The following is a 206,771-nucleotide window of genomic DNA, read 5'->3' as shown; positions in this document are numbered from 1 at the left end:
AACCCACACAGACCAGAACGCAGTAGTCATGTTTACAACAGCATGCGCCTGGAAAAGGGTATTTATGTTGCATATACATTCAGAGAAAGCATTTCCTTCATATGCTACACAAAAGAAGTTATGGACCACCAATTCTTTCTTGGAACTATATTTAATCTTAAATGACAGGGGCGGTGGGTTAATGGTTAAAGCGTCCGCTCATCACGTTCAAAACCCGGGTGGGATTCCCACATGGGCACAATGTGTGAAGCCCATTTCTGATGTTCCCCGCCATGATGTTACTGGAATATTGATAAAAGCGGCGTAAAACCATACTCACTCACTTAAAGGACAGATTAACTAAGTGATCCTTTACTTCTTTTGAGTAATATATATATATGTGTGTGTGCGTGTGTATACAAGGTCCCGATCCACTAAACGTTTGTAGGGCTACGGCATTCATAAGACCATGCTACACTGTAGAGATACGACAGGTCGTAATCTTATGAATGCTTTGTGGATCGGGGCCCAATTATTTGTCTTGTACATGTATTATATCATCTTAATGTAAGGTGAGCATGATAGTAGAGAGTGGCTTGCTGAATTGTGATTCAGTGATTCACGAAAGCCATATTTGTTAGTATTAATTGCATTCCATTGTTAAAGTTAATGCTTCTGAAGTAGATATATGCTGACATAGATGTGTGCTCAGTAGATCTGCAGAACAATATTCTCTTTTGAGATCTCATTCTCGATTATCAGGTGCATTAAATCTCCACTGTGTTTTGATATATGTGCAACCATGGCATCATTTGAACTGGTTTGAATGACAACGCTAAAATGAGCCGTCCAATCATGTCACTCAAAATGAGAGGTGATGTCATCAGTACTCAACTCACTTTGTTGTGGCTGTCTTGAATAGGAATGTCTTGTATCTTAGAGATATCTTACTGTAGCAGGGCGTGGAGTCATCCCACAGATGACATCCTTACCTTGTCAGCTTGCTGATGGGGTTAACCTCTTTGGTCATGTGGACAAGGCGTCCAGCTTCGGATCAGAAGGTCTGTGGTTCATAACCCAACACGGGGCTCGGAAATTTGATGGATGCTACATTATACTTCTGAAAACATTCTCCAGCAAACAAGTTCATTTATAATAATCTTCTTATTTGATTAAATGTATTGAGATCATGTTTTACGCAACTTCCCAAGCCATGGTCTCCTGTGATATAGGTTAGTGGACACACATGCCTCGGACACTGTTGTTATCAGACATACATGCCTCGGACACTGTTGTTATCAGACATACATGCCTCGGACACTGTTGTTATCAGACATACATGCCTCGGACACTTGTTATCAGACATACATGCCTCGGACACTTGTTATCAGACATACATGCCTCGGACACTGTTGTTATCAGACATACATGCCTCGGACACTGTTGTTATCAGACATACATGCCTCGGACACTGTTATCAGACATACATGCCTCGGACACTGTTGTTATCAGACATACATGCCTCGGAGACTGTTGCTAGTGGACTCTGTTGCCCTTTTCCTGAGGCAGGAGTGTCCACTGGTCAAACACAAGTTTAAACTTGTGGACGCTCTTGCCTCGGGAAGATGGCAGTAGTGTCAGTAAACACGAGCGTCTGAGGCAAGGGCAATCTCAAGCTGTATCTGAGTAGTTCAACCGTTGGTATTGACTAGTGGACATTGTTGCTTCAGGAAGATGGCAGTAGTGTCCACTTGTCAATACCAAAGGTTACAGAAATCTGAAACTGGCTTCTGGACACTGTTGGTAGTGGGCACTACTGAAATCTTCCGGAAGATGGCCTGGATGAGGCTATGATTTGAATGATGATCTATGCCAAACAAGCAGTCAGAAGTTCATGAGTGAGAGAATTTCTGTATGAGTTGGTCATAAGAATGGATGAACTGGTGATATCACCTCTGAAGTGAAGCTAAGGCTGCAGATGGTCCCACGAGTTCTTCACGACATGACAGAGATTTAAGATGGTGACAGGAGTAATCGAGAAAGAGGTTTTCACTGCCGCTAACGCTAACACACATGAATTTTCCATATTGTCCATTCAGTTGATGCCCATTTGTCTGTTTGGAAGTGTTGAAGACATTTATTCATGGTTTTGCTGCAGATCCATGTTAAATGTTTATAATGAAAGCAAAATATATTTATTCAGAAATAGTGGTTCTTTATACCCATTCATAAAAATTAGTTCAGAAATGTAACCTTTATTTTTGCAGCATTATCTATACCCTTAGAGAGTTACACTCTACAAATCTTTGTGAGTTTTTCCACCAATGTTCCAATTCGATGCTGGGTGCCCAACATTGTTACACCCGTGTATATCTGCTGTGAAAATCTGTAGTAAGCTTTGTATATAGATTAATATGACACGATTACATTTTGTAGATTCATTTATGTTTGGTAACCAAAGATGTCATTGTCATCCCTTGATCCCATCTGTACATGTCATTCATGGGCTAAATACTCAGAATCATAACATGAGTCTCATAGAACAGAATATACGAACAATTTGTGGCCATGGTAAACATACTTGATAGGTGAAAGCAGCATTGTGTTTGTATTTTGTCTGAGGATATTGTGGATGACACATGTTTGCCTTGTTTGTCAAAAGTTGCAATATGTTAAATACAGTGCAACTTCAGTTCTTGTACATTGAAACCTTGTTAATCCAAAAAGCTCATAATACTGGACAGTTACTGTTGGAAAGGTCTGCATTATACAGTAAATAGTCTGTCTCATAGTTCCTGAACCGTATTATTTCCCCAAACTCTAAAATGAAGCAAGTCCAGATTTCCTCGGAATCTCACTGGGGCTCCTTTTTGATGGGTCGGTGGGGTAGCCTAGTGGTTAAAGCGTTCGCTCGTCACGCCGAAGGCCCGGGTTCGATTCCCTACATGGGTACAATGTGTGAAGCCCATTTCTGGTGTCCCCTGCCGTGATATTGCTGGAATTTTGCTAAAAGCGGCGTAAAACTAAACTCACTCACTCACCCCTTTCTGATTTAAAAGGGGTTGTTTGTTTCAATCAAAGTTACATATATTCCGAGACTAAGCATTAGACTATACAGTGAACTGTGTTTGTAACGAATACACTTATTACAAACTGACCGGTATAATGACCTGATCATCCCTTCTCTTGCTGTATATTTAAATTGAAATTGGTATAACGAATTACGGTTATAATGAACTAAAATTAGTGGTCTGAATGAGTTCATAACGACTATAGTTTACTGTATACAATTTTACCAAAGGTGTTATGTTTTGGCGGCTGTTATTCTTATTAAAGACTGCATGTTGCAGCATGCCAAACTTGATTTGATCCAGATTAAGAGTACTTGGAATTGGTTAATTTAGTATCCAGATTAACAGGGTTTTATTGTATGTGACTATTCCATGTAAATCTGTTTAAGTACTACAACTTCAGCTGACCTGTGTATAAATGTATTGACAAGGAGCAAGGATTTTGACTTCATGCTTGATGGTATTAGGCCTATGTGGTTCACAAATGTGGGTACATATCTCCACACAATGATGATGTATTTACTGAAATAAGTGCAGTCTTATCTTACACCTAGTCTGATTTGATGAGCATATATGAACAAATGCAGAAAGTAAATACCAATCATTGATGAAGGTGCCAACCCACTTTTTGGCTTCTGGATGCCGATGCCAATATTTCAATGTTTAAATATAATTTCTGTTTCTTTGTCTTTGAGGTTAGGTAAGATGGTAAGTGTAAAATCTGAGCAATTTGCAAATGTAGGGTATTAGGATATGCATTACATACTTCTGTTTCTCTTTGAAAGCTTTTTAATATTTGATTCACTGGTTATGGTCTTAAATTTGTTCCTAGGCCATGTTTTTCCATTGCTTTATGGCTCTGTGAAATAAACTTTTTAAAATATTAGAATCGAAATTGCCCTTTTTCACCCCCAATTTCCCAATCCCCAAAAAGATTTTCTAAGCAATGTTTAATTAACAATAACATTTATGGCAAAACTTGAAAAACACTCAATCTTGACTTATATTGTCAGTGACCCATCACAAATGTCCTGTCAGATCATGTTATCTTTCCACACCACATATTGGCATTATATTCAAGATAGTCTGTTTCAGTGCTACTATATTACAGAGTGTTTGTTTAGCTATTATATCTAATAAGTACAGTATTTTATTCACATTTGATAGTTCCTTTAATAAAGCACACTGTATGTAGTGTTCCAAATAGTACCTATAGTTTTCTTTGCCGTATCGTGATGGTGCCCTAAATTTCTTGACCCCCACTTTCATGTGAGGGCTGCGTTACCTTCATATTTAAGCTGTCACAAAGTGTGATGAGCATTTATTTTCTGACAAATTTGCCAATTAGGTTTTGTAGATTGTGTTTTATACATGCATATGTTGCTATCATTGTTCAAATATGTTATCATTTCATCTTCTCAGAATAAATCTTCTGATAATTTTCTGCTGTTGTGTCATACCTGGTTATCATGTCTTTTGTGGTGAGTGAGTGAGTTTAGTTTTACGCCGCTTTTAGCAATATTCCAGCTATATGACGGCGGGGGACACCAGAAATGGGCTTCACTCATTGTACCCATGCGGGGAACGAACCCGGGTCTTCCATCCCGTATACTCATATGGGTCAGATGTCTGATTCCGTTTTGTTTGTAGTTTGATGCCTCTATATGGCGGCGATCTGTAAATTATCAAGACTGGACCAGACAATCCAGTGATCCACGATCAACAGCATCGGGATACGATGACATGTGCCAACCGAGTCAGCAACCTAACCACCCGATCCCGTTAGTTGCCTCTTATGACAACAAGCATGGGTTGCTGAAGACCAATTTTGACCTGGACATGGATGATTATCTCACCTCCTTCTGATGATCCTTGGAGAATGATGAAGATCTCCCTACATGAACACAAAACAACGTTCCAACAAGACATAGTAAGATTGAGTTGTATTATTCACCGTGTGAGTTCACAAGGTTAAATGCTTCAACAGGAAAGTATAACAAAAGTCAAGGTTGACAAAAAAAGTGCAGATTAATAATCATTATATATACTGAGGTCATATTTGATAGGCATGTAAGGATGGACAATAATCAATAAAAGTTTCATATTGGTCTAGTGCCTCAAAATGTACCTCTGGCTTTCGAGTCATTATTTATGTGATGAATACTCATGAGATCTAAAATATGAATATTCATCAGGTGTCAAAACAACCTCATGTATCACACATAAAATATACATATTCATCATATGCAAATTTCTCAATTGATGATGATATTTTTACCCAGATTTGAATATTCACAGGATGAAACTTCAGAGGTAAAATAATTAAACCTCTGTATTGTTATGAAAATTTATCCGATATGCATCAAGATTATTTTAGTTTTCATGAAATAAATAATGGAATGCAATGTGTAGAAACTACATCAACAAACTTTAGTAGCTGAAATTCAGTGATACATACCATATCTATGCTTGTACCCTTAAGCATGGCGTCAAATTGTCCCTGATTGTGCAAGTTACCAATCATATATTATCTAATGAAGGGCTGTTCAGTAACTATGGCAACACAGTTACCACACTCCCATTATAAATACCAAACACTGGGGAGGGTGCCAACCCCTTTTTGTATGCCGAGCCCTGTTAAGTGGTATTTTGGATGCCGCAGTGCAGTACGCTAGATGCCATAAAATGTTTGGTGTGCCAATATTTAAATAATGAAATATATTTTTCACTTTTTTCTTCCAATAGTGACAAATTAATATAGTATTTAGCCCTCCGGTTAAGAACACACTTGGTCAGGAATTCAGAGTGAAAATTCCAGTCGAATTTTAAATGAAATTTAAGTTAGAATTAATTTTTAATTAACGGCTGGATACCCTGGTATGACCCAAGACTTTGATACCAAATCAAATTAAGTGGTAGGCCAGATGCCTAGAGAGTAAGGGTTGGCACCCAAACTGAGATCAAAACACTGGTGTGTCAAAGATAGTATGTCAAAGATATGTAATATATATTTCTCGAAAAATAACATGCATAATGAAAGCACAACAGGGCTTCAGTTTCAAGCAAACATTTATACAGAAATGAACATTCCCTTATCTCAATAAACAATGGAGAGTGTGTACACTATTACTACCCTTTAGATAAATTAGAAGACTTTTGATTGGTTAACAGCCAAAACATGAAACTAAACGTTTTTGTCTTGTCCAGTGTGGTACAGACGACCTTGACAGTTTGCGACCTTTGACATTGAAATCCAGACATTTCCTAAACAGTGGTATTGTTTGAAATAACAAGTCCCTTAAAATATTGTTTTTAAGCCTCCAAGAGTTACTTCCCTTTAAATATTAATCGATAATGTTTGTCTGCGACAACAATCAAAACGATCGCAAATATTAATAATAATAATGAGTCCATTTATATGGCGCCAACTCAATACACTATGTGTATGCCCGTGCGCTACAAAAATATCATAATATGAATTTAATCTCTGTCAATGGGACACAAACACAAGGCAGTAGATTTTTGTCCAGGTATGACTGTCGGAGGAGATATGTTTTAGCTGGGATTTGAAAAGCTTTAAGTGTCATGACATCTACTTGAACTTGCCGCCTAAAAAATCTGAAGGGTAATAAAGTTGTTACTAGGGCTGGGACGGGTAGGAAAAAATGGAATCGAGTACCCGCATGTACTTACCTGAATCAGAATCGAGTACCCGGAAATGTAAGGAATACAGTACTTCTGTCAACTTTCTGAATATCCAATCACGAGTTGACAGAGATTTTTATAGAAAAACTAGAAATGATGTCAATAAACGCTGAAAGTGAACATAGGCTATTTATTTTACGTCTGTTTAACAAATATAGAGAGTAACACCATTGCCGCTGTTACTGTAACTTGACTCCTCACTGCCCATGCTCAGATATATTACAGTCGTTAATATAACCTCCATTAATCGGACAATGCCAATGATGCAAATGTGTGTTACGTCAATAATGAAAAAGACAAGTTATTGTCTGCCCTTGCCATTACAGAGTTCTCTCCTTTTCCGGGTACTCGATTACTAGAAATAGGACTCGATTCCAGCTGTACCCGACCCGGATTCGATTACCCGAGTATCCGTCCCAGCCCTAGTTGTTACACGGCCATTGGCCTATAACATGGGATGGTATTGCCCCTTTAAATCTGTACTTCCCACGAATACGTGGAATACGTGGATTCAAATGGGCAGTACCATCCCATACAAATAATCATGTAACTAATAGACTTCTAACATGTAAATTAGGAACAACCGACTCACTTGTAAATAGTTTTTGCTTTGCAAAGAAATGAAAAACATACATCTCACTGAAAGAGAACAAAACATGTTTAGTGTCTGTTATGTGCTTAACTCACAATGAATACTTGGTTTGAAACTATAAATCACAACAAACACCATGAAACCAAGAACTGTTCTTTGCTTCCAAAATATCTAATGAACACTTTGAGTACCACACAAAATATCAAGCCCTTCATAGATTGTATCAGCAAACAGAGAACCTAACTACAACAGAATAACAGAAATTGTTTTAAAAAAATGGAAACTTCATGGCAAGCAGGTCGACTTCTAAAATTGTAATGCTAACTTTGAAATAGGATTTATCAACTGATGACATTTTAGTATTTCAATAGATGTTTGGGTTTTCACAGAATGCCAACAGTGAATGATGAACATGTTAAAAGAATTTTGATTGATGGTATAATATTACGAACGATATGATCCAGTTTCCAGAAGTGTCCATAGTTTTGAGCAGTTGAGAAGTCCTTGGTTTCAAGGCCAAATAAACCACATGTAGGACTCAGATCTCTGGTAAGCTCTAATCAGGTCATTTTTTGACTGACCAAACTCATTAGTATTCCGGTTGTATGAAAGCGTTCGCTCATCACGCCGAAGACCCGGATTCGAATCCCCACATGGGTACAATGTGTGAAGCCCATTTCTGGTGTCCCCCACCGTAATATTGCTGGAATATTGCTAAAAGCGGCGTAAAACTATACTCGCTCATTCCAGCTGTATGACTATGGTCTTGAGATAATCAAGTCTGGACGTGACAATCCAGTGATTGACAGAAGATTTACCGTAGACAGGCAATAATCCAAAGTGTTGAGAATTCACCAGTGAACTGAGACCTACAGTGAGTCTATGCCTACCACATACACAGAGCTTAATGACGAGATACAGAATGTCCACACCAAGATGGTCGTTGATGCCACAGAGATTTGTGTCAAATCAGCTGCACATTAGAACTGAGTACAAATGACCTCTCACGTCACTGCAGTCACGTGATGCTGCGACACAGACAAAAACAGGTCCAGAACCACCTTACGACTTCAGTTTGTTGGAAATTAGACTGACTTCTACTCAAAAGAAATATATAAGTAATCAATCAAAATTAATTCAATTTTTGATAATGGAAGAAATGACTTTGTTAATTGAAAAATAATAACCTTTAACACTTAAATCATTTGGCCTACTAAATCATATTCCTCCACAGTTACAATCAACATACACGGACAGATCAATTTTGATGGTAGGGAATGAACGATGTTTTATGCCTCAATCAGCAATATTGCAGTTTCCTGGTGTCAGCATGCAAATCATCAATATTGTCTTGGCGGTCAAACAGAATGAGCAGCGATACCACACACTCTACCAGGTCATATATTCCTGCCATTAGAGGTCTTCGATGCCTGATTATTTCTAATAGAAAGAAACGTTCAAAATCTGATTTATATGAATATCTTCCTGTTTAATAGAAAAAAAAAAATCCATTCAATGGTACAATGATGTACAATGCAAAGAAACATCTTCTTGTGAAATTAATTAAAAAAATGGTTCCAGTTCAATGGTACAATGATGAAGATAATGGACAATTTGGTTTCAAATCAATGTTTGGTCAAAAAATTTTTTTAAAAGAAATCAAGACTTTTGCAATCATGTAATGTTTTTATATGTTATGATTAACATATATTTCAAATTTGAACGAAATCGGGGAAGAAATAAAGATTGTAGAAAATTCTATTGCTGCACTCATCGCATACAATACATCATAGTGTAGCGGAAAGTTTTCTTATTTTTGAAAAATATTGTCCAAACAGTGATTTGAACCTCACCAGACAGCTGTGTAGATGTGAAATCTTTGGGTATGGTTAAAACGCAACCATAAAAAATCATCTGATTTTGGTATACAAACGTAAACATAAATATTACGAAACAAAGAGTAGCTTCAACCAACAGCTAAAACGTCAACAAAGTCTAACAAAAATAAAACACCAGAGTCAACAAGAATTACATTAAAAATATGAGAATATATGAGACAGGCCTCACATCTGATAAGACATGGTAAATACTCACAAACACAATAAAATTATGAAATATCTCCCATGAATGATGGCGATATTAGTTTAAGCAATATACAGCTATATTATGATGAAAAAATTAGACCTGGACTAGTGGTAGATAGTGTGAGCATCAATCTAAGCCGGGTGACAACTACGAGTAAACTCTGCAGTCACTGTAGACAAGTGACACATGGTTTGGTTGTCTCACAATAAAAATTCATAATTTTTTTTCAGTGAATGTTCATTTTTTTTAGATTCACTAGATGCAAACTGATACGTTCACTATTGCTAATTTTGAAAGATACTAGTGATGTTGACATGAAAGTCATATCAACAAAATCACTATGTGCATACTCCTATAGAGAAAACGAAGTACAAAAAGGTTTGAGAGAGCATTAATAATGCCCATGTGTTTCTCTATAGTCTGTTTGCAGTGAAAACGTACCGATGAATTTCACTTTAAACAAGAAAGTAAATCAAATAAAGTGAAATTAAGATTGCAAATCCTCATACTTTTACCCTGCCAATTGAACATTTGAATCTCAGAACTTTATTCAACTTAGGATAAAAGTTGTTTAACAAACGATCATAGTTTCAAATCGTTATTATTGGTTTGTATTACAAGGGGGTATGCACATTAGATGAAACATCGAGAACAAGTAGGGCTGGTCTAAGTTAACGCTCATCACATACCGCACGTGCATTTGTTTCACTGTTCCAACTACTACACTTACCCCCTTGTAATACAAACCAATAATAGCGATTTGAATATATGATCGTTTGTTAAACAACTTTTATCCCAAGATGAATAAAATTCTGAGATTCAAATGTTCAATTGGCAAGGTAAAATTATGAGGATTCGCAATCTTAATTTCACTTTATTTGATTTACTTCCTTGTTTAAAGATAAATTCATCTGTACGTTTTCACTGCAAACAGACTATATCTCCATTCTCTCCTGTCCTCTAATGGAAAAATCCATATAAGTAAATCTATGAGAGAGGCATTTCAAGCTGGGATAACTACCGCGGAATCCTTTACATGGGAACAACACATGTCTGAATTAAACTAACAAGCATTTTATTTACAGTTTCATTATTTCCACAACTGGATGTGCCAGTTGATATGGTCACTCTACTCTGTCTTGCAGTATTTCAAACTTTTACTAATTTGTTAATCTTCCAATCTGACTTGATACCTCTCCCCCCAAAAATCTGATACACTGAACAGAGATCATCACAAGTGAACTATCTACTAAGCTAATGTGAAGTTTTTACTTCTCAGTATGCTGAAGAGGAGTATTTACAACATATTTGAGTTCTGTATCCAGAAAACAAATGTAAACAGGCAGTTCTGAATGGAGAATGAAAAAAAGTCATGCACTGCAGTGGATACTTTACATACTGTCTTTTCAGAAAATGAATCTAAACAGGCAGTTCCGAATGAAAATTAATAAAATTTATAAACAAACAACTGTGACATCACAATAAGTGGCGCGCAGCAATTTAAGTGGGTGGGTGAAATCAGTGTGGTACTAAACACTGTGAAGTTTTAAAAAAACATGTGAAATATTTTAGCAGGAAATGCCAAAAAAGACAGAAACTGCAGAAAAAAATATTCCAAGTGAAAATATCTTGCACTGTGATGTTTCAAACACTAAGCATTCCCGATTTTACCCTTTTGCTCAGGTGAGCTAATACATTTATACAGGTGAGCTACAGTGGTTTTACAACAAGACTCAGGCAAAGTGATTGCTAGGAGACAGTTGAGGACACTTTGGGTAGATTGGAATGGCAAGCAATGATGTTCAGACAGATGACAAACAGTAGATAACATGTATGGAACTGAAATACAATGTGGATGAAAAAAAGATAAAAGGGATGGACAGGATAGGACACCGGATAAGGAGGATGGCCTTGCATCACAATCACACTGGAATCCATCTAAACGGGACTGACTAAACTGGACCCTGTCTTAACTGAACTCTGACTAAACTGGACTTTGTCTTAACTGGACTGACTAAGCCAGACTGTCTTAACTGGACCCTGACCTAACTGGACTCTGACTAATCTGAATCTCTGTCCACATAGAACCATCTTATGTTCTTGACGTTACAAATGTGTCACTGCTTATATAGACAGTTATTGCAACACTGGCAACTTGGGCCAGGGTTTGCATGAGCGAGTGAGTGAGTGAGTGAGTGAGGTGAGTTCAGCACTACTTTCAACAGTATTCCAGTCGTGTCATGTCATGTCACTGAAATGTAACAAGAAACCTGTAATGATGCAGACATTTGTAACTTAGGTGAATCCAAAGAGCATGGCTATGGTGCAGACAAACCCAGAATCAGGGTGAACCAGGATTCGAACCCACAATAAATCATTACTGGCATCTCGAGGATGTAACACTGCATATTGAACTGCAGCATCCTTGATGTCAAAGCCACCTTCATCAGGGTCTGGTATCCAATATTTTAGCAAAATATTTACATTTGTTTAACAGTCCATATCAATGTCCGAATTAAACCTTTTTTACACAAACAATCAAAACATAATACAAGGGTCGCCCATTAATGCAATTTGAGATGAAATTTTGAAAAGGAAGGAATGAAAGAAGAAGTAAGGAAGAATCAAAGATATTAGTGAGTGAGTTTAGTTTTATGCCACTTTTAGCAATATTCCACCAAATCACACCAGAATGGGCTTGGAGTCAAAATTATGTTCTTGCTGTGTGGAAATAATTTGTATAGGCATTTAAATATCGATACGAAGTAGTAATAACGCTTATCGAAAATCTAAACTAAGGTATCAGATTCGATTTTCAGCAGACTTCAGCAGAGACACTTTAGGCCCATAATTGACGTAAGTTTTGGTTTTACAAGCACATGTGGGAATGAAAGTATTTCAGTTAGGAGATCATTTGGGTCTTGCATGAATATAAGACTCCATCATTGACAATGTCGGCTTGTTATTGATGCATTTTTAAACAAGCCCATGTGGGTATATATAGGTATTTGATAAAGAAGGTGGTCATATGGGTGTTGCATGAATACATCAACAGGCAAACAAGGATAAGTTGAGCACTGACCTGACAACTGACCCGTATTAGCATGTATGAGTGCCGCCCACTGGCGATTGCTATTGTTAGCGAAGGGGCCCCAGGTTGCCGCGATCAAGTGTAGTGCGACTTGCTACACCAACGTGAGAGTCTTATGAGCAAGGCGGGTGCAGCTACACACAGAATCAATTTCATCGTCATGCAATGCACGTGCACTAGCCTACATTTGCTGTACCTTTCACAAACCAAATGGGTTTGCTCATTGCCGCGCACCGCCTACTTCTCGTAAACGTGTTCTCTGCGCCGGTCCAACTTATCCTTGTTTGCCAGTACAGAGTCTATATTTACAAGCTCCTATGAGTATATATAGGTATTTCAATAAGAAACGGTCATCTGGGTCTTGCATCCTTCCACTCCTTCGTCCCCTGAAGTCTGGTACTGTACAAAATGACATGAGAGAGTGGCGTGAAAATGAAATGTATGGATGACAGGAAGTGCGACTGACAGAAGGACCAACGCCTTCTCAACACATATGGTTGTAATTATGCTGGGGGAATAAACGAACGATGCCAGGGCATTCCCAGAGAATCCTCTGTCATCTGAGACATAAAGCTGATGAGACCTGTGTATATCATATGTAACATTAAGTATTCGTCATGCTCAAACCGCTCAACAATATCTTGACAGATCGTTGTTCCGAAACAAATGACTTCACCAAATAATTAACAAATTTGCCTTTGCCCAAGGACCAAGTTGCATGACTTCATACAGGTATTTCTGTAATTACTTTAACAAATTCCGTCACACGGAAACAAGAAAAAATGACTTCACCAAATATTTTTTAAAAATGCCTTCACCAAAGGACAGGTTTGATTTCAAAGTCATGATTCTCATTGCCACATATTTGGTTAGATGGAAGCCAGAAACAAACAATTTCACAAATAATTTGCCATTTTAACTGAACTTCATCATCAGAGTTGGGATTTCTTTAATTCAATTTTAATCATGTTCTGTTTTCTGAAGTTTGGTTGATTTGGGTTTTATTCAGAGGGAATCATTGTCTTCAGTTAAATTTGATCTTGAATCCAGCGAAATGACTGAAGACGGTAAGGACCACACATATTATTTTGTTAACTTCAGAAATTGTGTATCTCCCATGAAAACAGAAGGTATTAACATTGAAAGAGTGTAACAAAACAGTTCAACAAAAAAACAGCAAAAGTCATACAAATGTGAGAAAACGATGATGTGTATAAATACATGAAACAGCAACATGTGAGTGAGATTAAGAATGTTTACAAGTTTGAAGCAATAACACTCATATCACAGCTGGGTCACAAAGCATGACCTTGGTATATTTTACCAATGTTAGGAATAGAACCCAGGACTATGTGTGGCAAACGAACACTCTCACCAGAAGCCTATCATGTCCTGTCACTTGTGAGGTGATGATGTTAGGAATTAGGATTACTGAACTAATCTAGTTCTGACAGCCCAAATCTTCAAACCCTAGACACATTCCACCACCAAAACAGACACATATATACAGTTCTCGTTTATGCTTGTGAGCAGCCATTATCCTGGGCCCACATTGAAAAATGGATTCCAACTCATTCATACATTCAAAGGGTAATTCTTGACTGAATTCAACACCTCTATAAACAGCATTTAGAATTATTCCAGGAAAGACAAACTCTCTACCACAGTGGAGTATTCAGTACATTTAACATGTCTACCACTGTAGTGAAACCAGCTAGTGGATCTGGCAGGCAAGGGTAGACAACTCTGCGAAGTCTAACAGCTATGCTCTGCATGCTATATATATGTAATAGCAAGTCTTTCTTAGAGAAAGAGGGGGGGGTGCCAAAATATGCTGTATATGGTTATTGACTTTTCGTCTGGAGACTCAGTATGTTTTCTTTCCATTTATCTGGCTACATTCATTGAATATGAGCAGTGGGATGAGAAAACCAAGATAATAAGGCCTTGTCAAATACATGCTACAAATGATGGCTTCTGCAGAATCTGTAGAAACTGATGCTGGAATGAGATGGCGCCTGAACAGTGCTATCTATGAACTTACAGCTTGTATAACAGATGGAAAATTCTCCACTATTTCATAAAGAAAATGTTCTTCTCAATACTGTCTACATTAACACAACAACAAACAGCTGAGTTGAGTTGGGCTTTACGTCACATCGGCATTATTCCAGCTATATAGTGACGAGATCAAGTTTCCCAAACAGCTGATATTTCAGTTGTGAATACTGACAATAAGGGCGACTATCAAGTTTTACCCTACATTATCACTGCACTAGATTCACAAACTGCTACCATCCTTTAAGGCAGATTTCCTGTCGTCAGTCAACTTAACAAATCCTATAGAATCAGCATTAAAAGTTGTTAGGGAGTTAAGGGAGATAACTCTCCTTAATGTCTGACATAGATTCATAAACAAATTGTGAAACGAACATCTGTGTTGCTTCCAGAGAGGAGTATTTTGGATAAAACACTGGAAGAGAAAAATATGAATAATATTTTTCATTTCTGTCTACAGATACTGTGACAGATGTAGTATGGCAAAGTCAGTGATGAGTGTTTTACATGCCGCTGATGTATTGCAATCTGGTCATAGATAATTGTCATGCTGGAAATATTAACAGCCAGAAATATACATATTACTAACAAAAGGAAAACACTTTTGCTTCTGTTTTCTGTAACTGCCATGAGATTCTCTGATATCGATGTCTAAAAGGATAACAATATTTACCTTGTGCACAGAGCAATAACCAGGTTGTGCCTCAAGGTGTACAACATTACTGGGCCTTGTGTCACAGAAACAAATAATACTGGTGCTGACACAACTCAAACAGGAGACAACAACTGAAACAATTCATTACTAAATAATGAGGCACACATGTAGGACTGACACATATAACCTCTACTGGGCCACATGATGTTTAAAAAAAATCACAAAGGCCTGTATGTATGATGGTAAACAAATAACCTCTAAACATTCACGAAATTCACAAAGGTCTCTATAATATTTAAACAATTAACCTCTAAATGATGTTCAAGAAATTCACAAAGGTCTCCATGATATTTTAAACAATTAACCTCTAAATGATGTTCAAGAAATTCACAAATAATTAACTTCTAAATGATGTCCATGAAACTCACAGTGGCCTGTTCAACACTGAAACAATTAACCTCCACATGATGTCCACAAATTCATGCAGGTCACTTCTATACTGAAACAATTAACCTCTAAATGTTCATGAAATTCACAATCTCCAGTTCAACACTGAAATAATAAACCTCTAGATGCTTATGAAATTCACAATATTGCCCGTCTAATACTGAAACATCTAACCTCTAAGTGACATTCAAGAAATTCACAAAGGCCTATATAATATTGAAACAATAAACCTCTAAATAATGTTCACAATTTCACAAATGCAGCTATTATATTGAACAAAATAACTGTTACACGATGTTCAAGGTGTCCACTATATGCAATATTGAACATTTATCTTCTAAACAATGTATGCAAATCGACAAAGGCCATAATTACATTGAAACAATTAACCTCTAAATTATGTTCACAGTTGTTTGTATAATTGAATACGTGTCATGTCATGAGTATTTTAAGGTATAGGGCATTTGACTTTTTGACAACAAACAATATGATAAATATTTCCAAGTAAGTAGCTGTTTCTCGGAACTCTGTAAAATATAACAACATATGTATTTATTCTCTACTAACCAAGGCTCAGGACAATGCAATTTAAGCCACACTGAGACAATTCATATTCTGTAATATTGCAATATAAAAGACAAAACATTTTGACATGGAAAAAAACACAGATTATAAAATCTCAAAATGTCTGAAATAAAGAAATATAAGAAACTGACAAAGTTCGCTGAAGAAAATTCTTGCTGAGTGGGCGACATGATCGATGTGAGTACCCCCTATCAACAAGACAGGAACGGCATCTGGAATGTGCTGAAAGAACACTGAATCTTAGCTGCACCTATAAGATCGAAAGGTCAAGTAGGAGAAAATAGATTGTCTATGAGGCAGATTCATCACAGTTACATGGAAAAAGTGTTCTCAAAAAGTTATACTTCAAGTCCGAATGTTGACGGAGTGGACATTCTGTGTGGTTTTGACTTCTTGGATGGCTTGCAGTCGATGCTTGTTGATGATGTAGCTCAGATTGTCCTGCGAACCAGCCCTGGCACTGTTCTACAAATAGATCTTAGTGTCCAGGTGATTGTAGCTCCTATCCTTTAACACTGGTTACAATAGGCATAGCGCTATGATGGCATTGTGGAACTGAGCCAAGTCCATCTGAGTTTGTCCTAGTAATGAAGATGTGGTCCATCTGAGCATGTGTTGGTCATGAAGCTGTGGTCCATTAGAAATTGCCCTGTCGATCAAGTTATGGGCAATCAGAGCATGTCTTAGTGATGAAGCTGTGGTCCATTAGAACTTGCCCTGTCGATCAAGTTATGGTCCATCAGAGCATGTCTTAGTGATGAAGCTGTGGTCCATTAGTGCTTGTCCTGTTGATCAAGTTATGGGCCATCAGAGCTTTTTCTAGTGATGAAGCTGTAGTGATGAAGCTCAGAACTTGTTATGAAATACACAATGCCATTTTAGAAAGTGGTCAAATGTAACTTGTTATATTTGGGATTACACTTTGTGTAATCCCAAATATAACATATGTTACGTTCAGAACTTGTTCTATTCATCAAGCACTGGTACATCTGAGCTTGTCCTAGTAATGGAGCTGTTTTCCTTCTGAGCTTGACCATGGGGAGGAAGCTGTGGTCCACTTGAACATGTTCTATTAATGAAGCTGTGGTCCATCAGAACTTGTTCTGTTGAACACGCTGTAGTTCACCAGAGCTTGTCCTTGTGAAGAAACTCTTGTCAATTACAGATTTCCTGGTGATGAAGCTTTGGTAAATTGCTATTGCCCTAGTGACATTGGCATTTATGTGTAATATTGAGGAGTAACATCGCTTTGACAATTTCATTCTCAATTTGTTTTTATGATATCTTTTTTAACTAGAGCCATTGTGTCAGTGATGTTTTGACATTAAAGGAATACAACTATTGTTTTGATAGATATTAGAAATACAATTGTTGCTGGGAGGTGAATCAGGAATACAACTGTTAGAGGGACATGTGCCATGGATACAATTATCATCAGATCATGTTTCACAGTAGTATTATTGACATGTTCATACATACAATTGTATTCTTGGCATTGAAAACCTGTTTTGATATGTCTGATGTATGTCACAGTTGTGCAGGAATGCTGCTGTTATATTGACATGTTTCAGGGGCGAGACTCATCTGGACGTGTCTCCACACTCCTAGTGATGGAGCTCAGGCATTTCACGGAATGTCTCATGAGACATTGTCAGCTGTTCAATGACGTCCAGGATTTGACCAATAGTTTTCAGCTTCTTGTCTATGGGTTGACCTTGGCTGGTAACACAACCCACAGAGCCCTCTGCTCCCCGTCTGGTCAATTCCAGCTGAAGCTCGATCTGCTCCTTCCTGTGAGAGAAACAAAGATGCAATGTGAACAAATGACATGTTCATAAATATCCCCCGCCACACGGTTCCTGTTTTTTAACTCCACCATGACATTCATGTACTGAAAACACATACCAAATATGGTTTCCCTATCTATAATGGTTATTGAGAAAACCTGTCCCCATTGGGGATAACGTGCACCAAGTCAAGAAACTCATGACAAGGGACGTAACTGTGTAACAAATTGTAACACGGTTTCCGTTTTCAAACTCCACCAAGGCATTTATGTCCTAAAAGCACATATCAAATTTGGTTATATCTATAACGGTTTCTGAGAAAATCTGTCTCCATCATCTCGAACGGACGGATGGAGCTCAAACCTACATCCCCCTCACTCCATATCTTCCATATGTTGTTTGCCATCCCTGTATACTGGTGTTGGGAATTGGTTAAAATCTCATAATTGATGATTGGTTCATTACAACTGATCAATCATCGAAAATAATTGGTTAGCGTCATTTATGAAATTTGTTAATGCACATAAAAATAAGGAAAAGAACATGTAGTTCTTTTGGGGCTTTTTGGTAAAATTTCACATCTTTAAAGGATGACTAGCATGTTAGGAACATAAATTTCTTGGAGCCTTTAAGATAAATTCAATCATGACTTGAAACGAGCTTGTAGTGCTTACAACATGTAACAGACAATATTGTTAATGAAAACAAGTGTTCCAAAATTGGTTGTGTTCGATTATGAGAAATTATGATCGATTGCTTGGTCGTTTAGTCACTACGACCAATCTTCGATTATTTCAATTAATCGGACCACCACTACTGTATACCAGGCTCAAGTTTCACTAAGACAAGGTTAGATATGGTCTTCAGCAACCCATGCATTTCGTAAGAGGAGACTAATGTTTTGGTTTTTTTGTTCTTTAAAGCTGTACTCTGCAATATTCCAGCTATATGGCGACAGTCTGTATATATTTGAGTCCGGACCAGACAATCCAGTCATCAACACCATGAGCTACGCAATTGGGATACGATGACTTGCATGAACCAAGGCAGTGAACCTGACCACCCGATCCCGTTAATCGCCTCTTACGACAAACAGGGGTTACTGAAAACATGTAGTGCTAACACGGACCTTATTAGGCATGCTTTAATATGAAGAATATATTCTACTATAATGTATGTTACTGCAGCTTTAACTCTCTCTGTATATATAAAATAATAACACCATAAGAGTAGCATGATGATCAGTATAACTAGTACAGTGGAAGCCCTCTAAACCGGCAGCCCTTCAATCCGGCAGGCTCTCAATATCGGCACTAGAATTTCGTCCTGACAGAACCTAGTTAATTTATGATCATTTACAATCCCTCTAATCCGGCGTCAGTCTATTCTGTATTTCGGCACAACAAAGACCGCCTAATTGACTGTTTGTACAGTAACTAACGCTATTTAAACCGGCATGATTGTTTTTCGACTGCCTGCTGTTAAAACATGCCCATTTCTGGTCCTATTTTGAAAGAGAAAGCTATTCAGTTTGCTTCAGAATTAAATGTCAACGAGTTTAATGCATCAGATGGTTGGCTGGCATGTTGGAAGACACGATACGACATCAAACAGTTTAAAGTGAGCGTCGAATATGATGACTATCAACACGTTGTTCAGTCGTATTTTACGGCATACGGAAGATCATTCTCAGGTTGAAAGGGAAAAGTTGTTTAAACCGGCACGCCATCTATACCGGCATTTTTTGTCGGTCCCAACGACTGCCGGTTTAGAGGGCTTCCACTGTAAATGTAAACCAAAAGTCACCATGTTCTTTAATTTGATTGGTTGAAAAACATGATCGAACGGTATTCAATTCCCGGAAATTGCAAGACTATTCACTGCGTATTGACACTAAAAAATATTGCACACAATTGTATTGTTGCGCCGTCAGCAGTGGTGACGTCATTCAAATCATATTGTGACGTAAAGTCGGAATGACGTCACAAATGAGCAGTTCCAGACGCTACCATGGAAACCAGCTGAAATGTCTTATGACACTTCACTGCTGTACCCGTACTCAATGTCAATGACAAACAATTCCTGTGTTTCAAATACTCAATAACACCCGGAAATTGGCCAACACATGATGTTTTGATGTTTATCTCCTACTTGAGTGATGTCTGACAGATGGATACATGATGTGATGACTGTGTTAGCACCAACAGATTATTAATACAGAATCTGGCATTGTACATCTATTTTGCTTTGAGTTTTAGAAAATATACTCCTGCCAGTAATGGTTGTCACCCCCCAGCCTATTAATAAAATTGAAGGGGGTGACAACCATTATTGGCAGGAGTATATATTGTTATAGAAAAGAGTTTGTAAATGACTTTGTAAACTACTATGTAAACTTTAAATGTACAACAGACCTGTGGCCTTTTTAAGTACTGAATAGTGAGTGAGTGAGTGAGTGAGTGAGTGAGTGAGTGAGTGAGTGAGTGAGTGAGTGAGTGAGTGAGTGAGTGAGTGAGTGAGTGAGTGAGTGAGCGACCATCAGCAATATTCCAGGTACAGTATATGGCGGTGGTCTGTAAATAAGAGACTGGACCAGACAATCCAGTGCTCAACAGCATGAGCATCGATCTACGGGATGGGATACGATGACCACCCGATCCTGTTAGTCACGACAAGAAGATCAATTCTAGTCCGGATCTTCACGTGCTAAAGATTGATTGATTGAGTGTGGGGTAATGAGGGTCTGACCTGAGGTTGTCCCTGCTGTTGAGGAGTTGTGAGAAGATGATCTGCGTCTCCAGCCTTGGGTCCAGAGGGTCCTGCCAGTCTCCCAGCATCACGCCATGATACGTCTGACTGCACCCAGTGGCTACAGCAACAACAAATTACACTTACTTGTGAACCATAATGATTCAGTTCTATTCAAATCATGTTTTACAATTATCAAGAGGGAAAAAGACCTGCTGTCAATAACAAAATGAAAAGCAGGTATTTCTTGCAAAATTATGTGACGCTACCTGTAGGTAGTGGCACAAGTGATTGGTGGCCTGTAGATGGTGTCTCATCTGTTGGTAGTGGCACCTATGGGTTGCCAGGTGCAGGTAGTTGGCCAGTAGCTCCCCTGTGGGTAGTGAGTCACTTGAGGGTAGTGGCACATGTGCGTAGCAAGATATAGGTATCTATGGGTAGTGTGTCACCTGTAGGTCGTGACTCACCTGACGGTAGTGACACATGTGGGTAGCAAGCTGTAGGTGTCTATGGGTAGTGTGTCACCTGTTGGTAGTGACTCACCTGTAGGTAATAGCCTGTGACAGCAGCTCCACTTGTCCCCCTTATACACCCCGGGATGGTAGGCTTCAACACGGCACTGGTTAAACTGGCATGTCTTCCTGATGGCCGACATCCAGGAGGTAAGCTCATTCACATCCTGGGAGGGTAGAAATGAAAAAACTCACAAATTCACATCATATTGAGGGTACAAGGAGAAAAGAAAACTCACAAACAGAACCCCATTCACATCCCGGGTATATACATGAATGTTTGGGCATGTTATTCAGTTTTTGACCCAAGGAAATCCATGTATTACCAGGCACAGTTTGATGACCTTGAGGATCAATATCCAAACAAACATTGACAAACCTGATGAGCAATAACATTTACATAATGGTACTTGGTAATGGTGAAACCTAGGAACTCTGCCTGTTGATCAAATTGGGGGGAATCCCAATATGTTTGTTGGACTTCATCGTAAACATGGCACATGCTAATTATACAAACCTGGCTGTCACAATCACTAACTGGCAAAATCTCCCAAACTCCCTTGTTTAGTCACAAATCAAACAAAAATGTCAGTTAAGAAAAATAAGAATGGTTTTCTTGCACAAAAGTGTGTATGGCAATCAGCCTGCATCCTAGAATGGAAGGAATAAGTAATGATGCCAGCGCCCACCTTGGCCTGAAAGTAGAGGATGCCGTAGTCCACGTTGTTGGTGTCCTCGGGGTCGCGGATGAGGATCTGACCCATGTTGGACTTGCTTAGGGCTCCATAGTCCAGCTTCTCTACCGCACACACCTGGGACACGGGGATCACCTTCCTTGCCTGGAGACATGCTAGACATTAGCATCACACAACATGGCAAGCATGGGTATGACAAATGCAGACTTACTGTGAAGATCTGGGTTAGAATTAGACCCCCAAACCTAGGGTTGTTGTAAGAAGTAACTAACAAGATCGGGTGGTCAGGCTCGCTGACTTGGTTGACATCATCGTATCCTAATTGCATAGATCGATGCACATAATGTTGATCACTGGATGGTCTGGTACAGACTGGATTATTTACAGTTCAGCGTTAAACAACAAACAAACAGAATCTGGAAGTCAGGCTTTCTAACTTTCTTGACTGCTGTCATCCTATCCCAATTGCTCATGTCAATCACTGGATGGTCTGGTCCAGACTGGATTGTTTACAGTTCAGCGTTAAACACCAAACAAACAGAATCTGGAAGTCAGGCTTGCTAACTTTCTTGACTTTTGTCAACCTATCCCAATTGCTCATGTCAATCACTGGATTGGCTGGTACAATATCATAATATTGCTGAAATACCAGAGAACAAAGAAAAAAAGGACAAAAGTTGTGGTTGATGCATTATTCAAAATGTGTGCCAAAACAAAGCATATTTCTCTTCCGATCACACAAACTTTTATGACATTCAGAAAATATCACAAAAGATTCCTTCCCATTCCATGTTTCAAAAACTGAATAAGTTTATTAGAATCTTTCATGCAAACACTGTCCTCCACATTCAATAATTCCATATTTCTAGTATTCCATCCGGGAAAGTCATTTACCAAAACACACAATATTATAAGTACATTTTATAATGAGTCCTCCTGCATGTCCCTTAGAGAAGATCGATCTGAAAAACAAATAATGTCCTTGACCTCTCACCTCTTCTGACTGTGACTTTGTGTAAGATAAGGTGGATCGAGTGAGCCAGAAATTGCACTTCTTGAAGACAAGGGGTCGCAGCCAGGACTTGGTCTTGTAGCGGCACTTCAGTAGCACCCCGTGCCTCAGTATCACTTCATCCTTCTGGTGGGTTGGGGACAGACCTGAACATCGGTGGTTCTCTGTACAAAACACATTCATACTGTACATTCTTTGTTAGCAGAACCAGAATCATCATTGGGGACAGACCTGAACATCGGTGGTTCTCTGTACAAAACACATTCATACTGTACATTCTTTGTTAGCAGAACCAGAATCATCATTGGGGACAGACCTGAACATCGGTGGTTCTCTGTACAAAACACATTCATACTGTACTTTCTTTGTTAGCAGAACCAGAATCATCATTGGGTTGGGGATAGACCTGAACATCGGTGGTTCTCTGTACAAAACACATTCATACTGTACTTTCTTTGTTAGCAGAACCAGAATCATCATTGGGTTGGGGATAGACCTGAACATCGGTGGTTCTCTGTACAAAACACATTCATACTGTACTTTCTTTGTTAGCAGAACCAGAATCATCATTGGGTTGGGGATAGACCTGAACATCGGTGGTTCTCTGTACAAAACACATTCATACTGTACTTTCTTTGTTCACTACCACTTGCCAAGAGTACACAAGCATCATGGCAGAATTTAACTGCATAACCAAAATTACACTTGGAAGACAAGAATTATGGTCGTCAGGCCAGAAATATCCTTCTGGCTGACAAACAGAGTACCAAATATTTGGAATATTGCTGAGTGCAGTGTTAAACACCAAACCAACAAACAGAAGGAGGTATATAAACTGCAATAGTTTGTGTTTTTCAACATTAGTCTTAACAGCGTTTGTGTTTCAACATTAGTCTTAACAGCAGACCCGTGAAGATCCGGGTTAGAATTCATCTATTTGAGTTATTCCGGGACAAGCTGAATAACGATGGAGGTTACAGAATGGGACGGATGGTGACGAATGATATTTTTTAACCATATATTTCTCAAGTGATATCTCAGGTGTGCCAAGCCAGGGAATCTAAATAAGACTTATTTAAAGGTGATTGGAACGCTGTGAGAAAAATCATTGCATTAATATAATGACTTGGATACTAGTGTGCATCATAGGGCTCCCAAATATCTTCTTCGTATTCAGAAACTGTTCCTGATATCAATACTTTCTGTTGATGAGTTCCCACAGACATTTCACACATGGGATATGTAAAACATCCCAGATATTCCGGTTACAGCAAGACCTTGCTTATTTTTCATCTAAGACAAAGTCTTTCTTTTCTGCAAACACCTGGTGTCATCACTGATTTTTAGTAATCCATTCACCGCTGTTTTTCTTTTCACGTACCCGTGAAGGTCCAGGTTAGAACTAACCTTCAGTAACCCATGCTTGTTGTATGAGGCAACTAACAGGATCGGGTGGTCAGCTCACTGACATGGTCGACACATGTCATGGTATTCCAACTGCATAGATCAATGCTCATGCTGTTGATCAATGGATTGTCTAGTCAAGACTCGATTATTTACCGACCGCCGCCATTTGCTAGAATATTGCTGAGTGCGGCGTAAACTAAACTCACTCACTCACTTAATAATACACCTGTACTATCAGTAGCCATGTTCCAGTATATTTCCTATGATACATTTTGAGTTGTTACTACACAACTCATGTTAATATTCATGTAGATGGATGTTTGACAGAGAAAAGCACTTTCAGCTTCGAAATATTTACAGTGTTGATTATAGGCTGAGCCCTTGTGTCATTGTCGCACTGAAAGTTTATACGGCACACTTTAAAAGTACTGGCGGGCTCTGTTGGTTTGATCAAGAAATTACACATAAATCTGAATGCATTATGAGTTTGCTTTCACATGTCGACTCAAGCAAAACTGCAAACTATGCAGGCTCTAATTGTAAAAAATGTGCTACCCTCCCTAAATGAAGCAAACAGTTATCGTTTTGAGTACCTAGAACTTAGCACATCATTTTCAAGCTGTTTCAAACGGCAGTGTGAAACCTTAAATCGATACTATGAGAAAATCGGATACGCTTTGTAAAACTGATTCCAATTCTGATGTATGGCTAACAAGTCACAGCAATTTGACAAGAAGGGTACCCACACTAATTTATCAATGGCCCACATAACTGAAGACAGGCAGGCCATGGGCCCACTTTTTATTAGGGCCAGACTGAACATTGTATTTACTACTGATTAAACAAAGTTCACTTACTGTCAGAATCAAATACTGTGACCAGGTCGTCAATGAACTCTCTGACACAGCCAACATAGTTATGTATAAGTGGTGCTAGGGGCTCCAGCCATGCCTCCTTGCCCTGAACGTTCAGGTTCCCCATGCTCTGGGTCAGCTGCAACAAGGAGAGGGTTCAACATGTTTAGTTGCATTGCTTCAGCCATGTAGCCATTAGAACTAATGGTAGCTTCAGAAACAAGTCATAATACATCGACATTAGGATTTTTGAAACATATTTTAGCATGGCAATAATGTCTATTGCTGTGAGTAACTAGCATGTATGTCACTAAGAGTGAATACATTGAAATGAGTTGAGTATATTAGGGTTCGACTGATCTTCCTGATGACCTACCTTTGCCAGCAGGGTGAGGGTTCGACTGATCTTCCTGATGACCTACCTTGGCCAGCAGGGTGAGGGTTCGACTGATCTACTGATCTTGCTGTTGACCTACCTTTGCCAGCAGGGTGAGGGTTCGACTGAACTACTGATCTTCCTGTTGACCTACCTTTGCCAGCAGGGTGAGGGTTCGACTGATCTTCCTGTTGACCTACCTTTGCCAGCAGGGTGAGGGTTCGACTGATCTTCCTGATGACCTACCTTTGCCAGCAGGGTGAGGGTTCGACTGATCTTCCTGTTGGCGTGTACAGGGTGGAGGGAAAACAACTTTGGGGACAAGATGGCCGGAGCAAAGAACCGGAGGAAAAGGAAGCCGCTCACAGCCAGGTACGGAATGTCCTATAAAACAGGGGAGATAACTCAGTCTGTACTATTTGATGTCTAAGAGGTCATTCAGCTGAATCACAACCTTCACTTTACAAAGTGGACCTATGTGCCACAAGAAAGCATGCTCATGCTGAGATCTTATCAACTCAAATCTGAGATACAATGCTGAGCTCTGGTATACCAAATAAATCACCATTAGGGACCGTTCACAATATTGATGATTTTAAGAGGGGGTCACCCATTTTGTTCTGGGAGGTAGGGGAGGTCATCAATTTTGTACACATGTACTAGGGGGGTCATCAATTTTGTACATTTTAATATTTGAAAATTAGGCGCGAAAAATATCTGCAGGGGGAGGGGGGTCATTGATTTTGTATATGACATGCAGGGGGGTGGGGTCACTTACTTTGTACATAAACTTTAGAGGGGGTGTCATTCACATTGTACATGCTTTTCCATAAAAATCATCATCACTCCCCCTAGCCATAAATTATGAACGGTCCCTTACCTGAAGAGTTGGTTACACATGAAATATGTCATGTACATAAAGTAGCCAGTTCCCATATTTCTTAACAGATCTCATTTGCTGACTGAATGCAGGCATCACAATTACATGAATTCCCAAATTATTCACATTTACCGAAGCAATAGTTTATGCACAAAATTAGATTAACAATTTATTGGTTATTATTGCCTTATAAATACCAACAGATTTAATCCAAGGGAGTAAAACAGAAACGAATAAATACCCAATGATAAAACATGAGTAAACAGTCAATGTCTAAGAACTATAGAACCACTGTTTAAAGACTGCATGGACTCCCTACCTCGTATTCCGTCTCCGGCCACTTCTTCCTGACGGTCATCTGAAGGTTGCGGAACACCACCCTCATGATGTGGGGGCAGTCACGGGCGGAGTGGATGATGCGCTCCATGATGTCCCCCATGTAGCCCTCCAGCACCTCCTGACTAGACTGGAGGATGTTCTCCTCCGACTCGCGGTGAATACTATGTCGTCTGCAATATAATACTGGGAATGAGACACTGATGGGGTACTGATGACCTTCTCATGTTAATCTCTTAGGATTCCAATGGGAATATAAGTATTTTCTTCTGGGAATTGCTTCTGTCTTGGACCTCCCATTGGGATGAAAAGTGTTATATTCTAAAAAATTCTTTTATTTAAAATTACAGTGTACTACAGCAAGACAAGTATATTCTTCTGGGAATCACTTCTGTTTTGATGTCTCAAGCTGACAAGTAGTACATTCTGGGAATCACTTCTGTTTTGATGTCTCAGGCAGACAAGTAGTACATTCTGGGAATCACTTCTGTTTTGATGTCTCAGGCAGACAAGTAGTACATTCTGGGAATCACTTCTGTTTTGATGTCTCAGGCAGACAAGTAGTACATTCTGGGAATCACTGCTGTTTTGATGTCTCAGGCAGACAAGTAGTACATTCTGGGAATCACTGCTGTTTTGATGTCTCAGGCAGACAAGTAGTACATTCTGGGAATCACTGCTGTTTTGATGTCTCAGGCAGACAAGTAGTACATTCTGGGAATCACTGCTGTTTAGATGTCTCAGGCAGACAAGTAGTACATTCTGGGAATCACTGCTGTTTTGATGTCTCAGGCAGACAAGTAGTACATTCTGGGAATCACTTCTGTTTTGATGTCTCAGGCAGACAAGTAGTACATTCTGGGAATCACTGCTGTTTTGATGTCTCAGGCAGACAAGTAGTACATTCTGGGAATCACTGCTGTTTTGATGTCTCAGGCAGACAAGTAGTACATTCTGGGAATCACTGCTGTTTTGATGTCTCAGGCAGACAAGTAGTACATTCTGGGAATCACTTCTGTTTTGATATCTCAGACAGACAAGTAGCACATTCTGGGAATCACTTCTGTTTTGATGTCTCAGACAGACAAGTAGTACATTCTGGGAATCACTTCTGTTTTGATGTCTCAGGCAGACAAGTAGTACATTCTGGGAATCACTTCTGTTTTGATGTCTCAGGCAGACAAGTAGTACATTCTGGGAATCACTTCTGTTTTGATGTCTCAGGCAGACAAGTAGTACATTCTGGGAATCACTTCTGTTTTGATGTCTCAGGCAGACAAGTAGTACATTCTGGGAATCACTTCTGTTTTGATGTCTCAGGCAGACAAGTAGTACATTCTGGGAATCACTTCTGTTTTGATGTCTCAGGCAGACAAGTAGTACATTCTGGGAATCACTGCTGTTTAGATGTCTCAGGCAGACAAGTAGTACATTCTGGGAATCACTTCTGTTTTGATGTCTCAGGCAGACAAGTAGTACATTCTGGGAATCACTGCTGTTTTGATGTCTCAGGCAGACAAGTAGTACATTCTGGGAATCACTGCTGTTTTGATGTCTCAGGCAGACAAGTAGTACATTCTGGGAATCACTGCTGTTTTGATGTCTCAGGCAGACAAGTAGTACATTCTAATCACTGCTGGAATCACTTACTGTTTTTGATGTCTCAGGCAGACAAGTAGTACATTCTGGGAATCACTTCTGTTTAAATGTCTCAGGCTGTTTTGACAAGTAGTGCATTCTGGGAATCACTTCTGTTTTGATGTCTCAGGCAGACAAGTAGTACATTCTGGGAATCACTTCTGTTTAAATGTCTCAGGCGGACAAGTAGTGCATTCTGGGAATCACTGCTGTTTTGATGTCTCAGGCAGACAAGTAGTACATTCTGGGAATCACTTCTGTTTTGATGTCTCAGGCAGACAAGTAGTACATTCTGGGAATCACTTCTGTTTTGATGTCTCAGGCAGACAAGTAGTACATTCTGGGAATCACTGCTGTTTTGATGTCTCAGGCAGACAAGTAGTACATTCTGGGAATCACTTCTGTTTTGATGTCTCAGGCAGACAAGTAGTACATTCTGGGAATCACTTCTGTTTTGATGTCTCAGGCAGACAAGTAGTACATTCTGGGAATCACTTCTGTTTTGATGTCTCAGGCAGACAAGTAGTACATTCTGGGAATCACTGCTGTTTTGATGTCTCAGGCAGACAAGTAGTACATTCTGGGAATCACTGCTGTTTTGATGTCTCAGGCAGACAAGTAGTACATTCTGGGAATCACTGCTGTTTTGATGTCTCAGGCAGACAAGTAGTACATTCTGGGAATCACTTCTGTTTTGATATCTCAGACAGACAAGTAGCACATTCTGGGAATCACTTCTGTTTTGATGTCTCAGACAGACAAGTAGTACATTCTGGGAATCACTTCTGTTTTGATGTCTCAGGCAGACAAGTAGTACATTCTGGGAATCACTGCTGTTTTGATGTCTCAGGCAGACAAGTAGTACATTCTGGGAATCACTTCTGTTTTGATGTCTCAGGCAGACAAGTAGTACATTCTGGGAATCACTTCTGTTTTGATGTCTCAGGCAGACAAGTAGTACATTCTGGGAATCACTTCTGTTTTGATGTCTCAGGCAGACAAGTAGTACATTCTGGGAATCACTTCTGTTTTGATGTCTCAGGCAGACAAGTAGTACATTCTGGGAATCACTGCTGTTTTGATGTCTCAGGCAGACAAGTAGTACATTCTGGGAATCACTTCTGTTTTGATGTCTCAGGCAGACAAGTAGTACATTCTGGGAATCACTGCTGTTTTGATGTCTCAGGCAGACAAGTAGTACATTCTGGGAATCACTGCTGTTTTGATGTCTCAGGCAGACAAGTAGTACATTCTGGGAATCACTTCTGTTTTGATGTCTCAGGCAGACAAGTAGTACATTCTGGGAATCACTTCTGTTTTGATGTCTCAGGCAGACAAGTAGTACATTCTGGGAATCACTTCTGTTTTGATGTCTCAGGCAGACAAGTAGTACATTCTGGGAATCACTTCTGTTTTGATGTCTCAGGCAGACAAGTAGTACATTCTGGGAATCACTTCTGTTTTGATGTCTCAGATGTCTCAGGCAGACAAGTAGTACATTCTGGGAATCACTTCTGTTTTGATGTCTCAGGCAGACAAGTAGTACATTCTGGGAATCACTAGTACATTCTGGGAATCTGTTTTTGATGTCTCAGGCAGACAAGTAGTACATTCTGGGAATCACTGCTGTTTTGATGTCTCAGACAGACAAGTAGTACATTCTGGGAATCACTGTGTTTTGATGTCTCAGGCAGACAAGTAGTACATTCTGGGAATCACTTCTGTTTTGATGTCTCAGGCAGACAAGTAGTACATTCTGGGAATCACTTCTGTTTAGATGTCTCAGGCGGACAAGTAGTGCATTCTGGGAATCACTTCTGTTTTGATGTCTCAGGCAGACAAGTAGTACATTCTGGGAATCACTGCTGTTTAGATGTCTCAGGCAGACAAGTAGTACATTCTGGGAATCACTTCTGTTTTGATGTCTCAGGCAGACAAGTAGTACATTCTGGGAATCACTTCTGTTTTGATGTCTCAGGCAGACAAGTAGTACATTCTGGGAATCACTTCTGTTTTGATGTCTCAGGCAGACAAGTAGTACATTCTGGGAATCACTTCTGTTTTGATGTCTCAGGCAGACAAGTAGTACATTCTGGGAATCACTTCTGTTTTGATGTCTCAGGCAGACAAGTAGTACATTCTGGGAATCACTTCTGTTTTGATGTCTCAGGCAGACAAGTAGTACATTCTGGGAATCACTTCTGTTTTGATGTCTCAGGCAGACAAGTAGTACATTCTGGGAATCACTGCTGTTTTGATGTCTCAGGCAGACAAGTAGTACATTCTGGGAATCACTTCTGTTTTGATGTCTCAGACAGACAAGTAGTACATTCTGGGAATCACTTCTGTTTTGATGTCTCAGGCAGACAAGTAGTACATTCTGGGAATCACTTCTGTTTTGATGTCTCAGGCAGACAAGTAGTACATTCTGGGAATCACTGCTGTTTTGATGTCTCAGGCAGACAAGTAGTACATTCTGGGAATCACTGCTGTTTTGATGTCTCAGGCAGACAAGTAGTACATTCTGGGAATCACTGCTGTTTTGATGTCTCAGGCAGACAAGTAGTACATTCTGGGAATCACTTCTGTTTTGATGTCTCAGGCAGACAAGTAGTACATTCTGGGAATCACTTCTGTTTTGATGTCTCAGGCAGACAAGTAGTACATTCTGGGAATCACTTCTGTTTTGATGTCTCAGGCAGACAAGTAGTACATTCTGGGAATCACTGCTGTTTTGATGTCTCAGGCAGACAAGTAGTACATTCTGGGAATCACTTCTGTTTTGATGTCTCAGGCAGACAAGTAGTACATTCTGGGAATCACTTCTGTTTTGATGTCTCAGGCAGACAAGTAGTACATTCTGGGAATCACTTCTGTTTTGATGTCTCAGGCAGACAAGTAGTACATTCTGGGAATCACTTCTGTTTTGATGTCTCAGGCAGACAAGTAGTACATTCTGGGAATCACTGCTGTTTTGATGTCTCAGGCAGACAAGTAGTACATTCTGGGAATCACTTCTGTTTTGATGTCTCAGGCAGACAAGTAGTACATTCTGGGAATCACTGCTGTTTTGATGTCTCAGGCAGACAAGTAGTACATTCTGGGAATCACTGCTGTTTTGATGTCTCAGGCAGACAAGTAGTACATTCTGGGAATCACTGCTGTTTTGATGTCTCAGGCAGACAAGTAGTACATTCTGGGAATCACTTCTGTTTTGATGTCTCAGGCAGACAAGTAGTACATTCTGGGAATCACTTCTGTTTAAATGTCTCAGGCGGACAAGTAGTGCATTCTGGGAATCACTTCTGTTTTGATGTCTCAGGCAGACAAGTAGTACATTCTGGGAATCACTTCTGTTTAAATGTCTCAGGCGGACAAGTAGTGCATTCTGGGAATCACTGCTGTTTTGATGTCTCAGGCAGACAAGTAGTACATTCTGGGAATCACTTCTGTTTTGATGTCTCAGGCAGACAAGTAGTACATTCTGGGAATCACTTCTGTTTAAATGTCTCAGGCAGACAAGTAGTACATTCTGGGAATCACTTCTGTTTTGATGTCTCAGGCAGACAAGTAGTACATTCTGGGAATCACTTCTGTTTTGATGTCTCAGGCAGACAAGTAGTACCTTCTGGGAATCACTGCTGTTTTGATGTCTCAGGCAGACAAGTAGTACCTTCTGGGAATCACTTCTGTTTTGATGTCTCAGGCAGACAAGTAGTACATTCTGGGAATCACTTCTGTTTTGATGTCTCAGGCAGACAAGTAGTACATTCTGGGAATCACTGCTGTTTTGATGTCTCAGGCAGACAAGTAGTACATTCTGGGAATCACTTCTGTTTTGATGTCTCAGGCAGACAAGGAGTACATTCTGGGAATCACTTCTGTTTAGATGTCTCAGGCAGACAAGTAGTACATTCTGGGAATCACTTCTGTTTAGATGTCTCAGGCGGACAAGTAGTGCATTCTGGGAATCACTTCTGTTTTGATGTCTCAGGCAGACAAGTAGTACATTCTGGGAATCACTTCTGTTTTGATGTCTCAGGCAGACAAGTAGTACATTCTGGGAATCACTTCTGTTTTGATGTCTCAGGCAGACAAGTAGTGCATTCTAGGAATCACTTCTGTTTTGATGTCTCAGGCAGACAAGTAATACATTCTGGGAATCACTTCTGTTTTGATGTCTCAGGCAGACAAGTAGTACATTCTGGGAATCACTTCTGTTTAGATGTCTCAGGCAGACAAGTAGATGTCTCATGTCTCAGCAGACAAGTAGTACATTCTGGGAATCACTTCTGTTTTGATGTCTCAGGCAGACAAGTAGTACATTCTGGGAATCACTGCTGTTTTGATGTCTCAGGCAGACAAGTAGTACATTCTGGGAATCACTTCTGTTTTGATGTCTCAGGCAGACAAGTAGTACATTCTGGGAATCACTTCTGTTTTGATGTCTCAGGCAGACAAGTAGTGCATTCTGGGAATCACTCACTCAGGCAGACAAGTAGTATGTTTTCTGTTTTGATGTCTCAGGCAGACAAGTAGTACATTCTGGGAATCACTTCTGTTTTGATGTCTCAGGCAGACAAGTAGTACATTCTGGGAATCACTGCTGTTTTGATGTCTCAGGCAGACAAGTAGTACATTCTGGGAATCACTTCTGTTTTGATGTCTCAGGCAGACAAGTAGTACATTCTGGGAATCACTGCTGTTTTGATGTCTCAGGCAGACAAGTAGTACATTCTGGGAATCACTTCTGTTTTGATGTCTCAGGCAGACAAGTAGTACATTCTGGGAATCACTTCTGTTTTGATGTCTCAGGCAGACAAGTAGTACATTCTGGGAATCACTGCTGTTTTGATGTCTCAGGCAGACAAGTAGTACATTCTGGGAATCACTGCTGTTTTGATGTCTCAGGCAGACAAGTAGTACATTCTGGGAATCGATTCTGTTTTGATGTCTCAGGCGGACAAGTAGTGCATTCTGGGAATCACTGCTGTTTTGATGTCTCAGGCAGACAAGTAGTACATTCTGGGAATCACTTCTGTTTTGATGTCTCAGGCAGACAAGTAGTACATTCTGGGAATCACTTCTGTTTTGATGTCTCAGGCGGACAAGTAGTGCATTCTGGGAATCACTTCTGTTTTGATGTCTCAGGCGGACAAGTAGTGCATTCTGGGAATCCTTTTTGTTTCTTGTTTGTTGTTTAACACAACATTCCAGTTACATGACGTTGGCTATAAGTGATTGAATCTGACCAGACAATCCAGGTACAGATACAGTAAACTATAATTATAACGAACTGAAAGGGACCAGTAATTTTAGTTTATTATAAACATAACTCACTACACACATTTCAGCTAAAATATACTGCAAGAGGCAAGAACTGCACTACACTAATTCATGACTTTACAAGACCCCCAAATCTCCTATCACGACCTTTGATATTAGTCTTTATGGGTCTTCTGAACCCTTATTTTTGTAGGTCAAGGTGGCATGTGGTCATGTGAATAGTGCTCAGGTCACAAATCAGTTGAAGTTATGCAACGTTGGGCTCGGATAGCCCTTGGATGGGTGACCGAGTTTGGCAGCTAGATTCCTGAGTGTTTCTAGGACTTCAGTCCTGCCCCACAACGAAACACATGTGAAACATGTGGTCTCACCTTAGCCAAGTGAGTTTGTTCAAACATGTCTCTGTTCACCTGGTGGGATAAGTCATGTGACTATAACTTCTAGCGCCTCACAGGCAGCTTGGGTTATCCGAGGTAATACTGTGCCGTGATAGCGCTTGGAGCAGACACTTAGTGCCTGGAGTATTTAGCACTATAAAAATACACTCATTATTATTATTATTATTAAACTCTGCTGCTGACCTTCTGACACTGTTGACCCGATGAGGGTCCAGTTCCACAGCCTTCTTCTCACTGAAGATCCGGTCAATCTCATTGGACAGAGTGTGATGGAGGTATGGCATTCCTACAATCTGCAATGACCAATCACCATCAAGCAATGAGGTTACAGAAGATTGAAAACTCAATTCAATACAATGGATACCATATTACCGGAGTATTAATACAACTTTCTTAGAACCTATAAAATATCCAAAGTAAAACTGCAGAGCTTACCTTCATAAACTGGTCCATGGACTTGGTAGCTAGAGTGTTCCCTCTGAACAGGGTGTTTGGATTGGCTGAAGACGAAGATGGCACAGGATATCATGAAAAATGTGATTTTCTGACTAAAATTGATATTTATGCTAATTATGCTTGTCTCCTTCCTCTTGCGATTGATAGTGGAACACTTGAAATCCCTTGAAGTTCCCTTCTAAAAAAGCAGACATAAAATCACTCACCCACGAGTAGCGTCCCTTTCCTCCATTTTGGCGCCCAAATGGCCACATGGTCGGCCATATTTGTCACTCTCTCCGTATGTAAGCCCGACACCTGGATTTACAGGGAAATCCAGAGTGCCATAAGAGGGGAGGTTGGGAGGGTTAACCTCATGAGTCAGGATAAGTATAAAATATCAATTTTAGTCAGAAAATTACATATTTTTCCTTATCCTGACTCATGCTTATTTGCTTGTAGAATCCGACGGCTATGGAGGTGGGAATATATAATACTTTGGATTTGGATAATTAGTGATTTGAATTGTAATGACTGTAAGAATCCGTCAGAAACAGTGGTGGGTCAGGCCACGTTCTGGATTCACTGGTTGTAGATTTACGTCCTGTATTACCACCCTTGGGAACTTATTATGGCACTGTTGAAGATTCTTTCAACTTCTCTTCCGATGAGTCTGGGGGGACCACAACTTGTCAGATTTCTTCCGAAACTTCTCCTGACAGTTTCGTGTGGATTTTAGATATACTAACATTCCACTAGTTATCTATTGCAACTCCATCTCTTGATGCGTGCATCAAGTGGAGATGCGACCCTTCTTCATGTACAAGTATGTCCTATACAAGTACAGGGTCTATCACTCATGCTAGTCTGTCCTAGACGTGTGCATGGACTTATAGCCATTGCTCTCCAGAGCATTGTTTTTCACGTCACGTGATAAAAGGGGTGAGATTTACTCAGCGCCTTTGTGGAACCGTTAGTTGTTGTGCTAAAACAAGTGGCCCAAACTGGTGAATGCCTGAGACGTGTTCGGTCGCAATGTCTCTGAGGTAGTGGTTGGCAAACACCGTGTTCGATCTCAAAAGCCGCCCTCCATTATAGTTGTAATCAAGCAGTTTCCATGCAGAGCAAGTGTTGATGCCAGGGCTCTGACATCATGTGGATTGGAGGCTGGGGGAGGCTCAAGAGCCTTGCGTTCCTTAGTACGCTGGAACAGTGTTGTAAAGCATTGATCACTGCTTTCATCTCCAACAGGTTGATTTGATCCTGACTCGACCACTTTCCTGCTGCCACTTCATTGTCGAGGTGAGCACCCCATCCTTTTAGTGATGTATCCATGAAGAGATGAGTGTTGCAAGCCGGCTCTGACAAAAAGGTTCCTCCGCAAACATTCGACTTCAGAGTCCACCATAAAGGTATGGTTTCAGACTGTCCAGTAGTATCAGTGGATCCAAACTGTCGAGATGGGCGTTCACAAATATTGTAGTGGGCGCAGCTGTAAACTCCCTCTGCAAGTCATGTCTTGAGCTGAGGTGAGTAGACCAAGCATGCTTTGCCAAGCACGTAGTGTCAAAGGAGAGAGCACTGCTTGAGATATCATATCTTGTATCTTGACCCAACGATCCTCTGGGACGACCGTGTGATTCTGTGGTGTGATGAGCCATATTCCCAGCAATTGAAGATCCTGTTTTGGTTCCAACTCCGATTAGGAGATTACTAGCCATCTACTGCAATCATGTCCTACGTTGAAGGTACTTGGATATAGGAGCCCTTGCCATTTTCGACATGGAAGCGAAGAGATGAGCGATTCTGGAATTATGGTCTCATCAATCTTCCGGTAATATGTAATGAAGATGTCACCAGAATCCGAACATTGTGCAGCGATGATGCATAATACGTCGTCTCTAGGTCAGCAAAAATCTATGATGTACTGGGACTGCCATCGATGTGAAGTCTATTTATAGTCGACCGGCTGCCGTGAGCAGAAACCGTCTCAGGCTTGTCGCTGCAAGTCCTCTTCTTATCTTCCATCTTGAAGATCTATTACGGGATTCACTGATGATCTTGTAATCTCAAACCCTGATGTATCATGAAGGGCTCCATATGATGAAGGGGAAATCTGCTATCGTTGAATGGCGGGACATGCTGACTCTGATTATAATCCTCCCCGTGAGTGCCTGCGCGCAGGTTGATGAAGGTCCAAGTTGGATGATCCGTATCTGCGCAGTCTGTAGAATCCTGGAGAACGACTGGATCTACTTCTGTGTTAGAACCCTTCCTGCTCAGACGCTGAAACTGCGTGGAGGCTCCATCGTGGACTGCTAACGCTAAGCTGGCGTTCGTTGAATCCTTCAGGCTTTTAACTGCTGATACTTCTGACGGTATTAAAGATCTTCGCAAACGTAACCGTTCGTGCAGGTCTTCATCTGAGAGCTTATATAGCTAACATTCCTTCGCGCAGGTCGACTGCCATTGGAGGGGTCTGCTATTTCGAGCTGACGTTAGTAGAGTTCTCCAGACTTCTAACTTCAGACAGTGAAGTTAGACATTTCCCTATCTAAAGATCCATAATGACGTGAGTCTCTGTATGTAGAGCTGCGTGCAGGTGAACGGTCCCGGGTGTGACCGTATATTCCTCCTGGAGTCTTGAGATATCTCTCTAAGCCTTCACGAATTGACGTAATCTCCCCTTTCTCTATGGGATGGTCTGTATGAAGAGATTCGCGCAGGCGTGCGATCCCGATGCGATCGTGTATCCTTCCTGGAGTCTAGAGATGATTCTCTAGGTCTTCGTGAAGGTGGATTCCTGGACGTAGCTTCCCCTCTGTAGGAGTGCCTTCGCGCAGGCTCTCGATGGGCATCAGAGTCCGATGGAGATGAAGACTCATATCTGCGACGTCTGTAGGGTTCGGGAGAACACCTCGATTCCTTCCTGCATGGAGACTTTTTAGCAGCAATCTCTGGAGCGTCTACGTCAGATGGGGAAGATCGTCGTGTCCATGAGCCTTCGCGCAGGCTTCCCTCTTCATCCGGATGTGGTGGGGAAACTGTAGAGCCTTCACGCAGGCTAGTAGTCGTTGTAGAGATCTTCATAACAGCCTTCTCCTGAACGAAGCGACGTTCCATCATCCACATCATCTGGTCTGTAAACTGTTGCATGAACAGTCCCGGGTTGAAGTTCTGCATTGTCTGAAGAGACTGCTGCAGGGATGATGCATCTGATACTGAAGAGACGTCATCTAAGGCTCACTGCACTTGTGAAGAGTTGACGCTGCTGCTATCTCTGGAACGCGATGTATGCATTGATAGAAGGTCTTCTGTCAATGTCTGCGCTGATAACAATGCCGATGTAGCCGTAGAAGCAGGCCTCGTCTTCTTACTGACGATGGTGACTTCAGGTATGAGGATGGGTGGATCATCATAAACATCTGCTTCTTCCGGAGGAACAATCTCGGCTGAGAAAGACCTTGTCTTCTGTGTAGAGCTGATCTTAGACTTTGCTGAAGTCTTCATGGTAGTAGCGGAAAATTTAGATTAAATTTCAAACCGTAATGTAGAATATAATCCTAAAAACCGTATACAGCAATAATTTTAGGTCCAAAAATATAAAAGGATATGTGCCGTATAGGGACCCAGGTGCTCTCACAACCGTCCTCAAGGGCGAAGAAGGAGAGAGTGACAAATATGTCCGATCATGTGGCCATTTGGGCGCCAAAAGGGAGGAAAGGGACGCTACTTGAGGGAGAGTGATTTTACGTCCGCTTTTTTAGAAGGGAACTTCAAGGGATTTCAAGTGTTCCACTATCATTCGCAAGAGAAAGGAGACAAGCATAATTAGCATGAGTCAGAATAAGGAAAAATTATAGATATACATAAAAATATCATTCTTGAGAGTAAAACTGATTTTCTGGATAAGTCCAATTCTGTTTCATCTATTAAATCACATCAAGCACATCAGCACTATATCTCTTCATCTTGCCAACTCACTGAATCGCTTGCGTCAGTCACAGAGAACACAGGCATGGAGATCTGGGTCAGTTGCTTATCTGTGTTCCCATGTCTTGCACTGATGTTTGTTGGCCTACCTGTGTCCTTTGCCTCACACTGACAGTTGTGAGTGATTGAGTATGGTTTTACGTTGCTTCTAGTAATATTCCAGCAATATCACGGTGGGGGACACCAGGCATGGGCTTCACACATTGTACCCAAATGGGGAATCGAACCCGGGTATTCGGTGTGACGAGCGGACACTTTAACCATTAGGCTACCCCACAGCCCCTGACAGTTGTGACAGTTCCCTACCTGTGCCCTCCACATCCATGCGCGTCACTCGGTCGAGGAAGTCGACCACTACATCATGGCTCAGTGAGAACCGAATGAGTGATCCCGCGACCTCGCTGAGTTCTAGAGTCCTGTTCTTGGCCAGAGTGCGGCCATATGTACATGCCTAGGTCGTAGTTCTGAAATGAGACAGCTTGTGACCTTGATTGATATTTTGCAATTCTGGTTGTCTATATCAATATTGTCTGTTGAGAGGTTGTAAACATTGAAGATGAACGATAAAACTAAGCATTACACTTACACATGAGATCAAATTATGAAATCAAAGCTAACATGATCAGTGTTTGCCCTTAACCCTGAAAAGCTGCAGGCCCTAAGGTGAGTGAGTGAGTTTGGTTTTACGCCGCTTTAAGCAATATTCCAGCAATATCACGGCGGGGAACACCAGAAATGGGCTTAACACATTGTACCCATTTGGGGAATCGAACCCGGGTCTTCGGCATGACGAGCGAACGCCTTAACCACTAGGCTACCCCACCACCCCTAGGCCTTAAGGACCCAGAACCATAAATTGTTGTGGGTCCTGGTCAGAATGTGTCAGCCCTATATTTTAATATGGAAATAACACTCTTAAAGTACTGTCAGAAATAGAAAAAAAACTGTATTTTCTCATTTATCTCTACAATAATACAGAGTTAATATGTGCAAGTGTGAAATATCTGTTAAACTAAGTTCGACCTAACTACAGTCTCAGTGGTAGGGACATAGGAAACATAGAAAAAGGACTTTACTGAGGAGAGATTAGTGCAGAAATGAGCAATGCGGTTTTTTTCTTAGTCCAAAACGATTTATTTGGAACAGACCATGGCTTTATGCAAATTAGTGTGCGACGATATTGTATTACAAAGGACACTTTTTAAATGCCGAATTTGAAATTAGACGTAGCTTCATTATAAACGATAGCTGGCGTAAAAAATAATAACTTTCATGCTGAAACTATTAAGGATGTAGCTACCATGAAGTCTCACTGTCACTATAAAAAGAAACAGATTGGAGGGTTCGTCTCAAAAGCAAAACCTGGACGGGTGTCGCAGATGATTGTTGGGGTCGGGCTGGGGGATAGAGATATCAGCTAAGATAAGATAATCCTTTAGGGCAATTATACTGGGGAAGTACATGGTATGTCACAACAATTTTCAAATTATATCCAGTCCTGTCGATCTTCGCGATCGGGTGGTCATGCCACCTAGATATTTTGAGACATTTAATACGATGCGTTTCTATGGTTATCAGGTATCATACTCTTTTACATATCTCAACATAAACTCTCAATCAACAGATGAGGCATAGTCAACACACATGAAAAAGCACAAAATATCTTTGAGATGACCCCTTGTGCCTGTAGGCAGCACGTGCATTTCATGCCAGGTGAGTCGACGGTCCTTCGTCATACCTGGCTGAGCGACCTAATTGCCATCTTTAGTCTGATCTATTGTTTTCAGCAGCTATTCGTATTTTTCTAAGTTTTGCCCGATTTTACGAGTAAACATGCTTTTCTGGATATGCTTTTCTGGATATCCTATTACGCATCCCACTGAATGCCCAGTTAGGCTGAAGTGGGTTATTTCGACATCTGCTATTTGCAGTTGTGTAAAATTTAGGGATACAGAGTAACAGCCTAAAAAACAGTTTTTTTCTATTTCCGACAGTACTTTAGTTATTCGGGATGAAAAAGCTGTCGACCACAAGGAGAGTGAGTGAGTGAGTTTAGTTTTACACCGCACTCAGCAATATTCCAGCTATATGGCGGCGGTCTGTAAATAATCGAGTCTGGACCAGACAATCCAGTGATCAACAGCATGAGCATCGATCTGCGCAATTGGGAACCGATGACATGTGTCAACCAAGTCAGCGAGCCTGACCACCCGATCCCGTTAGTCGCCTCTTACGACAAGCATGGGTTACTGAAGGTTCATTCTAACCCGGACCTTCACGGGTATCGACCATAAGGACCTGCAGAAAAGCAAAGCTTGGTTCCGAGTGGTTTTCAGTCAGCTTCGGGACTAAGGACCGACGTTAAATTCGAACGCTGAACATGATACATACCTGCTACATAGTAGTTAACCATATTACAACCCAGAAAACCTGGCAATAGGACGGAAGCGATTGTAGGTCCATCATTAAGACTTCACTAGTCGGTTAAAATTATGTTCCTCCAACACATGTGATTACAATGTGTTTTGTTACAGTGAGGAGTGTCTAAATTTTGTTTCAGAAAGACATTCAGCTGAATCTGATGTTGCCAGATATTGATTGACTGACTGAGTTTGGTTTTACGCCGCTTTTAGCAATATTCCAGCAACATCACGGCGGGGGACACCAGAAATAGGCTTCACACATTGTACCCATGTGGGGATTCGAACCCGGGTCTTCGGCGTGACGAGCCAACGCTTTAACCACTAGGCTACCCCACCGCCCAGATATTGAAGAAATGCATACAGTAGGTGACAACAAGGCTGTGACACATGTTATGTGTGACACAGGGGCTTGTATGTGCTTGGTCCAACAGCTCACCTCTAGTTTAATGGCCTGGAACAGTAGATCTGTGATGGGGTTGTAGCAGGACGAGGGCAGCACCAGCTCCTCCAACAGCTGCAGCTTCAGACGCAACTTCCCACGATCGATTTTACTGTTGAAATAATTCACAAATCAATTATCTTCTTACAACTTGACCTTCTGTTACTCCTGCCTACATAATCTGGCCCCGATTTCTTGAAACAAACTTAAGTCTGAGTTTTGACTTAAGTCAGAGTTTTTACTCAAATTTGAGAAAACACAGGAAAATGCATTTCCCAGAATAAACTGAAATCAATATTCAACTCAAACTTAGTAGACAATTTGAGTTTGGTGGATAGATTACTTGTTTGGGATTTTTTAATTTAAAAAATCCAGTTTTGTTAAAAATTCAGCTGTTTCAAATTGTCAAACTCCGTTTGAAATTTGAGTAAAGACTTAAGTTTGTTTCGAAAAATCGGGGCCAGAACTGTCCATGTCTGAGTCATCACACTGAAACAAAGAGCTTGAGGAGTAGACACTTCTGTATATCAAGTCATCAACATCAGCACAAACAATTAATGCTAAGCAATATTCCATTTAAGTCATGGCAACCTGTACAAAACTGTTTGCCATGCCATTAGGGTGTAATGACATTTAACCAGGTCATGCACTGTACAATACTTGTTGTTACTTGTTGGTTCTTACATCACTGGGGACCTAATCTTCCTGGGAATCCTGACAGGAGCTGCACATGAGATAACGGGAACTGTCAGTTCCAGCATTTGTGGATAAAGATACTAACAGACATTTGTGTTTACTTCAAGACAATCAGAGTGATCTGTACCTGCATCTGCGTATCTCGGTTGCTGTGAGGGTTTTGTGAGCTACTGAGTGCCACTTCCTGGTGGTACTGCCCTCGGGAATGTCATCCGCTCGGAGATGGATCTACAATGCATATCAGCCATTTAAAGTGATGGATGTGACATGAAGTCATCACTGCCTACAACAAGCATCACCTACCCTTCGGCTGAAGTCATCACTGCCTATAACTGGCATCATCTACCCTTCCCTTGAAGTCATCACTGACTACCACTAGTATCACCTACCGTTCCCCTGAAGTCATCACTGCCTATAACTGGCATCATCTACCCTTCCCCTGAAGTCATCACTGCCTACCACTAGCATCACCTACCGTTGCCCTGGAGTCATCACTGACTACCACTAGTATCACCTACCGTTCCCCTGAAGTCATCACTGCCTATAACTGGCATCATCTACCCTTCCCCTGAAGTCATCACTGCCTACCACTAGCATCACCTACCCTTCCCTTGAAGTCATCACTGACTACCACTAGTATCACCTACCGTTCCCCTGAAGTCATCACTGCCTATAACTGGCATCATCTACCCTTCCCCTGAAGTCATCACTGACTACCACTAGCATCACCTACCATTCCCCTGAAGTCATCACTGACTACCACTAGCTTCACCTACCGTTCCCCTGAAGTCATCACTGCCTATAACTGGCATCATCTACCCTTCTCCTGAAGTCATCACTGACTACCACTAGCATCACCTACTGTTCCCCTGAAGTCATCACTGATACCACTAGTATCACCTACCCTTTCCCCTGAAGTCATCACTGACTACCACTAGCATCACCTACGACTACCACTAATTATCACTCACCGTTCTTCCCTGAAGTCATCACTGACTACCACTAGTATCACTCACCATTCCCCTGAAGTCATCACTGACTACCACTAGTATCACCTACACCGAAGTCATCACTGCCTATAACTGGCATCATCTACCCTTCCTGAAGTCATCACTGCTCATAACTGGCCTACATCACTAGCACTCACCTACCGTTTAGTAGTCATCATGGCATCTACATCACTGACTACCACTAGCATCACCTACCGTTCCCTTGAAGTCATCACTGACTACCACTAGCATCATCTACCGTCATTGGCTCCACTAGAGTTGCCTGAAGTCACTGACTACCACTAGTATCACCTACCATTCCCCTTGAAGTCATCACTGACTACCACTGGTATCACCTACCATTTCCCTGAAGTCATCATGCCTATAACTGGCATCATCTACCCTTCCTGAAGTCATCACTGACTACCACTAGCATCACCTACCGTTCCCTGGGGAGTCATCACTGACTACCACTAGTATCACCTACCATTCCCTGAAGTCATCACTGACTACCACTAGCATCACCTACCCTTCCCCTGAAGTCATCACTGCCTACCACTAGTTTCACCCCTACCTCTTTCTAGAAGTCATCACTGACTACCACTAGTATCACTCTACCGTTCCCCGAGGTCATCACTGACTACCACTAGCATCACCTACCCTTCCCCTGAGTCATCACTGACTACCACTAAATTATCACCTACCGTTCCCTGAAGTCATCACTGCCTGTAACTCATCATCTACCCCTTCCTAGGTCATCACTGCACTCAGCATCACCTACCGTTTGCCTGGGTCATCACTGACTACCACTGGTATTGTCGCCTACTGGTTCTAAGTCATCTGCCTAAAGGCATCAACTACACTTCCTAAGTCATGCTGCCTGGAAGTCATCACCGCCTGCATAACCGGCATCATCTACCCTTTCTCCTGAAGTCATCACTGACTACCACTAGCATCACCTACTGTTCCTATGAAGTCATCACTGACTACCACTTCAGTATCACCCACCGCTCCCTGAAGTCATCACTGCCTATAACTGGCATCATCTACCCTTCCCCTGAAGTCATCACTGACTACCACTAGCATCACCTACCCTTCTCCTGAAGTCATCACTGACTACCACTAGTATCACCTACCATTCCCCTGAAGTCATCACTGACTACCACTAGCATCACCTACCCTTCCCCTGAAGTCATCACTGCCTACCACTAGCTTCACCTACCCTTCCCCTGAAGTCATCACTGACTACCACTAGCATCACCTTCCGTTCCCCTGAAGTCATCACTGACTACCACTAGCATCACCTACCCTTCCCCTGAAGTCATCACTGACTACCACTATTATCACCTACCGTTACCCTGAAGTCATCACTGACTACCACTAGTATCACCTACCATTCCCCTGAAGTCATCACTGACTACCACTAGTATCACCTACCGTTCCCCTGAAGTCATCACTGCCTATAACTGGTATCATCTACCCTTCCCCTGAAGTCATCACTGCCAACCACTAGCATCACCTACCGTTCCCTTGAAGTCATCACTGACTACCACTAGTATCACCTACCGTTCCCTTGAAGTCATCACTGACTATAACTGGCATCATCTACCCTTCTCCTGAAGTCATCACTGCCAACCACTAGCATCACCTACCGTTCCCTTGAAGTCATCACTGACTACCACTAGTATCACCTACCGTTCCCTTGAAGTCATCACTGACTATAACTGGCATCATCTACCCTTCTCCTGAAGTCATCACTGACTACCACTAGTATCACCTACCGTTCCCCTGAAGTCATCACTGACTACCACTAGTATCACCTACTGTTCCCCTGAAGTCATCACTGACTACCACTAGCTTCACCTACCCTTCCCCTGAAGTCATCACTGACTACCACTAGTATCACCTACCCTTCCCCTGAAGTCATCACTGACTACCACTAGTATCACCTACTGTTCCCCTGAAGTCATCACTGACTACCACTAGCATCACCTACCTTTCCCTTGAAGTCATCACTGACTATAACTGGCATCATCTACCCTTCTCCTGAAGTCATCACTGCCTACCACTAGCATCACCTACCGTTCCCCTGAAGTCATCACTGACTACTACTAGCTTCACCTACCCTTCCCCTGAAGTCATCACTGACTACCACTAGCATCACCTACCGTTCCCCTGAAGTCATCACTGACTACCACTAGTATCACCTACCGTTCCCCTGAAGTCATCACTGACTACCACTAGTATCACCTACTGTTCCCCTGAAGTCATCACTGACTACCACTAGCTTCACCTACCCTTCCCCTGAAGTCATCACTGACTACGACTAGCATCACCTACCATTCCCCTGAAGTCATCACTGACTACCACTAGCATCACCTACCCTTCCCCTGAAGTCATCACTGACTACCACTAGCTTCACCTACCCTTCCCCTGAAGTCATCACTGACTACCACTAGCATCACCTACCATTCCCCTGAAGTCATCACTGACTACCACTAGCATCACCTACCGTTCCCCTGAAGTCATCACTGACTACCACTAGTATCACCTACCGTTACCCTGAAGTCATCACTGCCTACCACTAGTATCACCTACCATTCCCCTGAAGTCATCACTGACTACCACTAGTATCACCTACCGTTCCCCTGAAGTCATCACTGCCTATAACTGGCATCATCTACCCTTCCCCTGAAGTCATCACTGCCTACCACTAGCATCACCTACCGTTCCCTTGAAGTCATCACTGACTACCACTAGTATCACCTACCGTTCCCCTGAAGTCATCACTGCCTATAACTGGCATCATCTACCCTTCTCCTGAAGTCATCACTGCCTACCACTAGTATCACCTACCGTTCCCCTGAAGTCATCACTGACTACCACTAGCTTCACCTACCCTTCCCCTGAAGTTATCACTGACTACCACTAGCATCACCTACCATTCCCCTGAAGTCATCACTGACTACCACTAGTATCACCTACCGTTCCCCTGAAGTCATCACTGACTACCACTAGTATCACCTACTGTTCCCCTGAAGTCATCACTGCCTACCACTAGCATCACCTGCCCTTCCCCTGAAGTCATCACTGCCAACAACTAGCATCACCTACCCTTCTCTTGAAGTCTTCACTGTCCACCACTAGCATCACCTACTCTTTCCCTGAAGTCATCACTGCCTACCACTAGCATCACCTACCCTTCCCATGAAGTCATCACTGCGAATACGATCTTTGTCCATGACGGTGATCGTAACTGTGAAGTCAACATCTGCTGACGGAAGCAGGAAGGTGAAAGTCTCATGCCATTCAGGGAATCTAGTCTTCTTCTGACTCTGTTCATAAATTAAAAAAAAAAAAAAAATCTGAAACTGTACTTTTATATCTTTTTCACCGAGGCCACATGCCAGGCTTATTAGCACACAAATATGTTCCTGAAATGTGAGTTTACGGAGGTTAATCCTTTCCAGTTTATTGTGAGAGTGACTTTAATTTGTGTAGAGTGAAATCCTGTCCATAACAAATCACATGATTCAAAGAGTAACATTTAAAATTCAAAGGAACATAAACTGATAAATATCACAATCTGTAACCAAACCCGAAACCAGCGGATCCTGGTTCCCGGAAAGGAGGCAATACCATTAGCGAATTTCAGTGATGAAATGTGCCACCTTGATGCAATATGACAGTTAGCATGTCTGTCCACTGTTTTACACACATAAATGAAGTGAAACTTGGTAGGACACTATTGATCCCATCAAACATCCCTTCAAATACTTTGTTTTTTGGTTAATAACACTTGGCAATATTCAAGCTAAATGGCAACAGCCTATAAATACTGTAAATCATGAAATTAATGCGAATAATGCGTCTGTACTCTTCTCGCATTATTATAATAACGCATTTCAGTTTGACCATATCTACTTAATAAAAGACAGAAAACGTAAATCTGTTGACACTACACATTTCACCAATACAGGTCACTTCCTCATTACAGGTATCTCAAACCACATGTAATTATCACTGGTTACAATCACTGGTCATTGTTTAAAGTCACTCAAGCACATTAGCCAGGCCGGACATTCTCCAGCCACTTGTTAGTTGTACCTTGGTAGATGAGTGTGTGTTTCAAGTCGGATTACGTTTATACATGTTGTCATAAGACCCTATTTGATCAAGTGAATACTAATGCATTGCTTGGCCGTGTCACAACTGGTTGGGTCTATTACTGTGAACGGGTGCACCTTTGTTAGTTGATTGTCAACCTGTCCGAACAGCCGAGACAAGGTCGCCGTTTGACATTCTCTGCTCCCCTATTTGATGGGGTTAATTCGACTTGCCGTTTGTGCAAAATTGACCTCCCAGGTTATGCATATGTAGAGTAGCTCACGTCAAGCTGAACAAGCTGTAGTAGCAAGCAATCACGTGATCAAACATGGCAGCGTAATCAAAACATCGTCAGCTCATTTCCATTCATTGCTTAACAAGCTCAATTCAGGTAATTTGGTAAATAACAAGTGTGAAAAGAACAGGAACACCACCAAAGATTCAGGGTGTCACATTTTATCATCAACACAGATCCCTGAGCTCGCATTAATTTCGTGACGCAATTATTTCATGGTTTATAGTAATACAGTCTTGACCAGACAATTTAGTGATTATGAGCAATGTCATTGGGGCATGTCAACGTGATCATCCTGTCCAGCCAGCCTGCTGGGGACCAGTCCTAAGCCTGAATCACCACAAGTATCCAGTTTTGTTGCCTATTCAAACTAACAGAGGGATCCTGGGGACACAGCCAATCCCTTCCAGTCTGGGTCGTATGATCAGAGTGAGTGAGTGAATGAGTTTAGTTTTACGCCACTTTTTGCAATATTCCAGCAATATCATGGCGGGGGCTTCACACATTGTACCCATGAGGGGAATCGAACCCAGGTCTTCCGCGTGAAGAACGGACGCTTTAGCCACTAGGCTACCCCAATGCCTCTGTATGATCAGAACTTACTGAGGTAGTTTTACTTTGGTCAAGGCATTCAATGGTGATGTATGGATCGGAGTAACCAGTCTTGTCTTTTGGAGCTAAGTCTCTGCAAAATACAATGAACAATGTTAAAGTTCTATGTAAACAATACTTTGATACCTTGTCCATATAAGTGAGTGAGTGAGTTTGGTTTTATGCCGCTTTTAGCAATACTCCAGCAATATCATGGGGGGAAGACCAGAAATGGGCTTCACATATTGTACCCATGTTGGGAATCGAATCCAGGTCTTCGGCGTGACAAGCCAACGCTTTAACCACTAGGCTACCCCACTGCCCCTTGTCCATATAAAGCTCCACAGCAGGAGTAAGTCTTTGCTAAGTGAGAGACTGAGATTAAGTTTTGTCTTAGATCATAAGAGATACATAGAAGTAACCAGTTGCTGGTAGAACAGCCAGGTGTGCTAGTTGCAAATTGAAATTTCACTACACATGCTTGTTGATTACCTGGCTGTTCTACCAGCAAATGGATATGACACATAGGATATAGGAGGTCAGTAATGAGTGAGTGAGTTTAGCTTTATGCCACTTTTAGCAATATTCCAGCAATATGGCGGGGGACACCAGAAATGGGCTTCACACATTGGATCCAGGTGGGGAATCGAACCCGGGTCTTCGGCGTGTTGAGCGAACGCTTTAACCACTAGACTACCCCACTGCCCCAGGAGGACAGTAAAATAGACACAGCAGCACCTACCTGCCCTCCACCACAGTGAGAACCAGATGACTGCTGGACATGTTCTCGGAGGATCGTATTCCGTATTCTAGGAGTATTTCCCCTTGAATTTCCAGGTCCTTGTTCGCCTTCAGAAGGGGGAACCATCTTTCTAGTCCTGTGGAAGCAAAAACAATCCAGCGATAACTTCTTTGTGAAGTCAGAAGTTAATCGAGATAAAACCCTGAGGTATGCACAAAATTTTGATGCCATTGAGTGAGTGAGTTTGGTTTTACGCCGCTTTTAGCAACATTCCAGCAACATCACGGTGGGGGACACCAGAAATGGGCTTCACACATTGTACCTATGTGGGAAATCGAACCCGAGTCTTTGGCGCGACGAGCGAACGCTTTAACCAGAGCCCCTTTAATGCCATGCTTGACGAGGTACTAACATAGAACAGAGATGCAGTGAGATTGTGGGGTTGAGATCAGACATGTATTCCGATACTATGGTAGCAATACAATACAAGAAATAATTTACTGACATCTCATAGTAATGATATTTGATGCTTATCCTCCTACTAAACATCATAAGGCCCCACCCAGCCTTTCCTGTTTCTCATGACCAGCTCTTAACAATGCTGAAATAGGAAAAGGAAGTTACATAGGGACAATGGAACAATGGGGTGTTGTTTTTGCTATTCAATAGTAAGTGCAACAAGCAGGAAATCGTAACCAAGGTAACAATCTTAGAAACAACATGGTCTGGTTGGCTTGTTGTTCAACGCCACACTCAGCAATATTCCAGCTATTTGATGGCGGCCTGTAAATAATCGAGTCTGGACCAGATAATACAGTGATAAACAACTTGCGCATGGATCTATGCAATTGGGATACGATGTCATGTATCAACCAAGTCAACAAGTCTCACCACCTGATCCCGTTAGTCGCCTCTTACGACAAGCATGGGTAACTGAAGATCAATTCTACCAACATGGAGGAGCATCAGTTACCGTTAGACGTCTTCTGCTCGTGGATCATCTGCTTCGTGATGGAGATTGTGCCGATGATGTCATCGCCACTGCAAGAGTAATTGTGTCATATTTCATGACATAATTCCATAAAACTATTTTTTACCGTGTTTGTTGTTTGTTTGTTAATGCCACACTTAAAACATTCCAGATTTATGACGAAGGAAGGTAACTAACAGATCAGGATCATACAATCTTGTGATTGATATCATGAACAACATTAATGCGATCAGCATAAAATAACATGTGGTCATACAAGTCACAGTGAGTGAGTGAGTCTAGTTTTACGATGCTTTTAGCAATATTCCAGCAAGATCATGGTGGGGGACACCAGAAATGTGCTTCACACATTGTACCCATGTGGGGAATTGAACACGGGTCTTCGTCGTGACGAGCGAACGCTTTAACCACTGGGCTACATCCCCTCCCCTTACAAGTCACAGAGTCTGATTATCAGATTTATTTGCTTTCCTACGAACAACATAGTTCCCTGGGGATCTATTCTAACCTAGAGTTCCTGATGTTATGATTCACTTACATATTCGGTGAATAAAATCGTATCCCTTCATAAATTCAATTCGTTATTCACAATCATTTGAAAAGATTATAGTATTTATGATTTTTTTTAAAAGGAGTGTTTATACTTGAACTTGAGTGTTATTTAACAAAATAGATATGCTAACTGGAAAATATCCACATCAGTCCAAATAATAGTCAACAAGCTTTCATATTTAAATCGACAGCAATGTGGTGACTGGTCATTATCATGACAAATTAACATGGTAAAATCATATTCACTGATAATACTGACTAATACAACTGCAAACTTGTAATTGTATTCGTTACCCAGTATTCGTGATATGTATTGTATTCGCCTCGTAGTGGATAAGTTGTAGTCCTGGACTAAATGTTAGGTTTTACACCCAAATATTATTAACAGTCTGCCAGTTGCTACCTGTTTATTCGTTAAAGAAGGACACTCATTCCAGCTTCAAGCCATATATGTCTGCTTGTTGTTTAACACCGCACTCAGCAATTTTCAAGCTGTGTGACGGCAGTCTGTAAATAATTGAGTCTGGACCAGACAATCCAGTGATCAACAGTATAAGCATCGATCAACACAACAGGGATACAATGACATGTGTCAACCAAGTCAGCGAGCCTGACCACCCAACCCCTTAGTCACCTCTTAGCATGGGTTGCTGAAGACCAATTCTAACCTGGATCTTGAAGGCACTAGGAAAATCTAAAAGGGGACAAAAATTGCAGAATTCAGTGACCGACCTGACTCTGTCCTCATCGTAGACGTAGATTGCAAGGTCACGGAAGCCACAGGGCATGTGAAGGGTGAATTCCTCCCCCCACAGAGGCTCCAAGCTCTTGTATACCGTCACTGTCCTGAAAACATTAATACATAGATTTACAAACTACATATAACAGAATCTTCCCATTGTACTTATGAGCAATTGGGCCAACCCATGATTTAAACATGAAAACATTCAAGCTTCTAAACATAGAAACACCCTCAAATATATTCAACAATAATATTATTTGGGTCTGTGATGCAGTTTATATCACATTATGCATTTAAGCATGTTTAGTTTATTTAGATTTGTATCGGATCAAATAAATGCACATGCCTTAATCAGTAATCATGATGATATTCACCAATGTATTTCTGTATAATGACAGCAAAATTTATCTTTCCAAAATATTCATCATGTTATCATATTTACCATGTTTATCATATTTATCATGGCATATTTACCTGGCTATGACTTCATTATCAACTTTTAACACACAATAAGGATCACTTTTGCCATTTCTGAAAATGAAACCAAAATAATATTATTTACAATGCGAAAAAAGCAATAGATCGCCATATATTGGAATCTGTCAAAACTGGAATCTCACTAATTCAAACCTTTTTCAATACTGGACTTAATGTAAGGTCGGAATTTCCTATGTTGAGTTATTAAATAATCTAATCCATTGAAATGTCTAAACTGGACTAAACTAAACTCAATTCAACCAGGGCTCAATTTAAGGAAGTAAAACCTACTTGCACTCAGTGCTACCTGACCGATATTTTGGTCAGGTAGCAACTGTGTACAGGGGTGGAAATAACCCATTGCCCGACGTCCGAGTCCAGTGTTTTTCTCTTTCGGGCAAGCAAATTTGTATATCACACTGTACCGGTGTCCAGTTGACTTTCCAATGTTAATTATGTTGTTTATTTAAAAAATGAACAAGAAAATGGCCGGTATAGTGGAAACATTATCAGGGCAAGTGATTTTACATGTGCCACTGTACCAGAGTACACTAGCAATTTTAAAGTTATTTCCACCCCTGAGTGTATGAAATAAGGCCCGTCTGACTGCCTGAGATGGGCTAGATTTTTACAGCTAGCCAGCTTGATGGTCTGGCCAAAACTTTAGATAAAATGCTCCATCCATCTGAGTAAATTCACCACATCTAAACGTCTCATTATTCAATGGAACTAAAAGTTGAGTTATTTTCTTTGGATTGTCTGGTCTGGTTAAATCCATTTGGGGATGGTAACATTTGAAGTTACCAGCCCTGATGTCTGGCTGGGTTTGGGGCTTATTTCATATGGTGATAGCAGCCTTGTTGCAGATATACAGCATGTTTGTGGCGCCACATCTCTAGTTAGAACACTTGTAATGGCTGTAAATACAGCAGTTAGAAAAAGTGTCATGTCTGAAAACATATAATCCAATGATAGAGCACACACAAATGAGAAATATAATATTCATTTCCTAATAAGATAAATTTGATTGCAGTTTTCAGCTACATCCTGTTCTTGTAGTTTTTTTCAAACAACATAGACCTATTGAATCTACATTATAAACCTTTGTATCCCCATAAGATTTACCAAATACAATAAAAGTGAAAATAACAACAGATGAATATTATGTGTTTGTTAGAATCTACAGAAGGGATAGTGATCATAATTCATTAACTGGCTGTTGTAACATGCAACTGAGGTAACATTTATAACAAATGTTGACCAAATTGACACAAAAATGGTGAATGCTTTCGATGTTCCACCCCAAATACTAATTGAAATGACATCACTTAGGGTGATGACGTCATCTGGATTAATGACGTAACGTCGCGTCTCATCACGCGATCCCCTCTGTATTACACTAGATCACGGTGGCCAAATGACACCGTATAGAAAGACAGTAGACACATGCACTAGTAAGGTATCTGAAGACCAACACCTATCTATGTGACCACTGCTGTCACAAGATGAGTCAGAATACAGTGTGCACCAGACCACAGCGTCCCCAAACAAACACCCACTGACGATCTGACAGGGCTGCTGCAAAGACAAAACACACTTACAGGTCTTTCGACAGCAAGTTCTTTGCTTCTGAGATTCGTAAGTAAAGGGTTGTGTGCTTTGAAAACATGTTTAGTCGTTCAATAATTCGGTATCGAGCGAGTTCCTCATTATTGTTGTTTTCGTTTGCGGAAGTTGGTAGAGTTGTGTCCCTTGAAATGATTGCAAAATCACACGTACCTGAAACGAACAAGGAAATGTTTGAATCACGGAAAAGCTGATACATGCTCAGCGAAAGAGTGAAAACGTAGGCATAGGAACGGCCCAGAGTGGGTGGGATTCTGAACTTGCGGATAGATAACAATATTACAAAAGTATGCTTATAAACATTATGAGGGGTATGAGGGGGGACGAGGCGGGCGGGATTGTCGCACTCTTTCTACATAAATTTTAGTGCTGTGTGTGTGATTCACAAAGTACTTGCCCACACACACCAGCCATAAATTAAGAACGGTCCCCAACTCTCCATTTTCAGTAGCTTTCAAGACGATATATATCTCCCTGTACCGCATCCCTTCATCTTTTGAGTCAACGGAGGACGTAGTTAGGATGTATTCCATGATGGTAACAGCGCCACTCTTACATGCCCCAGTACCGCCCTCAACGCCATCATTTAGAAGCTTCTGTTAATGAAAACAAGGACCACAACAGCTCGGTGGCACTGGGTCACACATAATTTGTGACGCAGCACGCCAAAAACAGCTAGCTCGCCTCCATAAAACCTTACTGGGATCAGTTGAAGTGTGGCATCGCGGTCTTAAAACAGCGTCTGCAGTATATTTATCTGGTAAATATATGGTGAATAGATATTTGCCCAAATCTGAAAAAGTAACTTCAGTCAAAAGTCAACCCCAACCACTTTCTTTTAGCTTTATGAGCCTACGAAATGTGTATAAATAATACATACAATTGTTAATACAGGTGATATGTTATGTCAGACATCTGATGAATAATTTATAAGTTTGATTACAATATAATAGGACAGAGATTAAAGTGAGTAGATAACAAAAACAAAGTCTCACGTCCGACATATGCAAACATACGCTATTAAACGGAAATGAAATTCTTTTCAAGCGTTATCAAAGCGATGACAAGTATAACGTAATCACGTCTTCATCAAGGTAAACAAAAGAAATAATGAGGAAATAACCGCTTTAATGTCCATATCAAACAAAACCGAGTCTGGTCGTGAAAATGTACTTTGTCGAGTAATGGTTTATTCAGGTGTAAATAAGGTCACCTGCCCATATTACAAGTCATACAACACAATTATAAAATGTATATGGAGCACCGGTAGTAGTGATATACAAAGGTTTGACAATAGTCACTTCATGTTATATCAAGCAGCTTTAAAGGTTTTTAAGTCCAGAGAAGACATACTTTGCAAGGCAGTTTACAATATAACAAATATCACTTTTACAGAGCATAATCGATTTCTGCGAAGGTGGAGATGTACAACTGTAGTAAGGCAAAATACTGTTCCTTAGATCTGAGTAAAATGGACACTGTAATAAAACATGAAACTCATATTATTGCACAGGTACTATACAAAAAGGACAAAATTTATCTTCTGGTGTAATATTATATTTTCTACCAACTTCAATCATTAGATTTTTACTTTGTAAAAAGCCATATTAATGGTAATAATAACAAGAACAATATATATGGTGCACAGTTCACATCTATATAATACACTACAAGATGAAAGGCTGATTATAAAGATATGTTGTGTTTTGAAAGCAGAATGGGTTGACACTGTCATAAGACTATCTGTAAAAAAATTAAACTTCATTTCACTTCTGCTGAATGAGTGGAGGCTTTATATGATTTGAGTTTGTGTCTGGGGAACCAAAAACTCTCGACAGTTCACTTCCTCTCTGACTGGTAAGACCGCCTCCGCGGTGTAGTCGTTAGAGCGTCCGCCCGGAGAGCGGAAGGTCGCGGGTTCGATCACCGACCGCGTCATACCAAAAGACGGTAAATATGGTACTTGTTGGTCCCTGCCTTGCGCTCGGCATTAATGGGTACAATAAGGACTGGTCGGCTCGGAGTCAGTATAATGTATCTGAGTGGGGTATTCATGCTTCACTGCGGCATGGTATCTCAGTGGGCTAGCACTATAAAACCAGCTTCAGTCTGGGCTAGTACAAGCAGCCGCACATACACATACACACGCATGCACGTCGTCATATGAGCGAAATATTCTCAAGCACGACATTAAACCCAATTTCACCTCACCTCATCACTGAGAGTGTAGGTTCGAATCTCGGTTGGGACTCAACCAAACAAAAGTACTAGAATCTGTACTTCACTGAGAAAGCGTGATCCCAGACATAACGAAAATACATTCGACCACTTTCTAAATGACATTGTGTATTCATATCAAACGAAAATGTCTTACCGAAAAAACTGTTCCTAAATTCTGTTAAAAATATAGTTACCCCTGCGCCGTATACCAGTGTTAGTTTATGTGAGGATTAACTGTGTGAATGTCTGTCAAGCTATACTGTGTACGGCTGTATTTTGTTCAAATAGTTATTGACACGTGTCATCGGTTCCCAATTGCGCAGATCGATGCTCATGTTCTTGATCACTGGATTGTCTGGTGCAGACCGCCGCCATATAGCGGAATATTGCTAAGTGCGGCGTAAAACTAAACTCACTTACTCACTCAAATATTTATTTGAGACATAACCAATCAGGTCAGTTTGATATTGGATGTTTCAAGGAAACTATGAAACCAGCTGAACAAAAGCACCCGCCATCACAGCCTGCCATGGAGACACGCACGACGTTAAACCCAATATCACCTCACCTCACCTCTGACTGGTAAAATGTATATTTTTAAACGTAACTAAACTAACTACACTCAGTGATTAACCGTATATCATAAAAATTAATGCACTGACGATTTTTAAATTTAATTTCAATTTGTTACCATCTATTTGTTACCATCGGTGTGACGAGCGAACGATGCATAGTGTGGAAAATATTTGATTTTAGATAAATGACAGGTGATTTCCTGGCACTTGATTACCTAACAAAACAGACTTGGCCACGTCCACCAACATACTACCGTTTCCTGACGGACACAATAGAATGCGTTGTACTTGTCTAACAATATTCCGCTGACTGGTATGGCTGATTTCTTTTTTTTCTTCTGTAGTTTTTGTGTAAGTAAGTAATTAAATACAATTCCCGTTATTTATTATTGTTGACGTGAGTATTGACTTCAATGTTATGTTCTCGTTTTTGGAGTTACATTATTTTTGTACTCTCCAGTTACCTCCCCTTACAACACCACGCCAAGCCACACCTCCATCCCTGTACTCGCTGAAATTATAAGAGGACAATGCAACTTTGACAGGTGTTTGTTTTTAAACTTTAACCACGTCGCTTAAGTCGACAACAAAACAGTCACTGCTGCAAGAAGGGAAGAGTGACCTACACACTGCACGCGGTGACCTTTGAGTGTTACTGGCCGACAATTAAAAGTGATGCATATTTTTAGAGAGTGTTTAAGTGTTTGAAAAATGTAACAGAAGCAGAATAATTTATCCTTTGTTAGACTGGTAATTTCGTTTGATATTAAATTGCTTTTACACACCTAACTACTTGTAATGTAAGCATAAGATTTTATATTTGATGTTTATTGCACCTTTCGACTTTAGATTTGATACACAGAATGCGAGTCATTACATAGTGTTAAAAACAAAGCGTACATCCTTTCAGGTTTTCATGTTGGTTAGAGTGAGTGAGTATGACATAGACGGATCCAGAAATTTTCAAGGGGTGGGGTTGGGGTTGGGGGTGGGGTTTCGAACCCCCTGAGCCCCACCTCTTGATCCGCCGCTGTACGACTTTACGCCGTTTTAACAATGTCCCAGCAATATCAAATTTACTTGAAATGTTGACAGCAGGTGATGAAGATACATATCTCTTGGGATTATTTTCCGTTGATAATCCTCCTAGTGGCAAATAAAACACAAAATCATAGAAAATTCTGAATTTGATTGAGATTAAGTGACTAAGCAAGAAAACAGACGATGTGATTTAGGAATGATTTGTTATCGCTAGTGTCAAATATCAGTTACAACCAGGCAGCTTGAGTTCTGCGTGTGTCTTTTACAAATCTTCATTGAACATCGCAGTTGTACATCCAATTATTCATCTGTAGGTTACTTTTTATAAAGCATTGCATGAATGAATGTTGTGTAAACCAAACTCTTCCAAAAATGAAACGCACTGGTAAAAAATGAGAAAATGTATTTAAGTGTGCACAAGTCGATTAAGCTTGAACATTGACGAAGGAAATTCGACACACAGATGAACATATATATTGTTGTCATTGTCAGCAGTAATTCAGTTCACTCACTGCGCATGCGTAGACACCTGGTGACACCACCCCTTGCAGAAGTCACTGCTCGACACCGCCTTGAAAGGGATTGCACAAGTTGTCGGATTTTTGCCTGGGGAATTCTTCGCCATTCCTCCTGCAACGCGTTTGCTTGTTCAGCAAGTGTCTGAGGACGATGCTGACGTTTACGGACGCGTCGATCAAGTTCGTCCCATATAATTATGCTCGATCGGGTTAAGATCAGTCGATTTGGAAGGCCAGGGAAGTCCATTGACGTTTGCAGTGGCGAGATAGGCACCTGTTACGCGAGCTGTGTGGGGTCTAGCGTTGTCGTGTTGAAACTGCTCCCTCTGGTCAGCCTGGTGGTTTAAAAGTGGGAGGAGGTGAGGTCGCAGGATTTGGTGGAGGTAGCGATTTGCTGTAAGATTGCATTAAACCACCACTAGTTCTAATCTACCTGTGTAGGACATTTCCCCTCACACCATGACGCTCTCACCACCAAATCCGCCCACCTGCCGTTCGTGTCGACGTCGATAGACACTAGTTCTGATCTACCTGTGTAGGACATTTCCCCTCACACCATGACGCTCTCACCACCAAATACGCCCACCTGCCGTTCGTGTCGACGTCGATAGACACTAGTTCTGATCTACCTGTGTAGGACGTTTCTCCTCACACCATGACGCTCTCACCACCAAATCCGCCCACCTGCCGTTCGTGTCGACGTCGATAGACACGTTGTCTCCCATCCCTTCGTTACAGGAAGAAACGCGATTCATCGCTTAACCAAACGCGTCGCCAGTTCCCCAGGTTCCATGCCTGTACCCTGTTGCACCATTGGACACGTCGCGTCACGTATTGGTGTCAGGACAAGTCCAACGTTTGATCGATGTGCTCGAAGTCCCACTTCTTACAGCCGATTTCTGATGGTTTGGTGGAAATACTTCGAAGATCAGGCACCTGTCCTGCCGTGTCCGTTGCTGTAGCAAATCGGTGACGTAAGTGAAACACCCGGATGAATAGGTCCTGAGCAGGAGTGGTCACTCTGGGACGATCTTGGGTGGAATTGAAGCGGGAATATCGATGCCATAATTGAGATATGGTGCTGTGTTGGACGTTGAAGTGTCTTGCTGCGGCAGACTGGTACTCCCCTGCTACCAAACATCCAATGGGGATATTTCGGTCAGTAGCATTCAATCGTCACATTTTTTTAGCTTCGTTTACGTCGTACATTTCGTAATGACTTGATAAGTTGGTTTGACCTTTTATAGTGGATGTCTCTATTCATGTTTCCGACACATTGCACGTGCATAACGTGGAAAACCTTTACTGCATGCACTGTTCATGTGTCGTTTTCATTTTTCATGGCAAACGTTTACAAACACATTTTGGGATGCGTTTGAGCGTAATACACAGCAACGATATGATTAACGGGATTCAGATATAGGAATTGTCTTAATGACGATTGCTGTCAAAATATCGAAATGGACTGCTGAAAACGCTTTGGGTTTCTTTTTTGGAAGAAAGTGTATTAGTATACATAATCAAATTAAAGGAACCAACAAACAACAACCCATATTTTGACAGAAACAAATAATTCCTTTTAAACTGAAAAGGAGCCCCAGTGAGATGGGAGATTCAAAACCTGAACCTGAGGAAATCTAGACTTGCTTCATTTAGAACTTTAGCATTGCAGAAAGGGCTGGGCTGTAGGGGCGTTAATGCGGTTCAGGGGCTGTGAGACAGACTACCGGAGATAAAGGAGGACGTATATGGTATCATAGGAAAGGTTGGAATCTCTAGTTTTCCAAAATTCATTCACTGTGTAGATGTATCCCTTTATATGTAACTGTAGTGTTCTTTCCAAAATACAACTGTAACCATGGCCACGCCTGCCAAACACGTGTTGCTTAACAGTTTCAAGTCTTTAGTTTTTGTAAACTAGAGGCTCCAAGCTTTCCAACAATATCAAACGCGTCTTAGACCCATCTCCTCTATCTTGATAGCTAGCTGGAGACTGCCACTCGTCTCTGACATAGGGCTGTGTAGTAGTAAATATACTGAGTCAAAAAAGAAACTTCACATTCTTTCTTCAGGGCACTATAAAAAAACAAGAGATGGTAAGATGGTTAAATTGTTATTATTTCATTGCTGAGATCTGTGTGATGTACTCGATACACTGACAGTGCCATAATCAGTTCCATTAGGCTACACCGCCGTTCCAAAACATGGGTATACAGAATGTCAAGTCACAAGAATAAAAATGCGAAATTTCGCAGTTCAGTATCGTGTATGGCCGCCCCGCGCATTCACCACTGCCAAACACCGTCTCCTCATCGACTGCCTGATGCTTGTGAACACGTGGTTGGGGATTCTGCGCCATTGCTCTTGCAAGGCAGCGCCAAGTTCCTGCAAATTCTGAGGTTGGTTCCTAAGACCACGAAGCCTTCTCCCAAGTGCATCCCAAACGTGCTCTATTGGATTAAAGTCAGGGGACCTCGATGGCCAGTTCATGACGTTGATTCCAGCGTTTTGAAGGGAATTTCGTGCCAACATCGCGGTATGCGGCCGAGCATTATCATGCTGGAACTGTAGACCTGGGCCATGAGCCGCCATGAAAGGAACGAGTTCAGGGGGTGAGCACCTGGTCGCGGTAAGCAGCAGCTGTGAGGTTTCCACGGATGACCAGAAGTCGGGAACGGTTGTTCCCACAGAAAACACCCCACACCATGCAACTTCCGCCCCCCGAATCTGTCGACTTCCTGTACACAACATTGGGCATACCGTTCACGACGTCGTCTCCAGACTCTATGCCTGCCGTCCGCGAATCTGAGGGTAAACCTGGATTCATCGCTAAAGACGACTCGATTCCAGTCTCTCTGGGTCCATCGGAGGTGACGTTGGGCCCACAGCAGACGTTGACGTTGATGAAACGGCGTCAATATTGGCCCACGATATGGACGTCGAGAATGGAGATTGGCAGCCCGCAACCGATTTCGAATGGTCTGTGAGGACAGTCGACCTCTAAACATCTCACCCCTGGTTCGTGTAGCCGGCAGAAATCTGTCACGTAGGTGACGTAGGACGATTTGACGGTCTTCTGCTCGTGACGTCACACGTGGACGACCCGACCATGGGCGATCAGAAGTGGTGCCAGTTTGTTGTAGACGACCTCGCAAGTCATACACAGTACGACGGCTGCATCCCATTGCTCTTGCGACGTCAGTAACTGATCTTCCCGCTTGCAACATGCCAACGGCACGTTCACGTTGCACATTTAACAATCGTGGCATTTCAAGTACCGTTAGAACTGTGGTTTAAACGTGTTTTTTCAATTCTTGAGGCCAATGCAAACACGTGCATATGAAGAAAACTTCGATGCGAAGATCACATGATCGACTGCACGTGCAAAACCTGATTTGGCACTCACGTCATTTGCACGACGAATGGATGGGTTTGAGTGGGTTTTGCTAACGTTTTTCTAGAGTCGAAAGATAGGGATCCCATTTCGGATACATAGATGTATTATCATTATTTTTCAAATTACATTTTGTGAAGTTTCTTTTTTGACTCAATAATACCCGTGTTGTGATATATTGGGAGCTAATGTGTCTGACACTGAGTGATACTAATTGTACATGCAGATAGTATTTTCTACGAACTGAGGCCCTGAATTAATATGTTATGGCTCTGATGAAAGAAATCTCAAAATAAAATCTAGATTCTGTTTTCCTTTTTATACTGTTTATGGTACAGTACAACCAGAAATTATTGAGAATTTAAAGATTGTAATTTTTTTCACTCATTACTGACGTATTAAATGTGAATATAAGCAGAACATAACTCCAGATTCAAAGACAGGTGAACAGTTAGTATTTTGTCAAGTCACCATGGGCAGCAATGCAGGCTTCAATGCGGCGGGGCATACTACTGATCAAAGAAGTTAGAAAGTCGTGGTCCATGCTGTCCCAATATTGGACAACCTCTTCTTTCATTTCAGCAATATTTGTCAGATTTTTCTTATTGACGCTTCCCTTCATAAGTCCCAAAACATTTTCTATTGGATTTAGGTCAGGGCTATAGCTTGGCCAATCTAATAATGTCATATTTTGGGTCCGAAACCAGGCCTGTGAATGCTTTGAACGATGTTTTGGGTCGTTGTCCTGCTGGAAAATCAAAACATTTCCATAGAACATGTGAGCAGTTGGAAGTAAATGTCCCTCGAGAATATCTATGTACCGCTCACTGTTCATATTCCCTTCAAATACACAGAGGGGCGTTGCCCCTAAAACAGATATGCCACCCCACACGTTAAATTTCGGACTGAACTTTGGGCGCTGATACAAAGGTTTTTCAGTTTGTTTGGTCCAGAATTTCAGTGTATTATGAAACTGCCACACAGAACTTTCATCTGAGAAAATCACATTGTCCCAGTTAAAATTTCTATGCTGTAAGCATCAGTTCAACCTTCGCTCCTTTTGTTCAGGTTTCATGATCGGTGATGGAATTCCTCGACTTTCTGCCAACCCATTGCATGCAGCTCAGTTCTAATTGTCTCCTTACAGACAACCACAGCTCCTCTATCAATCATATCCAGCCTTAAGTTTTCTAAACTCCTTCGTTTGTTTTTAGAAACAAGAATATTAAGCCGCCTCCTGTCACCGACAATCAATTTTCTGGGTCTACCTGCGCCTCCCTGGTGCTCAATGCCATATCCATTTGCAATATTTTTCAAAACACGATAAACAGTGGACAAAGGGATGCCTGTTCTACTTGAAATCACTTTAGCTGATCTGATGTCCTTGTTGTAATACTCTAAAATCATCTTCCTCTTCTCCAAATCATCCATACTGAGGATCACTGAAAATGTCGCCTGCTAGCAAATAAACAAAAGGGGGATTACTCTGCACAAACCTATGAAAAAGGATTAACGGAGTTGTCTCTCTTGAATGAAACCAAGCACTTGATAGCTGGTCAAGGTTGTTTATACTAGAAATCCAATTAAACATATTCCTAAAATTCTCAATAATTTTTGGTCGTACTATATGTATGCCGTTTTATCAACTAGTTGGAAAGTGAAACAACCACTGTGAATGGACGTCTGTATTGTTTTGAACTTAAACACTGGAGATAATCACAAAACTTCAAACCCTTACGAATTATACTGGTTCTCAAAAAGAGTGTGAGTGAGTTTGGTTTTACGCCGCTTTTAGCAATATTCCAGCAATACCATGGTGTGGGACACGAGTAATGGGCTGTACACATTGTACCCATCTGGTGAATCGAACCCAGGTCTTCGGCGTGACGAGCAAACTCTTTAACCACTAGGCTACCCCACGCCCTTCTCAAAAGGAATATTGCAACAGGTATCCTTTGAGCAGCATGTTGCTGCATGTATACCGGTAATACCGCGCAGTCCAACTGTGTGGTCGCCTTATAACGGGGTCTGATCTATGTACACATACATCTGCTCGTCTGGCAATCATAACACATGATTGTAGGAACATTTATCAGTAATTTCCTCTTCAGGGTCACTCGGAGTCTTTGATGTTTTGTACTGTTATCAAGTATTGGCATATGGCATTATGTAATAATATGTATTTTGAACTTTGGATGAATGTAGGCTACACACTTGTTGGAGTGAGTGAGTGAGTTCGGTTTTACGCCGCTTTTAGCAATGTTCCAGCAATATCACGGCGGGGGACACCAGAAATGGGCTTCACACATTGTACGTGGGGAATCGAACCCGGGCCTTCGGCGTGACGAGCGAACGCTTTAACCACTAGGCTACCCCACCGCCCCACACACTTGTTGGAGATATTTTAGGCATCAGTCACTGATCCATATTGACATGTATAAAATATCGGCTTGAATCTCCTTCCCGGTTTTATGCAATAAAGGCGTGCATGTGCTAACTTTGCGAGCTCTAATTCATTAGACCCGTGAAGATCCGGGTTAGAATTGATCTTGTAGTGGTTAAAGCGTTCGCTCGTCACGCCGAAGACCCGGGTTCGATTCCCCACGTACAATGTGTGAAGCCCATTTCTGGTGTCCCCCGCCGTGATATTGCTGGAATATTGCTAAAAGCTGCGTAAAACCAAACTCACTCACTCACTTATATATGCAGCAATTACTGCAAATATAGCCACATTGGTTGAATTGAAATGTAAGATGTATATTCATGGGGGGTACAGTGTTGGAATTCGTTTGGCAGAGTTCCGTCCCTCAGGCGTACCAGGATACGCTAGTCATAGACTCGAATCTTAGATTCGCCTTCTCCATGACATTGTCCATCACCCCAGAGCTGTTGGTTTCAACAAATTGATAAATCCCACAGTTTCAGTGGGATTTTGGATTTCTTATACAGTGAAGTAACTGCTAAATAGGGCGCTTAACCAAAACATTCACTATAAAATGGTTGACAAATTAAACATACAATCACACATTGGAAAAAATACTGCATTTTCCGACACAATAGCGGACCAAAAAATCTTTGTCCCATTTTTCAGACAATTAAACAAAGTCTGTTACATAACAGTACATGGCCAATAGAATAGATCGGCAGTAATAATGACACACGTGTTTGGTTATCAAGCTGTAATTGTGAATATAAAGGCATCATTGACTGACACGTGTTTAATTTCGTCCATTGTGGCAATTTCCCAGTTGGATATTTCCGGTAGACTAACAACCAGGATGTCGCTAATGAACATGTAACACATGTTATGTTTCGATTTACACTTGCTCAGTAAAGTACAGATTCTAGTACTAACCCACTGAGAGTGTAGACCGCCTCCGTGGTGTAGTCGTTAGAGCGTCCGCCCGGAGAGCGGAAGGTCGCGGAACACTCAGGGGCAAAAGAAACGATACCAAACTTTTAAAATGATAATTTGTGTTTGGACTTTGATGTTTTGAGTATCTATGGCTAGAAACATTCAACCGAACACAGCAAAGCTGACTCAATGAAACAGCGATGCACGTGCAAAGTAAGAACCCAGAAAAATGAACTTATTCACGATAGTTTCGTGCACGTGCACACATGACACACGTGACAAATATTCGGTATAAAAGCACGTGAAAATGTTTATGGACATCCACATTTTACGATTACATTTGCGACCATGCCGAGATTATCGCAAGAAGAGAGAGAAAGGGCAATTGGCATGATCCAGCTTGGCGCTACCCACAATCACGTCGCCAGGATCTTCGGTTGTAGCCGACTTACAATAACCAGGCTGATGGCCCGTTACAGACAGACAAGCAGGACACAGGACAGGCCGAGGAGTGGCAGACCTCGGGTCACGACCCCAGCTGAAGACCGGTACTTGCGTACCCTGCATTTGCGCAACCGATTCTTCACAGTGACATCATCAGCATCGACTGCGCTGGGTCATCGTATCAGCCGAAGGACGGTGTCCAGGAGACTTCGTCAGCATGGTATCCGAGCCTACAGACCCTACCGTGGTGTAGCACTGAGGCGCCTCCATCGACGTCGACGTGTGAGATGGGCACGTATCGTTCAAGGTTGGCAGCGCAGACAATGGGACAGAGTCTTGTTTACTGATGAGAGCAGATACCTCCTGAACAGACCTGACGGCAGGACACGAGTGCATCGACGCAGAGGAGAGCGGACGGCACGTTGCTGCGTGCAGGAGGTTGAGCCGTTTGGCGGTGGTGGCGTTATGGTGTGGGGGGATATGTGGTGACAGAAAGACAGATCTGGTTGTTGTCGATGGGAATTTGAATGGGCAGCGTTATATCGACCAAGTCCTTCGGCCAGTTGTTCTACCCTTCCTACAACAGAATCCAAGAACCGTATTTCAACAGGACAACGCCCCATGTCACACAGCTCAACGTGTTCAAGGCTTTCTCAACGCCAACAACGTTGTTGTCCTGCCATGGCCATCACGCTCTCCGGATCTTTCACCCATTGAGCATTTGTGGGACCATCTTGGGAGACAGATTCGTGCCAGACAGGTCGCCCCAGTGAACAGACAAACCCTTATCCAAGCTTTGAGGGAGGAGTGGAACAGGATACCTCCTCACGTGATCAGACGTCTGACCTCATCTGTTCGACGTCGTGTTAGAGCCTGCATCGATGCCGGTGGTGACCACACTCGATATTGACTCGCAGGAGTGTCTCTGTGTCACAGACATTGACGTATCTCATCTTACTGGAGTGATCGAATACAGGACATATGAATATTATGTGTTTTTTTGCAACTATCTCAAACAATTATTGGCCTCGATTAATGAATTTGATTTTCCATGCTCCTCACCTATTTGTCTTCTAATTACAACATTGATTTTCTGTTTATCTTTTGTCATCTTTTATTAATTAGCCTCAATAATATGGTATCGTTTCTTTTGCCCCTGAGTGTATAAAAGCACCCCCATCACAGCCTGCCATGGAGACACTGGACCAAACATACGCAATACAGCCCATGCAAGTCTAGAATACGTGACTAGATTACTAGTTTCAATGACAATTAAGAAAATCTGTGGGTTCCCTTTATTATATGTTTTAAATATGACTTAGGAATGATTTTTCTTTTGTAAAAACTGTTCAGTTCAGAGTCTAGTATTGATGTTAGTCTACGTTCAACACAACCATCAGGACTATCAAGACTATTCCCTCCCGCCCCCCGATGATGATGATTTAAGGGGGGTCACCCATTTTGTTCTGGGGAGGCAGGGGGGGTCATCAATTCTGTACATAGAAATTTTGAAAACATAAGGCTAAATATTATGGGGGTGGGGGTCATTGATTTTGTACATGATATGAATGGCGGGGTAACTTACTTTGCACATATAATTTAGTGTGCGTGTGTGTGTGTGTGTGTGTGTGGTGGGGGGTCATTCACCTCCCCACTAGCCATAAATTATGAACTGTCCCTTATGTGTCAGTGAAGATGACCGATAGTGTCACATGTAGTCGGACGTCGGTCAGCCACCTCCCTGCGCTGGACAGCGTCCACTACATCTTCAGATGTGGCATCTTCGGCGCTACTTCAACCTAGTGGTCGAAGCGTTAATTATTAAGAATTCGCTGTTTACGTATATAGAAAAATCAGTTGCTATCAGGTTATCTAGGGTTCGCCGTTTTCATATATTGGAAAATTGAAACTGAAAAAAATCGGATTATATAAGTTTCGCTGTTTTCATATATTGAAAAGTTGAAATTGAAAAATTCGGATTATCTAGGTTCCCTCTTTTCTGGAAAATTGAAATTGAAATTTTCTGATTATTTAAGTTTCGTTGTTTACATATATTGAAACAGACCATAACGCTTTAATGACCGTAATGATGTGGCTGGTATAAACACAGCATTAAGTAGCTGCTCGCACACACGCTGAACTCAGCGACCTGATGATGCTTGTAGTTGTAGGGCTCCTGGTGCTGGTGGGCGTTACCCCGGGGATCAGCGGGTTCTGTGTGGTGGACGGGGTGGTCCGTGACGACTTCGAAGAGTGGGAGTCAGGATGTGATGCCTGCTTTTGTCAGGAAGGGGAGATAATCTGTGACAACATCTGCTACGACGTCGAACACATGGACAACCCCTGTTATAATGTAAGTGAGTTTTGTTTTACGCCGCTTTTAGCAGCATTCCAGCAATATCACGGCGGGGGACACCAGAAATGGGCTTCAGACATTGAACCCATGTGGGGAATTCGGCGTGACAAGCGAACGCTTTATACAAAGCAACTGTACTCCGTAATTTTAGAGTGGAGACGTCATTTCTGCTATATCGACGTCATGCACGTGTGGGCGTGCGCGTGTTTGCGCGTACTAGTCCGAACTAATGCCGGATTGATATTACTAGCCCACCATAAAACATACCGCAGCTTTTAATATGCACTCCTCACTTGAAACACTATTCCGATCTGACCAGTGCTTGTTGAGTGAGTGAGTCTAGTTTTACGCCGCACCTAGCAATATTCCAGCTATATATGGCGGCGGTCTGTAAATAATCGAGTCTTGACCAGACAATCCAGTGATCAACAGCATGAACATCGATCTACGCAATTGGGAACCGATGAACCAGCGAGCCTGACCACCCGAACCTGTTAGTCGCCTCTTACGACAAGTATGAGTTACTGAAGGTTCATTCTAACCCGGACCTTCACGGGTTCCAGTGCTTATTAAACGTAAGAGTAACAAAAAGTACCATTTTTAAACCGTTTTGGGATATGAAGCGGCGTTAGACGATTCTTATTATATCCATCACTAGATTGTTTGGTCATACGAACGTATTAATATATATGTGTAATGAATTCGCCACGCCCTTTATTGCTGTACCAGAATGTTCATTAATGTTTTATTTGTTTTGGTTTGCGCATTCATCAATATTCCAGCTATATGACGGCGTTCTGTATATAATCATCTCGGGGCCAGACAATCAAGTGTCCATCGAGCTAAGCAGTAACATGCATCAATCAAGTAAGCGAACGGCGAAGATCGTTAGAATTGGTCTTCAGTAACCCTTACTTGTCATAAGAGGCAATTAACGGGATCGGATGGTGAGACTTGTTGGGTTAGTTGACACATGTCCTCGTATCTCAATTGCGTTGATTGATGCTCATGCTGCTGATCACTGGATAGTCTGGTCCTGGGCCTAGATTTTCGAAGTTCTCTTAGAGCTAAGATAGTCGTAAGTTAATGTTAATGCATGGCACTTACGACTAACTTAGCGCTAAGAGAGCTTCGAAAATCCAAGCCCTGGATATTTACAGACCTACGTCATATAGCTGCAATATTGCTGAGTGCGGCGTTTAACAACAAACAGCAAACAAACAAACAAACAAAGAAACAAAACCAAGTGAGCGAACCTGATCAGCCATCCCGTAAGTCGACACGACAAGTATGGGTTGCTGAAGATTGATTCCAACCGGAATATTTGTGACATTACATTAATGTCAGCAAGGAATAATTGTTTTATTCTCATTAATGTAATAATTTACAGTATCTCCCGTGGAGTCAAATAATACAATAGATAATAAATTGAAACAATAGAACAACAGATAGCCCAGGGGAAGTCTGGAACAGACAGTATCACGATTAGTTGTCTTTACAAGTGACCTTTCTGAAAGGCCAGTGTCAATATTGTGACGACTAAAGGTCGGATGTAATTAAAAAACCCACTTTGTCTGTCTCCGGGTGTAATTATGTGAAACAGACAGAATTTGTGTGCTTGGTAATTTCGTAATTATCTTTTGTCGCAAACGCCTTTGTGTTGTGGATAACGTTGAGGCCTTGCTTGACGCCAACTGCTTAAATGCGAAACTGGTAACAGCATACAATGATATAAGCGGCCGGGCAAAAAGTACTTTACCATTCTCCGTATACTCTTCCATACGTGATGTCCCATGTGGTGATATAGCAGGAGTATTTCTAAACTCACTCACTCACATATCCACACATTCCCTTTGGACCTGTGAAGATCCGGGTTAGAATTGGTCTTCAGCAACGCATGCGTGTCATAAGCCCATTGTCTTATGGCTGAAATATTGTTGAGGGGCTTTCTATACAAATCAATCCAAATATATGTTAATTAGAGACTGGACCCAATGTTAAAGACCCAAGTAATCAGTGAGTGAGTATGGTTCTAGGCCGCATTTACTAATATTCCAGAAATTACACGGAGGAGGGCACCAGATATGGACTTCATGCGGGGATTCGAACCCAATTGAACTAGGCTACCCAACGGTCCCACCTAATAAATCATAGGCGGATCCAGAAATTTTCAAGTGGGGTGTGTGTGTCAGGGGGTACCTGAACCCCACCTTGGCTCTGCCATTGCAAAACATTAACTTTAATGTGGTCTTTAGTCATTTTCAAAAGGGGGGTTCGAACCCCCTGAAACACCCTCCTCTCCTCTCTCTCTCTCTCTCTCTCTCTCTCTGGATCCGCAACTGTAAATACATTACGTACAACAGAGATGTATGTTTCACTCTATGACAATGTTTTTGACATAAGACATACTCGAATATGAAATTAACTTTGCTACAATTTCAGAAAACCTGGGACCTCTGCGAGGAGTATGGCTGCTACAACATATGGGACGAACCTTATCCATTCGCGCTGGTCCATGATCTTCCTATTGTGCCGCTAGGGGACATCACAGTCCAAGCCCCGGGTCATCAGTCCTGCACCTGTGAGATGGGGTATCCCTACGTTTGGTGTCTGGCGAGTCGACTGTGAATTCAATAAAGTTAAACAATATATGACACTCCATACTCGATTGGTTATTTCGGTCTGTTGGGCGGTGGGGGGAGCCAAGTGGTTAAAGTGTTCGTTCGTCATACCAAAGACCCGTTTTCGATTCCCCACATGGATACAATGTGTGAAGCCCATTTCTGGTGTCCACCGTGATATTGCTGGAATACTGATAGCGGCGTAACATCAAACTCACTCACTGACTATTTCGGTCTGTTGAACGTGCTCAGACACGTGACTATCACGTGACAAACCCCAACTAACTCGTGACACAACCGGGTTATACCGGGACAAGCCGAATAACGAGATGACAAAAACGAGATTCTTATACCGTTTTCAAGCATATATACTGAGAGAAACAAATAAAGGATCACAGGAACATTCAAGCGTTCTTTTAATATTTTCCAGTTTTCATCATCAGCTTTGAATAGCGCTGTGGTGATGAAAACTGGACAGTAATAAAGGAACGCTGGAATTTTCCTGTGATCCTTTATTTGTTTTCTCTTAGTATATCAAGCCGAATAACGACGGAGGCTACGGAAAGGGGCGGATGGTGACGAATGACCCCAACTCTATTCTCGAAGTTGTCGTGATCCATTTTTAAACCATAACTGTCTTTCTACAAATCAAAGTCACGTGATATCTCAAGTGTGCCAAGCCGGGGAATCTAAATGCGACTTATTTACAGGTGACTTGAGTAAGTGAGTGAGTTTAATTTTACGCCGCACCCAGCATTGTACCAGCTATATATGGCAGCAGTCTGTAAATAATCGAGTCTGGACCAGACAATCCATCGATCTACAGCACGAGCATCGATCTGCGTAATTGGGAACCGATGACATGTGTCAACCAAGTCAGCGAGCCTGACCACCCGATCCCGTTAGTCGCCTCGTACGACAAGCATAGTCGCCTTTTGTGGCAAGCATGGGTTGCTGAAGACCTATTCTACCCCGGATCTTCAAGGGTCAAAGGTGACGTGAACGCTGCGAGAAAAATCATTGCACTTATATAATGACGTGCATTCTCGTGTGGATATAATCAATTGGACTCCCAAACATCTTCGTGTTCAGAAACCGTTCCTGATATCAACACTCCCTGTTGGTGCGTTCCCACATACATTTTACATATGGGATCTTGATGGTGGTGGTGTTGGTGGAATTGGGTTTAACGTCGTTCTTGAGAATATTTCGTACATATGACGACGTTATGGGATCTTGAAAAGATCCCATATCACGGAGGTTATGGTTACTGCAAGAACATGCTTATTATTCATCTGAGACAAAGTCTTTCCTGACGAACACCTGGTGTCACCGCTGTTTTCCATTTCACGCCCAATATAATTTGTTTCTCTGTAAAATTGAGACTGGTTATATTCCAGCATTGACATATGTATATCTACAACAATGTTTGTACGACCAGATTATTGGTTGATAGGAACATATGGTGTTAAATAAAGACTTGTGTTCTTGTAGCATCCGGTGTCTACTTGGCTTGGCTATTTTGTTTTCAGGAAATAATCACCACAAAATCTGCTGTACATGGTGTGGAACACGTCACGTGGTTGCTGACAGGTAGATGGTGTACCGTGGTCGGGGACAGAGAGATGGTGTACCGTGGTCGGGGACAGGGAGATGATGTACCGTGGTAGGGGACAGGGAGATGATGTACCATGGTAGGGGACAGGGAGATGGTGTACCGTGGTCGGGGACAGGGAGATGGTGTACCGTGGTAGGGGACAGGGAGATGGTGTACCGTGGTCGGGGACAGGGAGATGGTGTACCGTGGTCGGGGACAGGGAGATGGTGTACCGTGGTCGGGGACAGGGAGATGATGTACCGTGGTCGGGGACAGGGAGATGGTGTACCGTGGTCGGGGACAGGGAGATGGTGTACCGTGGTCGGGGACAGGGAGATGGTGTACCGTGGTCGGGGACAGGGAGATGGTGTACCGTGGTCGGGGACAGGGAGATGGTGTACCGTGGTCGGGGACAGGAGATGGTGTACCGTGGTCGGGGACAGGGGAGATGATGTACCGTGGTCGGGGACAGGGAGATGGTGGTACCAGGAGATGGTGTGTACCGTGGTCGGGGACAGGGAGATGGTGTACCGTGGTCGGGGACAGGGGAGATGTACCGTGGTCGGGGACAGGGAGATGGTGTACCGTGGTCGGGGACAGGGAGATGATGTACCATGGTAGGGGACAGGGAGATGGTGTACCGTGGTCGGGGACAGGGAGATGATGTACCGTGGTAGGGACAGGGAGATGGTGTACCGTGGTCGGGGACAGGGAGATGGTGTACCGTGGTCGGGGACAGGGAGATGGTGTACCGTGGTCGGGGACAGGGAGATGGTGTACCGTGGTCGGGGACAGGGAGATGGTGTACCGTGGTCGGGGACAGGGAGATGGTGTACCGTGGTCGGGGACAGGGAGATGGTGTACCGTGGTCGGGGACAGGGAGATGGTGTACCGTGGTCGGGGACAGGGAGATGGTGTACCGTGGTCGGGGACAGGGAGATGGTGTACCGTGGTCGGGGACAGGGAGATGGTGTACCGTGGTAGGGGACAGGGAGATGGTGTACCGTGGTCGGGGACAGGGAGATGGTGTACCGTGGTCGGGGACAGGGAGATGGTGTACCGTGGTCGGGGACAGGGAGATGGTGTACCATGGTCGGGGACAGGGAGATGGTGTACCGTGGTCGGGGACAGGGAGATGATGTACCGTGGTCGGGGACAGGGAGATGGTGTACCGTGGTCGGGGACAGGGAGATGGTGTACCATGGTCGGGGACAGGGGAGATGGTGTACCGTGGTCGGGGACAGGGAGATGGTGTACCGTGGTCGGGGACAGGGAGATGGTGTACCGTGGTCGGGGACAGGGAGATGGTGTACCGTGGTCGGGGACAGGGAGATGATGTACCGTGGTCGGGGACAGGGAGATGGTGTACCGTGGTCGGGGACAGGGAGATGGTGTACCGTGGTCAGGGGACAGGGAGATGGTGTACCGTGGTCGGGGACAGGGAGATGGTGTACCGTGGTCGGGGACAGGGAGATGGTGTACCGTGGTCGGGGACAGGGAGATGGTGTACCGTGGTCGGGGACAGGGAGATGGTGTACCGTGGTCGGGGACAGGAGAGATGGTGTACCGTGGTAGGGGACAGGGAGATGGTGTACCGTGGTCGGGGACAGGGAGATGGTGTACCGTGGTCGGGGACAGGGAGATGGTGTACCGTGGTCGGGGACAGGGAGATGATGTACCGTGGTCGGGGACAGGGAGATGGTGTACCGTGGTCGGGGACAGGGAGATGGTGTACCGTGGTCGGGGACAGGGAGATGATGTACCGTGGTCGGGGACAGGGAGATGGTGTACCGTGGTCGGGGACAGGGAGATGGTGTACCGTGGTCGGGGACAGGAGATGGTGTACCGTGGTCGGGGACAGGGAGATGGTGTACCGTGGTCGGGGACAGGGAGATGGTGTACCGTGGTCGGGGACAGGGAGATGGTGTACCGTGGTCGGGGACAGGGAGATGATGTACCGTGGTAGGGGACAGGGAGATGGTGTACCGTGGTCGGGGACAGGGAGATGGTGTACCGTGGTCGGGGACAGGGAGATGGTGTACCGTGGTCGGGGACAGGGAGATGGTGTACCGTGGTCGGGGACAGGGAGATGATGTACCGTGGTCGGGACAGGAGATGATGTACCGTGGTGGTGGGACAGGGAGATGGTGTACCGTGGTCGACAGGGAGATGATGTACCGTGGTCGGGGACAGGGGAGATGGTGTACCGTGGTCGGGGACAGGGGAGATGATGTACCGTGGTCGGGGACAGGGGGTGTACCGTGGTCGGGGACAGGGAGATGGTGTACCGTGGTGTGGTAGGGGACAGGGGAGATGGTGTACCGTGGTCGGGGACAGGGAGATGATGTACCGTGGTCGGGGACAGGGAGATGATGTACCGTGTTGGGGACAGGGAGATGATGTACCGTGGTAGGGGACAGGGAGATGATGTACCGTGGTCAGGGACAGGGAGATGATGTACCATGGTAGGGGACAAGGAGATGATGTACCGTGGTAGGGGACAGGGAGATGGTGTAGCGTGGTCGGGGACAGGGAGATGGTGTAGCGTGGTAGGGGACAAGGAGATGATGTAGCGTGGTAGGGGACAAGGAGATGATGTACCGTGGTAGGGGACAGGGAGATGGTGTAGCGTGGTAGGGGACAGGGAGATGGTGTACCGTGGTAGGGGACAGGGAGATGATGTAGCGTGGTAGGGGACAGGGAGATGATGTACCGTGGTAGGGGACAGGGAGATGGTGTACCGTTTTTCGGAATCGGTTCACAAAGCGACCTTTGTCCAAACAAACAAACTTCTGTTTGAAGTACATTCCAGACTTCCAGGAACGAACACCATAACGAGCATTCACGCGATAGATGGCGAGAACCCACGAGAAAACAACGCCATCTTGTTTCTTTGCCTCCTTAACAGTCACTGCATATATAAAAAATTAGGCTGGGAACTAATTTCTCTAACAACCATCCAGTGTGTACTCAATCGATTGGTAATGGGTGATGTAAGTGCAGCAGTAATTATTGTCATGTCCCGGTTCTCACGACGGGATCACGTATCTACAGTTAACCCAGATATCAAGAGGCTGGCTGTCATATGGGAATAAGGACACATCTCATCCTTCTCGGCATTGCAATCATTCCCAGTATAGCTCGCTCCTCTGGATACGAGTTTGTCCTCAAAATGTGTTTGCTGTCGTATATCGTGCTCAGTAATATTCCACCTTTATGACGTTTGCTTATCAACATTCAGTTTAAGATCAAGAAAACCAGTGACTGATATTATGAGCATTAGCCTAACCCGGTCACGAAGCCACGTAATGTCGCAAGGACGCTGCTAAACCTAACCGCCACATCCTCTTGTCAGGTGTGGTGAGATGAAAGATGAAATAACGCTTATACAACTACACAATGTGTGTGTATGTGTGTGTGTGTGTGCGTGCGTGCGTGGAAAAATGCCGGTTTGTATAGTGTTACCTACGCCACTAGGATATAGTCCACCCATAGCCACTAAGCCATATTGTTTTCTTTTCAAGCCAGTACTGCCTGTAATGCAAACGCCCGAGTGAGTGAGTGAGTATAGTTTTTACGCCACTTTCAGTAATATTCCAGAAATATCACGGCGGGCTTCACACATTGTACCCATGTGGGGAATCGAACCCGGATCTTCCGCGTGACAAGCCAACGCTTTAGCCACTAGGCTATCCCACTGCCCCTCAAACGCTCGAAATGAAGCAAGTCTTGATTTTCTCAGGTTCATATCCCTTCTCAATGGGGCTCTTTTTTTTATTTGAATGGAGCTCTTTGTTTCTCCCAGATGGTTCTTAGAAATCTTTTGAAGCTACAGTTGACACTTTGAACTTTTTTGCTGATATCTCAGGTCTTAAGATTAACTATGATAATATGGATAGGGGCAAGAAAGAACAGTTCAATCAGATACTTACCTTGTTTAAACGTGCAATGGAATCCAGACTATTTCAAGCTCCTAGGTGTAACAGTTTCAACAGATTTAAATGTTATGGCTAGAAAGAATTTTGCAAATAAATTATTTAAGATTCAGTTAATTATCAACAGGTGAAAAGAAAAGAATAATCACACCACTTGGTAGAATTGCTATTATAAAATCATTACTAATTTCAAAATTGAATTATCTCTTTCTTACTCTCCCAAGCAGTTAGATAATAATACAGTTAATCGAAAACTGATGTCTGTTGAGAGGGGAGCCAAGTGTTATTACTATGTTTTGACTGCATCTGATGTTAACTTAAAATTCAAGAATGAGTGGGAGGATTGTATGCTTGCTGAACTTGAATGGGAAAAATATTTTAAAAACCTTTAAAGACTTCAAGGGATACTAAACTTCGATGGTTTCAGTTCAGGATTATACATTCTATTCTATCAACTAATTCATTTTAAGTACAATGTGTGAAGCCCATTGCTGGAACATTGCTAAAAGCGGCGTTAAACCCAACTCACTCACTCATTTTTATTTAAGATCAAATTAGCTGAAAGCAACTTACGTACCTTTTGCCAATGTGAGGTTGAAACACTCTCCCACTTGTTTTGGTATTGTGAACATGTGCAAACTTTTTGGAGATGTTTTCTAGAATTATTGAATGATAAATGTCAACATGTTCACAACATGAAATTGGACCTGCAACTTACTGTGTTTGGAATGAGAACAAATGTATATACTGATGATGTATTTCATTTAATATTGTTGTTAGCTAAATTCTTCATATATAATTGTATGGTATTTAAAACTACTCTTAGTTTTTAAACATTTTATACATTATTTAAAACATAGGTGCTTTATTGAAAAGAATATATCCTTCAGTAAAAGTGAACAAGATAAGTTTTATAAAAAATGGATGTTATATCATGATTTTGCAAATTTTCTGAAATCTTTCTTCTTCTTCCCTAATGAAGAAAAGCTAAAGGGTGATTGAACATGAACTTAAACAAACTTACTGTAATTATTTGAAACTTGCAAGTGTGATTGGTGAGTGAATGTGTTGTGGTGAATTAATGAAAAATCTCATTTCCGGCGTCCCCCGCCGTGATATTGCTGGAATATTGCTAAAGGCGGCGCAAAATCATGCACACTCACTCACTCTGGTTAGGGGGCGGTGGGGTAGCCTAGTGGTTAAAGCCATCGCTCCCCACGCCGAAGACCCAGGTTCGATTCCCCACGTGGATAAAATGTATGACGTCCCCCTCCGTGATTTTGCTTCAATATTGATAAAAGCGGCTTAAAACCATATTCACTCACTAACTCTGGATAGGCACTCTATCCACTTGACCACACAGTACGTTTTTGCACATATTGCGACTGCAAATAACAACTGTTGTATAGATTTGAGACTGTTGTATAGATTTGATAGAACATGAGACTGCTTTTAAATACTTTGTAAATAAGACATTATGATGCAGATTTCCTTAGTGGATGGTAGCGGTATCAGGCATTTACATTCGTAATATCTTTGCTTTTTACAGTACAATTGTGGGCGTAGCTTAATAGTCACGAACACATGATTATTAATGAGATTTACCAGTTAATATCGATGAAACAATTTGATTCCTGGGAAGTCTGTACCCGCGAAGATCCTGGATAGAATTGGTCTTCAGCAACCCATGCTTGTCGTAAGAGGCGACTGACGGGATCGGGTGGTCAGACTCGCTGACTTGGTCGACACATGTCATCGTATCCCATTTGCGTAGATCAATGCTCATGCTGTTGATCACTGGATTGTCTGGTCCAGACTCGATTATTTAAAGACCACCGCCATACAGCTGAGTGCGTCGTAAACTAAACCCACTCATTCACTCATCGCAGATTGCACGTTGTTTTTGTGGAAAAAACAGTGTGTTTTGATCAGGCGCTTTGAATAGTATTTCCGTTAAATCTGCGTATTTCCGTTATATCTCAGGTATGGCCGAACGCCGAAGTTACGGCGAGACCCTCCGACACGGGTATGTCAATTTCAAAGCTGTCACTCTCTGGCTAGAACAGGTGGGTGATTGTGGATTATTGTCATTCTATTGCAATATTTCAAACCATATCACGTCATGGACATCGACTCTGGGATTAATATAATATACGATTAAATTGTTGGGATCGAATCCAGTCTCGGAAGAAGAGCGAACGCTTTACCCGGGGGGGCTAAACCTCTTTTCCAAGTCTAAACCAAGGTCTTCGATCGAGATGATGATGATGATGATGATGATGATGATGATGATGATGATGATGTGGCGTCATAAGAATCACAGTTTAAAAACTGATTCGTCAGTCACTCCAGAATATTATATTGCAGTCTTTTATGTAGTAGTTTTCATTTACACAATTCTGAAACCGGATGTACGCCATCCATCAGTTACCATACAAGGATGTAAACACGCAAGAACAAGCGCAGTCCATGCATTCCAAACCTCCGGCTGCTTCCGGTGGAATCGTGGGAAAAAAAAATCAGTGACGAAATTTACCGAGTTACTCCGAGTGACACAATGGCCGTTCCCACGTGTGAACTATCACTGTGTGGCCGGATATAGGCATCATGGCACGCCTCCAGCCGTCAGACGGTTATTAAATTGAAATAACATTGGGATGGAGAGTAACGCAATACGTTAAGTATCTAACTCGTAGCCTAACACTTAGAAATTGCTTGGAATTTGTTTACAGGAGGGGAAATGTCACCATTGTGGAGACGATTTCTCCTTGTTGTCACGTTTCCTTCATGAGCCCCAATTTAATTTCCAATGCATTTACTTAAATGCACTCTAATATTCGAAATTAAGTTTGAAAAATTTAATGATTATTCGGTAAAATTGTGAATGTGCGTGTGTATGGATTTACTCTGTATTTAGCAATATTCTAACAGTGTCTTCGCACAACGTTGTTTTTGTTGCTTAAAGGCACACTCAGCAATAGATGATCGAGCCTTGAATTTATAGTCCACTGATTGAAATCATGAGCATTGATCTACGCAATTGGGATACGATGGCATGTGTAAAGCAAGTCAGCGAGTCTGACCACACGGTCCCGTAAGTCGCCTCTTACGACAAGCAATGGTTACTGAAGACGAAGTCGAACATGGATCTTCACGGGTCCATAGGTCATGCTTCAACAACGTCAGCAAGTCTGACCATCTGTTTCATTTTATCGACTCACACGAAAAATATGGCTTGATGAAGACTGACTGACTGACTGAGTTTGGTTTTACGCCCCTTTTAGCAATATTCCAGCAACATCACGGCGGGGGACACCAGAAATGGGCTTCACACATTGTGCCCATGCTTGAAGAAGATCAATTCTAAGCTTGAACTCCGATACAACGTACGTGACAACGTACTCATATCTGGAAACAAACCTAGCTGTTTAGAGAGACTAACGAACACGTTAACCCTCAGCCTCACTGTCTGGGGCGATGGGGAAGCCGAGTCGTTAAAGCGTTGGCTCGTCACACCGGGTTCGATTCCTCACATGGGTACACTCTGTGATGCCCATTTCTGGTGTCCCCTGACATGATATTTCTGGAATATTGCTAAAAGCAGTCTAAAACTAAACTCACTCATCTTATTATTACTAAACGTTTTCAACATTCAAAACGGATTATTGGTCATATTTCTAATTTGCGATGTTATATAAGTTAAACTTGTTTAAGACAATGAAATGTTTTCACTTCCTAAAGTGATTTACAAGTCCTTTCCGGTTGTTTACACTGCCTTGCGTGATATATGGTTCTACCAACGTAACAACCCAATGGAATCCTGTTTCTATTTTCCTGCAAATTCACATCCGCTTAAAATGACGTTTTATCAGAGATAAAAAATGATGCAATACCAATAAACAATTTTCGAGGTGGGTACGTGTGTGCTCCTTATCATGTCTAGAGACGTCAGTGGGAGGTAATACTCCTCCACTGTCTTTGACATGCCCCCGTGCTCCAGCATCGCTATATAAACCAACACAATACCCCCCGTTTCCTTATAGCGACAACAGCGAGAGAGCAAACAGAGCACCTTGTCGTATCAACATGCTTACGTTAATCGTCGTTGCTGTGGTCTTCGTTGGAGGCGTGGTAGGAGGCTGTCCCTCTAGGGACGGCATGGTGGAGGAAGGACACACCACAACGTTCGGGTGTCTCACCTGCACGTGCGGTGATGATGACATGTACACCTGCCGGTACCCGGAATGTAATCATACAGAAACCGTCAATCCGTGTCTTCGGGTGAGTCCTACTTTTTCATATTCGAATGGCGTTTGTTTGAACTTGTAACAGTGTTGTAAATATTATTTTCAATGTTTTCGTAGTCAACCTATTAATACAGACAAACTTTTCTAGGCGTTATGAACGAAAAACATGCCATTAGACCTCGTGGATTTAAAACAATTTCGTCTCATAAAATGTTACGTTTTTTTTACCTAGGTGTAAATAGGTCCTTGAAAATCTGTGCGCTGTTTAGCTCAAATAATTTATTTACAGAAAATACTGCAATAACCTTACAAATCAAAGTGATATAAATTAGCACTAGGCCTTTCGTCCTTGCCAAACGTTCCAGTAGTGATGGTATCATGAGGACAAGCAGGCATTTGCCATATTTCTGTGTTTTATCATTATAGAGAGTAGTTGACTAAAACTTCAGTTGCTATCGTAACATTCTTAAGTGATAAATCCTTATTGGAGGATGGGTATCCTGTAACTGGTGTTGAAAGCGTTCGCTCGCCAGGCCGAGAGCCCGAGTTCGAATCCTAAGATGGGCACAATGTGTGAAGCCCATTTTGTGTGTCTCCCGCCGTGATATTGCTTGTAGTTTGAAAAAAGGGTGTAAAATTATAGGCGCTCAAACTTGATGGAGGAATTTCTATTTTGTATTGCGCAGGAACACTAAGTTAGGGATTTGGGTGTGATACGAGGAGGATCCCTCCTTCATGCCATGTTGTGTATGTGCTAAAACGCCCTATGAGCTAGTTGTAAGTGAGTGAGTAAAACGTCACATCGGTATTATTTCAGGCGTATAGGGACGAGTGAACCACCAACCCCTCTTATGAAAGGTGCACACCCTGGTTTATTAGCTGTTTTTGTATTTGTTTTTAATCTGAAAACTAGCAGGAAAGTATAACATTTATTGCATTGGCCGATCAGCAGATTGGCAATTTGCCCAAGTACAGTCTCAACAGGTTATCGGTTAAAATAGTTTCATTTGAGTAATACTATATCGTCTTACTGTTATCGGTGAATCGATTCCAAAATCATATATAACCTGGATGAAACTGTGCTTTTAAGCGTTCACGTGGAATACTATTACAAAAAACAAAACAACGACAACAACAACATAGATCAGCCGCACCAAATAGTATCCTAACATTTCTTCATTGTTATTTCAGTATTCAAGCGGATGTTGCGCAGAGTGTCTGGAATATGGCTGCTACAATCAGTACTTCCGGGGACACACGTCTTTGGTTCCACTCGGCCGAGTGCCACACCCAACTGACCCCTGCGTCACCTGCTCGTGCCACCTTGGACACGGAGAGGTCATCTGCCGCTCCGTCATGTGCGAGAGGCCAAAGTGTGCCAATTTCAGGCAACGGCCGGGTTCATGCTGCGAGTATGACTGCCCCGAAGAAGTCAACTCTGGTGAGTGAAGGATGTCGTCTTGCCTCCCCTACCCCCGAACAGTAACACAAATGATGCCCCCAGGTATCACAAATGGATGTCTCATTGGCCCCCTGAGGTATCACTCAAGCATGTGCTCTGACCATATCAGGTACCCCAGAAGGATGTTCTCTGAACCTCCACAGGTACTACATGGGAATGTCCTCAAAACCTTATTGGGTATAACCCCCAACCACATGCTATTCCTACAGAATGTTCCCTGACATTCCCCCGTTATTCTTACAGAATGTTAACTTCTTTGAGTGCCATTTTAGAAGTTGGGAAGTACAATATAGAACACACTTTATGGATAACAACTCTCCCGTTACTCCTACATAATGTTCTTTGACACTCCCCGTTATTCCTCCATAATGTTCTCTGACACTCCCCGTTAATCCTACAGAATGTTCCCTGACACTTCTCCGTAATTCCTATAGAATGTTCTCAGACACTTCCCTGTTATTTGTACAGAATGTTCTCCGACACTTCCCTGTTATTCCTACATAATGTTCTCCAATTCTTACCTGGTATTACTACAGGATGTTCTCCGACACTTCCCTGTTATTCCTACAGAATGTTCTCCGACACTTCCCTGTTCTCTGACACTTCCCCGTTATTCCTACAGAAAGCTCTCTGACACTTACCTGTTATTCCTACAGAATGTTCTCCGACACTTCCCTGTTCTCTGACACTTCCCCGTTATTCCTACAGAAAGCTCTCTGACACTTACCTTTTATTCCTACAGAATGTTCTCCGACACTTCCCTGTTCTCTGACACTTCCCCGTTATTCCTACAGAAAGCTCTCTGACACTTACCTGTTATTCCTACAGAATGTTCTCCGACACTTCCCTGATCTCCGACACTTCCCCGTTATTCCTACAGAAAGCTCTCTGACACTTACCTGTTATTCCTACAGAATGTTCTCAGACACTTCCCTGTTATTCGCACAAAATGTTCTCCGACCCTCAATTGTTGTTCCTACAGAATGTTCTCTGACACCTCCCTGTTATTCGTACAGATTGTTCTCTGACACCTCCCTGTTATTCGTACAGATTGTTCTCCGACACTTCCCTGTTATTCGTACAAAATGTTCTCTGACCCTCAATTGTTGTTCCTACAGATTGTTCTCTGACACCTCCCTGTTATTCGTACAGATTGTTCTCCGAAACTTCCCTGTTATTCGTACAAAATGTTCTCTGACCCTCAATTGTTGTTCCTACAGAATGTTCTCTGACACCTCCCTGTTATTCGTACAGATTGTTCTCCGACACTTCCCTGTTATTCGTACAGAATGTTCTCTGACCCTCAAATGTTATTCCTACAGAATGTTCTCTGGCACCTCCCTGTTATTCGTACAGATTGTTCCCTGACACTTCCCCGTTATTCGTACAGAATGTGCTCAGACACTTCTCCATTATTCCTACAGAATGTTCTCCGACACTTCCCCGTTATTCCTACAGAATGCTCCCTGACCCTTCCCTCTTATTCGTACAGAATGTTCTCTGACCCTCAACTGTTATTCCTACAGAATGTTCTCCGACACTTTTCCGAACGTATTCCCATAGAATGTTCTTTGACTGCCCCCAACCCCACCCCACTCCTATTACTACGACGATTCAGAGCCATTGCTACAGAATGTTCTTCGGCATTTCCCATTGTATTTACAGAAATCTTTCTTACACTTCCATTATAATAACAGGATGTTCTCAGATACTTTCCTGTTATTACATGCCCTTCTCTGACACTTGCTCGTTATTACACTGAGTGACTGACCCCCTACCCCACACAATGGTCGACATAGACATAATACTCTATTGTAAAACCTACCATCGAATTTCCGCGCTGAGTTTGTCTCAAATGTCAGGTGTAGAGTTATCATATACAATCATTCCCTCTCTTCTTCAGATAACACGGCTCCCTGAAGTTCAAGGGCTACAACACCCAAGGTGCATGTGCTCGTGTCTCTTCATGACAGTATTATAGACTTTCTGCTGACGTCCGTTTTCGGTGGTTCTTTGGGTTTTGTCGGATGAAAAAAGCTGCATTATATTTTTGTTAACTCTTGATATCATTTTCTAATTTATAATAAAGTTTTTGTCTCAAAATTTCACTTGAAGTTGTTGCTAGCTCATACCGTAATTGCTTAACGTTGTCAATCCAGTTAAGTAGAACCCTTCCCTTAGCACCATCATGAAAGTCTTTGACCGACTGGCCTTGTGGGTGAGGCGTAACGGCTTTGATGAGTGAGTGAGTGAGTTTAGTTTTACGCCGCACTCAGCAATATCTCAGCTATATGGCGGCGGTCTGTAAATAATCGAGTCTGGACCAGACAATCCAGTGAGCAACAGCATGATCATCGATCTGCGCAATGGGGAACCGATGACATGTGTCAGCGAAACTGACCACCCGATCCCGTTAGTCGCCTCTTACGACAAGCATAGTCGCCTTTTATGGCAAGCACATGGGCTGCTGAAGACCTATTCTACCCCGGATCTTCACGGGTCGGCTTTGATGACGTAACGGCTTTGATGACGTGTTTGAAACTTCTTTTGAAAGTAAACTCAGTGTTTGGAATATAACAACTCCAAAAAGATTAGATGATAATACATTTAGTCTGACTGTGTGCTGGCGATTAGGTGCCTGACTCTGAGGGTGTGGGTTCGAATCCCGGATGGGACTCAACCCAACAAAAGTACTAGAATCTGTACTTTGCTGGAAAGTGTAAGCCCAAATATGACATATGATACAATATAGCCAATAGTATATTCAAAATTAATGCAAGGGCTATTGCTATTTCACACTTAACTTCATTGAGGGTCGGTGGGGTAGCCTAATGGTTAAAGCGTTCGCTCGTCACGCTAAAGACACGGGTTCGATTCTCCACATGGGTACAATGTGTGAAGCCCATTTCTGGTGTCCCCCGCCGTGATATTGCTGGAATATTTCTAAAAGCAGCGTAAAACCAAACTCACTCACTCACTCTACTTCCTTGTAGCCAGAGTAGTACTGAGGTGAAACTTAGGCCATCTGACAAACGACGACCGGAACACATCTACCAAGGACAAGGTTTTCGGCAAACCCTACTCAACTAGTCTATGTTATGAAAAGACTCTGTCGCATTTTAACTACCACTGTTGCATGTTCTGGGGCTGAATAATATTTTATTTTAACCAGAACAACATTCATCAGGATCGGCTAGCGATTTCTGGACTTTCCTTTTAACAACGTTTAAACACTCCCTTGTTTGTTAAGTAATTTGCAACAACACAGACTCGGTTAGACAGTTTACTTTAGTACGGCTGAAGGAGTCCAAGTGATGTGGGATGTCTGCAACTTCAAGGGCAGTTCGTGTAAATCTGAAAATTGATTTGGAGTAATAGATGGTGGGATTTATTTTTCAAGGTTTCATCGAAGATGTTTGTGTGTTGTTTAACGCCGCACTCGGCAATATTTCAGCTACATGACGGTGGTCTGCAAATCCTTGACCCCGGACCAGACAATCCAGTGATCAACAGCATGAGCATCGTTCTACGCAATTGGGATACGATGATATGTATCAATGAAGTCAGCGAGCCTGACCACCCGATCCCGTTAGTCGCCTCTTACGACAAGCATGAGTTGCTGAAAAACAATTCTAACCGGTATGCGTCACGGGTTTTCATAGAAGAACACAAATTTTTATAAGTTACATCTCTCTATCTTTTCAATTGCATTTAATTTTTTAAAAAGGAAAGGAAGGAAAGAATGAGTATATGGGTGAGTGAGTGAGCAGGGGCGTAGCTACTTTATAAACAAAGCCCGGGCTTACACATGACTTTTGCTGTGAAAGTTGGGCAAAAAGCTTTGCAACCTATCGGGCTTACACGAAAAAATGGCTTGCTACGCCCCTGAGTGAGTGAGTATGTGTGTGAGTGGGTGGTTGGGTCAATGAGTGAGTGAGTGACGTTTACCATTTAGACAAAAGCCACAGCACCCACTTGGGTGTGGTGCAAAGAAACGTACAGCTTATTCAGCTTTATCTGAGCTACTCTACATATGCATGACCCGGGGGATCAAATGGCACAAACGGCAGATCGGGTTATCTTCATTAAATAGGGGTGCAGAGAATGTTATCAATGTTGCGTTCGTGCGATGCATGCATACATAGATTCGTTACAGAACTTGTCCCGCAAAACAACACTTCTGAAAAAAACCCACAATCATGTAATGTTTTAATTAAATTGTTTATACAGTCATATGCTATCTAGTTTGGTTTGCTAACTTTACAACTTACAGACCTCAGTCACTTTCACAATCCGATTCACTCTCGCTATCATTCTCTACACCCAGTTCAATTATCACTTTGTCTATTTCATGTTCAACTGCAATATTTCTGTCCCAGTAGTTGCTTTCCAAATTTTCAACATGGGCACAACAAGAAGTCCACTCGTTTACACCAATCGGGGCGGTGGGGTAGCCTAATGGTTAAAGCGATGGCTCGTCACGCCGAAGACCCGGGTTCGAATCCCCACATGGGCACAATGTGTGAAGCCCATTTCTGGTGTCCCCCGCTGTGATGTTGCTGGAATATTGCTAAAAGCGGCGTAAAACCAAACTCAGTCAGTCAGTCAGTTTACACCAATCATCTGACACAGGTGCACCCCTTCACAATAATAGACCCAACCAGTTGTGACACGGTCACGCAATTCATTAGTATTCACTTGATCAGGTCAAGCTGAACAAGCTGTAGAAACACAATCTGCGGGAACCATGTTTCAGAGGCTTCTGAATCCAAGGGACACAACTCATCATAGCACATTGCATCGCCTCAGACGACAGGGCTCCCCTGTCCCCACAGTAATATCACACCACCCAACAGAGGCAGATTGAGATTACTCACCGTCAGAAGAGCGGCCTTGAACTCTCCGTACGATAAGCGACTATCACCTGCGTAATTAATAACATACGGGTCACTGTAGGCATTTGGTACATGTGTTTGTTCTTCGGGTCAAGGTGACCTGTAACGTAAATGCTGTTTCTATTTCACATATTTCAACTTTGACCTCGCCACGTTGAGGTATTTACACTGATGCTTTTTGAGAGTTAAGTCAAGATTGAAGTACCTAACACGTGTAAAGGTGTATTCTCCCTTTTCGATAGTTGGGAGGTGGGGTAGCCATGTTTTAAAAGTGTTTGCGCGTCACGCCGAAGGTATGGGTTCGATTCTCCACATGGGTACAATATGTAATGCCCATCCCTGTGTACCTCATCGTGGTATTGATGGAATATTGCAAAAAGCGGCACACTCGTCGATAATACAATAGGAGAAATATGGCTAGGAAGTTGTTGACAAGGAAGGGAATTAATGTCGCCTTAATGATTATTGCGGTGTGTGCGTGCGTTCGCGCATCCGTCCGTCAGTCTATCAGCTTCAGGGATGTTGAATAGACGGAAGCAGTGATGTATTGTTCTAACACACAAATTGTATGTTCCAGATATATAATTTGATTTTAACGTACGTTCTATTTTTTATTGCAAAACCCCTCAAATTTGTGATATCCGGGCCCAGCCTATAAATTAAATTTAAAAATAGGTTCACATGATACACAACTGCTGAAATCAATAATTTTGAGTTATGCGCTCAAATGTACATTTTAATCATGATAGAGGTAATGTGGTTGCTAATTCATATCTTAACCTAGTCTTTATTGAACCAGTTTATTTTAAACAAAATTACTCAGCCTTAGATTACTTTCTAAACTTTTTTGCTGGAATGAGTGATGGTACAGTTAACATAATAAAATATGTCAATAGTTCTTTCAACTTTCAAAATGATGTCAATTGAAATTCACTATTTTGGCTGTTACCAGATGTGCCCGTGTCTTTTTTTTCGGGTGAATAATTGACTAGCACATGTGTTTATGAAGGGCGCCACCATTTGGTCAACCTCTCGTATCATCACTGTTTGATGGTGGTTCATAGACAAATGCTCAAGATAATGTCTGAATTGTGCAATGGATTGGAGAGATTCCTTGTGAATGTGGTAAGTTTTGAACGCTTTTATTTATTCAAATATCATCAGACATGTTTAATATTTCACAAGTAGGACGTGTGCAAAATGCTATAAAACTCCATTCAAGGATGCGTGTCACGGAAAGCTGTGGATGGAGAAGGATCTTACCGTTTAAATCGAAGGCGGCCATGGCGCTCCTTATTCCGGAAGTGACGAGTAGACCGTCTTTGTCTGCGTCGAGAAACTCAAACACCCGTTTTGAGAACTCCTTAGAGTCGTGGTATGTGTGATGCCATTGCTTGACAAACTCAGCCTCGGACACTTGACCATTGCCTGAAATACAAGAGGCAAGTGTTACCCGCAGTTTGTCCTCCTCCCTTCAGTGAGTAAGTGAGTGAATTTAGTTTTACGCCGCTTTTCGCAATATTCCAGCAATATCACGACGGGGGACACCAGAAGTGGGCTTCACACATTGTACCCATGTAGAGAATCGAACCCGGGTCTTCGGTGTGACGAGCGAACGCTTTAACCACTAGGTTACCCCACTGCAACCTTCCCTTCAGTGTGAAATATCTGCTTTTTATCAGAAATCAGGGTAATTAGTATCCATTTTTTTACACAAGCCGTGGGTCTGTTTGGAATTCGTATCAAGAAATTGTGTAATTTAGCATGTACATGTGCCACCAAATATATGAATAAAAAATATATTTTTAAGCTTGTAGTAAGTATTCTGAATACATATAAAAACCTCAAAGATAAACAAGATACAAAACAAAACAAAACAACACAACCTATCGAAAAGCACAATCACGATACCAATGAAGGTGATGACGGGGCAGAGACAGACGTTAGCACTGTACCATCTGTTTCCGTACTCTTATGGAGGCGGTGGGGTAGCCTAGTGGTTAAAGCGTTGGCTCGTCACGCCGAAGACCCGGGTTCGAATCCCCACATGAGTACAATGTGTGAAGCCCATTTCTGGTGTCCCCCGCCGTGATGTTGCTGGAATATTGCTAAAAGCGGCGTAAAACCAAACTCAGTCAGTCAGTCGGCCTTACTCTTATGTTTCTTTCACGTTATCAATGTCTTTGAGGAAAGTCATAAACACTTTTGTGGTCGAAACACCTTTTTGTCCCAACATCGAATTGTCATAGCTTATTTCTGATCGAGTGCTAACTCGCGTCCTACAGAATCTTTCCTTGAGTGAGTAAGTGACACTTTACTTCTTTTCGGAATATTCCAGCAGATCCAACGGGGCACCATAAAGAGGTTTCCCACATTATATCTATGTGTGGAATCGAAACATGCTTGTTCGAGTAAGTTGGTAAGCTTATACGCATGCTTTAGCAACAATCCAGAAACATCATACCCGTGAAGATCATACCCGTTAGAATTGGTCTTCAGTAACTCATGCTTGTCGTAAGAGGCGACTAACGGATCGGGTGGTCAGGCTCGCTGACTTGGTTGACACATGTCATCGTATCCCAGCAGGGCTGGGACGATTCACCGATACATCGATACATCACGATACATTAAGTTATCGTATCGTCGACTGGTGTACCGATACAAAACAATACACAACGTATTTAGAGAAAATATGCAAGTATGATGGAGTTACTTGTTTGTTTATTACAATAGTGTTATTGTTATACACAAATACCTTGAAATAAATCATTTTAAATCTTGATATCGTGTCATTCTTTCAAGGTGTATGTATTGTATCGTGACATAGTGTATCGTTCCAGCCCAGCTTCAATACCACCTTGTTAGACAAACATACCGGTTTGTGTAGCTTAGTTTTCAATGTTCACATCTTCATGCACATATTGGTCAGGCTCGCTCACTTGGTTGAAATATGTCATCAGTTCTCAATTGCGTCGATCGATGCTCATGCTGTCGATCACTGTATTGTCTGGTCCAGACTCGATTATTTACAGACCGTCGCCATATATTTGGAATATTGCCGAGTGCAGCGTAAAACTAAACCTTTCTCGCTCACTCACCCCAGAAATATCACGGCAGAGGATACCAGAAATGGGTTTCACACATTGTGAGGGAAATCGAACCTTTCTGTAGCGCTTTAAGTACTAAACGAACCCACTGCCCCGGTCAGTCGAAGCTTCAGCTATTAGACCCCTTACAGTCTCCTGATACAGAACAACGATGGAGTGGCTGTATGAAACGACAACCTACCGTCGTGGTCAAACTTGGTGAGAAACTCTTTAGTGAACTCGTCCATGGTAACGTGGCCGTCCCTGTTGTGGTCGAGGTCGTTGGTGACGAGGTTGATGACATCTTGTTCACTCAAGCCATGGTGGTTGTTGTGGCAGCTTTGGGCGCTGATTGCACAACAAAGTTGTGGTTCAATATTGTTAGTGAGTGAGTGAGTGAGTGAGTGAGTGAGTTGGGTTTTACGCCGCTTTTAGCATTATTCCAGCAATATCACGGCGGGTCAATATTGTTGAATAATAAAGGCACAATAAAGGCAAGATACTCTAAACTCTTGTTTGACACCGGAATGGGAATCTATACCGAAATGTCACATCGCAATGTAACAGAGAAGTTGTCATCTATTAAGTATCCTGACGTAAAGGCACACTATCACCTCACACTTCTCTAAAAATCAATATTGTATTTCTCTCATTAATACTAACTATCAGCCCCCAGCGAAGCTACCTTATAATTTATTCCGAAAAAATTACGTATTAAGATTACAATATGACATTAGAAAGTTCGAATAAATCAATGCAACGTTGCATTAAATCTACTCTTGCGCCCTCTACCGACCAAACCTTTTTTTCAAGCGAGCCCACCCGTGAAGGTCCGGGTTAGAATTGGTCTTCAGTAACCATTCTTGTCGTAAGAGGCGACTAACGGGATCGGGTGGTCAGGCTCGCTGACTTGGTTGACATATGTCATCGGTTCCCAATTGCGCAGATCGGTGCTCATGCTGTTGATCACTGGGTTGTCTAGTCCAGAATCGATTATTTACAGACCCCCGCCATATAGCTGGAATATTGCTGAGTGCGGCGTAAAACTAGACTCACTCCACTCAAGGGAGCCCCATAGAGTTATGTCCCTTGGAACGCTCTTTACGAATATCCTTTAACGCAACTTGTGATTGAGGTCAGTTCGACAAACACCGACATCACCGCGTGCGACAGTTTTCGATGTACGGGGCAATCGTTTACATGCCATATATAGCAAGTATTTGGAAGCTGTTCGCCTCGAAGTTTCAATTATCGATTCCAGGCAAGTCGTAAGGGGTAATAAGTCTTTTATTGGATCAGTAGGAAGCTAAAGTGAGTACATATGCATTTATATAATAGACCAAAATATTGTCGAAAAAGCGTGACATTATGCCTTTAAATGCAACTCACCAAAACTGCCAGCCAGATTTCTCATCGTCACCTTCAACTTGATGCGAAAGTGAGAGTTTAGTTTGTTACAGCGATGGACATTATTTCAGTTATAAAGTGGAGACCATTAAATAGTCGAGGGGTCTCAGATTTTACCTGTGTGGTGGTGATGGTGTGTGGTGTGTGTTCCAAACAAATGTGTGTCTTTCCTTTAAATGAAAAAAACCCATATTGCCCTTCGTATATAGACTCGGGTTAGACCATGACGTCCTTTTCCGGAGTCCCTCATTCTCTTCCCACAGAGGTTACTTGTCATATCTTCCTACGAACCTCTGTTCTAATACGGCCATATTTCCGGGTTCTCGTAAAATCCCGGCAAAAGATCGCAACACGAATTATCTCCCTTCTTTCTATCCAATCAGAACACGTGTTACATCGACTTAGATTCAGCTTGACTAACACAAGCAAATGTGGGGCCACAAATATCCCCCATCTGCTGGGGACTTGTGTTGATGTTACACACAAGACGTTTAATGGCTAGCTTGTCCGTTGTCAACGAGGGCGATGGAGACGCCACTGATCCGCCATAACATGACGCAGGGGATGAAGTTTAGTTTTCTCGAAGCATACGGAAATTACCGAGGCCTTGCGAATGATCACTTTTGAAACAACTTCGCTGATTGCACAACTAAATCTGATTGCCTCCAATCACGAGTCTTGAACGCTCACACCATGAAAGGGCCGTATTAGAACAGAGGTTACGTAGGAAGATATGACAGGAGTAACCTCTGTGGGAAGAGAAAGGGTGTCCCGATATACGACCGTGGTATAGCTGAAATATTGCACATAACGGCGTACAACAGAACTCACTCAAACACGTTGATGAAACCAAATAGCATGGGTGAACCCAGAAGCAGCTGCTTTTTGCTGAATTTAAAGACGCACCATACCACACCACACACTTATTTAATTCCAAAATGGTACAAAAGATACAGTTTATTGCAAAACTTTCTAATTGGTAAAAATAAGTAAACTCACTGGGGGTGACAACCATTATTGGCATGAGTATATATGAAGTAGTTATGCAGTTAGATTTTCACTCTCTGGATATTGTTCTAATTATTGAATAGTTTCCCATGTGTCTCGTATTCACAAAACTGGTGTAAGTGAAACACGTACCCAAACGCCAGACTGCAGGTATGCAGGAGCAGCAACGATACAACGACGATCTTCATATTCCTGGAATAATCATAAAAGTGGGTGAGTGAGTGAGTTGGGTTATACGCCGTTTGGAACAGTATTCATGACCCGCTAGCTTAATGTCGGAGGAAAGCCACTTTGAAACCTATATGGGGAGTTCTGGTGCTGGCAAGATTGAAATATAATCAGAGATAATCTGGATTCGAACCCTAGTTCATGGGATTCTGATGTGTCAAAGGGACGTAAATCTGCAAGTTGCAGTGCCTTTGACAACAGGTTACATAAGATGATGACACACAATCCGAAACTCGTTTTAGTGACCGAAACATATTTTTGTAAATTAGACATATTTGATAAAATTAGAAACAGTTGTCTCAGATGTTTCACAAGACCAGCTACAGTGTGTTATCTTTCTAAGCCTTGTACACACACGAACTTGTTCCTCTTACGTACAGCCTTATTCTACACAATGTGATCACCAAAAACAGATTTTACTGAAGACAATCGTAATTGAGGATATTTAAGGACAACATCAGTGGTTTGGGTGACCCATGAATCGTGATCTGTCGTCATCAACGCAAAACTCGGACTAAACTGCTGTTTAAATGACCAATTACGAATTGATATTCAGTCAATTATTTAAGACTCCGCTATCCCGATCCCTAGGTTTAATGACAATTCAATAAGCGTATATCTATGGATCGGTAGTTCAAGAAAAAATGCCATGTGTGTGACCATGGTGCAAGAGTAAAAGACTCCCTTACCTTATTCAGACTATCGGAATCAAGACACCAAGTTGTAGGTCGTCACTTATCTGGCTCACGATCACCATGAGGCCGTAGTTCGTGGACCATATGTCAATATTCTTCTTATGGCGTGTTAGATAGAACACATATGCCAGTCATTAGAAAAACACTTGTTTGTTGAAATGTTAACAATGTGACGCATTATGATGAAAAAATAAAATTTAAACCCGAAAAATCCCGAATTGTTTACGTCAAATGATTGCTCAAATGATTCTAGTCCTATTTTCCTAAATCTAAAACGGTGAATTTACGGTTGCTATATTCAAATCGTGTTGTCTATATCCATTTAAGAAAAGCAGGATTTATGGATGTCAACTTCTTTATTGTGAATACCTACCCGTGAAGGTCCTGGTTAGAATTGGTCTTCAGTATCTCAGAGGCGACTAACGGGATCGGGTGGTCAGGCTCGCTGGCTTGGTTGACACATGTCACTGTATCCCGATTGCGTAGATCGGTGTTCATACTGTTGATCCCCGGATTGTCTAGTCGAGACTTGATTATTCACAGACCGCAGCCATATAGTTGGAATATTGCTGAGTGCGGCGTAAAACTAAACTCACTCACATTGAAATGAGACATAAAAGAACATTGGTCATTTCGCTGTTTCCCTTTGGCAATCTCTTGGCTGGGTAGATCTACTGGGGTTTTGTTGACACGGGAATGTATTTCCCAGTGAGTATCTACCGGGGTAGAACTGATCTCCAGTACCCATTTCCCACTGGGTATCTATCGGGGTAGAACTGATTCCCAGTACCCGCTCCCACTGGGTATCTATCGGGGTAGAACTGATTCCCAGTACCCGTTTCCCACTGGGTATCTACCGGGTAGAACTGATCCCCAGTACCCTTATCCCACTGGGTATCTATCGGGGTAGAACTGATCCCAAGTACCCATTTCCGAACTGAGTACCTATCGGGGTAGAACTGATCCCCAGTACCCGTTTCCCATTGGGTATCTACAGGGTAGAACTGATCCCCAGTACCCATTTCCCACTGGCTATCTATCTGGGTAGAACTGATCCCCAGTACCCATTTCCCACTGGGTATCTATCGGGGTAGAACTGATCCCCAGTACCCATTTCCCACTGGGTATCTATCGGGGTAGAACTGATCCCCAGTACCCACTTCCGACCGGATATATACCGGGGTAGAACTGATCCCCAGTACCCATTTCCCACTGGGTATCTATCGGGGTAGAATTGATCCCCAGTACCCATTTCCCACTGGGTATCTACCGGGTAGTACTGATACCCAGTACCCAATGCTTGCAATAGTCAACTATTATGCATGACACCAAAATGGGCTTCACACAATGTACCAGAGTGGATAATGGAACCCGGGTCTTCAGCGTGATAAGCGAAAGCTTTAACAATAGTAAGGTGTACATACAACGTGTGTTCCCTAGAGTTTAAATCTTTATACAATACACTTATTAATCATTGTTAGTTTTATTCATTCCTGGTATATTACCTGTGACGGGGATCACAGTTGAGATGCAGGTTTTCATGTTCGAAGTATTTTGGTAATTTTGAGGGAACCTTAACTCATGTAATGATGTTACATGGATTTTTAACATCCAGTCATGGATCTGTCATCATAGCTAAGTCACAGGTTTTTGGTAACGGGCCCTGGGTCCAATAGACAACCTATTGGGTAGTGTATCATGCAACAGCGTTGAAGGTTCTTCCTCGGAGGTGGATAGGGTGGGGCTGGAGGATGGACACGGGCTGTTCACATAGCCAAATGTGCCGCAATTTTCTAGTCGAATCCTTACGTGTGCCCGAAACTATGACCTTGAATTATATTCCAGCTATATGGCGGCGGTCTGTAAATAATCGAGTCTGGACGAGAGAATCCAGTGATCAACAGCATGAGCATCAATCTACGCAATTAGGATACGATGACATGTCAACCAAGTCAGTGAGTCTGACCACCCGATCCCGTTAGTCGCCTCGTACGACAAGCATGAGATACTGAAGATCAATTCTAACCAGGATCTTCACGGTCCTGAAGGGCTTCCTAATCTCGGATTCTCTCCGAGACTCTCGTCCCCTCTTGAACTCCACTGCCAATATCTTAACCCTCGTTGAGGAAGGAGCACCATCTTCGTGCTTGGTGGACATACTTGATGACAGCGCGGTAACCAATTTTGTCCATTTGCCTGAACAGAGAATACAGAGTCACTTTCATGCTGCCAGGATTTTATTCAAACACAGCCAATAACCATCGAAATTATTGCACTTAGATACATGCCAGCTGTTACGGGTGCAATATACATCACTCGATGTTCTGCCACAATATAAAAGTTATGTAAGTTATGCGCGAAGTGTGTTATGTTTGATTTCACCCAATAATTATGTTTGATTCTGTTTGTGCCAATATTTGAGAGGTTTCAACAGCATAAAATATGACATTTCAAGTGTGGAAAAATGTCGATTTGTACCTTACTACATATTGATGTAGCGCCAATGCCGCTTTTAATAGTAGATTAAAAGTAATACATCCATCTTATCATACGTGCAACAAAGTAATAGGTAATACGGTATCATTTCTGAAAGCAAATCAATAAAGGTCTGTACATTTCTTAACACACCTCAGACAGTAGCACCGTTAAAATGGTACAGTTGTGTAAGTGAAATCTTGCCGTACGCGCGTTGTAAACTCAAAGAATATTTCTCTCTTATATGTGAAAAAATAAGATATTTCTAACGCATAAACCATACCCAAGTCTAGTGTCATGGGTTCAGCTTTGGGCCTTTCGGTTTTCGGGAGGTACGTGTTTACACGTTTAGTTTAAATATTTCAAACTTGGAACTCTTCATGCGAAAACCAGTTTTCATCAAGTCATTGTCGCAAAATAACAAAAACACACATCACAGAAGATTATCTTTGATTACCGGATCCTGTCATTGCTATTTCCAGCAACTCGGAGGCTTAATAAATCTTATACTGATCACTGGATTGTCTGGTGTAGACTGTGGAAGGAATATTACCGGACGAGGGCTAAACGTATTATTTTTCTAAGAGAAAGCGTGACAGGATCTGCCGGTAGAATTGAACACGTTTACCATTACCGATTTCACTAACCATACTTGTATATACTTCTATATTTGATATCACTATTTTGTCTTGTACCCCCATTGCAATCTGTGTCTGCAAGGAATTTGGAGACTAGTCTTATCGTTTTGAATTCAACAATAATTATCGGTGAATACTGGGTAAGGAAGCCACACCTTTGATCGTTTCTAGAATGCCAGTTATAAACATGTCATGCAATGTTCAAAACACCAGTATGACATTATCTAAGTGGCATTCATGCTTTGCATTGGATATTGAATGGTAATAGCGGTCCTGTGTCGCTGGATGGATTATCGAGGTAAATATCAAATCGTTTGTTCAGCAAATCAAACATTCCGGTGCAATCTGTGGCATATTCATCTGATGGGCGAACACTTCGATAGATCGGAAATGTCTTATTATCAGTATCACCTAGTATATTCCTAGCGTCCTTTGCGCAAGTCGGAACCGGAAGTGACAATGCCCTTTCAAACCTCGCTCTTGATCTTGCAGCTGTTTCAACCTCGATGTCCAAGTGACGATACTCATTCATGTGATAATACGTAGACTTCTCGGGGTCGTCAGATTCGTGGATTTCTTTAATGGACACTTTGGATTCGGATACATCCGGCGCTACTTCAACTGACCACTGAGTCGACGTGTCCACTATGGAGCCGACATTGATGTTAAATCCTACCGATACGCCAAAACCTGCATTTGACACAATGTTCTTCACTTCGTCAATGTTAGAAGCTCCCAACACTGCTCTAAGCACAAATTCTGCTGGCGCTGCCTTGTCAATCGTGGGACCTGCCAGGCCATTGACCGAGAATATCATTCCGTGGTAGTTATAACCCATCGATATACCCGGAAGTCCCCCGGGGTAGCAAAGGCTCGTGAACTTCTCTTCAACGCCGTCGTCTCCGGTTATGGTGGCATCGATGACGTAGCCAAGCATCCTTGCAAGATCTTCACCGTCTTCGTTATGACCTATGACCTTAACATCCGGGCGGTTGATGTAAACGGTGCTGCATCCGAGATCCTCTTTTGTGGCTTGTGGTGGTTTCTGACTGAAACCAAAGTAGATCTCCGTAAGTAAATCATTAACGAACAGCGTCTCAAACGGCAACCCGGCGCCTTGAGCATTTCCACGGACTTCGTCGAGGTACTTTGGAAAGTTCTTCTCTGTCCTGCTTAACATGGCCTCCACGAAATCTCGTCCTTCGCGAGAGTCGTAAAAGGGTAGCAGCGTGTCCTGAAGTAGAAATGACTTCTGAATGTATGTTTGTATGCGGGACTGGAATGTGCTGCCGATGCTGTAGCCTACGTCGAAGTGGCTCCCCCTGGTGTACAACACGGGGAAAGAGGTAGCCATGTTGAATATCTGGAAAACACACAATTCTGTCAATGAACAAAATACATGTATTGTTAATGTTGTTTAACAATTCTACCGTGACTGACATATCCTATCGCTTGCACCTACAGTTAATTGCAACGGAAATATAACGTTTTACCTTTTGCCGTATCAATGATTTGTTGAATATGAAACATGCGCGACAAGAAACGTTAGCTCTTGGTAGGATTAATAACACAATTTAATACACTTTGAAACATACACAAACGACTTAATGAGTGAGTGAGTGGCATTTACAGAATCCAGGTAATATCACGGCACGTCAGCTTATGAATGAGTGATTGAGTTTAGTTTTACGCCGTTTTTAGCGATATTCCAGTAATATCACGGCGAGGACACCAGAAATCGGCTTCACACATTGTACCCATGTGGGAAGTCGAACCATGGATAATCGGCATGACGAGCGGACGCTTTAACCAATAGACAACCCAACCGCCCCCAAACGTTAGATCACACTAGCGAAAGGGTGTGCCTGTTTCATTTTGTGTTTGTTTGCGTGTCTGTGTGCGATTCTTTTTGACAACATGTGTATGCATTCATGCGTTTTCAATATGGATTTTGGGATTTCTTAAAGCAGGTTGAATATCGGAAAAATCATTCAAAACATTGTGATTAGCACATTCTACCACTGGCTTCTGAAGAAAGAATATTATAACTGCTGTGACCTAGCGTACAACATTCCAACATGCCTGTGTTACTGATTAGTAGACGGATGTAACTGGCTGCTCTAGTGTCTAGCCACTGTGGTGTATTTAAGTTATCAGGCAATACTCTGTCGTACGAGTAGTACTGTAACATTAACACCATAGGTCAAGCAGCAGCCTGCTGAAGGTAAAGTTGGCTAAGTGAGCAATGCAAAATAACTCTCACCAGTATTTCAAATGTACCACGAAGTTTATTTGGTTGAAGCGTATCGCGATACTGAGATCACGATGCGGTGCCCATCGCGATACTGGGGTGACGATACGAGGAGTATCTCGTTCCTGAGGTGACGATACTGAGCGTATCTCTATACTTAGGTTTACGATACGATACGTATCTCGATACTGAGGTCATGGTACGATACGTATCTCGATACATAGGTGACGATACGATACGTATCGCAAAGCGTATCGCGATACTGAGATCACGATACGCTGCCCATCGCGATACTGGGGTGACGATACGAGGCGTATCTCGTTCCTGAGGTGACGATACTGAGCGTATCTCTATACTTAGGTTTACGATACGATACGTATCTCGATACTGAGGTCATGGTACGATACGTATCTCGATACATAGGTGACGATGCGATACGTATCGCGATACTACATTTCCGATATTTGGCGCGTAATAAACAGCCACTAATTGGATTGCAAGTTCATACCACAGCTCACAGTCACCAAACCTTTTTTTACGATATATCACAAGAGATGGGAACACTTATCAGCCAAGCATCCATCAATCACACTCACGATGTCTAGTCATATCTGCAGTTGTTTTATATAACAAAATTACATGACAAAAATGTGTTCAGTTCACATTTGATAATGTCCTGTTTGTATTTATCCAAAAAATGTTTTATATGAGCTATCGGTGCACCATCAACATAATTATCGATATCTGTCAAAATGTGAATCCTGAGGATAACCTGGATGTTCACTGGTAGACATAGATATAAGTAGTGTATGCTCGCTATTCCGTGTCGGAGTGGCCTGTATGAAGTATTTGTGTTGGTTTCCCCTTGACATCATGTCAACAACAGTTTTCGTGATCTCTTGCCTAAGACTGACTGACTGAGTTTGGTTTTACGCCGCTTTTAGCAATATTCCAGCAATATCACAGCGGGGGACACCAGAAATGGGCTTCACACATTGTACCCATGTGGGGATTCGAACCCGGGTCTTCGGTGTGACGAGCCAACGCTTTAACCACTAGGATACCCCACCGCCCTCTTGTCTAAGTGTAGATCGCATGAGCTTTTGGTCTCATGACGTCTTATCTAAACGTAGGTCTCCATAATCTTTTTTTCTAAAATGGGGTCCAACGTGATGACCTCTCTTGACGTCCCGTCTAAACATTTGTCTCATATCTTTCCTGTCTCTGTACTGGTCCTTTACATTCATGTCTAAAATAAACACAGGTTCCATGTACTCTTGCCGAAGAAGAGGTCTCACGAGGTCTTGTTTATCCCAGGGTCTAGAGCTCCCTTAAGTTCTTATCTAAAATGGGTCTGATGAGTTCATGTTTAAACGCGGATCTAATGGCCTCCAGACAGAAATGGGAGTTCATGTTTAAACGCGTGGCCGCAAGACAAAACAGAAATATTGTAGTGAATCAGTGAGTTGTTTTTACGCCGCTTTTAGGAATATTCCATCAATGTCACGGTGGGGGACACCAGAAATGGGCTTCACACAATGTACCCATGTGGGGAATCGAACCTGGGTGTTCGGCGTAACGAGCGAACGCTTTAAATAACCATTGGGCTACTCCAATGCTCCCAGATATATGGTAATCTACATGGGTCTCACGAGCAGACGTCTAAACACTGTACTCCCAAACGTTTGTCTAAAACCTGGCCTCATTCGTTATCTCTGCTTTTGTCGGCCTACATGTACAACTAGACAGCATAATCTGCTGCACTGCTCACACAATCTGATCATGAAAATGTTGCTTTATAGATTATCTGTACAAGCAGTTGATATATGTGCATGAACTCTCTGTAAGTTGTGAACATCGAAAACTAAGCGACACCTACCGGTATGCGTGTACTAGCTACAAGGTGGTATTGAAGCGGGCCTGTTACAGTGTAATATAGTCGCTGACCTATGGGTAGCTAAGATACATTGGGTTCACTGACATGTCAGTGAACGCTATTTGTCTTAGCTAAACTATGGCCGACTATGAATGCACGTCCACTGGGGATTGCATAAGGGAGGTAACTCTGAAAGGATTGGGTGGCAGGCGTAAAGTAAGGAAACTGCGGGTTGGAATCCACCAACTTGTGACACATTCAATAGGCAAATTCCAATGAATGCATTTTTCATTGTACTGTAGCCTACGTTTGAAGTTGGTTATGTTTTTCTTCAACATATTTTTAACGAAGATTAAAGCTCACATCTGTCTGCCTACTAGTTTGGGCTGACAAAGAACTCACAAAGCCAAAGATCTTACTGTAACAGCAGTATGCGAAATAGCCACTAGTAAACTTCTAGTCGGGCCAGTAAATCTCCACAGTCACTGGCCCGACTGGCTAGCGAATTTTAATGGGATTATTTTGTGAATATATCACTCTCTCCGACTTGTTAAGTTATAACACACTTTTAAATCATGAAAGATTATTGCCTGATAAAAATGTTCATCATATCAGCAGCTTAATGATGAAACCTGTGTCATGCCGACAACATCTTATTCTCATCTACTTTTGTAATCTTTTGCTTAGTTTCTACATTCAGATTTCGGACCAGTGACTTATTTCGTGGGCTAGTAACGTTTAGGCATAGCTAGCCCGACTTGCTACTAGTAGAAAAAATTGGAAACTATTTCGCACACTGTGGTATGGCATTTAATTGCAAACAAATAAGAAATGAAGCAATTATGTGTTTGTGCGTAGGTCAATACGATATTCTTTATCAATATAAATTATTAACTGTGTGATACTAAACGTTCAAAGCATTCTGGAATTTAATCCGAGCGGGCAAACACGAGCAGGATTTGCCGCTCATTGGAAATAGCCCAGTGAGTGCAAAAGCCGAAACCTCCGCTAACCGACACAATGCGACAACCCTACATTTTCGTATTTAACTGAAACTTCACATTGCTAATGTGGCAGGCGCAGTGTGAACAGCAGGGTAAAGATCATCTACCTAGCAACAAGCCAGTGGTCGACAGCGTTCCGCCACACAGCGGAAAGACGGGTTTCTACCGATTGCAGTAAATCATTTCCATTTTGTTATGAAATTCAGAAATGACCTAAGGAAGGTTACTGGTGTAAATGTTTCTACTCAAACACTGCGTAATCGTCTTCTTAAAGCTGGACATCAGCCATTGTGGGGATATAATCGGAACCCATTGATCCAATGTCACAGGCAGAATTTGCATAAGGTGGAGGACTCGCCGGAGCCATTCACACCAAACGCCAGAAGCCCACCTCAACCGGGATCAAGGATATTTCATTCCATCCGCCTATGGTGCACTCCTCCACCAAGCCTATTCAACTGTATAAACATCTCCTTGTTACATCCCCCCCCCTCCCTTTTTTTCCCCATTTGTACATCTCTGGCTTCTATGCCTTCCCATTTTGTCAACTCACTGGCTTTATCAGCCTAGCCAATTATGTTAATTATCTGGTTTTCTTTGTTACACTTCGTATATATACTTCGCCTCCACTTCATATTAACATCCCCGCTTGACAACGGTACAAGAATCTGTATGGAAACGTCGCATTCACGTACAAAAGTTGTTATCCTTTAAGTTTGTCTCTATTGCACTTTCCAGCTTCTAACATGCCACTCAAAGAAGTTATTGTCACACTGTTTCCAGTTCTACAGTACACCCAGAAATTATTGAGAATTTATAGAATGTTATTTTTTTAGTTTTTTTCACTCATTACTCACGTATTAAATGTGAATATTAGCAGAACATAACTCCAGATTCAAGACAGGTGAACAGTCAGTATTTTGTCAAGTCACCATGGCTTCAATGCGGTGGGGCATACTACTGATCAAAGAAGTTAGAAAGTCGTGGTCCATGCTGTCCCAATATCGGACCACCTCTTTCTCATTTCAGCAATATTTCTTATTGACACTTTCCTTCATAAGTCCCTATAACATTTTCTATTGGATTTAGGTCAGGGCTATAGCTTGGCCAATCTAATAATGTCATATTTTGGGTCCGAAACCAGGCCTGTGAATGCTTTGAACGATGTTTTTGGTCGTTGTCCTGCTGGAAAATCCAAACATTTCCATAGAACACGTGAGCAGATGGAAGTAAATGTACCTCGAGAATATCTGTGTGCAGCTCACTGTTCATATTCCCTTCAAATACACAGAGGGGCGTTGCCCCTAACACAGATATGCAACCCAACACGTTAAATTTCGGACTGTACTTTGGGCGCTGATACAAAGGTTTTTTCAGTTTGTTTGGTCCAGAATTTCAGTGTATTAGGAAACAGCCACACAGAACTTTCATCTGAGAAAATCACATTGTCCCAGTTAAAATTTCTATGCTGTAAGCACCAGTTCAACCTTCGCTCCTTTTGTTCAGGTTTCATGATCGGTGATGGAATTCCTCGACTTTTCTGCCAACCCATTGCATGCTGCTCAGTTCTAATTGTCTCCTTACAGACAGCCACAGTTCCTCTATCAATCATATCCAGCCTTAAGTTTTTTAAACTCCTTCGTTTGTTTTTAGAAGCAAGAATACCAAGCCGCCTCCTGTCACCGACAGTCAATTTTCTGGGCCTACCTGCGCCTCCCTGGTGCTTAATGCCGTATCCATTTGCTATATTTTTCAAGACAGTGGACAAAGGGATGCTTGTTCTACTTGAAATCACTTTAGCTGATCTGATGTCCTTGTCATAATACTCTAAAATCAACTTCCTCTTCTCTAAATCATCCATACTGAGGATCACTGAAAATGTCGTCTGCTAGCAAGTAAACAAAGGGTGATAACTCTTCACAAACTAATGAAAAAGGATTAACGGAGTTATCTCTCTTGAATGAAACCAAGCACTTAGTAGCTGGTCAAGGTTGTTTATACTAGAAATCCAATTAAACATATTCCTAAAATTCTCAATAATTTCTGGTCATACTATATCTTGTGAGATCTTGGCTACGAGACAGACCGTGAATCGTTATTGTTTGGCAACCTGTTCTTTTGTGGTGGCAGTTGAAGTGCGTACTGATCCTTGATTCTCTCCGAGACTCTCTCCCCCTCTTGAACTTCACTGCCCATCTCGTAACACTCGTTAAGGAAGGAGCACCAACTCGGTGCCTGATTGAGATACTTGACATCAAGTGGCATTCATGCTTCGCATTGGATACTGAATGGTAATAGCGGTCCTGTGTCGCCGGATGGATTATCGAAGTAAATATCAAATCGTTTGTTCAGCAAATCAAACATTCCGGTGCAAACTGTGGCATATTCATCTGATGGGCGAACACTTCGATAGATCGGAAATGTCGTATCATCAGTATCACCTAGTATATTCCTAGCGTCCTTTGCGCATGTCGGAACCGGAAGTGACAATGCCCTTTCAAGCCTCCCTTTCGATCTTGCAGCTGTTTCAACCTCGATGTCCAAGTGACGATACTCATTCATGTGATAATACGTAGATTTCTCGGGGTCGTCAGATTCGTGGATTTCTTTAATGGACACTTTGGATTCGGATACATCCGGCGCTACTTCAACTGACCACTGAGTCGACGTGTCCACTATGGAGCCGACATTGATGTTAAATCCTGACGATACGCCAAAGCCTGCATTTGACACAATGTTCTTCACTTCGTCAATGTTAGAAGCTCTCAACACTTCTCTAAGCACAAAGTCTGCTGGCGCTGCCTTGTCAATCGTAGGACCTGCCAGACCATTGACCGAGAATATCATTCCGTGGTGGTTATAACCCATCGATACACCCGGAAGTCCCCCGGGGTAGCAAAGGCTCGTGAACTTCTCTTCAACGCCGTCGCCTCCGGTTATGGTGGCATCGATGACGTAGCCAAGCGTCCTTGCAAGATCTTCGCCGTCTTCGTTATGACCTATGACCTTAACATCCGGGCGGTTGATGTAAACGGTGCTGCATCCGAGATCCTCTTTTGTGGCTTGTGGTGGTTTCTGACTGAAGTAAAAGTAGATCTCCATGAGTAAATCATTAACGAACAGCGTCTCAAACGGCAAGCCGGCGCCTTGAGCATTTCCACGGACTTCGTCGAGGTACTTTGGAAAGTTCTTCTCCGTCCTGCTTAACATGGCCTCCACGAAATCTCGTCCTTTGCGAGAGTCGTAAAAGGGTAGCAGCGTGTCCTGAAGTAGAAATGACTTCTGAATGTATGTTTGTATGCGGGACTGGAATGTGCTGCCGATGCTGTAGCCGACGTCGAAGTGGCTCCCCCCTGGTGTACAACAGGGAAAGAGGTAGCCATGTTGAATATATCTGAAAAATAGAATTCTGTCGATGAAGAAAATATTGTTAATGCTGTTTAACAATACCACAGTGATTGAAATTACATGGAAGCAAATGTCTCTTCAGTTTTACCATATTACCTACAGTAAGTAGCAACGGCAATATAACGTTCACCTTTAATGTCGTTGTCATTTTCACCCTACGTTTTGTGAATTCTGCAATGTAGAACATACAGCAATAAATCGTTGAATAGGCTTAATTGCTAGAAACATGAGCAAGAAGATATTTTTGCTCTCGGTAAAACGTGACATTGCTTGAATATTGCTAAAAGCGGCGTAAAACCATACTCACTCACTATGAGACAAGTTATCCTTCTGTATTGGCCCCGCGAGACTACGTGTGCAAAATCTTGCGTCCAAAGTAGGTTAGATTACACGAGCAAAAGGGCACACAAGAGCGTTTTAAATGTGGATTTTGGAATTTCATAAAAGAGGTTGAATATCGAACACAGTAAACCAATCATTCAGATAATTGTGATTGGTACATTCTTCAACTGGCTTCTGAAAAAAAGAACTGTGACGCAGCCTACAACATTCCACGGATAAATATATCTGGCTGCTCTAGTGTCTCGCCTCTACGGTGTATTTAGGTTATCAGGCAATGCTCTGCCTATTCGCCGTACTTGAACACTAACACCACAGGTCAAGCAGCAACCTAGCCTGTCTCACAGTCCCTAAACCACATTATTTTCCCTACTGCCTAGCCCTCCCTGCAACGCTAAAGCCAAAATGAAGCAATTCTAGATTTCCTCCGATTCTGAATCTCACATCCCAGTGGGGCTACTTTTCAATTTAAATGGGATTATTTGTATTTGTATTATTTGAAGGTAAAGTTGGGTTAGTGAGTAATACAACATAACTCATTCACCAGTATTTCAAGTATACCACGAAGTTTTTGTTTTGTTTTTTTTTGGGGGGATTATACTTATTTATTGTATCATTTTATTAGTTTCTTTTTGGCACTCATTAAGATGTCCTTCATGTTGACATATGCTACATACAACGTCACATATTCGAGGATGTACCACACAAACAAACGTCAACTAGGGATGTCACGATACAGTTGCCTCACGATGCCATCTCGATACTGAGGTCACGATATGATACGTATCGCGATATTTCCGATATTTGGAGTGAGTGATTTTTACGCCGCTTTTAGCAACATTCCAACAATCACCACTAGGCCACTCCACCGGCCCCCGTTATTTGGAGCGTAATAAGCAGCCACTGCCTGGATAGCAAGTTCTTACCCCAGCTCACATTGACCAAACACTTTGGTACATATACATAGTACTAGAGATGGGAAGACAAGCATCCAACCATCACACTCACAAAGTCTAGTCATATCTGATGTTCTGTATGGGCGGTTGGGTAGCCCAGTGGTTAAAGCGTTCGCTCGTCACACTGAAGACCCGAGTTCGATTCCCCATATGGGTCCGATGTGCGAAGCCCATTTCTGGTGTTCCCCGCCGTGGTATTGCTGAACTATTGCTAAAAGTGGCGTAAAATAAACTCACTCACTCACTGATGTTCTGTTTAACTAAATAACAAGAGAAAAATGTGTTCAGTTCACATTTAATAATGTCCTGTTTGTGTTTAACAAAAGTGTTTCACAAGAGATATCGGTGCAACATCAACCTAATAATCGATATATATTAAAATATGAATCGATATTAAAACAATTATGTCGTGTATCGTATCGTGCACAGCTTCCTGGGGATGCATTGGTGAATCGTGACTTCATCCTGAGAATCGTGACTTCATCCTGAGAATAACCTGAATCTTCACATGGATATAGCTAGTGTATGCTCGCTATTCCGTATAGGAGTGTCCTATATGAAGCACGTATGTTGGTTTCTCCGTGACCTCGTGTCTAAACAACAGTCTTCATGATCACTTGTCTAAGAAAGGATCGCATGACCCTTTCTCCTAACACAAAAGTCACCTCGACATCTTGTCTGAATGTGGGTTTCACGAGTGCTGGCGTCAGCATCGGTTTGATGACGTACTCATGTGAGTGAGTTTAGTTTTACCCCGCACCCAGCAATATTCCAGCTATATGGCGGCGGTCTGTAAATAATCGAGTCTGGACCAGACAATCCAGTGATCAACAACATGAACATCGATCGACTCAATTTGGATACGATGACATGTGTCGACCAAGTCAGCGAGCCTGACCATCCGATCCCGTTAGTCGCCTCTTACGACAAGCATGGGTTACTCAACACCAATCCTAACCCGGATCTTCACGGATCATCTATACGTGATTCCATGAGATTGGGTCTACCGTGAGATCTTGTCTTAACCTCTCATGACTTTTTGCAAGCCAATGTGTCAACACGGGTCTCACGGGCAGACTTCTAAACACTGGACTAAACACTAAACACTTGTCTAAAACCTGGTCTCATGTGTTGTCAGTAACAACTGCTACACCGGACTCACAATTGGGTCATCTGTACAAGCAGTTGATATATGTGCATGAGTGAGTGAGTGAGTTTAGTTTTACGCCGCACTCAGATGTTCCAGCTATATGGCGGCGGTCTGTAAATAATCGAGTCTGGTCCAGACAATCCAGTGATCAACAGCATGAGCATCGATCTGCGCAATTGGGAACTGATGACATATGTCAACCAAGTCAGCGAGCCTGACCAATATGTGCATGAACACTCCGTAAGATGTGAACATTGAAAACTAAGCGACACCTACCGGTATGTTTGTCTAACAAGGTGGTATTGAAGCCGGCCCAGGTGTTACAGGGCAATAGCTGCTGACGAACTATGGCCGACTATGTATGCGCTTCCACGGTGAATTGATTAAGGGAGGTAACTCTGAAAGAATTGGGTGACAGGCGTAAAGTATGGAAACTGCGGGTTCGAATCCAACAAACTGTGAAATTCAAAAGCCAAATTCACATTAATGCATGTTTCATTGTATTCTAGTCTAGACTTTTGAAGTTGTTTAGGCTTTCCTTCAAAAGAGTTTACCTATGATTAAATTCCACACCTGTCTGCCTACTAGTTTGGGCTGACAAAGAAAAATGACATTGTCAAAGATCTTGCTATTGTGACATATATATGAAACCGAAAAACCCATGAACTGAAGCTATTGCGTAAAGGACGTAATTCTGAAAGGATTGGGTGAATTAAGGTTACTGTGGGTTCGAATCCAACAAATGCTGACATCTAAATTCTAATGAATGTATGTTTGATACTTTCCCTTCTAAGTTGTTGAAGTTGGTTAGGTTTTCCGTCATAGGTATTTACCTTTACCGAAGATTAACGCATCTATCAGCCTACTAGTCTAGGTCAAGGCTGACAAAAAGGCTAACGACGTCAAACACCTTACTGTGACACCAGTATAGCATTTATATGCAAACAAACAAGCACATTATGTGTTTGTCCATAGGTCAGTTCGATATTCTTTAACAGGTGTATGGTCTTTGTCAACATATTAACTGTGTGATACTAAAAGTTTATAGCATTCTGGAATTTAATCCGAATGGACAAGCACGAGCAGGATTTGCCGCTCTTTGGAGTGTGTGCAATAGCCAAACCTCCGCACACCGACACAATCTACATTCCACTGTCGGATCTAGAAGCTTTTGTTTGTCACTTGATCGCATGAGAACGCGACAATGCTCTTTCTTGGATCTTTGCGGACGCATGGCGGGGGCTCAATCATTTTTTGAGATGTTTTCTGCAAGTGGTACAGCGGGCCACGTTTGGGCATGGACGATGACGTGCTATCTTCAGAGTGGGAGTTATGGATGTCTTCTCAGAGCAGGAGACTCTTCTCAGGATGAAATAGCCGATCTAGATCAAGACACAATCGGGCGTATGGAACGAGCTGCAGATCGCCATCTCACGACGTCCTGTACTTCCGGACATCTACAGGAAGTCGGCAATGATCTTACTGAAGAATGGAACAGTTTTCCTGACTGGGAGCGTGGAACGACGGTACCTGACTGTGATCGCATCAAGCGAAACACAAACGCACAATGTGAGATGTATTTATAACAGTCAGAAAGTTTTCGTCATTATTTGCGTTTCAGAAATGGTCACATTCCCTCTTTTTTACGAGTAATCTGAATGATAATTCGTCACATGTTTTCTTGGCATTGAGTGACATATGGCGGACTTAAGCTAAACAAACAGATGTTCACAATATCGTCTTTGGCTATTTCAACAGATGTAGACAGTGTGATGCATCACTTATACAGCAGTGATAAACCTCCAGTAGTGTATATTATGTACGGTTTTAATATAATTATTTATTTGTTCCAACACTAAGATACAGGATGATAAGTGAGTATGATTCCCGGTAATTTAACGTCGAGATGAGCTTTCCATATTGAACGTTAACAAAGGTTCTATGTCCATAGATGGGTTGTCGAAGTATATATCAAGTCTTTTGTTCAGGAGATCAAATATTCCCGTGCACGCTGTGGCGGCGCCATCTGTCGGGCGAACAGTTCGGAAAATGGGATGCATCAGATTTTTGACATCACCTAGAATATTCCTAGCGTCCCTTGCGCAAGTTGGCACCGGAAGTGACATTGCTCTATCAAGCCTCGCTTTCGATCTTGCAGCTGTTTCGACCTTGATGTTCATATGACGATACTCATTCATGTGAAAATATGTAGACTTCTCGGGGTCATCAGATTCGTGGATTTCTTGTACGGACAGTTTGGATTCGGACACTCTGGGTACGACTTCAACTGACCACTGAGTTGACGTGTCCACAACAGACCCGACATTGATGTTACAGCCGGTCGATATTCCATTCCCTGCGTTGGTAATAATGTCCTTTACTTCGTCAATGTTAGAAGCTCTCAGCATTGCCCTCGTCAAATAATTGGTCGGTGTTGTCACTCCAACCGTTGGTGCTACTACGGTGTTGATCGAAAATGTTAACCCGTGGTAATTAAAACCTAATGACGCACCCGGAAGTCCCCCTGGGTAGCAAAGGCTTGTAAACTTCTCTTCAACGACGTCGTTTTCGATTATAGTGGCATCGACGACATAGCCGAGGTGCTTAATCAGATCTTCACAGTCTTCGTTATGACCTATGACCTTAACATCCGGGCGGTTGATATAGACGGTGCTGCATCCGAGATCCTCACGTGTAAGTCGGGGCGTGTTTTTCGAGTAGCCAAAGTAGATCTCCATCAGCATGTTGTTAACGAACAACATCTCATACGGCAGCCCGGCCCCCTGAGCAGTCCCCTGGACTTCGTCGATGTACATGGGGAAGTTCTTCTCCGTCAGGGTCATGATGGTCTCCACCAAATCTCGTCCTTCGCGAGTGTCGTAAAACGGAAGCAGCGTCTCCTTGAAGAGAGCGGACGATTCTAAGTAAGTCTGTATGCGGGACTGGAAGGTGCTGCCGATGCTGTAGCCGACGTCAAAGTAGCCCCCCTTGGTGTGCAACACGGGGAACGAGGTTGCCATATTGGATACGTCTGGAATACAGAACATGATTGAAAGTGATTGTTCCTCAGTTGCAGAACTTTTCGGTGTATACGTGAATTTTGTTTAAGGTCACAATGACGTGAAAACCAAATCTGTATATCCAATACGATGCCCCCCGCCCACCAAATCCTCCGTAGGAGATTATCGGTACGAGCGAGCATAGCATTTGGAGCAGTGACTCCGAGTTTTGTGTCTTGAAAACGAATGCAAACATGCAGTTTCGAATGAAAAAAATAAAGACAGCACAAACTTCATTTACACACGCTGCCGCTTCGGGGCAAGATGGCAATTACATTTAAATGTTCCGTCACTTGGTTTGTGCTAGAATCTTATGTTAGTGAGTTCATTTTCCAGGCCCTCAGATATCAAGCTGGCATGGTGTGAAAAAAAATGAAATACTATTGAAAGTGGGGTAAACTGATTTTTCTCTCTCACACATTATGTCTGAAGCCCATTTCTGGTGTCCCCCGCCGTGATATTGGTGGAATATTGCTAAAAGCGGCGTAAAACCATACTCACTCACTCACTCACTGATCACTCTCACACATTCAGCTGCGCGATGTAATAACCAGCCTGCTATACAAAGCGGACCATAATCTCACACGTGTATTTCAAAGGTAAGCGCGAAAAACATCAGCATTACGCTTGAGGATTCATGTTTATTGAGTTCCTTATCTTGAACCATATTGGTAAAGCCATCGTACTAATATTCAACATTCCTTTGTCTATACATCGCACGATACGCGGAATATGCTGTCATACCAGCTGTTACAGGGAATAATTTAACAGGAGTGCAGGCTTATATCGGTAACAAGCATTGAGAATTGTACTTACCATATGAGGTGGTATGGTCAGCTGTTAACGGCGTTTTGTCAAATGGACAAAAGCGGTCAAATGCAACATATGAATACACTTTTTCAGATAAATACCAGTACCTTATTATGATTTGTTTGTTTTGCTTATTTTTTTATTTATTGTTAAGTTTTGGACTGAAGCCCATTCAGGATTCGAATCCATACCACTCGCATCCAATCCTATCTAAAAAAAATTAAAATAATAAAAAGTCAAAAGAATCTGTACTTTACAGAGAAAGTGTTATCCCAAATACACCATATGTTCTTATTTTCATATTTGACAGCTTTAGAGATGCTGTGAAAGAAGTAGTTTCCAGTGTTTTTTTAAAAATATTTACAGCGACATTCCTGTCGAATTACGGCTGTGTTTATACAATCGAATCTGGTCCAGACAATCCAGTGACTGGCATTAAAAAAGCGGTCTACGCAACCACAGCAAGAATGACCACTCAATCTCGGAGTCAACTGTCACGACAAGCATGGTCTTCTAAGCCAGCAGTCACCTGTCACGACAAGCATGGTCTTCAAAACCAGGAGTCACCTGTCACGGCAAGCATGGTCTTCTAAGTCAGGAGTCACCTGTCACGACAAACATGATCTTCTAAGCCAGCAGTCACCTGTCACAACAAGCATGGTCTTCAAAACCAGGAGTCACCTGTCACGGCAAGCATGGTCTTCTAAGTCAGGAGTCACCTGTCACGACAAACATGATCTTCTAAGCCAGCAGTCACCTGTCACGACAAGCATGGTCTTCTAAGCCAGCAGTCACCTGTCACGGCAAGCATGTTCTTCTAAGTCAGGAGTCACCTGTCACGGCAAGCATGGTCTTCTAAGCCAGGAGTCACCTGTCACGACAAGCATGGTCTTCTAAGCCAGCAGTCACCTGTTACGACAAGCATGGTCTTCTAAGCCAGATAAGGGGTGTCACGCCGACGACCCGGGTTCGATTTCCCACAAGGGTACATGCTCATATCTTGTATTCCCCGCTGTGATATTTCTGGAATATTGCTAAAAGTGGCGAAAAAACTTGCTCACTCACACTAAACCAGAGGCCCTAACATAAACTCGGTTTGTGAAGATGGCCCGTACCGTGCTGCGTAATAGAACAACTATCGCGTCTGTACTCCAAAGATAACATTACGATTTACGAATCTACATAGCTTGGTACGATTGCAGGGTATCAGTGACCTTTCTACCCTGGGTGTTGTATATTCAGGTCAGCTGTGTTGATTAAGGCTTAACGACATGAGTGATGAATACTTCGATATCCCAGCTGACCAGGACTGGGGCCCTCATTGTGATCTCATGACGCCCGCATTGTGATATCAGCTAAATTGCATAAAATACCTGATCACAGTTCCAGTTCGCAATTGTATATTCCTCGGTCTTCTGCATTTATAAATTTGGTCTTAAAGACATACATTAAAGTCTTTCATAGAAAAGTTACTAATGTTACATATAAGATTGATGTTCAATAACATCCCCAGACGGTGCTTGTGAAATAGTGAGTGAGGTTTCATGAATGTTGTTAAATATTTTTTCTCAATAACCAGAAACATGTTAAAGGATTGATTGTCATATTTTGTCAAAAATATTTCTATGTTTTAATTAGTTATTAATGTTTTCAAACTATGGTAGTATGAATAGTAGAGAGAACACCAACGAAGATTTTTTTTTTCCAGAAAAATCGTAACCGAGAAATTGTATGTATGTATGTATGTTTGTATGTATGCATGCATGTGCGTGCGTGGGAGAGTGTGTGGTGCGTGCGTGTGCGTGTGTGTATGTTATGTTGACAAAATCAATAATGGTGAATTAGTTAGCAATGTCGAAACTGTCATTCATTGCAAAAGTGCGAGTATATATCTATGCATCGTATGATTAAGATATAGCCTTAAAATCAACACTTTGAAATGCCACATACCTGTAGGGCTATATCTACTTTGATGGAGACTATCTGAGGGTGCGTGATGGTCGCTGGTGCACTCTGGACCCTACCAGGCTACCTGAAGGTACACCCACTTGTCGGCGGGCAAACATCGGATGTGAAGAAGGGGGGCAATTCAGTCTGGCATAATGTGCGAGCCTAATTTATTCTACATGCGATAGTCGATACGTGTTCGAATCCAGACATGAACTTTTTGCGATACGTAGTTGTTACAATTTGATAATGGTGCTTCTTTTTCTATTTCATTTATATATTTGATTTGTTACATTTTGCGAATTATTGTTTTGTAAACATTGAATTTTGTAAAACTTTAAATGTACAGAAATCACGGCTGATTTACAGTACTCGTGCAATCAATGTTTGTGTCAGTTTACATAAAACGAGAGAAGCAGTTACCAGAATGAATATCAAAACCAAAAACACATCCACACAGAGGTATTTGTACCACGGAAGGTCAAGGCCAGCAGAGCGAATATGTGAGTCGCCATATTTGATCACGTGATCGATCCAATACGCAATTTGTTGTCGAGAATTCATAGGCCTATCTCTCAAAAGTTTAGAAGCTCTCAACACATTCTTTTTAAACACCGGATTCTCTACGATTTGGGTGATGGCATCTGCAAAGTCTTCTGCCGAATTTCTGTACAGATCTAAAGCTAGGCCATATCCCTTGTGTTGTAATCTTTGAGTGTTATAATACTGATCAGCGAACATTGGAACTCCTAGCATTGGTACACCGTGATACAAGCTTTCAAAATAACCATTATTTCCTCCGTGGGTGATAAACAGTTTAGTTTTGGAATTGCCAAGAAGGTCATTCTGGGGTAACCATTTCGTCAGAAGGCACTTGGTCTGGTTCCACGAAGGTTTATCAGATTTCCATACAAAATTATAATTGGTCATAGAAAATGCCTGTTGTAGCTTATCTGTCAATTCCGTGGAGATTGTTGTTACACTGCCTCCGAAAGAAACTATTACCACGGAATCTGATATGTCATAAAAGTCTTTGAATCTTCCAGAAAGCATACTAGAATCTCGTGCAGAAAGACCTCCTACTAGAATCGTGTTTGGCATCAATGGTCTTGGATAGTCCGCAACAGAGTCCTGTTCAACCATCCATAGCTTAGCATTGGTCATGAGCTGTGTAAAGGTGATAGGAGTATTGTCCGGGGCATAGGTCATCACGTCGCTTTCATGGATGAATGGAGGCAAGTCAAGCTTCATCAGGTAAGCCAATGTGTTCTTTACTCTCTGCAAAAAGGTCATGCTATCCGTTCCAATGTCACCATGAGCAAGATAAGGTAGGTAGGAAGGAAGACTTGGATTTCCACTTCGCCAAGGGTCGTACGAATTTCCAAGTATGCAAAAAGGTAGATCCAGTATGTATGGAATGATAATATATGGAAGACCAATATCGCCATTTGCAATGACCAGATCAAACCTCTTCTCCTTGATCTCTTGAAGCATGTCGGAATCTGTCAGAATCTTATGGTTAATCTCTCGTACTTTTGAAAGGGTGGAAATAGGAATGGTCCTTTTATCAATAATTCTTTTTAAAGTGTTTTTCCAGTTTATCACTTTTACAGTAAACTTTGAAAAAGTCAATCCTGGGTCATGAGCGCTGACGAAAGCGGAATACAATTCGTCGTTCACATCCATTGATCCTAGTCCTTTCATTCTGATCAAATTGAGACTTGAGTTCATGACTGTGGACGATAGGTAGTCAGGGTAGGCAGTCCACAGTTCGTGTCCGTATCGGCTGAGGTCGTCCATGGCGAAGTTCATTGTTTTCAGATGACTGTATTGTGGGAAGGTGAGGTACAGGACCTTTCCTGCCTCCGTGCACCACGACGTTACCAGCACAGAGAGGATCACGGCTGATGCAGTCATTGTAGCAGCTTCATCTGCAAAAGTGAAGACTGAAAGATAAGTTCATCCATCGATTAACGCCAAAATACATACATGTTCTTTACCATTTTCATTTTTCCAGGAATTTGGGGGGTGGGGTAGCCTAGTGGTTCAAGCGTTCGCTCGTCACGCCGAAGGCCCGTCTTCGATTCTCCACATGGGTACAATGTGTGAAGCCCGTTTCTGGTGTCCCCCGCCGTGATATTGCTGGAATATTGCTACAAGCGGCGTACAACCACTCTCACTCACTCATTCATAATATTGAATTTTCTCACCCACCTCCGTTTAGAAAATTACGACAGGACATACTTTCTATGTATTCAGTTTGTCTGGCGGGTGGTTACGGGAAGGGCAAGACTCGCAAACACCTGATGTCGTAACTGATTTCTGTCGCCCATTCGTATAATTTGGGGTGGTGGGGGTAGCCTAGTGGTTTAAGCGTTAGCTCGTTACGCCGAAGGTACATAGGTACAATGTTTGAAGCCCATTTGTTGTGTCCCTCATTTAAGTCCTAGGCCAAATGTTAGAAAAGTCCCTATTTTTTAGGATCTCTCAGCAGCAGTAAAGGCGTTATCCAGTAATTGGTATGACAACTCCCACCCTCCAGAGATTCTTGTCAATGTGGAACTAGACACAGAATGTATCAGGTTACTAAAACACACAAGGTTTACCCTGCTGTTGAAACAGTGTCCACATGTTCATAGACCAACTGCATGAGTATTAACCACATGGTTTAATGGACGGGGACAAGCAGTGGTGTTCAACATGATCAGGATATGCAGTATGGGTGATAAGGCCTGGTGTATCATACTACCTGATAATGATGTTATCTCTACATTTGGCCTAGGAGTAATAAGCTGTAATGTTGCTGAGAGCGGCATAAAACTAAACTAAATCAATCAATCATTGTTAAGATAATGACAGACGCTGAAGTCAATTCTTGACGTAGCGGGTGGTCGTTTACCAAGACATTTAAATTTGGGCAATACTTAAAATACAATAAACTACCTAAAGTTGATATATATCAGGAAAACAAAGCCTTCAACAACCACACATGATTCATACATAATTCAATCGATACGTGAATCCCTCACAGTTATTCGGTGATGTCATTGTGCTATTCTGCCGAATGGGTACGAGTTAGTGAGTTAGTGAGTGAGTGGGTGGTCGGGTGAGTGAACGAGTGATTGAGCGAGTGAGTGTGAGAGTGAGCGTGAGAGTTTGTGATTGAGTGAGTGACAGTGAGCGTGAGAGTGAGAGTGAGTGCGCCATTGTCCACCCAGCTAACAATTTCACGTTGTCACAACGTTATGCTTTCGATGTCACAACGTTATTCTGTGGACTCCTGTTTACGTTGTCACAACGTTGTGGCCTGACGTTGTGATATGTCGTTTTTGTGTTGCTATTAACCGTTAATTGTTGAATATTTTTCCAGTAGTGAACAGTACATAAGAAACAAAGCAAAAATTCATTTCTATGTTTATTAGTCAATTCGCATGTTGTTTTGATCGTGTGTTTTCTGACGCTGTAGCTGAATAGTGAAGAAAGAATCTCAAAGTGAAACGTTTTAACATTGTAACGGTGTGAGGAGCCAAAAACATAACGTTTCCTCAACGTTTTCTTGCAACGTTGTAATTACGTTGTGACATAACGTTATAAAATGACGGAATACTAATATTGTGTCATGGCGTTGCCAATCTACAAGATTCCCACAACGTTGCGAAAACGTCGTTGGTTAGCTCGGCAGTGATCAACAGCATGAGCATCGATCTTCGCATATGGGATGCGATGACATGTGTCAAACAAGACACCGAGTCTGATCACCTGATCCAGTTAGTTGCCTCTTACACGCGTGGTTTGCTGCATACCCATTCTAAACCGGATCTTCACGGGTAGGTTCAAGGCTAAAACGTTCAGTATCAATGCCGGTATATTCTAATGTCACTGTGACCGTTGTGCTTGACGTGTATAAAAAGTTCGAGCGTGTATCGTGTCATGTCTAATTTTATTCGTGAGGACTTACATGCCTTTCCCGAGAATATGTCATCACCTCAACGCCGTCACTGCGCGTGTGCAATTCATACGTGACGCTAACCACGCAAAGTTACATTCATTTTGAATTCTGTCTGAACCTCAAGCGGACGTTAAGGAAAGCAGCTCTGTGTACCTGGAAACTTTATAGGGATATTTTGTATACACACTTTGGCTTAAAGGATTTTTGAATATTTTCACAGCGGTTAATGTTTACAAATTACTTGCAAGATATTTAAGTAAATTTCAGTATAATCCCGTTAGTCGGAAACCTTAGTTGCCCGGAAACCTTTCTATTCCTGGACTCTCTGTTAAGGAAGACTTATGTTCCATAGGATGTAAAACTTCCGCTGTTACAGGTCATTGGCTCCCTCCCTCTGCAAGCAGTCTGCGTTCTGCTGTTTATTTTGTTGACAGTTACATAGACAGATTCTTTAATACAAATGCATAAAATCGGTGATTTACAATGTGATTAGGTTGTCTGACAACACATCCACTTGCACAGTTTGAGATCGATTGGATCATTGGATGAAGAGATATTTACAAAACACCGGGTCCACATGCATTTCATGCCAAACTATAACCCGTCGTGATATTGTTGGAGTATTGCTAAAAGCGGCGTAAAACTAAACTCACTCGCTCCTCTCATAAAGGTAAATAAACGTGCAGTTCATGATAGTTAAACAGTGATAGACCGTTTGGATCATTCACATTGACTACTTCTAGCTGTCATCATGAAAGCTTATTCAGATGATGCTAAACGTTTAATTAGAAATGTGTTGATTTTTTAAAAAAAAGAGAGCAAACGTAGCAAACCGATTGATAAGGTGTCGGATTACATGAAACGTACAAATTTTGCTCTTGGCATGAAAAAGAACATCGTGCGAAAAATTGTGAAAAATAAACCAACAACCAATAAACAAAACCTTGTACAAAAAGGTAGGCATCCAAAGTTAGATTCTTTTGACATCAGGGTCATCAGAGATGTCATTCGCCGGATATTTGCTAGAAATGAACACCTGTCCACAAGAAAGTTAAAACACATCCTTGCAGAGGATCATGACATTAACGTTTCTAGGTTTATGCTAAGCAAACTACTGCTCAAATTTGGATACAAGTACAAGAAGGTTGCAAACCAGAAACTTGTGAAAATAAGGTGTAACTATCTGATAGAAATTAAGCAGGCAAGAGAGGATGGGTTCAAACCCATATATCTGGATGAGACCTGGGTCAATGCAAACCATACTGCTGCCAGACAGTGGCTACCCACTGATCCCAGTGATGGTAGGAAAATACCAACAGGCAAAGGTGAACGTTTAATCGTTCTTCATGCTGGTTCCCACCGTGGATTCCTACCTGGGTGTGATCTTGTATTTCGGTCAAAGAGCACAGATGGTAGGGACTATCATACAGAAATGAACTCAACGGTTTTCACACAGTATGTTGAGGAACAGTTGTTGCCAGCTCTGCCTTACAAAAGTCTTGTTGTCATGGACAATGCTCCCTATCACAGTGTTCGAGATCCAAACAATAGGTGCCCAACTTCCAATACAAAGAAGTCAGATATGCAGCAATGGCTAACAAATAACAATATACAATTTTCAATTAAGGCCACTAAACCACAGTTGTACTCTTTGATTAAACCTAACAAACCTCCACCCACATATAACATTGACAACATGCTACGCCAACACGGCCATAAGGTCTTGAGAATACCACCGTACCACTGTGATCTCAACCCAATCGAACTTATCTGGGGAGACCTTAAAAGTACAGTGGCCCGGAAAAATCAATCATTCAAGTTGAATGATGTCAAGCACATTGTCAACACTGCTATATGTGACATTGACATTGCACGCTGCATGCATGTGTTGAACATGTCAAGAAGGTGGAGAAAGAGTACTGGCTCAAAGACGGCTCATTCGTCTGGACACTGATGACTCCTCTGTGGAAGAATGGAGTGAACTTGATGAAGTTTAATTCTGTTATGTTATTATATTTACAGATAATAATAGTATCCAGCCAGATATGCTCAAAGAAATATAACTTCATTTAACAATGACAGCACTGACTAATTCCAACGACTTATAGTGTAACATGAAACACTCATTTCACATAAAATTATCAATATTAACTATCTATATGCTTAGAGCTATTAGAAATGCATTGCTTAAATTGGAATGTGAACGACATCAAAACATAACACTTTATTCTTCATTCTATCTTTTCTTTCAAACTATAGGTGAAATGGGGTTTAACGTCGTACTTAACAATATTTCGCTCATATGACGACGTGCATGCGTGGGTATGTGTATGTGTGGCTGCTTGTATCGCCAAGACTGAAGCTGGTTTTATAGTGCTAGCTAACTGAGATACCATGCCACAGTTAAGCATGAATACCCCACTCAGACACATTATACTGACTCCGAACCGACCAGTCCTTGTTGTACCCATTAATGCCGAGCGCCAGGCAGGGACCAACAAGTACTATATTTTAACGTCTTTTGGTATGACGCAGCCGGGGATCGAACCCGCGACCTTCCGCGTCTCCGGGCGGACGCTCTACCCAATACATCACGGAGGCGGTCCTATCACGAGAGAATTTTTTGGATTTCATCTTCTTTTTATTCATATTTATTTATTCATTGATTTATTTATTTATCTCTTGTTTTTTAATTTTAGAATAAAAGGAAGATGAAATCCATAAAATTGTCTAAATTCATCAAATTGCGTCTTCTAAAATGTTAATAAAGCGTCCCTTCTGAGATTTCTATGGTCAGACTGGATACGTGACTAGTTTAGAAAGTTACCCTATTTTCAATGCATCATTGTGCGACACGAAAAAACCATGTAGTCCTTTCATTTGCTCCCAACATGTTTGAATGTGTCACTGAGCGTTTTACTTTTTTCTTGAGTCAACAGGCTATTGAGGGTGTCACAGCCACTGAGACACTAAAATGGTGTGCCTAAATCCAGACGCCCTTTATCACACTCACATTTTTAACTACAGTCCAGGTCTGAATATATATTGACAGCGTGTAATAAAACGGGACCCTGGTCTGAATATATATTGACAGCGTGTTTTTTGGGTTTATTCTATCAAACAGACAGGTTTTCGAGGGATTGGTAGGCATGTCTTGTCACGTAGTTACCTCACGCCACGTGTACAGTTTGCGCTGCGGTACTTACGGCACGTGACATGAAACCAAACCAATCAGGAGACGGAGCAGAAATCTCTTTACAGGATGGTACATGCACAGATTTTGTTCAACGATGTGTTAAGTACGTGTTTTGTGTTATTGTCCGCAGAGACCCTTCTAACAAATATGAAGCACATGAAGTGCAAAGAAACCTGTTGGGTTGTACTATACACTTTTCAATAAACATGATTTCATTTTGAAGACACTCGTGAAGACCCGGGTTAAAATTGATCTTCAGTAAGCAACGCTTGAAGCAAGAAGCCACTAACGGGATCGGGTGGTCACATGGACTTGGTTGACATATGTCATAATAGTCCTAGGCCAAATGTTAGAAAAGTCCCTATCTTTTAGGATCTCTCAGCAGCAGTAAAAACGTTATCCAGTAATTGGTATGACAACTCCCACCCTCCAGAGATTCTTGTCAATGTGGAACTAGACACAGAATGTATCAGGTTTCCTTAAACACACAAGGTTTACCCTGCTGTTGAAACAGTGTCCACATGTTCATAGACCAACTGCATGAGTATTAACCGCATGGTTTAATGGAGGGTGACAAGCACTGATGTTCAACATGATCAGGATATGCAGTATGGGTGATAAGGCCTGGTGTATCATACTACCTGATAATGATGTTATCTCTACATTTGGCCTAGGAGTAATTTTAATAATGCAGAAATATTGCTAAACTCAGTCACTCACGAGTATAATTTACACCGCTGTTTTGTATTTTACGCCCGTTGGAAACTGTTTCCTTTGGAAATCGAGTCTGATTATAGGAAATCGAGACGGGATTTTCTCTAATATTGACCTATGTGAATATTTCACTGATTATTTCACTACGTATTTATTTGACAGCTTTGACAGATTTTATAGTTTCGTAATATTCGAATCGGTTTTAATGAAAACATGTGCGCAAAGCATTAATCGAAGTAGAATGAAAGATGTTATGCATTAAATTTAGTAGTCTATATAAAGCTAAGATATTGCCAACTGTAACCTAAAAACAGAAACAATGACAAAGATCCAGGGAATAACATATAATTGTTTTGGCAAGGTATACGTTAGTTTGAAATTGAATGAATTTAGGCATTCCAAATTAGCAATATATTCCACATCACTTGATTGTTCAGTTAACGAAAGAAATTCTTGTCGGTTGTGACTTATCGGTTGATAAACTGAGATCATGACAAAACACATATCTAAAGACGAAATCATATCATATACAGGGAGTGAATATGTTTTGCCGTTGTTTATATCACCATTATTTTAGCAACATTCCAGAAATAACAGTACAAGATATTTTGTAAATATTCAAATTGATGACAAGGTGTCCGTCTATACTTACATGTTTTACAACACGAGAGCTCACGTCCATATACCGCGTACGCTCTTTTCGACGTGCTGTCACGAGAATAATGCTTGGCCAGTGCAATATTATTTTGTATACGTTATTTTTATCCAAGATAAATTAATTGAAAACTGTGTTTATGAGTTAGTTGGTGATGTTTTATACTGATAAGGGAGGAAGATTGGACATTTGATAATTCTTTGATATTCACCGCAGTTCCAATAACTGCCATATGTTATTGCGATGAAAGTGATTGCATCCTTGTCCTTGGCTTGTTGGTGCCACAGGCAAAATGTGCATTATAAAAATAATCTGCTATCAGATCCCATGCATCTCAACAAGTGTTGGAACCTACACAATAGCAGACGTGGTATACTTTTAATTTAAAAAAATGACATGTACAAAGAGATTATTTATTAACTTTTCCCATGTCATCATTACGTTGCAAAGTTATCCTAATCTACCACGTGACCTGTTTTTCCACGCCCCTTGGGACCCGAAGTATCACGAGAGGATGATACCTTAATGGTCAGATATTCCAAAATTCAGGCACCCCACTAGTTAAACAGTAGAGTAGGGGTGGACCAAGCGCTTACCAACATTGATAATGGAACAGTCTTAATTTATCCGTATTGGCTTATTTCTTGCACAATAATTCCATTTTATTCAATTCTTTATTTCAACTGTTTGGTTTATTCGCATAAACCACCTTGGTGGTACAAGAGCGTACATCATACACGTATAAACAAATACAAATTCAAGATGGCAGACAAACAACAAACAACATATTAACATTTTTTGACAAGAGATGATAGATGCATAACATATTTTGATAAATTTACTATGTCTCGAGATTTTTTTTTGCAGATAATATTTTCGTAAACTCTGTTTTATAAGGAAAAGGCGTTAGATGAATGCGTAAATATTGTTTCCTTAAGTAAACTGATGTGCAAAAGAAAGTACACAGGTTGTGTTTCTTCCAATAAGATAAAAATAACAAAACCTTTTGATGAAATGGAAAATGTATGTTGAAGCACACTGCAATACACGTGTTTTATCAGCAAAATGACATTGTAACAATAAACAGCGATGTAGTGATGACCACTGCAGACGCTTCCTACGATGCTGGAAGGTCAAGGCCATTCCACGCAGCGGTCGGTAGGCCCATACATGCCAGCAGGACGAAGTCGTCTTGTCACTGTGAATCGGCTTACGCGATGACCCAATGATGTGGCTGCTGATGACGTCACCGTCAACATCCAGTTGCGTAGGTGAATAACCCGCAGATAGCGATCCTCTTGGGGTGTTGTGACTCTGGAACGTCCACTTCTGGGTCGATCACATGTCTGGCCTGTCGTACTGAAACGGTTAAACAGCCGAATTATGGTTTGTCTTGTGCAACCCAATGTCCTTGCAATATCGCTGTTGAAAGCACCCATTTGTGTCATTCCTTTGGCCCGTTCTCGTTGCGCCGACGTCAATCTTGGCATTTCCTTGTGAGATTTCTGTCAAGTGATTGTTCAGTCTTCACGACAAACAGGTTTTATACTCTCTGTCAGAAAAGTGCTGGTGCATGGGACAATAATCACAATTTTGCAAAAATTCGTGCAAAACACGTACAAATGTTTTTGGTTGCATTTTGGCAAATGAAACATGATGGTTGCGTTCTATACAATCAATGTTTTTCAATAATTTTATTAGTTAGAACGCATATTTGGGATTGCAACAACAATTACACATGTGTACTTTCTTTTGCTCGTCAGTTTATCTAGTGCTTTGCAATGAAATATATAATGATATTCATATGCGATGCATTTAAAAGTGCACAACTGACACGTTTTCTCGTCCCTAGGAATATTATTCGTCTCAATAGGTAAACTATGGTTACATGTTCTAAATCTCAATAACGGTAAAGAAATACGTTTTGGAAGGAGATATGCATCAAAATGAGGAAATGGCTTCAGGTGTTGGTAATAAATTCCCTTGGCACTGGAAATAATGTCATTTTGCCAGTTTTGGATAAATTGATCTTTAACTTTTGAGACCAGCCCCTGGGTTGTACAAATTCAGGAATTTTCAAAAAACATACGAGAGTCCTCTATTGTCTCATATGTATTTAATTTGCGAGAGTCAGGGATTATCTTTTGTATTTATTGTTCTTTGAAGTGATAAATAATTGTAAATTAAGTTGGTTAGCTTAAAGAAAAACACGTTGGTAAGTTAACTTGTGCCAAATGCTTTATACGGACTCCAGATATAACGAAGTAAACCGTGTCGTCCCTTTGAGTTCGTTAATACGGAAGTTTATTGTACAGGAGGAATGGAGAGATAGGAAATAAGTATCTTTAACAAGAGACCGTACAATAACACACATGGGGTGGTGGGGGTAGCCTAATGGATAAAAGCGTCTGCTTGTCACGTTGAGGACCCGGGTTCGATTCCCCACATGGGTACAATGTGTGAAGATTTCTGGTGTTCCCCGCCGTGATATTGCTGGAATATTGCTAAAAGCGGCGTAAAACCATACTCACTCACTAATAACGCAGACAATCCTGTCTCTGACCACGTGACCTCAAGCATTGCTACAGCTGGGTTCGTGTACACTGTACAGATGCAGTACAGTTGAACCCCTTATGCAACATACGCGATCATGCGATGGACGATATACCAAAGTCTATTCAACGCCTCCGAGAATGGTTCATTGTCGTACGAGTTCATATCTTCTGCTCCAGTCTCCAGAGGATTTCAAAATGGCCGCTGTAAATGCGCCAAGGTTACTAGAGACCAACTCAAGGAAACTGATAGTCAGACTGGTAGCTACAGTCGAAGAGGTCGTACATGAGGTAAGAGTTAGTGAGTTTAGTTTGTTAACACCGCACTCAGCAATATTCCAGCCATATAGCGTCGATCTGTAACCAGACAATCCAGTGATCAACTGTATGAGCATCGATCTACGCAATTGGGACACGATGAGTGAGTGAGTTTAGTTTTACGCCACACTCAGCAATATTTTAGCTATATGGCGGCGGTCTGTAATAATCGAGTCTGGACCAGACAATCCAATGATCAACAGCATGAGCATCGATCTGCGCAATTGGTAACCGATGACATGTGTCAGCCAAGTCAGCGAGCCTGACCACCCGATCCCGTTTGTCGCCTCTTACGACAAGCATGGGTTACTGAAGATCAATATTCTAACCCGGGGGATACGATGAAATGTGTCAACCAAGTCCGCGAGCCTCTTACGACAAGCATGGGTTGCTGAAGATCAATTCTAACCCGAATCTTCACGGGTGTCTCGTGTGTACGGCAGTATATATATTATCTAAACTTATTTAACACATGGTTTTCAGGAGGATTCTGATATAAATTGTAAACCGTAAATAAATACTAAAAGGTATTCATGGTTTTGATTTAAAAATACTCATTATATTTAATGTACCCATTTTAGAGCTTTGTTAAACTTCCGTCGTTTTCTCCGCAGTTTTTGTAAGAAGAAATTTTAAGTAAGAAATAATTGCGCCCTGATTCCGATACTTTCGAATATATACTCAACCCAAAAAGTCAAAGACCACCCCAATTATCAATATTTTAGCATCTAATAGTTTTTCTAAGATGGTTCGGTGAAAGATCTACTTTATCAGACGATAATGTGCATTTGCATTATGTCACAATGTATTGGCGTCACTGCGCCATTCTAGTCTGCCCCCTCGTAATGGAACAATTTTGCATTACGTCAAAATGTAAGCGACGTCACGATGCATGTCAGTTGTCATCGCCTCGTACAGCTTCCTACAGTAAACTATTCCGTTGCATCCCGTTTCTTGGTTTGAAGTTGCTTCACGCAGCTAACATCACTGGTGGAAACATTACGTTTATGCTTTCCGACGGTTAAAATGTGTCAATTCGACTCACAAGTTTTCAGCGACACGGTAACGTTCGCAATGTTTACATTCCCACAATGCAATCGTGGAATGTCGCTTGACTACCCAGCTTCATCTGGATGTACTGATCTAAACTAACGTTGGTAGTAGAAATGCTACGTTCATATTGCCCCATATGGTTTACGTTAATCACAGATGCAATTAAAATAATTTAGAGAAGATATTTAATCCGTCATCAAACTGTTTATCATTTGTTTGTTTTCTGGTAACGTTCGTCTTAACGTAGGGGGGCAGACACATCAATAGAACAGCGCGCCAGTTCGCCCTGTGCGAGGATTCTTAATTTAGGTCACCGACATCGTCGATTGTTTTCTGCCTTAGATTAATCGTAATTATCCTTAGAAAGTAGTAAATTTGGCATCTTAGAAAAGAAATACAGTTCGCTCTACCACCATGTACAGTGTAATAAAGCACACTTTCGCCCTGAACCAAGCATCCTCGTGCTTTAACTATAATGGTTCAGGGCCCCGTTCCTCAAAGCGACCGTAGCTCTAAGTGATCTTAACTCCCATACTTTAACATAGACTTACGACAGTCGTAGCGCTACGATCGCTTTGAGGAACGGGGCCCAGGGCGAAAGTGTGTTTTATTACACTGTACATGGTGGTAGAGCGAACTGTATTTCTTAAATATTATGATCCATATAATACTTAAATATTGAATATTGGGGTGGCCCTTAACTTTTTTTGTTGAGTATATGAAAAGATAAAGGAGATTACTTTAAAATGTGGTATGCCTTCCTTCTTCGACAGGAAGATAGTTTTATAACTAATATCGGCAACATTTGAGCTGTGTCAACTGTATCGGGGCCAGCCTCCATGTTGTAGTGGATAGAGCATTTGCTCGGAGACCGGAAGGTCGGGGTTTGGATCCCGAGAACGCATCTTTTTAGATGGCGTTAGGGTATGGTATTTGTTGTTGCTCAGCCTTGTGCTCGGCATTTAGGGGTAAAACACGGACTGGTTGGCATGGAGTCAGTATACTGTGTCAGAGTGGTGCATCCATGTTCAACTATGTATTATATCCCATGTACTGTGATGTACATCCACGTCGCTATATCAGTGCAACCCGTGAAGATCCGGGTTAGAATTGGTCTTCAACGCTGCTCATCGATGCTCATGCTGTTGATCACTGGATTGTCTGGTCCAGACTCGATTACTTACAGATAGCCGCTATAAAGCTGGGATATTGCTGTGAGCAGCGTTAAACAACAAACTAACAATTTAAAGTACACACTCCTGTTGCATTGGGATTATTTTCAAACACACAAGGTAAATATTTTGAGAAGTGTAGGTGTTGCCAAACAGCACTGTTCCCAAATAAAACGTGGCCAGCGGCTCTAATTCCTCGCCTAACGTAGACGATTCGTGTGAAGTTGACGGGTTTATGACACGCCCAAAATGAGCGATTGGCCCGGATACCGACAGCACGCAGTCTCGTCACTGCTGTGTTCCTGCTGGCGGACACGACGCTGTTGTAGATGATGACGTCTCTTTCTGATGTCTGGCCATTCTGGGTGACGTGACTCACCAGCCTCATTCATTCATTCATTCATTCATTCATTCATTCATTCATTCTCTCGAGGCGGAAGGATAGCTCGCCACGCTGGGTTCGATTCCCCATTTCTGATGTCCCCGCCGTGATATTGCTGGAATATTACTAAAAGCGGCGTAAAACTATACTCACTCACTTCTTGTACCCTCAGCTGGACAATGTACTGGGCACTTCTTGTACTGCCCCTGGCGTGGGCTATCCCGACTCCCATCATTACCCCACTCTCCCCGTCGGGACTAAGATGGGAAATACCAGGTGAGTATTTTATTCCGGCCATCTGGTAATCCTGGTGGGGTGTGGTCCTGTGAAATGGTTAGTCGGTGGTGATATATTTATACCCGTATACTAGTTGTGTTTTGGACCTGAAGTTTGCAGTTTTTCGGCGACCGTTGTCGGCTATTCGATGGTGATACATTATACTAGTTTGTGGTTTGTAATTGTCAAGTGTATTATAATAAACTCTGTCAAAAGAAACGCAACCCCTGTCCTCAGATATGAAAAATTCGTTTGAATGAAGTTATTGCTTCAAACTAAATTTTATTCGAATGTATTGAAATGATACACGTAATTAATGAAGATTACCATCAAACAACTGCATTTGTACGCATAAGTGTATTTTATTGCTTATTCCGTCACAACGCATGAAATGACCCTCATGGTGACTTCGCACAAAAAAACACATGCAAATCATGAAAATGGCAGTTAATGTAGGGGTGTATAAAGCCCATGTGCTTCCGTATTATATTCATTCATTTGTCGCCGAAAAGCTGTGTTAAAAATGCCACGATTGAGTGCTGCCGACCGAAATATCGCCATTGGTCGTGTTCAAGCCGGAGAAAGTTTTGGAACTGTTGCACGGCACCTAAATGTTCACAAAACAACGATATCCCGACTTTGGAGCCGCTACAACAACTTCAATTTGACCAACGATCGCCCGAGAAGTGGAAGGCCAAGAATCACGACCCCCCTTCAAGATCGGTACATCCGGGTCCATCACCTGCGTAATCGGCATGCCCTACCAACCGTGACTGCCACACAAATACCAGGTTTGAGGAGAGTGTCAGCTCAAACGATTAGGAACCGTCTGAAAGAAGCGGGTTTACGTGCCTGTAGACCAGTTGTTGGACCTGTACTACGCCCCCTACATCGACGCCGACGACTCAGGTGGTGCAACAACGTAAGGATACGGACTTTACAAAACTGGAGGCGAATCTGGTTTTCTGATGAATCACGTTTTCTTTTGCAACGTCACGACGGAAGACAGCGTCTGTATAGGAGACGTCATAAACGTTTTGCGCCCATCTGCGTCCGACAGGTGGACAGATTTGGCGGAGAAAGCGTCATGGTTTGGGGAACCATCTCATACAACCAGAAATCAGACTTGGTGATCGTTCCAGGGAACCTGACAGCCCAACGTTACATCAACCACGTGTTAGAGCTTCACCTTCTCCCGATTATTGACCAACAGACACAGATTTTCAACGGGACAACGCCCGGCCTCATACTGCACGTGCAACAATGAACTTTCTGCAGAATTCCAACGTCAATGTCTTGCCATGACCCTCTAAATCACCAGACCTCAACCCTATTGAACACCTGTGGGATACTCTGGATCGACGCGTACGTCAACGTCAGCCGCCGCCACAGACGCTGCAACAGCTCGCCGTTGCACTGCAGGAGAGTGGAGAGCCATTCCCCAGGAAAGAATCCGGCGTCTTATCCGTTCTTGTCAAGGAGATGCCGTGCAGTGATTGCAGCGCGTGGTGCTCATACGAGATACTGAGAAAGACGCCCCCTGGTGACAAACTGGTGTCTGTGAGATGACTTTTGAAATGACAATTTTAAACATGCCCATCTGGGTTATTATTCTGCCAAATTTCAGACTTCTGTCTTAAATAATAAAAATGCCGTGTCGTCCTAAAACTTCAGATCAAAATCTCTAAAATACAGGGTTGCGTTTCTTTTTGACAGAGTTTATCTGGCTACCGTTCGTCGCCGCATGTAGAACGCAACGTCACAGAAGAAACGTGACGCCATTGCATTGTTCATAACGTCACGTCAACGATATTTTGCCCTAGTGCATCGTATGAAAAATATGAACCCCGATATTTTCGCCCTCGTAGGTAATAAAACGCAATAATGTAAATGTTTCCATGGCAACAGACGCTGGCTATGACCTGGTGGCCGTTCACTTCAGCGTCAATGCAGATCTCCCCGGCGTACAAGCCGGCCACTACAACGTTGACATTCCAAACAAGCAAGGTTAGTACGTATGGACACGCACATGTTTGTTTGTTTGTTTGTTTCACGTTGTATTCAGCAGTTTGAACTTTACTACGAGTCTGGACCAGACAAACTGGTGACTGATATTGTGAACAACGGGGTACGATGACACGCCGTAAGTCTGATCTGCCTTTCGTCGCCTCTATGACACACATCTAATTGTAACCCTGAATAGTCGGGCTGTGTATTGGCAAATAAATTGTGTTGCAATATATTGCGGTTCAGGTACCCGTATTGCGATTCGTTTTGCGATATGTTGGGAGCTGACACTGAGTGACACTAATTGTGCATGTCAATCCTAATTTCTACATTATATGTCCCTAAACATATATGTTATGGTTCTGATAACAGTAATCTCAAAATCAGGGTGCATAGTCAGGGATTCTATTTCCCCTTTTATACAATTTATAGTAGTACACTACAGTATGCCGTTTTGTCATTGAATAACGAAGGAAAATATTTGTTATGAACGAAAGTCTGTGTAGATATTGATTTAAACCATAAAGATAATCAGAAAAAAACTTCATACATGTTCCTTAACCAATATTCCGGTTCTCAGAAAAACTATTGCAGTATCGTTTGAAAAACGTATTGCCATATACCGATATACCGGTAATGTCGTGCAGTCCTACTGAATACACCAGCACGGGCCCACATCCTCGTCTTCATTCATTTCTATAATATTACCTGAATACAGACTGAAGGTGAGGTGAAATTGGGTTTAACGTCGTGCTTGAGAATATTTCACTCATATGACGACGTGCATGCGTGTGTATGTGTATGTGCGGCTGCTTGTACTAGCCCAGACTGAAGCTGGTTTTATAGTGCTAGCCCACTGAGATACCATGCCGCAGTGAAGCATGAATGCCCCACTCAGACACATTATACTGACTCCGAGCCGACCAGTCCTTGTTGTACCCATTAATGCCGAGCGCCAGGCAGGGACCAACAAGTACCATATTTTAACGTCTTTTGGTATGACGCGGTCGGGGATCGAACCCGCGACCTTCCGTTACCCGGGCGGACGCTCTTACCATAATAATCCATTCACTCAGTCCGACTGTTTTATAACCATACAGAAATTTCATAACAAAACGTTTCAGACCATCGGGACGTCATCATTTGTGACGTCACATTGAAAAGACTGCCAGAATAGCTGGTTAGCACTGCAGGCCCACTAGACAGGTTATTGCTGTTTACAAACTGAGACTAAAATAGCAATTATAAAATGCCGTTTACCAAATACAATGTATATCCCATCGAGTAAAGTGTGAAACACCACAGCAGCAATCACGGAGATGAGCAGTGGTCCGCTTAGTGCCAAACAAGGACACTACAGACAGCAAAATGTCAGTGTTTTGTAGCATAAACGTGAAAGAAAGCGGCTCATAAAGTCATACGTGCTAAATGTCTACAAACGCCCGTGAGGTAACCGATCCTTGGAAACTTTTCCCCAGCTCAATCGCTATATGGCTGTAATATTGCGGACGCGATGTAAAATTTTAACTCACTCACTCTCCCCTGCTCACATGGTTGACCGAGAAACAAGTAGTCAGCAGACGAGCCAAGGGAGACAACTTCCAAGGGAGGTAACTGTGGACGACATGGACTTTCTAGATGGAGATTTAAATCTGCAAATTGGCATAAATTTGTTGAACTTTGTTCAAATGAAATAACCTGTGATCTGCTTACAGATGACATTGAACGTTCAACTTGTAATCTAACATTATCTCTGACTAAAATCTCAGAAAAAGCTATTGGTAAAACTTCCGGAAAGCCAACTACTCGAAATTCTCAGTATTGGTGGAATAAGGATTGTGATAAAGCCGATAAAGCTCGGCAAAGGCTTATAACCGACTTCGCAGGACATCCTTACCGGTTGATTTAGACGACTTTCGGAAAAACGGGCTGCATTCCAACGTCTTGTACGATCATTAAAACGCAGCAGTTGGCGTTCTTACATATCTACAATAAACAGGCATACTTCCTTATCTTCAATTTGGGCCAAGGTAAAAGGATTAGTGGGAACCGTAATAGATCCCCTATTCCTGTTTTGGATCAAAGCGCTATTTCCTGTGAAGAGAAAGCAAATCTTTTAGCAGATCAGTTTGAGGCTGTTAGCAGCTACGAAAACTTTTCAACAAAATTTAAAAAACGAAATCACAAATTTGGAGAAAGAGATTATTCCAATAATTTCAGATTCTTTACTACAACCTTTTCCTGAATATGATTTATCCTTCCACCTGGGAGAATTAAAATCGGCATTATCAAAGGGCAAGAATACATCTCCTGGTGCCGATGAATTGTGTTACGAACACTTTAAACATATGCCAGATTCAGCTCTAGAAGTCATACTTAATATCATAAATCAAAGCTGGATATCTGGGAAGTTACCCAAAAGCTGGAGACACGCTGTTGTTATCCCTGTTCCCAAACCTGGTAAAGATCCATCTCGCCCTGTTTCATACAGACCAATAGCCTTAACGTCTAACCTGTGTAAAATCATGGAAAGGTTGGTCACAAATCGTTTGAATTTCTACTTAGAATCAAATGAATTATTAACGAGGCTACAGTGTGGGTTTAGGAAAACTCGTTCTTGCATAGATCATCTAGTTCGACTACAAAATGAAGCACAAAAGCACTAGGAAACCAAGAGTATATGCTGTGTGTATTTTTAGACATTGAAAAGGCATATGATATGCTATGGAGAAATGGACTTTTATTTAAACTGCAAAGCTTGGGGGTAAAGGGACGTATGCTACAGTGGATAAAGTCCTTCCTAACTGATCGAACCATACAAGTTCGTATTGGGCAACACGTGTCTGACATGCGAATTATCGTAAATGGCACTCCACAGGGCAGTGTTATCAGCCCTTTGCTCTTTAATATAATGATCAATGATTTCTTTTCTGAACTTCCTTTAAACATTGATGCATCACAATTTGCAGATGACGGTGCTTGTTGGAGGCGTTTTGGAAACATTGAGTTTGTTCATAAGTCTATCAATTAGCTCTAACTTCTATAGATGTTTGGTGTTCAAAGTGGGGTTCAAGGTTTCAACTTCTAAATCAGTTGCTATGTTCTTCACAAGACGTAAAGTTCCTCCAAATCTGAAGCTACACATTGGTGGTCAGGACATAAAATTTGTTTCTGAATTTAAATTTTTGGGTGTAATCTTTGATCAAAACTCACTTGGTCAAACCACATCAACTACATTTCATCAAAATGTACTAAAGCTCTCAATTTACTGAAAAGCGTGTCTGCCACAAAGTGGGGTGCTGATAAATCATCCTTGCTTCTGTTGTACAAAGCACTAATTTTGTCTAGATTAGAATATGGCTGTCAAGTTTTTATGAATGCTGCAAAATGTCATTTGGCTAAACTTGATCGTGTTCAAGCCAAAGCTCTTCGGATATGCACTGGTGCTTTTCCTACTACTCCAGTTTCTGCCCTGCAGGTGGAATGCTCAGAACCTCCTTTGCAATATCATCGTCTTAAAGTTGCCCTTAAGTACTATTTATCCTTAAAAGCTTCCTCTAGGTATCAACCAGCAACTGATATATTGTGTGATTGCGTGGAATATGTCATGTGTGATTGGAATCATGGAAAACCACCGTTTGGATTACTTGTACAACAATTTGCATTACAGTACAAGTTAAACAATCTTCAGTTGAATGCTGCTCGATCTCTCGAAAACGGTTCCATGGACTTTAACACAACCTTCGATTTCACAGGATTTATCGGAGCTTGTAAACAAACAAATGTCACCAAGTGTTATTAAAATCCTCACCCAAGATTACATTCACACCAAATATAGCAATTTTACTCATATTTACACTGATGCTTCAAAGGATCCCAGAACCGGTCATGTTGGTGGGGCTTTCTATATTCCCGATCTTGGTTTATCCAAAAGATTTAGATTGACTGATCATCTGTCTGTATTTGCAGCAGAACTGACATCCATACTTCAAGCTTTAAAATGGGTAAAAGATAATGAACACGAAGCAATAATTTTTACTGATTCGTTGTCAGCTGTACAAGCAATTCAATCAGGTGTACAAGGTCCACGCAGTGACATACTATACGACATCTTGTATCTTGATACTGTTTTAAACTCCATGTACATCAGCTGTGACATTGTTTGGATTCCTGCACATGTTGGTGTAGCTGGAAACGAAGTAGTTGACACAATTGCTAAGATGGCTTGCAACAGACCACAGCCAGATATTCATTCAATTAAGCCCATTCCAAGAGATTACTGGTTTGTCATTTCATCTTCAATAAATGCATCTTGGCAAAATAAATGGGATAATGAAACTACAGGTAGACACATGCACTCTACTTGTCCTGTAGTAACCAAACATTTTAAAATTCGTCGGCGTTGTCGCAGAGATGAAGTTGTTTTAACTCGTCTCAGGCTGGGACATTGTGGATTAAAGGCATATAGAAGTATTTTAGATAAAGACTTATCTCCTCTGTGTGAAAGCTGTAACTTACAGTGCCCAGAAACAGTTCAGCACTACCTCATTGAATGTCCAGCTCATGAAAACCCACGTAAGGCTCTTAAAGAAACTGTGCTTAACAAAGCCCAAAATACGTTTTCAATGAACGCAATACTTGGCGATAATTTAATGTATGGTTGCATACAAAGAGCTCTTTTAGACTTCCTCGTTAAAACGGGTAAGTACGATGTTATTTAACTGAACAAAAATATAACAGTTTGTTAAGTGTTGGGCGCATATAGGCCTTTTAAGGCCCAAGGTCGCCCTAAAACCTTATATACATACATACATATATGTTTTCACAGACAGTGAAAACACTTATTTTGACTTAATGACAGTGAAATGTGATATTTCCATGAAAAACAGACTTTATAATTTTCTTGGTCACATAAATTTACATGTCACACTCATTTAAATCATAAGATGAATGACTGGATGTTTAATATAATTTCTCCCCCTATGTTGTTTGATACACGAATACATGAACACTGCTTAAACTGTTGTAAACTTTCATCGTATACCTGATATAGAAACAGATCAGATATATAACGTCTGTCAATCAATTATGAAAGGCCAACACAGACACCAACTGGAGATTCGCTATGTCTCCTTTGTATATCATGGTCAAGCTGGAAACACTTAGTTCACTGCCAAACAGATACCATACTCAGTTTAGCCATATGTATCCAGCTCAGAAGACCAACATTAGTCTCCCAAATTGATTTTTTAAAAGAACCAAACAATGTATACACAAAGCTTTTTAGAAAGTGTTCAAATGTAACACAAAGTCTTAGCCATGTGCTCTCGATTAGGTGCCTGACTCTGGAAGTGTGGGTTCGAATCTCGGATAGGACACAACCTAACAAAAGTACTAGAATCTGTACTTTACTGAGAACGTGTTATCCCAAACATAACATATGTCTGACCCAATTCAAAATATTAATGATGAAGCCCATGCTCCTGAAACTGCGGTATTAGTGAGTGAGTGAGTGAGTTTAGTTTTACGCCGCTTTTAGCAATATTCCAGTAATATCACGGCGGGGAACACCAGAAATGGACTTCACACATTGTACCCATGTAGGGAATCGACCCCGGGTCTTCGGCGTGACGAGCGAACGCTTTAACCACTAGGCTACCCCACCGCCCCCACAAATATTAAACGGGCTGTAAGGCCATATATATATAAATATTATTGTTTCTCATTACCGCCCGACCCAAAAATTCGACCCAACCCTAAGATTTAAAAAAAAGAAGTTTACCCTAGAGAAAATGCAACTTTGACTCTCAAAATACGCATGAATTTTTCACACTTCTTGGTTGTGATTTTCTTTCCCAGAAAAGGTGTAAATTTCCACAGAAATCAAGGGGTATGGGACATAAAATACAATAAAATGTAAAAATAAAATCCGCCCGCCAGCCCCATATTGTTTTAAATAGTGATGAGAAACACGCATATTTTTTATGTAGCCTAATAATCATTTGAAACCTTTCAAATGAAATTTAGAAAATGAAATCAATTCGGTTTAACATTACTCTAATTATAAAATAGCACGTTTATCTCCTAATGCTCGAATCGCGGATGTACTGAGACAGATTTGTCACTGATCTGTACAATTCTGTTTCATCAGGGTCGTCTTGGGTATACGTGCAGAACGGGGTAACCGTACACCCAGGGGATACAGTACACTATTGGCTGTATGCATTGGCAAGTGGAAGGCCGTCCCAGGACCTAAACCAAGTGTGGACCTATAGTAAGTGGGAGAATGGTGTTAGAGAGAGAATGAACTATTGTTTTTATGTACGAGTACCCACAAAATATGGTATGGGGGTACAGTAAGAGAGAGAATGGCGGACGGGGACTATTGTTTTCATGTACGAGTACCCACAAAATGGTATGGGGGTACAGTAAGAAAGAGAATGGTGGACGGGGACTATTGTTTTCATGTCCGAGTACCCACAAAATATGGTATTGGGGTACAGTAAGAGAGAGAATGGTTTACTAGGACTATTGTTTTTATGTACGAGTACCCATAAAATGTGGTATGGGGGTACAGTAAGAGAGAGAATGGTGGACGGGGACTATTGTTTTTATGTACGAGTACCCACAAAATGTGGTATGGGGGTACAGAAAGAGAGAGAATGGTTTACTAGGACTATTGTTTTTATGTACGAGTACCCACAAAATGTGAGATGGGGGTACAGTAAGAGAGAGAATGGTGGACGGGGACTATTGTTTTTATGTACGAGTACCCACAAAATATGGTATGGGGGTACAGTAAGAGAGAGAATGGTGGACGGGGACTATTGTTTTTATGTACGAGTACCCACAAAATATGGTATGGGGGTACAGTAAGAGAGAGAATGGTGGACGGGGACTATTGTTTTTATGTACGAGTACCCACAAAATATGGTATGGGGTACAGTAAGAGAGATGGGGGTACAGTACACTATTGTTTTTATAATGTACGAGTACCCACAAAATGTGGTATGGGGGTACAGTAAGAGAGAGAATGGTGGACGGGGACTATTGTTTTATGTACCCACAAAATGTGGTATGGGGTACCCTATTGTTTTATGTACAAAAAAATGTGGGGTATGGGAGTACAGTAAGAGAGAGAATGGTGGACAGTAAGGACTATTGTTTTATGTACGAGTACCCACAAAATGTGGTATGGTAAGAGAGAGAATGGTGGACGGGGACTATTGTTTTTATGTACGAGTACCCACAAAATGTGGTATGGGGGTACAGAAAGAGAGAGAATGGTTTACTAGGACTATTGTTTTTATGTACGAGTACCCACAAAATGTGAGATGGGGGTACAGTAAGAGAGAGAATGGTGGACGGGGACTATTGTTTTTATGCACAGATTGGGCTTACAGTAAGTATATATTGGTTCAAGAGGACAATTGTTTTCATATACGAGGGCTTACAAAATATAGATTGGGCTTACAATAAGAGAGGTTAGTTGAAGAGGACAATTGTTTTCATGTACGAGAACCCACAAAATATTGTTTTGGCTTACAGTAAGTGAGAGGTTAGTTGAAGAGGACAATTGTTTTCATGTACGAGAACCCACAAAATATTGTTTTGGGTTACAATAAGTGAGAGATTAGTTGAAGAGGACTATTGTTTTCATGTACAAGGGCCTACAAAATATGGTTTTGGCTTACAGTAAGTGAGATTAGTTGAAGAGGACACATGTTTTCATGTACGATGACCCACAAAATGTGGTTTGGCTTACAATAAGTGAGAGATTAGTTGGAGAGGACAATTGTTTTCATGTACGAGGGCCCACAAAATGTGGCTTTGACTTACAGTAAGTGAGAGGTTAGTTGAAGAGGACAATAGTTTTCGTGTACGAGAACCCACAAAATATTGTTTTGGGTTACAATAAGTGAGAGATTAATTGAAGAGGACTATCGTTTTCATGTACGCGGGTCTACAAAATATGGTTTTGGCTTACAGTAAGTGAGAGTAGTTGAGGAGGACACATGATTTCATGTGCGATGACCCACAAAATGTGGTTTGGCTTACAATAACTGAGAGATTAGTTGGAGAGGACAATTGTTTTCATGTACGAGGACCCAGAAAATGTGGTTTTGACTTACAGTAAGTGAGAGATTAGTTGAAGAGGGCACTTCTTTTCATGTTCGAGGACCTAAACATTGTTTGGGCCTTCAGAAAATGACGGAATTGGTAATGAGGTCGATTTGTAATGTACGATAAAAATATTTGTACCTCGACATGGTTATGGCTTAATGAATGTGAGACAATTATAGTAACTGACACCAGTTTAGGACCTTGAAGTACCTGACAAAATTACTTTCATTCACTCACTTATTTTGTCATAAAGGTGGTCAAAATACACAGGCCCCTGTTACTCAAGCACCTGTCACTCAAGCACCTGTCACTCAAGCACCCGTTACTCACGCACCTGCCAACCATCCAAAGACAGAAGCTGCCACTCAGAAAACGCCATCTAGCGGTCACAACATAGACAGCGTCAGCTTCAACGCTGTCCAGAAAGACTGCGACGGTAAGGACGCTTGTATTGTCTCCTCTTCACAAAAACAATATATCACATGTACATCTGATTGCATTCCACATACATATGGTGGCTGACTAGGGTCATCGCTTTCTCGACTTAAAATTCGGAGGCGAGAAAGCGATAATCTCGAGACGAGAAAGCGATAACACGAGACGAGGCCCTAATAAGCCACCATCCATATATCGTCTTGTCGTTATGGATAGTGTGATGCAACCAGTGTTTTACCTCTCTCATGTGGTTTGCAGTTTCTTGTGATTTTAATGATCATTGGGCGAATCTGTGTTACTCTGAGAGATTTCTTTATTGAGCATGTCAGAGTAAATGAAAATGAAAGAGTATATACCCATGTTTGATGGTGGGTATAAACGTAACCAAACCCAACAAGAAACAAAACGTTCTTGCATCATTTTCGATGGTGATTTATTAGTTATATTTATCATAGTTGTGACTTCAAATGTGCAGTGTTTCGGCCACTGTTTTCAACCTAGGAACATTTTATTAACGTTTCAGTCGGTCATTCATTTTTTCAAGCATATACTTTCTTTTGCATCCGTTTGCAATTGTTTTCAGCAATATGTGAAAAGAACTGTTATATTCTGGTCTTTTGTTTGTTATCTGTCAAAGGGCGCTTTAATAGCTTCGATTATCCGCAAAATGCTGTTTCCTTGCCACGCAATACGTTGAATAGTCTCTCGCTCGCTGATTTGTTGCAGATTCGCCAGTTTGCACGAGCTACCCGTGCCTTATCTTTGACGATGAATTCGACACCTTGAATCTGAAGACGTGGGAACACGAGATCACGGCGGGAGGAGGTGGGGTGGGTACCTTCTCGGCTCATTTTAATCCCATGAGTCAACGCGGCTCATTTCAATCCCATGAGTCAACTTATTCGTAACTACTCGTCCCTTTCCGTAACCTGAAAGTAGACTCGTAACCCTCTTGTAACCATGTCCAGGAGAGATATTCCCCCAGCCAATCAGAATACGCGTATGTAGAGAAGAAATTGGGTTAAAATAGTTAGTTGAAATTGTTTTTATTTCGACTTGCATAATTTGTTCCAAAACACTTCAAGTATATTTTAATTATTGCATAGTCCTCCTGGGTTTCCTGATTTTTCATAACCAGGATAGATTAATATTATGGCGTGGGAAAGTATTTAAGCATGTTAAATATACCCTTTGAGGTAATTTCCTTGGTGTGGGGGCCATGTTTGTTTACCAAGTAAACTAGTGTTACATGCCCTTGAAAGTAGTTCGGCGATTAGACTAGTTCTTTGTCTCTGCGCTTATGCGCTCATTGAGTCAAGTTCAGTAAAATGGCTACGAAAGGGGTACGAGTCTTCTTTCAGGTTACGGAATGGGACTAGTAGTTACGAATGGAGTCAACTCGACTCATTTCATCCCACTCGGCTCATCCCATGCGTCAACTCGGCTCATTTCAATCCATGCGTCAACTCGGCTCATTTCATCCCATGAGTCAACTCGGCTCATTTCATCCCATGCGTCAACTCGGCTCATTTCAATCCCATGCGTCAGACTCGGCTCATTTCATCCCATGCGTCAACTCGGCTCATTTCATCCCGGCTCATTTCAGTCAACTCGGCTCATTTCAATCCCATGAGTCAACTCGGCTCATTTCATCTCATTTCAATCCATGCGTCAACTCGGCTCATTTCATCCCATGAGTCAACTCCGGCTCATTTCAATCCCATGAGTCAGCTCGGCTCATTTCAATCCCATGAGTCAACTCGGCTCATTTCAATCCCCCATGCAGTCAACTCGGCTCATTTCATCCCATGAGTCAACTCGGCTCATTTCATCCCATGAGTCAGCTCGGCTCATTTCATCCCATGAGTCAACTCGGCTCATTTCATCCCATGCGTCAACTCGGCTCATTTCATCCCATGAGTCAACTCGGCTCATTTCAATCCCATGAGTCAACTCGGCTCATTTCAATCCCCATGAGTCAACTCGGCTCGGCTCATTTCAATCCCATGAGTCAACTCGGCTCATTTCATCCCATGAGTCAACTCGGCTCATTTCATCCCATGAGTCAACTCGGCTCATTTCAATCCCATGAGTCAATCAACTCGGCTCATTTCATCCCATGAGTCAACTCGGCTCATTTCAATCCCATGAGTCAACTCGGCTCATTTCATCCCATGAGTCAACTCGGCTCATTTCAATCCCATGCGTCAACTCGGCTCATTTCAATCCATGAGTCAACTCGGCTCATTTTCATCATTTCAATCCCATGAGTCAACTCGGCTCATTTCATCCCATGAGTCAACTCGGCTCATTTCATCCCATGAGTCAACTCGGCTCATTTCATCCCATGCGTCAACTCGGCTCATTTCATCCCCATGGTCAACTCGGCTCATTTCATCCCATGAGTCAATGGAGTCAGGTCATTCTCGGCTCATTCATCCCATGAGTCAACTCGGCTCATTTCATCCCATGAGTCAACTCGGCTCATTTCATCCCATGAGTCAACTCGGCTCTCATTTCATCCCATGCGTCAACTCGGCTCATTTCATCCCATGGAGTCAACTCGGCTCATTTCATCCATGCGTCAACTCGGCTCATTTCATCCCATGAGTCAACTCGGCTCATTTCAATCCCATGAGTCAACTCGGCTCATTTCATCCCATGAGTCAACTCGGCTCATTTCAATCCCATGAGTCAGCTCGGCTCATTTCAATCCCATGAGTCAACTCGGCTCATTTCATCCCATGAGTCAACTCGGCTCATTTCATCCCATGAGTCAACTCGGCTCATTTCATCCCATGAGTCAACTCGGCTCATTTCAATCCCATGAGTCAACTCGGCTCATTTCATCCCATGGCAACTCGGCTCATTTCAATCCCATGAGTCAACTCGGCTCATTTCATCCCATGAGTCAACTCGGCTCATTTCAATCCCATGAGTCAACTCGGCTCATTTCATCCCATGAGTCAACTCGGCTCATTTCAATCCCATGAGTCAACTCGGCTCATTTCATCAATCCCATTTCAATGGAGTCAACTCGGCTCATTTCATCCCATGAGTCAACTCGGCTCATTTCATCCCATGAGTCAACTCGGCTCATTTCATCCCATGAGTCAACTCGGCTCATTTCAATCCCATGCGTCAACTCGGCTCATTTCATCCCATGCGTCAACTCGACTCATTTCATCCCATGAGTCAACTCGGCTCATTTCATCCCATGAGTCAACTCGGCTCATTTCATCCCATGAGTCAACTCGGCTCATTTCATCCCATGAGTCAACTCGGCTCATTTCATCCCATGAGTCAACTCGGCTCATTTCATCCCATGAGTCAACTCGGCTCATTTCATCCCATGCGTCAACTCGGCTCATTTCATCCCATGAGTCAACTCGGCTCATTTCATCCCATGAGTCAACTCGGCTCATTTCATCCAATGAGTCAACTCGGCTCATTTCATCCCATGAGTCAACTCGGCCCATTTCATCCCATGAGTCAACTAGGTTAGCTTCGGAAGCCCTCCATTCTGGAACTGGTTTCTTGGTCTCATTGTGATAAACACAATATACCGAGTTGGCCTGAATGAGTGTTTTTTTTAAAAACACCCTTCGTGGTATGCTTAAAAAGAGAAATAAATTTGAAAAAGGAGAAAACAAACAAAAATATTCCTATGAACTGTTTGTAGAAAATTACAGTCTGATACTACAGAACACACAGGAGGATGAATGAAATGCATTAAAAAAACCAAATTCGAAACCACACCAGAGAGTGAGTGAGTGAATGAGTATGGTTTTACGCCGCTTTTAGCAATATTCCAGCAATAATACGGCGGGATACACCAGAAATGGGCTTCACACATTGTACCATGTGGGGAATCAAACCCGGCCCTCGGCGTGACGAGCGAACGCTTTAACCACTAGGCTATCCCACCCCTTCACGAGCGATATGAGGGCATAGACAAGAGGGCAATAAACGAGCAGTTTTTGCAATATTGACAGTTTTAACAGTCAAGCTATCCACTTTATTGTTTTGTAGCCTCTTCAGTTCAGTTTTCAGAAACTGTGCTCCAGTGTTAGAAGCGTCTGTAAAATCTATTTTCTTTCGTTACAGAACTGGGAGTTCCAGTACTACACAAACAACCGTACCAACAGCTATGTGAAGAACGGTGTTCTCTACTTGAAACCCGTACGTTAAACACGAGAAATGCCTTCAACTACATTCAGTATATTCTATCATGTTTATGCATTATTTATTTTAGTCGAACTGTTCTAAAACAGGTTACAACCACGTACATATTTCTGATAGTTTGGATGAGCAAAGGGTTAGTGAGTGTGTGAGTTTTGGTTTTACGCCGCTTTTAGCAATATTCCAGCAATATCACGGCGGGGACACCATAACTGGGCTTCACACATTGTACCCATGTGGGGAATCGAACCAGGGTCTTCGGCGTGACGAGCGAACGCTTTAACCACTAGGCTACCCCACCGCCCCGGCAAAGGGTTAGTAAAGGGGTAGCCGAACTTTACCCAGTTCGTAGTTACAACAATAGGTATAATATATCAGATCATAACTGCCAACTTTCATTCCTTTGGCGTAAGAGTCACGCTTTTTTGAATTCATATCACGCTCTCACAATAAAACTCATAAATCGTAGGCCAAACTTTAGCATGCAGATCATGAACACACAAATACATCTGAATACATCGTTTCCAGTGACTTTTCGGAGAAGGGAATTTGCAATTATGCGTTGGCTTCAAGGGCCGCTTCATTCTCAGTTTACAAGGTAAACAGTTCGCATCGTAGGACAAACATGTGTTACTGGGGACAAATATATCCCAGAACTCCAACGAGTTTTTCATTACTGCTTACAAACCAAAATGTCCTGCTTGCAGACATTGACGTCCGATCAGTATGGCCTGAACTTCTTGGAGCACGGCAAACTGGAACTGTGGGGTGAGTTACCGCCCTTATCTCACTCTTATGTTAAAGATCCACACACACATACATACAAACTTTACATTAATTTCTGATATATATTTCATTCGGAAAATATCGGATTTATATATTAATCAATCCGAGATACAAAACTGCGTGTGGTATGTTGTATGTAGTACCATTGACAATATCTATTTTATTTCAGTGCTGATGACTAAGTCTATGACGGTGAGCGGTGTTCACCGCCTCCGTGGTGTAGTGGTTAGAGCGTCCGTCCGAGGAGCGGAAGGTTGTGGGTTCGATCCCCGGCCGCGTCATACCAAAAGACGTTAAAATATGGTATTTGTTGATCCCTGGCTGGCGCTCGCCATTTATGGGTACAACAAGGACTGGTCGGCTCGGAGTCAGTGTAATGTGTCTGAGTGGGGTAGTCATGCTTAACTGCGGCGTGGTATCTCAGTGAGCTAACGCTATAAAACCAGCTTAAGCCTGGGCTAGTAGAAGCAGCCATACATACACACACATGCACGTCGTCATATGAGCGAAATATTCTCAAGTACGACGTCAAAATCCATTTCACCCCACCTCACCATAATCCGATTTTAATGTGCACGGTAAGCTAGATCTAAGTACAGACATATCTTTTCCTGCTGCAGGCGCTGGTCCCCATGATACGTGTACAGGAAACCAGTTCTATGGCTGTGAGAGGCAGGGCATTCCTGGGCGTGTTGTAAATCCTATCCAATCAGCGAAGCTCAGGAGCTCACGTGGTTTTAATTTCAAATATGGAAAGGTTGAGATCGAGGCTAAGCTTCCGACTGGGGACTGGCTGTGGCCAGGTAGGTGGACACCGGAAGATTATTTGATATTCTGTATAGGTGCCTATATATACTTTTCACAGAAAAGATTAAAAATGATTTCAGCCAAAAGATTATGCAGTTTATGGATTTAAATACGTAGTGAGTTAGTTTTACACTGCCTTTTGCAATATTCCAGCAATAACACGGCGGGGTACACCAGGACACATTGTACCGATGTGGATTGGTTGGTTGGTTGGTTGTTTGGTTGGTTGGTTGTTTAACGCCCGCGCTCAGCAACATTCCAGCTATATGGCGGCGGTTAACCATCTTAAGTGATTAAATTCTTGTCTACACTGCAATTCATTTGTTTTGGGGGGCGGTGGGGGTATCCCAATGGTCTATGCGTTCACTCGTCACGCCGATGACTGACTGACTGACTGAGTTTGGTTTTACGCCGCTTTTAGCAATATTGCAGCAATATTACGGCGGAGGACACCATAAATGGGCTTCACTCATTGTACCCATGTGAGATTCGAACCCGGGTCTTCGGCGTGACGAGCCAACACTTTAACCACTAGACTACCCCACCGCCCCGTCACGCCGATGACCGGGTTCAATTTCCACATGAGTACAATGTATGAAGCCCATTTCTGGTATCCCCCGCCGTGATAATGCTGGAATATTACTAAAAGCGGCGTAAAACTGAACTCACTCACTCACTATCTACGCAAATGGGATACGACGACAAGCATCAGGCATTTGTCCGAGCCTTACCATCCTATCTCGTTTGTGGCTTCGTACGACAAGCATGGTTGGGACCGTCCTACGTGTGCACACTCGACTGATTTCGATGTTTTATTATACTTAATATACACATCTTCATTCTGATGAGGTTGTCTTCCGTAGCAATTTGGATGATGCCGACTTACGATGCATATGGCGGATGGCCTGCTTCCGGTGAAATCGACATCATGGAGAGTCGAGGTCAGTATACATGCGCACTGGACAGTTCCATTCTTGTTTGGGATCGTATTATCCGTGCTTTGTATATAATCGTTACCGTTAGCATAATAGGCGATATCGGGACAAAAAAACAAACAAAATGTCATCAGAGCTCGGAACTTGGAGAGGGGGATTCCAGCAACGATTTTGAGCACTTTGTACGTTTATGAGCAAGTCTGTACTACTGTATGTTGCTAGGCAACCTGCACTACACAGAATCCAATGGTCAGTCGCAGGGCGTGAACCACATGGGCAGTACTATCCACTTCGGCCCCGATTGGACACACGACAGATGGGATCTTGGACATGCAGAAAGGTACGGCTATAGACAAATCGGTCTACTGTCCATAAACACGTGTTCGTATGCATATATAAACGTATTCAGAACTTTACTATAAGCATATATTAAACCTCATCGAGATCCTGATGAAAATATATCAATGTATCCAATTTTCGAGACAAGATTGTCTATTCTTTTTTACACTTTTTAGCAATTTTCCAAGATTTCAGCAGTAATAGGTCGAGGCAGGAAGTGATCCATACTATATCTGTTTGTTTGTTTGTTTATCTGTAAGTAATCGAATCTAGACCAGACAATCCCCTGATCAACACCAAGAGCATCGATCTACGCAATTGGGATACAATGACATGTGCTAACATGTCAGCGAGCCTGACCACCCTCTTACCAAAAGAGTGGCAGTGGTGCAGCCTAGTGGTTAAAGCGTTCGCTCGTCCCGCCGAAGACCCGGGTTCGATTCCCCACATGGGCACAATGTGTGAAGCCCATTTCTGGTGTCCCCCCGCCGTGATATTGCTGGAATGTTGCTAATAACGGCGTTAAACCACACTCACTCACTTACCAGAAGCACTGGTTGCTGAGGATCAATTCTAATCATGATCTTCACTGGGTGATCCATACCATAGTATATACATATATACCCGTGAAGATCCTGGTTAGAATTTATTATTAGCAACCCATGCTTGCTTTTACAGATACAGCTGGAATATTGCTGAGTGCGGCGTTAAACAACAAACAAATACACAAATACAACTGATCCAAGATAGCTGCCGCTTCTCTGTGAACACGTGACCATTTGTTTATTTCAGGGACAGTAAACATGGAACATTTGGAGATTCTTTCCACAAGTATGGTCTGGAGTGGGATGAAAATAACATGAAGTAAGTACAGCACCATTTACATTAACTCTGATCTTAGTGTTCTCAACGCAAAGCTGCTGGGGCTCAGAGCCAGTTAATACCTTGTCACAACACACACCCACTAAATCGCTTGTCATAAAATTTAGCTGGAGGGCACAGTGAGGTTAAACCGCCCCAGACACGTGCATGGGGTGTCATTCTTGATTTTGCTGGTTTTCATGAGGTGAGGTGAAATTGGGTTTTACGTCGCGCTTGAGAATATTTCGCTCATATGACGACGTGCATGCGTGTGTATGTGTGGCTGCTTGTACTAGCCCAGACTTAAGCTGGTTTTATAGTGCTAGCCCACTGAGATACCATGCCGCAGTGAAGCATGAATACCCCACTCAGACACATTATACTGACTCTGAGCCGACCAGTCCTTGTTGTACCCATTAATGCCGAGCGCCAGGCAGGGACCAACAAGTACCATATTTTAACGTCTTTTGGTATGACGCGGTCGGGATCGAACCCGCGACCTTCCGCTCTCCGGGCGGACGCTCTAACCACTACACCACGGAGGCGGTCTGGTTTTCATGAAGGTCGATAAATCACTGAAGACCCTTAGTTTTGGCAATCATCTTGCATCACACAGCTGTTAGTGTTTGTTTCTAGCCGTTTTTTTTGTTTGAAAATTAATTTCACGTCATACACCAATCATCTTTCAAAAGCGATTACTGTACGAACAACTATGATCAGAAGGAAGTGCAGCTGGTGATGTACTCTTAAAAGCATTCGTTATCATCATATCAACATTGATTGACTCCGATATATCTCACAATTTGTTTAGTCGTCAATTATAAATGGTGAGGTGAGGTGAAATTGGGTTTTACGTCGTGCTTGAGAATATTTCGCTCATATGACGACGTGCATGCGTGTATATGTGTATGTGCGGCTGCTTGTACTAGCCCAGACTTAAGCTGGTTTTATAGTGCTAGCCCACTGAGATACCATGTCGCAGTGAAGCATGAATACCCCACTCAGACACATTATACTGACTCCGAGCCGACCAGTCCTTGTTGTACCCATTAATGCCTATCGCCAGGCAGGGACCAACAAGTACCATATCTTAACGTCTTTTTGGTATGACGCCGTCGGGGATCGAACCCGCGACCTTCCGCTCTCCGGGCGGACGCTCTAACCACTACACCACGGAGGCGGTTCAATTATGAATCAAGTTCCTCTACTTTTTTTTAAGAGTATATAATCATGCGTATAGTTACTCAAGTCGCGATATTGCCTTGTGAGGTTGCGATATAAAAGGTTTGATATAAATTATAGAACTATATATATTATACATTTCTTAGTAACATGTTGGACGTTTATTTTCATTTGGGACCGCCTCTGTGGTGTAGTGGTTAGAAGAGAGAGAGAGCGGATGGTCGCGGGTTCGATCCCCGGTCGCATCATACCAAAAGACGTTAAAATATGGTACTTGTTGGTCCTTGCCTGGCGCTCGGCATTACTGGGAACAACAAGGACTGGTTTGCTCGGAGTCGGTATAATGTGTCTGAGTGGGGTATTCATGCTTCACTGCGGCATGGTATATCAGTGGGTTAGCACTATTAAACTAGCTTAAGTCTGGGCTAGTACAAGCGTTAACCGGACAAAATCCCCCTCGAAAGTGTGTCGTATGACAAAATCCCCCCGGACAAAATCCCCCCAAAGGAAAAACAATCAAACAAGTTTAAGATATCCATTTAATTATTTGTCAATATTTCAACAAGGTCAAAGAGCACATAGCACAATATTTCAACAAGGTCAAAGAGCACATAGCACATATTTTGAGCACATTCACATCATTAATTATTTGTCAATATTTCAACAAGGTCAAAGAGCACATAGCACATATTTTGAGCACATTCACATCATTAATTATTTGTCAATATTTCAACAAGACCAAAGAGCACATAGCATATACTTTGAGCACATTCACATCATTCATTGCACATTTATTTTTGTTTGACATATTTAGGATTAAAAGATTAAAGGAAAGAGTTAATTATACCAATCAGTCCCTGTTCAACCAATTAACATCAAAGGTGATTAAGTCCGTTTTTTGCCAGTTCTATGCCACTTTACATAGCTAAAACAATCTTCTCCAACTCTTCTGCAATTGTAAATGAAGCTGTTTTATCAAATATCAAAACATGATAACAAGGATTAAAGAACCTTTAATCTAAAGCTAAAGATGAGTAGGGGGGAGTTCGTCCGTTTTAATGTTCAGGATGGGGAGGATTATGTCCGGGGTGGTTTTTGGGTGGGTGGGTGGGTGATGATGAGGGTGGTGTGTGTGTGTGTGTGTGTGTGTGTGTGTGTGTGTGTGTGTGTGTGTGTGTGTGTGTGTGTGTGTGTGTGTGTGTGTGTGTGTGTGTGTCTGTCTGTCTCTCTCTGTGTGTGTGTGTTTGTGTGTGTGTGTGTGTGTGTGTGTAAGTACGACATTAAACCCCATTTCACCTCACCTATTTTCATTTGGCTTTTTTGTATTTTCACAACTAACTTAAATCGCATCAAACTGTCCAACTATTAGCGTTGAAATACAAAAAGAAAAACGCAAATTCATTCATTTAAATAAAGTTCGAGTCATTTAAATGAGTTGTACTACTTACTGTAATGAATGATCTGCTGGTACCTCAATAAAGATTACCTACTTCGTCTTTCTGTTTTCCCCGGCAATAGGTTCTTCCTCGACGGCGAGTTAATCCTCACCGTGGACCCAGGTAAAGACGGATTCTGGAAATATGGCGGTTATGACAAAACACATTTTAACAATCCTTGGGCTGGAGCATCAAAGATGGCCCCCTTTGACCAAGAGGTAAATATACAGCTATGTCTCTGGGTTACAGTACCCATTAGATAATGTGAATCAATCAAAGTGTTGACTTTTTGAAACATGATAGCATAGTATTTTTAGATTTAGGGACATACTATTTGATATACGTAGAGGTGAGCAGAGAGTCAGTGGACTTAGGGTCAGCGTTTCTGGGTTTTGGGGATGTGGGCTGAGGGTCAGTGTGTCTGGGTTTTGGGGATGTGGGCTGAGGGTCAGTGTGTCTGGGTTTGGGGATATGGGCTGAGGGTCAGTGTGTCTGGGTTTTGGGGATGTGGGCTGAGGGTCAGTGTGTCTGGGTTTTGGAGATGTGGGCTGAGGGTCAGTGTGTCTGGGTTTTGGGGATGTGGGCTGAGGGTCAGTGTGTCTGGGTTTTGGGGATATGGGCTGGGGGTCAGCGTGTCTGGGTTTTGGGGATGTGGGCTGAGGGTCAGTGTGTCTGGGTTTTGGGGATGTGGGCTATGGGTCAGCGTGTCTGGGTTTTGGGGATGTGGGCTGAGGGTCAGTGTGTCTGGGTTTTGGACATGTGGGCTGAGGGTCAGTGTGTTTGTGTTTTGGACATATGGGGATGAAGGTCAGTGTGTCTGGGTTTTGGAGATGTGGGCTGAGGGTCAGTGTGTCTGGGTTTTGGGGATGTGGGCTGAGGGTCAGTGTGTCTGGGTTTTGGGGATGTGGGCTGAGGGTCAGCGTGTCTGGGTTTTGGAAATGTTGGCTGAGGGTCAGTGTGTCTGGGTTTTGGGGATGTGGGCTGAGGGTCAGTGTGTCTGGGTTTGAGGGATGTGGGTTGAGGGGCAGAGTGTCTGGGTTTTGGGGATGTGGATTTAGGGTCACTAGCGTGTCTGGGGTTTGGGGATGTGGACTTAGGGTCAGTGTAACTGGGTTTGAGGGATGTGGGTTGGTTGTGGGCTGAATGTGAGTGTATTAGGCGTTTGGAGACATGTATGTGGGGTGTGAACTGAGGATGTCGTGTACAGTGTGTACAGTGTTGATCTGGGACTCTGGATGTCTTATAACCAAAGCACGTTTAAGGTATGAGGCTAAATATTTGTTTTGAAAAAAATGAGTGAGTGAGTGAGTGAGTTAATATTTAACGTCACATCGGCAATATTTCAGCCATATCGTGACTTGAAAAAAATGAAAAAAGCAAAGCGTCGTGCACCAGGGTTTCTTTCACCTTCAAGAATTTCCAGATACCAGCTTCATTTTGGGCTGTCTTCCATCACAAAACTGAAGCAATCTGTTCTAAGGGAAATACCGAGTGAGCAATATGACGGCGGTCTGTAAATAATAGAGTCTGGACCAGACAATCCAGTGATCAATAACATGAGCATCGATCCCGGATCTTCACGGTTCTCAAAGGGAAATAGACTAAACCCGACTTGCTCACTCACTGTCAGTAATGACAGGGCGAGGGACCCATAAATAGGCTTCGCTCATTGTACCCATGTGGGAAATCGAACCCGGTCTTTGGTGTGACGAACAAAAGCTTTCCTCAGTAGCCTTCCCCACAGCTCTTCCCCGTAGAAGATGGCACGACAGAACATGTATTATTTTGGACACGAGGCTTTGCTAAATTTCATGGATAAAATATCCACTCTTGACAATGGAAGATGAATCCGTTGCGATTCTCTATTTCGGTCACATGTTCACATTCTTGAGATAATGTTTCTTGCTTCCTTAATCGCAGTTCTACATCATCCTGAACGTTGCCGTGGGCGGACAAAACTACTTCTCCGACAACCTCGTCAACGCCGCGTACCCCAAGCCTTGGAAAGATGCTGACAGTACCGCGTTCTGGAACGCCAGGAATCTATGGTACCCCCACGTGGAAGCCGACACAGAACAACGGGGAGGGGGCGGCTCTGCAAGTGAACTACATCAAAGTCTGGAAACTGAAGCCATAACCTGTGCCGATGCCATACGTGGATGTCGTGACTCTATGGTACTGTGAGCATTTGGTTGACGCAGAGTAATTTTCTGTATTTGAACGCTGAAATAAAACAAATCACTTTCTGTGCGTTATTCTCGTTATTTTTCGGAAATTGCCCACAATTTGGGCACACCAAGGTGTTCTGTTTTAATCCAGCGGGGAAAAGTCACATAGTGTCAGAATTGGGAATCTTTGATTTCTGGCGGCCATCTTGGACGCCATCTTGGTTTTTTTCGGAAAATGGGCCCCAAAAATCGGGCATACCCCAAAAATATGTTTTATCATGATATTCCCCAGCACTTTGCAAAATATCATGCTTCAGTCCGCCAAGTATCTGTTTTCATCCCTTGCCACTGTACAACACTAGCTCTGAGTAGAGACGGCGCAGCCATACACGCCACATATAACTTTTCCCCTGAAAATTGGATCAAAACATATTATTGGAAGTATTTGTTTCTTGTCGATTGCATGCTTGTACACGCATATGCACGCGCACAAGCAGACACATACACAACTAGCACACACTTAAAATTCACACACAGACACAAACACACGCACACAGACACAAAACCACGCAAGAACGCAGACACAAACGCACACACACTCCTGGCCGGTCTTGTAAATATGTGATGGAATTCCATTTATATAATATTGCAGCCATTTTAGGCAAGATCACCAACAACGGGAACCGATCTGTGGCCTGGCCCATGACACAGAAATGCTTATTAAAGATAACTCATCTTGTTTGTAAATGACTGCTCCTTCAGGTTCCTGCTTAGACTAACGCTTAGTCTCTGAATATATATAATTTTGATAGTAACAAACAAGCCCATTTTAATGAAATGGAATATTCTTGGATTATTTGCGATTTTTTCGTACATTATCCACGTACTATTCTTAGATTATACTCATTTTGTACTACAAAATAGAATAGGGAGTGAGTGAGTATGTCAATACGCCGCTTTTAGCAATATTCCAGCAATATCACAGTGGGGGACACCAGAAATGGGCTTCACTACTTGTACCCATGTAGGAAATCGAACCCGGGTCTTCGGCGTGACAAGCGAACGCTTTGACCACTAGGCTACCCAACCTCCCAAAGATTAAACTTAAGACATAATAACAATGATAATGACTTATCAAAGTAGAAGACATTAAACTTGCTTACCTGGTGAATAAACAATGTGTTTATCAGACAACCGCCGAATGATGTGGGACTATCTGTCGTCCCTAATTTATACCCATTCCAGCTCCCACAGGTAATCGCATTTACTGATTTACTGACGATGACGAAAATCAGGATTATATCATTTAGTTTGACCGAAGCATCTATGGCACATGTGCAGTGTGCGAAATAGTTTCTAGCCCACAAAATTATTCACTGCCCCGAAATTTGAATGTAACCACGGGTTTCATCAATAAGCTGCTAATATGATGAACATTTTTATCAGGCCATAATCTTGCATGATTCATAAGTGTATTATAACTTAACAAGTCGGAGAGAATGATATACATGTATTTACAAAATGACTCCATGAAAATTCACTAGCCACTCGGGCCAGTGACTATGGAGATTTACTGGCCCGACTGGATTTTTACTAGCCACAGGCTAGCGGGCCAGTGGTTATTTCGAACACTGCACGTGTGTGTAATAGATGACCAGTGGGGAGTTGGCCACGAATGCACATTTGTCACGTGCGTGATTTGACCAACCTGGACTATAAACCTACAATACAGATACATGTTTTGCACCTTGGCTCTGTTACCGTAAGACTGACTGACTGACTGACTGACTGACTGAGTTTTGGTTTTACGCCGCTTTTAGCAATATTCCAGCAACATCACGGCAGGGGACACCAGAAATGGGCTTCACACATTATACCCATGTTGGGATTCGAACCCGGGTCCTCGGTGTGACGAGCCAACGCTTTAACCGCTAGGCTACCCGACCGCCCATGGTCTCGAATATATCCGATGCTCGTCATCATTATGACCCTTTTCGGGTTTAAGATAGTGGAACGTGGTCATTAGTCTGTGGTATTTCCAACTTCCAATAACATCATTTTAATGTCATAAAATATTTGTAAACCTTCGTCCATTTTCCCCATGTTAATAGTATGGACTGCAAATACAAATCAAGTTTCAGCAAAAGCTGTCAAACCTTGTATTTACAGCGAGAAAAACACACTGAGACCAGGATTTCGTCTTTCTGTCTGCGGACCAGAGAAGATCCGGGTTAGAATTGATCTTCAGTAACCCATGTTTGTCTTACGAGGCAACTAATCGAGTGGTCATGTCATCGTATCCCAATTGCGTAGATCGATTCGCATGATGTTGATCACTGGACTGTCTGGTCCAGACTCGATTATTTACAGACCGCCGCCATATAGCTGGAATATTGCTGAGTGCGGCATAAAACTAAATTCACTCACCTTTTGTCTGCGAGCAATGTATCAGCCACGAGCGGGTGAAAATCAAATATTCTTGAATAGATTTGACTGATAGAGTGAAAAAATGAGATCCTCTCCATCATTCAGCTACTAAAAGACTGACCATGATATTTTCGGAGATTGGAGGGGTAGGGTGGCTACGAATTTGTTTGGGGATTAGCATTGTTTCCGCTATAGCTGCAATACCAGATATTTGTAAAAAGGTATTTACTGTTAGGGGGGATTCACAATACATCCGATTTTTCTTGCGTTGCGTCGTGCGTTGCGTTTTGTAAATGCGTTGCGATGCGATGCGATGCGATGCGATGCGATGAAAATAGGTCCTGAACCTATTTTTGACGCATCGCATTGGAAAACGCATGGGAATTTCTTTGATGACGGGGGCGGTAGGGTAGCCTAGTGGTTAAAGCGTTGGCTCGTCACGCCGAAGACCCGGGTTCGAATCCCCACATGGGTACAATTCGTGAAGCCCATTTCTGATGTCCCCCCGCCGTGATGTTGCTGGTATATTGCTTAAAGCGGCGCTAAAACCAAATTCAGTCAGTCAGTCCTTTGAAGACGTAATATATTTACAAGTGCTCAAGGGTGTTTCCCCACCTCGTGGCTGCAATCAGCTACGTACTCTCTTCTCTGTTTTGGCGTACAAATGTAAGTTTCCATTGATATCAGCGCATTTCATTTGATACACTTAGTGAATAAATATACAGTTGATAGTCTTATGTTTTCAGACATCACGGGTGTGAAAAAAATCTCATAAACATGGTAGAGAAATACCCTGCTCTTTATGACAAGAGGAGTAAGGATTATCGAGATATGGACGACATTAATAATATCTGGACATCAATATCTCAAGCTTTGGGTGTTACTGTACAATGGACTGTTAATACAGCTGTTTTAATGCAATTTTATAGCAACGAATACAAATCTTGACGTCATGGAAACTGTTCTTTAGAAAGGCGGAAATACCCTAAGTATTAGTGTTGGGAATTGGTTAAAATCTCATAATTGATGATTGGTTCATTACAACCGATCAATCATCGAAAATAATTGGTTAGCGCCATTTATGAAATTTGTTAATACATGTACACAAAAAAATACGGAAAAAACATGTAGTACTTTAAGGTTTTTTTGGCAAAATTTCCCATCTTTAAAGGATGACTAGTATGTTAGGAACATGAATTCCTTAGAGTCTTTAAGATATATTTAATCTTGACTTGGAACGAGCTTGTAGTGCTTATGAAATGTAACAGACAAAACCAACCTTGTGAAAATTACTGTTAATGAAAACAAGTTTTCCGGAATTGTTTGTGTTCGATTATGAGAAAACATGATCGATTGCTTGGTCGTTTAGTCACTGCGACCAATCTTCGATTATTTCAATTAATCGGACCACCACTACTAAGTATATCTGAGGATAGAGTTCCAGTTCCTTTATCAGTCGATAATAAGAACCCTCCTTGTGCCATTGAGTGATTGTACCCACCATCTCCTCTCTGAAATATCACTATTGTAGTGCAAAGAGATTACACTTGTCAGAAGTTCTTCCTCCGTTTCTTCTGCCAACTCCACCTCCTCCATCAGCGTCACGACCGCAACTAACTTGCTTAGGTCCATCTTAAATCGTGAATGAAAACGCAGTTCATAAACTGTGGAAAATCGCGTAAAGTGTGCATATAAAATGGCACGGATCAACGCATGCGTCAAATGTTTCGGTCGTAATGTGGAGCCGGCCTAAGTCTGATTAAGTTTTACGAAACCATCTTCCAAATCTTTAAGGGGCGGTGGGGTTGCCTTGGGGTTAAAGCGTCCGCTCGTCACACTGAAGACCCGGTACAATGTGTGAAGCCCATTTCTGGTGTCCCCCCCGCCGTGATATTGCTGGAGTATTGCTAAAAGCGGCGTAAAACAATACTCACTCACTACAAAACAATTTATGAGCCGATGTGCCCACACGTACGGGAACAGATAACCAGGAATTCCAATCAACTGTAGAACATTAGACATCCTTCCCATAATCTTTTCTGTGATAAAACGATGTAATGTGAAAACTGGGTTTCCCAGTGACGTGCGGGCACTGCAGGTGTCAGGTATTGGGAATGCGTCACCTAACCCTACTGTGACGTCATCAGTAATAAAATTCAATTATTTACGACAATGTGATGATATGACGACACGTCGCCTCCATTAACAAGGAAAACATTGTGGCATGTGATAGGAACAAGAGAATCTGTCATTACAATTTTCCATACATCGGTGGGGTAGCACAGTGGTTAAAGCGTTCTCTCGTCACCACCAAAACCCGGGTTCGATTCCCCACATGGGTACAATGTGTGAAGCCAATTTCTGGTGTACCCCGCCGTGATATTGCTGGAATATTGCTAAAAGCGGCGTAAAAGTAAACTCACTCACTCACAACCATACACGATGGGAATAACAAAAAAACATCTCTATCCCTGCAGCCAATTGTGATATTGCACTATCTAGTCATTACAGCCATCCGCTCGAATTTGAGTATCTAGTAGTGAGTGAGTGAGTGAGTGAGAAAGTTTTGGAAAGTTGTACAGTTTAGGCTTCAGTATAAACTTTCGGGCATAAAGATATTCAACTTAAACCATAACATCAGAAATGTTAGTAAAAAAATCTGCAAACTTATTCAGATTGTGATTGGTTTCGTTGTAAAGCACCATCAGAGATAGAAGAACACTTTCGATAGCCCGACAGTTATAGATCTTACCGACACGACCGGGTAGTGGTTGCCATGGCGACCAGCTTGTCAGTTGCACCATAAATCAGGGTTACTGATAAATGCAGAGAGACGATTTGAGTGGACGCTGTTTAAACAGTAGTTTGGAGATAAAGATATTTACGAAAGCCTAAAAGCATTATCCTATTTTTTCAACGACATTTATCACTATTTCAAATATCATTTATTTCGTTTTAAGTTTTCGATTAATTTTTGATAATTACTCGTTATTAATGTTTTTTTCTGTCACGATATGGCTGAAATATTGCCGATGTGACTTAAAATCACTCATTTTTTTTCTAGAAATGCCGTTTTTCTCTCATTTATTTCGAGGTCTTGAATTGAACCTGAAGAAAAAAAATCACAAAACGAATATATAACCGAAGTATCGCGAAAAACATCGAAATTTCGAAATCAAATCACGTAATTGAGATTAAACAAGTATTTTCCCCGGATTGTGTTGTGTGCACGAAATATAATTTTATTACCCACGTGGTCAACGTATGGGCAGTTGCATACTAATCTCGTACGTCACACGAGTGTCGTATCGCGTTGACCTGTGTCGTAACGACTTGACCTGAGATTATAACGATTTGATTGGATAACCGATGACCTCTCAATTAGGTCACATTCTGACGTAACTATTTTTTCATTCTTAACAAACACGTGAATTCATTCATTCTACAACTTAAATGCATTGTGGGAATGTAAACATTGCGTACGTTGCCGTGTCGCTGTTTAATTGTTAGTCGAACTATGACATTATATCCGTCGAAAAACATAAACGCAATGTTTCCACCGGTGATGTTAGCCGAATGAAGCAACTGCAAACCAAGAAACGGGGTGCTACTGAGTAGTTTACTGTAGGAGGCTGTACGAGGCGATGACAACTGACATGCATCGTGACGTCGGTTACCATGGAAGTGACGTCATTACGGTGTGACGTCATGCAAATATTGTACTACAGTACAACACTCTTCCGCAACCTCTTTATGAAACCGGTTTCGGTTTGAAACCAAAAAAATAACAAAAATGCGCTATTGTGTCAATTTAATGCATGTAAGAAGTGGGTAATAAATAAAATACCACACTCGGTCTCATTACATACGAATTATACGAAACTCGTGACCTTCTTATGGTATCTGACCTCGCTTTCGCTCGGTCAGATACCACAGGAAGGACACTCGTTTCGTATAATTCGTATGTAATGAGACCTCGTGTAGTATTCTCTATATATCCCCTCAGATATTCCGGCATTGTTTCGCATGACGTCACAATGACATCATGTTTGAACCTTTGTTCAGTGTAGGGTAGCACCGAATCCCCAGAAGCATGGTCAGGAAACAAACAAGGCATGAGCACACTTATTATCCAAATGTGAGAACGATGTTCCTATATTTTATATTAAATACAAAATCAATGTAAAAACGCCATAAACCGATAAGCGTCGTAAACCCTGCGCTCACTCCACCAGTCTGGCTCATCAGGTGACCGTAATATCAAATTTAACTTCCTTTTTGACAAAACGAGGAAACAGATTTCAGATGTTGATCAAATTACGTCACGTTTTGTGACATCGGACTCGCATAGAATGACGACACAACCCGTAAATTCATATTTAGAGTCAGTGTGAATTGTAATAGTAAATTCCCTGTATTCCCAAATTGGCATTCTTATCATTGACGTGCATAGCTATATAATAAATATCATCGAATGTTATTTACCCCATAAGCAACCAGGAAAGAAACTATGATTTCGAAATCAAATCACGATCGCAACTAAGACTATTTACAGCCTGCCATCAGCTTAATTGAGTAAGTGAGCACGCCTCTTTTAGCAATATTCCAGCAATAATACGGAGGGGAAGTCACATCGTACCCATGTTGGGAATCGAATCCGTGTCTTCAGCGTGGCGAGCGAACGCTTTAACCAATAGGCTACCCCTCCGCCCTTTCAAGTCAAGTATATATATCCCGTCAATGCATTTCAATGGCGGTGTTTTACATGGTATATTACTGGAATATTGCTAAAAGCGGCCTAAGGCCAAACTCACTCACTCACTCACTTGATTTTTAAAGATTAATGTTCGATGTTTCATAATATCCAAACGAAGGCAGGTTGTGAAATGCAACCAACCTACCTACGACATGAGAAGAAGATACGAAAAACAACCAACTGTAAGCAGCAAACGTCATTTCCATAGTTGTAAGAAATCTCACCTATACTCTCCCAAAAATGAAACACATGCGTATAGTTTCACGAATTTAAAGTGAGAAAACAAATGTATTTGTGCATCAGTTGCAGCCAAATTTCACAATATAAAAGTTCAAATGTCTGTTAACATCTATAGCTTAGTTCAATAAGTGAAGGCGTCCGGTCCAGGTTGGGGGTTGTCATCAATATCTGTTGTGGCCACCATGAAACCAAACCTGCTCTCCACCGTCTCGGCTTGGACTGAATACGTCTTTGAATTCGACCTTGTGGAATGCTTGACCATTCCTCTTGCAATGCCTGTGACACTTGATCAAAGGTCTGGGGCGCCGATTGACGTTCACGTACTCGGCCGATCGCACAAATGCTCGTTTGGGTTAAGGTCGGGCGTTTTGGAAGGCCATGGGCGGACTGTAATGTTTTCATTCTAAAGATATTAAATAGTGGATGTGGTGTGTGAGGCCTGGCATTATCTTGCTGGAACAACTCCTTCTGGCGGTCAATGGTCGTCACCATGTGAATCCATAATATTTCGTCTCTATACCGAATAGCAGGTAAATTGCCCTGAAGTCGCACTAAGTTAGATTTCTGTGTGTAGGATATGGCTTCCCACATCATGACACTATCACTGCCATTAAATTAACCTGGGCGACATAATGTGGTCTAGAATTGCGTAGAATTGGTTTGTTGATATTGGTCACATAAACGACTGATGGTGAACAATGGGGTGACGTGCAAAGGCAGATTAAGATTTCCAGCCTCCAGACGTCCAGTGCCAATGTTTCGATTTACAGCAGTGATTCGCAGCATAACGATATTCTTCCACTAAAAACTAAAAAACGCCAATGACGGCCTTATATAGGCAATGTCCCTGTTCACGATTCTTCAGCACTGCAGGTGTATATTGCGAACCACTTTTCCTCCATGACATTTTATGACATTTTCGTACGTAAACGTGCATTAAAATTTCCGAAAATGCATTTTTGCGCTGTACATTCGTTCCATGTACACAAATCAGCAATAAAGTGGCGAAATTATAACAATCAAATACTAATTTGAAATTTGATATATCGATATCACCTATGCGTTTCTTTTTTGGAGAGTATATAAGTATAGTCCAAGGTACAATTGCGTCTTAAGCATGTGTTTATGGAATGCTATCAAACAGTGATGAGGCAAGGTGAATATAGACATTCATAGGAATTGTTTTGCTTAAAAACGTCGATCTAGATCAAACAACAGGTTTTTAGGTAAAATCCTGTTTGAATTGTATTTACAATAGCGATAGTGACAGTTGAGTGTTTAGTAATAAAGATAAATAACCCCTGGACCCATGGTCTACTCTTCAATACTTGCTCAATACAGCCACTTCACTTCCTCTTCAAGCCAGTAGGGATGTTAATGATACCTAATTGGAGACATCTGAGACGGTATAATTTATCACAATGTGTAATCTATCTGATCAAGTTCTAAGCTGATATGTCTGCGATGTCATTGAATCACCATAATTTGTCTTCAACATCCTGAACTACACAACTGAATAAGCGTTACTGCCCTGAGAAGCATGGTGGGCGGTAAATATGAAAACCTCCCCAGATCAAAACCAGGAAACCTTGATGGTTTTATGACGTCGTCCTTTTACAGATGACGTAATGGAATCTGCAAGAGTAGGCGATGTGACAATTTTTTTTTGTCAACTGTCCCTTCGTCCTCCCATACCTCCACGTGACAGAGTGGGTGAATATCAGGTATAAATTAAACTCTAGGTTGCTGCACATACAAACCCGAACCCGCCTTCTACAGTTTCACAGACGCTCACCAACGTCACAGAAGACTTTCTTCTACAGACGCTTACCACCGTCACAAAAGACCTCCTTCCTCAGAGGCTTACCGACGTTACAGAGGAAGTTCTTCCAGTGAGTTTTACCGACGTCACAGAGGACCTTCTTCTGCAGACGCTTACCACCGTCACAGAAGACCTTCTTCCACAGGGGCTTACCGACGTCACAAAGGACCTTCTTCCACTGAGGCTTATCCACATCACAGAGGACTTTCTTCCACTGAGGCGTACCCACGTCACAGAGGACCTTCTTCCAGTGAGGCTTACCGACGTCACAGAGGACCTTCTTCCACAGAAGCTTACCGACGTCACAAAGGACTTTCTTCAACCGAGACGTACCCGCGTTGCAGAGGACCTTCTTTCACTGAGGCTTACTGACGTCACAAAGGACATTCTTCCAGTGAGGCTTACCCACGTCACAGAGGACCTTCTTCCAGTGAGGCTTACCCACGTCACAGAAGACTTTCTTCCACTGAGGCTTACTAACGTCACAGAGGACCTTCTTCCACTGAGGCTTACTGACGTCACAGAGGATCTTCTTCCACTGCGGCTTACTGACGTCACAGGGGACTTTCTTCCCCAGAGACATACCAACGATACAGTCTATCATCTTCCACAGAGGCGTACCCACGTAACAGAAGACCTTCTTCAGCTGAGGCTTACCCACGGCGCAAAGAACCTTCATTGATAAACATGCAACTGCTTCAATTCTTTGCACTGATGGTCGTTGTCGTGATGACATTCGCCGTAGAAGATGCTGACAACGTTCATAACGTAACCACATTTCGGTCAGTTCAGAAGTGCGTGCAGCCGTCAGACCTGACACAGATATTCACCAGATTAAACAATCTGACTGGACCAACACCCAGGTCTCTCTGCAGTTCTCAGACCTGTCCCTGGGACGTGAGTCACAACCCTGAAGATCCAGTATGTGAACGTTCCATCTGCCCTTGGTACTACACTGTCCTACATTTTGGAGACAACTACTACCCGCAAGAGCTTACTGAGGCCAGATGTAGATGCCGCTACTGTGTCAATTACAGCATCAACCTGTGTGAGCCCGTCTTCGCCAACATCCAGATTTTAGAGACAACTGGCTGTATAAATGGTGTCTTCACATACCAACTACAGACTGTTGCTATAGCAGTTGGTTGTACGTGCACCAAGGGTCGTCTCTCGGCAGGTCTTGGTTGGTTTCGATCGTGAACATGTGATCCATGCCTGGCTTTTGCCGACCTGGCTTTTGCCGACCTGGAAACACTTGCAATCTGCAAACTGAAGTAAGCCAATATTTGGTAATTACAACCATACTACACTTTTGAAAATATAGCCTTTGGTGTGTTCTTAACATATATCTCGCAACTGTAATCCTTTATTAGTTTTTGAAATGTTTTGATGCATTATTATATATTCTTTGTATATGAAAATATATTCGTGAAATTCGTGTATATATGATATTGTAAATGGATCTGTATTGCCCTATAGATAGTGTGTAGGTGTGCATGTATGTATGGTTAGTGCACCACTGTATGTATGCTAGAGTTACGAGCGCTCACTGATTTACAAGTCCTACCGACCTGCATATCTATAGCGTTTTAAAATTACTTTTGAACGTAACCTTCGATGTCAACAATATTAATAAATAGTTTTCGATGTAACCATTTGAATTTGTTGAATGTTGCTTAATTCTGAATCTCTCTCAACGATCCTAACGATCTTAACGCCATTCCCTCCCTTTGCCACTTCCAAGGGCGGAGGGGTAGCCTAGTGGTTAAAACATCCGCTCGTCACGCCGAAGACACGGGTTCGATTCCCTACAAGGGTACAATGTGTGAAGCCCATTTGTAGTGTCCACCGCCGTGATATTGGTGAAAAATATTGCTAACTGCGGCGTAAAACCAAACTCACTCACTCCTCGCTTGCCACGTCCTCTTCCACAACGTGAACACGTAAGGTACATTTTACGTGTGCTTCGTCCGTGGATTGTAAAGGCTCTCACTCCAACGGAAGTCGTCTTGTTCTTGTTGGCTAATTGCATGCTCAGTAACGAGCTTCTCGGGCCCACGGATGTTGATCAGAGCGCTTGGATGTTAGGAATTCCTCTCTTGTCTGTGCAACTGTACAAATGATTCAAAAGAAGTCCTGTTGAGTAATGGAATTCCATTTCAAATCTAACTGAAAACACCATAAACAAGCAGAGTGTCATGAAATTCTCTGGAAAATTCAAAGATAGAACCATAACCTCTCGGTAAGAAGTATCACACTGCCACGATCATTTGAAAAAAGGTGATTCTCACTTCCGTTCTATTGACCTTGACCTTTCGCAGTTCCAGCATCAATATCTTGACCCTGCTAGTTTCATTTACCGTAATGTGTTCCATATCATGGTGCTATGTATTTATAAATGAAAATCCCAGAAATCCAAAATGGAACGACTTTTCCTGATATATTACAGTTTCTCGTCGTTGATATTACAAAATTTGTATTCACATTAAATGATTTAACGATATATTTGTAGACGAAACCATTGTAAATATGTGTTGACGAAACCATTGCAAATATGTGTAGACGAAACCATTGCAAATATGTGTAGACGAAACCATTGCAAATATGTGTAAACGAAACCATTTGTAGACGAAACCACTGCAAATATGTGTGGACGAAACCATTGCAAATATGTGTAGACGAAACCACTGCAAATATGTGTAGACGAAACCATTGCAAATATGGCACCGGCCATCGTTCTGTCCCTATTTCGTATATACAAACATTGATTTATTAATCTGTTAGTTTTCAAAGTAAACAACAGAAATATACTATTACAACATTTAAAGTCTAAGTAAAACTTTCAATAGATTTTATGGTACAAATGAGGAATACATCTCAACATGAAGTTGTTTTCATGTGAACAGTTGGCCTGCCTACGCATGTAACTGTGACGACTGCACCGAAATTTGATACTAATATACCCTTTAAAAAGTAGGGAACTTCATTTTCCCTTCATTTTTTGGGAGATGTTTCGGAGTCAATCAATGTTGATATGATAAAAATGAATGTTTTGAGAGTGCATCACCTCTGCACTTCCTTCTCACCAGGGCGGTGGGGTAGCATAGTGGTTAAAGCGTTCGCTCGTCACGCCGAAGGCCCGGGTTCGATTCCCCATATGGGTACAATGTGTGAAGCCCATTTCTGGTGTCCCCGCCGTGATGTTACTCGAATATTGCTAAAAGCGGCGTAAAGACACACTCACTCACTCCCTATTCTATTTTGTAGTACAAAATGAGTATAATCTAAGAACAGTCCGTGGATAATCTACGAAAAATCGCAAATAATCCAAGAATATTCTATTTGATTTAGACTTTATTATATTATTAGACATATATTGATAGAATTTTATTAATTTCTAGCACTAATGAATGTATTTATGGGACTAAAATTCATCGCATGTCCGGCCTAACTGCACTCACCTCCCATGTTATTATACAATGCATACTATATTGCTGTACCTTGAATGAATTCCAAATACATGTAACGTTTGTGATGATAAAATATTCTGTGTTATATGCATACTGCATTATGATATACGTGCATTGTGTTTCTTGTCATGGACAAAATCAATATATCTAGGTGCACATATATTATTCAGTGGAAAATGTGAAAAATATATTCTACCACAATGATATTGGCACTGTTCATGTATCTACATATTATTTGGTTATAAAACTCGTATATGAATGTGCACGAACAACTTCAAATATATCACTATGTGAAGCCATGCATTACGTAGTTTCGATAATGATGATTTGAAGATTTAATGGGCGAGACATAATGAGCATTTCGCACGCGGTACGAAGTTATATACGCAATGTAAATATTATGTATGCCCTTTCCTGTGAAATATGTAACACTAAATTTGTGGAGAAGATAATGAGGGATTGCCGCATCTCGATAGCTATTTCTAATGGCTTTAACAAATTATTACATAATATACTATCAAAAAAAAGAAACGCATAGACCAGAAATCTGTGGCGAAAATGTTGTATTTTCAAACATGTACAACTCATTCACAAATAGACTTTAGCGCATGAATTTTGACATCAGTTTAGAAGAAGGAAATGTCTATACAATGTCTATGTCTATTTTTTACTTGTGCAATTGTGTAAATTCATGTTATCAATTGACGATCGTTTGAACACAATAGGTAATTAATACATTCTTAAAAATACAAAACACCTATGCGATTATTTTTTTTGGATAGTATAAATAAATTTGGTAAAAGTAAGAGTAAAATACTTTTTGAAATTCAAAGCTTTTATCGTACGCACTGGCCGTTCGCATATACGTTTATTCAACCTGTAAACTACTGGTTTTATTGTGGCGATCGAGGTTCGAACTTCTAAGAAACCATGTTGGTCTTTGTGCTACAAATGTCAAACACTTCCTTTTAATAAATAACGTTTTTTTATAAGTAGATTTTTTGAAGTTTTAAGGTTCATTGTGCACGGATCAGTGTTCATCTGAATACCCGTGAAGATCCGGGTTAGAATTGATCTTCAGTAACACATGCTTGTCGTAAGAGGCGACTCACGGGATCGGGTTGATCACTGCATTGTCTTGTCCAGACTCGATTATTTACAGGCCGCCGCCATATAACTTGAATATTGCTGAGTGCGGCGTTAAACAACAACCAAACCAAATTTATCTGAATATTCTGAATACATCGATAGTTACTTAGATGACAATTTGTTACAGTGATTTCAAACCCTGTATCAGGACCTCATGCTAAAAAGGTGGGACACTCAAGTAGGAAGAAATAAACCGTATGAATTGAAGCCAACAATTGGTTATACCTACTTGGGTTGTCAGTCAAGACGCGATGAGGTAATTTTACAACGATGTTGTATTGGCCACAGTCGGTTTACACATGACTATCTGCTGAAGACGGATGGGGATGGAGCCCCCATGTGTGTCGCCTGCGATGAGGTTTTCACCATCCAGTATATTCTGCTTGACTGTGTGGACTTGTCGTCTGCAAGGGACTCACATTATGATGCAACAAATCTGAAAGATCTGTTCTCCCGCGTGAGCGCTCATCTGATAGTGAACTACCTGAGGGAAGTTGATCTGTATCGTAAATTGTTACTGTGTAATGTGACTAACGAATTGCCTGCTTTTTAATTTGGTGTTATGACTTTTTTCGGTGTTTAAATGACAATGTAATGAATATATGCTTTTGAAATAAAACTCATTCCGAGTATGTACTTATGTTTATTAATGCAAACTTGTTCTCGTCACTATATGGCTGGAATAATGCCGATGTGACATAAAGCCCAACTCAACTCAACTTCTGCTTTAAAAAGTGCAGTTTATTTACAGTTCAGCTTTTGAAATAAATATGCAAGGACTTTTGGGCTGAGTTATCTGCCCTTGGATTGAAGCGGACCCGAAGACTGAAAACCCAATTTGAATCTCATAGTATTTATAGGTGTGAGGAAATGGTCGCATGTGTGTTTTCGACCAATAACAAAAGCAGATATTACGTCCGTAACGTCACACGTAAAATGACGAAAATAATGAGGAAGGCAAACTATCTCAGGATGTAACTTAGTATGAAAATAGCTAATTTTACCAATCATTTAGTAACGTCTAAGTGATTTGCTAACTTCCTTAAAATATTACGGGATAAACAGTTGCGTCTTGTTACGTCCTGCTACGTCCATGCTGCCTGCCGAGGGGACGTAATAACAGGAAGCAACATCGGCTGGGAATTACGATGGACAGCTTCAAAGAGGAACATTACAAATGTCTTGGGGCAATTGGACTTTATCTGATATATAAAATATTCAACAACATGACTTGGCCAAATATGAGAGTAATTCAGATTTATAGTCACATTGGCAATATTACAGCCATACCGTGACGAAAGCAAGTCATATATTCATAATATATAAAATTGAATTATAAAATCTGTCGACAAAAGACATGAATATGACACATATTCCTTTAAATAGTAGCATTTTAATTAAAACTAATAACACTATTCTAATCACGACAAAACAACATAAAACAGGATACAGATCGCCATCAATTGAATGAGTGAGTACTGTTTTACGCCGCTTTTAGCGATATCCCAGCAATATCACGGCGGGGAACACCAGAAATGGGCTTCACACATAGTACCCATGTAGGGAATCGAACCCGGGTCTTCGGCGTGACGAGCGAACGCTTTAACCACTAGGATACCCAACCGCCCCTCGCCATCAACTCTGAAGTTAGATCACCATACTAGAGATATGCTGTCTATTTTATTATAAACCTTCATTAAGTGTTTACAATACCATGACTGCAAGAACTATATATTCCATCCATCCACGTCCGTTGTTTATACAGTGTACTTCATGTTGATGAGTCTTAATTCTTTTAGTTTTCTCGAAATGTTTATATATTTGGTGAGCAGTTGTGCTGAACAGAAACATAAATATATCCTATGAATCAAACAACGAAATAGCTAATATTAAATGCTGTTCAATGTGTTAATAAAGTATCAACAATATTTTCATATGATTCATCGACATTATAAAGCTAATAAATATCCACTCACGTGTCACACCTCATCCTGGGTTTATATTTAAAAAATACACATGGTTGTATGAGTTTGTATGCATCACAAAAAGGTTAATAAAAGACTGGTATTCGACTGATCACATTTAATAAACTGTTTAGTTCAGTTGTTCAGTAAGGACAGGGTTATTTAACAGGGTTAAATATTACATGATGGTTTTACCAGATTTAGACTATTTTCTCAATGTTAGTAAAAATGCAAAATAATGTCCATATTTGACTATCCTCAGAAACAAATTCTGTTTGGTGTAAAGGGATGTTTTGTGGAAAAGAATATATGAATGAGTCAACAAAAATCAGCGATGACACCGGGTGTTTGCGATTAACCTGAAATTGTAAGTCATGTAATGACATTAATTTACACTCTTAAAAAAAAGGGAAAAAAAAGAAACGCATAGGTGATTTTGAGAATATTGGACTCATGTAGCTACGGCAAAATCAATACAAATATACCTTTTCTTCCCAAAACGCCATCGTTGTGTGACTGTAAACAGCTTCAGCAGGTAAATGCGGCAATTTTAACTTCCCCTCTTGTTTTAGAAGCGTTTAAAGAAATATTCGCCAAAACGTCACCAAGAAAACATGCAAAGCCAAATGCACGTGGAAGTATGCAGAAAAGCATGCGGTATCGATCATTATAAAAAGACAAACGTTGTGCTCAATTTTGTCATTTGTTTTTGCCTGGAAAAGAGGAAACCATCATGTCACCACTGAATGCCGCCAATCGAAACATCGCCATAGGCCGCCTTGAAGTAGTGGAGTCGCAGTCTGCAGTTGCCCGACATTTCAGCGTTCATCAGAGCACCACCATATCTCGCCTTTGGGACCGTTTCCTGCAGACCAATTCCGACTATGATCGTCTGAGAAGCGGCCGCCCAAGAGTTACAACCCAACCCCAGGACCGCTAAATACCGGTTGCTCACTTGCGTCATCATCTTGCCACAGCCGTAGAGACTGCACAACGCATCCATGGTTTGAGAGGAATTTCTGACCAAACTATAAGGAATCGATTGCGTGAAGTGGGGATTCGACCAAGAAGGCCAGTTGTCTCTGTTTTGAGAGAATTCCATCGGCGCAATCGCTTGCGTTGGTGTGGTAGAGTCTGGAACTGGACCCTTAGGAACTGGAGGCGAGTCTGGTTCACTGATGAAGCACGATTTCCTTTTCCCTGGTGATGGAAGACAGCGTGTTTACCGTCGGATAAATGAAGGCTTTGTCCCCTAATTGCATTCGACAGGTCGACAGATTCGGTGGACACAGTGTAATGGTGTGGGGTGCTATATCCGGCACACAAAGATCTGATATAGTGGTGGTTCAGGGGAATTTGACAGCAAATCGGTACATCACTTCAAACGTCAATGTCTTGCCATGGCCTTCCCGATCACTAGATCTAAACCCGACAGAACACACATGGGATGAACTCGATCGACATGTATGTCAACGTCAAAACTTCCATAACTGGCCATAGCATTAAAGGAAGAGTGGGGAAGAATTCCGCAAAAGCGTCTTCATCGACTTATCCAGTCTGTGCCGAGCAGTAATTGCTGCCAAAGGTGGCCATACAAAGTACTGACTTTGATGCAATCCTGTGGCCTCAAGTAAACAGAAACACCACAATAAAGGCTGATGTTGTGTTGGCGAACTCCTTGTCTATAGACGTGTGAATTATCAACTTGTTAACATTGCAATTGCATGAAATAATTGCTCTTAAACTAACGCAATTCTTCTAAAAATGGCTTATGCGTTTCTTTTTTTCGAAGAGTGTAGTATCGATAGCTTTGGGTCCACTGGTGTATATACCGATACTCTCTGTATCAACCAATGCCATAAAGGGAAGATTTCTCTGTTGCTTAGACTGATTCTATCATGAGATTCCATCCGTCAGTCTCAACCCAGTGATCACCGGTTTTAAACAAATTGGTAAACAAATAACATTTACAAACATCATAATCTCAATAAACAAAATCGGAACTATTGTTTTGATTTTAATATCTAATATTGATGTTGAAATCCCGCTTTCGAACTGATTTACTACACTACGTGATTATATTGGCAAGTAAGGAAATTGTATACGGTGTAGATCACCTACATGTGGTATATGGGTTGATTGGTTTCATTAAAGCATTTAGAGATGTGATTTGATTATACTGTGTGATATAGCCATTATAACATATTCAAGAACAGCTGTTACTTCATTAAAATATATTCATAATATACTCTTATTTTAACTAATTAATAAATACATTATAACAGTTAGTACTTTAGTAAATTGCAATAGATTATAATTTGAGAGAGACATTCATGAAAGATCCATAGTTCTATTTTGTTCAGATCGAATGAAATTCAATCAGTATCAGTTGACACCTTGACACGAGGATGTGACCAAAAGTAGTATTAATAGCTGTAAAATGTATGATTTTAGAAATCGTTATTGTTTCTCACATAGTAAGTGATCTGTGTTTCCGCGAATACATTATTTTATGTACATTATATACTTTACGATAAATATGTACCATGGCTTGTTTATTTGGCGTCTAAAGCTGCACTCAGAAATATTCCAAATATGTGGCAGCGTTCTGTAAATAATCGAACCTGGAGCAGAGGATCCAATGACAACAACATGAGCATCGATTTACACAACTGGGATAGCACAAGTCTGACCACCCGATCCTGTTAGTCGCCCCTTACGACAAGCATGGGTTGCTGAAGACCAATTCTAACCCGGCTGTGAAGACTGCCACATGCTAATGACACTCATGTTCATGCATGTGACACTCTACCGCCCAGACAATCCAGTGATCGACAACATGAGCATCGATCTGCGCAATTGGGAACCGATGACATGTGTCGACCTGTCCCGTTAGTCGCCTCTTACAAGCACGGGTTGCTGAAGACCAATTCTAACCCGGATCCTCAATCACAATTGTATAAGAACAGAAAAACCCTCTAAACAATCGTTCCATCTAACACTAAAGGCGTGGAAAACTCACTCCGTCCACGCCACAGTCTGCTGCGTCTGTAACGGAAGTCCAAAATAAACATCCGTAAACGGAATCCATCCGAAAACATGACCAATGCTGACCAATACGAGAGGCACTTTGACCAAGGTTTTGTAACAGTCGTTCCGATGAAACTGTATAGGTATCACCCTCGTCATTAACGGTATTTTTCTTTCGAGATCAGTATCAATTTTCTGCTAATTACAGACTGTGAAATGAGTGTCTTAAGAACAGTCTTGTTCCACCTTCCATAGTGTTCTGGCTTGTTCCAACGTCTAGCATGCCATCTGCACGTAGCTGTTCCTGACGTGACAGATGCCGCGTGTCAAAACGTTTCATTGAGTTTTAATTCTAATCACTGAAAGATACAGTAACACACTGACACATGTCATTATAAAGTTTGTATTTCATCCCGTGAATGTTCATGTGCATATCATAATTGATGCTTGCAAAAATTCACAACTTGGTTCTTGAAAGAGGACCCCCAAGAGGAAACGGATTGAACCGTGTTTTAAGTTTTGTAATGTACGTGCACATTCAGTTGAGGTAAGAAAATAACTACTTTGAAATCCAATATCATTTTCGCTTACCACATTGTGTTACTTTACATCGGTGTTTGTTAAATATACTGAGGGAACAAATAAGGAATCACACGAAAGCATAAGAGTTCCTTAATTTTTTCCCAGGTTTCTTCACAAGCTATGCGATACAACCTGGAAACAAATAAAGGAACACTTGTGCTTTCATGTGATGCCTTATTTTCTTCCCTCAGTATATTTTATGTTGAACGCTCGTTTTCAACATGTTGCAACTGTCTGTTATACAACTACGTATATAAAGTCAAAAGCTCATTAGCTGTGTCTGTTCTATTAGTTAGTTTGGATTTTGTCGTTGATAATATGGGTAATGTTTTTGTTTGTGTAACAGTTTTCTTAAGTTAGAAAATACTAGTAATAGGGCATTTGTATAGCGCCTTTCCAGGCTGAATATCCTGCTCAAGGCGCACAAAATGTCAACAGAGTCAACAGCTTCTCAAAGTAGATGAATTGTCAGAAGACTTCTCAATCTCGGAAACCCAGCTGGTGAAGCAGATCATTCCACTCCTTCGCAGCAGCGTAAGAGGAGCGTTGTCCAAATCGTGCGAGCTTGACTTGGGGTACTGTCAAGAGGTTCTGGTTTCTGATAGAAGTGATCTAGATGGACAGTGAGATTGCATCAGTTCTGAGAGGTAGACAGGAGCTGTGTCGGGCAAACATTGATGAGCCAGGCTCAGTCGGTTTAATTTCACCATCTTCTTATTATCTCGAGGGCAGTGGGGTAGCCTAGTGGTTAAGCGTTTGTTAAAGATTCGATTCCCCACATGGTTAAAATGTGTGAAGCCCATTTCTGGTGTCCCCCGTCGTGATGTTGCTGGAATACTGCTGAAAGCGGCGTAAAACCAGTTTACTCACGTACTCATCTCGCCTTACGTTTAAACTAACTCCTATATTGTTTGTATTCCATTGCTATTTGTTAAGACATTTCGGCTGCGTTAGGCGTATCAAATAAAGATTCAATTTCGTTTATAGGGTATTCTAATGGCGTTTTCCTGTAGAGACATATGGATGGTCTCATATAATTTTCGTCTCTATCGCAGATTTACTTATTTGAGCTGGAAATACAATGGACAGTTACACTACGTCATCTGTTTCATATCCAGATCTTTGCCCAAAGATTCTCTTCCAAAGACTGTGCAATATTTCCTTGGAATTCCAAACTTTCCTTTTCCGTTTTTGTCGAGCAATATTCTAGCAGCTCAAGCCTGTTGTGTGCAAATTTCACAATTGTCGAGGAACATCTTTCTACCAATGATATATCTCTTTAATTAAGTACCCGCGAAGAACTGGGTTTGAATTGGTCTTCAGCAACCAATCTTGTCATGAGAGGCGACTAACGGGATCGGATGTTCAGGCTCGTTGACTTGGTTGACACGTCATCGTATCCCAATTGCGTAGAACGATGTTCATGCTGTTGATCACTGGATTGTCTGGTCCAGACTCGATTATTTGGAGACCGCCACATAGCTTATTCAACACCCAAACAAACAAACAAGCAAATCTTTAATAAAAAACGTATTTTGGGAATCATCACATCCTTACGGGATGCACCATGTTGTCCAATTCGGACAAAGCAATTGGTTTGTTGGTAGTACTTGTGTGTGTCAGTATTATCCGTTGTAGAACAGTTTCTATTTGATTTAGGTCAGGGCTATAGCTTGGCCAATCTAATAATGTCAAATTTTGGGTCCGAAACCAGGCCTGTGAATGCTTTGAACGATGTTTTGGGTCGTTGTCCTGCTGGAAAATCCAAAAATTACCATAGAACACGTGAGCAGATGGAAGTAAATGTCCCTCGAGAATATATGTGTACCGCTCACTGTTCATATTCCCTTCAAATACACAGAGGGGCGTTGCCCCTAACACAGATATGCCACCCGACACGTTAAATTTCGGACTGTACGCTGATACAAAGGTTTTCCAGTTTGTTTGGTCCAGATTTTCAGTGTATTAGGAAACAGTCACACAGAACTTTCATCTCAGAAAATCACATTGTCCCAGTTAAAATTTCTATGCTGTAAGCATCAGTTCAACCTTCGCTCCTTTTGTTCAGGTTTCATGATCGGTGATGGAATTCCTCGACTTTTCTGCCAACCCATTGCATGCAGCTCAGTTCTAATTGTCTCCTTACAGACAGCCACAGTTCCTCTATCAATCATATCTAGCCGTAAGTTTTCTAAACTCCTTCGTTTGTTTTTAGAAACAAGAATACCAAGCCGCCTCCTGTCACCGACAGTCAATTTTCTGGGCCTACCTGCGCCTCCCTGGTGCTCAATGCCATATCCATTTGCAATATTTTTTTCAAAACACGATAAACATAGGACAAAGGGATGTCTGTTCTACTTGAAATCACTTTAGCTGATCTGATGTCCTTATTATAATACTCTAAAATCAACTTCCTCTTCTCTAAATCATCCATACTGAGGATCACTGAAAATGTTGTCTGCTAGCAAGTAAACAAAGGGGGGTAACTCTTCACAATCTAATGAAAAAGATTAACGGAGTTGTCTCTCTTGAATGAAACCAAGCACTTGATAGCTGGTCAAGGTTGTTTATACTAGAAATCCAATTAAACATATTCCTAAAATTCTCAATAATTTCTGGTCATACTATATCTGTATTGCTGTAACCACTGCATGCACAGTACATTGCCATTGTATGTGTTCTACCACTCTACATCGAGAGTCATTAGTCCTGATTTTTAAACTTAGTTAATATTAGAATACATTTGTTAATAGTATCATGTATAACATTTCTTTGTTGTTTGTAGATTTCATGATTTTTCGCACATATTTATTTATTAAATCTTTCCTAAAGATCTATTTAGTTACAACTAATCTTTAATACACTTACGGCCTTAATGTAAGTCCTACTTATCCCACAGGCGTAATGTATGCACATATATTCAGCACTTTACACCAGCACCACCACATGAAACCTGCGCAGCATAAATGATTATCCTTTTATTATTAAATTGAAATATTATCATTTAAACGGTACTGATTCCGAACAAACACGACGATAATTTATAGCAATATAATTTTATCGACAAATTTCGTATAATTTCGTACCACACCCAAATGCTTTTGTCAAATTAACATGTTTCTTGTAATTATATGCTGCAAACGTAGCTGTCATTGAAAGTGGGTGGAGCTTAGTGGTGCGGCTGTAGACAGGGACTGACTGACTGCAATATTCCAGCAACATCACGGCGGGGGACACCAGAAATGGGCTTCACATTGCAGACAGGGAAGTAATTTGTGACTGATTGAAAATGAAAATGCAGCATTGTTCAGTAGTTTACAGCTAACCAGGTAGTTTCAAAGTTCAGAAACATAACGTTTAACCACATAAACTCAAATATGAGTGAGTGAGTTTAGTTTACGCCGCTTTTAGCAATATTCAAGTAATATCACGACGGGGATACCAGAAATGGGATTCACACATTATACCTAAGTGGGGAATCTAACCCGAGTCTTTAGCGTGACGAGCGAACGCTTTAACCACTAGGCTACACTACCGCCCTCTCGATCATAAATACGTTAACGTATATAACGTCAGATCTAGAATCCGAACGGAGCGTGTAACATCAAGTAACACACATTCAGATGTATGTTTGTTGAAGATTGGTGTCATCCTCCAATAGTTTTCAACTGAAGTTCATCCTCAAATAGTTTTCAATTGAGGGACATCTTCCAATAGTTTTCAACTAAAGTTCATCCTCCAATAGTTTTCAACTAAAGTTCATCCTCCAATAGTTTTCAACTGAAGTTCATCTTCCAACAGTTTTCAATTGAGGGACATCTTCCAATAGTTTTCAACTGAAGTTCATCCTCCAATAGTTTTCAACTAATGTTCATCCTCCATTAGTTTTCAACTAAAGTTCATCCTCCAATAGTTTTTAACTGAATTTCATCCTTCAATAGTTTTCAACTAAAGTTCACAATCAAATAGCTTTCAAATGAAGGTCATTCTCCAATAGGTTGATTGTCTTGCAACAAATATTCCTGTTTATGTGCTAACTGATGATGATCCTTTGTAGTCCTACGAGGACGTTATTTTGATTGCACAAGATCGCCGAGAACAAACTCTCATGACTCATTTTGACTCGTTAGTAAAATGAAAAATGATCCTCCAGTATCTATGTGCATGCATATCAGTTGGAAATTAGTTCAACACGTATTTGGAATGGGACTTTATTATAAGCTGGATCTGGTCTTCAGAGTCACGATCATTTTGCCGGTTGGGCTCGTTGGCGGTCTAACGGCGACACAGCCACACCTTATCCTTCACTGATATTTCACATCATGCATAAAGAGCACATGATGCACGTACATAGAAAAGCCAAAGGTCGCTTCCACGGTGGAACTAACAGGCACTATTGCAACAGAGCAAAACACATGCTTATATATGCCTCCAAGACTGTCTCGGTGAATAGGCAAAGAAGCGAAATATGAGTGTTAGACAAAACTCAAAGCTGTTCAAATATTATACATTCAATCGTCTCTGTTTAAGCCAAAGATGACAGTAGGACGTGCTGATAGCCTGATACATGCCATTGTTTTAGCAGGGCTCCGAATGGTGACTGTTGGGGAATCTTATTTAACGATTCAGTCAGGACTTGGAACAGTTGGGCGATGCTGAAAACATCCTGAAGCAGTTTATCAGTCGATAATATTTAAGGATGGTGTTGGATCGTTGACCACTTCGAGAAGTGATTTTTAAGATTTTTGTCTGTTCGTCGAAACCATTCTTTCTACTGAAAAGTACATCATGTAATCTTCGCATGTAAACTGCACGCTATGTCAAGTTCCTCCGTCTTGTCTTAAACAGATGCACACGTGTAGCATATGCCGCGATTCTTAGTGCAGCGTTACGTTCAGTAAAATATGCAGGTAACCTGTCTTCACTGAAAATTGCCGTATGTCACTACAACTCGTAACGTCTCAGTACTGACCTGGCGTGCAACATTTTATCTCCCGTTACAAAACAGACAGAATGATTGTACTGTATCAGTACTTCTCAGTCCTCATCTTCTTTGCAATCCTTTACCTTTCTTTAAAAGTACCGTATCCTAGTACGGTCTTATAACGTCTCGGTACCTGGCGTGGCGTGCAACATTTCATCTACATTAAAATACAGTATGCCAGCACTGTGCCTATTATATCTATGTACTGACCCTACGTGCAGCATCTTCCTTTAAAGACAGTATGCTAGTACTGCACCTATTATATCTATGTACTGACCCTACGTGCAGCATCTTCCTTTAAAGACAGTATGCTAGTACTGCACCTATTATATCTATGTACTGACCCTACGTGCAGCATCTTCCTTTAAAGACAGTATGCTAGTACTGCACCTATTATATCTATGTACTGACCCTACCAGCAGCATCTTCCTTTAAAGACAGTATGCTAGTACTGCACCTATTCTATCTATGTACTGACCCTACGTGCAGCATCTTCCTTTAAAGACAGTATGCTAGTACTGCACCTATTATATCTATGTACTGACCCTACCAGCAGCATCTTCCTTTAAAGACAGTATGCTAGTACTGCACCTATTCTATCTATGTACTGACCCTACGTGCAGCATCTTCCTTTAAAGACAGTATGCTAGTACTGCACCTATTATATCTATGTACTGACCCTACCAGCAGCATCTTCCTTTAAAGACAGTATGCTAGTACTGCACCTATTATATCTATGTACTGACCCTACCAGCAGCATCTTCCTTTAAAGACAGTATGCTAGTACTGCACCTATTATATCTATGTACTGACCCTACGTGCAGCATTTTCCTTTAAAGACAGTATGCTAGTACTGCACCTATTCTATCTATGTACTGACCCTACGTGCAGCATCTTCCTTTAAAGACAGTATGCTAGTACTGCACCTATTATATCTATGTACTGACCCTACCAGCAGCATCTTCCTTTAAAGACAGTATGCTAGTACTGCACCTATTATATCTATGTACTGACCCTACGTGCAGCATCTTCCTTTAAAGACAGTATGCTAGTACTGCACCTATTCTATCTATGTACTGACCCTACCAGCAGCATCTTCCTTTAAAGACAGTATGCTAGTACTGCACCTATTCTATCTATGTACTGACCCTACCAGCAGCATCTTCCTTTAAAGACAGTATGCTAGTACTGCACCTATTCTATCTATGTACTGACCCTACGTGCAGCATCTTCCTTTAAAGACAGTATGCTAGTACTGCACCTATTATATCTATGTACTGACCCTACGTGCAGCATCTTCCTTTAAAGACAGTATGCTAGTACTGCACCTATTCTATCTATGTACTGACCCTACCAGCAGCATCTTCCTTTAAAGACAGTATGCTAGTACTGCACCTATTCTATCTATGTACTGACCCTACCAGCAGCATCTTCCTTTAAAGACAGTATGCTAGTACTGCACCTATTCTATCTATGTACTGACCCTACCAGCAGCATCTTCCTTTAAAGACAGTATGCTAGTACTGCACCTATTATATCTATATGTACTGACCCTACCAGCAGCATCTTCCTTTAAAGACAGTATGCTAGTACTGCACCTATTCTATCTATGTACTGACCCTACCAGCAGCATCTTCCTTTAAAGACAGTATGCTAGTACTGCACCTATTCTATCTATGTACTGACCCTACGTGCAGCATCTTCCTTTAAAGACAGTATGCTAGTACTGCACCTATTATATCTATGTACTGACCCTACCAGCAGCATCTTCCTTTAAAGACAGTATGCTAGTACTGCACCTATTATATCTATGTACTGACCCTACCAGCAGCATCTTCCTTTAAAGACAGTATGCTAGTACTGCACCTATTATATCTATGTACTGACCCTACGTGCAGCATCTTCCTTTAAAGACAGTATGCTAGTACTGCACCTATTCTATCTATGTACTGACCCTACGTGCAGCATCTTCCTTTAAAGACAGTATGCTAGTACTGCACCTATTATATCTATGTACTGACCCTACCAGCAGCATCTTCCTTTAAAGACAGTATGCTAGTACAGTCTCAGACCTTCTCAGTACTCACCTTGTTTGCAACATTTTCCTGACGTGCAACATGTTATCTTCCTGTAAAAAACAGTATGCTAGTACTGGCTAAATACGTCTCCGTTCTGACCTGGCTTATACTATTTTATCTTCCATTACAAACAGTGTGCTAATACTGTCTTAGTATTTCTCAGTACTCATTTTGTTTGCAACATTTTCCTGACGTGCAATATGTTGTCTTCCTTTAAGAATAGTATGCTAGTACTGACTAAATACGTTTCGACACTGACCTGGCGGACAACATTTTATAACGACAGTATGTAACTACTGGACATGGGTTATTACATGCATGGGACTATATTCAAGTCACGCTGAATGTCAATTTATCAAATATGAGCAACAATATTCTGGCCACAGATGAGCAGAGCATACTCCGGTTTCATCAAGTCGACATTGCTTCAGAAGCCTGACATTTCGAACAAGGGACGTGAACCAGATTTGTTCCTTCATCCGGACCTTTATATAAGGAAAAGGTAAGGACATAGAGGAAACTACTATTTTACGTAGCCTGCCATTGAAAGAGGGTACGATTGAGTATGGTTTACATGTTTGAACATTTTCTGAAGGCATGTCTGTCCATTGATCTTCAGTAACCCATGCTTGCCGTAAGAGGCGACTAACGGGGTCGGGTGGTCAGGCTCGCTGTCTTGGTTGACATATGTCATCGGTTCTCAATTGCGTAGATCAATGCTCATACTGTTGATCACTGGATTGTCTGATCCAGACTCGATTATTTACAGACCGCTGCCACACAGCTGGAATATTGCTGAGTGCGGCGTAAAACTAAACGCACTCACTTAATGTATTTGAACGAAATATATATCTGACAACGACACAAAAGCTTCATTAATACGATAGTCATGCACGTTGCGTAATGAATAGAGGAATAAACCTGGGTCTTCGGCGTGACGACCTAACGCTTCAACCACTAGGCTATCGCACTGCCCCCCCCCCCCCCGTATTTTGCATTTTTACTAACATTGAGAAAAAAGCATAAATCTGGTAAAACCTTCAATATTCAAACCTGTCAAATAACGCTGTCCTGACTGAATTACTGAACTAAACAGGGTATTTATTTAAATGTAATCAGTCGATGACCAGACTTTTATTAACCGTTTTGTGATGCCTACAAACTCATACAACCATGTGTATTTTTTAAATATAAACCCAGGATGAAGTGTGACACGTGAGTGGTATATATTAGCTTGTGATGTATTGATATCCAGATGATATAGAAACTTCAATAATGTCGATGAATCATATGAAAATATTGTTGATACTTTATTAACACATTGAACAGCATTTAATTATAGCTATTTCGTTGTTTGTTTTATAGGATATATTTATGTTTCTGTTCAGCACAACTGCTCACCAAATATATAAACATTTCGAGAAAACTAAAAGAATTAAGGCTCATCAATATGAAGTACACTGTATATACAACGGCCGTGGATGGATGGAATATATAGGACTTGCAGTCATGGTATTGTAAACACTTAATGAAGGTTTATAATTAAATAGACAGCATATCTAAAGTATGGTGATCTAACTTCAGTTGATGGCGAGGGGCGGTGGGGTATCCTAGTGGTTAAAGCGTTCGTTCATCATGCCGAAGACCCGGGTTCGATTTCCCACATGGGTACAATGTGTGAAGCCCATTTGTGGTGTCCCCCGCCGTGATATTGCTTGAATATTGCTAAAAGCGGCGTAAAATCATACTTATTCGATATTCACTCTTTTCAATGCTAGTCTATTAGAAACAATATTTTCAAGCGCAGATAACTCCAGTCAGTCAGTACAATGTGTGAAGCCCAAAATTCTGGTGTCCCGCCGTGATATTGCTGGAATATTGCTAAAAGGGGCGTAAAACCATACTCACTCACTCGTGTGGGAGAAAAGCATGACGAAATTCACACCAAAGACGTTTACCTTTTGCGCGTCTTATAGAGCTGAAATAGCTTAAACCTGGATTTGAAACTTTGAGATTCGAACTGGAACTGGAAAATATATATTGAGAGAGAGAGAGAGAGAGAGAGAGAGAGAGAGAGAGAGAGAGAGAGAGAGAGAGAGAGAGAGAGAGAGAGAGAGAGAGAGAGAGAGAGAGAGAGAGAGAGAGAGAGAGAGAGAGAGAGAGAGAGAGAGAGAGAGAGAGAGAATAATTAGAATTACAAGTCTTTTGTAAAACTACTAGTATATAACAGATATTAAAGTAAAAACTGGCATGATATCATAAAATGTTATTATTACATGGAACAATACAATATAAAAATGGGCTATTGGCTATTTGGCAACTGAAGGTAGATCACCATGCTAGGAACCATGGGGTCTTACAGTACTTGAAGATAAAACAGACTTAGATATTACTGTCTGAAAATAAAATATCTCAAACAGACAAAATATGCAAAAACTAATGAAAACTAGAACGAAGAGTACGTGTCATTAATATTGAATTGCATCGTTTACAAAGTCATCCTTATGCCCGTTATCTGTATTCAGTGTGCATAGATCACGTGCTCAAAGGCTTTGCTCACAAGCATATGTTATTAACACGTGCCACCTATATGCTTTCCAAGCTGCGGCAAGTTGTACAGACAATTTTTTGAATTCAAATGTTGAAAGATATCTTTCAGCAGATCTTCCACTGCATTTTAAACATGTCCTATCTCAGTATAGATGTAATACTGACTGACTCACTGAGTTTAGTTGTACGCCTCTTTAACCAATATTCCAGCAACATCACGGCGGGGGACACCAGAAATGGGCTTCACATATTGTACCCATGTGGGGATTCGAACCTGGGTCTTCAGCGTGACGAGCCAACGCTTTAACCACTAGGCTACCCAACCGCCCTATAGATGTAATAACTGGCTATAGAAACAAGAGGACATAATGATTTTACCGCCGACGTAGGGAGGTGTTAATTGACATTTACTGATATCACTGAGAATAATATTAAGGGGGAATAGTGTGAGAATAATATTAACGGGGAATAGTGTAATAGAACAGGCTCTAAGAACATATGTTGACCCTGATGAAACCAATTGGGCCAAACCCCTTCCATGTGTAATGATGGCCATGCGCAATGTACCTTGTCAATCTACTGGGTATTCACCACACTACATTCTGCTAGGGAAGGAGTTTGATACTACATTGCTGTCCAAATATACTCTTGGCAAAGATGCACCACAAACCCTCGTGTCTCTGCGAGGATTAATGATTAAAATTATATTGTTTTTGAGATGCCCCACCTCCCCCCCAACTCAAAATGCTTCACAGTACATCATGATGTATTGCACTGTGAAGCATTTTAAGTCGGGGGTGATCTAAAATTTTTATATATTTTTAAAAAACTTCAATCCTCGCAAAGACAACTGAAAGACCTTTTGCAAAGCCTTAGTGTTGCAAAATTGCTTGCAAAGGACAATAAATCTGTTGCACAGGATAAAATCAAGTGTCATGCCATGAGGAGGTGTGTGTGTGTGTCTGTGTGTGTGTCTGTGTGTGTGTGTGTTGTGATAAGAGGTGATACGCCGAATGTTTTGCTGAATGCACTAAACGGACTAAGGAGATAAAATTTCTGTGCACTTTGGACATATATTGAAACAATTAGGTAGTCTTGAAGTTTAAAAGAAACTCGTTAAAATAGTTTGCGCTTGCGCTATGACATACAAAACACATGGGAGAATATTTTTGTCCTTTGCTTAAATTTATGCTTATGTCGTGCAAATACAAAACCGGTTTTACTTTGCAATGACGTAAAGGTGTGCTTACAAGTAGCATAAGACTCGATTCAACTCATATTATGTTAATTCAGTTAATTCATACCGTTATTAAGATAACTGAGCCATGGGCAACATATTCGACTGAGATGCGGGTATATTTCCCTGCGTTCTAAGCGCATACTTATGTATTGCTAATGCAAATTAATGTGTCTACAAATATGATGACACCCCACAGTCATATTAACACAGATTGGGCGGTGTGGTGGCCTAATGGTTAAAGCGTTCGCTCGTCACGCAGAAGATCCGGGTTCGATTCCATGTGAAGCTCATTTCTAGTGTCCCCTGCCGTGATATTACTGGAACATTGCTTCGCCCTCACTCACAAGTAACGAAACGCATTGTAACGTATGATACTCTATCGAAAATTTTAGGATAATGCGAAGATGTGTTACGAACAATACCCGAATAGTCCGCTCATATCATTTGCGAAAACCTAAATTAAATACAATGCATAAGGTCAAAATGCACGTTCTATATCTATTACATACCTTTTTCATGACAGGGATTCTTTTAACCTGAGTATCACTCCGCCAAAGGGGCGTGTCACACATGTTTACGTGAGATCGCATTCCTCCGTCTGACGTCATCAATCAAGTGCCAGGTTCTGATCACGAAAGAAACGAAACAGAATAATATTTGACCCCAAACACCGTCCATTTGTAACACTCTTTAGAGATCACATCTTTTGTCAGCATCAAACCTCTTTCAATATGAAATGGATAATGGACTTATAGGTCGTGAGTGCGACGTTTCCATACAGATTCTTGTACGTTCCTGCTCGGCAACGGTGCAAGAATCTGTATTGAAACGTAGCACTCAAGAGAAAAGTTGTTAATGATAAAGTTTGTCTATATTGTACATCCCAATGTAATAAAGAAAAAAAGAAATGAAAGGAAAGTCGCTCGTTACCATGACATATTTCAAACATAGTGTATTTATAATTAGTTCTCGGGCAGTGGGGTAGCCTAGTGGTTAAACCGTTCGCTCGTCATGCTGAAAACACGGGTTCGATTCCCCACATGGGTACAATGTGTGAAGCTCATTTCTGGTGTCCCCGGATGTGATGTTGCTGGAATATTGCTAAAAGCGGCATAAAACCATACTCACTCACTCACTATAATTAGTGTATTACAGAAGGGGATGGGGGGAGGTGATGGTAGAACAATGCTCTTTCTTGCTGAAGATTGTAAACAGCACATTCAAGGAAAAGTGAAATTATTATTGTGTTTGTTGGTAGGTCAAGCAATATCATGCCACGCTAAAACTAGTTTTGATGTCCCAGATAGGTACATTGTGAACTGTACAATGTAATTTGGGCCATTACCTGCATACTTATCGTGTCGAGATTTTGCTGCGATATTTATTAACGTAGCTTACATCCATATCAGGAGTCATAAACGAAACACAGAATAACAAACAGTTTACGTCCTGTTTGGAATGTCAAGTCGAGTGGGGCAAAATGACACAGTTCACATGAACAACTTTCAAACGAAAATGACTGTAACATTATGAAATATAACTGACTGACTGACTGACTGAGTTTAGTTTTACGCCGCTTTCAGCAATATTCCAGCAACATCATGGAGGGGGACACCAGAAATGGGCTTCACACATTGTGCCCATGTGGGGATTCGAACCCGGGTCTTCGGCGTGACGAGCCAACGCTTTAACCATTAGGCTACCCCACCGCCCCTTATGAAAGAGAGTGTGGGTGTAGTGTGTCTCATAATTTAGGATGATCCCGATTGTTTTGGATACATACACTGTCAAACATCCTGTCTCGAACTTAATGGGACCCACACAAATACCTAAAATACCGCAATAATTATGGATAAGGAATATCTGAATATGAAATGAAAAGGTTTTAGTTCGAAACAACATTTTCTTAAGGCATGCCTGTCCATTGATCTTCAGTAACCCATGCTTGTCGTAAGACGCGACTAACGGGGTCGGGTGGTCAGGCTCGCTGACTTGGTTGACACATGTCATCGGTTCCGAATTGCGCAGATCGATGCTCATGCTGTTGATCACTGGATTGTCTGGTCCAGACTCGATTATTTACAGACCGCCGCCATAAAGCTGGAATATTGCTGAGTGCGGCGTAAAACTAAACTCACTCACTCTAGTCATATTAGGTACAAAAATACCGAGTACAGTAGACATGAAATATAAAGCCTAATACAATCAATTGAGACTATACAGACGGTAGGACCAAATGTTATACGTCTTTAATCCCCTGTTGGGTGTTTTACAATGATAATGAAACATGCTGGATTAGGATGGGTAAAAAAGGGGTGTCTGTTTTGCTATCAAAATCTCTTTTAATTCAACCTTTTCACATAAGATACGTGCGTATGTATACATAGAAAGCCTACAGATCTACCCATACAAATAACCAAACAGCCCATCTAAACTGTTTTCTGTATTTCGTAAGCATTGTTCTTCAGACGCTGGATCTCGAATACAAACCGTCCTCGAATAGACCCTGAGTCAAATAGATACGACAGATAAATAAACTCACGTACAAAAGAAAGTACACACCTGGTGCTTTTGGATTACTTTCCAAAGAGCGACGTCAATTTTTAGAAAAGAGTTTTAACAGTGATATATAAGTCACAGACTTTCCTAATATGTTGCCAAAACACCACAGATAACGTACCCAATTGCGAAGTTGCCATTTAAAATCACAACACTTTTCAAATAATCCCCAAACACCAGGTGTGTACCTTCTTTTGTACGTCGGTTTATTAACAGACAGTCGGGTGTCTGATAGAGGAGATGGGTGAGGGGTGGGGGTGGGGATGGGGTAGCCCAGTGGTTAAAGCGTTCGCTCGTCACGATGAAGGCCCAAGTTCGATTCCCCACATGGGTACAATGTGTGAAGCCCATTTCTGGTATCCCCCGCCGTGATATTACTTGACTATTGCTAAAGACGGCATAAAATCTTAGTCACTCACTGATAGAGGAGATACGGGGCATTTGTGTGTGGATGTTATGGCAAAGGTTTTCACGTCCAGGGCCATAATCCTGACTGGTTTAATGATGAACGAAGACACAACTTTTGCATACAAACATTAACGGTTATACAACTCCGAAAGAGATTTGACAGGAGGGTAAGCAACAGCCCATTGGTATCGTGCCCTTTCAAAGGCGACAAAAACACATAAGCAAAGGCTCACACGCCACTGTACATTCACTTGGTCTTCGTTTCTTACCGAACATGGTGAAGTCCATTTTACAACACACAGAATTAAGTAAAACATACACGAACCAGTCAGGACCACAGATGGCTCATTTCTGTCACGTAGCATCATGAAGTTGACACGGCATATATATGAAGAATCCCTCGTGTCATACAATACTGTCACAGGTAATCATCCGGGTCTTCAGCAACCCATGCTTGTCGTAAGAGGCGACTAACGGGATCGGGTAGTCAGGCTTACTGATTTGGTTGACACATGTCATCGTATCCTAATTGCATAGATCGATGCTGTTGATCGCTGGATTGCCTGGTCCAGACTCGATTATTCACAGACCGCCGCCATATAGCTGGAATATTGCTGAGTGCGGCATTAAATAACAAACAAACAAACAACACTGCTGCAATAGCTGCTCGTCTAAAGCAAGACCTAACGACGGTTGTATTAGACCTAACGACGGTTGTATTAGACCTAACGACGGTTGTATTAGACCTAACGACGGTTGTATTAGACCTAACGACGGTTGTATTCCCCTGTATTACGCCCTGTACTGCTACTACTACTACAACAACTACTACTACCAGACATGGGTTCAATTACATTGAAATGTAATTAATTGAATTACAATTACTTTGATTTTCTTCAATTACAATTACAATTACACCTTAAATTAAAATGTAATTGATTAAAGTACAATTACATTACTGATTCCCTTTGTTTCACAAATGTGAAGATGGTGATAGTTACATGTCATTCACATGGCTTGAGTTAACGGCAGTCTTATTTATATCTGAATATTGATCAGGAATTTATTTCAGACAAGGTTTGAACCAACTGAAATCTAGCTATTTGACTGATGTGTTTAATATTCTTTATTGTCTGTTGTGTACATTATCATGTAAATGATGGAAGAAGTGTTTGCTTTATCAGTTTGTGTCCTACCTCTGTCAATAAAAATGCTCAAACAAACGAACATGTCAAAATTTAGTGTTTCAATGAACGCTTCATGGTTTTAGCCATACCATTCTTAGGTAAAATAATTTTTCGATACATCTCTAACTAATTAAAATACACTACTTTGTCCTCCTTATTGTACAGAATATAATTGCATGGGTTGCCTGATGACCACCAAAATAAAAAAAAAGTGAGATGTAATTTGATGTAATTGAAAAAAGTAATTGAAAAAATCAATTACATTGAGATGATTAATTAATCAAATTACAATTACAAATTACATTTTGAACATTCAATTACAAATTACATGCAATTACATAGATTTTTGTAATTTATTACAGTCAATTACAATTACAAATTACAATTACCCCTGTCTGACTACTACTACTTCTACTACTACTACTACTACTACTACTACTACTACTACTACTTCTACTACTACTACTACTACTACTACTACTACTGCTACTACTACTACTACGTGCTTTGAATGTACTTAGGGAAGGAGATGATTTTAACTGGATTGGGAGAAAGTACTGTCCGATAAGCTGCTGCATTTGAAAAAGTTCTTGGGCCAAATGATTTTAGATTATAGCTCGGGACAGCGAGTAACAGTTGTTGTGATGAGCGTTGAGTTCTTTCTGGAGAGTAATGTGTCAGTAGGTCTTGAAGACAGGAAGGTAGTTAGTTGTAGAAAGACTGATAGATTGAATCTTGAAGTAAATCCTTTCACGAATACGGAGCCCATGTAGTGAATTCAGAATGGGAGAGATGTGACGGCGAGGACCGGTGACAGTGATGTCCAATGGAAATATCTGTGATGATAAGTTTTCGTTGTCTTCAGGTTGTGGAGATGACCATTGATTCTGTTTTATCATCGTTAAGTTTCAGTTTGTTAGCATACATCTTGTACTTGAGAGGCATACTTCAAAGTTGGACTTGCACTCTGGTTGACTTTGTTGTGAGGACTTAAAACTGTCAAACAGATGGCTGTCGTCCGTATAGAAATGATGAGGCATTTGGTAAGCAGACATTTCCGAGCGGTTGAGTATACACGGAGAAAAGAATGGGTCCAAGAACTGGTCCCTGGTTAGAGTGTTGCTGGATGATGAAGATGTTCCGGTGTGAATGGACTGGGTTCTGTCTAAAAAGGTAGGGTCTTAGCCAGTCGAGAACTATATTGGTCAAACCAAATTCTTTCAGCAAACTCTCAAGAAGATTTCATGATCAATTATGTTGATTGCCACAGATTAATCTAGGGGAACAAGCAAAGCTGAGTCACCATGGTCGACTGCAAATCCGACAGAGTTCAAGACATACTTCTGAGAAGTTTCTGTGCTGTGAGCCTACCTGTTGTCAGACTGGTAGCAGTCAATCAAGTTATGCTGAGAAAGATGATCCGAGAGTTGTTGTTTGACTACTTTTTCCAGAACTGTAGACAGGAACATCAAATTTGAGACAGGGCGACAGTTTTTTCGTCATTGAGAGTCAAGCGTGGGTTTCTTGATAAGTGTTAAGACTACAGCCCGCTTAAAACATGATGGTACACAACCTGATGATAAACTTAGGTTGAAGATCTTGCTAATGATTGGCAGAATAATACCCAGTTTTTTCAAAAGGAATTTTGTCGGGATAGGATCAAGCTCACACGGTTTGGGGGAAAGCATTATTTTCTTGACCTCAGATTCTGTTACTGGATGGAATGAACTGAGATGAGTACCAATGGACTCCTCGAATACAACGTCATCAGAAGCATAACCAATATATATATCACCCCTCGTAGTTTGGTGATCTTCTCATTGAAGAAGGTGTTGTGAAGGTGACTTCTTTAGATTTTCCAAGGAGCTTGTGGAGATAACTGTGTAAGCGTTTTGCATTGTCTGCTTTCCTAGAAATTTCCTCATTGATGTAATGAGTACGAGCATTCCTGATTTCTGTGGCAACGTTGTACAATTTCTATGGATCCCCAAGCCAGCAACATGTCTCTTCCTCTTTGCCTCACTGACTTGATCGTTGTACCACGGTGATGCTTCATGATTACGAACGTGCTTTAATTTAACGGGAGCGTGTTTATCTAAGACGGCCGTCAAAGTAGAGTTAAAGAGATCAGATAACTCGTTAACGTCATCAGATGTGCTAGAAAACAGACCAGAATTGTTCAGATCATGACGCAATATGTCAGTGTCAATCTTCTTTAGGTTACTCTGTATTTGGCGTGGGTCTTTGGAAATCCAGAAGGAAGGTCATCATTGAACGATAGGATATCTGCAAATCACTGACTTCAAGGTCTGTTACCAAATCATCAGATCCTGAGAGAACCCAATCAAGCACATGGCCTAAGCAATGTATGGGGCAGCTGACATGTTTGAGGCTATGGGATTCCGGTACGTTAAGCACTTGCTTAGTTAAAGAATTATGTTTGACATCATAATGGACATTAGCGCACCCATGATTACACAGAATCCAAGTTTGGGACTTAGTGAGTCGCAGAGTGAAGAAAAGTCATAAATGAAGTTTGAGTTTGTGATGTTATTCACTTTTGATGGTGGGGACCTATAGAGACACACAATTTAAAAACCTTTTTTATCACAAGTGACAATGCCAAGGAAATATTAAAATGAAACAAACTTATAAGACTACCTCATTCTATATAAAACAATGTTAATAATAAGGTTTGTTGGTTCAGCATTATAAACTGATTTCTGTAATGGATAACCCTTGCAATTGGAGATATCAACTGATATCAATAACATCTCAGGTCAATGTCCGAGAAATCACTTGTTGAGTCCAAATTGAATCTTGTATCTTTGGACTCAGTTTGGGTGCTAAAACGTTTGGACAGACAGACAGACATATTTATTCAGTAATGTGGGCCTGACGGCCTATAATACAATTGAAAGATACAATATTTTATTTTACAATGGCATGTGATATTTTCATGTATAATGTTTAAACAGATGTTTCAAAAACAGAGCAACTGATTTAACAATATAAGAATCTTTAGAGTGTAATACATTTATCATGCTTTGTTCACATTACGCATGGCATTCAGCTGTGGCAAGTACTTTTGCCGAATTTCATTATATTTTGTACATTGCATATAAAACATGGTATTCCTCTTCAATCGCTCCAAGATTACAATTTATACAGATACAACTAGTAATACCACTGTCTTTATTTCTCCTGTAAGTAACAATTCTAAAATTATGTAGGGATATTCTAAATTTACAAACTACTCTTAGAAGAGACTTATCATTCAGTTGTAAAATATAACATTCAGGCTCCAAAATTGCTTTCAGCTTACGGTAGTGCGTTAAATAATGCGAGTTTCAAACAGAATCATGCCAAGTTTGTTTGTACATGTCAATTAATCTTTCTCTAAACTTCAGTATAAACACATTTGTATCACCGACATTGTGTAATATCCACACAAATGAGAAACCTGTTCTAAACAAGATAGTTCTAATGTTGGACACCCAATTACATTTTCCTTTTTCATCTAAATTTTTAAGTAATACATAACATTGATATGGGTAACGATTTACATTCATTTGCAACAACTTAATCCAATACTTAATACATCGTATTTGAGTTAATATAAATATATCATACCTACCAGTCTCACCAAGTATAGCCTTGTTGGATGCAAACTTTCCCATCCTTAAATATCGTTTAAAATATGTAGTTTGCACTTGCTCTATTTCATGATGATAATGATTGCCCCCAATTTCACTTGCGTATAATAAAACAGCAGCAATTTTCTTATCAAATATTTCGCAGGCTGTAGTAAATGAGATAAATCTATTCTTACTAAATAAATGAAATACAGAAAACATTGCATTAGATGCCTGTGCAGCAAGAGTCTTACAAGCGTTTGACCATGAGAGCCTTGAGGAGAATATTAACCCTAAGTACTTATAGTAAGTAACACTTTTTAGCTGTTTATCACCAAAGTACCATTTCTCATTTCACCGTTTCTAAATACTATTATATTTGTTTTTTCTGTATTCACCTCAAGACTCCATTTTCTACAAAAAAACATCTAATACATTCAGTTGTCTTTGTAAACCTGCTACTGTAAATGAAAACATTGTAACATTATCTGCAAACAATAGCATCATTATATCTTCAAAAGTTTGGCTTATAAATATTCCATGATCACATATTATACATATCAATTACACGTTCATTTATAAAAAAATACGAATAGAACAGGGCTTAAGACACAACCTTGGCGAACACCACAGTTTCAAACTGATGCCCTCTTCATATTTTATACAAGCTTTAACTGATGAATACATACTCTTCAATATTGTACACATTTTGCAATCACAACCTTTTGTAACTTAACATATATAGCATTTTTTCCTATAGATGTAATCAAATAAAGTCGACGAATGCCACGTAAAGTCTACCCCCTTTTATACCAAGATATTTGCTGCACAACGACTGAAGGATAAACATATTGTGTACCGTAGAATAATCCGGACGAAAACCTGCTTCAGTCTCTGAAACCAGATTATTAACATCCAACCAAATTCTTATTCGTTTTTCTAAAACAGACGTAAACACTTTACCAATAACATTTAACAGCGATATTCCTCTATAATTATTCGGATTTGATCTGCTTCCAGACTTAGACAAAGGGACAATCAATCCAATATTCCACACTTCGGGAAAGTGACCTGTATCTAATATCTTATTAAACAATACTTGTAAGTAGTTAACAATAGTTGTAGTGTCAGCTAACTTAAATATGACAACCAGATATCTGGAGAAATACCACTTTGTACTTTCTAACCACATATCAGGGATTTCGCACGCACGCAAGCACACGGATATCAATGCAGCAATCGAGGCTTCTAAAGTCCCGGTACCAATACTAATATATCTGATTTCCTTACCTCGAAAGCATAAACAGCCTTTCATGAATCAGAACAATCTGATCTAACTAATCCGGGCGCATGCATTTTCTCGAATATTGTCCAGATAAACGAAGTTCCTGATAATTAAATCTCTTGTTATCCGTTACCATTCCTATCCAAATCATACGGAGGCAAAATGCTTTACATAATACACATTCAATAACGAATGCTCAACCAGACAAAGACCCACTAACCCAGACAGACATGTCCTTATTCCTCCCAGACAGAGTGAGTGAGTGAGCTTAGTTTTACGCCGCATTTAGCAATATTCCAGGAATATCACGGCGGGGGACACCAGAAATGGGCTTCACATACTGTACCCATGTGGGGAATCGAACCCGGGTCTTCGACGTGACGAGCCTCCCAGACGGACAAACAAACCTACAGACACGCATACATGAACGCAATGATGCCAAACACATTTTACGAAAACATAATCACACACGCACGCACGCACGCACTCACGCACACACTCACGCACGCACACAATATTCTCCAACACCTGAAGAGATGGTGTAAATCCAGCCGGGGTCCATGCAGGTAGCCAAAGTATTGTAAGTCCCCATGGGCTCTAGTATGGTGATCTACCTTCAGTTGCTGGCGATCAATAGCCTGTTTGTATTTTGTGTTTTTTTTCTGTAGTAATAGATTTAATTACAACATATTAGTTTTAAACCAAATCTGTGATATTATTGTATTTTTACTGTCCTGACGACAGGTTTTTATGGTATAGATGTATTTTGGTTTAGATTGTTCTCGTCGTGATATGGCTGAAATACTGTTGAAATGACGTTAAATATCACTCACTCACTCACTCACTCACTCACTCACTCACTCACTCACTCACTCACTCACTCACTCACTCACTCACTCACTCACTCACTCAAAAGATGGCCTGTCAGACCGTTAGGCAGGGAATACTGCTTTGTTGTAGTATCACATTCCATTGCATATTTACATCAACATTATATATACTTATACATTACATAATACCTCAACATTTCTACCATACATTACCCAAATATTGTTATATCGTTACATATGTAGACCAAGCAAAATGAATATCAACAATTTACGTTTTTTGGCCATTACTTGAAATTGTGGATACGCTCAGGTGGAAACATATAATACTATCATTAATTATTAGTTGCATTCATTATATATTCATCTCTCTGTTATTCATTTGCATATCTATTTTCAGATTACACACAGACATGCATCACGTGGGCAAGCACTCATTGTCCACATGGTAATGAAACATATATAAGTGGTTCCGAAATACATGTACACATTTGACGGTGTTTTCCTGATTGCGTGCAGTTTGTCTCTGGTGAAGGCGGGAATGGAAAGGTATAGTTCTTTTATTCAACACTGACAATACTCAAGTAATTGTTTCGATTTGCTAGTTAACCTGTTACATGCTTAATACAGAATACATACTGTAGTTTATGTTATGTTGAAGTTCATGTTCACGTTGCAGAGGGGCGGTGGGGTAGCCTAGTGGGTAAAGCGTTCGCTCGTCACGCCGAAGACCCGGTTCGATTCCCTACATGGATACATTTCTGGTGTCCGCGGCCGCCATATAGCTGGAATATTGCTAAAAGCGGCGTAAAACCCAACTCACTCACTCACGTTGCAGAGGTGTGCGTGTGCGTGTGCGTGTGCGTGTGCGTGTGCGTGTGCATATTCTTGTATTATTGACGAATGGAAGGCAACCTATCCACTGATTATTCCTTAACTAGCATTAGCAGATGGTAGCAGACTGAATACCACGGTTGTCCTTTGTTTAGATTGATGTTAAACTTTAATTTAACACACCCACTATGTCCCACACTCTGTCCTCACCATTATGAAGTACGAACGGTATGTTATAAGCTTTCAATTTATCACATGTCTTTACATGTGGACCCGTGAAGATCCGGGTTAGAATTGGTCTTCAGTAACCCATGCTTGTTGTAAGAGGCGACTAACGGGATCGGGTGGTCAGGCTTGCTGACTTGGTTGACACATGTCATCGTATCCCAGTTGAGTAGATCGATGGTGTTGATCACTGGATTGTCTGATCCAGACTCGATTATTTACAGATAGCCTCCATATAGCTGGACTATGGCAGGGTGTGTCGTTAAACAACTACCAAACCAAACCAAACTATACAAGCGCGTTTCCGAACCTGTACAATGCTATTATCGTGTTTTCTTTGGCGATGTGTATACTGGGAGGAGGGAGAGTGTCTGGGTTTTGTTACAATACCATATGTAAGCGGTCACTTCTTCATGATTTCATCTACAACAAAACCCGTACGAATATAATTAAGTTTTACCAAAACCTTGGTTGTTGGTTGGCTTCACCTGTTAGATATAGTTTGCTTGTCCTGTTAAAGTGAAAGCTAATGTTCGCGATTTGCTATCTTAAATAATGTCAGACACCGAAGAACTTTTTTTGAGTGACCCGCTTTGTCGATAACAAAAATATTCAGAAATATTTATATATGTGTTCGTCTAAGACATAATGTGAAAGAACAAAGGTATCAGAGTGTTGTGCAGACCAATGCTTAGTCTCTGAAACTATATGATTTGATACTACCAAATAACTACATATTGAAAAGGAGCTGCAGTGGGCTGTGAGATTCAAAGGAAAATCTAGACTTGCTTGGTTTAGGGCATTTGAAATACAGAAAGGGATGTACGACAAGGTAGTTACTTTGGTGCAGAGACAATAAACAGAGAAAGTGTTATGATGCATTTCATCAAATTTATAAAATGTACTTTTCTGTCTAATGAATTAAATTCGTCGGGGTAATATATCTTATCTTAACCTCACACATAAATGTCGCTTTCTGATTGGCTGAACGCTCTTCTATTATTTTCAATGTACCCCGCTTACAAGCGAGTAACATTTCAATGTACCCCGCTGTCAATGGCAACTCATTTGGTACTTCGTGGTAGTAATTCTTTATATCGAATTACATTGAATCACGTATGAATCACGTACGGAAATTACCGATGTTTTGCGAATGCAATTCGATGGAAGGGAGATAACTCTAAATATGTTTTTCTTGTCAGCAAAATCTAGCGATGGCTACAAAAATATTTGTACCCGTGCTTCAAACAATTCAAAATTAACATTAATGCGTTTGGTAAGATAGATACGTTGTTCACTGGTCCCTTGGGGCCCATGGGTTGATGTACCCTCGATGTTTGTTTATGTTCCCCTCTCCCTTCGGGCTCAGGGAACATAAACAAATATCGAGGGTACATCAACCCATGTCCCCCTCGTGACCAGTGAACAACTTATATTATTCAAGCATTGTCCAGTGACGTCAGTGGACATCAACTATTGGTCACCTCTGTTGTCATGTGAAACTATATGAAACTATTTATACTCTTCAGGTGAAAGAAAATGATGATTTCATCTCTGCATATATTGACGTTGTGGGCGGTGAGCGCCGTGATCAACCTGAGCCAGGCCGCGCGTGTACTGTACCTCCCATTCCCTCAGTACAGTCACGTCCAGTCCCTCTGCTGGGTCACAGAGGAACTGCGCAAGTATGGTCACGAATTATGGGTTGCCTATCCGGGTGCCCTCGGGTCGCAAGGCGTCCTTAGAAATAGTAGTCTCAACCTCATCAAAATGGAAGCACTGGGAGATTATGACGCTGACAAGAAGATTAATGGCTATCTCATGGACGCATACCTTTACCCAGACAAGCCGGCAATACCAAATCCCAAATCTCCCACAGATTACCTTCATCTGCTAATAGACAAGCTTATAAAATACATGGACAGAAGGGCTCCACCTATATCGTTCTTCACAACCTTGAGAGAACTCAATCACATTGTTTTAACCGATGTTACCTTTTTTGAGAATATAAAAGCCAAAAAGTTCGATTTGGCAATCGTGGACGGAATTGTTGGTTTGGCCTATACGATCATCCCATACAGGTTAAATGTTCCTTTTTGCTACATCAGCATTGTTCAGGATTCATGGCGGTCAGGGACACCCTTCCTTCCCTCATTTGTTCCCTTCACCGGCTTGGGTGAAACGCCAGAGATGACATTCATGCAAAGACTTGCAAATACTTTGATTCACTTGTTTGCTTCCAACTTTAGACCTCATGTATCTGAGACTGATGTGTCAAAATATGCGCCAGAGAAACCTTACGTCCCTTTCAGTCGTCTTATGGAGCAGGCACAGCTATGGTTCATCGAGCAGGATGTTGTTGCTGATTACCCTAGACCCCTCATGCCCAACTCGAAACTGGTGGGTGGACTATCAACACGGAATGCACAACCTTTATCAGGAAAGTTCCACGATTTCTATAGGAAGTCTCAGCACGGAGTAGTTGTAGTGTCCTTTGGGGGAAGTCTGAGTGAGCTCCCCCAGCACCTCTCTAACAAACTTTTGAAAGCATTTTCCATGACAAAGTATGACTTTGTATGGAGATCTAATGTCAAAACCAATTCCTCAAAGTTTTTGATTTCTAAATGGTTTCCTCAAAACGATCTACTTGGCCATTCGAAAACCAAACTGTTCATTTCCCATTGCGGTTCTAACGGACAGTATGAGGCTATATACAACGGCGTACCCTTACTTGGAGTTCCAATCTTTTCAGACCAACCATACAACGTTAAGCGATTAGTGAGCAAGGGCTGGGGCCTTGGACTCGACTTACATTATGCTACAGAAAGCGACTTTGCATCGGCTATAAACCTGGTGATTGAAAACAAATCTTACAAAGAAAACATTCAAAAATCGTCAAGGATATTCCGAGACAGACCATTAAATCCTCGACAGGAAGTAGCCTACTGGATTGATCATGTGATCAAATATGGCGACTCTCACATCCGTTCTCCTGGACTTGATCTTTCCTGGTATCAGTTTTTATGCATGGACATCTTGCTCGTGGTCCTGGTAATAACTCTCATATTCATATCGGTTTTTGTTTCGATTGTATATATTTTGTTCAAATGGATACATGTTCACACTTTTTTTTCAGGAAAACCGATATTAGACTGAGGTTCAAAATGTACGAGGTGGTAATGCTGTTATGTTCTCGGTGTTGTCTCGCAACTGTTTTGGGTGACAGGTGCTGGATAGCGGGTGGCATGTAATGTGTAGTTAAAGGCGGGTACTGGAAGGCGGGTACTTGAGAGCGGGCACTCAAAGGTAAGTACTGGTAGGCGGTTGCTGGAACTCAGACACTGAGAGACAGGTGCTGGAAGGCGGGTCTTGGAAGGCGAGTACTTGAGGGTGGGCACCCGAATCCAAGTACTGGAGGGCGGGTACTGGAAGGCAAGTACTGGAAGGCGGGTACTTGAGGGCGGGCATTCAAAGGCAAATACTGGAAGGCGGGTACTGGAACTCAGGCGCTTAGAGACAGGTGCTGGAAGGCGGGTATTGGAAGGCGGGTATTTGAAGGCGGGCAATGGAAGGTAAGTACTGGAAGGCGGGTACTGGAACTCAGACACTTGGAGACAGGTGCTGGAAGGCGGGTTCTGGAAGGCGGGTACATGAGGGCGGGCACTGAAAGACGAAAGTCGGATAACGAATGACAGGTGTTGGTTGTGCTTTCATCTTTCAATACGTTTGTTTGGAACGAGTTAGCGGTTCGAAATGAACCCAACTTTGACCCGTTATACTGCCACACTCTTAAACACCCTTAATACCTTGTGCTCTGTTCTTCACACCGGGCTAGGATTGGGCAATGACAATGTTTGACCTTGTCGTTGATGTGTATTATTGTAAATGCGTTAATCGTTACTGTCATTAAAAACTCTTACTTTGTCTAATCGAGATTCCACTACAGTACGGATATACTTTGTAGTCATTTATAACAGTAGTTCACAAAACACACTTCAACTAAAATATTCAGTAAGTTCCCGGGGACAAAAATATGAAAAAGAAGAAATAACTCCTGACATACAGGTTTCGTGTAAGATAACTAAAGTTTATTCATTTAGTTTCTGTACCTACCTAATGGTGGGCATAGTGCCGTCATGGTATAATTAGAGTGAACATGTTGGTAGAGTAATACCTCCATAATGAGGTGTCTGACGTCCAAGTAGCGTATTCCAACGTGTTATTTTCAAGACTATCATGATTCCAAGATAGAGTAACATTCGATGAACGTTTGATTAAGGATATGTGCATCTCTGAACAAAGCTGGCTCACGTCAAAATACTGTCGATACGGGTTGCCGGTTTAAAAGGACCGTCTTCCACGCAATGCGCACACCTCGTCTCATCAATGATTTTCAGTGATTCATTTACATAATTTTCAACCCCCCGTGGAATATGTCCCTGCAGATAATAGAGTACATTTGATATTCTTCACATAAGTAATTGGGCGTGGTGGTCGTTGAAACGTACACAGCGCACATTCTCACCGCCTTTGATAATCATACGATGACCCGTTAGGCTATCCGTATTAATTGTGTACTTTTTGACAATTGTGTAATGTTTTATAATTTACAAGAGTGAGTGAGTGAGTTTAGTTTTACGCCGCTTTTAGTAATATTGCAGCAATATCACGGCGGTTATACTATATAAGACGTGTAAGTAGTTCGAGTGGATTTAAATATAAACAGTTTTGAAATATATTTGAAAAGATCAAGTTGGCCTAGTGTTTCATGAATGTGGATGTTTTGTGACCTCTTGGCATAAATATGCATAGCAGCGGAGAAAACTGGAAGAAGAAACTACATATTATTTCATAACTAAATGAAAATTCCGAGCGGATGGGAGAAAAACATCCGGACTGCCTAACAGACAGGAATCTGGTGCAGATTCCCAATAATCGCCATTGTAAGGTCTGGGAATCTCGTGGGCCGCGGTGTTTGCTTGTACATGTGCATTAGTAGAAATAGAATGTCGCCATCTGTTGTTTGTATTGCAGCAATAAATACTCCATTTTAGGTCACACAACCTGCAGAACACTCGGTGTTATTGCAGTTCTGCAACACAGGACTTGATATTACATCTGATTAGTAAAAGGGTTGCTGCTAGTATTTTTTATGAATTGGGATTTTTTGTTTTGGTGTTCATTACAAATAATAGCCAGACTGTTCAAGACTTTCTTCGTCATAAAGTTCTCATATTCCACCATGGGTCTGTTCTTTTTTGTTAAGTAAAGCAGTTATCGACCAGCTTATGCAAATCTACTGCAACTACGATTGAGCAAAGCCGAGACCAGCAAGTACATGAATGGTATTGTAACATTCACCTGATGACACGGGTTAGAATTGGTCTTCAGCAACCCATGCTTGTCGTAAGATGCGACTGGCGGGATCGGGTGGTCAGACATATCATCGTATCCCAGTTGCATGGTCTGATTCTAAGGATGTCAATCACTGGAAAAACAGACACTGTTTATGTAACTATACAAACATCATCATCACCATCATCACCATCAGCAGCAGCAATAACAACAACAGCTACTACTACTGACTGACTGACTGACTGAGTCTGGTTTTACGCCGCTTTTAGCAGTATTCCAGCAACATCATGGCGAGGGGACACCCGAAATGGGCTACTACTACTACTATCAACAACAACAACAACAACAACAACAACAACTACTACTACTACTACTACTCCTACTATTACTGCTGCTGATACTACTACTATAACTGTTTTAGGGGCGGCTGGGGCAGCGTAATAGTAAAAGCATTCGCTCATCACACCATTTCGAATGACAGGTGTTGGTTGTGCTTTCATCTTTCCATACGTTTGTTTGGAACGAGTTAGCGGTTCGTAGGGAACCCAACTTTGACCCGTTATGCTGCCACATACACTGCCACTACATTTCTTGAAGTTCATTTCCTGTGTACCTCACCGAGATATCGCTGGTATATTGCTAAAAGCAGCATAAAGCAATACTGACTTAATCCCTATTATTACAGCTATCACCACCACCACCACCACCACCACTACCACCACCACTACCACTACCACTACCACTACACTACTACTCCTACTACTACTACTACTACTACTACTACTACTACTACTACTACTACTACTATAGACCCGTGAAGATCCCAGTTAGAATTGATCTTCAGCAACCCATGCTTGTCGTAAGGGGCGACTAACAGGATCGGGTGGTCAGGCTCGCTGACTTGATTGACAAATGTCATCGGTTCCCATTTATGTAGATCGATGATCATGCTTTGATCACTGGATTGTCTAGTCCAGACTCGATTATTTACAGACCGCCGTCATATAGTTGGAATATTGCCAAGTGCGGCGTAAAACTAAACTCACTCACTCGCTACTACTGTATCAACAACCACTGCTCACCCATACGGCAGAGGTGCACAGTGACAGGTATATTTTAACATAGATCATGTTATAAGGAAATGCACATTCCAATCTTTACTCTACATATCCATGTTGACGATAGACAATCCATGCATAACTACCAGTACAGCTATCTCCGTATATAACGAAATTTAGATAAAACGAGTAACAATAACAGAATACTCAGTTTCTACCACGACGTCGAGGCGAATAATGTAACTGTCAACCAAATTCGGATTGTGCGACCTCGGTTTTATTGAAGTTAAACCTTATTTCGAAGTATGGCAATTGTTATTGTTGGCAAAAGACAAGATCAAGTGAATCCCCGTTCCATCCAACCCAAATCTAGTTCTTATTGCGAAACACGACATTCGTATAACGCTTATCTCGAATCTCGGTATAACGCATCTAATACTCAAATCAAATTACTGCAAAATTCTAAATTCGTACACAGCACACTCGGTGTTAACGAACAGTTTCATCCTGGAAGAGTGAGTGAGTTTAGTTTTACACCGCACTCAGCAATATTCCAGCTATATCGCAAACCGAAACCTGAGTCTCATGAACCAGTTCAGACAATGACCTACTTTTCAACCGATCCGAATTTTCTCGTGTGAAAGTGAAAAGAGACACTGCAAACAACTAAGGTTACACACGAAATTCTAATTCCTTGTTTCAAAAGAAAATTGTATTTACAAAGGAATGTTAATTTTAAACCTTAACCAAATCGTATTTCTATATTTTATGACGATGTTTAGGCAGCATGACCTTAACTAAGATGGCTCACTGGTTACACCTGTTATGTGTTCTTTGCGCTTATTAAGTGTATTTTTGTAACGTACAATGTGATTGAATATAATATCTAGGTCGTACAAGACCGCAAAAACCTTTCTAGCGGCCGATCCTCGTTTTGAGCTTTCCACGCCGTTTGTCAGAGAACGCTGTACATACGACAGCGCACGCTGCACGACGTGTTTGCAAGGATTAGAAGGTGCGCGTTTGAAATAATTATGGCTCCTTGCCTCTAGGCAGGAGACCTATTGTAATCGTTCGGATTATTATTATTATTATTTATTTTTCTGCCGATTTTTGTACCAAACATACCTCCTAAATCAATGCTCCGAATCACTTACAAAAAATCACACAGATGCCCACCGAGGTGTAGATATTCCCCTTAAAATCTCTAGGCTCTAGGCCCAATAGAGAAGGGGCGATAATTCAAAATTAATTCCAAAAGTTCAAAGTTTGACAGCAAATATCTCAAGAACTAATTGTTCCATCACTTCCAAATCTCTTGTACAGATGTACAATCGAGGTCTCAACAATTGTGCCTGGACGGGTCAAGTCGCTAAAATGTACCGTTTGGCAGTTATTTTTTGTTTTCAGTTTTTGGCCATGTTTTTCAGCTGTTGTCTGAGTAGTTTTCTCCCAAAATGTGCTGATCTCGAACCATCAGTTCTAGACATTCCAAACTTTCCATAACTGATGTCCAGTAACCATTGTGCAAATTCTGCACAAAAAGTGCCCGTATGATAGATGAAGTCTTGGTGATTCCAGAACACTAATTGTTTTGACCGTAGACCCAAGAACAACTGAGATACATCCTTTTAAAGAGGGAACAATTTCTTCTCCAGAACTTCTTAAAAAGGTACATGACCCCCGCGGCCCCGGCTGTATTTGGAAGATCCTCTCGCCTGTCAAAAACGTGTTTTTTGCTTCGTTTTTGACGATGATTTCTAGTCGTCAAATACAGTTTAAACACCCGTAACCGTCCGATTTCGACCAAAATGTACCTGTACAGGTGGGCTATTAGTGTCGATTATAACTAACGATTGCAGTAATGTATCTCCAAAGACAACAGAGGGACAAGTGAAAATATATTACAGTGAAATGATTCATATTAACTAAAACTATTACAACTTTCATCAAATATGTGACAGACACAATGGGCTAGATAGAACTAAAGCCAAGGAGCCCTAATCGTTGCTTGCAAATATATTTTGATTTGTTGTTTGTTTATAAATACAACCTTCTTTGTCTACGAAACAGTAGAACAGTCCAAAACAAAATTGGTTATTGTACTAAGTTGCGCTATAGGTTGGACGGAACCCAGTCAGCAGGAAACGAGACTGTTATGTAATGAATGTTTTGACTTGGGCCGTCTGTAAATAATTGAGTCTGGACCTGACAATCCAGTGATATATAAGCTGAAAACATTCGCCAAAGCACTGCAAACGTACAGTATAAAACAATGATACCGGTATCAAAGACATCACCGTCGTCAAACCATTTCTTGTAATCAGTTCGTGCACCATTAAACATTGGTGTATACTTTGTGTAATAATTGGTTTTAGTCTGTTTGGTGTTTAACGCCGCACTCAGCAATATTCCAGCTATATGGCGGCGGTCATCGAGCCTGACCACCCGATCCCGTTAGTCGCCTCTTACGACAAGCATGGGTTACTGAACATCAATTCTAAATGGGATCTTTACGAGTCCGCCTCTTACGACAAGCATGGGTACTGAAGATCAGTTCTAACTGGGATCTTCACGGGTCCGCCTCTTACGACAAGCATGGGTACTGAAGATCAGTTCTAACCCGGATTTTCACGGGTCCGCCTCTTACCTCAAGCATGGGTTACTGAAGATAAATTCTAACTGGGATCTTCACGGGTCCGCCTCTTACGACAAGCATGGGTACTGAAAATCAGTTCTAACCCGGATCTTCACGAGTCCGCCTCTTACGACAAGCATGGGTTACTGAACATCAATTCTAAATGGGATCTTCACGGATCCGCCTCTTACGACAAGCATGGGTACTGAAGATCAGTTCTAACCCGGATCTTCACGGGTCCGCCTCTTACCATAAGCATGGGTTACTGAAGATAAATTCTAACCGGGATCTTCACGGGTCCATCCTGGAAGCAGTAACAACTAACACAAAAGATGGAATTCAGATACATCGTTTCGGTTATATCGAATCAAGTGCTAACCTCAGAAGTAACAGTAAATGTCAACGTCGTCGACATTCGGATAAAAGAATCACGGTATATCGAGGTCAATTTTCATCCTCAGTACCCCAAGACTGACTGACTGACTGAGTTTGGTTTTACGCCGCTTTTAGCAATATTCCAGCAACATCTCGGCGGGGGACACCAGAAATGGACTTCACACATTGTACCCATGTGGGGATTCGAACCCGGGTCTTCAGCATGACGAGCGAACGCTTTAACCATTAGGCTACCCCACCGCCCCCAGTACCCCAAGAAGAAACAATGCAATTACGCGTGCGAAAAGCTAATTCGCATTTCGCGGATAGAATTAATGGATTGTTATTTCGGATATGGATGCATATATTTATACCTTATGTTCTCAGTGCAGTCCTCTAGCCTAATGGTTAGAGCGTCCGCTCGTCACGGCTGAAGATCCAGGTTCCATTTCCCATATGAGTACAATTAGACTAATGCTTAGTCTCTGAATATATATAAGTTTGATCCTAACAAACAAGCCCATTTAAATTGAAAAGGAGACCCAGGGAGACCAGAGATTCAGAACCTGAACCTGAGGAAATCTAGACTTGCTTTATTTAGGGCTTTAGCACTGCAGAGAGGGCTTGGCAGTAGGGAAAATAATGTGCTTCAGGGACTGTGAGACAGACTAGAGTACAATGTGAAGCTCATTTCAGATGTCCCCTGCCGCGATATTGCTGGAATATTGCATAAAGCGGCGTAAATGCATATTCATTCAATACTCTTTTCAAAGCTAGTCTATTTTCAAGCGGAAATAACTCTAGGCGAGTATACTCGCCGTGTGTACACCCGGCAAAACATATTGTCATAATTTCAACAGCATTTTTGAGAGTACTCAATTCCCCAGTGTTACACTTCACCAAACTCTTTACATGTTACCGCCCATAATGGGGAAAATCGTGGGTTCGATCCCCGGCCGCGTCATACCAAAATACGTTCAAATATGGTACTTGTTGGTCCCTGCCTGGCACTCGGCATTAATGGGTACAACAAGGACTGGTCGGCTCGGAGTCAGTATAATGTGTCTGAGTTAATTAGGTATTCATGCTTCACTGCAGCATGGTATATCAGTGAGCTAGCACTATAAAACCAGCTGAAGTCTGGGCTAGTACAAGCAGCCACACATACACATACACACGCATGCACGTCGTCATATGAGCGAAATATTCTTAAGTACGACGTTAAACCGTATTCCACCTCACCTCACCTCTACATGCCAAGGGGCGGTGGGGTAGCCTAGTGGTTAAAGCGTTCGCTTGTCACGCTGAGGACTCGGGTTCGATTCCCCACAGGTGTACAATGTGTGAAGCCCATTTCTGGTGTCCCCTGTCGTGATATTGCTGAAATATTGTTAAAACTAAATCCACTCACTCTACATGCGATCCATGTTTAAACTCATGTACAGAAATACGGCTTTGTATGTATACTCATGCCAATAATGGTTGTCACCCCCTTCAATTTTTTTAATTGGAGAGGGGGTGTGGGGTGGGGGTGTGAGGTGTGTGTGGGGTTGGGGTCGTGAGGGGTGGGTGACAACCATTATTGGCATGAGTATATTTATGCAACGTGTTCAGCTTGACGAACACCGATCAAAATTCACTTACATCGAGCATTAACGTTATACAGCTGGCATGTAGATGTAATGTAGATTTGGTGAATATCATAAATGCAAAATTTAAACATTTGTTAAGGTTCTGTCAGTTTTATATACATTGAATGATTTCTATTAACATATATGTTATTTAAATTCGTGGCTATATTTATCTATAATAGCTGGGGATGGTGTAAATCCAGCTCGGGGCCGGCCATGCATGTAACAAATGCACTGTAAGTCACCATAGTCTCTAGTATGGTGATCTACCTTCAGTTGTTGGCGATATATAGCCTGTTTTTGTATTGTGTCGCTCAGATAAATATAATTTGATGGTTACTTGTTTGTAAATCTAACTCTGGGCTTTTCCATATACTGTCCTTTGTTGACAGATATTCACATCGTTTACGATATAATTTATTTTTTTTTATATTGTTTTCATAGTCACGATATAGCCGAAATATTGCAGAGTCCACCCACTCACTCACTCAGAGCAATGTCGCCAGTAAGCTGTTTCAATATTGTGTTTAACCCATGACTGCAGAGTGTTAGCGAAACGTAAACACAACAATGCTGAGTATGTGCACGCATTACCAATGAGAAGCTTAAGGTTGGATGAAAAGTTAAACCACCGACGTAATCTGGCGGCGTGTATTAACAGCGACAACACCCCTGTACCAGCAAGGGGATGTGTACTCAGCAGGGGTTCCCGCAAGGTATTGCAAACACAGACCTCTCACTATAATTACTATGGCGAATTGTACCTGACCAGACAAAATGAGAAAAACGTCACGGAAAGTCTGATCTTTGCTACTGACCTGTAGCATCCTATAATATTTTTAATTACAGAAGGGGTGGTGGAGTCTTGTGGCTGGAGTGTGGGCTTGTCACGCTGATGACCGGGGTCCGATTCCCGACATGGGTACATTTCTGGTGTCCCCCGCCGTGATATTGCTGGAATATTGATAAAAGTGGCATAAAACTAAACTCACTCACCCATTCTAATTATAGAAATTGTCAAAAACGTTAATACTCGAAACGCCATATTGACAGCTCGAGACATGCGGGTTTCATTTTAAACATTATTATTAATATACATTCTTCTGGGACCAAGACTTCATCTTAGACATCTCGAGTTGATGATGTTGGGGATAATGATGATGGTTTTCAGTCAATCAACCATCATTATTTCTCAGTTAGATATTTATCCATGTAGCAGCTTTTTTAAATGCCGAACAACAGTTTTTAAAGTTTTCGTGCCTTCTTTAGGTACATTTCGTTATACATTCTAAGGTCCCATGGAGCACAGGCGACTGGGTGTGAGTATGTTTTTACGCGGCTTTTAGCAATATTCCAGCAATATCACGGCGGGGAACACAGGGAGTGAGCATCACACATTGTACCCATGTGGGGAATCGAACCGGGGCCTTCGGCGTGACGAGCCAACACTATAACCACTAGGCTATCCCACAACCCCCACAGGTGACGGAATGAATTAAGAAATCACAGCAGGGAAGTAATAACACATTCCGTTAAGGAACATATTATGTGTTTAAACAGAGTTATATACATCGCTGACAGGACAAATATATAACCAAGCGCATCACCATCATCATCGTCGTCGTGGACATCATCATCATCATCGTCGTTGTCGTCGTCATCAACAGAAACAGCAACAGCAGTAACAGCCACAACCAATTAGTATTTTTCAAGCTAGATCACAACCGTACCGATGAAGAATGGTTTTACACAGTGTACCCCTCTTTGGAATTATCCATGGTCTTAATAGTAAAAAAGACAACGTTGGCCCAGTTAGGTATTCCATCGACAATGTACACAATGATAGACGGTTTTAGCAATTGTGCGATGTTTATTTGTGTACACTGTTTAATCAATCTGTATTCTGTAAATGTCCCAGATAGTACTAACGGTGGTGGGAGCAGGGTTCCTATGCTTGTAAAGTATTCCTAATCCTTTCCGCATATGTGAACAAAATATCTTAAAACATAATCAACATTAATTTCACTCCAATCCTTGCCACCGTCAAAATCAGAAAAAAACCCCATACAATTGAAATGCCTTAAAGACACAATGTCACACCAAACTTCTCTACAAATACATAATGTATTTCTGTCAGCTTTCGGGGAAGCTACCATATAATGTATTCCAAAAACAAAGTAAGTATTCAGATTACAATATTAAATCAAACTCTCGCGCACTCTACCGGCCGAACAATATTTCAAGCGAACCCCACAGAGTTACGTTCCTTGGAGCACTCCACACGAATATCCTACTTGTCTTTAAAACCAGTTCGGCAAACACCGACAACACCTCGTGCGACATTTTTCGTTTACATACCATATATGGCAAGTGTTATCTGTTTGCCTAAAAGTTTCAATTATCGATTTCACTCAAGTCTTAAGGGATAATATGTCCTTTAGCTAAAGTGAGTGCATGCCCCTAATATATAACATATGGGCCAAAATATTGTCGAAAATGTGTGACATTGTGCCTTTAAACAACAAAATTTAATGAAAAGTTACAAATGTACCATAATTACTACTCAGATGTATATAAATGACATTTATATTCTCTTCAGTGGATAAACACTTATTTATAAAACAAAATCTAAATTGTTTGGTAAAAAATCAGTTATATTAAACAAGTGAAGTTGATATATGCACGTATCGCCCAACCAAATAGTTTACAAATACTGCAGAGTGAGTGAGTGAGTTGGGTTTTACGCCGCTTTTAGCAATATTCCAGAAATATCACGACGGGGGACACCAGAAATGGGCTTCACACATTGTACCCATGTGTGGAATCGAACCCAGGTCTTCGGCGCAATGAGCGGAGGCTTAACCACTAGGCTATCCCACCGCCCCCACAAATACTATAGAACTTGCCCTGAGCTCAACATATTTGCTCAAACGGCTTAACGTAATCGCGTGTGTAATTAGTCTGATTTGTTTAACTTCCTCCACCACCTATCCAACACAAACACAACACACTACAGTCCGCAGTTCCGATTGGTCCAATCAGAAAATGAACGAGTTGTGTGCAGCCAATTAAAATATATCATAAATGCACCTTTAATTTCTTCCTCTTACCGGGTTGTATAAATAGGAAACATTTGTGAAACTCAGCCTCTGCAACTGAGTTATCTACAGAAGCGAAATGAAGGTCCAGATCTGCCTCCTTGTCCTGGTAGCCTTCGTGGCTCATTGTTCCGCCTTTTATGGTAGGCAACCAGTGAGGACAACCATAGACCCATGGCCCCAAGGTATGTTACACAGGACGAAAAGTGGTTATTTTTGTTATTTTGAGTTTGCGTGAAGACGATGGTCGAATTTCTTTTTCATGTTCAGTATACCCTGGTTATATTGCCACCGTTTGTTAAGAAGAAAATATGGCATTATATCCAGAGTGGCATTATAACCAGGTAGGGCAGTTAGAGGCCCCTTTGGTTTAAAGGAAAACAAGTGATTACTTTGTTGACAATTCATTAGTTCTCAGTTACGTAGCACATGTACACTCGCACCAAAATGCAAAATACATTTTGTATTTTATTGAATAATATTCTTGCTACGACTTCATCCTGTTTACATGAGTTAGTGAGGGCATGATGTTTGAAGCTGTAAAAAATCTGCTAATAATCAAATCTGGACTAAACGAATTAGAAATTGGAAAATGCAGAAAAGAAATCCATACAATCGTTGTGTCAGGACACACAAATTTCTAAGTCACAGATCCTGTCCCTTTGGTCCTCATAAAGAAGGCTCTCAGAGGTGAGGTGAGGTGAAATTGGGTTTTTTATGTCGTACTTGAGAATATTTCGCTCATATGACGACGTGCATGCGTGTGTATGTGAGGCTGCTTGTACTAGCCCAGACTGAAGCTGGTTTTATAGTGCTAGCCCACTGAGATACCATGCCACAGTGAAGCATGAAGATCCCACTCAGACATATTATACTGACTCCGAGCCGACCAGTCCTTGATGTACCCATTAATGCCGAGCGCGAGGCAGGGACCAACAAGTACCATATTTTAACGTCTTTTGGTATGACGCGGTCGGGGATCGAACCGAAGGCTCTCAGAACATACACATGGCACTATGGACCCATTTGACCGGGTCAGCGGAGTTAACCAGGAAACTCGCCAAAACCACGGTCCGCGACGATCCGAGTTAGAAACGGTCTTCAGCAACCCATGAATGTCATAAGTAGTGGCTAACAGGAGTGGCTGGTCAGGCTCGCTGGTTGAATTATGTCAACGTATGCATGATCGATGCACATGCTGCTGATCACTTGATTGCCTCTTCCCGACTCGATTATTTACAGGCCGCCGACATATAGTTAGAATATTGCAGTTTGCTGCGTTAAACAACAAACAAACGAGAAAATTTAAACAACAAACGTACTTAAAGACATCTTAAGCCCCTCCAACATACACATGCGATATTGTTTGTCAATTTAAGATTGTCATCATGTCTACTTGTAAAGGGACCATGACACGCCGGACCACCACCAGAAGAACAACAACAACGACCATCCCGACAACCACCACTCCGGAAGTGCCCAGTGGCCGCGAGCTCTGTGCCGATCTCAGTGCCAACGGTGACTGCTCGTTCTATTTGTGCTT

At 41.6% G+C, this 206,771-nt stretch overlaps 10 protein-coding genes across 12 annotated transcripts in view; 5 read left to right on the top strand and 5 right to left on the bottom strand.

The window, feature by feature from the left end:
• Window positions 1–17,207: 17,207 nt before the first annotated feature.
• Window positions 17,208–53,401, bottom strand: LOC124266503 (rasGAP-activating-like protein 1). Its single transcript, XM_046701302.1, is given in 21 exon segments — window positions 17,208–18,059; window positions 20,804–20,924; window positions 21,347–21,482; window positions 22,005–22,154; window positions 23,005–23,186; window positions 25,287–25,422; window positions 25,906–26,043; window positions 26,859–27,048; window positions 34,381–34,490; window positions 34,633–34,697; window positions 38,932–39,058; window positions 39,060–39,089; window positions 41,485–41,599; window positions 42,311–42,411; window positions 46,373–46,507; window positions 48,178–48,259; window positions 48,908–49,043; window positions 49,881–49,948; window positions 51,183–51,296; window positions 51,667–51,723; window positions 53,271–53,401. Coding segments are annotated over 21 exon segments (2,448 nt in total). The 5' UTR covers window positions 53,339–53,401; the 3' UTR covers window positions 17,208–17,872.
• Window positions 53,402–66,929: 13,528 nt separating this feature from the next.
• LOC124266513 lies at window positions 66,930–69,854 on the top strand. Its single transcript, XM_046701311.1, has 2 exons — window positions 66,930–67,195; window positions 69,641–69,854. The coding sequence occupies exons 1-2, from the start codon at window positions 66,995–66,997 to the stop codon at window positions 69,824–69,826; spliced, it is 387 nt and encodes a 128-aa protein (XP_046557267.1). The 5' UTR covers window positions 66,930–66,994; the 3' UTR covers window positions 69,827–69,854.
• An 8,058-nt stretch (window positions 69,855–77,912) lies between these two features.
• On the top strand, window positions 77,913–83,168 carry LOC124266485 (kielin/chordin-like protein). Of its 2 annotated transcripts, none has more exons than XM_046701292.1 (4): window positions 77,913–78,027; window positions 79,395–79,632; window positions 80,790–81,039; window positions 82,964–83,168. In XM_046701292.1, the coding sequence occupies exons 2-4, from the start codon at window positions 79,438–79,440 to the stop codon at window positions 82,978–82,980; spliced, it is 462 nt and encodes a 153-aa protein (XP_046557248.1). In that variant the 5' UTR covers window positions 77,913–78,027; window positions 79,395–79,437; the 3' UTR covers window positions 82,981–83,168. The 2 variants fall into 2 exon arrangements, with proteins under 2 accessions (XP_046557248.1, XP_046557242.1); XM_046701286.1 differs by lacking the exon at window positions 77,913–78,027 and adding an exon at window positions 78,387–78,445.
• Window positions 83,169–84,330: 1,162 nt separating this feature from the next.
• LOC124266852 (calcium-binding protein E63-1-like) lies at window positions 84,331–92,455 on the bottom strand. Its single transcript, XM_046701667.1, has 6 exons — window positions 92,374–92,455; window positions 91,589–91,648; window positions 89,244–89,389; window positions 87,219–87,383; window positions 85,938–85,984; window positions 84,331–84,414 (listed from the first exon to the last, which is right to left on the bottom strand). Exons 2-6 carry the CDS (start codon window positions 91,642–91,644, stop codon window positions 84,394–84,396), a joined length of 435 nt encoding a protein of 144 aa, XP_046557623.1. The 5' UTR covers window positions 91,645–91,648; window positions 92,374–92,455; the 3' UTR covers window positions 84,331–84,393.
• A 2,143-nt stretch (window positions 92,456–94,598) lies between these two features.
• Window positions 94,599–99,784, bottom strand: LOC124266478. Its single transcript, XM_046701272.1, has 2 exons — window positions 99,623–99,784; window positions 94,599–96,855 (listed from the first exon to the last, which is right to left on the bottom strand). Exon 2 carries the CDS (start codon window positions 96,844–96,846, stop codon window positions 95,728–95,730), a length of 1,119 nt encoding a protein of 372 aa, XP_046557228.1. The 5' UTR covers window positions 96,847–96,855; window positions 99,623–99,784; the 3' UTR covers window positions 94,599–95,727.
• A 3,103-nt stretch (window positions 99,785–102,887) lies between these two features.
• On the bottom strand, window positions 102,888–112,409 carry LOC124266461. 2 transcript variants are annotated; one of them, XM_046701262.1, is made up of 2 exons: window positions 112,296–112,397; window positions 102,888–104,017 (listed from the first exon to the last, which is right to left on the bottom strand). In XM_046701262.1, the coding sequence occupies exon 2, from the start codon at window positions 103,831–103,833 to the stop codon at window positions 102,889–102,891; it is 945 nt and encodes a 314-aa protein (XP_046557218.1). In that variant the 5' UTR covers window positions 103,834–104,017; window positions 112,296–112,397; the 3' UTR covers window position 102,888. The 2 variants fall into 2 exon arrangements, with proteins under 2 accessions (XP_046557218.1, XP_046557213.1); XM_046701257.1 differs by lacking the exon at window positions 102,888–104,017 and adding an exon at window positions 107,392–109,507 and having other exon boundaries at window positions 112,296–112,409.
• A 147-nt stretch (window positions 112,410–112,556) lies between these two features.
• On the bottom strand, window positions 112,557–120,863 carry LOC124266450 (UDP-glucuronosyltransferase 2B31-like). The gene is made up of 2 exons (XM_046701248.1): window positions 120,804–120,863; window positions 112,557–114,223 (listed from the first exon to the last, which is right to left on the bottom strand). The coding sequence occupies exon 2, from the start codon at window positions 114,207–114,209 to the stop codon at window positions 112,656–112,658; it is 1,554 nt and encodes a 517-aa protein (XP_046557204.1). The 5' UTR covers window positions 114,210–114,223; window positions 120,804–120,863; the 3' UTR covers window positions 112,557–112,655.
• A 2,703-nt stretch (window positions 120,864–123,566) lies between these two features.
• On the top strand, window positions 123,567–149,899 carry LOC124266440 (beta-1,3-glucan-binding protein-like). Its single transcript, XM_046701236.1, is given in 15 exon segments — window positions 123,567–123,649; window positions 126,456–126,559; window positions 128,468–128,566; window positions 134,718–134,840; window positions 136,944–137,126; window positions 137,852–137,955; window positions 141,233–141,307; window positions 142,015–142,075; window positions 142,714–142,896; window positions 143,764–143,841; window positions 144,058–144,175; window positions 144,967–145,038; window positions 147,736–147,871; window positions 149,574–149,702; window positions 149,704–149,899. Coding segments are annotated over 15 exon segments (1,557 nt in total). The 5' UTR covers window positions 123,567–123,644; the 3' UTR covers window positions 149,791–149,899.
• Window positions 149,900–190,504: 40,605 nt separating this feature from the next.
• Window positions 190,505–194,229, top strand: LOC124266844 (UDP-glucuronosyltransferase 2C1-like). The gene is made up of 2 exons (XM_046701655.1): window positions 190,505–190,563; window positions 192,603–194,229. The coding sequence occupies exon 2, from the start codon at window positions 192,613–192,615 to the stop codon at window positions 194,227–194,229; it is 1,617 nt and encodes a 538-aa protein (XP_046557611.1). The 5' UTR covers window positions 190,505–190,563; window positions 192,603–192,612.
• An 11,061-nt stretch (window positions 194,230–205,290) lies between these two features.
• LOC124266838 overlaps window positions 205,291–206,771 on the top strand; it is a 3,920-nt gene continuing 2,439 nt past the window's right edge. The window contains exons 1-2 of the mRNA XM_046701644.1: window positions 205,291–205,413; window positions 206,630–206,771. The exon at window positions 206,630–206,771 is cut by the window's right edge and continues 112 nt beyond it. Coding sequence (XP_046557600.1) covers window positions 205,308–205,413; window positions 206,630–206,771 — 248 coding nt within the window. The 5' untranslated portion in view covers window positions 205,291–205,307. The remainder of the gene's footprint in view (window positions 205,414–206,629) is intronic.

Source organism: Haliotis rubra, unplaced genomic scaffold, assembly GCF_003918875.1.
Source record: "Haliotis rubra isolate DU_JTF1 unplaced genomic scaffold, ASM391887v1 Scf100, whole genome shotgun sequence".
In the NCBI taxonomy this organism is placed as follows: Eukaryota; Metazoa; Mollusca; class Gastropoda; order Lepetellida; family Haliotidae; genus Haliotis; species Haliotis rubra.
Note: the sequence above shows the minus strand (reverse complement) of the source record. Positions and strands in the feature narration are given on the sequence as shown.

Coding starts and splice junctions, on each gene's coding strand:
- LOC124266513 (XM_046701311.1), top strand. CDS start 66,995: ATGATGCTTGTAGTTGTAGGGCTCCTGGTGCTGGTGGGCGTTACCCCG. Junction 67,196..69,640: donor TGGACAACCCCTGTTATAAT/GTAAGTGAGTTT, acceptor CTACAATTTCAG/AAAACCTGGGACCTCTGCGA.
- LOC124266485 (XM_046701286.1), top strand. CDS start 78,402: ATGGCATGTGTAAAGCAAGTCAGCGAGTCTGACCACACGGTCCC. Junction 78,446..79,394: donor GAGTCTGACCACACGGTCCC/GTAAGTCGCCTC, acceptor GTTTCCTTATAG/CGACAACAGCGAGAGAGCAA. Junction 79,633..80,789: donor CCGTCAATCCGTGTCTTCGG/GTGAGTCCTACT, acceptor TTGTTATTTCAG/TATTCAAGCGGATGTTGCGC.
- LOC124266852 (XM_046701667.1), bottom strand. CDS start 91,644: ATGAAGATCGTCGTTGTATCGTTGCTGCTCCTGCATACCTGCAGTCTG. Junction 87,384..89,243: donor CACCAAGTTTGACCACGACG/GTAGGTTGTCGT, acceptor CTTGTATTTCAG/GCAATGGTCAAGTGTCCGAG. Junction 85,985..87,218: donor GGCCGCCTTCGATTTAAACG/GTAAGATCCTTC, acceptor TTAATTACGCAG/GTGATAGTCGCTTATCGTAC.
- LOC124266478 (XM_046701272.1), bottom strand. CDS start 96,846: ATGGCTACCTCTTTCCCCGTGTTGTACACCAGGGGGAGCCACTTCGAC.
- LOC124266461 (XM_046701257.1), bottom strand. CDS start 109,496: ATGGCAACCTCGTTCCCCGTGTTGCACACCAAGGGGGGCTACTTTGAC.
- LOC124266450 (XM_046701248.1), bottom strand. CDS start 114,209: ATGACTGCATCAGCCGTGATCCTCTCTGTGCTGGTAACGTCGTGGTGC.
- LOC124266844 (XM_046701655.1), top strand. CDS start 192,613: ATGATGATTTCATCTCTGCATATATTGACGTTGTGGGCGGTGAGCGCC.